At 42.0% G+C, this 288,358-nt stretch overlaps 9 protein-coding genes and 1 long non-coding RNA gene across 29 annotated transcripts; 5 read left to right on the forward strand and 5 right to left on the reverse strand.

The window, feature by feature from the left end:
* The first annotated feature begins 1,827 nt into the window (after positions 1-1,827).
* Positions 1,828-20,991, forward strand: TERB1 (telomere repeat binding bouquet formation protein 1). Of its 12 annotated transcripts, none has more exons than XM_083452470.1 (19): positions 1,828-1,958; positions 4,172-4,270; positions 4,703-4,813; positions 4,909-5,037; positions 6,503-6,634; positions 7,258-7,318; positions 7,414-7,526; positions 7,638-7,760; positions 8,854-8,997; positions 9,395-9,526; positions 10,578-10,703; positions 11,117-11,280; positions 12,431-12,798; positions 13,262-13,326; positions 16,005-16,085; positions 16,762-16,932; positions 17,896-18,005; positions 18,369-18,578; positions 20,003-20,991. In XM_083452470.1, exons 2-19 carry the CDS (start codon positions 4,237-4,239, stop codon positions 20,018-20,020), a joined length of 2,292 nt encoding a protein of 763 aa, XP_083308596.1. In that variant the 5' UTR covers positions 1,828-1,958; positions 4,172-4,236; the 3' UTR covers positions 20,021-20,991. The 12 variants fall into 12 exon arrangements, with proteins under 12 accessions (XP_083308596.1, XP_083308593.1, XP_083308587.1 ...); XM_083452467.1 differs by having other exon boundaries at positions 20,672-20,991; XM_083452465.1 differs by having other exon boundaries at positions 1,829-2,077; positions 17,893-18,005; positions 20,672-20,991.
* Positions 20,992-23,647: 2,656 nt separating this feature from the next.
* On the forward strand, positions 23,648-45,723 carry DYNC1LI2 (dynein cytoplasmic 1 light intermediate chain 2). Of its 5 annotated transcripts, none has more exons than XM_083452542.1 (14): positions 23,648-23,805; positions 28,362-28,435; positions 28,943-29,059; positions 30,248-30,478; positions 34,152-34,315; positions 35,000-35,093; positions 36,124-36,259; positions 37,336-37,447; positions 39,119-39,178; positions 39,738-39,779; positions 40,931-41,048; positions 41,854-41,970; positions 42,459-43,589; positions 43,636-45,723. In XM_083452542.1, exons 1-13 carry the CDS (start codon positions 23,675-23,677, stop codon positions 42,563-42,565), a joined length of 1,503 nt encoding a protein of 500 aa, XP_083308668.1. In that variant the 5' UTR covers positions 23,648-23,674; the 3' UTR covers positions 42,566-43,589; positions 43,636-45,723. The 5 variants fall into 5 exon arrangements, with proteins under 5 accessions (XP_083308668.1, XP_083308666.1, XP_083308667.1 ...); XM_083452540.1 differs by having other exon boundaries at positions 42,459-43,561; XM_083452541.1 differs by having other exon boundaries at positions 42,459-43,544; positions 43,594-45,723.
* A 4,705-nt stretch (positions 45,724-50,428) lies between these two features.
* On the forward strand, positions 50,429-84,632 carry CMTM4 (CKLF like MARVEL transmembrane domain containing 4; the record flags this gene model as incomplete). Of its 2 annotated transcripts, XM_083452551.1 has the most annotated exons (5): positions 50,429-50,995; positions 51,153-51,368; positions 68,642-68,818; positions 76,033-76,131; positions 76,971-84,632. In XM_083452551.1, 5 exons carry the CDS (start codon positions 50,429-50,431, stop codon positions 77,142-77,144), a joined length of 1,233 nt encoding a protein of 410 aa, XP_083308677.1. In that variant the 3' UTR covers positions 77,145-84,632. The 2 variants fall into 2 exon arrangements, with proteins under 2 accessions (XP_083308677.1, XP_083308678.1); XM_083452552.1 differs by lacking the exon at positions 50,429-50,995 and having other exon boundaries at positions 51,181-51,368.
* A 647-nt stretch (positions 84,633-85,279) lies between these two features.
* On the reverse strand, positions 85,280-100,665 carry CMTM3 (CKLF like MARVEL transmembrane domain containing 3). Its single transcript, XM_083452591.1, has 5 exons — positions 100,163-100,665; positions 92,870-93,025; positions 89,750-89,845; positions 88,434-88,554; positions 85,280-88,050 (listed from the first exon to the last, which is right to left on the reverse strand). Exons 1-5 carry the CDS (start codon positions 100,283-100,285, stop codon positions 88,022-88,024), a joined length of 525 nt encoding a protein of 174 aa, XP_083308717.1. The 5' UTR covers positions 100,286-100,665; the 3' UTR covers positions 85,280-88,021.
* Positions 100,666-102,182: 1,517 nt separating this feature from the next.
* Positions 102,183-109,314, reverse strand: LOC310684074 (chemokine-like factor). The gene is made up of 4 exons (XM_083454534.1): positions 109,025-109,314; positions 107,214-107,372; positions 104,368-104,463; positions 102,183-102,731 (listed from the first exon to the last, which is right to left on the reverse strand). The coding sequence occupies exons 1-4, from the start codon at positions 109,085-109,087 to the stop codon at positions 102,624-102,626; spliced, it is 426 nt and encodes a 141-aa protein (XP_083310660.1). The 5' UTR covers positions 109,088-109,314; the 3' UTR covers positions 102,183-102,623.
* A 1,250-nt stretch (positions 109,315-110,564) lies between these two features.
* On the forward strand, positions 110,565-127,417 carry TK2 (thymidine kinase 2). Of its 2 annotated transcripts, XM_083452585.1 has the most exons (10): positions 110,565-110,902; positions 114,146-114,183; positions 116,072-116,146; positions 117,565-117,618; positions 118,597-118,686; positions 119,716-119,789; positions 122,336-122,424; positions 123,240-123,319; positions 124,768-124,848; positions 125,143-127,417. In XM_083452585.1, exons 1-10 carry the CDS (start codon positions 110,728-110,730, stop codon positions 125,239-125,241), a joined length of 855 nt encoding a protein of 284 aa, XP_083308711.1. In that variant the 5' UTR covers positions 110,565-110,727; the 3' UTR covers positions 125,242-127,417. The 2 variants fall into 2 exon arrangements, with proteins under 2 accessions (XP_083308711.1, XP_083308710.1); XM_083452584.1 differs by lacking the exon at positions 124,768-124,848 and having other exon boundaries at positions 110,619-110,902.
* LOC310683025 (uncharacterized protein) lies at positions 126,619-133,698 on the reverse strand. Its single transcript, XM_083452511.1, has 2 exons — positions 133,139-133,698; positions 126,619-130,806 (listed from the first exon to the last, which is right to left on the reverse strand). The coding sequence occupies exons 1-2, from the start codon at positions 133,469-133,471 to the stop codon at positions 129,370-129,372; spliced, it is 1,770 nt and encodes a 589-aa protein (XP_083308637.1). The 5' UTR covers positions 133,472-133,698; the 3' UTR covers positions 126,619-129,369.
* A 3,323-nt stretch (positions 133,699-137,021) lies between these two features.
* BEAN1 (brain expressed associated with NEDD4 1) lies at positions 137,022-185,290 on the reverse strand. Of its 2 annotated transcripts, none has more exons than XM_083454517.1 (6): positions 184,802-185,290; positions 170,983-171,058; positions 165,099-165,218; positions 148,549-148,758; positions 147,625-147,757; positions 137,022-140,411 (listed from the first exon to the last, which is right to left on the reverse strand). In XM_083454517.1, the coding sequence occupies exons 2-6, from the start codon at positions 170,987-170,989 to the stop codon at positions 140,057-140,059; spliced, it is 825 nt and encodes a 274-aa protein (XP_083310643.1). In that variant the 5' UTR covers positions 170,990-171,058; positions 184,802-185,290; the 3' UTR covers positions 137,022-140,056. The 2 variants fall into 2 exon arrangements, with proteins under 2 accessions (XP_083310643.1, XP_083310644.1); XM_083454518.1 differs by lacking the exon at positions 184,802-185,290 and adding an exon at positions 184,312-184,337.
* Positions 146,135-154,043, forward strand: LOC310684067. The gene is made up of 5 exons (XR_014514679.1): positions 146,135-146,275; positions 148,604-148,714; positions 150,203-150,423; positions 151,880-151,990; positions 153,451-154,043. It is a non-coding gene; the product is annotated as an uncharacterized lncRNA (long non-coding RNA).
* Positions 185,291-195,698: 10,408 nt separating the features above from the next.
* CDH5 (cadherin 5) lies at positions 195,699-226,664 on the reverse strand. 2 transcript variants are annotated; one of them, XM_083452457.1, is made up of 13 exons: positions 226,362-226,524; positions 211,337-211,537; positions 209,905-210,104; positions 207,370-207,658; positions 205,759-205,875; positions 204,691-204,858; positions 203,482-203,669; positions 202,225-202,478; positions 201,610-201,740; positions 200,419-200,543; positions 198,913-199,021; positions 198,199-198,444; positions 195,699-197,916 (listed from the first exon to the last, which is right to left on the reverse strand). In XM_083452457.1, exons 2-13 carry the CDS (start codon positions 211,341-211,343, stop codon positions 197,408-197,410), a joined length of 2,343 nt encoding a protein of 780 aa, XP_083308583.1. In that variant the 5' UTR covers positions 211,344-211,537; positions 226,362-226,524; the 3' UTR covers positions 195,699-197,407. The 2 variants fall into 2 exon arrangements, with proteins under 2 accessions (XP_083308583.1, XP_083308584.1); XM_083452458.1 differs by lacking the exon at positions 211,337-211,537 and having other exon boundaries at positions 226,362-226,664.
* Between the last annotated feature and the right edge of the window lie 61,694 nt (positions 226,665-288,358).

Below are 288,358 nucleotides of genomic sequence, written 5' to 3' on the forward strand. Positions count from 1 at the left end.
AAGTTTAAAAGAATTACAAATCAATTGACATGGATTTTAGTTCTAGTGCAGGCTTCCTCAACCTTGGCCCTCCAGATGTTTTGAGACTACAGTTCCCAGCATCCCTGACCACTGGTCCTGCTAGCTAGGGATCATGGCAATTGTAGGCCAAAAACATCTGGAGGCCGAGGTTGAGGAAGCCTGATCTAGTGTGATGTAAGATTACATATTATTCACTACCCAATTTACAGGCAGGCAAAAACAAGGAAATATAGTATATGATTTGGGATAATCCCTTCCATGGGTTTAATGTCAATTTTGAAACAGCGTTCTAGGAAGGGGCTCATGCATGTAAGCCAAACAGTGATTTGGTGCTGTGGCATGCTGGACATGTCAACTATAGCTAATAGTATTGGCTCTGTTAAAGCAAAAAGCATACTAAGTAGGTAAAATGAAATGTTTTATTTGGTGAGCAGGTTTTTATGAGATTTTAATATTTACCATCTGCTTGCAGTTCCAGTGCTTTGTGTGAATTGAACTTATCACTGTTGCAGAGGTGGCTCCTTTGTGTTCACATACGGATTTTTATCACTTGGTGTTTAAAATAAATGTGTGAAAACAACCCAGTAAAGATCAAAGCTTGTGGATTGCCTCACCCTGCTTTTCAGTCGAGGCATTTTCATGTGTGATCTTTGTTCATGTGAATTAGGCACCTTTGTGCATGTGCATGCATTATTTGTACGCCTTATTTTTCATGGACAAACCAATACGGCTGGATGGCACGTTAATTACTTCCTCACCAACTAGTAGACCTGGAAGTCTGATATGAGGTGAAATAATTCCCATATCTAAAAAACACCTCTGAAGTGACCCCCTTCCTGAAAAAAATCTGTGGGGTGACTTGGTGGTTTTAAAATACTGGAAAGCAGGTGTTGCTTTTGCTGGCTTAGATCCAGAGCTGTGTCTGCATTCTAAAACTGCACCACTCCATGCCTCTTGAAGCTCAATAGTAGGGCATGAAACTTATGGTAAATGTTACTGATGGGAAGGGAGCACAATTTAAAAAAAATAATAATGGCACAGGCTAGCAAGTAAAATGAACAATTTACATTCTGATTCCTTGATCCTAAACCTCAGCACTGAAGTTAAGCTTCAGGGGCATTTCCAGTGAGTGTGCAGAGGCAGGATGAGAACTACCTTAGGACTTTTATCCCCCAAGACTAAGGTTACCAGACATCCCCTTTTCCAGACAGTCCCCGGATTTACAAATCAGTCCCCTGACAAAATCTATCTAGTAGGAAATTGAAAAGTGTCCCCAGATTTACTGAAAAAAATCTGGTAACCTTACCCAAGACATTAAATATGGAGTAAGATTGAGGTGTGGGGAGAGAAGTTTTTACTCTTGAGTTTTTGGGACTAAATGTAGGATAAAAATTGAATCGAGCTAATTCTATGCTGGCCCTTCTGAAATGTGACCTACTTCATAACAATGGTAGGGGTGTGATTAGAGGTGTAGCAGGTTTACTAAGAAGAAAAACTAGCTCTCTCCTGTGGGCTCAAGAAGGTTCTAATGTTTCACTTCTGACTTTTTTTGGTATCTGTTAGTGTGTGTAGTACACATGATACTTTGTACTAACGTGATTTTGATTTGTACCCATTTACTTCTCAGAGCATTCCCTATCTCCCAATTAAAAAAATAAATTAATTAATCCAGTTGAGAGTGCTGACTGCAGAAGAGTCTCTTGCAGAGTCGGACCCAGGCGTCCCCAAACTCAGCCCTCCAGCTGTTTGGGAACTACAATTCCCATCCCTGGCCACTGGTCCTGTTAGCTAGGGATGATGGGAGTTGTAGTCCCAAAAACAACTGGAGGGCTGAGTTTCGGGATGCCTGGAGCCTCTGATCCCTCAAGTCTCAAGAGATGAGGATGCCACCAGAAAAGTAATACTGAAGAAGGAATAGAGATAAAGTGCGTTTTGGGGTGGAGGGTGTTCTACACCTTTTAAGATTTCTGAAAGGAAAAACAGTAGTATATTTTATATGATAGGTCTTTCCATCCTACACGCAAAGTACACCTTATCGGACTTTTGAAGCCTTAAAGTTTTTTTTCTCTCCAGTAAAGCATGTTTCGGATTGCAGCCTCAGTTTAATATCCAGCTCATGATTTGGTTATGACAAGTGTTTTATTTCCCTAATCGGAGGCGGCCCACCAGCTGAGCCCGCTTGGCCCAGGTGGGAGCGCTCAGCTCCAAAAGAAGCAATGAAGCCGAGGCTGGGCGCCGCAGCTGAGGCAAACCGTGCCGGGGGAAGGGGGTAATAAATGAGGCGGCGCTCGCTCGGGCTGAGCGGCTCCTTCGCTCGCCCACCACCTCTCCTCACAAGCGGAGTTTCATTTAGGCGGGAAAAACTCGGCCGGTGAGTTTTCAGGTTTAGCCGCTCGCGGGACCGTGGGGGGGGGGGGGGAGACCGGGGAGCTGCGTTTGCAAGGCTTCCCAGATAGCGAGTATCTCCTTTTACTGAGCGGAGTGTCGTCGCCTTGGCTGCGAAAAGGAGAAGCCTCTTCTGCTTAGAGGGGCGCCGCCAGTGCTACGATAATGATGTGTCAGTCGGGGCACGTCTTCCCCCCTCAGCCTGGGATGCCTTTTCAGCGTAACGGCAGGTTCATGGGCGTACATTTAGGAGAACGCCTAAATCAAGTAAATAAATAGAAATACTTGGCAACTGACTAATTGCGTGGCAGATAACTCGCCCCCCCCCCCATCCCAGATAAATCCTGACTGCGCCCATGGGCAGGTTCCTGTCAGAAAGGGGGAAAGGGAGAAAGTCGCTGGCACTTTCCTGTTCCTTCCCTGCTAAGTATTCGTTTATTTATTGCCTCGCATTTAAAAGCACCACGAATAAATATAAAAGATAGACTTACAATTCCACGTTATTCCATACAGCATTATTATGTGAATCATGATAAATCTGTTAGTCCTTAAAGTGCCAGAAGACAAGGCTGGGGTTTTTTTGCTGCAGAGGACTTTTCATAGCTACCCTTCCGAACATGTTTTTATTATTTTTGTGTTTCAGAGAATTGTAGGGTTGGAAGGGATCCCCAAGGGTCATCTAGTCCAACCCCTGCAATGCAGGAATATTCACTTATTTGTCTTGACCCCACCCATCACACATAAGGCAATGTGTATATACCTCGCTTCAGAACAAGCCTCTGAAGCAGGTCAGGCTGAGAGACGACAGGCTTCTCTCAGATACATGAGTGAAGAATCAGTAAATCAACTTCCAGGCCAATCAGTTATAGATCTTAAAGTCATTAAGTTCAGGAACACAAGAGCTTAACTTGAGAACGTTCTCAAGATGGTACATGAATCCAGTTAGACTAAATAGAGTAGCAAAAAAAAAGTTTGATTATTTCTTTATTGTAAAAGTTATTTTATTTAAACCTCAAGAATATGGAAGTAACCTCTGCTCTACAAACACTTATACCATAATAAAAACAGACCCTCTGTTCTTTTAATTGGTGACTGATGGAACTTATACCATAATAAAAACAGACCCTCTGTTCTTTTAATTGGTGACTCCCCCCACGCAACGAAATGGTTACTGTCTCTGTAAAATATGTTGCAGACTTTATTTATATTTAATATTGTGGTGGCAATATGCTGTACAAACTCAGGAGATTAAAGTGCCAGCTCTTGTTCTTCATGGTCTTCGAAATAATTACAACTTTACTTGCCAGTGGGTTGGGCAAAGACACTAGTTCCAGAAGTTTAACAGAAACTTTTAGAAACTATTTGTTTCTCTCAAAACACTCACTAAAGATGCTAATAATCTCAAATTTGTTTCTAGATTAGTAGATTTAATGCCACTCTAGGTTCATATGGACAGAAGGGTGGGATATAATTTTAATAAAATTAAATGATCTATTTGCAGTATGTGCTAATTAATTTGGAGTCATTTCTCAGTTTGGTTCTAAACACTGATAAACTAGATGTGCCACACCATCCATGAAGGGTGAATAAAAAATATTTACTTTGCATCTCTTCATATATTATGCATGCATGTTAGGTGATCTTGAGTATGTTGTGCTCCTGTAGAAGTGGTAATCAACATTAATACAAATGTTAGATTTTATTAAATTGAATATACTTTCCTTAATTTTCTTTTTAAAAATCCAAAATTGTGTTTTGATAACAGAGACAGTGAACAACAGCCCCTCCTCTGTTTTGCAGTTAAAGGCTAAGGAAAATAATACAGTCAAGATGGAAAATGGAAAAGATCAGAAAATACCATGTGGTAAATTATTTTATATCCATGTTACTTTTCATTATTTTAGTAGTCTTCCAGGCTAATCTTCAAATGGAAGTGGGAAAAAGATAATTGTCTTTTGCAGAGATCCAAGCACCTGATCTACAATGTTGAAAAGGTCCTTCTGCCTAGCACTGCCTGACTCCACTGACATATGTCACTGAGAAACCCCATAAACGAGGAGTGCTCAGTGTGCTCACCTAACTGGTGGTAGCCAGTGGAAACTCCCAAAATGCAGTTTTTGGGGCTGGGAAAGGGGGCTGGGCTGGGCTAGCACAGAATCTACTGGACTCTGAGCCAGCTCTGTTGGGATTGCCAAGGGTAATGAGATTCTGGCTGTTTATTAATCAGCAGTTTTAATTGTGTATGAAAATAAAATATGTAAAATAATTTGAAAAACTATTTGCTTTATCCTTATAGAGATGAAAACTGATCTGAATTTACTACTTGAATGTCTAAAATATCAAATGGATCATCCTACTACTCAGAAAGAGGCATTGGTTACTATTTATTCGGCCTGTCAACAAAACAGTAAGATGTTGAGTTCTAGTTGCATTGCTCCATGTTTTATTAAAATATATTCCTTTAAATGTTGACACTTTCCCCATTGTTTCTGTCTTTTCTAGGTGATGCAAGTGATTATTTTCGAGAAATAGGTGGTTTGATGTTTGTGTATAACCTTGCAAAGTCAAGTGTGCACAGCATGGTAAAGGAAGCTGCCTTATTTACATTAGGAGGTTTAGCTGAGAATAATGGTAATACACAATTGTATTCTTTTCATATCATTATATTATCACATTTGAAGATACTAAGTTTTCATGTTTTGCTTCATTTCTGCAAAAGACTATAGTTTTCAAGTACATATACTAACAACAAAAGCTTAAATTTGACTCTGTAGCAAAATGGCAGTGAGTGCAGCTTCTTCAACAGGTGCATTACATGCTCCCCTTTCAACCTACCCATGGCATTCTGAACTAGCTGCAGCTTCCGAAGCAATCTTAAGGGCAGCCCCACATAGAGCACATTGCAGTAATCCAATACTGAGGTTACAAATATATAGCTTCCTGTGGTCAAGCTGTGCGTATTCAGGAACAGGTGCACCAGCCAAAGCTGGTAAAAAAACACTCTTAGGCTGTGTTCACATTGCCACCTTCAGAGAAGTTCTTCCCCCATTTCCCATGCATTTCACAGCTCTTTCCCCACTAACTGTTCACATCAGTGCAGTTTCATTCATTTATGTGTTGATGGTGCAGGGATTCTTTATCTTATGCTAAAGTGTTCACATCCTGGCTAGGGATGAATTAGGAACATCTTAAGGACTCTAATCAGCAGGAAGTTGGTTTGAGAAACAAAACTCCGAACAGCAGACAAGGCTATGGCAATAATGCTTCTAAATACCAGTTGTGGGAAACCCACAGGAAGGCAAAATGTTCTTGTGCTTGGGTTTTGCTTGCTGGTTTTCCTCAGACATCTGGTTGGCCACTATGAAAACAAGATGCTGGACTAGGTGGGTAATTGGCCTGGCACAACAGGCTCTGCTTATTTTCTTATGTTCATGAGTGGAAGTTTGGGATTGGTTCCGCCAGTGTGCCTGCATCATTTTGACCTCTCGCTGCCTTGCCCCTTCTCCTCTTGCAGTGGCCGCACTCTTGGCAGGAAGCTAGCACTGAGGCTCTGCCCCACCAGGCAGGTCACCTCCGTCCACAGAGTCTCCATCTTATCAGGATTCAGTCTTCATTATCACACCACCACATCCAAACATCAGTTAAAGGCTTGTACATTCAGATAATATAGAGAAACGGAGATGGGTGTCATCAGTGTACTACAAATAACCACTTCCAGTGGGTTCATTTAGATTTTGAACAGCACTGGGACAAGTTGTGTATAAATGTCTCACCCCCCACTGTTACGTATGTTCCTTAAGTGTCCCCTGCTCTGAGCTTCACCCACCTTGTAGCCAAAAAATATTTTGGCAGTCAGTAGAAATAGGTCAGTGTCTATACAAAAGAAGAAATGGACACAACTCTGTCATTAAAATGGCAACACTGAGATTTTTCAATCTCCAAGGGCTACTATTATTTGAATCCCTCCCCCAAACAGACTGATACAGATACCTACAATTATTGTAGAATTTATAAGAAAGTTTGATTCTGTTTGCTTTATTAAATTTAATGTAATATAACACAAACATTTCTCAGAGGAATATCTATTTTGTTTCAGTATTCTGCCAACAGACGTTATGTACTTCTGGATCATTTGAAGACCTTCACAGACACCTAACTAATAATGATTCCAGTGTGAATTTGAAAAGAATGTCTGTTTATTTCTTAATAGCACTGGTTTCAAATAACAGTAAGTCCCCCCCCGCTGCATGTAAGGAAATTGCAGTTACACACAAACAAACACAATATAAATTATGATGAGTAGCCTCCAGATGAATATTAGCTGCAATTAGGTCAATTAGACTTACATTCACAGATATGTGCTTATAAATCCTATTGCTATTTACAGGTACTTAAGCAAGTTTAACTACTATATTTTCTAAGGATATGCTCAGCTTCAGCAGTGCATAAATCACTATGGTCTATATATTTCATATATTACATTTTAAGTTTAGCTGCTATTCCCTGCAGGGTGTATACTCAGGGCTCCTGCAGACATGTGATTGATTGTGGGTGTATTCAGCAACATATCCTTGACACAATAAAATGCATTACTGGTTGATTTATTCTGCTTTAGTTTTTTCTGAGATGCTTCCCCAATGCTACCATGCTGTGTACACGCTATACCTTTCCCCCAAAAAGAATTCTGGGTACTGTAGTTTAAAGAGGCCCTCAGTGACAAGCATGTTTCATACCACATGTGTGAAACAGTTCTAAGATTTCACTGAATTATTGATTGCTTGATACAGTATTTGAAATACTTCATATACTTTATTTTAAATCTTTACATGCCAAAATGTGGTCATTTTATAGAGCGTGGGCAGATGTGTGCAAGAGAGTCTGGTTGCCTTAATGCTCTGCTTCAATTATTCAGGTAAGTAATAAAGCAAGAATGTTGTACTAAACTAAAAATTCCTCCCCCAAGCTTTAATTGCTATTTGTTATGTTTTTGTTTTAATTTCCTAACAGAACAAGTCTTTCAGTATGTGATGTGAAACTTTTGGATCAAAAAATTAATGAATATCATCTGTGGTCTTCAACTTGCAGTGCTCTCTGTGCAAGTGTAAATAATCCCCAGAATGGTAATTTTTTTTGTTAAACATTTCCTTTCATTATTTGTTTGATGACAGTGAGGAAAAATACAAGTATTTTTCAATGCAGATCTAAGTGTGTCATTGTTTTGTCACCAACAGAGGAGAATCAGAAATTTTGCAGTTTGGTTTTTCCTCATGCAAAAGACTGGCTGCAAAGTAGTATAAAGCCTGAGATAGTTCGCCCAGTATGTTCATTCATTGGGCTCACAGTTGCAAATAATTGTAAGTATCTAACCATTGTACCAGCACATTATTTTTCTGTGAAAAGCCTGCTGGGGTTTCTTTTGCCATTTCTAGTGCTTAATTTCATGCATCTTCTGCACAGAAATAGGGCAACTACTTTGGTGATATTATCATCTTCAAATTCTAGAACTTACAGTGGAACCAGGTATTGCTTTAAAGAGAGGAGGGCAGGGCTTTTCCATGGCACAGTGAGTTGACACATCCTCTCTAGCTTGTATTGCATTTTCTAGAAATCACTATATATTCATTTGTTAAAATAGTAAATATATATATGTTGCCTTTCTACCAAAGCATTCAGGGCAGTTTAGAGTTTAACATAATGGCTTTCAGTCTTGATACAAAACAGAGAACTCAGAGGAAAAACAGTACATTCAGGTACCAGCTCTTTCATAGTGTTATATAATAACAGACCTCCCAAGTGTTCCTATTTTCCAGCGACAATGCTGGATTTACAGAAGCCGGCAGAATGTCCTGCTTTTCCTTAGGATGTCCCTATTTTTATCAGAGAAATTTTGGAGGGCATGGAATTATCTGACTTCCGAGTCATCTGAAGGCAACCCTGTATAGGGAAGTTTTTAAAAGTTTAATGTTTTATTATGTTTTTATATACGTTGGAAACGACCCAGAGTGGCTGGGGCAACCCAGTCAGATGGGTGGGGTGTAAATAGTAAAATTATTATTATGGAATAGGATGTCTCTATTTTCATCTGAGAAATACTGGAGGGTTTGTAATAACCAGATGGAATAGTTGCTGCAGGAAACAATTTGAAGAAGGCATGAATTGAGATCAAGATAAAAGTAATTTTTGTGAATAATTTCTCTTAAAATTAATTTACAAAGGTTTTCTTACATTGAGTCAAAGCACTGATCTGCCTAGCTCAGTATCATCTGCATTGCATTGGAGTGTCTCCAGGATTTCAGACAGGGGTCCTTCCCAGCCCTACCTGGAGATGCTTGGGATTGAACTGGAGACCTTCTGCATTTGACAGAAAGCCTGGAAAACTTTAGCTTAAAGCAAACTATGAGAGAAGCATGACTGGTAATTGTTATGGTTTGTTTTTGTTTCTTCAAGCAAGAATGCAGCAATTTTTTGTTTCTGTTGGTGGATTAGCTGTTTTGGATGAGCTTCTTGCGAAATTGAGACACAATTCACTTGCAAGCACGAAACTTGCCGTCGTGGTGACAAAAACGATTGATGCCTGTATTGCCGATAACTGTGAGTGAACAGATTGAAATATCTTTCTATATAAATATCTTAACAGAAAGTGAAGCTTGTTAGGTCCATGCCTCCCTATAGGATTAGGTACTCTCAGATCATTCATTACTTATATTACCAGGATCTGCCTTGGCTTCTGACTTTATTTATTAACATGACAAACATTAAATATCATCAAAATAAGGTAAGGATCCTGCAAGGAGGGGAAGGGAGTTGCAAATTCTTCTAATTCCCAGTCCTCACAAATCTTGTAGTTAAGTGTTGTACCTGGTATTGGATGAAAGCTCGAGATAACTGGAAGAAAGGATGGAACAGGCATTCTATAAAAGTATGTTTCTTTACTGCATGTTGAGTTTAATGGGTATTTTTTCCTTTTAAATTTATTTTGTACCAATAGCTGCTGTTGGAATTAACCTGCCAAGGTATAATATTGTGCCAAATCTCCTAACACTGCTTTCTTACAAACATCTGGATCCGGGAGAAAAAAATAGTATTATACTTACCCTTGGACACTGTACAGATGGCTGCGGTAGGATACTGGTTCTGTCTTTCTTAAATTGAACATGTTAGATGTTGCATTCAAATGCAGTGCACAATTACTGTGCTTAATAATAACCTATGAAGATACCAAACCTGATGTTGCTAGAGTAATGCATGGTTGGTTTTAACAAGCTGCTTTATCTCTCATTGAAATAAAATAACAAATAAAAAAATTAATCACTTTGAAACTTACTACATTTAGGCGGCAATCCTATATCCACTTACCTGGGACTAAGCCTCATTGAACTCAGTGAAACTTACTTTTAAGTAAACATGGTTAGCTTTGTACTATAAATAGGATTATAATTAGGCACCTTTTTCATTAGTGGTTATTTCTAGTACAGGATCTAGGAACTTCTACAAAATCCTGATAATCAACTGTCAAAGCCAAGTTAGAGTTATTAGTGGTAGCTAAGTATAAATTTCTGCTTTAACACTGAAGTCTTAAAAAGGCACTATGCAATATTTCCATTAAAACTAATAGGACAGATTCATGTAAATGAAGTCACACTACAGCATGTTACTGAGCATATGCAAATAAACTAAGGTAAAGGTAAAGGTACCCCTGCCCGTACGGGCCAGTCTTGCCAGACTCTAGGGTTGTGTGCCCATCTCACTTAAGAGGCCGGGGGCCAGCGCTGTCCGCAGACACTTCTGGCGAGCCAGCGCAGCACACGGAACGCCGTTTACCTTCCCGCTGGTAAGCGGTCCCTATTTATCTACTTGCACCCGGAGGTGCTTTCGAACTGCTAGGTTGGCAGGCGCTGGGACCAAACGACGGGAGCGCACCCCGCCGCGAGGATTCGAACCGCCGACCATGCGATTGGCAAGTCCTAGGCGCTGAGGTTTTACCCACAGCGCCACCCGCGTCCCTATGCAAATAAACTAGATATGACTAATTGAAGTTGGGCTGAAAATTCAATATAACTGTATCCCATTGTAATTTTATTGCTTATTCTTCTAAATATGATAAGAGGTACTGTTACAACTGTACAGTTTGGACAAATATGTTCCAAGAAACTAATGGTATTTTTTTTTAGAGGAAAATCAATTTGCTCTGGTCAAGAACAATGGCCTTCCACTTATGATTCAGGCACTAACTGAATCGCAGGATGAAGAATTAAATAAGGCTGCCACCTTTGTGCTGCAAAATTGCAAACAGATCAGTAAGATTATCATTATTTTCATTACTGTTTTAAAAAACTTATAGGGCAGATCTGTGAATATCTTCTTGCCCATTAGCTTTGTCTGCAAAATTTCCTATTTCACCCAGGTTAGAGATCATCAACTTCTGTTCTATGCTTCCCTTCCCACTTTCTTCTACTTGTTAATTTGATCTCTTCTTGCTTCCATCTTCCCTTGATGAAGCAGAAATATTAATGAAGGAAGTATGTCTGGGGCTGTATTTGTATAAAGTCCTTTAGATACTGCAGAGAGATGTAAAAGGCAAAATAAAACACATCTTAAATAAGTCACTCTCATTGGGAGCTAATATTTTAAGACTTTGGCATGTAGAATGAAATATAATTCTGTTTTTATAAAGCCAGCTTACCATGCCTTATTCTAACTTTTCCTAAAGCTGAAAAGTTGTCACTGAAGTTAGGAAAACATTCATTAAAACTGGATGATGCAGAACAGTTGAAGGTTGATTGGCAGAACAGAGAGATGATCCTTGAAGACTACTGGGACAAAGCCAAAGAAATTTTGCGTAGAATCGAAGGACTTGAAAATGACCAACAGCAGGTGGTTCTTTGTTTTTTGGGTTTGTTTTTTAAAAAAATAAGAACGGATGCAGTATGTTAAAAATAGTTCTATGCAAGAAAATAGTGTCTGAGTGAATTATAAAAAGGGAAGCATAAGTCTGGTAAGTTTTTTTAAAAATGTCCCCCCCCCCCTATTTTCCTGTGGTGGAAGGAGGATATCATCATCTGGGTTATTCCTCCCAGTCAGTCCAGAAGGTAGGGCTAGCAAAAACAAGTTTATGGTATGCCTTCTGTGGGGAATAGCACCTTTTTCAAGCTTCACTGTCTTGGCTTCACTTTTTAGCTAAAGATGTTTTTTTTTTTCTATTCTAGTATTCCTAGCTTGTGTAAATTCACAAACATAATCATTCTCTGTTATGCAAGCAAACATATTTCAGCTACTTATAGTACTTCAGATAAAATATCCTACCCACCTGTAAAATTATTGCTCCCCCATCTTCAGCCACATAGTCATGGTGATTCAACATGAACTTCTGTGATCACATGCTTTCCCTTAGTAATTTCATTCCAGTTATTTCCAGTAGTGAATTATAAATTTTTTAAAATATTTTAATTTGATGGTGAAGGTTAGGATATCGCAGGAAGAAACATCTTCCTTATCTGTTTACACATTCTGAAATGCTTTGGAACTCTAAGTCTTGTTTGTGTTGGATGATTTCTTAGGTTTCATTATTTTTATGCCCCAGTCTTGTTTTTATGCAATATTTTCAGCTGCTTATTTTGAAGGGACTTGAACATGAAAAGACAACAACAACAATTTGACCTGAATTTGACAAATACTTCTTGCTTCAAAGTATATATGCTGTAATATTAAAATTGTGGAACCAAAATGCAATTGTCAAAAACAAGTACTGAGTTCAGCAAATTAAAATTGACTTCAACTTAAAGGGAAACAACACAGGAAAAATACATACCTGAAATGTGAAATAAGATTATGAGAGAAGTAATGGGGTGTGAGTGGTTATTTCATTCTAACCCACAAAGTTTGGCTTTTACGACTAAGTGTGAAACTAGGTCAAGTAAACTCCCTGAGTTGATCATCCCTGCCTTGAACCTCCATGTTTTTCCACCCTCCCCCACCCACTGGATGTATTTTGTATGACCTTCAATTGCTATTTTTTTAAACACAGAAAAAAGTGAGAAGACAAATATTAATTGATGATATTCCCAAAGAAGTGATCCTGCAGACTACCCCTATGCATCTTAAAGAAAATGCAAGCAAGCCAAATTCAAGTGACATAACACATACAGAAGTGAACCAACAATTACTAGATTCTATGTCTGCTAAACCGATTGCTACTACATTTGTAAAAGACTATTCAAAGAATGAATTTCTAAAGTCTGCCAATAGGAATCCAACTGATGCGTCAGCCAGTCGAAATGAACTTAATCTTCATGCAGCTGATAAAATGAGGACACCCAACATGACCCACCAACATAAACATATTACAAATAGAAACACTATTGGTGAATCTAGCAAGTCTGAAGTACAACTAAGGTATTGTATCTTGGATCCTACATAAATACATTGATACTTTTAAATCCTGATTGTGAATCAAATTAGCAAACTGCATTTAATATTATTAAACTTTGTCATGAACTCTAATAGACTGAAATTCCATCTGGAATATAAAGGGAGCTGTAGACCTCTTTCAAAATGAAATCTTTTACTTTCAGCTTTTGAACTTCTTCATGGCTACTGAATAGCCTCATGTGTGGAAGCTACCCTGAGAATTTTTATTTGAAGCGAAGTGTAAGAAAATGATTTATATCAGTTAAATGCAGGCAATAAATAAAATTATCCCAAGCTTCAATGTGGATATGAAACATGCCCCCCTTTCCCTGGTTAGCATTATTCACTGCAGTGCAATGTGGGAAATTGTGGGGGTCGAGAAGCATGATACAACACAATGAAATATATATTAGGTCAAGTTTTAAGAATGTCTTTCTTATCCTTTTAGTGAATTATTGTGTAAACAGACAGATATTGTAGGTAAAAGAAGAACTCAGCTGGTGCAAAATAAAGGTAGGTACAGTTAATCAATAGTGTTCAATTTCTGACATTTTACTAAATTGATCGTTGTTAGAAATTAGTTTATTTTAAACTGGATGAAAAATAAGCACATATATATCTTTACCATATACCATACTTAGTGGTTGCATTTGCACATCATGCTAAGCCTTGGGCTTGTGCACTTGGTCCCTTCTGTCCTCTCCTGCATAGCCAAAAGAAGCAGTCAAAACCTTTTGCTTTTTACATTTGGTTAAAAGTGGTTTGTTGTGTTGGTTGGAGCAACACACTGTGGTTCATAAAACTATAGAGTCAGAAGACATCCTGAGGCTCATCTAATTATCCACCCCCATCCCTGCAATGCAGGAAGCTCAACTAAAGCATCCATGACAGATGGCCATCCAACTTCTGCTTAAAAACCTCCAAGGAAGGAGCATCCACAACCTCCCAAGGGAGTCCATTCCACTGTTGCACAGCTCTTATGTCAGAAAGTTCTTCCTGATGTTTAGTCAGAATCTCCTTTCTTCTAACTTGAAGACATTGGTTCAGGACTTCAAGCTTGCTCTGCCCTTTAGATATTTGAAGATGGCTATCATATCTGCTCTTACGCAGACTAAACATACTCAGTTCCCTCAACTGTTCCTCATAAGGCTTAGTTTCCAGACCCTTGATCATCTTTGTTTCCCTCCTCTGCACACATTCCAGCTTGTCAATATTCTTCTTAAATTGTGGTGCCCAGAACTGGACACAGTACTCCAGTTGCTGTCTGACCAAGGCAGAATTTGTTGTTGTTTAGTCATTTAGTCATGTCTGACTCTTCGTGACCCCATGGACCAGAGCACACCAGGCACTCCTGTGTTCCACTGCCTCCCACAGTTTGGTCAGATTCATGTTTGTAGCTTCGAGAACACTGTCCAACCATCTCGTCCTCTGTCATCCCCTTCTCCTTGTGCCCTCAATCTTTCCCAACATCAGGGTCTTTTCCAGGGAGTCTTCTCTTCTCATGAGGTGGCCAAAGTACTGGAGCCTCAGCTTCATGATCTGTCCTTCCAGTGAGCACTCAGGGCTGATTTCCTGATGAATGGATAGGTTTGATCTTCTTGCAGTCCATGGGACTCTCAAGAGTCTCCTCCAGCACCATAATTCAAAAGCATCAATTCTTCGGCGATCAGCCTTCTTTATGGTCCAGCTCTCACTTCCATAGGCAGAATAGAGAGGCACTATTACTTCCCTTCATCTGGACACTAGCTTTTTTTTACTGCTGCATCAACTGTTGATCATGCACCACACATGTTAATCATGTGGTCTATTAAGACCCTTAGATTCTTTTCACAGTTGTCCATCTTATATTTGTGCATCTGGTTATTAGAACCTTACATTTGTCTCTCTTGAAATTCATGGCCCAGTTCTCCAATCTGTTACAGTTATCCTGAATTCCGATTCTGTCTTCTGCAGTGTTAGCTACCCCTCCCAGTTTGGTGTGTCTGCAAATTTGATGAGCATCTCCTCAGTACCTTCATCCAAGTTATTTATAAAGATGTTGAACAATGATGGGCCTAGGACAGAACCCTGTGGCATCCCTCTTGTCACACTTTTCCGAGGATGATGAGGAACAATTAGTGATTACTCTTTAGGTTTGCTCAGTCAACCAGCTACAAAATCCTCCTAACAGTAACTTCATCCAGCCCACATTTTACAAGCTTCTCCCCAATTATACCACGAGAGGCTTTGTGAAAAGCCTTACGGAAATCAAGATACAGTACAAACATACCAACTTCAGACCACAGGTTATGATGCTGGCTTGTTGGAAACTAAGCAGCATAGTTAGTATTGACCACAGTTCCAGGTATGGATGACATGGCAATCCGTGTTCAACTGAAAGCAGAAGCAAAAGCAAAAGCATACAAACTCATCCTTGGCTGCATGAAAAAATGAAGGCAGTGTGTGAGACCAAGGTATGCTATAGCTTATGCATGTTGTGCTAAAATGCATGTGGTGCTAAACTAAGGTTTAGCATGACATCTAAACAAAGCCAAAATGTTATATGTTTATTGTTCATTATATGTTGTACAAGCATGCTATATTTGCCCGTGAGGAATAATACTATTACTCCATCACATATTCAATGATGAATTTGCCTTAAATTTCATAATCTAGTATGACTTTTTATTGTTAAAACTATTCATGATATAAATGTCTGTTGCCTTTAAAATATAAGCACAGTTGTATTCAATTATTTTAAGACCAGAGTTAAGGCTGTCATAGTAACTCAAGCTCCACAAAGCTGAAAATTGGATGCTAAGGGTGATGCTATAATGGACGTACCCTAACAGCTGTAATTTTTATAAACAGAATTTTGAGACATAATGTTGGACTTTTTTGTTGGCTACCCACCTTAACTAAAGGGGTACTTGCGTGTCCCTCCAACACATTGTAATAAAATTTTGAAGTTCTGGAAACTATGTTAGATGCTATGGACTTGGACTCCATGCTCCTGTATCACTGTCAACGGAACAAATTAATGCCTTAGAAATTTCATCTGGTATGCTGGCTAAATAACTTAGTTTAGCAACTTCTTTTTTATCTTTATCTTAATTTTGTGTTATTATGGTCTATTAACTACATAAAAAACATAACATCTGAATTCTTAACCATATGTTTCATATTAATCCAATAACATTTCTCTTTTATAGATCCATTATGTTCAAGAATAACAAGCAGGAGGATAAACTGTAATCTGTCTGCTTCTAAAATAGCAGAGTTGCAGTGCACAGGTGATTTTGTTGTTGTTCTGTTTTGTAAGAAGCCTAAATTAGGCTTCTAGACACTAACAGATACAGTGGTACCTCGGGTTACAGGCGCTTCAGGTTACATACGCTTCAGGTTATAGACTCTGCTAACCCAGAAATAGTATCTCGGGTTAAGAACTTCGCTTCAGAATGAGAACAGTAATCGTGCAGCAGCAGCAGGAGGCCCCATTAGCTAAAGTGGTGCTTCAGGTTAAGAACAGTTTCAGGTTAAGAATGGACCTCCAGAACAAATTAAGTTCTTAACCTGAGGTACCACTGTAGTTCTTTTCTTTAAAATGCCAGATATTTTTTTTACATTTACAGACGCAATCACTTTGTATTGTGTCTTAAAAATTAGCAATTTTGTTTTGGAAATCTAAGCAAAGAAGGATCCCACTCCACAATTTTGAATATTTGAGCAATAACAAGGCCACTTCCAACTCTACAATTCTATTATTCAATTTACTGGTTCAATATTAGGTTTACTGATGAATTCCCAAAAAGTACTTGCTAGATTTACTGATGATAAACCTGGAAAGACCAGAATATGTAAATCACAATTTACTAAAAACAGATATGAAAAATTCAGCCTGAAATCCTTTTTTAAAATGCGTTTTCTAAAGAGTCACATGCTATTTTAGTAATATTCTATATCTTTCAGGTTGCATAACAGTAGGAATTCCCTTAAACAGCCGAAATTTTAGCAAGATTTTGCGGTCTTGTCAATATCTATGTGAACAACACAAAGTTACTCTAGAAACTGAACTGAAATATAAAAGGAAGATAAAAAGATCTATTATCTCTAGCAAGAATACTTCTACAGACTGTAATGGTAATAGTAATCATTTTTCATAAAATTTCATGTGGAGCAATAGCTCAGTTGGTAGAGCACGAGACTCTTAATCTCAGGGTTGTGGGTTTGAGCCCCACATTGGGCAAAAGATTCCTGCATTGCCGGGGGTTGGACTAGATGACCCTCAGGGTCCCTTCCAACTCTACAGTTCTAAGCCCAGTGGTTTCCAACCCCCCCCCCCCCCGACCACTTGAAAATTGCTGAGGGTCTTGGCAGACCACTTAATGATTTTTCTGCCTGTTGCAGCAATTGTAATATGCTGTGCAATACGCTGTATGATTTTTAATTACTGGTATATATTTATTGCCTTTTAATTTTTTATATACTGTATTTTATTATATTTCATATAATTTAAATTATAATACAATAAAATGAAATGTAAGAAATAAAAGAAGCAATTAGAATGCAAATATATGCCAATATTCAATTCAATTCAATTCAATTCAATGGATGTGTGATCTCCTGACTTCAACCACAGATCCCCCAAGTTAGCTGATTTTCCTCCTCCCAGAGCCCTCCCTGGTTCATTTTTCATTGCAACCAGGCTTCTACTAATCATGAAACCTGGGGGGAGGGGCAGTAAAATAACATGTCCAGGGATATCTTTGCAGGGGAGTCTCAGCAGCTGGGAAAAGGGTTAAGCCTGCCCATGAAATCTGCCCTACAAAGGCTGCCTATCCCAGCATTAGCATCATGATAAAGCAGGTATGTGGAACCATTGGCCCTCCAAATGTTGCTGAACTACAACTTCCATCAGCCCCCACAAGCACAGCCAGTGCCATAGATCAGCAACATATGAAAGGCCAAAAGTTCCCCATAGCTGTGATGGAAAACACAGGATTTGGGGAGCCCTGCATTTCTCTCATGAAATCTAGCTCTGCCCTTTGTCTTCCATAACTTTCAGTAATTTTAAATAAGCAAATGTTTTGTTTCAAACAGCAGATCTTCAAACAAAACAGGATGCATATTCAAAGAAACAAATAATCCAACAGAAACACAGGCTTAAAGACCAGGATCTGAATGAAGATCATACTTTCTCATTTAAAGATGGGGTATGGACACCTCAATGACAAATGTTCTGCATGTTAATATTTGTGTATATGTTCTAGTACATATGACAGTGTTATTTGTAATAAGTGTTAATGCCTAAACTGAGACCCGGCCTCAGCACACTGATAAATATTATTCATAACTGGTGAAAGGATATCCGTAAACCACAAGCTATTGTTAATAAACAAACAAACAAATAGTTTAACCAAAGCTCTGGTAGCCCCACTTTGGGGAAATACATACCTGTACAATGCTTGGGTTGGTCTTGGGACTGAACATAGGACCTTCTTTATTTCCTTGTATGCATGTTACCATTGAGCTCTGGCACATCTGCCTAATGTGTACTGTTTTCATTAATGATGCAGGAAACTGATATTCATCTGCCAGATATACCTGCAGCAGCTGTTGAAAAAAGCAAACGGAGAACTAGGAAAAATTTTACATCAGAAGAAATAAGATTTCTTTTGGATGGTGTAAAGAAAATGGGCCATCATTGGAATTTAATTTTATGGACTTACCCATTTCAGAAGGGAAGGACAAATGTTGACCTTGCTAAGAAATACTGCCATTTACAGGTAATATTTCAGATTAATTTTGTGCTAGTATTTTACACCTTTGGGATAAAATGAGAGGAAAGGAAAGAACCATCGGGCTGGGTTTGAAAATTATTTCTCTTCAGTGGATGGTGGTTATCCATTAGTGTTGGAGGCAGGACTACGCAAATAATGACACTTGCCCCTACAATGGGAGTGGCTTTCACTGAGTAAAAACCAGAACTTGAATCCAAGTAGCCATTTATTTCTGTAAGTGTAAACTATGAAAGTATGGTTATATTAAACCCAAATATCATCACTGGGTCTCAATAGTATTTTGCAATAATATTAATTGATTGTACTTCAATCAATTTTATTGTTTATAACCAATGAAGAAGAAGAGTTTGGATTTGATATCCTGCTTTATCACTACCCTAAGGAGTCTCAAAGTGGCTAACATTCTCCTTTCCCTTCCTCCCCCACAACAAATACTCTGTGAGGTGAGTGAGGCTGAGAGACTTAAAAGAAGTGTGACTAGCCCAAGGTCACCCAGCAGCTGCATGTGGAGAAGCAGGGAATCAAACCTAGTTCACTAGATTATGAGTCCACTGCTCTTAACCACTACACCACACTGGCTCTCATTACAATGAGACCGTTACCATAAAAGCATTTAGATAGTACATTTCATTTCAAGAAGAAATACCAAGGCTGTTCTCAAGCAAATAAATGTTTCATTTATTTATCCTGGTGTTGGGTGTATTGGCTCCACCTGGCCCGGCTGGATTGGCCAGGAATCAAATAGCCTATGGTGGGAAAGCCCACCAATCTCCTGTGGGTGATCTGGGAATTCCCCCAAAGCCAGCTGCATAGCCCTGATGTTGCTCCCAAGGGGGAGGGGCCTGGTGCAAAGGGCTGCAACAGCCACCCACCCTGTGACTGGGTAAGCAGCCATTTTCAAGCGAATAAAAGCCAACAAAATAAGAACAGTCATACCTCAGGTTGAAGTTGCTTAAGGTTGAGCGTTTTCGGGTTGCGGTCCACGGCGACCCGGAAGTAACAGAACGTTACTTCCAGGTTTCGCCGCTCGCGCATGCGCATACAGTCAAAATATGTCACGCATGTGCAGAAGAGGCGAATCGCGACCCGCACACGCGCAGATGCGGGTTGTGTTCTGCTCTGGATGCAAACAGGGCTCTGGAATGGATCCTGTTCGTATCCAGAGGTACCAATGTACTGTAAAGCCAATTATAAAAATACAGCGACCTGTAATTAAAATAATTAGCACAACTATACATTAAAACATCCATAATTAAAATATATACCTAAGCAAGCCCATCAGAACAGCACAATAGCTAAAACAGTTAAAGCAGCAATCAAATCAGGATAGCAGGAAAATGTTTGTCCAAATAGGTATGTCTTCAAGAGTTGGTGAAACGCAAATACCAATGGAACCTTCTGTATTTCAGCAGGGAGAATGTTACTGACTGGGAGTCAGAGACACCTGATCTGTACTGTAGCAATGAGACAATTGTTGAGAGGGCCTGGATTAGCTCCACCCATTTAATGGAATTATGCCCAGTGTTCCTTTCTCCTTTGGTGATTGAAGTTATTCAAGATGTAAAGCAGCACTGTGGCATCCTGTGAAATTTTCTACACAAAACTACTATTGCCACCTGACAAGTGGATGCTCTAAGCCTGGGATGCCTCCTTCCCAGAACTAGCTTGGGAGCTCTTCCCACTCCTCTGCACCCAGTTTACATTTTCTTCTCCATACAAGAAAGTCCGCTGCGCTGTCAGTTGAAGATGTCCCTTGCCAAAACTAGCCCAGCAGTTCTGCTTTTCTGTGCAACTGGTTCTGGCTTTCTCCTCAGTTGGTCATGCAGCTAACATATGGCAGAAACCGCCCCTATCAGGGTCTTATAAATTGTCAGGTAAGCAAATGTTGACTCTGACTGCTAACACAACATAAAGTACTGACAGAGCTTGAGCTCTAAAAAAGCCACATTCTTCTCTCACACACCTTCCCTCTCAGCCTGTATAGCCATATGAATCACAACTTGATAACAAATATTTGTCTGTGCCAATGCTCTGACATTTGCCTTGTCTAGTTTCCTTTTTTCTCTTCTCTCTCACAGAAAAATAAAAACGAGACAAACATATGACATCTTATAAGTTACGTGTATTCTGTCAAGGAAACAGGATCATCATACAAGTTGGTTCTTTTTTGTTTGTTTAAAATGTAATAATTATTTTTATTTTAAAGAGGGTACTCCATTTTGTACTTGATTATTTTGTGTGCTATAAGTCCTTTTAATCAGTAAATTTATTTTGAATATAATTTATCAATATGTATAATCAAGAAAGTTGGTAACTATTCTATCTTACAGTATTTTTACTTGCTTTGGATATAAATGTTCTTTAAAAATAAATATGAAAATGCTACACAAATGAAAAACAAGTTTATTGCTAAACTTATCATTATACTTTAAATATGCATTTTGTGTTTATTAGGGCATTTCACTTTCTCAGTGGATAAACGCATTTAAGGTATAACTGGTTTCCCCCTTTTTATCCTTCCCTGCCATTGCTACTATTACCCTTTCCATCCTGCCATTTCATAGTGAAACCGGAGTTCCAACAGAATCACCATCTATCAGCTAGAACATCCTCCAGAGAATTCAGGGATTGAGCCTTCATGTGTGGACCATTTGAATATCAGGGAAGGGTTCTTAACACTAACCCCAAATGCCCTGTCACAAAGACTAGGCATAGGACATGTCCTGCCACTTACAATGGGACAGTGATGTATGGGGACAGCCCCATGGTTGTGGCCATGAAGTCCTAAACAGCAGTACACCAGGTGGTCCTCATTTGAATGTTTAAATACCCCAAAACAACAGTGCTGGGGTTCTCCTGTATCACCCCAGAAACCAATTTTGCTAGCTTGGGCAGGGATAATTTTGGGCAGTGGGGTGCATAATACAACAGTAGCACCCCAGTTTTGTGTTTCTGATCCAATATCTTTAAATCTGTTCTCCAAACACATGGGCCCTCCTGGTGAAGGAGATGGAATCTGTGTGGATCATGGCAACCCCCACCCTATCAGTCTATGCTGGTTCTGAACCAAATACTCAGGTGAACAGAACTGGGTAAGAGCAATCGCACCCCCAACTTGTCCACCCAGGTTTCTGTAATACATACTAGGTCAGTTCCCTCATCCAAGATTAAATTGTGGGTGGTTGCAGACTTGACCAGGCTGAATGGTTTCCTTATTTAAAAGCATTAATTGTACTGCTTGATACTTAAAAAATCTCTAAACAGATGGTTGATGGAGCAACATAGATCCCATAGGCTGGGAGAAGAATCAGATGATAGATCTGTCACCTATCTATCCCATCTTTTCCTTATCTGCTATGTCCAACCTCCAGTGCCCTGGCCCCCTGAGACTGCTACAGTATAACCATAGGCACCCCCCATTTCCTATCTCTCCTCTGATTTTACTCATATATTCTACAAACAATATCTCCCCATTCTCTCAAATTTAAGTCTGCACCCATTCTGAGAAATATTTTGCTACAAAATGAACAAGAAAAAGAAGTTCATTTCAAGGCTGGATCTAGACACATCAAATAAGCGTTTCAGTTAAACATGCTGCAAACTATGTATGAGAAATTGGGTTAGCAAAAGCGGAACTCCACAACACCATCTGATGTCACAGTGTTAAAATGCATAAACAGTGCCTATAAAGCATTTTTTTCTTTGCCAATGTAGCTGAGTGCCCGGTCTAGGTTTCCAAAGGTTCAGGTGCAATTATAATAAAGTGAAGTAGTAATGCAAGATTATAATCTCTAAGAATATAAGAATTGCCATAATATTAGAACTTGGTTCCTTTCCCTGCTCCCTGTAGTAAGTATACAGCTCAACCCGATTCTTACACAGGGTCAGTAAGGCCAGTTTCATGTGGCATTCATCTAGAAGCCAGCCTCTAACCCTGGTGAGCAATCCTTAATTCTCATTTAGTGGTCACCACTTTACCTACGGTTAGCCTTGCAGGGTCACCTGTAGGGAGTTACGCAAAACCCCCTGGGTTGCCCTGCTGGTGGTGCCCTGCCACCTGTGGTTGGCTTTGGCTTTATGATGGAAGATTTGGAACTCTGCCAGGCCAGAAGCTGCCATTTATGGGTCTGAGTCCCCATTTGCCCTGCTGCATACAGGGATAGTCCTGATAAACAAGCCTGCCTACAGGGACAGTTGTCATGTTTGCTGGTATTGCGCCCAGTCAAAGGGTGAAGTTGTCACCTGAGTTCTAAATCATTCCATCAAATGGGCCAATTTGCAAATGAGGCACATTAAAATTTTTGACAGCTGCCTTGAGAACTTTGCCTGTTATAGTTTACAAACTTAAGGCAGGCTTGAATTCGCACGTCACTATCTGTTATGACATGATGCAACTGTTCCATACTGCATACAACATTTGCTGTTCCATACACTGCATGTTCACCTAAGAAGTGCCCTGCAGTTTGCTCTCATCGTGCCAACTAAATGCCTAAGGAAAGCCTGCAAACGTCACCACGAGCGCAGAAGCACCTTCCCACCCTTGTTCCCCAGAAACTGGTGTTTTCAGCACCTTTGGGGCAACCCCTCATCTGTGACACAGCATCCCTCCCTGGACTCCGCTTATGAGTGTAGAAGCGATACACAATTTGTGAACATGCAAGCTTTCCAATCAATTTTGCCTCGACAATTGCGCCGCGTTCTTTTACGAAGCCTGGGCGTAGCCGGCAGAGTCTGCGCCGCTCTCCGTCTCCACTAGGGGTCCCTGTTCCGCACAAACACTGGGCGGCGGCCCCAAAAAGCTTGAACTCATCGTCCAGAATATGGTACCGCTCCTTAGGAGTCCAGGACGCTGCCTGACTAGAACGAAGCGCCCGTCCCTTCGTCGGGCAGGAGCGCCGCCTTGAAGCTACCGCTTGGCCCCACGGAGAAGCCGCTGCTGGAGGCGCCAAGCGTGCCCACGAGAGTTGGGCGCGGAGAAAGGGCCCTGAGTGGGTGGCGGCGACCCGGCAGTGGGCTGGACGGTCGGGGTCCTCGGCGCTGCGCGTGGGAAAGGCGGGGTCCTCTCGGCGGGGCCTGGGCGGATGAGGTCACTCTTTGTGGTGGCTGCCGTTGGCAAGATGGCGCCGGTGCTGGCGGAGAAGAAGCTGCTGGGGCCGGACGGGCCCGTGGCTGCCGAGTTCGCCAGCGAGGAGGACGAAGGGCAGAGCCTTTGGTGAGGAAGTGCGCTAGGCTGGCCTGGGCTCCTGGCGGCTCCTGGCTGCCGGGCTGGCATTGGCCAGGGAGGGGCAGCGGTTGCTCTGTCTGCCTTCCACAGTCCTGACGGGAACTGGGCTTCAGCGGTGGGCTCGGAGCCTCCGTGCTCCCTGGAGCAGCCGTTGCCGGGGCTCCGCTGGGTCTGCGGGCCAAAGAGCGCCTGGAGGCCCCAGGATCCCGCCAGTGGCTCTTTGACAGCTCAAGCCCGGCTCTGCCTAGTGTTGGGAGGGGCGCCTCGTGCAGTTCTGAGCCTTGAGGAAGAAGGGCTGGTTGGGGTAGGAAGGATCGCTTCTCCCTCCCTGTCTCTTTTTCGCTGTGCAATTACATAGGGGCATAGATGTGAGCCCTTTAGGCATCGAAGCCAAGAAGCTACGTGTCGGTGGGGTCCAGAGCATCCCTTTTCAAGTAGGATTATCTCTTCTCTGTCCCCCACCCCACCCCCGCTTTCCATCGAAGGATTATGCAGCAGGGACCTCCCCGCCCCCCATGGAGGCGCAGGAACAAAAATGCAGCGTTACCCTCTTGTGCCCACTTAAAATGCGATGCCAGCAGCCCTAATCTTGACCTAGCTGGCAGCCATGGTTGTTGAAAAAGCTAATGAGATAAAATGATAGGCTCTGGATTGCTTTGTTGATGATTACTTTCAGTGTGAATGCAGCAGAAACCCAGGCCGTAGCAGGGCTGACTTCTCAAGTGTTCATGTGATGGTGGTTTAGATGAGCAGTGGATGCACGTTGTATTTTCACCCAGCCTACTCTCTTGGTATATTTATAAACAACATTCCTACACTCAGACCCATCTATTTAAACGGAGAAAAATATCTAAACCAACGTGTGGTTCTAGCCTGACAGCTTTTGTCCAGGAATATTGTGCCAGGCTGAACTCTGAAGCATCTAGTGCTGGTCTTTCTTTTCTTCAATTGTAGATCTGTAGAATTGAAAGGGACCTTGGAGGATATCTAGCCCAAACACCTGCTTAATGTAGAATCAACTACAGCACTCTGACAAAGGACTCTTCAAATGCTGCAGAACTGCCCACAGACACCTGCTTGATAGGCTGGGTTATAAAATCTTGGCGGCTTCAGAAGATGGAGTAGATTGAAAATGCAGTGCCAGTCAAATTAAAAATAAAAATCCTTTAAATTATGGGGTTGAAGAGACCTAGGAGCCCTCCCCACTTAGTGCAGGATCTTGCAACTACAGCACCCCTGACATTGACTGTCCAGTTTCTTATATATGCCTAGCTTAGGAAAGCCCACTTCCTCATGTGACAGTCGGTTCCACTGTCTATTGCCAATATGAAAATTACGCTAGCATTTAGACGAAATCTTTGTTCCCTGCATTTTCCCTCCATTGATTCTGGTCCTGTTCTCTTGAGCAATAGAGCTCCATCTGTTATGTGACAACTCTTTAGCTATTTGGAGATTGGTATTATACTTCCCCTTCTCTTCTTCAAACTAAACATACTTTTCAACCATTCTAAACAGAGCTTGGTTTCCAGACCTCACACCATCCAGGTTGTCATCCTCTTAATGCTAGTTTGTCAATATCCTTCTTAAAAGTGAAGTGCCCAGAACTGGACATAATGCTCTTAACTTGGAGAAATCAATTATGGCATTATCTTTTTTTGTAAGCAGCTTTGACTTTAATTTTAATAGAAAAGAGAGGTGCAAATACTAAACTAAATTATTATGAAATCATTTTTTTCTGTGAATATATTTGAGATTCTGTAGCCCCATTGTAAAATAGCTTAATTTATATTAAAAAATACCCTATATTGATCAACTATTTTTTTCACGCGTTCTCTCTTGTGCAGCACCTTTGTATCCAGTCTTCATTTCTAGGATTATTTTGTATTGTTTTTGGTTGTATCTTAGCTCTTTTGTATATTTTGTTGTAACCTGCTCTGGAATTTTGTATGAGGTGTGGTCTATAAATAGCTTTATAAATAAATGTGTATGTTTGTTGGACTGCAAGATCAAGTTGCAGAACTGACCCTCAGCAAACACTACAGAAAATCATGCTCTGCTTGGGAGCTCCCTTTATTCTTGTTTATGCTCAGGTGTTGGCATATGTACAATATTTTTAACAGTATTATGTAACTTCCCTTGGGAGTTTATAGGAATAGGTAGTAATAGTTACATTGTGATATACAGAGAGGCTGTTTCCAGTATCAGATATGCTCTGTGACCACTGAAGCATTATGGGTTCTGATTTTGCCTCTTGCAGTGGAGAGCATCTGAAAGCAATGCCACTGATTTATCTCCTGGGGGAATTTTACTATTGTGAAGGAGGTAGCATTATAACTTGATGTACTCCTGAGCAAGAGAGAGTATATCAGATCTATACAAACAAATACTAATAGGGCTATTGTGTTTTGTTTTATATGTGCAATCTGAGTGATTTAGTATGACATGGTCTTATTTATTTGGACAGATGCTTACTCTTGTTTTTCAGCTGCTACTGGAACCCTACATGTTTTGTAGAAGTTGGCCAAACCTGGCAGTCTGGCCTAAAAATGTCTCTTCCAGCTCCACTTCTGTGCTCTAGGAGAAGATCTAGAATTTGAGCAAAGCCACTCAGTAGAATTTAAAGTGAGGATAAAGGAAAGGCTAATGTGCACCTTGCTAATGAGGTTTAAGTGGCTAGGGATTTGAGCATCTGTTACCCATGAGTGTCTGTGTTTGCATTCTGGTGGAGACAGGTCTGCTGACATATTGCTAGAAGTATATCACAATTAGGAATACATTGAAAATTCCCTTCAGAATGGTGCTCAGTAGTACTGCTTCTCTCCCCCCTCTTTTTGAAATACATTTTTTTTACTGAGTTTCAATATTTAAGGAAAACATTAGTTGTAATAATAAAGAATCTGACGGTAGTAGCATAGCCCCCTCCCTGCATAGTGGAATTAGACAGCATTATCAGTGAGTTCTGCTTTTTTTGAAGATATATGTGTATATCTATTTAAAACAGACAAAACCAGAAATTTCATCCACAGTAACTAAAGTGAAACTGGAAACTAAACAAGCTGTATTTTTTTGCTTTTTTAAAAAATACTTTATTAAGCAAAACTAACAAGATTAGTGGATTTAAAATATACTACTATCATTTGAGCAATCAGCAGTGAATCAGCTGTCTTCAGAGTAGCAGAATTTCATGAGAGGTCAGGTTTCCAAAAACACCTTTGCTACCAAATGTCATTGCAGTGCTGCATAGACAAAAACAGCACATAACTCATCACACAGTGTTCCAGTCATTGTGGTTCTCCATTATAGGCCAAAACTGGTGGATTGATCTTTCTGTTTGTATTGAAATAAATAATACATACTGTAATTTTAAGTGAAGATAACTTACATAGAATTATATAATATAATTGATTTAAATAAAGTTTTCTTGTACATTTCCTGAACAAGCATGCATACCTAATGGTTGCTCTATTTAAAAAAAAGGTTGGGAACAGCATAGAGCCCTTATACAATCTGGGAACATAATCCAAAACCCCTGGCCATGTCACCCACCTGCCTTTTGCACTACACAACTGTATCTATGTAGGGATGGCTGCAGGAGCTGGATTGTGAAATCAGTGGATTTCTGTTTGGCCCTCTGTACACATGCAGGAGCACTAAGTAAGCTCACTTGGTAAGGGACATACAACCCCTCTAGGCCCTCCGGACTCTCTCCTGGCTGCCCTACCCTCTTCCAGGCCACACCCTTCACTGGCTCTGCAGCATACCTTCTGCAAGTACTTTTGCCTGGCTGGAATGTATTATTGAACTGTGATAATGCTGTTTCCCTGCCTGGATGGAAGATGGAGAAGTGTCTGTGAACAGAAACCTATGACTTTTGCATGGCTGGAATGTAGCCTGTACGAAGGTAAAAGTTACATCTCTCACTTTGTCCACTTTTGCTTCTTGCCCCATCCACTGCTGGAATATGGCACCTGGAAGGTCGCTTGTGAGGGATTTGGTCCCTTTGGCTGAAACAGGTTTCTCATTCCTCCTGACTTAATTGACTTTGAAGTCAGTGGATGATCCTGGTGAGTGATAGGTTGGTGTCTTCTGGGTCTTCTTTTGGCCCATGGTCTGTGTGCAAAGGTGTGTAAACCAATGGACACAATTCTTACATTTGTACAAGGGGCTAAATTCCAGCCATGCAAAAGCCAGAGGTTCCTTACTTGCACATCCAACCCCTGACTGTCTCCATGTTCTATCCTGGCAAGCAAGAGGTATTATCACAGTTCAAGGACATGTTTCAGCCAAGCAAAGGCACTTGAGGAGGGCGCTGAACAGGACTGGTGACAGTGTGGCTTGGGGATAGTGGGAGGCCTGGAGAGAGTTCCAAGGGCAAGAGAGAGGGGCCTGTGGAGGGCTGCATTTGTTCCTTGAGCATGAGGTTCTCCACCCCTGGAATACATAAACCTTTCCTGCACAGAAATGCCCTCTGACAGTTATTTCCCCCCCCCATTTGATTTGTGTTATGTCTCAGACAAACTAATAAGTGAACTTGTTTTATGCAGGCACTCAATACTGAGTGAAGTTGCCACACGATCCAGGTCTAAATTACCCACAGGCAAAAATATTCTTGTCTTTGGTAAGTATCAGTGAGTAATAGTGGGAGATTCTTATGGGAATTCTGACACTGGATTACTTTTTAAAGACAAATTTAACTGATAGAACAAAGTGAGCTGTTTAATTTAGTACACAGCCTATTTGGAGGCATGTAATAAAATATTAGCCAGGTTAAAGTTGATCTTGTATCTTTTTTGTGCTGACAAAATATCTTAGATCTAATGTATTGACAAAAGAGCTTGTGGTGCATGTTAATAGCCTTAAGAAGATACATTCAAAATATTAAAGATGCAAATGTGACCTTTTTGTAGAGTAAGTGAAAGAGTAAGTTCAGTTTAGGAATGTGAATTGTGATGCTGAAATGAAGAGAGTCTCTCTTTCCTGCAATGGGGCTGTTTTGCTACCCTATAACAGAATAAATGAGTTCTTTCTCCAGCGCCCACTAAATTCTCAGCTCGGAGGCTTGATCATTTCCTGGAAGAGATGAGCTTCTTGATGTTTGTTTTCTGCCCTCTAAACCTATTGGCAGGTGATGATGGCTCGGGCAAAACAACACTAATGACTAAAATCCAAGGAGCAGAGCATGGGAAGAAAGGAAGAGGCCTGGAATACCTGTACCTAAATATCCATGATGAAGACCGAGATGGTAATGTATTTGCCTTACTTGCATGTCTTGTGCTTAAAGTTGAAGGCTGGCCTCTTCTAAAGGGCAGCTGATTTTTCTACTGCCTTCTCAAAGCCTCTGACTATTCATGTTCACATGGAATGAAGTCTCAACAGTGTTCAACAGAGCTTAGTCCCAAATGAATATATGTAGTAGTAGTAATAGTTATTATTATTATTATTAATTTGTACCCTGCCCTCTGACTGGGTTACCCCAGCCACTCTAGGTGGTTTACAGCATATATTAAAACATAGTAAAACATTAAACCTTAAAAAGCTTCCCTATACAGGGCTGCCTTCAGATGTTTCCTAAATGTTGTCTAATTACTTATCTCCTTAAAATCTGATGGAAGGGCATTCCAAAGGGTGAGCACCACTACCCAGAATAATAATTGCAGCTGTGATTTAATCCATTTGTTCTTTATATGTTGAAAAATGCTCCCAAAATGATTCACCTCTGTTTTTGCTCTAGCCATGTGATACCCTTCATTAAATCCCTACACTTCTTATCCCCTCCTGGACACTGCACAAGACTTTTGTCCTCACTTGAAAATCCTCCATGGCTATCCACTTCTTGTCTCTCTGCTCTTAATATCTTGGCATACTCATATTTGTGATTTTCTCAGTCAGCTCCAACAACATCAAGTTTCCTGCTCCCTGAAATGACCTTGATCTTCCTCGCTTTCTGTCTAGACATGTCCTTCCTTTATTTTCAAATCCCTCCTTTAAAAAAAACACTTTTTCTGTGAAGCCTTTGGAACAGTCGTGGGGAACACATGAGCCTCTAGATGTTGTTGGACTCTACTTCCCATCAGCCAGTGCCAGTGTGGCCAATGATCAAGGATGATGGGAGTTGTAATCCAGCAGCATCTCAAGGGCCATAGGCTCCCCATCACTGCTGTGGAGTAACCCTTAGTCCTAATATCCATTGTAGCTAAGCCAAAGTATGTGACTGCAATACACACATATACTATCATTTGCTTGATCCTGGTTCCAGTTCCTTCCTTTTCCTTTTTTGTCTCACTTGTGTCAAATTTGAGATAGGTGTCCCTATGGGATTAAGGATTTGTCTTCTCATTCTTTGTAAAATGCCAAGTATATAGGTGGTGATGCTAATACTAATAACTGTGGGAAATGATTTCTTAATGAGAACATCTCTCCTTCCTTTCAGATCAGACCCGTTGTAACGTCTGGATTCTTGATGGGGACTTGTACCATAAAGGGCTCTTGAAATTCGCTGTTTCAGCAGAATCGCTGCAAGAGACCCTTGTCATTTTTGTGGCAGATATGTCTAGACCATGGACTGTTATGGAATCCTTACAGAAATGGGCAAGTGTATTGCGTGAACATATTGATAAGCTGAAAATCCCCCCTGAAGAGATGAGAGATATGGAACAGCAATGTAAGTAATGCGAGACTGAAAGTTTATTTTGTATCCCTACAAGTTTCGGGGATGATTGCTTTTAAATTCATATGCAGTTGCCTTATTGTAACCCACCAGTGGTCATGTAGCCTAGCATTGTCTTTATTCTCCCTGGCAGCAGTTCATGTTTGGGAGTCTTCCTTTCAGCTAGGCTTTGCGCATGAATTGAAACGATATAGATAGTTCGGTGAGCATTGTGGCTGTGGGCATATGTTCTGGACTTGTTTGATGCAAGTGATTTGTAAAATCTCATTCCTAGTACAGAGTTTAGAATTGGCACATGAATTGAAACAATATAGTTTGGTGAGGATTGTGGCTGTGGGCATATGTTCTGGACATGTTTAATGCACAAGTGACTTGTAAAATGTCATTCCTATTACAGTGGTACCTTGGGTTAAGAACTTAATTCATTCCGGAGGCCCGTTCTTAACCTGAAGCTGTTCTTAGCCTGAGGTACCACTTTAGCTAATGCGGCCTCCCACTGCTGCCATGCTGCCGCCATGCGATTTCTGTTCTCATCCTGAAGCAAAGTTCTTCACCCGAGGTACTATTTCTGGGTTAGCGGAGTCTGTAACCTGAAGCGTCTGTAACCTGAGGTATCACTGTACAGAGTTTGGAATTGTGAGAACTCTGAGATTTGTAAACAAATCAAATACAGTTTCTTTTCCATATCCTTGCAGAACAAGGTGTGGAGACTTTGGAGTAATATAGATAATACATATATTTGGGGAGCAAGACACACTGAAGGCTGCTTAAGAAACTGACTTCATTACTTGCTAACATCGTCAAGAGCTTATGTTGCTAAATATTTTTTAGAAATCTCTGGCAAGAAGGTTGGTTAGCATGGAGATTGTTTATTATTTTACTCCATTTTCCAGCCAAAACTGGCTCTCAGAACAGCTTACAATAATAATAAAATCCATTGCAAAATTTAAGAGAGTACCTAAGAGCAATAAACTAGTAAGTAATAATGACTATTAAATTCAGAGCAATGTGCACATATTCACACATACATGGGGGGGGGGGATTGATAGCAAATAATAGAACTTGTCTGGTTCTTAAAGTATCTCCACATCTAGAAGACTTTGATGGTCTATCTGTGCAAGCCCTACTAAAAGATATTCAGATTGTACAGCTTCAGTCATGCTTGGTCAACAAAGGCAGACCCCTGTGAGGTGGGAGAAGTGCAGTTAAGAGAATATGACTTGAGGTTTTTACATGTGAGTAATCATGTGTTATCAGTTGATGTATGCAGGAGTCCCGTAAGTTTTGACGACAGTCAGAGTGAGGTATGGAACATTTCTGCACAGTGGCAGTTTGCTGAATTCCAGAAACAGGCATAATTTAAATTTAGTCAACTGTGAAACCAATAAACATCCTGTAGTATTGGCTTTCCTGTCACTGATAGCATCAATTTCAAGGTTATAATACCCCAAGTTCATAAAAAGACTGTAAGGAGAACCACAGTTGCTACTTAATATTCTTTATTGTATGAGCCCTCAGATATGCATAGTTGGCTGCTATGTTAAAAACTTGAATCTGTATTAATGCAATGAGGTGGAAAGTGTCTCATGAAAATACCTATGCAGAATTTGTGCACAATAGAAATGTCATTTAAATAGATGCTAGTTCAGGATAGGAGACAGTGGAATCTAATTGCACATTCCCTTGATAAGGGGTACAGTGCTGGAATTTTCTTCCACTGCACAGGTTTGGACTTATTACTGAAACTTGGAGAACCTCTCTTCACCATGCCATAATGTTCCTGAAAATATAGTTCATTCATAGTATAGCAAGTTTGATTGAAAGAAATGGTTTCTCACTGTCCCAAAGTTTTCTGACACTTTGCTTCTTTGTAAAGAAATGCAATCTGACAAGAATTTCCTGATGCTTTTGCGGACTTGCACCATTAACGGTGCACTCATTTTAAACTAGTGGGACAATGTAAAAGGTGGCTGTCAAAGCTGTATTGTGCAGTTTTTTAAACCAAGAGGATCCTATCAAATTCAGTGGGTAAAATAATCCCTTTCTTCCTACCAAGAAGTACATTTTGTATTGGGGATTACGTCACTCCATATCTGTCTCATGAGGCAAGTCATGTGCCAATGATGCCTATTGTGACCAAAGTCAATGCCTGCTTCTGAGCTTCAGCAAAATAACTTGCCATTTCTGTGTCTCCCCATTGTCGCATTTCATGCAGTTTTTGTGGTGTTCATTCCTTTGCTGAAATGGAAGCTGCCAAGTAAACTGCTGAAAAATGCAGAGGGCAGAGCATTGCTGATTCTGTGCTTTTCCCCCACAGAAGGATCATTGTACCTAAAGCAGCAACTAAGGGCAGCCTAAGGATTGCTGCAGCCCTTCCTTGACTCGGACACTCACCTTATTTCTAACATGCATCACTGCTGCCAGTGGACAATTCTTGTCTGAGAGGCCTCCCTCCCTTCCACTCCACACTACCAGGCTTCCCTGGTTTTCCACAGCTGTGGAATGCAAATGTTGCTCCAAGAGAAGTAGCTGTGCTTAACCCTTGCCTCCCCTGTGGGTTAAGGAAGGAGAGCAGCAGCAGTGTCAGTGTCACAAGGCATTCCAGCGCATGCTTGCCTCACTTCTCCTTGTGGGGCCTGTTGGATGAGTTGCCAAGGCTCATCTACTAATTAGTGATAACATGTTTAATGGAATACCATTTCAAAGTCTCTGTTAATTTTTTCCTGAAATAGTGCAGTGTTGAAGTTTCAAACCAAGAAGTACACAAATGGTCTCTGAATGCTGAATTAAAACTCATTACAGTAATGACTAATAATTTATGCAGGGAGAGAGTGTTGCTTTATGCCAAAAAGAAAACTTGCAAGTTAAAGGCTGCATTTGCATTTCACAATAAGCCAGGATTCCTGGCTTATCCTGGCTTACTGTGAGTGTGCATGCTGGTGCACCCAGCTGGTTTACTTCCCCCACCCTTTGTGCAGGTGGGTAAAACTAACCAGGAACTGCTAGCCTGTTGCGATGTGGGAACCCGGGAGGAATCCTGGTTTGTTTCTCCCAAACAAGTCAGGATTTGTATGCTAACTTCAGACCTTTTTAAAAGCGCTTGGCTTCTTTGGGAACCATAGACCAGGATCCCGGGTTTTTTGCATGTTGTTAACTAGTCCTTCCTGGTCAGTTAGCTGGTCAATTGAAGGCTCATCTTCTCCTCTGAGAGGTAAACATTGCTTGGAATCTCACAATTGATATGTTGCTTCTTCTGTACTGATTTTGTTTATGAGTGTAATTTCTTTTAGACATTTTAATCTTTTAGTAACTCTTCTGTATTTTTGTTTGATTATTTTGCAAACTTCCCTGGTATCCAAAAGGATGAAGGGTAGCTTAAAAAACAATAAATAGTTTTACTGAACCTCCACATTTTGCTTAACCTCAAAACATATTCCCCTTTGCATAACTTTAAAGAGTGGTTTTCAAGTGGTGCTTGACAGCAAAGAGAATTCCCTCTTCTCTCCCCTCGTCTCCAGGCTCTGTGTGCCCACCAGATAGGTTCCAAAAGGTTGAGGGACCTTCCAAAGTGGAAGGGGCAGGAATGAGAAATTATCCTCACCCAGTGCTGTTATATCACCCAAAGTATTTTATAATTACATGTAAAACTATTCTTTTTTTATCATAGTTGTGAAGGCTTTTCAGGAATATGTAGAACCTGAAGATGGGTATCAGGGCTCACCGCAGAGAAGAGGCCCATCAGGACAAGATGATGAAAATGTAATTCTACCCCTTGGAGATAATGTTCTGACTCACAACCTCGGCATCCCTGTGATAGTAGTTTGTACAAAGGTAAGTTTGAGCTCTCGTTTACTGGCAATTCTTGGAAAGTATTTTGGTTATTGCTAATGATATGTTTTATTGCCCTCTTGCGTTTCTTGTGATCCTGATATACATTGTGAGTGTTTGTCACTGCCCATTTAAAAGAGTGTAATTGTCAGTATTTGTGTGTTTATGTAAAAACATTTGGATTTTTAGTATGTCTGGGAAGAGAATTGAGTGCAGTCCATTTCTTTCTTCAGGATTCTCTGTTCTATTAGTTGTTACCCATATTTTCAAATCTGTAAAATGTCTCCCAGTTAAATTCAGAGAATGGAAGATCAGTTTCTAATCTTATACACACACCACAGAAAAGCCCCAAACTTTAAAGTGTGATCAGTAGTTGTAAACTTTTATCTTCTGAAGCATGAATATGCAAATTAAAATACCTTTCTGAATTTGTTTCAAAGCTGAGGACTAAGGTCTCTTAAAGTATGTGATGTCTATGAAGTTTAAATGTGTGCTTTTGTGATATTTTAATAAAAGATATTTTGTCTGTCCAAACAATATCTGATGGCTTTTGAAGTATTTTGCTTAATGACCCCAAACCAAGCTTGCTTTGAACACTAATTTATGCAAAAGTGTGTATTTTCTTCACACATTTTCCACTTCAGACTTTTATTATTCTTAAGAATTTTCTTTGCGTTTCTTTTTCAGTGTGATGCAATGAGTGTATTAGAAAAGGAACTTGACTACAGAGAAGAACATTTTGACTTCATTCAGTCGCACATTCGTAGATTCTGCTTACAATGTATCTTTTTCTTACTTGAGCATAAGTAGTGGAATAAAAAACAGTGCCACATTGAGCGTTGTCACTTTACATAAAGCTCAGTATGCCATCATCTCAACCCAAATGTATGGTCTGAGTCTGCTATTTCTTTCCCATTATTGAAAGAAAAAACCATTTGTTTCCTGTATATTTCATATTTTGTACTGCATACGTAAAGACGAACAGTTTATTTTTCAGTAGTAGCCTGGCAGCCTTTAAGGACTGATAAATTTACTCAATCTTAGATTATTATTTTTTAATGTACAACTAACAGTGCAATCCTCTGCATGTTGATTCAGAAATAAATCCCACTATGTCCATGCTTGCTCCATTTTTACATATTTACATTGAACATGGTGGGTCTTGGTTTTGAGTAGACATGCACAGAATTGTGCTGCAAGTACAATTAGTTAATTATAAGTAGGAATTAATACACGTATTATATGATATATACATATATTAGTAAATACTGTGGATCGCTTAGGAATGGCACTTTCTGTTTAAACCTAGCAGATTGCTTTTAGTCATGTTGCCACCTTAATTTTTTTACTTTCAAGCTCTCTGTTCCCTTTGTATTTCATTAGACACTGAAATGTACAGCCCATTTCATGTTAAGGAATTGCACATAGGACCCATCCCATTAAAGTGGTACCTCAGGTTAAGTACTTAATTCGTTCCGGAGGTCCGTACTTAACCTGAAACTGTTCTTAACCTGAAGCACCACTTTAGCTAATGGGGCCTCCTGCTGCCGCTGCTCCGCTGGAGCCTGATTTCTGTTCTTATCCTGAAGCAAAGTTCTTAACCTGAAACACTTTCTAGGTTAGTGGAGTGTGTAACCTGAAGCGTATGTAACCTAAAGCGTATGTAACCTGAGGTACCACTGTACAGTATTTCAAGTATTTCATTTCTGGAAACTTTGCTCTGTTTAAAAAACATAAAATACAAATTTAGCAGATTAATTTCAATTGATCTTAATAACATTTTAAAAGTTTTCCTTAATGCAAATTAATAGATGGTGCAGCCTTGATCTATTCATCAGTTAAAGAGGAAAAGAATCTTGATTTGTTATATAAGTACATTGTACATAAAACATATGGCTTTCATTTTATCACACCTGCCTTAGTGGTAGAAAAGGATGCAGTTTTCATGTAAGTTGAAGAGCAATTTCTTGTAAATTTACACTAAGACTTGAAAATCCCCTTTAATTTGAGAATAAGATGGGGGGGGGGGCTGATGGATGAAAAGGAGACACTGTTGTAGATTAAACAAAAATAAGATATCACGATATATATACAACTCTTAATCATGCTATCCAAAAGTCAGTCTACGTTGATTTAATGGGAAGTTCCTTTCCAATAAGAACACTCAAGATTGCATACTTACTGCCTAAACTTTGGAACTGCTTTTCTGAAGCACCAGGTTATATTATCTGATGTGGAGTTGCTGTTGTTTCTGCAAGGAGACAAGTATCTCCCCTTCCCATTGCCACCGTGAAGTGGAATAAGCTGCTCTGGTGCTTCTCCATCCCTGAATGTCTTTTGCCACAGTTGTGTCATGCAAGGATAGTAGTGCTGCTCTGGAAAAATTAAGTTAATACGACTCCACATAACATTCTTTTTGGGATATTTGGCCAATATAAAGGCCAATGCCAACACAAACCATACGTTCATTTGTGTGTTATATTTCTGTCTCCTTCCTCTCCAAGGAGATGAGGGCTCATCTGATTACAAATGATCATAAGGAAAGAGGTGATGGTTTTGTGGCAGGTTGCACCAAATTCATCCTTGCCTTCTAGGCATAGATGCAGTTCTTCAGTTGTAATGTCACTTCACACAGCACAATTTTAAGAGTATAAATGTGATCAACGCAGGTACACTTAGAGCCAGGATTGGCTCCATCTTCCTGCTGAATATGTGCTTGCCAATGCACCTAGATGTGCTGTAGTGCTTGCAGTTGACTGTAAGGTGATCCAGGGAATTGGTCTCTTGGTCTCGTTTGGTTTCCTGCATTTCACAGTAACATGAATTAGCATTATACTTCTTACTTCATTGAGGACAGTTTTGCTTTGTGGGAGAATGAAGAACACTTTTCTGTATTTTTCTCAAACGCGAAAAGGCAAGCTAAACAAATATTTTCAAAATGTACCTCTGCCAGTCACCATTATGCTGTACTTCTGAAAAAAAGGATGTGCTGATGTGCTGACATGAATCCTTTCTCTTGCTAGACCTGCTGGCTGGGACAATGAAAAGAAAATTTCAATTCTACATGAAAACTTCACAACAGTGAAACCAGAAGATCCATATGAAGACTTCATTGTAAAACCTCCTGTAAGAAAGGTAAGCACCATTGAATTATACATTACTTTATCAAGTGTGCAGGGCTGTAAGTAACCACTACAGTGAATTCAGTATCCTGAGCCATGGTAAGAGTGCTAAGCCATTAATTTGACTTAAAAATGGCCACCCTCATTTATTTGCCTAGCCTACAGTATTCCTTTTACATTTGTAACCCTTTGGGGACTGCAGCGAGGCAGGTGTACTTAAGTCTGATTGGACTAATGCAGAAGGTTTCAAAAGCAAACAAAACACAGCTCTCAATCCCTGACAAAATATAGTACATTGCATTTCTATATGGGAAGAGACAAAAGAATGGTGGCTTGGAGTAGAAGAAAATTGATTAATGTAGTTCTAAATATCCTGGTGCAAGCTTTAGCTATAGACTGCTTGCTGTGCATTTGGTGCATGTATGCAATGTATTTGGGGTTGTGTTACAATATGTGAAATTGAATCAGGATGATAGGGGATTTAGCATGTGACCTGTAGTTTGGACCTCCCCCCCCCCCCCCAAATACATAGGCTCAACCTCTTCCAGTAGATCAGCTCTGTCTAAATCATAATTTCCCATGCTGGTCCTGGATTTTTATTAATCTTGATGTTTAAATCAACATATTTTAAAATATGTTGGTCATACTTGGAGTAGCTTTATTTAAATTAATTGACTTCCAAGTCCAGAGTTTGCAGGGGGTCTGCTCTGAGGATGAGTTAGTTGAATACCACCCTACCTTTTAAATTTTGTAAACTGCCTAGGGAATGTTATCAATATACATTTAAAAAATAAATAATGATGCACAAGAGGAGGCCAGGTCACAGACTATATATATATATTTGTGACTTTGCATATAAAAGATTTTGTTCTGAAAAATTCTTGCCATCTACACTATGGATAAGGTGTCTTGTATTTTGGGGGGAACTTGGGGTGGAGGACACTTCTAAACTGAATCTGTCTTCAAGCCCTCCAAGTTGGAAATCCTCTCTTTAACCAGCAAAAAGCCTGCTACTGCTGCTATGTGTTTAAGGACCTAATGGATTTGGGGTACTAATCCAACAAGAATTGAATACTAATTGGGGTACTAATTGAGCAGAGCATCTTGCCCCCCCCCCCCCCTTCTGAAACCAACCAAGTAAGAAAGGAGTCAGAAAGAAGTGCAAGGAGTTGTTGTGGCCAGAAGCTTCCACATGATCCCTGCCTTCCTGTAGCTTCCATGGCTAGTATAGTACAGCCTTCCCCAACATGGTGCTTTCTAGATCTTTCAAACTAAAGCTCCCACCAACTGACCATTGACCATGTTGGCTGGGGCTGATGGGAACTGGAGGCACAAAACATTGAGGGGGCTCTAAGTGTGGGAATGTGGGCATAGCAGCTGTGGTACTAAATCTTTGCTGCTAGGAAGATAATCTCTCAGGCTGTGCCTACTGCAGGATTCCCTCACTGGAGTTGCATGCATGTAAACACACACACACACACACACACACACACACACACGTTTACCACATAACTTGTGTCAGACAGCAGAGAGTAGGAATTATCCCAGATTATTATGATAAATAGGATTAATAGGGATAATTTACTGTATAGACAACTTTTCATGGTAATGCCCCCCTTATCATTTGTGCAGCCATTTTTGGTTTATAATGAAGTTTTCTGCGTTTTATTCCTCTTCTCATCAGTTAGTTCATGATAAAGAACTTGCAGCGGAAGATGAACAAGTGTTTCTTATGAAGCAGCAGGTAAGAAAATCACATATAGCCAAAATTACTTTTCCTTTGCTGGTAAGTGGGGAGGAAATCCCTTGGGGAGGCCTCTCCTATGTCTCCACTGCCTCCCCTCACTCCTCCACGTAAGTGACTGGCAGAAGCCAGCAGAGGGAAGAAGGCAGAGGGAGATGCTGGCAGAAGAAAAAGGCTGAAATGGACTGAAGCTGAGCTGAATTTGCATGTTAAATGTGTATAAGATGTGACTCAGCTTTATCACATGAAGCATTTAACAACAGCATGAAGAATTCCATAGCATCTTGAGAAGCATATATCAACAGTTTCATTTTTGCATAAACATGACTCTTGGATCTTAACCCCCACTTATGATGTGATGCAACTGTACTGCAGAATCCTACCTCTTTTCCTGTTTAATTCTGGTGCCCTCTAGTGATATCATTTGTGAATAATTTTGTGCCAGAGTCACAATGAGTAAGGTTAAGCTCAAGTTCACAAGATAGCATCATTGCCACACGTTTTTAAATTTTGGGACATTTCCCCCTAGTATATTTAAGAGCTCTTTGTTCTTTTTCAGTCTCACCTTGCCAAGCAGCCAGCCACACCTACAAGAGCTTCTGTAAGTATGTGTTTGTAGGAAAGTAATTTGTAGTTTAAAATGTAAGCCTGAGCCCCATAGCCTAAATGATTGAAATTATCAAAATTTAATACAATGCTTGACTAGTATCTTTTTGGAATATTGCATGCAGTTTATGCATAATATTTTAAAAAGTATCCCAAGCAACTGAAGGTGTTTGTTTGTTACACTATGTGAATAGATCATTTTACCAGCTGAATGTATTTACAAATCTGTGCCCGAGATATACCCAAAAATTGATACTTGAAATCGACTAACTTTTTACAGTGATAAATGGGGTATCATTGAAAGCATGCAATTTCTACAGCAAACTCCAGAGTTCTCAAAATGATATATGGGCAATTGACTAGGGAAGCACAAGCTATTAAATAAAGTGGGAGGAGAACGACGTCTGCTGTGTATGTGTAAAGAGGTTGAACATTTAAAAAGAGGAAAGAAAGAAAGAAAACACTGCAGGGGGAACCCATTCTGAGAACTTAGTATGCTGCATTGGGATGTAACAGTAAGCTCTGGAGTATAGTTCATTTTAAGAATGCTTTGTTTAACTGTGCATCAGCTGTGTGTTGGTGTGTGCAGTTAAAGCTCTCCCACTTCACCCTTAGTTGAGTGGGGGAAGCAAACTATGAAACAGCAGGCTTAGTGTTATGTGTGAGGCAGTGCTGGTGGTTTATTTCTCTCCAAACTAGCCATGATCAGGAAGCAGAGGAAGGGAGGAGCAGAGTGGAAGTGCTCAAACTGCATGCATAGGTAAACTAGTCATATTTTAAACAAACCACACTCTGTGGATTAATGTTATGTCTGAACGCAGCCAGTATCACTCAAAAATAGTGGAAGCTCTAAAATTTAACTGATAGCAGTTTTCCTTATATTTCACTAAACCCAAACATAAAGTAATTTATGCAATTAGATTTGCAATTGAAATTTTACTTTTAAATTGCAGGGAGCTGCTACTTTTTTGGGGGGAGAAAATATAAATTGCTGTTGCTTCCTCAATTCTCTTTAATCTGTAGAAGTTCACTGGTGTAATTTGGGAATCTCTGAGCAAAGAAGTGCTGGAGTACACTTTAGCAGTTGCATTGTTTTCCTTTTTTCCTTTATTGTTAAATGCATTGTTGCAATTTGTGATTGTCCAGGAATCTCCTGCACGAGGGCCTTCCGGATCACCGAGACCCCAGGGCAGGGCAGGCCCTGTCACTGTCCCCAGTGCCTCGCCAATAGCATCTGTTAAGAAGCCAGATCCAACAATTAAAAGTATGCACTGCAACTTAAACAACCTATTTTGTTTGTAATCTTTTCTTGGAACACTGAGCTTGTTAGATGAAAGGAAGATACTAATTTAGTGATAAAATCAAATGTTCATGTGGCATACTCAGTGGGCAGTTGTTGGGGCTTAAAAAAGTTTTTTAAGTTATCAGGGATGGAGGGAATTATGAACAATACTTGTATCCATAGTTCAGTAATATAACTATAATAATCTGCTATTATAAGTATAGCAGAAAAATTCAGATTTCATTGACTATTGAAGTAATGGGATTTAGTAGATATATTCTTGCCACAATTTAGCACCCAACAAGGAAGACAGTTTTATTTCTGAATGGAAGTGATGACCAGTTTTGCTAGAAGAGCCAGTAAATTGGGAAGCAGGAATAAAATATAAGACAATATACAGTGGTACTTCGGGTTAAGAACTTAATTCGTTCTGGAGGACTGTTCTTAACCTGATGATTAATGGGGCCTCCCGCTGCTGCCGCGGCGCGATTTCTGTTCTCATCCTGAAGCAAAGTTCTTAACCCAAGGTACTATTTCTGGGTTAGCAGAGTCTATAACCTGAAGTGTCTGTAACCTGAGGTACCACTGTATTTAAATATGTTTAATTTTTTGTATAGACCTCTTTGAAAAGGGAATGGGTTGATATGCCAGTTAGGAATTACATTCTTGTACCATTCGTTTCCCTCCCATGCATCATTTTATGCCTTTCGTATATTTTGAACATAAAGGATTGTTAATCTGCCACAGTCCTGTGTGTTTTAAACTTTTCTCCCCTCCTTTTAATTAGATAACGCTGCAAGTGAAGGTGTGCTAGCCAGCTTCTTCAACAGTCTCTTGAGTAAAAAGACTGGCTCTCCTGGGAGTCCTGGTGCCGGAGGAGTGCAGACCACAGCCAAAAAATCAGGTACTGTCTGGAGCCTAATGCAGCACTGGAGGGGCCCTAGCTCAGTGGTAGAACATCTGCTTTGCATGCAGAAGATCCTATGTTCAATCTGTAGCATCTTCAGGTAGGCCTGGGAATGTCACCTGTCTGAAACCCTGAAGGGCTGCTGCAAGTCAGTGTAGACAATACTCAGTTAGATTGTTCAGTATAAGGAAGCTTCCTATGCTTCTAAAAGCATTAATATTTTTTCATATTAACTTACTCTGCATAGACCATAGTGAAATCCATGGATGGTTGGCTAATGTCACAGCCAAATATTTTAATAAATAAATGATCCTGGAGTTATGTCTCACAGAGAATTAAGCCGTTCCCAGTCTACATTATCCACACCTTGGTTTCTGCTTATTGTTGTGATTCTAGAATCATCCACGACGACATAGAAAGCATGTTTGCAACTGTTTTATTATTTGAGTGCTTTGGTTGAAATAGTAACCTCAAGTTTTCTTTAGGGCAAAAAACGGTTTTGACGAATGTCCAAGAAGAACTGGATAGAATGACTCGCAAACCAGACTCTATGGTAACGACCAACTCCTCTCCGACAGAGAACGAAGCTTGATTAATGCTTGAACCTGCATATGTAAATGACCAAATAACTATGTACATTGATCTGATAAGACCAGGAGTTCTCTGCTATGGCAGATGCTATAAGTTTTTCTTGGGGCAGGGGGAAATGAAATTTAACCTTCATTGGCTTGTCCCAGTATCAAGTGCACATTCAGGAAGATTTGCATATAAAATTCCTCTGTTTTAAGATAACCATTTTAGAATATAAATAGGGCAATTCTCTTGATTTGGGTGGCAAACAAGGTGCAGCTGCAATTCCTAGGGAAGAGCACAGAGAAGTGAGATGCGGGATTCCTGTTGAAAAGCCACCAGTGGCTGCTGGCACTAAGGATGAATGAAGTCCCCTTTTCCAAGTATACCGGAGTTGGCCATTCAAAACATATTTATACTTGGAGAGAATCTGGTGTAGTAGAGTGATGGTTAGATGAAGAGAGTGTAAGATGCTGCATTTAAAATAAGTGCAAGATCTGGCTCAGAAGTGAAAAGTATGTTGGACAGACTGGAGAAAAGCAGTGTTAATACATCCTGTGTTGAATAGAGATCAGATAATCATGTTTTAAAAACAAAAGCCTTTACAATTGGAAAGTGTCCAAAGCTTATATGCTGAGTATCATGGGAATTTTTCTTGTTATAAATTGCATTTTTGTTTTTGTTTTAACAAGAAGCTACATGAAATGTGGTGGGTGCCCTTTTTGTCACAGCTGACACAGGGAGAAGCTTGATTAGACCAAGTGCCTGGCACAGTGACTGATGTCTTTTGGAAGGTGCTTGAACCTCTTGTGCACTGTAGTACAAACAGTCTTTGTTTGTTTGACTTTACTTTGAATAACTCAGTTACTTTTTATAGTAATGTATAATTTTGAATCCTGTTTTCTCATAGCTTCTGCCTTGGGTTTTTTTCCCTTTTCTAAATGCCAATCACATGGCCTGTTAAGAGCAATGAGTGACATATCACTTTCCCATGATGAAATGTGTTATCTTTCTTTTAGTAGCTGAAAACTACTATCTTTCTTTTAGTAGCTGAAAACTACTATCTTTCTTAACTACAAATCTTTCTTTTAGTAGCTGAAAACTCAGTCCTGCCTTAAGGTTTGTGAAACCTGTAATAATTTTCTTATAGGCTCCCAAAAATTCTGTTCCACTTTGCAGTAAATTACTAGTGTTTGTAGGTTTACATTGTTAAAACATAGAAACTAATGACTTCATTATAGCCCTTTAGTGTAGCCTTTTAAATGTGGAAAGGAATCTTACAATTGTCCCTCATTGCTACTCAAATAATTACCCATGGCCAGCTTGAGCTATGAAAGACTCCCACAGTTAACTGAAATGGCACTTTTGAGTTTCTGTACAATATATTTGAAAAAGAAACACTACCTTGCGTTATAGTACTAAACATCTTTGTAATCAACACACAGAAGGGAAAAAACCACCGTATGAATTATGCAGAGTTTACTTTTTATTGATAAGGATTTGTGTGTTATGCTGAATCTTGTTTCTGAATAGAACACCCCTAATATTTATATATACATACATATATATATTGTTAAATATACAGAATGAATTGACCACTAACACAGTACTGGATGTAATTGCAAACCCTGTGTTACATCAAGAGGCCGTCTCTTTGTTTTTGTAAGTCTGTCTAACACTATCTAGAAAGCTAAGAGTATTTACTTGCATTAACTTAAAAGCATGTTTACTTGTGCCAGTTATGTGTTGTTGTTTTCCTTTCCTTTTTTTTACATTTTTATAATTTCAGAACCTCAGTTACATCCACAGTTGCCTGTATCTTAAATTGACAAGTTGTGGTTGGGGCAATTTGGTGTGTGGTTCTGCTGGCATATGATTTGCCAGATGTATGTTAAAGAAAACTGTGGCCACTCTAGCAGATGTGACTTGCATCCTGTCCTCGTGGCATGCAGCTTTATTATACTGTTAGGCAGCTGCACATTTTATGCCATGCATAAGTGCATGGCATGTTGGGATGGTTAAGTTCATGCTGAGTTCTAGCACAGGGAACTTTACCACTGTCTCAATCTCCTTGCCACACGTGCAAAAGGCATAGAACCAGCCTTATGATTGGCTGGCCAGTCTAGAGCTGATTTTGGCTGCCTAGAGATAAGGCATAACATATTGGAAACAAGTATGTTGGACAAGCAAGTGTTTTGTGATGGTATGCGGTTCCAATGCAAGCCTTCAGTACACAACTGCCTCTTTCTGTTAATGTTTTTGTCATTTATGCAGATAATTCACTTTGTATATCAATAATGTGTACAAGTGGCTACTGGGTTTTTTTTTGTTCTTGTTTCTTCATTTTCATAAAATGAATGTTAGAACTGCTGCAAATGAGCAAAAGCCAGTAACATACCACTTTCCAGTTGTGCAAAAGAGTGCTTGGATCCAAACAGAAGTTGATTTCCCACCTCTACTCGGATAGTACTTAAGGAAACTCTGCAAGTGAATGCTCCTAGTTTCTCAAAGGAAGAAAGCTGTAAGTAATGTAGTGTTTTTTGGTTGCCAAAGTCTAGCAACTTTGGAAAGCTGCACAGTTGTCTTTTCTGGTGTTCTCAAGCATTGGAACCAAAGGCCAAACTGCAAAAGCCTTTACATTTTAAAAATACAATTAACTTTATTTTTCAGGATACACTTGTATGGTAGACTGTTAAAATTATTACATGGCTATATTTATATACGGTATATTGATTGCATCTACTGTTCATGTTTAAAACTTAAAGTAATAATCTATTCAACTTGAAGAGAGAAGGCAAATATAAAGGATTAAGGATTGGCCCTCCATCAAAATGCTATGTTTATGCTGCTTGATTTTTTTAAAAAGTTTGCACTTTTTATTGGCATTTTAAAACTTGTTTAAACTGAACAGAACTTGTTGTATTTTATTTAATTTAACTACATTGAAAGTGACTGAACTTAACCATATCCATGCTGTAAATGAAAGTTCACTCTCCTATATGACTAAGTTTATTGATGTTTTTAACTTCCAATGAGGACTGCAGATGTATCCAACACAACCCTTAGTCCAGTTGTATGGCTTTAACCAGGTGCAGTCATGTGGAATCTTGCTTTCTAGTGCTGGCAAAAATGAGGACATGTTCTTTAATTAATGGCTTCAATAAACACCAACCAAGACTGCTTTACCAGTGTTGAATTGCTTTTTTTTACTAAGCAGGGCAGTTCTCAAATTGTGGTTTGAGGCAAAAGATGTTTTGACCTTTATATACAATAATTTGTTTGTATGGCTGCCTTGCAGTGCACAATAACTGCCATTTTGAGCAGACTAATGGCTGAGCCATTGTGACAATCTGCTAGTTTGTTCTATGAGTTAATTCACTGGTTCTCACAAAGCTGGGATGGGTGGTCGTGGGGGGACTAACCACCAGCCTGGGGCCTAAGACCCAAACAATTTTGATGGTGGTGACAAAAAAGGGTGGGGATAATGACATACCAGTAGTTTGGGGGGTGAGCGTTAAGCTTTGTAGCTTGAAATGCTGTTAGTAAACAGGACTGTAGCAACACTTACGACAAATCACAAGCATTACAATGCAGTTTTCTTTGAAACCCTGATGAAGTGAGGAGAGAATCAGCTTGTTCAGTCTAAAAGATGTGCATTTCAAAAGAAGCCTTAGCCCTAACATACATAATGATGGACCATGTGCATTTATACAAGATCACATACAAGGTCTCTGTTTACTGATACAAGGTCTCTGTTTACTGTTTAGATACAAAATATAAAGCACTGTGGTTTTCATATAGGTAACTTTTCCTGTATACATTTACATTTTTATTAAGCCCTTTTTGGTGCTTTGTCATCAGCTTGTTGGGGGATTTTTGCTGTGATCCTATTTCTTCTACTTATTGAACTGAGTGGCAGGAACTGAGACACCACAAACCTCACTCCCTTTCCCCAAAGCAGAATATTGTATTTTGAAACAAACAGATGGCTGAAATCACATTTAAGTTTAAGGCATGCAGCATTCAAGAATTTTTTTTTTAATGTGTCTGAAGGATGAAAAGACAAGATGAGTAGACTGAATTGGTGATTGATTCGCTGATTAGTCTCGCATTGTGAAGCTAGATATACTGTAATGAGAGTGGGGAGAGAAACCACTCAGAAGCTTATTGTGTCTATTGCTTTTTGAACAGAGGGCAAATAAACATGGTCCCATTATGTAGTGCTGGTTAAGTTATTCAGGACATCACACCAGAGCAACAGAATGAACTACCCCAGGGATAGCCAACATGGAGCCCTCCAGATGTTATGGACTCCCATCCTCCTTACCCACTGGGCTTCAGGGGGGTTGTGGTACACTCCAGTTGTTTTGGACTACATTGGCTACCTCTGAACTAGCTTCTCACAAACATCACCCATTTTATTTATCCAGTTGTTTTTTACTTTGTCTTTTGGCCCAAATAAGTTTCCAAAGTGGCATACGATTTCAAAAACAAAATAACAATAAATGAAATAAAACATGTACAGCATGCTAAAATATACTTACCTCGGAGAATACTTAAAAGTCCAAATGAAGGCTTGGCCAAATAAAATATTATTTACAATTCACTGGCAAACTATTAAGGAAGGAGTCAATTGGGCTTGCCAGGAAATGAAATGTCACAAATCGGGTGCCTATAAAGGTCATGAGTAATGTCCCATTCAACTAAACTGATAGCAAGGGGACATGGAGGAAGAACTCTGATCTGGAGCACAGTGTGTGAGCAGATTCATCTGGGGGAAGGTGGTTCTTCATACAATTTGTTCTTAAACAGATTTCATAAATTTTTGTTTTGCTACACCTGTACCTTTCATTATCCTATTTCCACTATACTTCATTGGACTATAGACTGATTGCATAGAAGAGCTCTGTGGCCCTCCAGATGTTGGAGGAATTGACCATCAGACCTTCAGGATACAAAGCAGATCATGATGTGCTGGGAAACTAGTCTTGCTCCTAGCCTTTTGCTTGCTGGTGTCCTGAGCTAAACCACCAAGAGTTACAAGAAATGAAGAAACTGGTGTTTTGGAGTTTATCGCTTGCATAGTTTTAAACACCAGGGCAGTAGAAATCACAAATGTCCTCTGCAACTTAATACAAAAAGCCTTCATAAATATGCAATGTGCCCAGGAGAAAAGTGAAAGTTATTTAGATCAGGCAGCCTTTGATCGTTCCTAAATGACAGCAGCACCCATCTCAGCTTTGCATCACTTTGGTGTGACTGTTTTGCTTTCATCTCTGTTGGCATCCAGGCTTTAGAACCCTTTTTAAACAAACAAACAAACCTTTTTCCAATATTTATAAACCTATTCACTATGGATTTTTACACCCAGATTTTAAACTAGGCAATATATATTTGGATTCATTCATGATCAGATGTGATAAAAGGGTATATACTTGGAATAAGGGTTTTAAAAATTATTATTAAATGTGCATTTTTTTTCAATGATGAGCGTGTCCTGTATGCTCAATTGTTTCCCTGAAGGAACCAGAGATTATAGTTTGCCAAAAATATCTTGCTTTCAAGAATTTTTTTCCAGGAAATAAATAAGCTATTTTGCCAGCAGCTCAAGTAACCTTTTATTCTTGCCTTATGCTTGATAAAAAAAATTGCAGTGAAAAAGGAAAAGCTGTCTCAAGTCCATTACACTGAACTTGGTGTATCAACTGATGGGATCTTGGATATAAGGAACTTGAAGCAGATTTACATAACTTAGGTAAGAACATAAGAAGACCTTGCTGGATCAGGTCAATGGCCCATCTAGTTTAGCATCCTGTTTTCATAGTGGCCAACTTGTAGGAAACCAAGCAAGACGAGCACAAGTGCATTCATTCTGTGGTTTTCAGAAGTATAATTCTCTGGCAGTGGAGGCAGAGCATAGCCACCATAGTTAGCAGCCATTGATAGCATTTACCTCCATGAATTTGTCTAATCTCTTTTTAAAAACAGCTTTATGAGCTTTATGGGGTAACCAAGGACCTTTTTATTTGTCCAGACTTTAATGTATAATCTAATGCTGTGACAGTTCTGGGTTTTTTTGTGAGTTTTCTTGCTTTTACTGCCAATGTTAATTTTACAGGTTTTTTTAAAAATGTTTAATATCTCTATATCTGTCTTTTTCTCACACACGTCACCTTAAATTCCAGTAATTATAAGGAAGGATAACAAAGGCATGTTTCAGAAATTTGTTCCAGAATTTCTCTGTCTTAAGATTCATTACTGTAAGTGACCCCCCCCCCCCCAGTTTCAGGTATCTAATGCAAGGTTTTATTTTATGTCCATTTAAACCATAATGATTTAAATTCCTTCTTGTGTTCAAAAAATCCCAACTTATTTGAATTAATGTTGCAGATTTATTGCTTCTTGGCCTTTTGGTTAAGATGTAGCTTTATCAACTACTTCACAGCCAGAAGCTACTGCAGCAGTGTACCATAATATAAAATAACATAAAAAGATGCAGCCTTAATAAACCAAAACACTGTTTTGGTGTCACAGTTCTGTAAAATGGCTGGGTTACACTTTACACACTCCAGCTGCATTCCTGTATTTAAGATCATATTTAAGAGCATAAAGATCACTTTAAGGCTATTATGCTATTTGCTGCAAATGTGCAGATTCCAGAATACTTTAAAGGTTATACATTCTTGGATAGATAGGAAATACTGAACCTTCAATCCCATGCACCTAAGAGTAAATTCTATTTAATGTAGTGGGACTTACTTCTGAGTAAACATGCTTAGAACCAGGGTGCTAATACTTTAAAACTGCTCGTGTTGTATCTGATTCATGCAAGGTTCCCTTTTGACATGGAAACTGAAAACCCACCTTGGCAGTAGTTTTCACTACAGATGTGAGATGGAAAATCAACCAAGTAGGCTAGTACTTGTTCCTCCAATAAGATGTGCATTCTAACCTGAAGCTGTGAGAGCTTACTGAGCATAGAAAGGCCTTAAAACACATGAATGGACATCTTCAAAGGCTGCAAAGGAAAGCAGGTTTCCCTTTGGATAAAGACAACAAAAAAAAACAGGAAGAACTGACTCATATTGTTAAAGAGTTGGTGGGTGCTTTGACTCCCCTAAATTCCTGGGTGCCAGATTCTCCCATAATTTTCTGGTTCTAGTGCGTATTGTAGTTTAATCAATGCTTGGCTTATTAAGAGAGGCTGAATTTAGCAGTATCAAAATCTAGGCCAAACCTGTTTTTATGTGCTGAGGAAATCACTTGGGAGAAGAGCCATCACAGAGAACAAAAGGCAAGGTGATGAGCCATTAAAAAGGCAAAGTCTCTGTGCCAGTCATCAATGGGTCAGCTCCGGGTTAGTTAGCAGGACAAACGCCAGAGTTGTAGGGAGGGTTGTGGTTTAGGGTTGCAGCTGGCTTGGAGGTAAGCTGGAGAGAAAAGTGGCAGCCCTTAAAATGCAGCAAGCCGAGCAGAGGGCCACGGTTGATTTCTGGTGGCATACAAAACGGGCCAAGGGAGAAGCAAGAACCTATTGGAGTGTTAACGCTGCGTGTCTCTCCAGGTTGTATATAAGCCACGTATTATAAAGACATCTCTCTTTTCAAAGAAAAGACAAACCTTGGGGTTAGTACCTGGACCACTGGGATCTTGACTTGTTCATGGAGACTGGGGTGGGGTGTAACTGTATCAGCATTTTCAATGTTAAGTGTTCAAATACCTTTGAGAGTATTTGTGGCTTTTGAAAATTTTGCAGGACGCAGCTGACTGATGCGTAGTTGTTCTGCTCCATCTGGCGCCTAAGTATTCAACAGGTGAACCCCGCCTCCCCCAAATTAACTGTTGAATATGTGGGGAAAGAGAGTATATAAAAATCTCTCTGTGTATGTGTATTTGTGCATATATATATATTTGTGTGCGTGCGTGTCACTACCTATTTCTCTCTATTTACCTCGCGTTCGCGGTTGGCGGGGAGCGAGGAAATGGCGAGGCGACCTTCCTCTGCGCAGCCCTTGCCTTCCCCACAGGATCCGGGCCTGAGTCCAGCCCAGGACCTTCCCTGAGGGGGCAGAACCCTCGGCGGCTGCCGCCTCCTCAGCCGAGCCCCTTCTTGACTCCGCTTCAGGGCGGGCTTTCCCTCTTCCTCTTCCCTCCCTTTCCGCCGACGAGGAGCAGCGGCAAGTCCCGGAGGGAGAGAGGCAGGCAGGCAGGCAGGCAGCGGGAACGGCGGCGGCGTCTCTGGTGGCCGCAGCTGCAGCTTCACCTCGTCAGAGAGGCGGGAAGCGAAGACCCAGGCGACGCCGCCCGCTGTGGGGCTCCCGAGGCGGAAGGCCGGCCTGAGGGGAGGGGAAACGCCCGCGGCGGACGGGATCGAAGCGGGCAGGGCAGGGCGGTCCGCTTCGCTTCGGCAGCCTCGGCGGCGGCGACCCAACATGCCTCCCGCTTCCTCGGCGTTGTCGCCGCCGCCGCCGCCACCGTTGTTGTTGTTGTCTTCGCCCTCCCCGCCCGCCGCCTGAAGCTAGGAGGAGACCTTCCCCTTCCTCTTCTCCTCTGCCAGCCGAAGTTCCCAGGCGGCCCCGACCCCACCCCAGGCGCAGGAGGAGGAGGAGGGCGGAGGCAGCAGCAGCAGCAACCGCGACATGAGGCGCGCCGAGGACCTGGAGGGCTTCGATGGGGAAGCGTCGAGCACCTCCATGATCTCGGGCGCCAGCAGCCCCTACCAGCCCACCACCGAGCCCGTCAGTCACGGCCACGGGCTGCGCGGCCTCCGCTGCGACCCCGATTACTTGAGGGGCACCTTCGGAAGGCTCAAGATCGCCCAGGTGGTGGGTACCGAGCCGCGGGGGGGGGGGGGGGATCGTTTGCAGTCTGTGGAGGGGGGGGCTCGCCTTTCCTTATCGCTGTTTCTAATTATTATCGTTACGGCGGTTAACGTGTGTGTCCGCGTGTGTCCGCACACACGTACACGCACACACGAGAGTTTTTGGGTTTAATATCGCCCTTCTTCTTTTTTGAGCCATGGCCACATAGCATGCTGATTGCTATTCCCACCCCTGCCCCCCTCCAGTGGAAAAGGCTTGTTTTTTCAACCCAAAAGATTCTCTAAGAGAGACTCTCGCGGATTCCCATATTTAGAGAATGGGCTTGGAGGCTCCAGATGTGCTGTTACCACTCCAGCCAAATACCACAGGGTTAGCCTCGAGTGTAATAGTAGTAGTAGTAGTTACAGAGTGCCAAATCAGGATTGAAGCTCCCTGGGTGACCTTGGGGCCAGTCAGGTTGTTGTTAAAATCTTTTTTTTTTTAAGGTGGTGGACACTCTCTGGGTTTCTTAGCTGAACTTGTTAGCCATATTTGTTGCTGGAGGATGCGGGATAAAAATAGCTGAAATGAATAATGTATTAGGCAGATGCCAACAAAAAAGGAGAGAATCTTGGGGTACCTTAAGGCTGCAATCTTATATCCAGTTTCCCAGGATTGAACTGCATTGCACTCAGTGGGATTTCTGTTTCAACAGGCAGATTATAGATATAACTTTTTAAAAGATGTAACAGATTCATTGTGGCAGAAGCTTTCATAGACTAGCGCACACTTTTTTTTCCAGATGCATGATGTGTTATCCAGTTGGTAGAGAGATGCAAATACACACATACCTGGGGGAGAGGGAGCATAGAAGACCCTGTAAAAGAATGGAGCAAAAGACCATGAAATGCATAAGGTGCAGTTCATGTATTTTATTTTAGCTAAACTGCTTACATTCCTCAACAGCTGGTGTCTCTCTGGCAACTGAGGATAATGCTTCTTGCATCAGATAAATGCTAGTTCCCAAAAGCTTCTGTCACATAAAATCACTTAGTCTTTAAGGTGCTCCTTAAGGTTTCTTTTGTCAACTGCTACCAGACTTAGATTTAGAGAAGTAAACCTGTCTGACCCCTTTTGAGAGAAAGGATGGGTTACAATTAAAATAAATGCAGCATTCTATATTGCCCCAATCATCCCTCTTTGAAAATGTCTGATTTAAATGTAAGGCAAATTTCACAACTATGTATTGATTCTCTCTAGATATTTCATCAGTAAGGTAACACTGGCCTTTCCCTTTCTATTCTTCTGACTATTACTTAAGTTTTTTCTTTTTTGGGAAGGATACATATTTCCCCATCTTTTCTGCAATGGTACCAACATTCCTTCCAGAGTTTATCCTGTTGGGCAAGAATTTGAATTAGGGAGGGAAAGGGAGCAAGCAGTTAGATGATAGGTGATGATTTATGTAATATTTCGAGGTCACCTTTTATGACTAGATGAAAAAACAGCAGTTAGAAGTTAGAAGGTCACCTGTTCCATCTTCTTACCCTTTCCTGTTTTTCTAGGGTGTGTTGGGTGGATATATTTGCACGCTCTGATTTCTCATCTTGACCCAATGGTTCCTGTCATCTTCTTAGTCTTTTAAGTGTATCTTGTGACATGCACCCAGTCTATTTCTGGGATAGGGAACTTGTGGTCCTCCATATGTTGTTGGACTGCAATTCCTGTCAGTGCAACCCAGCATAGCCAATGCTTATAAATGATGGGAGTTGTAGTTCAACAATATCTGGACGGTCAGAGTTTTCTCATCACTAATCTACTTAGTAGTCTTTTTATCTATAAAGACTTGTGCCACAATATGTCTTATGTATGCTTACTCAGAATTAAGTATCAGTTCAGTAAAACTCTCATGTAAGTTGCACAGAACTGCACCGTTAAAATACTCTTATCTTCATGTTTTTGTGGCCCTTTGATTTGGAGGAGTTAGAAGTACCAGGGAAATTTCATTTATGGCTACAGCTGTTGGGGGGTATTTAATTTGACTTCCATCTACAAACATTTTGCAAACACCTGTAGAATATTTCTTTGCTTAAAATTCTGCCTTTAAATACCATTGCCAGATACTGGTCAGGTGATTCATATGTAGGTGTTCAAAAGAAGCTAGTAATCTAAAGGGGAAAAGGGTAGTGCCTTCTACGTACTAAATATGTTCTTGAGAAACTATATTTATAAAAAGCACAAGCTGACATATTGTAGGCTCTTTGTGATAAAAAAGCCTCAATATCCTTGTTCTGATAGATCATAACATTGATAAGATCAGCTGATTTAGCAAGGGTTGAAATCAAGGTTGCCGACTTGTACTTTCCTGTGATCAGACAATTGTTGATCTATCTGCACGATCACAAGCCATGGGATCAAGTGCAGTGTGACTTCAAAATGTTTCTGTGGTTGGAATCTGTTATGATGACCCCCATTGTTTCCTGGCATAAAAGATGATAGTATAAGTTGGGAGTCAGAAAAATAGTTGTGGTAGATGATTATTAAACGTGAAAAGTACAGACTGTGATTAAAGTTACAGGTTACGTACAGGACTGCGTTCTCATGTATAGACCAATTGCACCTTTATGGGACACCTTGTTAGCTGTGCCATGAACTGCAAATTGTCACCTGGCAGAAACAGGCCTTCTCTGTGGTGGTACCTTTCCTCTGGGATGCTCCCCCCAAATTATCTGGGAACAATGACAGTAGCATGCTCTGGACATTTCCTGAAAACACCTAATCCTAATCATTAAGACTGAATTCTACTGACTTTTTACAAAGTAATTCTTATATTTTAATTTTTAAAAATGGTTTTAGTGTATGTTTTTAAGTTGTGAACTGCTTTGATTTTTTAAAATAGTGATATAAAATATTTAAAATAAAATCTTGTGTATTGAGTCTGCTATAGTATTGTTTATTTTTGTGAACATTAGCGTCTGCTTTCCTGGCTTGGTGCCATTTTGTGTTTTGCTAATTGTAACCTTTTAGTGGCACCTCAGATTTATATCCTAACATTGTGTCCATATTCTATCTTCCATGTGTCTCTTGATGTAAATGTTGTAATTGGTAATTGGCAAAAGGATATGTGTGTGAGAGAGAGGGTATTTAGACTGGCTTAGTGTTGCTTGTCTTTGTGTGCTTTGCTTAGGTGCCACTGTTCTTATCGGTGTGTTTAAACAATGTGCTGCTGGAATACAGGCTAATTTTTAAATTACATTTCAAGCTCAGAAGTACAGATCAAAGGAGCACACAAAAAATATGTTCTGACAGTAAACCATAGTTTTGTGTTGCATGCATAATCATCCAGGAACTTTGGGTCTGTGTACTTCCTCTTCCCATTGCACACCATACCATGATGATTTTACGAGTTATGGCTCGTAAGCAAACTCCAGCTAATATTGGACTGGAATAGCTTGACCACAGTGATTAATGTATTGGTAACCTCAAGACTTGATTACTGCAATGCACTATTTATGCAGCTACCCTTGGGCCTGGTCCAGAGGTTTCAGCTGGTACAAAAACTGCAGTTAGGCTGTTTATAGGGGCAGATAATGTAGAAACTGCCCTATAAATTTGCATATTTTAATACTCAGAATTCTTATTCCAGTTGTGGGGCTTAAACTGTGTTTAGTTTTAGCAAGAGACATAAAAACATTCTGGATGGTCACTGGAATGTATCCTGAATAGGAAGGTCACTTAGGACACTGTTCATGTTTGAAGGAACCATATTATTATCCACACCCATATAATTTATTTGTATCTGTATTCCTAGAATAGTGTAGGGTCTGATAATGGGAGACTCTAGTTGTGTGAATTTTTCTTTACTGTAAAAAAAAAAAGCATTTTGCATAAATTTCATTGGAGTGGTATTTAAATACATGTGTGATCCAGATAATTTTACTCCTTGTTTAGATACGGGATGGAAAGACACAGTCTCTTAGTGCCAACCTTCAGACATTTCTATAAGGCTTTATAGGTCAAATCAGCACTTTGAATTGGGCTCAGAAACAAATTTGCAGCAAGTGTAGTTGAGCTAGAATTGGTGTTTATGTGCTCAAACAGCATGGTCCCAGTTAATAAACTGGCTGCCAAATTTGGTATGAGCTGCAGTTTTTGAACTGTTTTCAAAGGCAGTGAAACAAATGTCTTAACAACTTATTTAAACTCATACCAGCAGCAGAGAGTTCACAAACAAAAGGTGAGATTAATACAGATTGGGATTGCTGAAACTATTGTGTCAGCATGCCACAAAAATATATGTTTTTGAATGGGTACTGATGGAGATGTCATTCAGAGTTTACTGTGACCATGGAGTGCAGTTATCTGAGGAGAATTTTTAGTATTTCCATTTTAAAAAATAAGTTTATAGTCCTTATATTTAAGGAGCAAAACATGAAAACTTGGCAGTCAGAAGCATTAATCAATGAAAATTTCAGGGCATGTGAAATGGAAGGAGTAGCTGTGTGGCTTCCTTTTAAACCATAAAAGACCAGAAAGGTTTCAGTGGCAATTCAGAACTTGGTTAATTCTGTAATGCTTAACTTGCCTTTCTACATAATATGTCTCCTCATACCAAATATTCATTTATATCAGGGAGCAGAGCAGACATAAACACATGAGCATACAGATACCCACAGGAAAAATCATGGCCACCTTGCTCCTCCCCTGGTTCTGCTGCTGCTATGTTATTGACAGCTTCATGGTTGGCTTATCAGCCCTATATCAGGAAGTTTTTAATGTTTGATATTTTACTATGTTTTAAATGTGTCCTAAGCTGCCCAGAGTGGCTGGGGAAACCCAGCCAGATGGGCAGGGTATAAATAATAATAATAATAATAATAATAATAATTCTGTCAGAACCCAGGGTCATGATTTGTCTTGATCCAGAAAAAGCAAGTTTTGTTCTTGACTTACCACTAATGGTTTATCTCCAGGAGATAAACTACAAGCTGGTGTTGGGATGTAATGATAGCTCTGGGAAGTGCAGCAGTTGTGGGACAAGGTGAAGAGTGAAGCATTGCAGTTTTCTCTATGAGTTCCTGCATGCTCACGCAATGATAACTTAGCCATGGTTTGGCTTAATGTTGTGTGCAAACTAGGACAGTTAGATAATGTTATTTTTCATACCAAGTTGGTGGTTGAAAATAGAAATGATCTTTGTGAAAATTCCATCAGATAGGGGTTTCCAGGGCTCAGTTGAGAATCATTCCTCATGTAATAGCTTTCCATCAGTGTCTCACTGACTGTTCATATGACCCATTTCCTTGAGTTCAACATTTTTCCATGAATCCAACTCCTGTTTTTCTTATCCCTTCACAACACAGACAGATGTGCATTGTGCACATCTTTCCACATTGCGAAGCCATGCAAATTGTGTGAAATGCGTGACTGTGTAGCTTGCTTTTGGAGCTGTGAAATGCAAGGTTTGTGATTGAAGAATCCGAAATTATTTTTAGAGCAGAATGGGACTCTTACTGTGATCTCCAAATGTATCAGAAACAAATTATTGGTTGTCAAAATCAGCATGCAAGCTGCCTTGTTCTGGTTAAAATTAAAACTGCATCTTCTGCTAAATTGCAGTCTAGTGTCTTAATCCTGGGCATACCCTGGGTGTTAACTGGGCTTCACTGACACCATTTGATTTAAGATTCCAGGCACATGAAATGATTGATACTGGAAGTTTAGAAGATATTCTAGTTGCAGGGGTTCTCAACAAGTTGTGCATGCCTTGGTCATCAGTGTTTTCTGTGTTCTCTAGGATTCATTTGGACTTGTTTTGGGTGGTTAAAGAAATAACAAGTGGAAATTTGCATCTTTCATACCTTCATTTTGTTAGAAATTTGTGATCTTTTTGGAAAAGATCTGCTAGAGACCTCCTCACCCCATGGAAAAAAATATGATATAGACTATTACAGCTTTGGAGGCCTCCTGACATGTTATTGGCAGATGGATTAAACATTATGGCGGGAAGCTTCAAAACTGTAGGGAATATGAAATAAATATATATATTTTTAAAAACCAGGCAGTGGAAGGGTGTACTTTTGGGACATAATTTGAAACACATTTGTGTGGCTTTGTTTCAGCCAAGGGTAGAAGGTAGTTTTTCAAAAGTCCTTTGAAAAAGCTGCTGAAGTGTTCTGAGTGTGTCCAAACCACAGTCAAGAGCTATTATTTGAGCAGTCCTGGATTTTAATGCACTTATCAATATCTCCTGTAGTGCATTACTTCCCTAAAGCATGTCATGTTCTATAGATTGTAGCATTGAGTGCCTGTTTTGAATTGTTAGCTACAGGTTATCTGGTAGAAAATACTGTTGCTGGTATATTGAACATGTTGAAGTAATTTGCCACAAAGCTTTCTCTTTCTCTGCCCGACTTCTTGCTTTTGTATGTGTGTAGGCCATGCAGCCAGGCATTTTGGCTGGCAAGGTATTTTCGTTGTGCAAAGTTAATGACAATCTCTAAACCTCAAATAGGTGGAGTCCTCTCAGCCTCTTATTGATTTGATTTTAAAGTTTGCATTCCACAAGCCTAGACTCTGTGTTTCTTAAAGGGAACTCTTGCTCCTTGAAACTAGGGAAAGGGACATAGTGTACAATTATGACTGTGGTCTTTGGATTTATTTATTTATGGCTCAACATTGCAGTAAGCAATGGGTTAAAGAGGATGTTTATATGTTGCTGGCACAGAACCACTTCTGGTTGAGTTCTTAGTTTGACCTGAGATCTGTGCAATTGAGTCAAATAGTATTTGCCATGCTCTAATGAGTGAGACATTTGGGAAAGGAATGGGTGAGAGTCAAGAAAGAATAGAAGTAGTTTCAATACGCTTTCTCTGCATTCTGAGTTTGTGTTTTAGCAAAATACTGATGAGCCTATGACCCACCAGATACTACTAGAGTACAGTTCCCACCACAAGTTACCATTAACTATGATGGCTGGGAATACTGAGGTGTATAGGAATTGGAGTCTGACAATATCTGGAGGGCTACAGTTTCCCTTTCCTGCTTTGGAATGTCTGCATCTAAAGTTCTTAAGGAGATATCTTCATATGGCTGAAATCCACAGGATCTTAGGCTGCTTTCCGCATCCCAGCAACCTCTTTGGAGTCCTGATGTTGCATCTTCATCCCAAGCACTTAACTTCCACTATTTCACTCAATTTCCACAAACAACAGCTTCTTCACGTGGTTGCTATTCATTCTATTCCCATGATTCCTATTCATTCTATTACAGATAAAAAGTTAGTGGAAGGTAACACCAAAACAAATGGAATATAATATGAAAGAGAAAAAGGTTTAAGCATCTATTCAGATAATCTAAACAAAGTCTACTTTATTTAACTTCTTTCATGTAGCCCTAGTGCAGGTCCTTCTATTATTTTGCTATCCCTTAATACTTAGCCATACTTTTGCCATACTTAGGGATTTTTGTAGCCTATTTAATTGTCCTTTAATTGTTTTTTGCCCTGTGCTTAAATGAGACTGTGCAGTCAGCAGTTGAACTGAGCTTTATGTGGCTATTTTAGCTTTTGAGACTTGATGCTTCTGTGGATTGGTAACTATGCAATTAAGTACCTGAATCTTCAAATTATAGCATATTATCCTGTAGTGCCTCTTGGACATGTTTACAACTTACTAGAATTAATTACTTTAAGAACCTTCAGGAAGAAAAAGTGTTGTCCTTTTGATCTCAATTAACTACAACATAGGATTGAGTGATTATGCTACAAAAATGAAAGAGTATTTTGCTATAATAAAAGCAGCAAAGGTCCTGAAAGATATAGGATATAATGCTAAGGATTTGGGCTTCACAGAGAAGATCTGAGTGAAGGATATGAACTAAATACTTTTCACATATATTCTTTTTTTTTGTTATAGACTGGTGTAGGAAACATTAGGCCCTGGTGGGTGAATGTTGTCCTCCAAGCATCTCTTATCTGGCTTTTGGAATTTTCCCTAAATTTGTACCCCGCCCTCCCTGGCCCTAGGCCACACCCTTCACTTGGCCCTCTTCATGCCTTCTTGAGAGCTTTTGCATTTCTGGAATGTGTCCTTGAACTTGAACAACTCATGCTTGCAGGGAGGGAGGATAGAGGTGTGTTTAGGAACTATTCTACTACAAAGGTAACATTTACATTCATTGCTCCACCTAATTTACCTTATGGTCCCATCTAGAAGTGGTATGTAGCCCCCCAAAAGGTTACACAGAAGGGAATACAATCCTCAAACTGACCCCCCCCCCACTTCTGAAACAGACTCTTGGATACAGTTGCAGAATCAGGCATGCTATCTTTCTGTAGCTTTCTGGTGGAGAATATTTTAAGCTAGATCTTAGCCTCAGCTTGATAGTGTATTTGCTGGAGCTCAGTTGTCAAACATGGAAAAACAGTCACTCCTAGTAAAATGATTAGCTGTGCAGATAAGCTCTCCAAATTCAACCTTGAAAAAAATCCCTTGCCTTGTCACCTCTAATTGTGTTTTACTTGCCACGGTCAACCGGGCAGACAACTTTTTACAAGGCTTCCTTCAGTTTGAAATTAAAAGATACAATAGCTTTCTAGCTAAGAGAGAAAATAAGGTGTTTTTTTGTTTGTTATTCCTGACTCATAAATGATCATGTTTGGTCATCCCCTACAGCAGCGGTCTTCACACTTGAGACCCACTGTAGACCCCCAGCCAGGTACTTGGGATCCCCTGCATTTTCACTTTTGATATTTTAGTGAATAGTGCTAATGTCTCACCATATATTGCTCATTGAGGTGTTGGTATACTATTATTTTTTTTCAGTACAAGTGAACCAATATTTCATGTATTGTTGGTCAAACTTTTGAGCACTTTTAGTTGTTAATTTTTCTCTTATTTTGTGCACTTTCTTCCTTTTATCACCTTCTCTGCCACTTTAATTCACTTCTCTGTATACCTGACTCCTGCTAATGTCAGCTTTTCTAAAATCAAAATGAACAGGGAAAGAGTCGTCACCCACATAACCTAATATAGGTGGAAGCTGTTTTTTGTTGCCCCATTTTTGGATTATTAAGTTTGGATTATTAAGTTTGAAGAAACTCCTCATATTCTGCTATGCTGAAGTAACATATAGTTGTAGTTCAAAAGCAAGAAGTGTTTCCTTTAGTCTGAAAAGGCTTGCCATTTTACAATTTGTTTTAAACACCAACTAAATCAAACTACTTTTCATTCTAAAATATTGCATTGAAATATTAAAGTTGGAATCCTGTGCATACCTACTTAAGCGTTAAGCCCCATTCATGGTTGAACTCATGGAAACTTACTCCCAAAGAAGAATGCAAAGGATCAGGCTATAATGTTGACAGTCTTATCAGGCACATTTAACTGAAAGTAAAGCCCCATAACTGATGATGGTTTACTTATTATACCACACCCATCTGATTGGGTTGCCCAAGCCGTTCTGGGTAGCTTCCAACAAAAATAGAGGAGGGGAAAGCATAAAAGCTTCCCAAAACAGGGCTGCCTTCAGATGTCTACAGAAAGTTACATAGTTGTTTAACTCTTTGATATCTGCTGTGAGGGCATTCCAAAACTACTGGGTGCAACTACAAGATGAACTGAACTCAAGATGAACTGAGATACATCTCTGAGGTCCTAGGCTGTTTGCCTAGGACCTCAGAGATGTATCTCAGTTCATCTTGAGGCTGAATCATTTGGAATCTGGACCATCAGTTGTTGTTGTTTTTGTGTGTGTTTGTAGGTGTTTATCTCTTAAGAGATAGCATACTGTGTCCAAAAAACTTTTTTGTTTTATTTTTAGACGTTGTTTCTAGTTCACTTCTTTGTAAACAAATGTTCCTGGAGCACATATGGAGTCGCATCTTGATCAGTTATTCTTTCAAATTAAATTTATTTAAAACAGTAATTCTGGTATTTACTTAAGCTCAGTATTTAATGAGTGCAAAAACTGATAGTTGAAGTTTTGTGCACTGTATTTCATTCAAAGGGCTGGTGCAGTCATTAAATATGCAAAGAATAGAATCATAGAATCATAGAGTTGGAAGAGACCACAAGGGCCATCGAGTCCAACCCCCTGCCAAGCAGGAAACACCATCAGAGCACTCCTGACATATGGTTGTCAAGCCTCTGCTTAAAGACCTCCGAAGCAGAAAGTAGTCTGTATTCAAAGAAAGTATTGAGTATTCAAAGAAAGTATTGAGTTTTAGAAATGGCTCCTCATTGTTTTAGGGACTTCCTGGCCCTGATCCACATCTATACCTATAATTAGAAAGCAATGTTTGACTTTGTATTAGATACAAAAATTGTAATTGAAACATGATATCCACTTGATATTTGTGCCTTTCCACAGGAGAAACCAAAACCTCTAGTAAGCCTGATAATTTCTGTTTTAACTTTTGGCCAAATTATTATTATTAATTTATTTCGCATAGTGCTTTTAATGGAGTTTGGGGCTGGCACAGGAAATGGCAGGGCAAGCTTGAAACTATTCAGCATTTATGGTACAACTGAGAGTGCTCTTAGGATTGTGGCCGGTATTTTTTATCTTTTTTTGCTTTTGTTGTAAGATTCTGTTTTTCTGGTATGTCTAGACCATTTTGCCTTTTAAGGCATGGCATCTGAGGGGGCCATCAGATTACAACTCTGGATTCTTAGGATTGTGAATACTTTTATCTGAGCTGTTAAAATTCTTGTATAATGGGGTCCTTTCAGGTCACACTATGCTCCTGATTATTTTCTCATTAAAATACTTTTCCTTCTCTGGCAATGTAATTTGAATACTTGTTATTTACTTAAGAAAAATCTTAAAATAAGACTCCTGTATAAAGTTAGAGTTCTTAATCTAAGGACATAGTTGAGTTTCTTCTTTAGTCTGTGTGACTTCATTCTGATGTAGCAATAAACTATGGCTTATCATTAAAGGAACTAGCCACAGTGAACTTTGGACTAGGACTTGCCAATCAGAAAGTCGGTGGTTCGAATCCCCGCGACGGGGTGAGCTCCCATTGCTCAGTCCCTGCTCCTGCCAACCTAACAGTTCGAAAGCACCTCAAAGTGCAAGTAGATAAATAGGTACCGCTCCGGTGGGAAGGTAAACGGCGTTTCCGTGCGCTGCTCTGGTTTGCCAGAAGCAGCTTAGTCATTCTGGCCACATGACCTGGAAGCTGTATGCCGGCTCCCTCGGCCAATAAAGCGAGATGAGCGCCACAACCCCAGAGTTGATCACGACTGGACCTAATGGTCAAGGGTCCCTTTACCTTTACTCCCCCTCCAGTGACCGGGAGGAATAGTTTAAAAGGTCTCTTTTCCATTTTAGAATAATCAGTTAAGCTTTACATCCAAATCTAGACAAAATGTGGTTAGTTTTAACTATAGTTAGTTAAAACAGGTCAGCTTCAGACAAACCACAGTTGGGTATAACCACAGTATGTTCAGTCCTGGGCATAATGCTGAAATTGAAAGCTTCTGATCTCATAGCCATATTGGAGGAGGAAACACATGAATCCAAAGCTTGTTCATGCGACAATAAATTGTTGTTCATCATTACATCAGTGTGTTTTAAAGCTAAGAAAAAGTGCTATTAATGTTTCAGCTCAGTTGCCTCCATTGCTGTACATACAAACTGGAACATTGAAAGCCTTCTCTACTTAAAATATCATTCGTTAAGGGGGGGGGACTTTAGAAGAAAACCTGTTGTATCAAAAGTGGGTATGGGGGAGAAAGGTGTTTACATTACATCTTGTGTTTACATTCATAAGCTTATAGAGCCACAGCAAAATATACCTTCACTGCTAATGCAGAGCCTACCACAAATCCAACAAAAATGGCTTACAAGGAGTTATGAGTTACCTCACTTTATCCTCAGTGAAAGTTGTTTCAGAGGTTTCTGTTCAAAGTGTGGGGGAGGGGTTGTGTTGAAAATAAAAAATCATACTTAGACTTTACATGTAGTTAACTGCATTCATTAGCATACCTTATGCTTTGGACAAACTTTATAATGCAGAACACATGTTTATGTTTCAAATGCAAATAACAGAAGCATCATCATCATCAGCCTCATCAGATTGGGCAATGGCACTGGTGACATGGACTATTATAATATCCAAGAACATGTGAACAATATTTCTCTGCACACTTATGCCTCTGATACCACAGTGTTCTGTTAATTAGAAACAAAGCCATATAAATGTATATATAAATTTAATAATAGTACTCTACAATCCTATTTTAAATATAATTTTCTAAGAGGTGATATTCTTACATAATTATATATTTAGACTCTTCATCAGCAGTATGACAACAATACTTTTAAATGGTTGCCAATTTTGGTGTAGTTGAAAGGAAAATTTTCACCAAGAGGATGCCGACTTATTTACCACAGGGCAACATCAGACTTCATCGCAGGCCAAATAGCCAAATTGGCAAAGCAGCTGCTAAGCAGCAGTTGGTTAATATTTGCACTAGTTGTATACTTTTTTCAAAGGATGGTAGATCAAGTATGACAACTTACGACTGAACTATTAAGAAATCTTAACTTAAAAGTCACAAGAGTGAAGAAGCATATTCGTCAGAATAAAGCAACAGCAGTGCCCATGTAACTAATTTAGTTCCTGCCTCCCCACTATCAAACAGCAGCCATGCATGACAGTGTTTGATATGGCAGGCAGCCCTTTGGAATGTTTTGGGCTTTGTTTTGCTTGCCTCACTAAAGATATTTAACATTTTTTCTTTGGCTGGTACAATTTCACATGTTGCAATTGCATCACAAAGCAGTTGTGAGGCTTCCACTGAAAGTAAACAGGACTGTGCCATGTTTTTTGTTGTAAAAAGGAATTCTCTGTAACACATGTAGGTGCTTTTGGTCAGGGGTGTGGAATCTGTTGATGTATTACAGGAACTAATTGGATTGACCCATTTTCTTGCATTCCTGTGTACATGACAGAGGACTCCATGGGTAGAATAAAAAAAAGTGCACCTATGGACATGTGCAAATCCAGCCCTAGTGATGCCAGGTGGAAAATTAATCATATTTTTGCTGTGATGAAAGATAGTTTCCTCTTGGAGAGGCAGGGATTCACTGAAGCCATATTACTGAAATATTTGTATTTATGCCAGCTGTGTTAGATGTGAGAAATGCACCCGCTTTACAAGGAATGAGGCCTACTTAGATTTAGACTGTTGAGTTGGCCAAGTTAAATGAAAGCAATAAATCTAAATTTGAATGTGTGAGGTTTTCAAAAATGTCTTTGGGTGTATTTTGAGGAGGTGTAAAAGCTTTTTACCTATATCTATGCTGTATATGACTACTTATACTGTACCACTAGTTTAAGTAATAAATCCTAGTAGTGTAATATTCTTACAAAAATATTGTGGGTATTCTTAAGCAGGAAAAATGTTCACTATTCAGTGGTTTTTGTGAAATCATAAGTAATTATGTGATTGAACCACACAATAAGTCTTTTTGTGGGCCTCTTCAGATAAACAGGAAAGCTATTTTCTTTCTTTTAAAAATCTTGAGGGAACTACTTTTAGTTCTTATGTTGCTTGATTTATCAAAAAATAAAACACAGCAAATTTGATATTTAATAGAGAAAATGTAGTGGTAGCAATTTCCTTCCTTATGAAGTCTTCTGTTGAGGTTGAATACACATTGCAATGCATTCTCTTCATTTTTCTTAAAGGCTGACAGTCATAATTAGTATAGACAATTTGCCAAGAGGATCTTGTGCAGCAACAATTCATTTCCAGTCTGTTCCTTTTCATGTTTACTGGAAAAAAACCCTATTGAATTGAATGAGTGTGCATAGGATTGAAGCTTTCATTAGTTGATTTCCCTTTTTTAAATAATAAGATTACATTATCATTTTAAATGCAGAAACTTGTTCTGCTACATTGTTTTCCAGTATGAGAAAATATTAGGGCAAACTATTTTGGCTGCAGTACTTTGAAGGGATTTGGAGAAATGCAGGGGTGGTGTTTTGCAACTTATACTACATCCATGTTTCAGGAGCATGTATTGGCAATAACATGATGCAGATTTCTCAGCTTTACTATGTTCATGTGAACCTGAACTGCAAGGTCTGGTGATCATTTCTACTATGGTCAGAATAAGCAAAAATATTGCCCTTGCTGTCTTGAAAGAAATAATTCTGCATTATCTTCCCCTCATTCCTTTAATGTGTGCAGGTGCTCTGCCCTGGGTCTGGTTTCTTTGGGGTAGGATTTAGTGGTGTAGATTAAGATGGGATACTCTTCAACAATCCTGTATTTGGCATATCACTTATGTAGGAGAAAGTCCTGGGATCACTTGCTTATTTATTTACAGCATTTGTGCTCCACTCGTTAGCCAAAAAGGCTCCCAGAGTGGCTTACTTACAATCTATTAAAACAAAGCAATCCCTGCCCACAAGCTTGCAATCTAAAACCACTACACACAAGGGAAGAAGAAGAAAACAAACTCAGGAATCGTTCCTTAAATAGTAGCTCTTATAATGACCAACTGGCAAGAAAGATTTCAGGGATAGGAGGTGCCTGATGGAGCTGGTCTTTTGGCAAAACTGGTGGAATAAGCACTGCCCTTCCCCCCCCTCCACTAAGGCAGCCTGATGGAATGAGATTGAAGGATGGAGTAGGACCCAAGCCTACAGGTTCAAATAACCAGAAAAGGGAATTTCAGCCAAAAATTATGGAGAAATTCCTAGTGGTAACAAGAACCTTCACAGTAGAACAGATGGAAGGTGGGAGAATTTGCTTCATTTGACATGTTTAAGCAGTGCTGGATGACTGCCTATAGCAATGGACTTCTTGCATTGGTTGGGCTAGAAGACCTCTGTTGTCCCTTCCAGCCCTGTGATTCTGTGAAAAGGCAAAAATACAGACAAAACCAGGGCAATGATTTATCAGGTGACAGAAAAGTGAGACTGTTACTGGGAAATAGGGGGCGATGACAGAGGTGTGTTCATCTATCTTATAGCATGCTGGAACACTCCCAAACTCCAAGTCCAAACTCCAGTAAAGAGCATGTTGTTTACTCATGCATGCAGATCCGACTAGCTGAACACAATGCATTTCCAGAAAATCATTTGTGAGCTGATGGTTTCCATTATTTTCTACGGGAACATTTCTAATCTGTGATGTGGCCAACCTCCCTCCCTCCCTTCATGGTTTTCTATTGAAATGGCTGCCGCCGACCAGCAAAAGAAGAATAAATAAGGAAGTGGCTGTTCAGATATCTGAAGCAGTGTAGTGAGGTTTGGGTATAATTATTTGCATTCAGAAAACTGAAATTTCGGATAACAGGACTTGCATGTACATTACTCAAAGATTTGCAACTGAACTCATGAACTGTATTGATTGAAAAGGAACATTGATTTTCAGGTGTCAGGAGACATGAACATGTGAGAAATGCAAGTGAGGAAAGTTAATGCTGGAAATCCAGGTGTGCACAGTCCAATAGAAACCCCCATCTTTTCCCACTGGTATACAAAGAAGATATTTGAGGTTCTTATGTTGTCAGAATCCCACACCTTTCCTTACTATACCTCTGATTCTAGTCTCTGTTGCTCTGTTAACATAGCAGCAAAATATGAAAAGAGCAGATCCACTGAGGTCCACTGAGCCAAATTCTGGTTAAATGGGAATGAGGGAGAGGGGGACATTTTCAGGCCTACTGCTAGTGGAGTTAACAGAGGACACACCCCTCATTTAGATATCCTGGGCCCGAACCACTAGTACTGTTGGTTCAAGTACACTCTGAAACATTGAGTCATGGAATCTTTTAGAAGCAAATGCCTAGAGCAGGGATAGGGAACCAGTGGTCTCCTAGATACTACTAGACTACAGCTCCCACCATCTCTGACCATGGGTTATGCTGGCCAAGTCTGGGTCGAAAAACACCTCATGGCCTAGAAAGTAGAAGAAGGGCCAAGCATAGAATACATCCCTGTTTCCTGCTAACTGTCCCTTGAGTGAGTTCCTGAGGTTTAGCAACCACACCTTGTTGGCAAGATGTATCCTTTTACACTGTTACTGCCATTCCTTGCCTCTAGGCCATCCCAGTAGGACTTAAACAATTGTCACACATGTTGAAATTAAGGACCCCTTCATTTGATGTGATCTGGTGGAACTCAAAACAAATCTTACTTCTATAGCTCTGATGGGCGTTAGAAAGTTGTGAGAGAGAGCAATTGAGAGATCTGACTTGTGTTGATTATAGTGATACTAATTTGGAAGTGGGAACGGGGAAAGGAGTGAAATCTAAATTAATGTCTGTAACATTTTGACTACTGACCTCAGTGCAATACTAGTTATAATATTATTTGTTATCTCTTTCAATTACATTCAATTTCTCTTGAGTAAAGTTGGGTAAGATCACTTTTGTATTCATATCAACCAGGTGAGAGATTGTTATACCCTTGCCCCCTTTTAAGAATAAGAAAATGAGAATAAGAGACACAGTACATTCTTTAGCTCTATCTCCTTGCATCTCATTTTAGCATTTCAGACTCCCAAATATATACCTGAATTCTTTAGTTTCTTCCTAGTCTTGTTTGTGTATGTTATTGTTGTTTAGTCGCTTAGTTGTGTCCGACTCTTCGTGACCCCATGGACCAGAGCACGCCAGGCACTTCTGTCTTCCACTGCCTCCTGCAGTTTGGTCAAACTCATGCTGGTAGCTTTGAGAATATGTTTGTGTATAGTTTTGCTAAATTGAAATAGGCCTTCATAGTACTACTCAGTAAAGTTTAGTTGCTAACTATTCTGAACCCCCAAATGCCTTTAAAAGCCAGAATGAAAAGCATATTCTTTATAGTATGGACCAGTACCAATACTACTTCGATCGATTTACAGCCTAAGCTAGGGATGGGGAACCTGTGGCCCTCCAGATGATGATGGTAAACTCCAACTACTATCATTTCTGGCCATTGGCCTAGTTGATTGGGGCTGATGGTGGAGTCCCCACAACATATGGATGGCCACAGGATCACTAAACTGGGCCTTATCATACGCATGTTTACTTGAAAGCAAGACCCACTGAGTTCTGTAGAACTTTCAAGTAAGTGTGCACAGGATTGCTGTTTTAGTACTAAAATATGCTTTGGTATATGAGTGAGACAAGCATCTTGTGTTGATTTCTTCTTTTAAACTGTGAATCTTACTGAAGTTTCATTGCACATTCTTGAGTATCAAATTCCCAATGAACATTTCAGGATAATTTGTGGCCGTCTTCAGAATGTTACAGAACTATTTATATTTTACCACTTTTTCTCCCTGTAGGTTTTGGCATTGATTTCCTTCATCTGCATAGAAACCATCATGGTATGCTCCCCTTGTGAAGGCCTTTATTTCTTTGAATTTGTCAGCTGTAGTGCATCGGTAGTTACTGGAGTTTTGTTGCTTATGTTCAGTTTAAATCTCCATGCAAGAATACCACAGATCAACTGGAACATTACAGTAAGTTTTCATCCAAACCTTCACTTTATAAAAATAGCTGAATAAACATTTGAAGTTTAGACTTCAAGCACTGCCTGCCTTGTACAGAAACTTGAAACCGTTGGTAAATGTTATTTGCAGCAAGTAGAGTTCATGTGCTGCTTTATATTCAAAGTGAACCCCACTGGTGCAATAAGGATTATGAAATATTGGATGAGAAAGTATATAAAGCTGAAATTGTGTGTAAAATCATCCCCCTCCCCTGCATAATGCAGACTTTCCTTCAACGCTAGTCTTTATTGTTCACAACTGAGGAAAGTATAGTCTGCAGATTTTGTTTAATACTGTACTTTATATTTACAAATGGTTAAAAAATTAAATATGAAATGAGTGCATACTACAAGGTAGAGTCTATCTGTAAATCTGTGGGCCATCAATCCCTCTTCTAAAAACAGTCATATTTTGGGATTAACCTGCTTTTCTGAGTTTGGAAGTTGGAAGTGTGTGCTTTATGCATTTATCTTCTTTCTCACATTCTTTTAGGAATAGGGTTGCCACTGTTTTCACAAGTCCTGCTCTTGTACTCTTTTGAAGACAAGCATTTGGCTGGGGATATTTTTTTTTCCTGATAAGGAGATTAGTAGTAGGAAAAGTTTCTCCTGCTACATGCCTGCATGTCAGACACAGGAGCAGGGCCAGAATGTGGAAAGCAACTGATAGGGGCCACAGATTTCACTGTTTTTCTTTTGGCATAAATTTCACATAATTGTTGCACACAGACTATCTAGAATTCATTAGAATCCCTATAATTCAAATCCAAAAAGTCACCTTACGCTCTTCGGATATCTCAGTGTGTTTTGTTGGTGCTTTGCAGTTTCTTTAACTTTTCCTCTTGACCCTACCTTTATATCTTTTCTTCCTTCCAAATGAGCCTAGGGTGGCAAACAACAAATGCTAAAACAATATACAATATACATAATTGACTTGGGAAGATCTCAATTTAAAAGGCATGCTGAGAGAAGGTCTTCAATAGGTACCAATAAGATAACAGGGATAGCACTTGTCTAATATTCAAGGGAAGGAAATTCCAAAGGGTTGGTGACACAACACCAAAGGCCCAATTCCTACATTTTGTAGAACAGACCTGATAAGACGGTATCTGCAGGAAGCCCTCACCTGCAGAGCACAGTGATCAGTTGAGCATATAAGGACTGGTATTATGTTTCATGTATCTTTGCCCCAAGCTGTATACAGCCTTGTACACCAAAACCAGTACATTGAATTTGGCCCGACAGCTAATATGCAGCCAGAGCAATTCTTTCGACAGATACATTCAGTAGCTTATTATTTCACTTCACTTGTCCTCCCACCCTTTCTGTGGGTACGCATGAGAGACTGGCAGGTTGGAATACTGGTTCCTTGATCTCTTGGATTCTGGTAGGCCAAGGAGTGTGTACTCCACCTTCTACTATGTATCCTGAATTGTGTGTACATGCTGAAAACCTTTGAAAGGGGAAAAACTATGTGGCGTCCTGAGTCTGTCTCAGCTGCTGGCCACAGTAAATTAGATCACTAGGCCAGTCAGTGATCCTTAATCTCTGTTCCTGTTTGGATTAAGGAACACTGTATTTTGAAGTTCTGCCTCCTTTGTCTTACTGTACATGATGAGTATTCACAACTTTCTGGCAGCAACAGAATAAAGAGAAAAATGTTGTACATTTGGCAGCAGTGATCCCATTTACATCCTAACTGAGGAATTGCATGCCATCTGAAATATTATTAAAAATGCAACACATGGAAGGTGAAGCTTGTAAAGGACTGTAGTATGGCATGCTAGGAAGAAAACTGAAAAAAATGCGTCCAGAGAAAGAGTGGATAAGTCATACTCCTGTCTCTGATAGTTTTGCTGTGAGAGTATGAAAAATGATAGTGGATAGATCATCTCTGCAAGGATGTGTGCAAGTAGTGTAAAGGAATGTGATGGGCATCTGAACACATGTTTCAGATGAGTTTATAGTCACTCATACTGCTTGCTTAAATGTATTGAAAAGAATCAAGTTATGTATTTTAGTTATTATAATTGCCCTTTCCCATTCCCATATCATTGGCTTGACTAGATCCTGTTTGAAATAGTGCACAGGATGATATCTAATTTCAATCACTAAGAATCTGACAACAAATGGTTTGGCTAAATGTTAGAAATTTGACTTAGCATTGGAAAGCAATTTCAGTGGTACCTTGCAAGACGAATGACTCGCAAGATGAAAAACTCGCAAGACGAAAGAGTTTTTTGTTTTTTGAGTTGCTTCGCAAGATGAATTTCCCTATGGGCTTGCTTCGCAAGACGAAAACGTCTTGCGCCTTTTTCTTAAAACCGTCAATGCATTCCTATGGGAAACCGTGCTTTGCAAGACGAAAAATTCACAAGACGAAAAAACTCACAGAATGAATTAATTTCATCTTGTGAGGCACCACTGTACTGATTTTGAGTGAGGATTTCAAGGAAAGAACATTATGTGGCAAAGAAGTTGGTCCAGGCACATAGAATAGAAATATGTGAAATCAGGAATAAGGGAAGTGAACAGAGGACTGTTATTTGTCATGAGCCAAGCTAGATAATCACCCCTTGCAATACATTTTTTATTTAACTCCATGTTATTTTTTTTTTTGGTATCCATATCTAAGAGAATCCTAAGGTTGCTCTAACCACTAGTGATTTCAGATGCCTAGGTTGCTGAAATAGCTCAACGAGAGAGATATTGTGTTTCAAATGAAGGTCTGGAAGCAAAAGTCATTGTGGACATCTTCAGAATCTTTCAATAAAATATACTTACTTATCCTTTTGTTGTAGTCTGTTCCATTTAGTCCTTTATTTTCTGTTCTTCCTCTATAGAACTTCAACCAGCTTTGTATATGGGAGCATGGAACAATAATTTCAATGAAAGCTTGTTATGCCGTGCCATTATGTTCTGGCTTTGGCTAAATGTGCTTGACTCTTGGCTTACGTCTAACATAAACACAAGACCTATAATTGCCATGCATATAAGAAAATTGCTGTATCTATTCAGAGTTTCTAAATGATATTCTGTGACCTGCACAATCAGCTTAGTTCCCTGTTCCATATTGTAATGGAAAGTTTTGGCCATTGACCTTCAGCAGCTCTGCGTTTTTTTAATGACCAAATGTGCCAAGGTGAAATCTATTGTATTATATAAATACCCTAGGATAAGTACCCATCAAAGCAATGTGCAGACTTATTTTGTTATAGTGAAGTGTAATCAAACACTTTCTTTTCATTGGTTGTAGATGTTAGAATTATACGGGCTAATGAAAGAAATGGTTTGTTCTTAGATTCCTAGCATCCTTCATCTTGTATGTGGAACTAAGACTGGGAATTTTTTTTTTTCCTTTGCCAGTGTCAAGAGAAAATAACCCATTTATATATTTTTGTTCAGAACTGTCAGCTGCCTAGAGATTTTGTGTATTTCTGCCCTTAAATGCCAGTATCTGGCATTTAAGTGATCTAACGTGTCCCTTGGCCAGTGGTCTGTTTCTAAAATAACCAATGAAGAGGTTAATACTGGCTAAGAAACCTCTTGTCTCTGGAGACAGGCTGGGCTATTCAAGAGTGGGAGAAAGCTGTCCTGCACTCAGGATAACCCTTTATTATTTTTTCTCTAATTCAGCGGAATTCCAGAAGTTGCTTTAGGGAAACAGGAGAGCAGGTTGGGGATAAGAAGTTCTGCCCATTAGTAGCTTTCACCACATACAAGAAAGAGAGATCTAAGATTTGTAAAGGAACATTTTTGTTCTTGTTCCTATATTGCTGGCAACTTGCCTCTGTATTGTTGTAGGCCTTCCTGCATAGGCCAGCACTGGAAGTCTGTCAAATGCTGTGGATGGACTGTATTCTACCCTTCTATTCTAATGGAACAGGAACATTCTTTATTTCTTTTATGAACTGGAAAACCTGCAAGCCCATGCAGCCTATTCGTAGCAAGCCCCACAGGAATCTTATTCCTGGACACCAGAATGAGGCAGACAACTATATCATCTGCCTTTATTTTCAGCCAGTTGGTTTACTTAGACTTTCCTCCAAAACCCGTGCTACATGTTAAGCTTTTATGAATTTGACATATAAGAAATGAAACCCCACCGAACAGCCTAGAAATGTTATTTTCTCTGCAATAGCCAGAGTCTGCAAATTCTTGTACCACAACGAGAAGTTTTAAGTCGTGTAGCATCTTTCATTTCTGGGCCAAAGAAGTTATTGCTGCAGCCAGCATCCACATTCCTTAGATCAGAAAATTGCTGTTTGGTCATTCCATTAGTTCAAAATGGCAAGTTGTGGAGAGGCTTGAATAGGGCATTCTCTCTCTCTCTCTCTCTCTCTCTCTCTCTCTTTCTCTCTTTCTTCAAAAACATCTGGCCAGAATATGGATGCCAGAGGGCATTCCCTTCATAAGTGGAAAAATGTTCCCTTGTTACCAAAATCACGTTAACAATAAATTGGAATTTATAATTGGCTTTTAATAGTTCAATTTCTTGACTTTAGCCATTAAAAATGTGCACCTTCAGTCACTGTGAGGTAACGTAACATACGTTTTACATGAGGTCTATCTGAGCTAATCTTCCTTAGCAAGGTAACTTTTTAAAAATTAGTGTAACCATATACAGTAGATGGTTACATTTGATAGAATAATCCACAGAGCTTTTGTATAACAGATCAACAAGCAGTATCCTGGATATTTGTGGTTTTGTTTTTTCATTCCTGTATAAACGTTTCTGCCTGTCCTTCTTGGTAGACATTGGAACGAGACCAAATAATAATGTTGGTCTTTCTGAACTTAGCACAGTGAGTTCAGTTTCTGCATTGTCCAGAAAAGTTTCCTTTGCTTTTGTTTTGTATCACCTCAGAAAGCCCAGTCTTGTTTCGATAGCCAACACTCTGCCTGCCCAAGTAAAATAAACACATGAAGCCGCTGGATAGAAAGGCTCAGAGTCTGCCAACACTTGAAGAAATTGGCACTTAGGGAATTAGTTTGTAATTTGGGGTTTAGGAGGCATTGCCTAGGTATCTGGCCAAAGTTTGCCCACTGGGCTAATAAAATAAAATAAAATAACTCTTTCCATTCATAACTCTTTAGACGCTGCTTTCCTTTTGACTGGGGCAGCTAATAAGACTTCTTGAATGATGGAGCAAGATGACCTGAAATGATACAGAAAACTGCAGTTTTCATTAAATCAGTTATGAATGAGATAAAGGATATTTGCAGTTTAGATTGATTTTGAATCTTCTCCTAGATTGTCCTGCAAACTCTTCTACCCTGGAACTGTTTTACTAAAGAAATTGCTGTCTCAAAGCTGCTCTTATTTCAACTGAATTTCTTTCATCTGTGCAATGTGTGTGTATGTTGTCTACAAGATTTCATAGTAAAGCCTGCACTGAGACATAATTCAGAATACCTCATCTCTTTTTAATTAACTGAACTGGTTTAGAAGAATTTTTAAGTATCATCTTTCTGAATAAGCCCCCAAAGTATTAAATTTCCATGGGGAATTGGTATTTGAGCAATAGTCCTCATCCCCTTTATGTGAGGTTGCACAATTCCAGTCCAGCCCCATTCATGCTGTATACAACAGGTTGAAGTTTTCTGGTAGACATCAGAACTGTTACTTTCCTGAAGTCCTTAAGTTCCTTAAGTGCCATAGTGTCAGGACATGGTCTGGGTAAAACTTGAAGCCAACATTCTGTGGGTTTGAATAAGCAATTTAAGCATGCCTGGAAGGAGGAAGGTGAGATGCTTGTATACATTGTTAAGGAGTTGCATTTATATGCTGTAGACAGAACTTTCTCTTCTTATTTGCTTGCTTGGGGATCAAATTGATTTGCCCTGTTCTCAAGCCAGAACAGTAAGGCTCAAAGGCATAGTAGCCTTCAATAATGCAAACTTGATTCCTTGTTTCCTTTGTATGATTACATATTTTGCAGACAGAAAAATCTGTTTCAGTGAATGTACAAATTACACAAGTTTTCTACTTATTTGAGCATGAGATTGAGAATAGTGTTGTATTTGTTGCATTCAGCTTTCATCAGTTCACTATGTTGTTAATAACATATGTCCATACAACCCCAAAATCTCTGCATGTTGACCTAATTCACAGGTTTATGTTCAAGGAAATGGCCAATTTGAACCCAAAACATATTTCTATTATAATTCTCCATTTTGGTGTGCCTAAGCTAATAGTTGAGAACCCCTGGATTTTACTTTCCGAAGGACTTTAAGTTGTTCATAAAACATTAGGCTGGGAGAAAAGTGATCTTGAAATTTGTATTTGTGATAGAGAGCATCCAAAATATAGTCTGTATCCCTAACCAGAGCATCAAATTTGTTGGCAGTGGTAGAAACGGCATATGTAAATTATGATCAGTTTGCGTGTTTGTTCTATGTATTTTGTTTGTTTGTTTTTGTTATTTGCATGTTGGTAAGTCAATAAAATACCAAACAAGTTTTCTTTATGTCTGTAACTCCTCAGAATTATAATTATGCCTGTAGCAATATATTAATAGATGGTTTGGAAAGCTTTGAGCTTGAAACTATTTGAGTTTCTTTGCTAAGTAACAGCAAGTCAATGAAACTGAACTGCAGGAGTTTCTGAAAGCTTTGTTATGTTTCAGGGAAAATAACACATTTTAATTTTTTTCTTTCACTGTGTGAAATGATATATTCATATATGTCAACACAGATCCTGTACCATGCAAATAAAAAGTCAACTTGTAGTACACATATCCTGTATTATATAATGCCGTAGATGCACGTGGCAGACATGTGAGTTATTTTCTAATTTCCAGAGAGCTAGCAGTCAAAAAGAAATCTATATATACTCTATAGCTCGGTCATGAACATTTTTGTGGCTTGAAGAAAGAACAGTAGTTTTGGCTGAATAGACATGTTGCACAAAGGTTCATCACTTGGAATGGAAGGAAGCTCTGAACAAATTACAGAAAGCTTTACTTGTTTTCTTAGCAATTCCCCTCCCTGTTCATTACAGTGCCAGGCCCTAAATTATAGTGCAGTAATTATCTATTGGTGTATATAATATGTGTTATTCTGTATCATTACCTCTTTTGCATAAAGAATATATTGTGTGCAAACTGTTAAAATTGTTCTGTTTTCAACCAGTCACATAGACATTGTCACTGTGAAATAACTTGTCTAATTCTGTTTTAATAGGATTTGGTCAATACTGGACTCTGCACTTTTTTCTTTTTCATTGCATCTGTTGTACTTGCTGCTCTAAACCATAACAAAGGAGCAGAAATTGCAGCTGTGGTAAGAAACAATGTTAATTTATTTTCATTAGTTTATAGGAAAGATAACCGGTTAACTTGTATCCTTTTCACAGTGCTAAACAGCATTGCATGTTTTGCTCAACTTTCTTTTTCTGAAGATTCATCATTTCCTGCTATATTTTTTTTAGTCGGCTTGCAAGCAGTGAGGAGGCTATTAATAGGATGTTAACTTTGACATGCTAGTCTGGTCCATAGTTTGCAACAGTGGTGAAACCTGCAACTCCAAGTAGACAGTGCTATGCCATAAATCACCAATATTGTCTAGCACTGTCCTATTTCAGTAGTGAGCTACATGAACACTAGCTTGTGTCAGTAAGAAGCTTCCTTAGGAAGTTAATACTGTTAATCATAAAGAGGGCTACATATATTCAGCAGCTACTCTTTTAGTATTCTATGTAGCTTGACATCAGCTCATCGACCATTTCCCAATGCTTAAATGACTGTCCTGTTGTTGTAAGTGGAATCAGTTGGGGTGTATGGATTCCTTAACTTAGGTCTCTAGAGAAGTCCTATTAGTAATTTTCAGGCGCTGTGCCTTATTGTCTTATCAATGGATCTCCCTTTATTAAGGGTACCAGCAGGATAGACAATTCCAAAAAGGCAAGCAGTTAAATACCTAATCAACAAAATGAAGAGACTTAATATGTCTGGCTTGTTTTTCAAGAACTATAAAGTATAAATGTACGCTATGTAATTATAAGGTATAAGGTCAACACACAGAAAAGCCAACAATCAGCTGCAATATTTCTGTATAAAACTACTAAATTCTTAATCACTTCAATAAAATGTCATTCTTTTCCTTTTTTTGTTTTTGTTTAGATATTTGGTTTTCTGGCAACTGCAGTTTATGCTGTGAATTTATTTTTAGCTGTTAAAAATTGGAGAATTAACAGCCGACAACAAAACACAAGGCAGACCAGTGATTATATGCGCGCTCGGACAGAATCCAGAGAAGTGGATCATCGCCCAGAGATTCAGCGTCTGGATGGGTGAAAATCTCACGCAAAATGGGATTTCCCAGAAGAAGAAAAATAAAAGCCTGCAGACTTTTTAAAAATAAAAATAAATGTTCACTTTTATAGGAAAAAGGAGGAGCATGTGGTGGCCGTGAGCATTTGCATGTACAAAGAGAGAGAGAGAGGACTTGAGAAATTATTGGCATGAAGGCCATAATTGCGGAACTTTTCAAATGAAGATACTTGTCCATAAATGTGGTAAATGAAGAGAAGGATACATTAGAGTGAAGAATTGTCTTGGTGCACAGTACTTTGAGTTAGCAGAGTCAGAGAGAAGATTGATATTCAGTCTACATTCCCACCATCCAGTAGAAATATGATAGTTAGAACTGGCAAAAGATTGTTCTTTTGAAAATGGAGTTTCCAACCGTAGACATAGTGCATCAGGGAAAGAGATAGCAATAACATAAATCAGGTATTGAGTTACACAGCCACTGTGTATGTTCCCTTAACTAGATTCCCCAATTAACTTTAGTTCTCACACTCCTACAGTTCCACTGTGTATCTATAACAGCCATTCACGCCAGTTCAAGGATTGACTGGTGAAAAATAAGCTTTCTGCTAAACAGAAAACACAAAGCCCACTCCATTTGTGACCACAACCAGGTATGAACTAGGATGTAACACCTCAATACACTACACATTGATTTCCTTTTCCACTTTCCAAGGGAATAATGTGAAGTTGGTATTGAGCCTCTCTGTTCCTCTTACATTCAACCATAGGAGGAACCAATTGTGGTCAGGGTTGTTTTGTGTTGGGTTCATATCCATACTGAAATATTCCTAAAACTATATACAGTGGTACCTTGGTTTTCGAATGTAATCCATTCCGGAAGACCGTTCGAGTTTTGAAACATTTGAAAACCGAAAACTCAATATCTGACAGCTAGGCCTCAGGATCTTGCACTCAGCAGAAGCCGTGCGGCATGTTTGACTTCCAAGGCGTGTTTGAAAATCAAAGCATTTACGGCGTTCAAAAACCAAATTGTTTATCAATAGAGATGTTCGAAAACCGTGGTACCACTGTAATTACATACCCTGAGAGTGTGTGTCTGACTTCAAATTTTGATTATCCAGATTGCTCTGTATTATTTTCTGAATTAGAATCTTTTTATGAATTTTGCTAAAGATATCTGAATAGTATAGGCATGAGAGCAGATCTACAAAATGTTTGAATAATTGTCCACAGATGAAGACTTATTTTGCCGAGTAGCATTTATGTGGTTCATTTAGTTTACATACCATTCTATATAATTCCGGTTTCCCCTCAATCTTCCCAGCACTGTTTCATGGGGAAAGTAATGTACTCTGTGGGTAGGGGATTTGGAACCAGTCATTAGAATCTCTCTTTAGCTTCTTGCTTCATGCTTCTTCCATCTGTTGTTTAGGTCAGCCACAAAATCAGTATATGAAATCAGTAATTCTTCTCAATATGTTTCCATTATGATGATGAACAGTTATCAGTGGAGGTACACTTATTCCTGGGACAGTTGTGTATGCACCTTGAAAGCTAGGAAGTAGAATTGTGAATGTCTGTTGAATGTCACTGATTGTAGAGCGTGAGAGTCCCCATTTTTATATATGTTGACCATGTTGCATGATATTGGTGAGCCCTCTAATCTTCTGGATCCTAAAAGCATATTTAAGCCTTTAAGATCCTTTATTTTTCCTAACACTTGAAGTAAATGTTAAAATAAAAGTAAAAATTAGTAAAAATATAAGTAAAAATTGGGACTGTCCAAGGCTGTGTATGATCTCAGCACCAGCTGCTGGGGTGAGATTCAGTATCCTAAGAATGCATTGACTTCCGTTTTTCAAAAAAGCTATTTTGAACTCCTTGAGGCGGTGGAGATAAGCCTGAAAATTGTGGGCTGTCCCTGGAGTGGCTGGAGGGAAATCCAGTCCTCTGCATAGGTCCTGTTGTCAGCAGAAACAGTATAAGATATGCCAGTCACTACACAGTCATGTGCAGAGCTATATTTTAGTAATAATCCCAGAACCTTTTGAAAGCGTATAAACTTCTACTTTTTGAATGGGAACTTTATTTAAAGTTGTGTAATGCAAGAGTACTCTGCTTATTGCCATGGCTGATTTCCTCAGATAACAAGGGTGTATTCTGATTTCTGCCCAATTTGTTAAAAGTAAGAAAAAGAACTCAAGCTACCAGAAAACCATTTTTTTGTTCTAGTGGTATTTTTGGGGACCAAAGAATAGCTATACATTTTTAGATTGGAGACACATTTGTAATTTGAAAGGGATAGGTTTGGTGTGATGGTACATATTTAATATAAAAAGATTGTATATTTTATGGTATGCTTTGACAATATGCTCCAATGAAATGCAGGCATTCCTGAAGCACAGACTGCTTGGACACACATTTAAGAACATTTTTGTTCTGAATTTCCCCTGCAGTGTTCCTGATACTATGACGAGGCTTTCTTTTTAGGATTTTATTTGATTTTGGGGGGAAGAGAGGGGAGTATTAGACGCAGAAGCAGTGATCCCAAGAATTATGCACATAGATCCATATTTTCAAGAAGTCCTTTGACCTTGCACTGCTTGAATAGCAAATCATCAAGCTGCTTGGCAAACAGTTTTTGAAACTGAGTGGAGTTTCAAGAGCAATTTGTAATATGACCTGCTAGTGAGGGAGCCTGACATTAAGATCCCATTGGCAGTGATGAGAGCTCTCTAGTTTTTTGTCCAGAGTACATAAGTTAAAACTAGGCAGTACTCCCCTGCTTGCTCAGCTCACTAACCCCCCTCTCTGTCCCTCAGTTTTCCTTTCCAGGATCACAACCTCTCCCCCTGCCTGCTTAAGTTTTGCACCTCAGCCTGCCCCCTCCCCAGTTTTCTCTGTCTTTCTCAACTGCCAGACAAAGCCTCTGTTAGTGCCAGAGAAAAGAGCTTCTCCTTGGCAGGTCATAGCAGCATCTTCCCAACTCACATCCTCTTCCTAAGGTGATCCATTCAGACTCTGAGATGAAATTCTGCAAGGGCTGACATCCAAGTCACTGCTCAGCCCATGTGCCTCTTGCACACCTTAGCGACTTGGACTGTCATCACAGTGTGATGTCAGACCAGTACAAATATTATATAGAGAGATAGGAAAACGAGATGACAATGATATCTGAAGAACTTGCAGATAAAAACTGGACATTTTCTTTCAAGTTTGCAAACATTATTCAACTTGTTGCATTATTCTGAAAGTGCTTGCTTAAGGGCAAACTGATTCAGCTGCACAAGCCTTGTGCACTATGAGATTTGTTTGCTTGTTTTCATTTCCAGCCAAGTTTAGCTTAAGTTGAAAGGAAGTTTCTTAATGCCATGTGAGTCGCAGTTCTGTTTGGGAGTGTGAGTATGATCTATACAAAGATGACTCTTGATTGAATGTTTACAGGATTTAAAGTTGTGGTAGAGAACAGGGATACTTGATATTGCCTTAGAGATCTAGCGTCCTTTTCATAGCCTATGTATGCTATCCAGCAAAGTCATATTGATAGCAGACCCGTTGAAATAAATGGATTTAAGTACATTGATTTCAGTGGGTATGCTATGAGTATGACTAAATTCAGTATCACCACAACTTAAGATTTTAAGTAATAAAATGCAGCAAGCGACAGTGACTGTCATATGTATGTATATTCTAGTACAGCAATTTATTGTATTTTTCACTCCATTATGCATATGTGCTTACCTGTCCAGCTAAATGTTGTGATCTGTATGGTGCTGGGAGTATCCACTGATGTAAGAGATTAACCATGTATACCTTGATTAAGCTCTCTGTAGATTCTATAGAGAATCAGATTTTGTGTTCCTTCCAAGATGGATTCTTGGTGAAAATGATTCATTTGCCCTAGTAGGAATGGTTCACTCCCTATTATGTTGTTTCAAAAGAATGACTGAACCTGTGTCCAAAACAAAATAATCCACCTTATAAAGTGTGATATTATTTGGAACCCGGTTTATGTATATGTTAATCACTCATCTGGGATAGTGCCTGTCTTAATCTGTCCTGGAAGAGTGGCTGAATTCCTTTTAGTAGTTGATAGTATCTGAATAACTCTTTCGCACGCCTTTTGGACCACATCAGTTGTTTCTCTCCCCTCGCCCCTGCTTTTACCCATTTTAAGTATGCATCATTTTAAACTTGGCAAAAGCAGTTTTTTAATGCATAGTTTGTACAGTAGCATTGATTCTTATATTTATATTATAGGACTTTGTGATTTCAATATTGAGTTAATTTCTTCCCTATGATTTTCATGGAAAGTTAGTCAATCTGTTTTAAAGCTTGCTGTCAGCCTTTGTTTTGTAGTTAATTATGAAGACGTAAGTACCCAAGGCAACATGTAGATATTTTTGGAGTTTAAACTTCTATAGTTAGGGCTGGTCCCTACAGCTGTGCTAATATCCTCTAGGTGAAAAGCAAAAGGGTGGGATCTACTTTTTAAAAAACAGCTGCAGATGATTTTGTAAAATACAGTACACCGCTGTTGCAGTTCAATTCAAATGTCTTGAGAGGCACAGAAATAGATGGTTTGAAGGAAATATCTGATTCCTTTTTTCTATGCATTCCACCGATCTTTTACTTTGGAGTTGTCCTGTTCAAGAGTGCAAGGCTGTTCTGAAGCAAAAGACTTAGATTGTAACTTTTTAAAATGTCCTTCACTTGCAAAGATGTAATATGAAATCTCTCAATTCTTGAAGTGGGCCTTTTGGTAAGACAGGAGTCATGAGCTCTGCCAACAAGCCATGTTTAATGTGGCTTAGGCTGCAATCATATACCTACGGACATGGGCATAAGCTCCATTTAACTCAGTGAGACACTTTTGAGTACACATGTTTATAGCTTGAATTGTCTATTATGGGGAGGCTAATCACTTTTGTGTGCCACAGACACTTTCTATTGCCGTCTGAGGACTTATTTGTCTACACATTTCAGTAAAACTAGCTGGAGCCTGACACTTCCAGGGCCAGTAGACACTATAACATCTTAGTTTTCATTGTTGCCTTTCAATACTGTCTTCATTTGTCCAGTGTTTCAGACTTGAATGTGTATTGGTATTTCCCTTGTTGCATGTTATGAACGCCTAGGGCACTCCTGCACTGCTGTTAGTGCACCTTTTGGTGAAAGTTTGCAGAGGGAGAATGCATATATTTGTTATCAGATTTAGTGACTCTTGGATAGCTCCCATTCACCTAGACACCCTGGAATAATTGATGCACTTAAGTTGTCTTCTGTGGACAAATTTCGCATCTGCATTATTGCGGATGGAACCTATTTGTATATATTGAAGTTTAAGTAACTGATATACCAATATTGAAAAGGTAAACTGTATATTTATTATTCATAGTATCATCCCAGTTTGGATTAGAGACGTTGACACTTGTTATGCCTTTTCATATCTGTTGACGAACAAGACACAGTCTCACCTAGGGTGCCTTTGTGTGCGTGTGTGCGTGCGTGCTCAGTCAAATTAAGATCCTACACACAAACACTATTTTTGTAACCATGAATGGCTCATAAATTGTAGTTTCTGTAAGCTTCTGTTAAATACCAGCCTTAATGAAATAACAAGGCTTCTTTTTGGAATATGCACTTAAGTACTCTGCTTTCCAGTTGGACTTGAAAGGTATGCTCCAATTGTGCTGTCATGTCCAAAATAAAGTTTTTTTTAAGGAAGTATAGGCGCTTTGAAGACCCCAATTAATCTGCGTAGAAAGTAAAATTGGTTAGTGGTGGAGCCAATTTGAAATTGGCAGTAAAGGAGTGATACCCAGTTTATGTGCCAACCCAAGGCAGTACATTGAAAGTAGCACTAGTGGGTGAACTGGTCATTTTCCCTCCTTCTAAAGCAGTTTCAAATATGTAGTAAGGTTGCGTTTCCACACATCTTGCTTTTTAAGGGACTGCCTATGAAATCCAGTCAACTTGAGCTAGACATGCAAATTCAAACCCCAAGTAATGGCAATCTGTGTCTCAGTTCCCCTCCCATTGACTGATGCTGTGTTCCAGCAGACCTGTTTCACAAACCAAAACTCTGGTGACCAAAAACATTGTTGCATTTTGTGATATTTCTTGTTCAGTATGAGATTTGTGACCATAGAAGCCTGTGTTTTGGAACTCAAAATTTTAGTTTGCTTTCAAATATTAAGTTATCTAGTATGTGAAATACTCTTTGTATTAAAACCAGAAAGTTGTTATTAACTTTTTGCTTATTAATGTTTAATTTAATGCAAATTGTGGGCTTCTCAAATGGTTGCAGAAGAATCTTTTGGTTAACTCAAGAGTTAACTTTTTGAATCGGTCAATTCCTGAATTAGGTAGAATGGATCCAGTTTTCTTTTTGGTAGCATGCAGCTGCCCTTAATTCTCTTGATTTATTGAGTACTGTGAAATAACTCAGACATTCCAGCTAAGTACAGAAGAGAGTTAAGAGAACCCATTGCTTGGTATACAGCACACTAAACACTCTTGGAAGCAAGTCCCAAGGATTTAAATGTTCTTACTTCCAAATAACTGTGGTTAGTCATGTGCCTAGAGTACAATACCAAGCACACTCTGAACAAACAATAATAATTGAAATGCTTGGGACTTAACTTACAGTAAATGTGCTTAAGAACAGAGGTTAGAAAGTTGCTCCAGTTGCCATCTTGTTGCAGTCACTACAGGCTTTGCTGTAGACTTCAGAAGAAAGTGGCTTTCATCCTACCTAGGCCTTCAATGTTTTATTCTGACATGTAGATCAGTCAGTTTCCTTAGGTGCTTTCACTGCAAATCACAGCACCTTTACACTAACAAAAGAGATTTGCACCATAATTATATTACTTTGCTCTGCATTCAGATGATGACTTCTGCCTTCCTGGTTTAGCAGCAAAAAATATTTAACTTGGGTATGCAGGAAGCTTTCCTGTGCACAGACCCCCTTTGGTTCCATATGTGCAGAATCCTGTATGTGCTGTGAAACCTTTCCAAAATTTAGTTCAACTGGTCCTGAAATCATTATGGAGACAAGTGATAGCTGTATGCCATGCACTTCCTTTTAATTTGCAATATTAGTATACATTTTATAAATTTCAAGATGGATTGTAGTAATGATTTTTTACCTTTCTTGTGATACTGAATGCAATCACTAAAGCGCTGCTTGATCTTGTCCGTTTTAAAATTTATTCTTAAGCGGTGTACTTCTGTAAGTTTTGCTTTGTATATTGGCATGACTTTTTATTGGTAATTTACAGTTTAATGTGGCTGTCTTGTTTTGATCAATGCTAATATTTCCTCTGTTCTTTTTGATACACCAAGATACTGAGCTCTACAAAAAATAATCTCATGGTACATGTCTGTTTTCATAGTGTTTTTTAAAAAATCTGTATTTTTGTATGTAGAGAAAACCATAGGTTTTCTGAATCCTAATCTTGTATGAAATCATCGTAAAGGATTTGTTTAATAAATGGATAGGAGCAACTTGTGTCATCCTTTGTCTTATTCCTCAAATGACATATCACTTTAATCCACCTCCAAGTGAGTTGTTGAATAGTTTAATGATGCTGAGAACTTTTACCATTCAGGCAAAATTGACTAAAAGCAATGGCCATTGATTCATTTTTTGCATAAGTATCAATGAAGTCCAAGGGACTGTACAAAACCCACGAGGCAGCTCTTCAAATCTGCAACAGTGTCACAAACAAAGTTGCAATGGTGACAGAGGCTGGGAGTTGAACACAGAACACCCCACCTCCGGTGGCTATTCATGACCCCATGGATACTTTGTGTGCATGCTGAGCTTTCAAATTTCCTTGTGGTGGAGGGGACAGGATATAAACTCAATAAATGTAATCTAATAAACCTTTTGCACACAGTCATGTGGCTTTATTTACATAAATGTAATGGGTTAAATGCCTCCCGAAGACCCTTCATAAGGGGGGGAAGAGAATTATAGCCGGCTCCTGAAATATCTGCTTTGGAAAAGGAGCCTTTAAAAAATCAAGGGTTGGTCCTGCTCACTTCCAGATGCTAATGTCCCAAGATGCCAACGTATTTCTGTACCCTATTGAATACCCTGTGAGAGCTGCCTGGAAGATTTAAAAATACATCAGAAGTAAGGCCACACATTTAATATCAATGAAGTTTATTCCAGCATGGTCCATAAATTCTGTGCCAGCTTTGACATGCAGTGTTAAAAAGTCAAGTGAAGACACATTAAAAAAATATATCACATTCAAGTGTCTGTAAAAAAAGACAAATATAAAATGCCCATTTCAAGACTTCCAAGCCCATGCGCTAGACTAAGACAGGACACTTAGTTACCCTGTGAAGGAGCCAGCCTTCAAGAGGGCAGTATTTTTGTCATTTTTAAGCCTGAAAAAAGTACCTCTAGTGCATTGCTAGCAAAAGTCACTGAAATAAGGACAGCCCCCGCCCCCCCCCAGTCTTAATGTATCTACAAAACTACTCTATCAATATATTGCGGCTTATCATATGTGGTAAATACTGTGTAGAAATACATTGTTGAAGGAAATACAAAACAGATTAACCTTTTAGTTGACGAAAAAGTGGAAAAAGAAATATAGGCTTGCAATGTATAATCAAAACTCACAGTTTAAGGTAGGCTACTGATGTAGCTCACTTTAAAAACAATGCAGGTATTTGTGACTTCTTTCTCACTTGGATGTACCCAGTTGATTTTGCCCCACAAGTGCTGTTCAGCTTGTATTACTGTTCTTCAGGATCGCTATTGCTTGTAGTTTTTTTTTTTGGTAAATTATTTAAGCTACCATATTAAAAGCAGATTCCAATTCTCTTTTCCACCTCCTCAAATGCACTTCTGTAAACTGAATAACAGTTGATTTAGAGCAGGCATCCCCAACCTTCGGCCATCCAGATGTTTTGGACTACAATTCCCATCATCCCTGATCACTGGTCCTGTTAGCTAGGGATCATCTGGAGGGCTGCAGGTTGGGGATGCATGATTTAGAGGAAAACTGCATCCTAATTAATCAGGTTTCCCTACTGTTTCTTTGGTTCAAACAGTGTAGGCCTGTTCATATCAGTTCAGCTTTGTTAAGATTATCATATTTTCATAAAAGCATAGTAATTGCCCCCCCCCATAGAAATTTAAACTTTTCTTGTGCATCATCTCAAGGACAAAGTTGATGCACCTTTAGATTGTCACTGCCAAGATCTCATTTGCTGTTATTGCTTAAAGTCCCATACAGTGGAAGAATAACAGATACTGAGCATCCTTGCCTGCTTTCTCTAAAACAATTCATTGCTTGAAAATAAATCACCATTACTTATCCTTGCCTATCTTATTTGTTAAGCCAGATATATCATGAAGGTACATGAAGCTGCCATGGGTTTTATCTAATCCTGCAAAGTCTGCCCTGATGCAGCAGGAGTATAACATAGGAGGAAAATGTTAGATTCCCACAATGAGCATGCTCTGAAAACATTAAGCAAAAGCGGCAGGGTGGGGTGGGCTGCTTTGCTGATGTTACTCGTGTTTTTGAAAACCTTTAGTTAGATAGTTTGGTACCCAGGCAGGAGGTCTTTTTGACTCCGCTGTAATCCTTTTAATAGAGAGTAAACATGTGCTCTACCACTGAACTACAGCCTGACTTAAAAAAAAAATCCAAACAAAGGCTTTATAGGAAACCCAAGCACATGCCACCCAACTCAGCAAAACAGGGCACCCCTGAAGCCTACTGCCATGAATCAAATACAGTGGTACCTCGGGTTACATATGCTTCAGGTTACATACGCTTCAGGTTACAGACTCCGCTAACCCAGAAATAGTATCTTGGGTTAAGAACTTTGCTTCAGGATGAGAACAGAAATTGTGCTCTGGCAGCGCGGCGGCAGCAGGAGGCCGCTTTAGCTAAAGTGGTGCTTCAGGTTAAGAATAGTTTCAGGTTAAGAACGGACCTCCAGAATGAATTAAGTACTTAACCCGAGGTACCACTGTCTGTACTTACATCTTGCATACTAATTGTGCAAGAGCTTTGAAGCTGGTCTTCAAAAGACAAAAAGCGATGGAAGGGGGACTATAATGTGGTGAAAGTTGGGACACTTATCCACTTTCTCACCTGCTTATATGTAGTATGATAAGTTCCCTTCTCCAGCTATTTTCTACAACCCTTGCTAAAAAACAAAAACACAAGCTGATTCTTTGGAACCTTGCATCTCTATGTCTAGACAAGGCATATGGTGTACAGAAATTGTGGGTAAGACAAAACTAAGTATCCCTATTTCTCTTAGTCATTCTTCTAATGCTGCTTTTCCTAAACAAAAAACAATGGGATGCTTCCATGCATCTGCATGTAATGTAAAGCATCAATAATGTTGGAATATGTCTTCTTCATAGCCTTTTTCCTGCATCTGTTAAGTAATAAAGAGGTCTCCAGCACACACACACAAAATCCATTTCTCATATTTCCTTTTTCTCTCTAGCTTAACATCTCAATCTAAGGAATTGATTTTTTAAAAGAGTGCTGAAGTTCAGACTGGTTTAGAGTTTTGTGTCCAGTACTGAACAGGTTTCATGCTTGTCTGATGCAATCATCAATGTACACAACCCTGATTATAGTCTGTTTTTTAAAAAAGGTTAAGAAAATTTACTGAATAGTACATTGTAGTGCTGAATGAGAAAAGGCAGAGAAAAACATATCCAGGCTCAAACAGCAGCAGTTTTTCTGAGGAAGTCTTTCATGAGACTAGCATATCCTCAGCAGTGGCTTTGGTGATGATCTGTACAATGGAAATAAAAGTTCATAAAAAGGTTACAATTGCTAAAAGAAGAGTGTGCCCATTGTCCTCCCCTTTTGGCTCTGCAATCTTCTCAAGGCACTGTTGCTTCAGTCGGAATCTGAATCCGAGTCATCATCTGAAAGAGAGAGAGGTTGTCAATAAAAATGTCAGGGTTGGGGTGGGCCCTATTTTATATGTGCACAATATAAATGCTTTGCATTTGCAACAAACCATCCATCCATGCCTTGGTATCTTTTGTAATACCCCATCATTCCTATAACTTTTTTTAAAAATTGGAATTTGAAATGTGTGATGCACAACACAGCCAGATCATTTATTCTAAATACAGAAGCTGAAGGTTGTTTTTTTTTTAAAAAAAATAGCTTCTAAACAGAGGATAGCAATACTGGAGAGAAGGCTTGCTCCCATCTATTGCAGATCTACATCTATTGCAAATATAGCCCACAAATGAGCTTTGGATCTGTGGCTGATGGCAATGCAAAGCTGGTTTGTACCTACCTTCTGATTTACGTGGCTCAGGGGCATCTGAAGAATCTCCTTGCTTGAGATATGTCATCAGGTCATTAAAGGTTAGGTAGACATAAACGCAATAGACAACTGTGGCGATGAATCCAAGCACCTGAAGAGCAAAAGGTTTTGAAAAGCACAGTTTTTGAAAGGAAAAAAATTGTGCAGGAACAGCTTATTGAAAACATTTCCCTGTTGGCATCAGCTGCTGTGTGTGTCCCTATTTTAGGGAATTTCAAGCATTTCTAGTCCTCATAAGGAGGTACTTAAAGGGTCACAATTTCAGTGAATCTACTCTGAGCATGACAGTTATCAAATGTAAAGAAATATTAACAATTAAAACACAAAGTTTACATCTGAGTGAAGACTAGAGCTGTGTGGAAGTGACCTTTCAAAACCCTCCACCCGAATCACAGGCAAAGAAATTGGAGGAACATTCCAGGGTATGGGGGGGCGGGTTTGCAAAAATGAAATAAAATATATTTAGAATAAATTCTGCAAAGTGGTCTTTTTCGTAGAGTGGGAGTGTGTAAGGATATCCAGTCATATCAGAAATAAGCATTAGTTGAATTCAGCTCTTGTAAAATCTGTAGTTCTGAAGCATGCGCGCACACACAGATATGGGTGTGGGTGTATTGCAAAACACCTCTTCATATAATAAAGCATAATAATATGCTTCCCACTGGAAGATTTGTTGTGTTGCACCGCAATTCTGCATTTGCATGAAGTCAGGTTGTTGTAGGGGAGCAACTCTGAAGGCAGGCTGCACAACAGAACTGGCCACGGAGCTTCATTAAATGGGCGGAGGGTGAAAAGGGTGCTTAATAGCTGCATTGTGTGACGGGATGAAGATGCAGGAGGTTATCATGGCGCTTGTTTGGATGCAAGAGGCTTGTGTAAAGGAGGGGCAAGGGAAGCAAAGATAAGGGGGTGAAGGTGAAAATGGGTGAGGCTGCAGAATAGAGGAGAAAAGGGGCTCTAGAAATGGGGTTGGGAAGGTGAACATTAAGCTTAGTAGGCAGGGGAAGCTCTAGGGGGTTAATATGGGGGAGATGGCAGGAAGATTAGTGAGGTGATCAGAAGTTTTTAATAGATTAAATACCACAGCTCTTCATTCTATATTAACATGGCCATAGCTGTTCCTTTGCATGAGTATCTCAATACCATTCAACAGATCTTCCTTCATTTTGTTTAATCTTAGTTGCATGGAATGGATGCAAAACACCTATCAGTACCAGGTAGGTAGGTAGAATTTATCCCCTTATCATTAACTCCCAGGTATGAACCAGCCTGAAACATCAACTTACTCCTGCTGCCTTGGATGCTGTGTCAGAATATTTTGAGACTGCGGCAATCGAGATGGCAAAATATATAATAGCAGCAATGATGCCACATAAAAAGTCCTGCAAGACAAAGAGTTTTGAAATCAAGTTAGGGACGAAGTTTTAAGCTGGATGGGTGGCAAGGTTATGCACAACACAAATCCCCTTAATTGCTGAAAACCAGATAGTCAATTGACAGCCCCAAATCACTTTTAGCTCAACGCTGGCGGCTCTACCAAGTTATTAACAGGATGCAATCAAGCTTCTGCACCCAACTGCATATGAGGCTTATTTAGGTTTTGCGCTGGATGTCTCAGCCAGACTCAGATGCACATGCTCCTCAACTGTGATACACTACTAATTCTGGATTCTCATGGGAACCGCAGAAGTGCCACTCCTTTGCACACTTGCTGGGGTGTTCTCAGCTACACCTGCTGCACGGGCTCCTTCACCTAAGCTGGGGTGTTTTATTTGGGAAGAACAAGAAGCAGAGCAATGGCTCCACTGCTGGAACCTAGTGTTGGGTAGTGTAGAATTTAGTCTAGAACCTGACTAGCCGCAAAGTGTGCTGGGCAGCAAAATATGCTGGACCAATATGTTCTCTTGCCTTTAGCAAGCTCTTGAGCAGGACATGCGTTTAATCAAACCAACTGGCCCTGATCCAGCTCTAATCATATGCAACTATTAGAGGCTCCATATGGAGATGTGCCAATGAATCAAAGACCCTCAGGCCTGTTCAGTGGGGCCCAGATGAACTGAACAACACAGAAACATGCCCACTGGCTGGACACAAAGAAGCTTCCAGGTGAATCTCTCTTACTACACTGGGCTGAAGGGTATTTCATTGCAGCCTCTGAGATCTTCTGTACCAAGCTCTAGTACACAGAACAGATGAGAGAACTAGTTGGCCATCGTAAGATGCAAATCCTTCAAGAATCTGGAATCCTTTGGAGATCAGAAAGTGGTTGCTATTATGCACCATGCTGAGAACTGTCCACAGTTGCTGTTCATAGACCTATCGTTACTCAGACCTCACCCCCGCAGTGCAGTTGCAGAATTTCCACAAAAGCAGACCTACAGTATCATCTTTCTATGCCATTGTTACTACTGTGCAGGTGACAATGTCTATTCTTGATTTGTGCCACTGGGTGCTTTTCGTTTGAGACAATTCATTGGGTTAAAAGGAAAAGAAAAGCTGCTCGATGCTTTTTGAAACAAAAACTGATTCACAGAAGCATACTTGAGTGCCTTCTTTTGACACAACACATCTGATTTTGCTTCATTACCTTGAAATTTAGTAGAGAAGTTTCCCCACAAAACATTTGTGCTATTTTTTCAGGAGAATGTTTTATTCTTAATTCTCCCTTTTACGATTCTTTGGAGAGCATCCTATTAAGTATTTTATAAAATGGGGCAATGTTTAGGGGCAAGTCCTCATTGGGTTTCTACAGCAAATGCCTAGCTCTGCTGCTTGTATCTCTCACGGCAGCTTCTCAGAAGAAACATCAAGAGGCTGATGGGAAATAATATGCTGTCATTGAGAAACTAAGCTGGAGTGCAGCTTTGCATTTTTCAAACATGGCACTACTAAATAGGGAATTTGTTTGGGGCCAGAGCAGCACCTAGTGGTCAGTTTCAGGAACAGCTAGTAATTATTGATACGCTAAGTCAGGAGGAAAACAATTTTAATTAATTTAGTATTTATTTAAGGTACTGTATTTATATATTTAGAATTTCTGAGTGTACATAAAATCTTTTAAACCCATACAAAGATTGAGAACAATTAAAATTCACCCTAGAAACATAAAAATACCTTTAAATGCCTGGTAAAATAGGAAAGTCTTTGTCAAACACCTGAAGTTAAGCAGGGACAGGTTTGGGATGCCTAAACTTGGCTGAGAGGGGGTTCCAAAGAATTGGGGCCCACCATACTGAATGCATGGCTCCTGGTGGGTGCAAGCCATGTGTCTGAGCCAAGGAGACCACTAAGAGAGACTTCCCCAAAGATCTCTGATAACTAAGGTCAGGGAAGGGTGGCTTGTCTAAGGCTACCTAGTGAGTTATTTGCAGAGGTTCAGTTGCACAGCCACTATGTTCTATGAATACTCACTCCATCTAAAAATAAGCTCTGATGGTAAGTGACAACAGATTTGCCATCAAAATGAAACCTCTGAAAGACAACGGGGAAGTTCCAGTCTGTTGGGGGGGGGGGAATCCCAAGGTTTGCAGATATATATTTTTTTCTGGGGCGACCCAGGGGAACGCATACCACTAAACATTTTGTGAATCTAAGTTTGGCCTCATTGAGGGGCAGTATTTCAATATGAGTAGGAAAATGAGAGTACCCCTAAACTTTTTTAAAGAAAAAAAGCAATATTAATGGAAAACCAACTAAGTGGGCAGCAACCAGCCCACCCCCCCAAACCACTCGGTGAGGACTGAGCATGGTAGTGGTCACAGGGCGAATGGAATGGAGGGCAGCTGGCTGGAACTGTGAAGAAGGAGCATTCCCCACGGCAACATTTTGCACGTTCCACTTGTAGTTGCGATAACTGGCGATGATGGCAATAATGAAATTTAGATTTCATCCAAACACAGTAACAAAACTGACAAACGATGTTGTAGCTGAACAGTTTAAGACACAGTGATGTGCACCTCAGAGATCTCATATGGTACACAGTGACTGCTATGCACAAGATTAATCTCTCAGCCTGGCACTACAAGTCATCCTGGGAGACAACATGGGCACGTTTTTGCCTGTGGTAGCTGGGCGCTAAAGCAGTCATGATACTAGGAGGTTATGCCCATCAATACTGCAGGCTCTCCCCAAATTCCCAGCTCCCATCATTCTTTCACTTCAAATGTGCACCTCCTTCACATCTTCCTTGCCAACCTTGGATATTCACTCCAAGGCTATGTAGGGATGGTCCCCTGTGACTCCACTGAAGCTGTTAGTCTTCCAATTGCCCTCAGTTCCAGACAGCAATACCAGGAGGACCACAGATTCCCTACTGCCCAGTCTAGACAGTGACTGGCAACCCGCCGCCCCCCAACCACCATTTCATTGACTCGACTCAGATTGATTGCATGTGTCCACACACTTACCGCCAAAAGCCAATAGACTGCTTTGAACCTCTCATTAAGCTTTAAAGAATAGGCAAAGAAAAAACACAGGGCCGCCAGAAGGGTTAACAGTGGTACAATCAGGAAAGACCCAGCAGAGGAGGCAATATAACAGATGAAGATGATGAACGACAGCACCTGCAACACAAAGGAGAACATTATTGGTCATCTGGAGCTCAGAGCATGTGGGTTCCTCCAGGCGTCCCTTGTTATTCAGCATTCATTGCAATTTGTGCTCATTATATTATTGGGGCCGTTATACACAATCACACCTTCAGTACCATTTGTGCCTGCAGATAGGGACATATCACCAGGGCCGGATTTAGGTTTGATGGGGCCCTAAGCTACTGGAGGTAATGCGGCCCTTTATATGTCCAGCTGCCATTTGTCACCAACAAATTGTCACTGTTTTTTATCTTTAATATATGCTATATGGTAATTTATGGACCTAATAGGTATCTAAAGCCATTTGCACATACAAATAGGAGCCTACACAACACAAAACACTGTGGCTGTTTTCCTTTAAATATTTTTGGGGGCCCCAAGAGAGTGGGACCCTAAGGTATAGCTTGTTTAAGGTAAAGGGACCCCTGACCATTAGGTCCAGTCGTGACCGACTCTGGGGTTGCAGCGCTCATCTCGCTTTATTGGCCGAGGGAGCCGGCATACAGCTTCCGGGTCATGTAGCCAGCATGACTAAGCCGCTTCTGGTGAACCAGAGGAGTGCACGGATACGCCATTTACCTTCCCGCCGGAGCGGTACCTATTTATCTACCTGCACTTTGAGGTGCTTTCGAACTGCTAGGTAGGCAGGAGCAGGGACTGAGCAATGGGAGCTCACCCCGTTGCGGGGATTCGAACTGCCGACCTTCTGATTGGCAAGTCCTAGGCTCTGTGGTTAAACCCACAGCGCCCGGCACTGCATGTCCCATATTTTCCTGTTGAAATCCTGTCACTTTTCATACCACAAATGCTCTGTTTGTTTTTTTCATGTCCTGCTTTTGTTCTGCTACAGTGCAAGAGTACCCTTCTAAATGGGAATAACACAGTCATATTGGCGAACAACCAACAAAGTGGAATGATGTGCAGACAGTCCAGTAGAAATCCACCACTAATGCACTATTTGGGGCTTCTCTTGCACTTTTCTCTCAGTTGTATTTTAGAACAGGCCTGGCCCATTTCAGGCTTACAAGACCTGCCTTGTTTTCTTTATTAGAACTCCAATATCCACCAATCAGAGCCAAAGATTCAAAGGACATGTTGGGTTAACAAACTTGGCACCTCTGATACTCAGCAAAAGAACTGGTTTTGAGTCTCAGAATGGAATTCAGCCCTTTCATGCAAACATTCATTCCTTGCTTCCCCCTTTCCAAACTGCTTTAGTTTCATCAGCCTAATGTAGAGCTGGGAAATTAGTATTGCTAAAAGAAACCTGGGAATCTGAAACTCTTGCCTGGTCTACCTGGAAATCAGCCAGAGATTGATCAGTAGATTCCAATTCTAAAATACAGAAGTCCACATATGGCAAACTAAAGCATCACCAGGAGCACAAACCTCCAAGCAATGTCATTTTTATGGCAAAGCAAGATTAAGGCTGCAATCCTAAACTCACTTACTAGGGAGCAAGGCCCACTGAACACAGGGGAACTTTTTTCTGAGTAAACACTGCAGGAGAGACAGCAGGAAGCAAACGAGTCCATCTTAATTTTATTCTGCTCAGTTGTTCCAAGGAAGCTCTGTAGAGGAAGCAGACAGCACTTCCTCCTTTTTAAAGATTTGTTAAACCACTCCAAGCAAGCAATGCAAAGCAGCAAATGCTTACTCTGAGGAAACAAGAGTCACACTGTTTTCAGAAACAGTAACACAACATGCTTTCTTTAGAATCTGGAAATGATTTGTCTTATAGGAACAAAAACCACATAGGCAAATGCGAGTGGTATTAGCGATCTTTTTTTAAAAATTGTAAATGACACTTGTTTCTTCAGCATTTTTGACATTTCCATTCCACTAAAACTGATTATGTAATTAATTACATTACTTTCAGCATTAGGGGATAGCAGAAGCCAAATGGATGCAGGATGGATGCAGCACTGATTGTGATGAACACAGAATGCCGGGGGGAGGGGGTGTTTATATCGCTGCCTATATTTGAAGCTATATTCCTTGTGTTATGCACAGTCTTTCATATGCACACAGACCTTCCTTTCTGGAGTTCCAAATGGCATGGTGATGGCAAGGTGGGCAACTCAGGTAGTAGGGATTTTTTGATTGCTCTGGGACTTGAGAGCAGATGGGAAGCACACTCTGAGGTTGATTCTCTTAGGGCCACTGGAAGCCTGCCTCCCAGGAATCACATCATGGCATGGGGGAGGCCAGCCAGGCATCATCCATTGGTCAAAGAAGGAACAGCTGCAAGGAGATCATTTCCTCCGTCTCTGCCTGAAAGAACTTCCGGCTCCATCTGCCTGCTGTTCTGGGCTGCAGAAGCCAAGGGAAAGCACACTCTGGCTCTGTCCATCAGCCAAAGAAACGAGCTACCAATTGCTGTTCAAGCAAGAACAGCAGCAAGGGATGATCAACGTGGCCCAAACTGGATATAAAGACCCTCTTGTAGCTCACCCCTGTGTTCTGACCTTCCTTTGCTTCCCCATGTATTAAAGGTTTGTTCTTTTTAAAATTCAAACCAAACAAAGTTGCAGTGCGATTCAAGAGGTAATGCACAAACACAAAAGATAATATCCCATTGTGATACCATGATCACTAAGCAACACAATCCACAGGTAAATTCACATCTAGTAACCCACATGGCATGGTGCAGGTAGGTGAGGATCTACGCAGTTATTCATGCAACTTATGAAAGGAACCAGACATAATTAATGTTTCACAGTGCCTTGTACTGCTCTCTCCAATGATACATCAAACATTCTGGCCTTGAACTGACCCCCTGCCTCTACCTCTTCCCTCCACTCCCTTTTTCCTTGCATACCTTGTCTTTCCTGTTTGTAAACTGAATGGCTGGGCCTGTCTCCCCCTCCCTCTTTCTGTTTGGCAGAGACAATCATTAGAGAAAAATACAGCAAATGAAGAAAAAGCAAATCTTGCGCAAGAAATTGCTAGTCATTGTCAACAACTGTTTGTGACGTCTGTATTAGAAGGGAGGGCAAAAAGGAGGAAGACAAAGAAGGGGAAAACAAAAAATGGGAAATAACTATATCAAGAGAATAACAGAATCCTAGAGTTGGAATGAATCCCAAGGTCTAACCCCCTGCAATGCAGGAATCTCAGCTAAAGCATCCATGACAGATGGCCATCCAACCTCTGTTTAAAAACCTCTAAGAAAGGAGAGTCCACCACCTCTAGTGGGAGTCTGTTCCACTCCTGAACAGCTCTTACTGTCAGAATTTTTTCTGATTGTTTAGTCGGAATCTCCTTTCTTGTAACTTGAAGCCATTGGTTCAAGTCCTACCTTCCAGAGCAGGAGAAAACAAACTTGCACCATCTTCCATGTGACAGCCCTTATGATATTTGAAGATGGCTATCATATCTCCTCTTCTCCAGGCCGAACATACCCAGCTCCTTCAAGTGCATAAGGCTTAGTTTCCAAACCCTTGATCATCTTGGTTTGCCCTCCTCTGCACACATCCCAGCATGTCAATATCCTTGTTGAATTGTGGGGCCCAGAATTGGACACAGTATTCCAAGTGTGGTCTGACTATCGCAGAATAGAGCGGTACTATTACTTCCCTTGATCTGGACACTATACTTCTGTTGATGCAGCCTAGAATAGCATTAGCTTTTTTTGCTGCTGCATCACACTGTTGACTCATGTTAAGCTTGTGGTCCACCAAGACCCCTAGATCCTTTTCACATGTACTGCTAGTAAGCCGGGTGTCCCCCATCCTGTATTTGTGCATCTGTTTCTTCCTGCCTAACTGCGTAACCTTACATTTGTCCCTACTGAAATTCATTTTGTTAGCTTGCACCCAGTTCTCCAATCTGTTAAGGTCATTTTGAATTCCGATTCTGTCTTCTGTGGCATTAGTTACCCCTCTCAGTTTGGTGTCATCTGCAAATTTGATGAGCATCCCTTCAATTCCTTCATCCAAGTCATTTATAAAGACATTGAACAACAATGGGTCCAGGACAGAACCCTGCGGCCCCCCACTTGTCGATTTTTTTTCCAGGATGACAAGGAACCATTAATTAGTACTCCTTCGGTTCGGTCAGTCAACCAGCTACAAATCCACCCAACATTTACCTCGTTCAACCCACATTTTACCAGCTTCCTCGTGAGAATATCACGGGGAACTTAATCAAGATACACTATGTCCACAGCATTTACCTGACACACCAAGTTTGTAATTCCATCAAAAAAGAAAAAAAAGAAAAAGAAATCAGATTGGTCTGGAATGATTTATTTTTGAGAAACCCATGCTGGTAATCACAGCTACCTGCCTGCCTTCTTACATACACCTGGCTCATGGAGTGACCCTGTAAGGGGTAAGAGGAAAGGGTACAAACAAAGGCTCTGTTTGTCTCCAGGCTTCACACCAGAATTGAATCAGATTGGCTCAATCATCTCCCCCCTACCACCATGCAGCCGATAAGGTTACCCAATTTTTTTCAATGAATCCTTGGGACACTTTTCAGCTTCAATGGATTCTGTATGGGGACTGATTTGTAAATCCGGGGACTGTCCCCGAGAACGGGGACATCTGGTATCCTTAAGAGCCACAGCCCGCCTAGTCCAACAACCTGACAGCAGCCAACCAGATGCCTCTGGGAAGTCCACAAGCTGGACACAAAGGTAATAGCCCTCTCCCCCAAAAGTGCCACCAAGTCCCATGAGAACCAAGGATGTCCCAGGTAGCCAGTGTGACTAAACAGGTGCTGATGGAGCTCTGTGAATTTATTGAATCCCCTTCTGATGCTATCTGCATTGCTGATCCCCACCACATTTTGTGGCAGTGAATCTCATAATTTCATTATGTGATTTGTGCAGAAGTCCTTTCCTTTGTCCGCCCTGAATCTCCTGCCAATTTAGTATCATTGGATGACTCACTTAACACCAGATTTTGGGAGAGGCAGCGATAGAATTTTCTCTATCTAGTATCCACTTTTTGTACAAGACACATCATTTTGTAAAAGTTATGTCATATATTCCCACCCACTCACAGAGAGAGAGAGAGAGAGAGAGATGGAGATGTTTTAGGAGACTCCCTACAAGAGATCTCAGCACTAGAACAATCAACAGAGCACCCAAAACTCTGCCCCTTTCAATTTTTGTGTGAAAAGTTCCTCCCTGTGGAACACCCTCCCATCAGATGTCAAAGAATTAAACAACTATCTGACGTTTAGAATACATCTGAAGGCAGCCCTGTTTAGGGAAGTTTTTAATGACTGATGTTTTAATGTATTTTTAATCTTTTGTTGGAAGCTGCCCAGGGTGGCTGGGGTAACCCAGCCAGATGGGTGGGGTATAAGTAATAAATTATTATTATATTATTATCCCTCTCAAAAGTTGCATCACCAGGTATGAATATCCAGCTAATCCGCAGCCCTGAAAAAGCTCTAAGGGCAAGATGAGGGGAGACTTGAGCAAAGGAAGCTATTTTAAACCAGGTCTTATAACCTTAATGCAGCTATTCTCAAACAAAGGAACTTCAATGGAAGACTACAACATGAAACGGCCGGATTTGAATTTATCAAGGGATTGAATGCTATCATTTGTGGTTTTAAATGAGATAGTCATACCTTATCACCCTAAGTAAAGGTAAAGGTACCCCTGCCCGTATGGGCCAGTCTTGACCGACTCTAGGGTTGTGCGCCCATCTCACTCAAGAGGCCGGGGGCCAGCGCTGTCCAGGGACACTTCCGGGTCATGTGGCCAGCGTGACATCGCTGCTCTGGCGAGCCAGAGCCACACACGGAAACGCCGTTTACCTTCCCGCTAGTAAGCGGTCCCTATTTATCTACTTACACCCGAGAGTGCTTTCGAACTGCTAGGTTGGCAGACGCTGGGACCGAACAGCGGGAGCGCACCCTGCCGCAGGGATTCGAACCGCCGACCTTTCGATCGGCAAGCCCTAGGCACTGAGGCTTTAACCCACAGCGCCACCCACGTCCCTACCTTATCACCCTACAGTGTGTTAATTAACTTACCCACAATAGGATTTGTGTTATCGCCTACATTGTGTACCATCACTGCTTTCTTCCAGGCCTGGTTGTTGAGTATTAATCCTCAAAGCGGCTGCCTCAGTCCATGCCCGGCCGGCCCTTAGGACTGTTATAGGCACATCCAATGTCTGTTATAGGCACATCCAATTTTGTATAGAGCATTCATTCTGATTTGTTTGCCAGGACCTCACGTCAACCAAATGTTATCCCACGGTTTCCACTGCATTTCCCCCTCAACTTAAAAAGACTGTGGGGTGTGTGGGGGTGCTAAGCATATTCGTTGCCCAAGAGTGCCAAATCCACTTAAATTGCTCAACTTGAATATGACAGGATGCAAACTGATTTCGGTTGCAACATACAGCCAGCCTGGAAAAGGCCACCGTTAATAACCCCCGTCCTCGCTATCTGTTTGACTTTATACAGTTCCTTTCCCTCATACGTCACTATTCTACAACCCCAACGCCACGAGTGCTATTCACATCCGCAACTTCATGCTTCCAAAGTGGACTCTAGCCCAGAAAAGCGTTTGCGCCGTAATAAACTGCTTAGCTTCCAGGGTGCCGGAAGCCTCTTTCTTTGTTTTTACTAGTACAGAAGTCGCCCGGGCCTGTGCCTTCTCTTGTCTCTCCCTCTCCCCTCCGGGGTGGGCGTGGTGGCCACCATCGGGGTCCCTGCGAGGCGGGGGGGGGGGGAGGGCGGAAATCCTCGTTTCTAAGCGAATCCTACACGACGCCTGCTGGAACCAGTCCTGGTTTTCCAAGGCCCTCAGGCTGCGATCCAGCGCGCCCGGTTTACCTGCGAGTAAGCGCCTCCCGGACAGAGCTCGATTCTGAGTCCACAGGCACAGGAAAGATTGCTGTGGGAGAGGGTCACGTTCAGGGCAAAGGAACCCGACCTCGTTTCCCTCCTTTGCTCCTGGCAAACTTCCCGCGGCGTGGAAGCCTTTTGCCAGGAGAGATTGCGAGCAGAGCCTGCAGTTTCTCCTCCTCCGCCGCCGCCCCACTTCCTCGTCCTCCCCGCCTCCCTTCCCCACGCGCAGCCCTTGACTCGAGTTTGCAATGCATTCGCCCCCGCCCCCCCTTCCGCGCCCCATCTTACCGCCTCGGCCAGCAGGAGCCTCCCTTTGCGGGAGCTCAGAAACTCCTTGAAGGATAGGAGCAGGCGAGCCCCCGGCGGAACCGCGCCGCCGGACTCGGGATCCTCCGCTTCGGCTCGCTCCATGCTCGGCTGCGCGGATCCGAGCGAGGCGTCGCCTAGCCAAGAGCGGAGACCAGAGCGCCCCGCCGAGTTTGCGAGGGTTTTTTTTTCTCGTTTTCAAAGGGAGGGAAACGGAAATCCTGATTCTGCGGAAACGGGGGGCAGAAAACGCCGAGCCGAAGGGAAAAAAAAGTTTTCTCAGCGGTTGCCAAATCTACAGCTGGGGACGCTGCCGAGCAGCCGCTGCCGCGCGGCAACCTCGCGCCTCTCGTGCGCCCCGCCCCTTCCGACGAAGAGCCGGGCGGGCGCCACGTTAGGCGACCCCCGCCCCCGACTCGTGCAGCTGCTGGAAACAGGGAGTACTTCCTCAGGCGAGTCCATGCGCGGCTGTTGCAAACCCCAGGTTTGAAGAATTCGAAGAGCTTTGCTGCATCAGAGATGGAAGATCCACCTGGTCCCTGTTTCCTAGAGCACCCAGCGGCCAGCAGCCACGGTCACCTCCACACGGTACATTTAAAACTCGCTTGTACCACTTTAACAGTCTTGAATTCCCGCAAAGAACCCTTGGAACTGTGATTTAAAGGGTACAGGCTTTGCAGAACTTCAGTTCCCAGCATAGCTGCCAACTCCCGGGTGCCCGAACCCTGAGGTTGAATTCCAACAAGACAGAAGTATTGTTTCTTGGGGGCAGGGAGGGCAGAGACATCTGAAGGCAGCCCTGTATATAGGGAAGCTTTTTAAGGTTTAATGTTTTGCAATGTATTTATATATAGTGGTACCTTGGGTTAAGAACTTAATTCACTCTGGAGGTCTGTTCTTAACATGAAGCACCACTTTAGCTAATGGAGCCTCCTGCTGCTGCTGTGCCGCCGCTGTGCTGCTGCTGCACAATTTCTGTTCTCATCCTGAAGCAAAGTTCTTAACCTGAGGTACTATTTCTGGGTTAGCGGAGTCTGTAACCTGAAGCATATGTAACTTGAAGCATATGTAACCCGAGGTACCACTGCATGCTGGAAGCTGCCCAGAGTGGCTGGGGCAATCCAGTCAGATGGGCAGGGTCCGACTACTACTACCACTAATGATGTAAGTTTTTATAGACGCCACTGGATGCATGACGGCAGGTATCATGCATCTGAAGAAGCAGGCTCCAGTAATTCATGAAACCATGACATCATAAGTCCATTTGTCTTTACATTTACCTTACTTCCCTTTAAGCTAACAGCAGTTTGTCATTCTGTCCAAAGTAGGAAGGAACTATGATGAGTTTTAACTATGGTTGAGCGAAACAAACCAGGATCAGCAATAATGGTTTGATCTTGGGTTGTTTGGCCAAAACAGAATGTAAGGAAATGACATGGTGCCTCCTGTGTAGGTTAGGCTGAGTTACTGGCCTGTGGTCACCCACTAACAGTGTCTAACACTGTATACTTAACTATACTGGCTCCTTGACTGGCTACAGTGTCGCTCTTTGAGCTTGTGCTGTTGGTTTTTAGAAATCTGCTTGCTTCCACTGAGCTCTATGTGCTGGCGGTCATGGGTCAATTGGACGTGTGCAGAATGGTTGCTGCCTGTATATACAGACACTCTTACAGGCAAACAGGGAGTTGCCTGGAAAGCACACAATGCAAGAGGCATGGGGCACCTCTACTCTGTTGGCTAAATAAGGTTCAGCAGAAGTCCTAAATGCCTGTTGGAGGATGTAGGGAGCTCAGAAAATAGCATGCAGGTCAAATCCTGGTCCCCGCCCCTGCGTTACAAAAAGTTTATGACTTTTCAATATTCTCTCAGGAAAAATAAACTTACATTGCAATCCTATGTATGTTTACTCAGAAATAAAACCCTTCAGTGCAACCCACCCTTGCACTTTTTAAGGGAAACTGGGAGTGTGCTCAACAATATACAATACACTTATGATTCAGTATTATTACAGGTAAAGCTTTTTTAATTAAAAACATTAACACAAACCAGTTCATAAAGCTGCATCTGATAAAAATGTGAAATGTAATGTTGGTTAGAATTGGTATTCCATAAAATTCACAGGATTATTCTTAATTCAAGATGGCTCATACAGGTGAATAGGTGAACAAGTTTAGAAAAGTAGTACATGAGAATACTATATATTAAAATTCATAAATATGTTTCTTCTAATCTAAGAGCACAATAACTTTTTCAGAACCCTGCTCACTTCCCTGGGAGAGTTAAGCTTCTGCTTTAAAATCTCTCTTTGAGATTTTAGATTTTCAATTTGACTTTTGTTACATGCTCTTCAGATTTAGAAAAATATAAACAAAATTTGGCACAAGCAGCCTATTGAAACAGGCTTTCCAAATGTTTATAAATTAGACTTTGGCCATTGATCATTCTAATTGTTATTATCATCCCCCGCTGCTGCTCCTTGGTTAAATGTAATCTTCCTCAAAAGAAAAGCAGCATCTACTATGCAGAGAGCACACAGGATCAGACAAAACACCTGCAAATGAAAAGAAAGTTGTTCAGATGCCAGTAAAATGTTCTGGGCATTATTCTTTATTGAATCACAGCAACAGCCTGTGCCTAGTTTACAGCATCTGCCACAGCTCATCAAAGAGTCCTGTCCTGTGAATTTCAATTTTAATGTTTAATTTGTGATAGATGAAAAAAACTGAATTCTTTTTATCTTGTGTTCCATAAAGTGACCTCTGCCCCAACTATTTTGGGGAAATCGTCTCCGGTTTGATCTTGCCTGACTTCTATCAGTTGTATTCTTCCAGTAGGCTCCAATACTTACTCATCTCAATAGGCTACTCTGACCATGGTAAAATAGGGATACAGTACAGTCATACCTCTTGTTACGTTTGCTTCATGATACGTTTTTTCAGGTTGCGTCCTGCGGCGACCCGTAAGTACTGGAAAGGGTTACTTCCGGGTTTCACCACTTGTGCATGCGCAGAAGCACAAAATGACGTCACGCGCATGCGCAAAAGCAGCGAATCACGACCCACGCGGGTTGCGTTCCTTTCAGGTTGCGAATGGGGCTCCGGAATGGATTCCATTCGCAACCAGAGGTACTACTGTAGTTGCACCTTAGACAAATGGGGATGGTGGAGAAGGATAACATACCTACTTTAACAGAACTGATTGGGCACCGTTGCACTTGGCAAGTCTGGATGTAAATTATATTATTCTCTTTCATATAAGAAACGTGATATGAACTTGTATGCCATTGTTCCGTTTTAATGCCGAAAATACTATTATTGGCCCCACTGGTAGAATAACAACTCACTGAATGAAATTATTAACGTTTGCAGAACCCCACTGATTTCACTGTTACTTGCGCCAAACTAGATGTAATTCCACTGATGCAATTAGAAACACACTGATATTTTTCTTTAAGAGTAAAAAGCAGGTGTGGGAGGTCCAACCATGATCCTGGCCTGGGATAGGAGATTCAAATGCTTCACTATAGTCCTGATTTAGATCCGTCCTAACCAGCTATTTGTATTAGGAGAAAAGTTCTCACCAATGGCTGGAGTCCAAACACAGAGTGCATTTAGATGTGGGGATTATTGGGTTGGTTTTCCTGGTTATGATGCTAGCACTTCTGTCCCAGTAAGTAACATTCTTTTTACACTACATTATGGAACTGTGGCTTTTTGATCAAGAGACACCACCATGACACCAGTGAATGATATGCTATCAAGCCCCACCCATTATGCACATGTACTCCCTCCCCCCCCCCCCGATTCACCCATGAAAATGCCTGGACAGACATTTTGGAATATATGCTAGAATACCACCCCAAAATTTGTGACATGACTAGTGGCCAGGATGCTGCCCAAAATCTCACCCCACAATTTTCCAGGTCAACAGTGTTGCAAATGGAAACAATTAACATGGAAATGAGCAGATTTTGCTAGATTTCCAAAACTGGTTTTTATATTGTGTGAAAGATCACATAAAAGCAAACATTATCAAGTAAGGAAATGTCAGGGAAAATGATTAAAATAGTGTCTGAAAGCAGTCATAATTTTGCAAGCCATGGTCTACCAAGCTGGGAATGTCACATGTGAAAAGCTCCTCTGGCTTTCATTTCTATGATACAATACTATCCAGACTCTCTTACTTACCCCTCCAACCAAAGTTTCAACTACGGTTTTTATTACTGTTGCACACAGTCCCACAATGAAGAGAAACAGCGCCCCCACCAGGGAGTTGAAAGCATCCTGAAAAATATAGCAAATAACATGGCTTAATGTTGACTCCAGGACCAGGCATTTTGCTACCTGAGGTTGTGTAGTCAATGGCATCCTGTAAGCCAGGGTGCATAGTACATATGTGAGGCCAGGAAAGTTATTTTGGCACCCAAGATACAGGGATATTTATATATTATCAAAACATCTAGACTGTTCCTTATTTACAAAAAAGAATCACGCAGCAGTTACCAAAATATAATAGAACAACACATTATGCAAAGAAACAATAAAAAAACTAAAATTACCAGTTAGGTATGAGGCCATCACATGTAAACGCAGTATTTTAACACTTTCTCAGACCTTGAATAGCCTAGATTGCAATCACCATATGCCCAGGAGGACACACATTTTAACCTGGTGCCAAATCCCATCAAAGTTGGGGCATTCCGAGGGGGTTAGAATTACAGAGTCTGAAGGCTCAACCCCATCACCACCTGGTGTGCAACAGGCTGTTTTCCCTTTTTGCTTACTACTCTCTCATCTTTTGACCCCATTTCTCTGCTCTCTTTTTCTGTATCCCCCCCCCCCCGCCGGTTTACCATTGTTTATTGAGGAAAAAAATGGATTTTTCTTTTTTTCAGGGGGGAATAATTTAAACTTTTTAATTATAGTTTAATCTGACTGGCGCCAATCTTAAGTATACGTATTCAATTCAAATAATCCTATGTTGGACAGCAACGAAGACTTCTATGGCAAATCTACATAATTTTAATCATTTTATGCTCTCTCAAAAGATGAGTAAAAGGAGATGGACATCCAAATCCAAGCAACAGTGACACCAAGTGGCCTTCTCTCAGTAGTGCTGTCTCAGTAGAGTTCATAGTTCATTGTTTTCCAAAAAAAATCCCCAAGTGAACAGCTCATCAGATTCTAATCTGTACGTTCAGGGTCAAATTAGACATTACATGGGAGATCCATGATCAGGGGTTTTGTTATTTAATAGAATCATATAATTGTTGAATTGGAAGGAACCTTAAGGGCCATCTAGTCCAACCCCCTACCTAGTAGTGGGTGAGTGAACCATCTGCCATGTTAAATTCCCAGCAGTGGCCCACAGTGGTACTATATGAGAAACTTAAAATAGCAGATAGTTCACAGTCATAGCCTGCAGATTGTGATGATGGTGCTGAAAGACCCCTGGATGGGACTTTGTCAGAACATCCCTTGAATCTGGAAATGGCTGTAGCCAGGATTTTTGTTGGGAGGGCAGGACTATGTTGGGGGGCAGGCCTTTTGTTGGTGGGGCAGAACCGATGTGATTGGTCAGTTAAGTATTTATTATTTTACTTTATCAAACACAATCAAGCAGGATTCTGGCTATCATTTCTCTGCTGCATATTCTATTGTAGGTTACAGAACCTTGTGTTTCTTAACTAAGTTAACAATACTGAACCATATGGTTGGGGGGGGGGCAAGTAGGATAGTTAAGGCACATTTTTCACTTTTGTAATATATGACACTGTAAACATGTTGCCTCAAAGAAAAAAGGGTGGTAACTATTATTGATTAGAATAAGATGCACAAAATAAAATAACAAGCTTAGATTTTAACTTCACACACTTAGTGATTGCACCACCAAGCACTTGGTGATTGCACCACCAAGCAATCATTTGCATTTATGCGATTTAAATTGCTATTGCAATTTAAACTGCACATAGTTTTCCTATCATATGGACTTCACCTGCAATACAAACAGATGTGAGGGCCATTTCACACATTTCAGATGGTGAAGGTATGGTTAGTTGGGAGGTACTGCCTCTATTTGCTCCCTGGTAGTGTAATTCTGTTTGCAAACATGCATTTGTAGCATTCATGCTTTACATTTTTAAGTATATGCTTAAAATGTCTTATCAGCATGTAGTGCAATCCTGTGCATGGAATTAATCACAGAGTGTTCAGTGGAACTTACTTTTTTGCAAATGTGTCTTTAGGATTTCAGCCTGGGAGATATACATGTGTGAATCACCTACATCCAAATATAATACTCTATGTGAAAGAGATCTGTTTGAACCTAATCTCTGTTTCAACAACATAATCAAATACATCCCCAAGGTATGCTAAGTACTTCCTTCCCTGCCACAGGATGCAGAAAGAGAGCAAAACAATAGGTTGTAGCCAACGTTAGTTCTAAGTAACAGCATTAATTTCTATGGGTCTGCTCTGAGCAGAACTTAAGATACTTCCCAATACCGTATTTTGTAAAGTGATGCTCGAACCCAGATCTATCGCTGATTCCCCTAAGGCCACATCTCTGTCCTCAGAAGGGGGAGGGGAGGCAACACCCCCAGAGTCCCCCAAAATAATAGTTAAAAACCACCTCTATATATGTACTCTTCAGTTCAATTTGTTTTTAAATTGAATTAACTGCATTAAAAATAAACAATTAAAAGGACTGAAAATATAACATTTTGTTGTTTCTTTTACTGATCTTTATATTGATCCTCTACTCTTCTGTTTATAAAAATATCCTTCCATCTTTCACAGTAGCTGCTGTACGGTATTCAAAAGTGTAGCTTTTGTTTGTTTGTCTGAATGTTAATAACTGTCTTGTATTGTGGTAATAAGGACAGGTGGGAGGAGGATGCTTCTCCCTACTCCCAACAGTTGTTTTGGAAATGGAAGGGCGGAAGTTCAAAATACCAGCACAATTCCTGCTGTTTGGTTTTGTACTTTTGCAAGACATGTATACACAACAATAATTTGTGCACATTAATACTTACAGCCAAGGGCCAAAATAAGAAATTCAGCTTTTTTTGCAGATTCAGCAGATACAGTAAAAAGAATAATAAAGTAATGACAAATTCAATGATCACCAGTGCTAAAAATGCTTCATGAGATCTGTTAACTGCAAAACTGATGATTGCCATAAAAGCTACAAGCTGCAAGAAAGAAAGACAGAATATTGACTTAGGATCATACATACATATATAGTCATACTACAAATATTCCAGTGTTGCAAACCTATTTACATAGGATGCTGTCATATAGTCAGACCACTGGTTCATCTTGCTCAGTATTGTTTGCCACAATGGCTGGCAGTGACTTTCCAGGGTTTTAGGCACTTGTTCTATCCCTGAGCTATTAACTTCAAGTTACTAAAATAATCACACCCAAGCTTTAAAACCCTACTGTAATTTATAAATTTAAAATTTGGTAGTTGTTCAATCAATGTTTTATTTGGAAACACTGGCTCTATAGTGTGTCTTTAAAATGGGCCTGAATACAACTTGCCTTCCCTATGATTCAAAGATCTGGAGGTGTACTGTTTTCTTCCCCTCCTCAAAACAAGAGACTAAGGAGGTGCCTTCTATACATGGGTCCCCAAAGAAGTGTGCATGTGTGTGAACTGAAGAACACAAACAGCTGCCATATGGTTTTGAACGCTACTTTTGTCATGTGGCAAAAACTTCAGACTAGATGCAGCTATTTAGAAAACAAAAACTCCAAACATATTCAGTGAATTCACTTATCATCTAGTTTGCCCCAAAGAATTAAATAATCATAATAAGGCGGTGGGATTTAACAGTGCACGCACACACACATATATTCTAATAGTCAAATAAGAGAATGTATGTGTTGTTCCAGTTTATATCTGTATTGGATTTGATACTGTGTTTACATACAAAAGCATTTTCAAACATCTTTTAATTTTCATATAAGCAATAATTGGTGCTGGTCTTCTTGTTCTGAAATCGCTCTGAGATATTTTATGAGAAGCGATTCATACATGGAAATAAATAAATATCTGGCAACACTTGTATTGTAACACCAGAGCACCAGAAATCTACTCCAAAGCAGGTCCTATTTGAGTTTAACAGGGTGACATCCAGAGAAGTGGAAATAGATGGCTATTTGCCTCTACAAGAGGCAAAAATCAGCATTGCTGAAATTTTCCAGTTCCTTTAAAAATGACAAACATGGAACACTCCTTGCTCCAGTGAAAGAGAAGAGGTGGAAAGCAACACTAAAACAAAGTTAAACGTTTTGAAGGTTCACTTAAACTAAGGCACACAGACACAGGGCAGAGTGGCATTGCTTGACAGCAGTCACCTCATGGGTGTGAACCAACTTGTCAACATCCATATAAATATGCAAGTAGCACTCACCACCTCAGAGAACCGCCCTGAGACCCCAGGGTATAGGGCAGTATATAAATTCTAATAATAATAATAATAATAATAATAATAATAATAATAATAAATGTACTCTCACACAAAATACAGCAATTTGTTTATCGGGCACTTAATTTGTAAACAGAAGAGGCAAAGATGCCAGGGATATGGAAACATGACCTTCCACGTCCCCCTCCCAAAACGTAGAATCCTGGGGTTTAAAGTGAATGCACTCTGCACAAGCTCAGAGACTGCCTCCCCCTCTGTTCTTGCTTCACTGTTGAGTCCCTGAGGTTACAAAGAGACTGCAGGGAGGCACATATGAAGACCCACCACCACACGCCAAGGCTTTAAAAACTGTTTATAATTTTAAATCTAATCTCAGCTCCCCCTCCCCTCCCCTCAGCCCGGCTTCATACCATGCGGGCAATCTTGAGGCCTCCCCTCACGGAGTGCAGGAAAAGGTTGTTCACTTCCACCATTGTCACATCTGAGGAGAAGCAGAAGCGCCGGGCGGGCGGTGCCGGAAAGAGCGCCGGTTGGGCTGTGGCGCGCCCGCGAGCCCCAAGCTACGCTGCCGACGGAAGGCACCACCTGCAGTTGCTGGGCTGAGCCACTGGCTTAGTTCCTCTCGCTCCGCCTGACCCACCTCGCAGGGGTGTTGCGGCGAGGATCAAAAATGGAGGCAGGGGGACCAGGGAGAGAGGGGATCCATGTATCGGGAATAATGCTACGTCGCAGCGCGTGTGGGCATTTACAAACATGATTTTTTTTAATAAAAAAAATAAGGGCGCAATGTTATCTGGTTATTTCAATGCCCTGTTGTTATCTTTTCATTCAGCAGCCTAACAGCCCAATTTCAATTCAGTTTCAATTCTTATTTATTCCGTTTATGTACCGCCCTTCACCCGAAAATCACGGTTGACAACATGAAATGTTTAATACGGCTAGGTTGACCGGCTAAAAACAACCACTGGGCATATATATATATATAAAGGATGAAAGCCTCAAACAAGGAAGTTTTCCCTGTATGGTGGAAGGACTCCGTTAATCTCCAAAACCAAATTGATTAGAGCGACTAACAAAACACACTAACCTGTCGAAAGCAAAATCGATCAGCTTCCGCTCTTTCCGTCTCTTCTGATGTCTGAATCAAATGATGGGGTTTTGGCGGAAGCCAAAAGGTTTTGCTTTAAAACTTGGACACACAAAACTATTCATGTTCAATACCTGGAGATATCTTAGAAGAGGAACATCAGGGTTTATTTTGCCACAAAACTGTTATAACAATGCTTTTTTGCTAGGTTAATAATCCCAAATAAAAAGCACACCTGACCAAAAGCATCTTCGAGTTTCCTTCCTGATATCTGCGTACACGTGTGTGGTTGCATACATTTAAAGTACATGGTTTCCCCACCAAAGAATCCTGGAAACTTTAGTCCCCTCCCGAACTACAATTCTCAGCACCCTTCCCAAACGACAGTTGCCACGATTCTTGGGGGGAAAGCCACGTCCTTTAAATGCACGAAGAAAAATTTTCACGCTCGGGGCTGGTAATGTTTGAAGTGGTGCTTGTATGTTCAGAGTATCCATTCAGTCAGTGTTATAAATGCATAGCTTCACGTTGCATTCCACATTCAATCGCGTAAGTCCACAACATATGGGTACAAATTCCAGCGTGCAGAGGGGAACCTCTTGTTCACTCTGCGCCCGAAGTGACAACAACAGTCTGCACGATGGGGCGGCTTACTCGCAAGGAGGCATACATAGGTTTGCAGCCCTAGTCAATGCAGACAGATGCATTCGGACGACAGAAGAAGGGAGACACGTCATCATTTGAAAGGTCCGATGGTGTCAAATGGAACACCTTCCCGAAACGACAACAATAACAACCCCCGACGCGAACAGCTTAGATCGCGGTGGTCAACAAGCTCTGCTGCGCCTTTAAAATTCCCGCTTTGCAAATGCTTCGCTTGCCTCCGGGAGCAGGCGGAGGCGTCACGATCTTGCACAGGAAGTAGACGGTCTGCAGCAGCAAGAGAGGCGGAAGGAAACGGGCGCTGCACCGCTTGGCTTTGCACATCTAGCACCATCCTGCGAGAGCTGCCTCCGGACATGGGCGATGTGGTTGTTGCAATCGCTCTGCCGTCCGCCCCTTCTAGGTTCCCGGTGCGCGCGAGGGATTCGGCTCGCCTGCGACTTCTGTACCTGGAAGGGCAGGCCCGCAAAGCCTGAGCCGCTTCTGCAAAGAGATCCGCGCTCCCGCTGCATGACTGGATCTTCTCAAGACGCTTCCTGTAGGTCTGCTCCTAGTTTAGTCCCCTGCATGTCTAATCAATATCCTTTGTTAAAAAACCCCAAAAACAAATAAAATCCGGAGACGCTGTTCTTTTTCCATCAGAAACCTTCATTTGCTGGTTTGGAAGATGCAAAACAGTGTCTGTAGTTCTTGTGCGCTCAAGTACTAAGCACAGTGAGCCTTCCTGTTGAGTGGACACTTTTAGGGTCGTGCTGTTAATGTTGTTTTAGCACGTGGATTTGAATTGATGCCTGGACTATTGTAGATACATGCCACAACCTGTATGTAAGTTTAGCTGGGAAGAAGCTCTGTTGAATTCAAATGAGTTTTATTTCTGATTCTGCAGTAATGTGTAATGGTTACCTTCGGTTCCGCTTCTTCGAATACTTGCAGTTTCTCCCTCCGCTCCAACAACCCCCCCTTTAAAGTGTGTGTTATGTGTGAAGTATGATATCACACAGACTCAAAATGAGTCAAGGGACCTTGGTTGTGCATAAACACACTCCTTAGAGGATTTATTTACAATTAAGCAGGATACAAATTCTGTTATCAAGAGAGAGAGATAGAAGTTACTGATATTTCTCATCTTCCCTTTGTACAGATAAAAACATACAGTGGTTATACCATTTCACTTTCTATTCTGGCTTTGCACATAAATGATGGTGACTTGAAAAAAATGAGGAAGCTTCCTTATAAACTCGGGTCATGTTGCACAAATGTAATAACTAAAATCCTAAAGTGAAAAAAAAGAAAATTAATATACACAGATATAGGTGTCTGCTGAATGGATAATTATTCTTATTCACAAGTTGTATGTGCAACAAAATATAGCATCATGAGATGCTTCTGAAAAAGTATTTGAAGAACTCTATTTAATACTGCCCTGTAATAGATTTCTGCAGGAAAGTATTTACTACCCATTTCCCCCCATGGAAGTTCATGTAGGGTGGAATGGGGAAAAATGGGTAGACATCATTAGGCATACGTCTTTGGAAGCAGTTTTCCAAAATATCTGCCTTCTCAGGAAACAGGCAGAGGGAAGATATGTAGTTATGCTTGATTCCAATCTATCTGTTGGACTATTTACACACACACACACACACACACAGAGAGAGAGAGAGAGAGAGAGAGTGTATCACAGTATTTTAAGGCACATGTCAGTAATAGGGGATGGAGCCCACTAAGCCATTTATCAGCAGGTAAATTTATCTCTCACATCTAGGCCTGCTGCTGTAGGGTTCTGGAGTGGAGTGCTGCTGGAGGTCTCCCTCATTCCTTGGCTGTAAACCTGCTCTGGAAGTTGCTCTTGTGAAGACCAGCTCTTCTTCACAGTCCTCCCTGGCATCTGCTCTTAAGCAGATTACTCAAGCTAATTTTGTCCCTTTAAGATTGACACAGGAGGATTGCACAGAACAGTACAGCTTTTGTGAATATACTGGCTCTGACATGTATGAGAGGGTCCAAAAGTTGTTGCTATGCCAGCACTTGACTTTCCCCATCCGGGAACTGCAGTGTTCTGACTGTGCTGAAACTTTTTTTCTGGTGGACTTTCAGAAATTTCAACCTATTTTCACACTTAGGAATGTGGGTTTACCTATAGTTCCTGGGGATCATGGTTGAGCTTCATGACAAGTGGTGCTCGTTTATGTTTCTGCTGTAATTAGGCCTTCAGTACAGTCCTCTCATGGACCTCTCATCACCAGAGAATGCACATGGAAAATAACTAGGCCTGAATTATTGCCCCTGCCCCCTGCAATCTCCCTGTAAATGGAAAATTAAACAGTGGAGATGCAACTCTGACAAAGAACTGTACTGTGTGTGTTAGGAAGAGCTCTGCTAAATCACCTCAAAGGCCTGTGTTCCTAGTCAAGAATCCTGTTCCTCAAAGTGGCCAGCCAGATACCTCCTTGAAGCCCACAAACATGGGCAAATAACCTTCTCCCACGGCCATTCACCAGCAAGTAGTATTTGGAAGCATATTGCTTTGGAACATAGAGGTTTTATTTAGCCATCAAGAGTGTTCGCCTCTCTCTATGTGTTTGAATAATCTGTTGTTTAGCAATTTGAATTTGCTTTAGTCTGTGACGTTGATAATGCCTTGTGGTAGTGTAGTGTAGTTCTTGTATGATGTGAGTTTTTGTCTTGTTGTTAGCAGTATACATAGTGTTGCCTCTACCACATCCTTCCTGTGCTGCAAGCTGTCTCTCTCAACATCTGATATGTGGAGGGCCTTGCAGTGTGCAGCTGAATGTGTTGCACCTGTTCTCCTTTCAAAAGTATGACTTGCAGCATTGCATTGGCAACAAGAGCTCTTGCACCAGGCCACACCTGCTTTTCTCTTTGCACAAAAGACCTAAGTTGAAAGACCTAAGTCCTTACATGTGATGTTTTCTGACCAGTGAGACATACTGGCTGCCCACTACTTCTAGCATGGCAATGCATACCATAAGCTGAATGAACGGTTTCCAGTGGGACCTTCAGCAAAATGTTGCAGTGTGTAATGCTTCCATTGGAGATACTTCATTCCCACCTAGTTATTTGTTTCTACTCCCCAACAGTTAGCTTTCTGTGGCCGTTGAGCATACTCAGCCCTCACTTAATTGTTCTGGATGTCCCTTGCCTTTAGGGTGTCCCCCCACCATATTTTGTACACACTACTGCAAACCAAGGCTACTGATCTGCTTTGGTTCCATGTGCAATGGCACTCATGGCTTGAACATCGGTAATAGAATGAATGATTTAAATTGTCTTATTTATTACATTTTTTGTCCTGCCTCTTTCATCCAAGTAGCTCAAGGTGTACCATGATTCTTTTTTGCATTTTATTCTTACAACCCTGTGGGGTAGTTTAAGCTGAGAGAGATGCACCTCATCTACACTAAACATTTAAAGCACTATGATGCTATTTTAAACAGTCATGGCTTCCCCCAAAGAATTCTGGGAACTGTAGTTTGTTAAGTGTGCTGAGATTTGTTGGGCGATCCCTATTTCTCCTCAGAGCTACAGTTCACAGAGTGGTGCATCATTCCCTCTTCCCAGGGAACTCAAGTAATTTTAGCTCTCTGACCAGAATAGGGGGTCTCATGGCAACTCCCAGCAACCTTAAGAAGCCACAGTTCCCATGATTCTTTGGGGGAAGCCATACTGTAAAAAGTGGTATGATAGTTTTTTAAATGTATGGTGTGTATGTGGCCTTATGCTCAAGGTTAGTTTTCTAACTAGTGGTTTGTTTATTTTTTAGATAAACACATGGAAAATGGAGGACGGAAGAAGACAGTTGTAAGTTTAAGGCTTCCCACTCCCCCCAATAAAGGCAATGTTATTGATATTTGAGATAGTTATAAAATGCATAGAAAGACACACTTGAATGCAGAAGTACTAGTTTAGCTTTTAATACCTTCAGTCATAAGGGATGGAAATAATTGTACTTTGTTGTTGTTGTTGATTAATTCTTATTAAATATTTGGACAGGACAAATACTATGAAGGCATTTCGCCAAAAGGAACTTTTGAAATAGATGCTGGCAGCTGCCGGCTCTCTATAGCACAACAGTGGAAATCGTTTAAAAAGATCTGACTATATCCTTATGGTATAAAAATCTCTGGAATTTAGTTATTGCAGGAAAAAATAACACATAAGTTACAACTCTCATGGGAAAGAAAGATCCTGATCATTTCTACTCAGTATGGTGGGATTTTATTTCAGATAGTTTAGTTTCAGATTTACAGGTATCTCTTCCCAGGCATGCCTGGAGAAATACGGATGTTGTCATTTTAAGTATGGTGTTATTATTTAACATAGGTTTTGTATTCTGTGCCTTTAGTTGGATATATTATTCAGTTTTTGTTACCGTTTTTCTCTGTGTTTCTATAATAAATTGAAAACTAATAAAGTTTTCTTTTTAAAAAACCCAAATCGCTTCCTCTGAAGCATCTCAGAAGTGATTCCACATTACAATAAAAACATATAAAAACAATTGCAGCTATACGAATTCTTAAAACCATGGCATGCATAAAACCAGTTTCAGATCAGTACAGAAACTGGTTGGGATAAAAATTTCCACATAGGAGACCTCTTGGAAGATTTGTTGCAAGTCTTCAACAGGTGCTGAAAAGACAGTAGAGACAGCAGCTGTCTGATATGTAACGGGAGTGTTTTGAAAAGGTTTAAGTGCTCCACATGTATGAACTAACACTAAAAATATCAAGTATAAAGCGGGATAGTATAGTTATCTCCATTTTACAGCTGGAGTGATGGAGGTGGTGAGAGAACGTGGCTTGTGTTAGGCTCTCAGTAGAATTTCCTGTGCAGGCCCTGAACTGGGACTCAGACCCTACCTATTGACTGCAGCCCTTCCTATATTATATCTGATACATTTTGGAAGAACATACAAAATACTCAACTATCCTTTTACCACAGACTTCAGTGTAAAAAAAAAAATCCTTCTGAAACAGTACTATACATGTGCAAAAGATTGCAGGATTGCGAGCCTGATGGGAGAGCAAAAATGCTGATTTTCACTGCTCTAGTTCCAAGCTGGCATAGCAGAATGGCCTGGGATTAGGTCCATTGCTGGTGGCTGAATTGGCTTAGGATGCAGTGGCGCCTTGGTCTGCCCAGGTCTTGCCTCTCTCTCTGTCTCTGAAACACCCCATTTCATGGAGCCATGCTGGTTACTGACAGCAAAGTTTCTGCTGGTGGTAGCTTCTCCCCTATCCAAAATATCATTGGGTGCAGAGAAATCTCTTCCACATCCTAAGCCCCACTCCAGTTCAGTGGTTCAGGGATTAAGATTGCTCTCCCTACTCATCATGGCTTTCAGAAAACCAAACAGTGCATTTTCCGTTTGCAACATGTGCAACTGTAAAAACACTTGTGAAATATACATTCAGAAGAGGAGAGAAGTTAAAGCAAAAACACGGAAGTGACTTGTTAGTCTTTTTTAACTCTAAAAAAGTAACTTAAGGATGCCAAGATACGTACAGAAAAGTGTAGAATTCTCAGAGGTGAGAAGTTTACTTTTGTACCATTATTCACATTCTCCTTAGGGGAGGAATGCATTTTTCAGCTTTTCCTCCAACAAGTTTTGAGCAGCACTTCTGTTTGCAAGTCTTTTGTTTGCTGACATTTAGTATTGTGTATTGTCCCCCCCCCCCTCTCCTACTAGATCTGCATCGAGGGGAATATTGCAAGTGGGAAGACAACATGCCTGGATTATTTTGCCAAAAATACCAGCATTGAGGTGATGTGTTTTGAGATTTCACACAAGTTTTCTGATGATGTTTGATCTTAGGTCACATGCATTTGAAGAACATCAAAAGCAGATGGCTTGCTTCAAAGAATCCTGGGAATTGTCGTTCCCAGGATTCTTTAGGGGCAAACATTGTACTTTAAATGTATGGTGTGTATGACCCAAGTCAGGCTCTAATCCAAAATACGTTTAATGAAGAAGGAAGCCCTGAGTTTGAGTTAAGCACTCTTAGGATATGGTTTCAGATTTATCCCTTAAATTTCTTTGCATTCATTCATAAATAAATAAATAAATAAAATGTTGGTGAATGCCAGTAGATGGGAACTGGTTTTCCTGGAAAGCTACACAGAGCAGGGACTAAAATTGCCTTCCTCTGTACCGATGCAGCCTCTAGGCTAGCAAGAGAAATAGGCAGCTCAGTTGTCACCTAATGCAGGAGTACATTACATTCCACCCCCCACCACCACCCATAATCTTCTGCAAATGGAGTGCAAACACAGGATCTCTTATCAGATGTGAATTATGCTTTAATTGTTAAGTGAGCCTGAGTATCTTGTAGAAGCAGCCCTTAAGTGGCTATGTTTAGCTTAGAGAAGAGAAGACTGAAGCTGGGATATAACAGCACTCCAGATTTTTTGTTTATTTGAACCATTTATGTGCTTCTTCTACAATAGCATCTAAGCATATTACAAGATATACTGTAATACAAAAAAATACAATCCATTAAAACCATAAAGTCAAACATTAATTACGATGCCTGCTGGAATAAAAATGTCTTCAGTAGGTGCCAGAAGTTCACCAGGGAAGGGGCCTGTCTGACCTCAACCAGAAGGGAATTCCACCAGTACTAACTGCATGGCTCCTGGTGCATCCAAGCCACGCATTTAGCCACGGGGGGAACACCCAACAGTGACTCACCCCAATCTCCAGAAAGTGCAGCCCCTTAAAAGGGCTGCTGCATTAAAGAGGGAAGAGACTGTCTGAAATGAGAGGATCTAATGAGTGTAGGTTGCAGGAGGTTAGATTTTTGATTGAAGCTTTGTGATGGTAACAGCTGTTTGAGAATGGAACCAGTTACCCAGCAGTGGGTTCACTTCAGGCTGAATAGCCCCTGGATTTCCAGCATCAAGCAAGCAGTTGGATTAAATAGCCTACAAGGACCTTGCCAACTTTGTGATTGAATTAGGAATTTGGGGAAAGGTGGTGGCTCAGTGATAGAGTGCCTGTCACTCAAAGCATGCGATCAAGTACAACCCTGACGAAAAATGCTGCCATTATTAAAGGAAGTCACCCAAACCAGCTAAAACTGAAGGCAGCATCACAAAAGAAAGAGTCAGAGCTAATAACAAATTAAGCAAAACCGAAAATGTTTTATCATTCATTTTAATTTTTATAAATTTCACACTCAGGTGTTGACTGAACCAGTATCTAAATGGAGGAACGTTCGTGGTCATAACCCTCTGGTAAGCTATCTAATAGCAATAATAATACCAAAATAATGAGTTACTGTTGTTTCGTAGGCATGGTTTTGTTGTTTGAACATAATGTGGGTTATGGTGGTGATTTGAAACAAAAATAAACTTCAGCTGTGATCCTGCTGTCATAATGCTGCTGCCTGAGTTGCTTGGTTTAGGAATGAAAATTGTTGAATAGATAACGTCCCATGTCCTGTCTTAATTGTTGCGCCCACTAAATGACTGTGCCATTGCTTCCTCTCCTGGAGCTGCTAGTAAATATAATCCATTTGACAAGGACATAATAAAAGGTATTATGGAGTATGATATGCCATATGTGCCTAAGGTTGCCCTACTTGGTTATCTGAAAAAAATCTGATTTTGGATTCATAGGGAAGGGCTGTAGCCCAGGAGCAGGGGATCTGCTTTGCATGCACAAAGTCCCAGGTTCAATCCTGAGAATCTCCAGAAAGGACTTGTCTGAAAATCCTGAAGGGCCAATAGCAGCTGACAATACTGAACTTGATGGACCAGTGGTCTTGCTCTGTATACAGCAGCTTCCTATGTTCCTATGACTTGGAGCTCATTATAATCAGACATTCCACAGCAGCTCATTGGGAATCTTTAAGAGCTCCTCCCGTATAGCATTGTTATGGATCAAGATGGTTGCTTATTCTGTCCTGCCTTCTGAGCTCCTTTGGGAGGGAGGCCTGGAATATAAATTTAATGAATAAATAATAAACCAAGAACTCTTTTATTTTACGAGCAAAGGAATCACAAGAAATAGATCTATCTAGAAATGGAGTTTACTTGTAAATCACTGAAATAATAATTTCCAAGGTAATATTTATATATATATCTCCAAGCTTTATTTTCTGTCATACGGCTTCACTTTATTTTGTGATAATGCCGCCAGACATTATTCTAACAACTATGAAAATGCAATAAAAATAGTGAGGAAAGCAATGCTGCTTCTCCTTCTTTCAGGGCTTAATGTACCAAGACGCATCCCGCTGGGGGATAACGTTACAGACTTACGTGCAGCTGACTATGTTGGACCAGCATATAAAGCCAATGGTGGGTTTTGAACTACATTTGTTTCTTTTAACACTAGACCAGGAGTGGGAAACCTTTGGGCTCTGGGGCTGAATGCACATCTCAAGACGTCTTGCTTTGCCTCTTGCTGGTCCTGCTCTGTGCCTTCCTCAAGAGCTTTTGCCTGGCTGAAATGTGTCCTTGAATTGGTTGAAATGGTTCTTGCTTGGCTGGATGGAATGATGCGTAGGAGTGTAAAAACACCTGGTTTTTGCCTGGCTGGAATGCAGCCTACTGTGCAAAGGTCAGAAATTGGTCAGGAAGGCCAGAAATCCAAACAAACATATTGTTCTAAATCCCCATTTTTGGGAGGCCTGGTTGCTCTCCTTTGGAAAGGCATTCCGTAAGGTGGGTGCCACCAATAAAAAGGCCCTGCTCCTGGTTGTGGCATTTGGAACAAGATCTCATATGATATCATGCAGGAAGAAATACATGGAAGAAGGAGGTCCTTGAAAGTTCCTAGGTGCCAAGTCAGTTAAAACCAGCACCCTCAACAGAGTTCTTATGTTGCTCTGTAGAACGAGATGCACACCAGACTGCCTGTGGTCTAAGAGGCCCACTATGATCACAGATTGGTGGGTATGAGGGATAGTGTCCTCTCAGTAGCAGCTCCTTAACTATGGAACTTCCTTCTAGGAAAAGTGTGGCTGGCCTTGCAAGCACTTGCCTTTAAGCCCTTAAATGGACACAGACTATTCATTTGCTTCAGGTAGTTTTTTTTTTGGGGGGGGGGGATAATAAGTTGCTGTGGTCCTATAGGTTTCTTTTACTGTAAAAAAAATTAAAGTATTGGCTGGTTTTAAATAGCCATAGCGTGCTTCTTGATCTGTTCCTGATATAGCTGTTTTTCATGAATCTATGACATTTCCCCCCTCCCCCCAATAGTATTGTATTCTGCCTTTCATAATCCATTTCCTGTTACACTTTCTGTATCAGTACTGTGTGGATGCCCTCCCTTGCGACAGGGGTAAGGAAATGGCTAAATGTCTCTTGAAATCCCTCAATTTGCAGATTTCACCCATTAGAATGATGGAGAGGTCAATCCACAGCGCCAAATATATTTTTGTAGAAAACCTTTACCGAAGGTACAGTACCGAGTGTTTTTTTTAAATTCTTGGCTTGTGTTTACATTTTGAAATGTTAGAACCATGCTTTTAGCTTATTCTCTTGCATTGGGTATCTGAAATTTTGCTGTATTGTGTTAACTACCTCAATCCAGCATAGTGTGTTTTTTATTTGCTGATGCAGGTGCCAAGTAAAGATTAAGGTGGAAACCTGCTCCTTTTTATGTTCTTGAGATTCAAGATTGTCATGTACAAAATAGATTCTGAATATTTCTGATGATCAGGCATGATTGCTGTGGCTTTATGTAGCCAAAATGATACCACCCACCCACATGGAGAAGCTATGGCAGCCTCAGGGAAATGGCAAGGTTTGCAAAGGTTCACACCGAAACTTTTAACAGAAAAATCCTTTAGGGCAGAACTCCTCCCCCCCTTTAAAAATACCCCCAGCCCAATGAGAACTGAATAGTTTCAGTGGATACTGAATGACTATTGGGGGTGGGTTGGGAGGTTCATCAGAAAACGGGATGGGTGGAATTAGTAAAATGGAGGAAGGCATGATTGGCTAGAAGCCTTAGAATGGAAGCACTCCACGCTGCAGCATTTTGTTGCAGGTCTCACTAGTGTATTCTGAATAAGGATACCTGATGCAAGAACATGTGCTTCTCACTTGGAGCCTGCCACCCACAGTGGCTACAAATGCCGTGCAAATTTTTGTCAGTTCCTTGTGCCAAAATGTGCATGCTAGCTGCTATTGCTGCTGCCATGCTGTCATGTGACTCTGTGCTGAACAAGAATTTATATTCCTGCTTGAAAAGACCCCAGAATTAATGCATTTCTTTGGAAGGGGTAAAGGCACCTGCCTGTTAATCCACAAGGTGGCATCTGTGCTACATAGTCTCTCTGCTGATTTTCTGAAACGTGCTGGTTTTATTATGCAAAAATAAATCGGAAAAGTTCAGTGTTTGTCCATGGTCTGTTGCGGGGTGGGGGTGGGCGAATAGCACTTGCTATTTCGTTTGCATGTTAAAACATTCATTTGCATTGCTTTTTATATATTGGGCAGAATATGCAAGCCTGCTGACAGTCTTGTGTGAGCTTAGAGCCTGCACATATTATTACTGTTTTCAAAATTGCCTTAAGAGAGTTGGCAGGGCCGGCTCTACCATTAGGCAAAGCAAGGCAGCTGCCTCAGGCAGCAGATGCCAAGGGGCAGGCAACAACCGTAAGATGTCCGAGAACAATGTTGTGAATGCTGCACAGGCTTTGTTATACCTCATGAACTAGCCTACTGCCCTTGGGTGCAGTGCATGTGCTCTCCTATCATCAGAAAGATTTAACTACCTGTCCCTTTGGCTTGTGTACATTGATTTTTAAGGGGATGGGGAGAGAGTTGTGCTATCTTGTCTGCCTCAGGCAGCAAAATGGTCTTGAACTGAGGAATGGCCTGTTTAGCGTTTGTGTATTTAACTTCAGGAAAGAAGTAATGGATTTATTGGATTCAGTGCATCAGGCTGCAATGCAGAAAACCTAATGTGTTTTAATCTTCCTTTATGCTTGATTCAGAAGCTGCAGGTGATGCAGAATGCTGCAGTACAATAGCTGACAGGAGTGAGACCCTCTCAGTGCCTGTGCTCAGAGACCTGCACTGGTGGCTAGTTAGGGCTAGCCTGCTAGACTGCTAGCAGGGCAAGGTCAAGCCCTAACACCTTGGGACCAACTAACCTGAGAGATTGCTTTACCCCATATATGTCCACTGGGATTGCTTTGATCTATGGAACTGGCCGTGTTGCAGGTGCCACAGAATGCTTGTTCTGCATTTGTAAGAACTTGACCTTTTCATGTGGCAGAACCCTCCCTTTGGAACTCCCTGCCTATTGATGTCAGATTTGGCACCAGCTAAAAACATTTTTGTTTAGACAAGGCTACCTAGATATGTAGAATATTAATGTGTTTTAATCTGTGTTTAGCTTATCACTCATTTTAATCATTAATGTTTGGAATAGCTGTTTTTACTGATAATTTTATTGTTTTACTCTTTTCGTAAACCTCTTTGTTTGTCTGGGTTTTTTTTAAAAAAAACTATTGAGTGATAAATAAGTTTTATGAAATAAACAGTGAAAATCAGCATTTCAGCCAAAGAATATTTAAGGCTTTTGAAAGGGATAGAGGATGACTTAAAGATGAAGAGGATAAAAACCCTAAAATTACTCCACACCACCTCCATTTGTGGATTTTGAAACACAAATTGTGTATAGTTGCAGATAATATTGTTTTCAGACCTGTTTGAAATCAATCCAGTGAACGTGTTTGATACACCAGTCAGCTTGTATAGAAATATTTTGGCTCGTTTGTGATTTGGTTAGAAGTCATTGCTGGTTTACAGTGAGGGTTTCCAAGGAGACAGATGCAAATTGTGTGTGTGTGTGTGCGTGTGTGTGTTGCCTCAGGATGGCACCATCTGTTGTATAACAGTGAAAGCTCTCTTTAAAAATATTTTTTATTTAAGTTGCACAGCTCTGTACATTTCCCGAGATATAACCATATTATGTGTCTCTTCTTTACAGTGGGAGAATGCCGGAGGTGGATTACGTGGTATTGACAGAATGGTTTGAGTGGATCATAAAGAACATGGATGTTTCAGTTGATCTGATAGGTAAAGTGCTTATGCTTTGGAAGCCGCCCCCCCATCGCTTTCTTTGCCTCCAGGTTACTAGTAGAGCTGGCCAGATGTGGTAGCATTTTAGGCTTACCTTCTGCCATCAACTATCCTGTGGGAAGGATTCTTGGAGAGAGAAGGGCAGAGGTAAAGGCCACCTCTAAGCCTCCTCTACCTGAACTTTCCTCTCATCCCACCAGGATCACTGTGAAGCAGGGAGGGGGGGGGGAGAAGACATTAGGGCCTGATCCAGGTGAACTCTCCCTTCCCTCCTCCGCTGCCCTGTGAGAAGCATTCTGATATTTTATGTATTGATCTTATTCTGTTTGTGTTTGATAAAAATATAGTTTAATGCTACTTGTAAACTGTATTCTTGACGTTCTCTAGATTTGTAAAACACTGAAAAGCCTATTTAGACATTAAGTGATATATAAGTTAATAAATAATAATACAAGTGACTCTCAGCTTGTGCAGGGATTATGTTCCAGGGGATAGTGCAGAGAGCCCAAATCCCGTTTAGTCAAAATACATTGGGTTCAAAGTCAGATGCAATTGCCAAAGTCTTTTTTTTCTTGGATGCCTGCCCCATTTGTAAAAAAAATAAATAAATTGCCAAATGCGTAAAGCTGAATGTGCACAAGTTAAACGTGTGTAAACTGTGAGATACCTGTACTAGATTTGTAAATGAGATACCCGATAGGCTGGGTGTAGGTTTTTTCCTGAACTCTTAAGCCAGAAACGTAACTTGTCTCCGAGCCTTCAAGAGCAGGATGGACCATTCAAAACCCCTTTCTTTTTCTTTTAAATGATAGTTTATCTACAGACCTCTCCTGAGACATGTTATGAGAGACTGAAGAGAAGATGCAGGGAAGAGGAAAAGGTTATTCCTATGGTAAGGAGGGAGTCTTCCAGCATTTTGGAATGAACTCACCTAAAGGGCCTTTAAAGGCTAACCACACCAGAACTTGGCAGGGTGGAAGAAGAATGGAAAGAAAATGAAGCCTTAGTGCAAGGTGTGCCGGAGGTATCAGTCTGGAAGTTTTTTCCAAGTCTATTGCTCCTGTGATCTTGACAAGATTCCATAACGCCCCCTCCCTCAACTTAGGAGTTAGGCTTGGGGAAAAAGACTTCCATTGGATAAAATGAGAGGCTTTCCTCAAGCCAGATTGCTGCATGGGAGAGATCTGTGGGGATGGATGTAACTCTCTCTCTGTGTGAAAGTGTATCATCATCATCATTATCATCATCATCATCATCATCATCATCATCATCATCATCATCTCACCCTTCACCCCAAGGGCCTAGGCTGGGCTTCAACATTTTAAATTAAAAGACAACATTGAAAACAGTTTAGAAAACACAATAACGAAAACCCACAACCACATAAAATAGGGTGGGTCCTAAAAATACACATCCCGGGTGTCAAAAGGCCAGGGTAAAGAAATGCGTCTTCAGCATTTGCTGAAAACTGTATGATGAAATTGCCAGATGTGCCTCTGTAGAAAGGGAATTCCACAACTTAGGGGCTGCTCTAGAGAATGCCCTTTATTGTCTCCTCCCACACAAGCTGCTGAGTGTGGAGGAACAATCAAGATGGCTGCCTCTGCTGACTAGCACCCAAGAGTGTGGTGAAGGAGGTGGTCTTTCAGATATTTGAGGCCTGAGTCATTGAGGGCTTTGAACACCAATGCGAGCACCTTGAATTGGGCCTGGAAACAGTGCAGCTGTTTTAAAGCTGAGCTTATATGTAAACTAAAAGGAACCCCGGCCTGTTATCTGGCTGCTGCATTTTGGACCAGTTGACATTTCCGAGTCGTCTTGAAGGGGATCCCCACATAGAATGCTTTGCAGCAAACTAGTCTCGATGTTACCAGAGCATGGAGTACAGTGGCCAGTTTTGAGTGTGCAGGGGAGGGGGAGGGGGTTCCCCCACTTGCTTTGATGGGGAATGGATGAAGAGAGGAACACCCATTGCTGGCATGCAGCTCCTAGGAGTCTAAACAGGCTGAAAAAGATTCCCCACCTGTGTCCTAGAGTTTTGTGTCTACTGCATGAGTGGGGGAATTTTTTCCCTTTCATGGGACACCTTCCAGAGGCTGCATACGGATGTTGGGTGTGGCCAGACAAACATCACTCGTCGGCCTCCATCCAAGAGAATGATCATACTTCCAGGGACATTCCAGCCTAGAAAGGAGGGCACAGAACAGGACTAGTGAGGAGGATGGCCTTGGCCAAATAAAGGGCTGGATAAAAAGGCCCGGAGGGCCGCATTTGGTTCCCAGACCTGAGGTTCCTCATATATTGTAAAGAAAACAAAATATTTTCTCCTTTTTTGGACAGGAATATTTAGCAGCTATTCACCAGCTCTATGAAGAGTGGCTCATTAAACAAACAATGTTCAAAGTTCCTTCGCCGGTTCTTGTAAGTATATATTAATGTTGAGTTTTTAAGCCAACCACTTCCTTTTTGGGGGTTTAATGCCAGCACACACACCTTGCCCAGCCCAGCCCAGCTGATCTTCCAGGGCTTTTCAAGCTTTTGACTGACTCTCCAGGAAGCTGGAGAAAATTTCATTTGATGTCTGCAGTGAGCAGTGATGTCTGCACTTCCTTAAGTCTTTAAAGCCACCCTAAATATTAGCATCAATACAATGTTTAATGACATCACCCACAGCTTCTGAATGACACACTTCAAATGTTTGGTTTCTTTTCGAAGGTGCTTCAGGCTGACCACGACCTACAGGATATGATGGAAAAATACGAAGAGAATCAGGACCGAATATTAACCCTTTGCACCAGGCAGCATTGTGTATAGAAACAGATTTCCCTTAATGTACAGTTCTTGCTTGTAGAAACCAGTTCTAAGGAGGAGACCTGAGGAAAAAATGTTATATGCACACCTCATTACATCCTTTCTCTGAATAATAATTATGAGGTTGGTTTTTTTGTAGGATGCAATATTGTACACTCCTTGTAATTTGTAAAGTACCTTTTATGTTGAACAAGAACTTAGGGGAAAACAGTTTTTGTTATAAATTTCCATCTTCACCAGTAGTCATACACTGACAACTTCTATTATTCCAAAATGTTGCTATTATAAAGCTATGTCAAAGACTGCTTTCTAAGAAGGCCTCTCTGAAATGTGCATGTATATTCAAATCTTACTCTTTCTTAAAGGATTTTTTTTTGTGAGTTGGGAAGAAAAATCAAGCACTGGGTGGACTTTCACGCTTCTTTCCAGTTCCACTATGGACTGTTGCGATGTCTAGATTAGCTCCAACTGTAAGAACCTTGCAAAATTTTGCAAAACCTATCACGTCTCCACTTGGATATATATGTACAATGTACTTCCCATTTGATGATATTTCAAGGAGTAGGAAGCTGTGGGGCCACTGCTGGGTTTTTTCTCCCCTTGGCTTTTAAAGGGTTGAGAGAGGCAGTTGCCATCATGCTTTGGTGCTTTTTTCTAGCTAGCACTTGGTTGTCAGAGAGGAAAGGAGGAGGGAAGGGCAAGAACGTGTCAACTGTGCCTTGACTGAGATGACGCAATGGCTGGCAAATGGCACCTGCGCTTCCGGGTGGAGTTTTGTCAACATTGCCAATCTAGTTTGCAGAACCCTGCTGAATTGTGAGCATTGAGTTCTTGAAGGATGTTACATATAAATTTGTCTGAGTACACCGGGCTGGATCCACACTTAAGGTTCTGTTGATATCAGTGTGCAAAGCTAGTCATGACTCACTTAAGTCCCATTGATTTCAATGGGATTTAAGTGCAACTCATCTGCAGCATCATCCTAGACAGATCGATTTAGATGTCATTCCTATTACTGCTGGACAAGTGTGTATAGGATGGCTGCTTTGGTTTAGATCCAGCCCTGAAGATTTTAAACTTAGCTAGACACGTATCTAGGGCACCATTGTGAGCCGGGCTCCACAGGTGTACTGCTTTAAGCTCTTTTGTAAAGATTGGTCACAATGTGTGTTTTAACATGACAATAAATGCAGTTATTGTTTTATTTATATCCTGCTCCCCCCCCCCCCAAACTGGGACTCAGGGCAGGTCAATCGAAACAAACATGGATAAAACAGAATGTTAAAAAACATATAAAATAGTTGAAAAGTAGAATTAAAAAAATATGAAAATACATCTAGTAGAAAAACAGCACTGCACTATTAAAAGCCCTTTTCTTCAAAAAATAGCCAGTTCCTCAAAGCCTACCGGAATAAAGCTCTTCACCTGCTGGTGGAAGGACAACAAGGAGGGAGCCTGTCTCTACTCTCTAGGAAAGGAATTCCAAAATATGGGAGCAGTCACCGAGAAGGCCCTCTTATGCATCCTCGCCAAATGTGCCAGTTCGGGTGGTGGGACTGTGAGAGTAGGGCCTCCCCTCAGAGATCTCATGAGAGAGAATGCAGCCCTTCAGATAGCCTGGGCCTAAACTGCATACTGTATGCAGATCTCCTATACAGTGGTACTTCGGGTTACAAACACTTTGGGTTACAGACTCCGCTAACCTGGAAGTAGTACCTCGGGTTAAGAACTTTACCTCAGGATGACAACAGAAATTGTGCGCTGGCAGCGTGGCGGCCGCAGGAGGCCCCATTAGCTAAAGTACCACAGGTTAAGAACGGTTTCAGGTTAAGAACGGACCTCCGGAATGAATTAAGCTCATAACCAGAGGTACCACTGTACAGATTCTGTCCTTCATTGGCATCCTAAGCCTAGTTGAAATAAGTGTGAGTGCGGGTGCAAATTTAAATACAGTACAGAATATATCCCACTCGGGGCACACACTCCCATAGCATTGGAACAAGAGTATAAGTTGCTTGGTTTTTTTTTTAAATGTTTTTTGTCCAGATGGCTACATAATCTGTGTAAACCTTTTCAAGAGTGTTTATGGAAAGTAACTGCTGGGTTTCGAAAATGCAGTGTCTCAAAAACATTTTAACATTCCTTCTACTACTTCATTAAATTTCTAGTGCTGTTCAAAGACATCTCTTGAATACTTATTTATATTAAACAGAGCAGTTTTAAAGCAGTTTGCTTAATTTATTCTCTTTGGAACACTGATTTCTGAGGTATAACGGATCTTAACTCTCTCTTAGATGAATGGGCTAGTTTTGAAATACTGGTGGAAAAAACCCACAGCAAACCCCTAGAGGACGTGTTCTTGGGATTTGATTCAAATATACTTTTACACTTCTGAGCTGGGATAAGACTGAATAAAAATCCAAATGCCCGTCAGAGGAATTTATAATTAGCTAGTTTAATGGTATTGCTAAATGACCTGATTTATGTTACATTAACCTAGAAACATTGCGGTCATGTTCCAGATTTAAAAACCGTAAAAGATGCAACGTTTTCCAAACATGTATAATTGTAACCAGAAGAAGACACTGGTCACCAGTCAACTTTCATATGTTATTGGATTGAAGGGTCATCTGGGATTCGAACCTAAGATCCAGTTCACATGTGCATGTTCATTACCTTGTGACTTAGCAATGTGAATTGTCACTGATGAAACTAAATTCAGTTGCTTGGAGCAGTGTGCCAAAAAAATTAAAGGGCAGGAGTCTGCAATAAGCCCAGCCAAGGCCTGGGACCCCATCAACTGCACAAACATGCCAGGGGTTAATGCAGCCTGTAGTCCACGGGTGTCAAACACAAGGCCCACGGGCCAAATGCGGCCCGCCAGACCTCGTCATGTGGCCCGTGTAGCTGCTGCTGGCCGCCAGACTTCACCTTTTATTCTCACTTTTTTTTTTGGCACAAGAAAGCCGCCTCTTCAGCGCATGCGCAGCAGCCTACAAGCCAGAGAACGTCTGCCCTCTAGCGGCGCCGGCCGTTCTACACAGGAAACCTCCACTTTACATGCATTCAGGAAACCTCCACTTGTTTTTATATTGAGCGCATGCCATCCTGTGATGTGACAGATCCAACGGCTGCCTGAACCCTTCTCTCCTGTACTGTAAGTCCTACAGATACAACCGGCCCTTTGAGGGTGACCAAACTGCTGATGCGGCCCCCGATGAATTTGAGTTAGACACCCCTGCTCTAGTCCCTAAAACCTGTATGAGCTTTCGCCCATTTTTCTGTTCTCTGCAACTTTCTGGGATGCATCCCTTTTGCCACTTGGAAAATACAGATAGGATTGCTGGGACTGCTTCTGATCGCCTGGCTCCACAAACCTATAGGTTCCCATTGCCTTCTGTGTTAATGTTTTTGGGTTGTGTGGGTTGCATTTACTTTTGTAAAGATTACAGGGAGAAAATCATTTTCACTCTTTTATTCCAAAAAACCCCCAACAACTCCCCACCCCTATTGATGCAGAAATAGTTTAGCAGAGAAATACTTTTTTCTTCTACAGAGGCCCACCAGTTTGCAAACACTGACAAGCCACCTTTTTTTAGTAAGTCTACCCATTTCACTTACACAGTCTGTGTTCTGCTTGAAATTTAAATCCAGCTGTTTGTGCAATAAGTGAGGAGGAGAGGGCTAGGAGTTTATGACTTAGCAGGTACCTATTGATTTTTGATGGGGTCTTTGTTGGGCACACAAGCACAGAATGGTCTTGAGTAATGTTATTGGGACTAACTAGGAGAAAGAGAGCATAATGGCATTGAAATGGGGTATATATCTCAGTAAGGTTTAGGTGAGTGTTATTTTTTCCTGCTATAGGACAGTACAGTCCTACGTAAGTGTACACAGATCTTAAGTCGAGTACTTAATAAATAGGCATAGGATTTGGCTGTTTTATTATTGTACCTCAATAGATTCCTTCTGCCCTCCTCTGCTTTCCTCTAAACTCCACTAAAGGCAAATGATGGTTGTGGAATGTCATAGAAGGAAGCTGCTTGGCACGAGGCATTCCACCACTTACACCCTCCGTTCTCAAGAAACCACCTGCTGTTTGGATGCAGAAGGCTTTGTTGGACTAATTTCTTAATCATCTTTGTTTATAATGACATAACCTTCTGGGCTGGTTTCATTCACTGGTACAACACAATGATCGGAGTCTGCAAAAGAGGAGTGACATCCTTCCCCTCTGCACTGAATGTTTGCTGGAGCACCGCCATGATATCCAACCTCAGGGTGGGTGATACAAGTTGAGTCTGGTGGTTCACCCATGTGCCTAAGGTACTCTGCAGCTTCCCCTGATCCCGGAATGCCTACCAGAAGTCTCTCATAACCTGAACCACCTGTGGGACAATTGCACCCAGCGATATCGCAGAAGAGCTCTGATGAGTAGAGGTCAACGGTGAAGCCCTCTCTATCCCCACCAGGCTGGTCTGAAAGTTTCATCCTAGAATGTTGCAGTTCCTGGATGCCTCTCTTACTGCTTAGGGATTCTGGCCTTGCTGTTTCCTCTACGGGATACAGAAGACTCTCTACACCATCTTCCTTAAGATTAGCCAAGGATGAGTCACAGGTTCCCTCTTTACTTGCATTGTTGCATGCCCTGAATTTATTGTTGTGTAGCGGAGTGTTCCCTTTCAGTTCTTTTGGCTGGTCTGTTGAATCTGATCCATGAATTGCAAGGCAGCTCATGGCATCGCAGATCTGAGATTCAATAGTTTCCCGAGAGGATTCTTGGCTCCTGTAGCCATAAGGGACTTTGTCTTCCAAAGTGACATCATTAAGTATGGCTAAGGCTTGGGGGCCACTGGCACCAGGAGAAAGGAAAGTGAGTGGCCATGGTTTATTTGTTGGTGGGCCCCGTCTTGACCCAGGGAGTCCTGTGTTCTGAGTCTTGTCCTCTGAGGCTTTTGGATGGGGCTCTGCAAAGTGGAGCGGCTTTTGCGCAATGACAATGTCACTGTATTTAATCAGGAAATCCTCGCTATCGGAGCTTTTGATGCAGGAGTTTGCCAAAGCATTTCCCTGGGCTTGGCTTTCATTTTGCTCACTTGTGAATTTGGAAGCAGCCGGGGGAGTCTCTTCTGTAGTCAATTTGAGAGAAAGTTCATTTCTTTGCCCACCATTGCCAGCTTCTTCAGAGGCCTGCTTGCTGTGGGTCTGCTGAAGATCAAGCATCTCACTTCTTCCTCCAATAATCATGTATTCCTTTCTCTGGCAGGGCCAGTGCTTTCTGTCTAGGTTATCTTCAGGAGAGCAGTGGTTTTGGGCTCTTCTCTTCTGTAGGATATCCACCAGATCGCTGTCTCTTACATCCTCTGCAATTTCAAGGAGGTCTTCACACTGGATTCGTGCAAGGAATATTTCAAAGGCAGCTTGTTCCGTTTCCTCCTCACTGAGCTTCTTGGCCAGTGAAAACTCTGTGGTGGTAGTTGCAACGTAGCCAATTTCCTTCAGTAGCTTTTCTACTACGCCTTCTGGGAGAACAGATTGCACATAGTAGACAAAGTTTCCTGTAAAAGTCTGGGGAGGGGGGGGGAGAGAAGAGTGATGTTAGGAAACAAGATAGATGGGGAAAACCAAGCACTCAGTGCTGTTATGTGTTGTTGTAGCCCATACAATGCTCTACAATGTTGGAAGAACCATAGCGCAGTGTTAGCGCCCAAGCTTTGCATGTAGAAGGTCCCAAGTACAATTCTTAGCATCTGAATACTGAACAATTCAGGACACACACAAGTAAAGTGCTTATTCACACCACACAAACTACAGGATCCACTCCGTCAGCTTTCAATGACTACTGGAACTTCAGCCTTTCCTTACTCCTGTTTTTCTTTACTGCATGGCTGGGGAACCTTTGACACCCCCCAATGATGTTGTTGGGAGTGGGTATTGTCAGTTCCAGCCAGCATGGCCAATGGTCCACAGATGGTGGGAGCTGTCATCCAGCAACATCTGGAGAGACACAGATTCCCCTTCTCCGCTTCCCCCAGCATTCCAATTCGAAATGTGTCCATTGTTCCGAAAAGGTAGGTGGCCCCTGTTCTAGGCCTTATGGACAAATTAAAAACAAACAAACAAATCACCTGGTTCAGATTGAATCCACTAAAAAGTTCTTAAAAGGACTCAAATGTGAAATTGCCCATATTTTAACAAAGATGACCTTGTCCCCAAGAACATCTTCCACACCAGAGGACTGAAAAGTGAGCAATGGATCACCATTAAAATAAGAAGAGGCAGTGCTTCCCATGGGGTTACTCAAGGGTATGTAGTACTGGCACCTCTTTTTTTGTTAATTAGTGTGGCACTTACTGTAACAAATTCATGGTGAGTAGTGGCACCTATTTTTCTAGAAAAACAGCACTGAGAAGAGGGCGATATCCAGGAAATTAGCACACCTGTTATCTTAACACCCCTGTTCTGGGAAAACTGGTGGAAATAGATAATTATCAAGTATGCAGAAGGACAAGTGCTGCTGAAAAAGAACCAGTATGGCTTCCTCAAGGATAAGTCCTGTCTAATGATAATTTTCCAGAGTCTAAAAAAGTTTGTGGATAGGGATTTGCAACATAGCAACATTCTGCTTGTACAATAAGCAGAACCTAAGTCGCCAAATATGTTATGCAGGTGTAGCACAGCTTAGGAAATAACAGGATTTCCCAAGAAAGGCAGAGAAACCCATCTGTGAAATGGAGTTGACCTGAACCCTATTAGAATGGTCCATGACAGTGAGGAAAAGGTGCCCCTGAAAACAATCCTAATAGCACACTTTTCACCGTGTGCCAATTTTGTGTGAAATGAAAGGCACCCCAACTGTTTTTTCCCCTCCTTCAGTTCTGCAATCCCTCCCTCTAAGTTCCTCTTTCTGCCCATGATGATTTCTTTACCTTCTCTCTCTCATGAAGGTGAAAATGTAAGATGGGGGGGGGGGGAACAGTGGTGCGGCAACCTGTGGTCCTACAAAGAAGATGGAGTCTAACAATATTTGTTTTGCTTGACACAGGTAGCCATATGTGGCATCCTCCAGATGTTTCTGCATGAAAATATGGTGCAATAGTTAGTGTGTTGGACTAGGGATAGGGAGGCCTGAGTTCAAATCCCCACTCAGCTGCAAAGCATACTGGGTGATCCTTGGGCCAATCAGTCTAACCTGCCTCACAGGGTTGCTGTGATGATGTAATGCTGGGGGTGGAGAGAATTGGACAAGGAATGGGGAGGCTCAGGGCAGATCCACACTCCACATTTAAAGCATATCCAACATACTTTTAAAGCACAGGACTTCCCCCAAAGAATCCTGGGAACTGTTGTTTGTCAAGAATGCTAGTAAGGACACCTCTGTGAGGGGGAAACTGCAGACCCCAGGATTCTTTGGGGGGAAACCATGTGCTTTAAATGCGCATTGAATAATAATAATATAATGATAATAATTTATTCTTTATACCCTGCTCATCTGGCTGGATTTCCCCAGCCACTCTGAGCGGCTTCCAACAAAAGATTAAAAATACATTAAAACATCAGTCATTAAAAACTTCCCTAAACAGGGCTGCCTTCAGATGTATGCTTTTATGTTCAAATCCCCCCTCTCCTGCAAAGCTTACTGGAGTGATCATTGGGCTAGCTACTGCCTCTCAACCTCGGCCTACCTCACAGGGTTGCTGTGAGGATGCAATAGGGCGGGAAGAAACAGGTACACCACCTTGGAAGGAAAGAGTGGGGGTAACAATGCAAAAATAAAACAAACTCCCCCCACCCCATGTCTGGCTGGGGTCGATGGGACCTCTAGGGCAGCGACCCCTGGAGGGCACCGCCTTAGCTTGCCCCTGCTGCTTACTCCAAGGGGACCCGGCTGCCCACTTACCTTGAGCGACTTGATCTCTTTCCTCCACGGGGAGAGGAAGAGGTTGACGCAAATCAGCTCCAGGAACTCGAAGGCTTTGAGCAGCTTCCGAAAGACGACGCCCCCCGTCTCCCCCTTGGCCGCCAGGCAGCTCTGGGCGAGGCCGGCGACGTCGAAGCCCCCCGGAGCCCCCGCCAAGCCGGGCTCCGAGGCCAGCAGGCGCCGCGCGCGGCTCTTCACGGCCGCCTCGTTGCAGACCAGAAGTTTCCCTTCCGCCCCGTTGGCGCGGTAGAAGGCGAGGTAGTCCCGGAGCAGCTCTGGCGCGGCGCCCGCCCCGGCCGCGGGTCTCTTCATCGCGCCCAGCCAGCCTGCGCGGGAGGCGGAGACGACGCCTTCTCACTTGAAATAAGGGCAAGAGGGGTTGTTGGTTTTTTATATAAAAAAATTAAGGCACAAACACACACAACGTGCCCGATCACTTTTAAGGACTCATCCGGACTGAGGAAGTTGTGGCTACATCGGAGCTCGCCCTTGCTTCAGCCTCTTCATTGGCCTGCTCATTGATCTGCCCGGGATTTAAATGGCTGCGCCGGCTGTCAGTCAAGGGTGGATCAAAAGGACTTTTGTTGCCGACCCGAATCAGGAAGTGGTGGGGAATTCGAGGCGCGTCAAAACGAAAGTGAAAAGAGCCGCTTGGGATGGTGTCTGACGCTCTTGGGCGGCTGAAGAGTGGACGCTGGAAAGTGGCATTCAACTTTTTTTTTTTTACTCGGAGTAAAACCTATTGAGATGCCAACTTGCGCCCATTGATTTCAGGCTGTGTATACAGCATATGTTCAAAAGACTTTTATTAAACCACATGTCCTCCCACCGACCCCCAAGAATCCTGGAACTGTAGTTTACCCCCCACATAGCTACAATTCCCATTACAGTACCCTAAAAAAACACACCTCCCAAGATTCTTTGGAGGAAATCATGTGCCTACTCTGTGTAGAATTTAGTTGGTTACAACCCTATTTTGTTGTACTTAGTACCCATTCTTCAATCAAATGGTTCCTAGGCAAAATTCCAACATTTATTTTATGTTAATTCATAAATTTGTGTCCCCATCCTTGTTTCCAAAGGAGCCCAGTAATAAAAAAACTAGCATTAAAAATGAATCAAACTTTAAAAACTTTCAAAAACAATTTAAAACATCTAAGAACCTTTCGGAACAACCACATACTGTCACAGCTAATAATTTAAGCGTTATGAGGAAGAGTGTCTTTCATCCATCAAATGCCTGGATAAATAGGGATGTTTAAAAATTTCTCCTGAATGTTAATAATGAAGCAGGCAGATGGACCTCACCAGGGAGGGCATTCCACAAATGGGGGAGCCTTTGTTACTCTGCTTCAGGTGCAAAATATTGTTATGAGTTGGGAGGGTAAGTCTCTGTGAAACCTTGGGCCTCTTTCCAAGCCTTCCATCTGGTATCTGTAAAGGCAGAATGTATGCGAGGAAGCCTGCCAAACTACTCCGTTTGTCAAGGGAATGGCTTTAGCAGGCCGGTTAAGTGCTAAGTGGTGGTGCTCTTCAGGATAGGTGGGGCATTTCTTCACATTCCCTGGCTGGCCTCCAGCCAGATGATCCTCTTTAGCCAGAGTTGTTGTTATTGTGCGCATGAGCTAAAAAGGTGAATGCTAGAAGCTGCACACAAAGAGATTTGCTTGCACTGTGTTGGACTTTGGGGCTGCCCTGGAAACCTAAAGGGGGAGCATTATCTATGGAGCTGCTGTGAGCCCCTCCATCCTGTGCTCAGTGTAAATAAAGCCATATATCCCAAAGACACCAGAGTCTCCACTGACCTTAATTCCTAGGAAACTGAACCCTGGGCAGGTGTTTGGAACTGCTGGAGTCGCTCACCGCTCAGAGTTTGAGGTGGCCCTCATGGGCTGAGGGTTGTTGCCCATGTTAGCTCTACTCCGAGGAGACCCACTGAAAGTGATGGAAATGACTATATTAAGCCCCATAAAAATTTCAGTGGGTCTACTCTTGTGTATGACTTAGCTGTATACAACTCTTAGTGTTAGGATTAAAAACTGGCTTTGCAATGATGTCTCTATTGAGAATTTCACTATTATCTGCCTAGCTCGGTTTTCCCTGTTGCTGCAATATAATGGTGAGAAAAGTCTGCAGTTGCCCCTCTAAGGTACAGTGATTTTATCTATAGTGAGTCAGGCAAACTCTGGTATAAGGCATACCACAAAGACTCCGGATCTCAACCACCTGCCAAATCCTACTCCATGTCAAGTTAGCAAGATAAGTGTTTGCTTTCATGATCTAATTAGACAGCTGCTTCAAGAGTCTTCCATGAATTGACCTGTGATTACTTTTGAGTTGCAATCAACAACACCATAATGTTATAGAGCAGAAATGCCTTATTCCCCAAAGTACCAGGATGGATCTTTCGAGCATCATTTATAAATTAATAATCGTAATTTCCTTAAAGAGTCGTGATGATGCATTTGCCCTTCAATAGAAATATAAAAATGGGCTTTCACATTCCAGATCTGATAATTATCCAAGATTCAAAGAGAAGAGTATTTTAGACTGAAAACACTTCAGAGTGAAAACTATGAATGAAAACAGGCAAGATCCAAACACATTGGTGTTTGAAACCAGTGGAAGTTTGCCACACCATGTAAAGAAGGTAGAACTGGCTGCAATTTCCCCCCTTCTTCCACTTGTTTAAGCCTTGTTCTGGGAAAGATAAGAATGTAGAAGGCTGTCTTATACTGAGTCAGACCATTGGCCCACCCAGTTAAATATAGCCTACACTAACTGGCAGCGGCCTTCCAGGCTTTCAGGCAGGGGTCTCTCCTAGTCCTACCTGGAGAAGCTGGGGCTTGTACCTGGGTCCTTTTGCATGCAGAACAGATGCTGTACCACTGAGCTCTGTTGCTTCCCTATGGCCCTCACCAAGGCATGTGCGAGCAGCCAGAGCAATAGATGGAGGGGACACTGTCTGGCAGTCAAACCAGGCAACAGGGGCGAGGAGCGGGGCTGGTCCAATGGTAGTTCGGCTAGCCTGGCTATTGTTGCATTGCAGCAGAATTGTTGGGAAGAGTGAAGGAGTGTGTCTTGCTGTCAATTTGTTGGAGATCTTGGCCAAAGATCTATATAAGGCCATCATTGCTTTGCAGCTTCCAATGTCCCTAAGGTGCCACAAGCCTCTTTCTTCTGTTTTTGCTCTGGTGGACTGATATAGCTCCATCACCAGAAGTGACTATTGTTATTATTATTACTCCCTAATGAAAGGAAACACAGGAAGGGAATGTATGATGAATGGACACCTGTCCTACCCCCAGCTTGCACACAATGACAAAAGGGAGAAGATGGAGCAGCAAAGCTTCCACTAGTCTGACCCTTTCCTTCCAGGCAATTGTACAGATTGGGCCCAGAGGGAGAGGGCAGGGGTGACTACCAATGAGGAGGATGGGTCACTCAGAAGGCATTTTGACTGAGGTTCCCCCTAAAACCTGTAGACCACTTTTCAATTTGCGCTCCCAAAGGGGTGAACAAATAACACGATTCCAATAAGTAAAGCAGTGCAGTATCAAAATTGCTACACACACACACACACACACACACACACACATTCATTCACACCGCCCATTCAAAACTCATATACATGGTTCCCTCCCACCCCCAAATCCTAGGAACTGTAGTTTGTTAAGGGTGCTAAGAGTTGTTAGGGACTCTCTCAACAAACTACAGTTTCCAGGATTCTTTGGTGGAAACGTTAAAGTGCTATAAGAGGGCTTTAAATGGATGGTGTGGCTGTGACCATACTCACAGAATCATATATGAGAAATAAAAAAAGCAGCAAAAATAAAGCACCAGAGGGGGTTAAGTCCCGAAGTCATGGAAGCATAAAACTGTCTTTACTTGGTTACAAAATTATATCACTGAGAGGGATAAACAAACAGCTTGTAAAAGGGCTTTCCAAAGTTCTGGTGCTACAACCAAGTAGAACCTTTTTCTGGTGAAAGTGAATCCATGATCCATTGAGGAGCCCATGATAATCTTCTGAACACCCCAAAATTCTTTGGAACACCATCTGAAAAACCCTTGCCTTATATCCACCTGTTGGAGCAAGGTTATGAGATAATTTGGATGTCTTTGTGGGGTTTAGATTGCATGTTACTGTTAATCACCAGCCATCAACAACAAACAACATTTTTATCCTGATGCCCTTCCAAGGAACTTGGGCTCAGTCTCTTTTGCACCTTTCCCACCCTCACAACATCCCTGTGAGGTAGGTGAGATGTGAGCAACTGGTTCACAGTCACCTACTCACTACTGAGTAGGGATTTGAACCTGCAGCTTCTCAAGTTTCTAGCCCAGCACATCGCACTGGCTCCTTCCAGTCAGATTTGTGCATTTCATTGCTTTATAAAGACAACTGGAGAAATTTGAGGGCCAAGCTAGACATGATGTTAAAATTGGCATTTAATATACAGGAGTTTTTTAAAAAAGGTTCAAATAAAGCTTTGGGGCAGGGACTGATAAGTATTGGGGTGGTAGCAGGTCTCAAGTGGGGAACTTACTATTTTCCTTCCTGAATTTTCCTTCTTTTTCGGAGCTGCTATTTGTCATGACCTCAGAGTCCAGCAGTGATCGAGGCTCAAAGCTGGAGGGCTTATGAGTCTCCAGCTACAGAGGAAGACTAGATTCACAGCTTTGAGCCTGCTCTCGAAGATCAGGGGGACCCCCCCCCCGAGCTTGCCAGACAGGAGCCATTCTCTACCACTAGGGCCTGCAGTCAGAGCCAGGACTTCCACTAGCATCTTTTCCTGAGCCTAAGGAATCCAGTGCCTCCTGATGGTCACTGGTCCAGCAGTGTAGAGCATACACTGGAAGGGAGGCGATGGAATGGAGGATGAGTGCCTGTCTTCAGGCCAGAGGGTAGGCCCTTTAAGAAGTTAAAGTTATCTACAAGAGGGTGGAGCCTGGGGGAGGTAGTCTGGGAGCAGAGGCTGTAAAAAGGCTGTCTGCTCACTTGGTGCTGTCCGTGGTTCTGCAACTCCTGACCTGACTTGCTCAGGGGGACACAATACTCTATTGCAGGCATAGGCAAACTCGGCCCTCCAGATGTTTTGGGACTACAACTCCCATCATTCATAGCTAACAGGACCAGTGGTCAGGGATGATGGGAATTGTAGTCTCAAAACATCTGGAGTTTGCCTATGCCTGCTCTATTGGCATTCCCTCCCCCACCAGCCCAAATATTGGCTTTGGGATTTCCCCCAAGACTGCAGCAGGGGAGGAAAATGTTAAATCACCCTTCCACCCCTGCTGTGACCCTGATAATCATCAGCTGCTACAACCCCACTCCAAGTTGACACCGTTTGCATTTTTAAAAAAGAACTCTGCACATTACATGCAAATACACATTTAACATCAACTCTACTTTGGCTCTGAGTAGTTGTTAGGTGGAATTGCTAAACACGATCTTCACAAGCAGAGGCAGTACACCTTTGCATAGTAGACACCAGGGACACAATAAGGCAAGGCGATCCATCACCTATATGCCTGGCTGCTTGTGAACATGTCAGAGACAGCTGATTTGTCCCTGTCAGAAACAAAATGTTGGGTTAGATGTACCTTGGTCTTATGCAGAAAATAAGGAGATCAGAGCTGCTTTTTAGCCCCAGTGATCCTGTGAGGGAGAAGAGGCTACAAAGCTAGCAATTTGCTGAAGGCCACCTAGGAAGCTGTGGAAATAAGAAGGGATTTGAACACAGCTCTTCTATATTCCAAACTCAGCACTCAAATGATTGCATCACATGCCTCTTTTTAGTAAGACCTCTCCCAGTCAAAATAGGGAAATGCATATTTTCTTTTGCTTTCCAGTTCTTTGGTATGCAACATAATAATCATGTCTCATATCACAATAAATCTCCCCAGACAGCTTGATCACTGAGGTGGGTAGGGGAAAAGGTTTGTGACAGAAAGTAGATATAATATTTGGGTTTGGAACCGGGTTAGCTTAGAAATTTAACTGGGAAGCCTCCCGTCTCATTCTCTTAAATACACAAACATTTCCCTATTAATAAAATGGGGATATTCTGATACAAACTAAGGATATCTTTTTATCTCTCTTGAGCTGAACTCTACAGCTAAATGAAACACTGAATCCTCTCCTATTACTAAGTCACTGGCTTACATCTACTAACAATTCTTAAAAAGATAGATGCAACCCCTTTATCATATATTCCTTTTGTTCTAAGACATGCAAAGCACTGTAACAAACCTGACAACTAGGTTTGACCGTATGACATACATCTACATTAGAAGTATTTTAGTCAGATGTGCTTTCAAATGCTACAAAAAGACCTACAGGAGATACCCTAGCACAGGAGTTCCCAAACTGTGGCCCATGGACCAAGCTTCACTCAGGTGTGTCTGTGGATTTGTGGTTGAAGACGGGAGATGGCACGTCCATTGCATTAAATATCCAGATTGATTTTTTGATGGTATTGTTATTGCTTCTTTTATTTTGCAGCATGTTACAATAAAGAAAAGAAGCAATAAAAATACATTTAAAAGCTGTACAGCATCTTGTAAAGAGCATTTCAGTTGCTACAATATGCAGAACAATCATTAAGATTGTCAGATGGTCCATTGGGTGTGAAGGAAAGTTTGGGAACCACTGCCCTAGTAGATGCATTTTTTGTTTTACATTTCAGGGGGAGAAGAACAATCTAAAACACAAAGAAGAATGTGCAGGTAAACTTTCATATTTTTTTCCTGTAAAAACAAAATCCACAAGTAGAAAATAGATAAAGTTTTGTTAAGTATTATTGGTAGGTGGGTGATTATCATTCCAGGTTATCACCCTTTCTTAGTCTTGAAGGATTCCTTCAGAAGCACAGGTCAGGAATCATTGCCCTTTTACATTATTCTGTTGAAAAAAGTCTGATAGTGTTCTGTAGAGGTTTTCAGTAAATCCAGTGGGACCAGTGGAATAGGGATGTTCTGTTCACACACAACAGTTTCGTAGGGAGGGGCAGCTTCCATCGGGAATGACGAGGATAAGGAAATGGAAGGGATGGGTTGTGGCAGGCCCTGCAGTCCGACCAAATACCCAGCATCCCTTTCTCCTGCAGCCCCTGGAGTCACCTCTTCTTCCCAGGGAATGTTTATAGCGGAGTCATTCCATCGACAAGGGTCTATCAGGGAGTAAGGCGGAGGGTCATCTGTAGGAATACAGATTTGCACAGCTCCAGGCCCCACACACTCATCATAGCTGAAAGAAAACAGAGCCTCAGGTTAGCTTTGCCGCATAGATATCAGAGGAGAATTGTGCCAACAAGAGAAGAAGAAATGACAAACAGGGAGAAAAGTTTTAGCAGATGGCCTATCTATTCATAGCACTTGCTCTTAGGTTGGGAGGGATAGATCTGTCCATTTTCATTTTTCCCAAGCTTAAATTCATTTCTCCATATTTCTACAGCAATTTGTAATTAAAAAAAATTTTCATGAAAATTCAGCAGCGTTTTGGAAAAAAATTATTCCAATAATCACATTTTTGTATGTAGTTTTACCTAATCTACACTTTTTTTTGCAAAGCAATGTTCTCTAATATAATGCATTTTTGTATGTTGTATTCACAAATATATGTGTTTTTGTGTACATGCATGTATATGCATTTTTGTACACATTGCAAAATTTGGCAAATCCTGAAGGATGGCTGTGTTATGATTCTATATTGTTTTGGAAAATGCAACTTTGGTAGGTTTGCCTTCAAATGTGATCTGTACTGAATCCCCACCCTCCAATACCAAGTCACAAGAAGCAGATTACTTCAGTGTTAGGTTATTACATATCATTCTATTGATTTCTGATGTTCAGGCTCTGTGTCCTGTTGCTTTTTAAAAACTAAAATGACACCACCCGCACAAAAGAGGGAGGTATATCAGCTGGGGAGAATTTCCTGAAACAGCCCAATGAGGACCACTGGAATGCAGGGCAGACTGTTGTTGGGGGAAACAGACTCCACACTGCAAGATTTTGCTACAGGTCCCACTGATGACAGTGATGTAAGTATGCACAGGAATGCAGTCTTAGGGTTATAATTCTTGTTTGAGCAATCAAAACCAAGCTGTTCTAATTCACTGCAGTCCATAACCTTGAGGCTAATGCAGGATTAATGCTTTCTGAACATACAAATGTTCATTCCCTGTGGGCTCCTGAGTAAGGAGTCTGCTTCATTGGTTTCTAATGCACAATTAAGGTTTCAAAAAGCTGTGAACACTGCTCAGGTATACCTTTTGGAGGTAATGAAACATAGGATGCATTTCAGAAGCTGGCAATGACAGAAGGAAGACCCCTGGAGAAAGTCAGGGATGGGGTGGGAGAATACGATGAGGAAGTGGGGGGCTAGAGGAATACAAAGTTGATGAGGCAAGCATTTTTGCAACAAAAGTAGCTGGGAATATATTAGGAACAAGGATGCTGTGCCATTTCCTAAAGAGCCCACAATAAGAAGTTATCAAAGAGTCCATAAAAAAAGGATCTCCAGAATTAGTTTCACTGAGGTACAGGGCTGTTATCTGTGTGAAACATGCTAATTTAGGTTCCCTACCCCAACCCCCAGGCACCAGTTGACAGAATGGTAGGTTAAATGTCCTTCACTGTAATTTTAAAGAGATGATGGGATTCTAATAACCCTACAATGAAAAGATGTCAGATTTCCATTAGAATTGTCTTTTTAAAAAACAGCATTGCGTTATAATATACATGTGTGTGAGAGGTGGATGGGAGTTGCTGCTTCCAACAGAACTGTTGAATATCTCAGAACTGAATATCTCAGTGACGGAGCACATGCTATGTATACTGGCAAGGTCTCAATCCATTGCCCAGTGGTGGCAGCTTCCCACTGGGACTGGTAGGGTGGAAGGCAGGGAGCCAGAGCCAATGGCAGGTGGGACAACACTGAGACTAAGGAGGAGGCTGATGAGCAGTGCCACTCTCTGGGCTGGATGTAAGAAAGGAGGCAGATATTATGGGGAGCTGGCTGGGGGCACACTGAGGTTGGTGGGGCTCTGCCCAATTGGCCCCATGGACCAGCTTGCCATTGCCATGACATTTCCAGGTAGGTAGAATAATAGAAGGGACGCGAGTGGCGCTGTGGGTTAAAGCCTCAGCGCCTAGGGCTTGCCGATCGAAAGGTCGGCGGTTCAAATCCCCGTGGCGGGGTGCGCTCCCGTTGTTCGGTCCCAGAGCCTGCCAACCTAGCAGTTCGAAAGCACCCCTGGGTGCAAGTAGATAAATAGGGACCGCTTACTAGCGGGAAGGTAAAGGGTGTTTCCGTGTGCTGCGCTGGTGCTGGCTCGCCAGAGCAGCGATGTCACGCTGGCCACGTGACCCGGAAGTGTCTTCGCACAGCGCTGGCCCCCAGCCTCTTTGAGTGAGATGGGTGCACAACCCTAGAGTCTGTCAGGACTGGCCCGTACGGGCAGGGGTACCTTTACCTTTACCTTTACCTAGAATAATAGAACTGTAGAGCTTGAAGAGACCCTGAGGATCATCTGGTCCATCCCCTTGCAAGGTGATGAGAAAGACCTTTTCTGCCCAAGAGCCTAGACAATTGTTTCAATCTATGGATCAGTGACCCAGCACATAGACAGCTACTATATATGTTCATAGCAGGTCCTGATTCCAATCTTGGCGGCTTGTAGTAGCAGTGTGATTTGTCATGTCTCAGTGGAAGTGACTTTACCACACACACACACCTAGGCAACATGAAAGAGCTTACTAAACAGGCTGAAATTTGTAAGTTTTGATCTTGAGAACACAGAAGAGAGAACATTTTGAAGATGCTCCTTTTTACACAGGCATCCCCTTGATCTTTTCCTATTTTAATTGCTGTGCTCTTTTAATGGGATTGTTCCATTGCATATTTTAATTACGGATGTTTATATTCTAACATGTTAATTGGAATGTTTTATGGTGCGTTTTAATTATGGATGCTTATATTCAAATTTTTGTGTAATTGGATGTTATATTTGTAAACTCCTTGGAAGCTTATTCTGGAATTAAGCAGCATATAAACAAACAAACAAAAAACTTCTCATGCAACTAGTAAAGGGAAATCATGATAACCAGAAAGCACATGGAGCATGCTCTAAGAAGTTGGTGTGTGCATTTGTGTGTACAGAATACAAAATCCAACCCCACTTGGACTCAAACCAGACCTGAGATCCATAGTCAGGATCTCCCCCATTTCTGGTAGCATAGAGCTGAGTGATCCTAGAGAATTGGTGAGATCGACGGAGCATCTACTCTCCAGTCACACAAATGGGAAGGATGATCCTGACGCTTTTTGAAGTACAAGCTAAGAAACGACGTTGATGTTTTCCAGAAGGGTTTATGTGGCAGGCTCACTGTCAATGGCCAGTTCGCATAGGTAGTAACAGCCTAGGACAATATTTCAATGATGAACCGAACAAGGCTTCAAAAGGCTCATATGATAACCTTTTCATTTCACAGTTGTAGCAGGGAGAAGAGGAAGTCAGTGCTACTCAGTGTCTTGCTATCTTGCCAATAAAGTCAGTGGAACAAAAGTTTTTGTCTGAATCATTTTTTGTTTTGTCTTCAGTTTGGATTCTTTTCATTACTGTTCTATTGATGAGTTTTAGCTGCATTTGTCATCTGTTTCTAAGGCAGAAGGAATGAAACACTGAAAATCGTTTTTGCTTTTGCATAGGTTGTTTGCAGAATGTGGGCTTCCAGATTTTGAATTTTGGGACTGGGAATTGGGATGGATTTTATGCTACAGACTTTATGAGGGCAGTTTTATTTTGCAGGCTCAAAGATCCCACTTACACCGCATAATTAAAGGACTCATATCACATTAACAGCCATGGTTCCCACCCCCAAGAATCCTAGGTACTGTGGTTTATTAAGGATGCTGACCTTACAGAGCTACAATTCCCAGCGCCCACAATAAATTAGTTACCAGAATAATTCATGACTGTGATATTAGAGTGACTTAAAGGTATGGTGTGGATGTGACCTAGACGTTGCTGGACTGCCAACCCCCAATCAGCCACAGCCAGCATGACCAATGGTTAGAGATGATAGCAGCTATAGTCAGCAGCATTTGAAAGGGTGCAGGTCCCCCAGCACGGCTTTACTGAGACTCTAATGGAAACAGTTGTAACAGATGTTCTGGGAAGTTTTTGAGAATTTGAGACCCCTGGAAGCATTAACCACACCAGCACAAAGCAGAAACTATTGATGAAGGGCAGCCAGATATCATTTGAACCCTCCTTTACAACAACAACGCCACTTTGCATCTGCCATTTAAAAAAAATACCTCTCACATCAAATAAATCTACCATGGTCACAGAGATCCTGGGTCCATGAGAAAGCCATTAATTCACCTAAAGGGACGATTATAGATATCACTACCATCTAGTTAGGGTTGTCAAGACAAATTGACCGCATGGCTTCCATTTGATTGCCTTGTGAGCATGGCAGGATTATGATTTTTTTAAAAAAGATAAAGAAATAAAACTCAAATGAGAGCTGTAGCAATTTCCTTAAATCTAGTGTGAGAACCGATTAGGGATACATCTAGAGAGATAATCAAATTGAGTCCTAAATGAGATTTCAGTCATTTGTACATCAAAGCAATTAAATTATTAAACACCCCTAAGGCATCTTTCATAAATTAATTTCCCAATTAGAATTTTATATAAATAGTGTTTCTGCCCTAGACGTTCTTCAGAACACACACACACACACACACACACACACACTCTCGCTCAGATTCATCCTGCAAACTGTTGAGTGGTTATCTGTGTCTTGCAAGGGCTTAAACCCTAGAAGATGCTAATTCTCTGCCATACGGTGACTTTGGTCCTGTTTCAATACCTGTCACTTTAGCATTCCTGGAGGGATCATTTCTGGGTGAGGACCTGACAGCCCCATTTAGTTATGCAGTTGCAGACCTGAGAAGCAATGTACAGTTTGCATGTATAAAAGTGGTGAACTGGCCCCTAGATGTTTGGCTAGTATTACTTCATAAAATGGAGGGGATCTTAGCAAAATTGAAAAACAATATTGCAATTCGGTATTAAAACCCTACTCCCTGCATATAACACAAAACAAACTCTGGGTTTTCAGTTTTGGACCTGAGGATGCCAGTAATGAACGAATGAATAAATAAATAAAGTAGTGTGTGTGTGTGTGTGTGTGTGTGTGTGTGTGGCTTTTTCATTACTATTTGATGCTGCTCTGTTTCAAATCTTCATCTTGGATCAGTGGAGTGAAAAACCAATCACACAATTCATTTAAGAATTCAAGCTGTCCAGAGGAGACAAGTCAGCTTGCCCTTCTCATACGATAACAGCTCCAACTGGATATCTATTCATTCTAAAACTGTAGTTAAATAACTGACTGTGCTTATTAATCGATTCATCAGACAGCGCCATGAATTACACCATTCAGCCCTCCTCTTTTGTTTTTCTTGCCCACCTCTGCCAAAGAGAATATGAGACACAAGGCATACCTCTTCTGCTCTGTTGGTGATTTGGAAACTATGCATTCAGTTTCCACCTTCAGAAAACTATTTTAAAAATCCATTTCTTACTCATCAACTTCTACAACATAATGCTTTCATCCATGGGAGCACTTTTGAAAATCATTCCTTTGGAGGAATATAGGCGGGAAATATTATATTAATTTATTATTATTATTATTTTAAAAACCCACACCATTTATTTTTAGTGAATGAAAAAGCTACGGCTGACAGAAAGCTAATGCTATTTATTCATTAAAAGCGGCAGGGTGGATTCTCAGATCCCATAACATGGAAATCCTTCGGTACAATCCAGAGGAAGTTGGGAAGGGCTGCTTTACATGGTACTTGATCTAGTGAAGCTGTATCTACAATGCTTATAGTCACGATGGCTATGTTCTGCCTTCACTGTTAAGAGGCAGTAGGCCCTTGAACACTGAACTGCCTGCAATTCCCAGAGCTCCCTGGGAAAAGAGGGATAGATTGTTAAACCACTTTATGAACTGTAGCTCTGTGAGGGGAAGAAGTGTCTCCTAACCACTCTCAGCACCCAAAACAATCTTCAGTTCCTAGGATTCATTGGGGTAAGCCATGACTGTTGAAAATGGGATGAGACGGCTTAAAAAATGTGTAGTGCAGATGGTTCCTTGGAGGCAGGGAGAGGGGCAGAGAAGGAAAAGAAGTAGCATAATCTTTTTAAAAAAAAGAATAGAGGTGCAGGTACTGCGTACCATTGAGTACCCCCTTTTAAAAAGCACTGGGTGTAATGTGTGGGTGGTCTTTGCCTTTGACCGAAATAATTCTGGGCCCCTACACTGTTCAGACAGCCTCATTTCTCAGTCCTTTTAACCCTGTTCTACAGTGGTACCTCGGGTTACAAACGCTTTGGGATACAAACGCTTTGGGTTACAAACTCCGTTAACCCGGAAGTAGTTGCTCTGGGTTGCAAACTTTGCCCCAGGATGCAAATGGAAATCGCGCGGTGGCAGCAGCAGGAGGCCTCATTAGCGAAAGCGTGCTTCAGGTTAAGAATGGTTTTGGGTTAAGAAAGGACCTCCGGAACAAATTAAGTTCATAACCCGAGGTACCACTGTATTGGAGAGCTAAACAAGAGAGACCATCTATTATCCTGACAAGTTGCTGTAACTACCGTGTGCTCAGCAGAAGAGCAACAAATGGAAATCTATAAAAGGAAGATAGCTACAGCCACCCCAGTTATTTATTTATTAAATGTCCATTCTACCCGCTTTCTGCCGAAGGAGTCCAGGGCAGCAAAAAAACAAAATAGCAAAAGATACAAATAATGAAAAAAAAAAAACCAACCCCCCCAAAACCAATTAAAAACATTGAGTGGTATCGGATGCTAGTCCTACTCAGAGTAGACCCACTGAAGTTAAATGGGTATGGCTAACTTAGGCTCTGGTTCCTCAATTCTGAGTAGGCCTTAGATGGATAAAACCTATTAAAAACATTGGGGGGGGGGAGTTTTTTGTTTCATTTAAGTTCTTAAAATAAATTATAAAATATAATGATTTAATAAATAAAATTGTAAAAATTTAATATTTTCAATTATTGTATTTTTTATTATAGCCAATAATTTCAAGGTTGCCAGAACTCCACACAGAACTACAGCTCTCAGCACCCTTAACATGTCATGATTGTTAAAAGTGGTATAAATGTGTTTCATTTATTTGCCCTCATCACTCCTCACAACTCAGACTTCCACCTGTAGGTCTTTATTGCCTTCCCATCACCTGTTTCTCCCACATCATTTATAGCAGCCACTGGGGCTTGGAGACCCTGCCTGTGTCTCTCACCCACACTCAATGCTGAGAGCATATTCTGGTGGAAGAACATTGGGACTGAGCCCAGCAGAGCTCCCATTTCCACACCATTCATCCCAGTGATAAAAATGCATTCGAAAGGTGCTTACTGGGGAGGTGAGTCGGGGCAGGTGACATTGACCTGTGTCTCCATGTAAGTGCTGAAATAGAAGGCTGGAGGGAACTCCTCTATGCAACTGGATCTTAGTTCTCCAACTGAGCCGCCGTAGAAGCATTCTGGAGCTGGAAGAAAGAAGAAAATACTGGTCCCACAACACCGCAAACAGGCATTTTGTAGATTTAAAAATTATTTGTATGCTGCTTTTCAGACCTAAAAACCCCCCACACAGATCACATCTGCACCATCCATTTTAAAAAAGCATTCTCATACTGCTTTTAACAGCCATGACTCCCCCTCAAGAATCCTGGGAACTCTAGTTTTTTAAGTGTGCCAAGAGTTGTTAGCAGACTTCTATTCTCCTCACAAAGCTAGAATTCAAAGAGTTCCCCGGGAAGAGGGATTGATAAACCATTCTGGATAACCAGACCCCTGCAGAGCATGTTTGGCTGAGAGCTCTTGAATGGATGAAATTCTTAAATCACCTCTGGAAACTGGTGAATTGCCTTGGTCTCTACGCCTTTCCCCACCAATCCCAGGTTATTTTCATGCCGCTAGGGTCTCATACACACCATACATTTTAAGCACACTGGTACCCAATGCTTTCCAAGTTATTTTGGCACCTGAGGCAGAAAATCCTACAAGCGCTTCTCCCTGGGAGTACAATGCAATAAATGTAAGTCAAACAACCAATGATTTGTAGCCTTCCATGCCACCCCCAAATCTGCTGCATCACTCCATCTAGTGGAAAGGCCCTGTTCAAACACACAAAGCCTGGCTCTGCCGTATCCAGTTTGCAAACTAAGCGCGGCAGCAACAGAATGAAAAGGGCCTGGTGGGAAAACACACTGGAAACGTTTGCAGAACATCTATATTTTTGAAGAAGTTATTTAAAAAATCAGAACAGTCCTCTTACTGTAACTGGCATCCCTCCTCAGCTGGAGATGTTGAAAGCACCTATTCTTTCGCAGGCTGCCGATGATGATGGCCACGCAGGAAAGGAAGAGAACTGCTCCAATCACTACACCAGCTACCAGCACAGAAGAATCCGACATGCTAGTGTCAGCCTTGCCTTCAGTGAAGTGGGTAAACTCAGTGATGGGGATGGTCTGGTTCAGATAAATTGCTACACACCAGTGAGGAAGAGAGGAAGAGGGAGAGTTGAGGCGATACTACTGGTAGGGATGGGCAATCTGGTTTATTTTGGTTTCTCTCAGTTCTTAATTTTTCCAGTCTTCAGTTCAATTCTCCACATATCCACATCAGTTCATGATTTTTTTACATGAAAAAACAACTACTCTCTCGCATGAACTTTTGCATGCAATTTTACCTAATACACACATATTTTTTTACCACTTGGGGATTGAACCTGTGACATTCTGCATTAAAAGCAGATTCCTACCAATGAGCTACAGTTCATCCATCACCAGCTAAAGTCCATTCACTAATACACACAATTGTGTGCAAAGCAATGTCCCCCAATAATATGCATGTTTGTATGATATTTTCACAAATATATGCATTTTAATCCACCTTTTACCCCAGTATATGCATTTTTGTACATGTTACTCGGCTGGAGAATGGCACAGCAGAATTCAGAGAAGTGCCAGTTTCAAAGGATAGCTGTGTTTTTGTTTGCAGATTGTTTTGGGAAGTGTGTTTTTTGTAGGTTCACCTTTAAATGCAAACTGAACCAAATTTCTCCCACATCCCATACTACAACATAGTAGGCCCATCTGCTCCAAAGAGCTGCTGTTTTGATCAGACACACGAAGGAGCCCATGTTAACATAAAACCCACATCCCTATGGAAGCCAAGCTGCTCACCAATGGGATATACCCAATGGGATGAAAATGGAGTGCACAAGTTCAGGGAAAGGGTGCAGTGAGGGGCAGACACAGGTTCATCTCACCCAAACCCTCACCGGCCACTGGCAATGCTCATGTAACCAGGTGGAATTGACATTGTAAGGAAATTCAACTCCATAGGAGGCAATGGAAGAAGCAGAAGCAAATTTTATCAAGTCCCCCCCCCCCCACTGATATGTCCACAGCGGCACACGAAAACTCAGGATATGATGGATCTCAACAGCCAATCACAACACAATCCCTCATCCTTCGTGCTACACACCCTGTGAAAATAAGACCACCAGTGATGGGTTCTCTTCAGCCTGCTTAACAAAGGTGCCTGGGGAAGATATAGCCAAATATCCCATTTTGAAACTATGCAAATTTACTCACAAGTAGTCCCATTGATGTTAGTAATATTTACCTAGGCTGTGATACACTGTCTCCTGGGTGATTTGTAAGCTTCCATTTGCATTCCAATTTCACCTGTAATGTGCAGCTGGCAGCCTAAAATTATTATTATGCTAAGTCCCTGCATTAACACCCCATGCAGCAATTAATAAATGTTTCCTCAGATGCACTCAAAAGGGATATATTTAAGGAAGTACGACACAAGCCAATAGACAGAAAATCTACCATTCCGGTGACCTTGACTAGCTCATCTGAGGCGAAAAAGCTGGCCACCCCTTGAGATCACTAACTCTGCCTCTTATTTCCATGCAGCTATCAGATAATGGCCTCCGCCTGGTGCATTGACATCCTTATTAAAGAGTCAGAAGGAATCAGATTGGATCACCAGCGGCCTGCAAATTGAGAATGTCAGAAGCAAAAAAGCGTGTCACCGCAAAGGAGCTCTGGAAATAAATCTTTTCAGATGCCTCTGGCTTCAGGTTATTATGTTGATGTCACAGTACCTTGTATAGGTGCTGCTTCAAATTAAGCAGGTAAACAAAACAAAGCAAAACAAAAAACCCCTTCCAATCTTCAGAGCCAGGGCATCTTTCATCAAGATGATAAATATTGCTACAGCGAAACAAATCACTTGGGAGGCAAAGCAGCACATGGTGTATGATGCTGCCCCTCGCCCCCTTTCTCCAGCAGAAAAACCATTCTGAACTCATGCAAGCTTTTTTAACAGGGCTTCAGGTCCCTTTCCATAAACCATTTCCAGGCACTGCAATAATTCCAGTGAATAGGTCAGGGTGGCTTTGTTTGTTGACATCAGTAGTGGCTTCTGCTGGCCCACCTGAAGTCAGGAAAGAATATTCTGCCCCAAATTTTGTCCTGCGATTTTTCTGGGTTAATGGGGTTGCAAACAGATTTATTCTGGAAGCAATTAACATGGACACGAGTGCTAAACTTCTGCTAGATTTCCAAAAGTGGCTTCTATAGGTTGTGTGAAAGATCACATACAATGCAAAAATGATTAGGTTAGGAGACATAGGGAAAACGGAATAGTGGTGCCTGAATGCCTCTTTAGTTTTGTTCATCTTTGCTGTGCTGTAAGTAGATTCTGCCCTAATCTTCCCTCACCTCAAAGATCTCTGTTTACTTTCGAAATCACATACACATTGGTTTGAAAAAGTCCCACTCTAAAACAAAAACTCAGCTACCAAAGAGAAATAAAATCTACAGTTTTTTTTTTTTTTATGAAGTCTGCAAAATGAGACAGGAAGGATCATGTATGAATTTATGGCCCCTGTCATAATGATCGCTGGCGACATTAGTTATGGCCTCATTTCCTCTGACTCTGGCACTGAATGGCGTTTTGCTACTCTGCTGCATAAAAGATGGAACATCGTCAGTGAACAATGTGTTCCTCAGCACGCTTTGCTAGTGCACCTATCTTTTTTAAAAAAAGAAAGCGATTATTCACTATTTATTAGGCTCTGCAGCAAGGAATAAATCCTTGGCTCATCAGTAAAATTCTCATGCTGTGTTTGCTGCATGTTCAACGTAAAGTCTCACAGTAAAACAAAAATTCAAATTGATTAAAGGATGAAGGAGAGGCAGAACAGCACTGCTAATTTATTCACTGTTCACTTTGAAGAAAAAACACCTTGAGCATCTATTGCAGAAGGTGGGGAATCTAAAGCCCAGGGGCCAAATGTAGCCCTTCAGGTGTCTGTCTCTGGCTCCCAGGACTCTATCTAGGCCCTGCCTGGCTCCCTGAGTGCTTTGGCCAGGCTGGAATGTGCCACTGAGTTCTGATCATGCCTCTTGCTTGTCTGGATGGAGGATAGAGAGGGCTATGTCAATCTGTGTATGGAGACACTAGCCTACTTTAGAAGGGGGGGGGGGTGTGCTCATTGCTCTGCCCACTCTTCCTTTGCCCACTGCTAACATGTGGTGCCCAGAAAGGAATGTGATACTTAAGCTGAGGAAGATTCTCTGTTCCAGATCTATTGCCTAAAACCCTTTGTAGCAAAGCCTCTGGTACAACGAGTAACAGAAACCATGCAGTTCAGAGATATTCAGAAGCGAAGAATGGATGGCAGATGAAAACTCCAGGTAATAAGTCCCCTCTGCCTTATATTTACTATCTGAGATGTCTGAGGACTGGGGCATGGCAAATTTCACCAAATGATTTTCAGCGGTGGCCCCTATATATGTCCTCTCTGCATTCCTTATACAACAATATTGCCCCCATTTGATGTATTAAGGGTGCCGGCTTCCCCTCCTCCACCAAGCTGCATGCTGGGAGGATAAATGTAATATTTCCTCTCTAGTGCTGACATGACAGTTTCTTTAAATATTTTTACCAATGTTGAAACTGGGTAGTGTCTGTGATGTGCAAAATGTCATCCTGACTCACTGCAGTGGCACACCGTTGCGTCCCCCCCCCCCGACTCTGACTCGTTTTGTTCTAAAAATATGTGAGCACCAAAAATAAGCAAGTCAACCATTCTAACAAACCTGCTCTACTCGTTTCACATATATATAAATACACACAAACACATCTTATCACAGGCTGTTACTGTGATGCGTTACCAAGCCAACATTAATGTGGAAAGCAGATTGTCACCAGCTTTCATTACAACTTTGATTAATCATCTATACACCAAGATGCACATATTGTTACCAGTAATGCTGCTGCCACAACCTGCATGCTGAAACAAGATCTGCTCTGTAAAGGGGAAAACCAGCAGGAAGTTTTCTCTCTGATCCATAACTGAAGATTGAACTTCCTTGTTATAGGATCAATGGCCAACCAGAGGCCTCAAGGAAGATGTGCAGGTAATAGACCCCCCTCTCCCACAATAGTTCTTTAGAAGCTGGTCTTCAGTTGCTTGTAATCCTGGAGATTGCATTTAACAATCTTGGCTTTAACCTCCAACAGTGTGTATGGCACTTAGTCTTCAGATGAATTATTCTACAGATGTGCAGGAAGAATTTGTGTTCAATAGCACCTGACACAAAATCAGAAGTCTGCTGGGAGGAGGAATGCTTCAGGAATTTGATATACATGAACTCCTAAATGGTCTGATCTGTAATTTCTGGACTAATGTGCAGATCAGAATTCAGCTGTCCACTGGATTTTGCACTTCTCTGAATGTGCACTTGGATGCAGAAATGCTTCTGAATACCAGCTGCTGGAAACCACAGGAGGGGAGAGGTCTCCTTTTCTCAAATCTTCCTTGTGGGTTTCCCACAGGCATCTGGTTGGCCACTGTGAAAACAAGATTCTGGACAAGATCCCATTGGTCTGATCCAGCAAGCTCCTCTTATGTTCTTAGGTTAAATGTTTAAACGCCTTTAAAATCTGCATTTAAACATTTTGAGGTGATTAAGAAATTGCAGGTTGATGTAGAAATGGAATAGTATTATGGGTAGGAACATGCAAGCCAGAAAGAGTGACATAAGCCAACAGCAGCCAATGGTTACATCACCATTCACAATACACAACAGCCAATGGATGAATGTAAATATATTATTAGATGTGAATACTAAACATGCTTTATTGTTTTCAGACCAATCCGTACACCCTGGGGGTGGCACTAGACAGGTATCTGCTACAGTCAGTCTTCCATAGCCAGATGCATTTCTACCAAATAGCCTTCCTCAGTGGCAAACCAACAAACCTGAACAAACCGCTTGACCACAAACCTACAAGAAGCCCTTGTGAGGCATGCTCATGTTTTTGATATGCTGTTCTATCTAATTCCTTTCCCCAATTTTTCAGAAGTTAAAGCTGTGTTGCATTATTGTGCCAAAGTACATTCCTGATCTTATCTCTCTATGGCGCGGGATGTACTTTGGCAAATATTCTGGAGCTTTATTTTTCCATATTACGTTGCTCTTGGCCCTTTGAAGTAGTACTGTGTTTGTTTCGTTTAGCTAAGAAGTGATTACTTTTGATGAATATTGCATGAATGAAATTAGAGAGAGAAAGCTGATATGCAATTTTTGCCCATGTATTCCCTAACTCATAAGTTCATATCCTGTGTCATGTGTCTGAGTCCTCTATTATATCCCTTTTATTTGTTTTTATGCATTTCTATACTGCTCTTTTGTTGGCTTTGGGTTATGTTTTTGTTTTAATGTTTTAATGACACATTGTTTATTTTTTAGACTATAACCATGTAATTTTTTTTTTTTAACATTAAGCGGTTTATATATGCTTTTAAATAAATAAAATGAATGTCAGGTTGAGGTAAGGATAGTGTTCCAGCAGTTTCACTGAGTGCTATTTATTGCATTCTACCCTTTATCTTGGTCTCTGTTTATAGTACAATTTTGGTTGGTGTACATTCCATAAAAATTTCAAAACCCCATCTAATATCGCTGTGAGGGTTTAAGTAGAAGTCTGAAGTTATTTCTCCCTTCGCTGAGCTTCAGAGGTTAAAAGGTTTATGCTTTACCTCATCATTTATTAATTTTCATCACCAGATAACCCAAATAACCTTCATTTTGTGTGATCTAAATTACTTTGCATTTTCTCTTGGGCTCAGTCCACTGGGGAATTTGCTTGCACAAACCCCATCAAAACGGCTGAGCGGCTAAAGAGCGTAATAATCCATTTCTAGTGACTGGTGCCCCGAGTCAGCAAAGGCAGTTTTCAAGTTCTTCAGAATGCTACTTCAAACTGGATTTTAAACAAAACAATGTGGAGAGGAGGAGATACAAAAATATCTCTTGGATAAGCTCACCCCTAAATTCTGAAGAAAAAAATTGTACCCTCAGAGAGAGAGATATCAAAGAAGGGATTTCTATATGAACCCCTCCACAAGCTGAATGAACACATGGAGCAGGCTTGCGGGGGACTCTAGCACAGATCAGAATGTTCTCCTATCACCTGGATGTTCAAAGGATGGTTTGAAGGAATTCTATGCACATACGGATGTTCCACAATGCAAGCAAGGACTCTGCCCAATTAGAGTCCCTCCTCAGGTGGACAAACTCTACCCACAAACATCTGGATGCACACAGAGCTGCATCCAACATTTCTAGAATGCAGACCTTGGTGAGCATGACAATGAGCAGGGCTGGATGGACCACACTGCACTGTGACCCCCACTTCACACTTTCTTTCCCAGAGCCTGATGATACACAGAAGGAGGGCAACTGGCAGCTAGGACAGTTCTTTTTGCTGATGAGAGTTGTGGTCCAGAACATTTGGCGGGTACAAGGTTGGGGAAGGCTTCAGCCATGTTCTCTGAACAACAGGCAGATGAAAACTACAGCTGAACAATTTTTTTTAAAAAAATACAACCCACTGTGTACCAAAACCAATACCTGAGGCACTGCAACACAACTCTAAAACACATTAGCTGTCATAAAAACACAAGAGCGGATACACAAAGCAATTCAACTGACAGGGAATAAAATTATTTCAATACTGAACTGGAAATACCACAAAATTGAAACAGCATGTTCACCCTAAAGCAATATGTTCATCCTATAAAGACTGGGTGAACAACAACAAAAAGTTGTTGTCTGGTGCCAAAAATATATTAATGTAGATGCAAGAAGGTTCCGAGAGAGCGCATTCCATAGCTGAGAGGCCACAACCAGGAAGGTCCTGTTCCTTGTAGCCACCCGACAGAGTGAGGGGGCACTTGAAGGAGGGCTTCTATTATTGATTTAGGTGGTAGCCAAGATACATATAGGACGAGGCTATCCTTTAGGTAGTGGGGGTCCCAAGTCATGCAGGGTTGTATTAGTCAAAACCAACACCTTGAGTTGGGTCTAGAAATGGATTGGGCGTCAATGAACTGCTCTGTTGATAGGCATGAGACCAGGGGTCGGCAACCTAAGGCCCATGGGCCACAAGTGGCCCATGGGGGTCATTTAACCAGCCCATGGACCCCCACTGCTTGCTCAGGGACCCCCGCTGCCTGCTCAGTTGGCTCCTGTGCGCCGCACTAAACTGGCACAGGACAGAGCGGGGACTGCATTCTGCGATGCTGGCCAGCTTCCCATTGGCTGCAGGAAGCTCAACAGAGTTTGCGCATGCGTGCACACGCACGCACTTCGGCCCACCGCAGGGTCTGCGGGACAGTGAACCGGCCCAAGCCACAAACACTTTGCCAACCCCTGCATGAGACTATCACATTTTCTATTATAAGGGAAGCTAATGCCACATATAAAGTGGCTACTGTATATGTGATAAACAGCAAAAGCACATTGGGAAGGGCAAAAATTATTACAAGCCACACTGGAGGATCATGCAGTCAATCCAAGATATGATCACAACAACTTCCTATTTTTCAGGATAAGTTCTACCTCCATAGCCACATTCTTGGCTTCTGCACATGAATTCCCATGCAGGGAATTGTGACACCGATTGACGACTAAATAAGGGCAATCCCAACTTCACAGGCGTGATCATATGCTATGTGATCCGATGCCACTTGACAAATCTGGGCTCTTCCTATTTGTTTTTGTCAGGGTTATTGCATTGTTCATTTATGCTTGTTCTGTTTAGCACCCGAGGGTCCTTTTGAAATTCACCTTCGCATCTGCTATGCATCAATAAGTTCTCTGCTCAACTGCAATTTCAGCCTCCACTTTGTAATCAAATGCTTAATGAAAAGATAAGAGTGATCAACTTGAAGATGGCTGGGATAAAATGTTCACTTCTAATTAACGGTGACTCAAGGGCCATTCTAGGAAATGCTCCTGTTGAGCTTCTCTGTACATAGACTGAGACAAGCAAGTTGGAATCTTGTTACCGTGGAAAATTAATACAGGCAGCTTCTGGCAATCTAGGAAGCAACCAACCAGAATTCATATGAAGAGCCAGAAGAATTTCCGAGCCAATGCTTCTTTTTTCTTGTCCCCTGTAAGGGTGTAGTGAAGGGGTTGCTAAGATGGTGTGCTTCAGATGTTGTGGACTACATCTCCCATCATTCCTAGCTAGCATGGCCAATAATCAGGGATGATGGGAGTTGTAGTCCAAAATGCATGGAGAGCACGACAATGGCTACCCCTGTTAAAGTGGATAGATTGCAAGGACGTGCAGTGGGGAGAATTATATTCAGGTCCCTGTTCAGTTGTGAGGCTTAATGGATGACCTTGAGCTAGTCACTCTGGGCTATGCTTGCACCATAATGAATTCAGTGCAGATGAAGAAAATCACATTTAAAAAGTAGACAAACAAATGGGTTCTACAGCAAAATGTTATGAGCATGCTTGTTCCTTTACTAGGCTCATCCCACCCCCACAATATGATGTTGTACTTTTTGCAAACTTTTGATTCCCCCAAGCCTACTGATCTCTTCCTCTTCTGTGTGGGTGATACCATTTTGGCCATATAAACAATTAATAACACATGGATATTGAAGCAATTACAATAAGAGATCTTACAAGAGATCTCTGTTTTCTTGTCTTCATGTTTCTTTTTTTAGCTAAATTCTAAATGAAAGGGAAAGCGGAGCAGCACCAAAAGACAAAAAAGCAAAAGGGCAGATAATTTTTCAACTGGTGTGACCCCCCCCAGAATATATTGAATTTAATGCACGCTGTCTTTTTTGACAAGATACATCTCCCCCCCCCCCAAATACATTTGCCTGTTCCAGCAAGGAGTTTTCTCAGATTACCCCTTCTCACATGGAGTCTCCCAAAGGAGTTTATCGAACCACTGAAAATCTCTGAATAAAAGCTGGTTGGCAAGACAGGTGACTATCAGGGCTGACTCTTGGCTCATGGAGGGCAGGGCAAGGCAGGAGCAACATCCAAGTAAGGCTGTGGGCAAGCAGGGGAAGCAGAGTCCCCTAGTTGTTCAGAAAGGGAAGTGGTGGTGGAAAGGAAGCACCCAGGGTCAGCTCAAGACAGTTTGCTGCCTGAGGCAAAGACAGGAATGGCAGTTAATTCTTATTTCAGCTCTTGTAAGGGGCTGACATTCTTGTCTGTTGCTGGCGAGTATAAGGCAGAGAGGAGGAAGCTGAGGCCTAGGTGTCAAATGTGGCCCTCCAGACCTCTCACCTGAGGCCGTTTGAGCCACACCTTTCACCAGCCCTGCATTGCACCCTCCTTGAATGTTTTTGCTTGGCTGGAATGTGTCTTTGGACTGATGCTTCTTGCCTGCCCAGATGGAGGATAGTCACTATTCAAAAGCCACAATTATTGCTCTAGTCAATCTTGCCTCTGGCCCTGCCCCCTCTCCCCTGAAATTTGCCCAGAAGGGAAGGTGGCTCTTGGGCTAAAGAAGATTCCCTACTCCTGGTTGAAGGGATGTGGGGCAGGCTGCACAGCACATATAGCTCTGTTCTTCAATACTTGTTGCTGCTTCCTGCCCATCAGCATTTGCTGCCTGAGGAAGGTGCTCATTCTGCCTAGTGATAGGGCTGGTCCTGGTGGCACCAAGCACCAGAGGAAGCAGAAGAAGAGGCAAAACCTCAATATGGTAGAGCGGAAAATCACGAATCTTTAATATTTTTAGTAGGCCTATGCAATACAGCTGTAGGCAAATAGGGAAACCATTTCAGACATCCTGCTGAATGTTAGGGGACACTGAGGACATAATCAGCAGTTGTGGCCCCTCCCATTCTTCACCTGTATGTATGGGGCGGGGGGGGGGGACACCTGGAATGAACCAAGGCCTTCAGATACTCCATCTGATTACAACAATAGATCTTACCATGTACAGTGGTACCTCAGGTTACAAACACCTCAGGTTACAAACACTTCAGGTTACAGACTCTGCTAACCAGGAAGTAGTACCTCGGGTTAAAAACTTTACCTCAGGATGAGAACAGAAATCGTGAGGCGGCAGCAGGAGGCCCCATTAGCTAAAGTGGTAACTCAGGTTAAGAACGAACCTCTGGAATGAATTAAGTTCGTAACCAGAGGTACCACTGTATAAACTATCTTCACTTTGGCTCAAAATGTCAAAAATCCAGAGCCAAGAATTGTGCCTCATTATACAAAATCTCTCACTTTCCCTGTAGGCATGCAGTCCTTGCACAAAGGTTCACATGAGACAGTGGATAGAATGAGGTTCATTGTCTCTCGATAAATGACACTCGCGCATCCCCCCCCCCCCCCTGCGGTTTCCTGGTTATATAAGCTTTAAGACATGAACAATGCTGATAAAGACATGAATATGTACAATGAAAGACAGGCTGCTAAATTATCAGTTAAACAAAGCAAATGTTTTCCCCTTCAACATAGCCCTGGCACAACACAGATCTGAACAACTGTTTTTTTTTTAAAAAGCCTTGATTTTATACTACTATAAAATCTATTGCCCTGATCTCGCCACTGTGATCCATGCAATGGTCACCTCCAGGCTTGATTATTGTAACTCACTCTATGTGGAGCTGCCCTTGAAGCTGACCCAGAAACTCCAGCAGGTGAAGAATGCTGCGACGAGACTCCTTACAGGGTCTTCGTCGCAGGATCACATTCATCCAGTGCTGTATCAGCTTCAATAGTAGTAGTAGTAGTAGTAATTTATTTTCACCCCACCCATCTGACTGGGTTGTCCCAGCCACTCTCGGCAGCTTCCAACATAATAAAACATAATAAAACCTTAAACCTTAAAACACTTCCCTATACAGGGCTACCTTCAGATGTTTCCTAAATGTTATATCCTTAACATCTGGTGGGAGGGCATTTCACAAGGTGGGCACCACTACTAACTGAAGCCAATGCTACAGTCAAATTTTGCTTTCAAAACCATGTGTTCATAGGCCCATGATGCACTGACATAGGGAGCGAGGTTGCACTGACAGGTGCTGATGGGAGTTGTAGTCTAAAGGGCTACACATTGGGGAAGGCTGCTCTAAGAAGTCGGTAGAAGATAAACTACCACTTAACCGTTCTCCTCCCAAAGTTGGGTCCACTGGTAGCAAGACACTTGGCTGTAGCCAATTAAGTTCTGTTCAGAAGACACCCATTGAAAACAATAGACCTAAGTTGACCATGGCTATTAATTTTAAGAGTCTACTGAGAGTAGAACCAACAGTGACTACAACCCTGGGCAACTGGCAGGAGGAGAGGGGAATCAAGGTTTTCCTACACGGGTTATTTATAGTATTTGGCAGGAAATTGTATGCGTGCAAAATAAAGAAGTGTAGAGAAGTCTCATCTTTCCTAAGACTTTGTTTGGAGAGTAGCACTGCCCCATCATTATCATCAGCAGCATCGTCATTTCTTAAACTCGCTGTTAGCATTCCATTTCCATCTAATAAATCGCCTTGCCAATTTCGCCTTCCTGAACCGCTCCCATTGTAGCAACTGACTTCTTCCTCGGCAGACACTGTGGTCATCTGGCTTCCTTGAAAAGCCGGAACAAAATGCTCTCCATCACTTCCTTTCATCTGGCCATTAAATAAATGAATACAGGATATTAGGTTAAGGCATTAATGACTCAGCAGACCGGGGGTAATTTGGAAATTGCTTCCGATCTCAGCTGCGGTGATGCTCTGCCAACATCCTTCTCCTGGCAATGTCTCTTTCTCCCATGGACACCCACCCACCCAATGTCTCCCAGATGTCTTGGCATATTGGGAAAACCTATTCATTCTTTGAGTCATCCATGTATGAATGCATTCTCAGAGAGGGGCAAAGGCAGACACAGTAGACATGCTTATATTAAAGTGAAGGCATTTGAAAGCATGAGTTGTCCTCCAGCCTATACAGAAAGTATCCACAGAGCAATATGCTAGATTGGCTTAGCAAATTCAAAGTGAATCATGCTTCTGAGAAGACATGTGTGTGTAAGAAGGAAGTGTGAATTGCTATGCTGGATCAGACAAAGGTTTGTCTAGTATAACAGGTGTGTGCAATCAGCAACCCTAGGACAAAAGCCCCCTGCAAGAGACCCAGTCATCCAGCAAGAGCAATCTGTCCCTCTTGCAGCAGATTGCTCAGTGGGGAGGAAGAGGGAGACAGAGATGGGGAGCTGAAAAAGAAGAAGGGAGTAGCCCCATTCACCCCTGACTTTGGCCCCACCCACAGTCAGCATGCAGACTGACAGCTGACCTCTGAGGAATTGTGGTTCTTTATAGAAAAAAGGTTGGCAGCCACTGTAGGCTAGCATTCAGTTCAGCAGCCAACCAGATGATGCTTGAGAGCATCATTCTCATAAGTGGGCCATGGAAGTGCGATCATCACTTCCATGACCCACTTCCCAGAAGGAGGTATTCAGCTATATAAAGCCCCCATACACAGAGGTTCTGTTTAGCAACTGGTCATGTCCCACCATGTCTCCTGGCAGGACCAGCCTTGAAGCGTGTCAGACCTTAGCAAAAGAGGAAGATCTAGCACTGATGGGATTCCACAGGAGTCAGTGGAGATTAATAACTCACCTTGGAATACACCTAGCATCAAAGAAGCTGCAGGTCAGGAGGAACCAATGCACCCTGACAGGTTTTACCTCCTCATTAAGACCTCAAGCAAAGACACAGTGGCATGTCTGTATGGAGGTACAAGGTCCAGTAACAGCAGAAGGACACTCCCTGAACTTTTCTTGTGAGTAGGATGCTCGATTCCTCAAGTGCTCTGCATAAGGGCCCTGATTGCAAGCCAAGAAGTGGTGGGGCAGCCACACCAACCATTAAGCTGCTCAAATAAAGACAAACCAGTGCGGAAGCAACATCTCTTCTTGCCTCTGTTCCCTCTTGGACAGCACCCCCTGCTGTTCTAAATCTCCTAAATTTTGACTTACTAGACAGTTCCTGATCTGTGTGGCATACAAAGTAACCACTCTTTCTCTGAGCCATGACCCTTTCCCTGAAAAATCCTTCCATGATTTTAAGAAGTCCTGTAAACTACTGCCCTTCATCACATCTTGTGATAGTGAATTCCATAATTTCTTACATGTTGTGTAAATAGTTCAAGGTTCTTTACTTCAAAATATTTATTTCAAAATTACAGTGGTACCTCTGGTTACGTACTTAATTCATTCTGGAAGTCCGTTTTTAACCTGAAACTGTTCTTAACCTGAGGTACCACTTTAGCTAATGGGGCCTCCCGCTGCCGCCACACCAACGCCGTGCGATTTCTGTTCTCATCCTGAGGTAAAGTTCTTAACCCGAGGTACTACTTCTGGGTTAACGGAGTCTGTAACCCGAAGTGTTTGTAACCTGAGGTGTTTGTAACCTGGGGTACCACTGTACTTACATAGATATAAAACATAATAAAACACACTTATTACAGATAAAGAAATACAAAGTATAGTAATACAAAAGTTAGCAAAATCATTTATAACAGCACAAGGCAATTATAAAATGCCTCTCAGAGTTTAAAAGAAGACATGTTCAGCAGCAGTCTAAAAATGGGAGGACTTCTCTAGGAGAGTTCCAGAATCACAGGGCCAGCACAAAAAAGACACTGTCCCTGGTACTAACCAACTGGAATATCTGAAAACAACAAGACCAACAAGGGTTGGACCTTAAGCCTTTAGCACCCCTGTAAGGGAGTCTAGGCTGAGATAAAGTAATGAGTCCAAGCTCATTCAATCAGCTCCAAGTCTACATGAGGATTTGAACTCAGGTCTCCACTCCAAAGTGCTATATGGGGAATGGCCATAGCTCATGGGTGGAGCATCTGCATTGTATACAGAAGGTTCAATCCCTTGCATCTCCAGGTATGGCTGGGAAAGAACCCATATCCAGGAGAGCCACTGCCAGTCAGTGCAGACAATATGGAGCTAGGTGGACCAGTGGTCTCACTCAGTATAACGCAGTTTCCTATGTTCCTAAGCACCACACTGCACTAGCAAAATACTTTGCAAACCAGGTAAATGAAAACATGCCATTATTTAAACATGCCATCCCTAACATCTGAAAGCATTATAGTTCCAGGAATGCATTATGCTTTCCCTGAACCTGTAGGTTGGTCCTAACACAAGGAAGTGAGGCAGATAGAATGGGACTTGCCCAAGTGTTAGAATATGTGAGCAGAGTTTGGCCATCCACCCATCGAAGAAACCTTCGGGTCTAAGACCTGCTGACATAACTCCTGAAAGGTTAGACTCACATAACCAGGAAATTTCTTCCTGAAAGCCCACATTGTTAGTTGGCATTGTTAGTTCCAGAAATGGCCAATGAAGGACTTCCTCCCAATGCAAATATCAGGCTCAGATGAGGGATTTCCTTAAACTGGCTGCTGGAAAAGATTGCATTGCCCCTCCCCTGTAGAGATCCTGATAATTATCAGCTGCCTTCCATTTGAAGCAATTTACATTACATCCCCATCCTGGGTGCATGTTAATTGCAGAGACACATTAAACATCTCACGCAGTTTCGCCCTTAAGTACGCTCTTTTCTTAAGTGCACAGAACAAATGTTAGAATTAGGAAGGATGGAGTGGGGAGGAGTAATACAATGGGGAAGGAATTGGCATGCAATGTGCTTTTACGGATGTGAACGGAATCCCAGTCAGTCAATGTTGTGCTCTCTAAAATTGCCAGCTGGTTGCAGATACCATTAATTGATCCTATTACAAAAGTACCTGACTCATTATGCAGTAAAGAGTTTACTTGTGAGTAGCACATGGAGGATTCAGCTGACATCTGCTGTCTTGCTGAAGCCATGCACACTCCATACTGAATTCTGTCTTCCTGTCAACGGTAGGGATATTTCAAGCAAAAAACAAACCCATACATAGATGCATAAAAAGAAAAATCTAAAAGACAATTATATTTGTTAAAAACTAAATTAAAACATCCCACCCAAGCAAAAGGGCCATAGACAATTAAAAGTCAATGGCCTGATAAAAATAATAATGTTTTGCCTCGTGTCTAACAATATGTTAACAAAAATGTCAGGCCAGCCTCGCCGGGGAGAGCATTTCACAAGTGGGGAGCCACTATGAAAAAGCCCATTTTTGTGTTGCCTCCCTCCAGATCTCCTGTGGGGGCTTCAGATAACTATTGCAGGGTCCAGGTCAGTTCCTAGGTGATCCTGTTAGGATCCTGATCTGCAGAAGACTTTGTAGTTCAAAACCAGCACATTGAATTGATTCTGGAAACTGACTGGAAGCCAGTGCAGTCAGGCCAGGGTCAGTGTTATGTGCTCAGACTGTCTTGCTCAGATGAGCAACCTGGCCACCGATTTCTGCACCAGCTGCATTATCCAAGGCATCTGCAAAGGATTCTTAAGAATAAGAATAAGAATTTTATTATTTATACCTCGCCCATCTGGCTGGGTTTCTCCAGCCACTCTGGGCTGCTTACTGCATATATCAAAACATAATAAAACATCAGACATTAAAAACTTCCCAGTATAGGGCTGCCTTCAGATGTCTTCTAAAAGTTATGTAGTTCTTTATCTCCTTCACATCTGAAGGGAGGGTGTTCCACTTCGCTTCTTGCAGTGAGGGAACCAGCAGAAGACCCTCAGAGGAGGACCTCAGTGTCTGGGCTGTAGGATGAGGGTGGAAACGCTCCTTCGGATATACTGGGCCGAGACCATTTAGGGCTTTAAAGGTCAGCACCAACACTTTGAATTGCGCTCAGAAACACATGAACAATGAGCTTCATCATGCCCACAGCTGGCTAACTTGAAATTTCATGTTGGATTCCCCCCTTACTGGATCAAATCCACTGTTTAACTGTCTTTTTTGGGGGGTGGGGGTGGGAGATGATCTGCAACTTCAGAAGAATCACACAGTACAGCCATATTTTGGTGCATGGCTTCAGAATGATGAAAGTGGTGAGGTCACATAATTAAATGCTCCCCTGTCTCAAGAACTCCCTGCTCAGGGGCAGCTGCAGTTAACAGATTATGGGGAAGGTTAGACTAGCCTAGAAAGAGTTCTCTCTAATGTGATAATTTTCCTAGTGGAGGGTATTATTGACAAGCAATCCTAGCATTTTGAAGCTGTAAGGTTCAAGGGGGGCTGTGCCATGATTCTTTTCAATATATTTCCTAACTCTTTCACAGTGTTCGAAGGGTAGTCCAACCACCGTAGACATGCATACCTACATGAATGGCAATAATGTCCGATGCTTTACTGTGTTTTTATATATGCTGTAAGCCGCCCAGAGTGGCTGTGGGAACCCAGCCAGATGGGCAGGGAATAATAATAATAATAATAATAATAATAATAATAATAATAATAAGCTATAGAGGTACCAACCAAACCACTCAGACCCATCTAAGGTCTCTGGCCTGGTCAGTATGAATATAACTGATCCCACTGAAGGATATCCTGAAGGATTACTCACTTGAACAGGTGATCTTGATGGACCCATAGTCTTTGCCACAGTTCTTCTTGAAGTGGCAACGCAGGCAGTTCAGCAGGCACTGAAGTTCCTCCTTTCTGCAAGGCTGGATGCCCTTTTCATCTGGGGGGAAAAGAGAGGAAGGGGGAAAAGGGGGCGGGGCAGGTTGATCAAGCAGGGACATATGTACATTAACAAGGGATCAGATCTTTGCAAGACTCATTGCTTGGATGAGAGTTTTGTTTTGCTGTCTTTCCACACAACTCAGGAGCAAAAACCAGGCTTTGCCTTCCCTTTTATCAGTCAGTGGGAAAACAGTGCAGGACTCAAGCAAACCTCTGCTAATTTGAGTTGTGTCTCTAAGCTTGGGCATTGTGAAATTCAAAAAAGTGCAAATTTGGAAAGATAATGTGTGAAATGAATCTCAGCTATCTTTCCAAATTTGCACTTTTTTTTAGGAAGTACGAGCAAGGTATGTTTACATTAAAATGTGAATGCCAACCACCACAATCATTAGTCACGGGTGATGGGAGGCCATAGTGTAATCAAAACCTCTGCAGGGCCACAGGTACTTCATCCCTGCCATGAAATATTCTTGGGGAAGGGTTTGGGGAGCAACCAGTCTCAGAAATTGTCTCCCTGCTCCTTTAAGCCCCAGGCAGACAGAGAAATCACATCTCAGTCTTGGCTGTCTCAGCATTCGCAGCTGGGCCCTGTTTTCTGCTGCCAACATTCACTGGCAGTTGGAAGGCAGAGGGCACAGGGGGCCCTTGGCACCTGCCAGTTTTTCTAGGGTGGGCTTGGGTGGGAATTCATTTTGATATCCCAATATTTTGGAATGTATCCAGTCCTAGTCCTACTCAGAACAGACTAAATGAACTTAAAGAAAAATACCTTAGGTAGAGTGGAATTATATGAGTTGGTGGTATATACATAAATCAAATAAATACCAGCATCCTTGCCACCCCCTGGGCTCAGGCCACCTTCCTCTCTTAATACTTTGGCACCATGCGATGATGTAATGGAAAAATTTGAAAGTGAAAATAAATGAGAGGCTGACCACAAACCAACTGCTCTTTGCAATCAAGGATTAGGAGACTGGTAGCCCAGCCTTCAGCTAGCCGTGCAAAAGGCAGGCTGCCTAAATCAGGTTTTTGTTTCTCTTCCAGTCTATTTAACTCAAGGCCTTTGTGTCAGCTTTCATAGCCCAAAGCCCATGCAGTTAGGCGTAATTGTTCGTGATTTGCAATTCTCCATACAGCTGCTCCAGCAGAAGATGTCAGTACCCCCAATGCATTTTTCAAATATCACTGCCTCTGACCACACGCTGGTTTTGTATGGCTTAGGCAGCCACAGGCTTGCAGAAACCTGGAGGCCCAGCTTTGCATGGAGACCCATAATGAGATCAGTTTGGCTTCTGTGCTTTTAGCACTTGGCGGATAAACGTTCTCTGTGCAGCCATTCATTAGTGGCAGGTATCTAAAAGTCAGAATCTTGGAAACAAGGGCATTTCCCCAACAAGGACAGTGTTGACTCAGCCTCCTCTAAGTCACACAACATATAGATCCCAATCTAGCACTCTTTACAGGAATATTAAAACCCCCCAAGACAAGACTGTCTTACAAATAGCTGCCCACAAACTTACTAACTAACCTACAACTATTTGAGTAGCCATGTGCCCACAAATACTTAACGTCCACAAATATTACGATGGCCCCAAAATGAAAAACGATATTCCAGTCTGCAATAGGTGTTATTTATTTTTTGGTGGGGAGAGTTTGAACTTTATTGCTAGCTGGCAAGAAACAGTGCTGAGGTGCTATGAAGGTTGTTTTGGAAAGACTGGTGCTGCTTTAGATGACCACAGTGTCTATGTCTCTGCTTGCTTCCCACCTGCTCAAACTGTAGGTTTTCTAACAACGCAGGCTGATCAGCAGAGCAGCAGGCAGCAACACAGAAAAACACGTGTTTTTCAGAACACACAGCTAGTCCTGAAAAAGCATCCTTCTCCCTTCTCAACAAAGCAGCAGCTAGTTATTACAAAAACAATTCAGGTTTCTAGTACTCATCTCTCCACTAGGAAAAGACCCACTGAATCTTTAGAACTTCCTACTGCTCAGAGAAGTGCAGATTACAACAATTCCCTTTATTTGCAAAGTTTAGGGATGAGTATGGATCCTTATGTAGGTAAAATAGTGCCATCCATGCAAGAGGGAGATATCAGCAAACTTGGGGGAACCTCAAGTTTTGCAGAGATCTCAAAAATCTTATTTGGTAAAAAAAAATCTAATACCCAATGATGACTGGGCATGTTCAGTGGACACTGAATGCTGAGTTGCTTTTGGAGCAAAAGATGGAAAACTGGATAGGGGGGATGGAATGGAGTTTCCTGGAAAAGAGCAGAGCTAGCTATAACCCTGAATAGGATGATCAATCAAAACCTTTATTGCATTAGCAAACTGCCATAGCAAAATAAGACAATACAAAAAAGAAAAAAGACAAACTAGAGACAAGCAGCCCAGCAAAATTCAGGTGTTTTGGCTGGCGTAGTGACATTTAAGTTACCCGAAGACAATAATGCAAAGATATAATAGCCAGCGCCCAAACAAGAATGTTCTTTAAAATTGCCTAAGGTGTGTTTTTCATCAAAGAAAAAGAGGTCCCACCCGTGTGAGCGGAGTCGAAATCCCTCCAGGATGCAGCAGGCAGAAGCAGCCCTACAGAATCCTCCAGATACTGTAAAGAACATTTGTTTCTAAACAGAAGAAAATCAAGCAGACTACCCCGAACAGTCTAAGCAGACTGAAGAACAACCCTGGGCACCCGGAAAGTGAGGAGTGAAGTCTCCACTCATGAGCAGGTGAGCAGAGAGTCCAATCCTGCTAGGTTCTATTTTATCAGCCGATTGCTTCTAATCTCCACTATGGGCCATGGCAAGCGGCCAAGGGACCTGGATGAGGCAATGCCTCCCCCGAGGCCCAAACAGTCCAAGATTGATACTTTTTTTCTTAACTGTAATAGAAATAATGAGGAAGTTAGCTACATGGTTGAAACTCACAATCGTTTTAATCCTTTAATTGACCTCGCAGCCGATATAGAAGTGGAGGGGGTGAACTCGAAGACAACGAATAATGCCAACGATAATGACAAAGAGGTGAGAGCCACCTCGAAGGGGGAGCCCGAGTTGGCCCTCGGCGATGGCATGGGACTCGATCATTTCCAATTAATAACCAGGACCCTGCGCTGCATCTTTAAGAGCATAAATGGGATCTCCATGCAGGTGGATAATCTCCACCAAAAGCTTGAGGCCCATTTGCTAGAGCTCCAGCTCAACCACACTCTGCCTCCGAGGGATTTAAAGGGACAGAGGTATACCTCCCTTATTAGACATGAAAGTGGTACTGGTGGTCACCTCCTAAAAACTCAATTGGACTCTCAATCTCTGATTTTACAACCAAACAAAATATGTCTAACTATACACAGTAGGGACCCCAGGTCCCCAAGGTGGAATAATTCGAGAGATGTCAAAGATCATCTGAGGCAACTCCTTCAGATTTGGCCTCCGCTAATAGACCTCAGTACAGTGAAACTTTTAAACTACCACCATCGGCTCCAAAAAGTATTGCTCTCCTTCCAGTCTCCAAAAATTCCCTCCATACTGGTTAGGCGTAAAGCGTTTCTGGCCACCTGGGGCATCTTCCCAACAAGAGTCTTTAATGACACCAGGATTAAACCTCTCTTCCGCAGCACCGTACAAAAAGGTAGCTGCCCGCCAGACAGGCGTGACTCAGTCTTGAAACTCAAGTTGTCCACCCGGGAACCTCACCCTCCCTCTCAGCCCAAGCTTCCTGGTTTATCTACTCCAGCAACAAAGAAGCATGACCAAAGCGGGCCCAGCCATCTGGATATCTCAGAGGAGAGGGACCTTATTTCATCCTATGGCGAGTTGCCATTAGTAGAACAGCAGGAAGTTATAAACAGGCTTGATACACTCAAGCAGCATCTTACACATGTACTTCAAGAGAAAATCTCCTCAAATCCTGGACATAGCAACCTATTAAATCAAAGGAAACCAGTTATGAAGGGGCTAACACCCCAGAAACCCCTGCCAAATACTGGGACTCCAATAACGGATGATTTGGCAGTCTGCCTGGCGGAAGCTCCTCATACACCGTCGCAACGCAGACCCCCTTCACCTCTACTAATAGATCTGCAATCAACTACCTCGTCCTCCGCCTTAAAGAGTAACGCGCCAAACACACCTCATCCTGGTAATCTGTCAATGTCCTGAATAGGAATATTCCATTTTTATGGATTCACAAGGCCCTTTCTCGTCTCAGTATGCAATCTTATTGCTGATATAAATCATATCATATTCAAGATTTGCTTGCTTCATGTCTCTTCTGTGCAATAACCTGATTAGTTTCCAAAGCCATATGAAAAAACCCTCACCTTCTTGTTGTTGCAGCCGCTTTCCTTCCCACCCCCACCCTCTCCTTATTATAAAACACTCTTTGGCTTCACAGTACATGGAAGCTGTGTTTGAAAATAAAATTGCACCAAAGCTATCAAAACAGGTCTCTGTTGTATTAATTGGAAGTGTTAGAGGAGGGCTCTGGGGAATGATATGATATTTAAGGGAACAGAAGGCACAAAGAGTGACTTGTTTAGAATCTGGTGGCAGAGGAAGCTGAGGCATCCTCAAAGGAGGCAAGCAGGAAGTGACCCAGAAACATACGTCCTCCTGAATCAATTCACAACAGGTGCAGAATATCAGAAAGTTCTAAATTAGCTGCCTATGCCTGGGGACCAACTAGAATCACAGTGTTGAGTTGATTAACCGGTCAGCTTTATCAACACAAATTTAACAACTAAAAAGGTCTGACAAAATGCAGTTATTTATTCAATAATTTTGAAGCACCACTTAATATTTTAAAACCTCTAAGGGGTGTATAACATTAAAAACAATCTGAAATATAAAGGAAGATAAAATAAAACCAGTAAAATCATAGTACAAAAACCATATAAGAACAGGAATGCAGGGAATCCAAACAAGTAAATAATAACAACAGGGTTGTTAAGGGTCAAGGAAGGCCTGAGCAAAAAGTCAAGTCTTTGCAATACATCAGAAGCAAATGATGGAAGGGTGGTCCATAGTATAGGGGCAATCGTGGAAAATGCACATTTTTAGGTTACATTCTGTAGGGTGCAATGTGGTACCACAGGTACAATTGCCCCAAGCAATGACTCAAGGGTCCCCAAGCAATAGTAGCTCCAAGGAGAAGATGAACCTAACTCATTTCCAGTAAACCTGTCAGCAACAGATTCTGCACATGGCTCCCTGATCTGTGATGATTAACCTTTGCCAAGGAACTACCAACTCCTCTGAAGATGAAGAAAGTTCTGAACAGCTTCCAAGGACTATACCATGGCAGCCTCAAGCCCTGCCAACTAGAGCACTGGTCAGTTGGTGCTCTCAGAATGTGTGGCTTCAGTCTTGATCCTCCAGGGGAGACTGTAAAGCTGTGGAAGGTGCTGCAGGCCATTCCTGAGGCAACTTGCTCCTCTTGTTCTTCACTGTAGGATCACTGTCCAGGGTGCTGGAAATCTTGCTTCTGTTTTCCAACTCAGCACCCTTCAGAATCCTGACCTCATCCAGGCACAAAGATGACTTGGCTAGTCCCGCCTCTTTCCCACCACCACTTTCCCCCAGTGATGGCTACTGCTATGGGTCAGGACACTACGACAGTCTTACACACTTCAATCAATAGGAGAGACAACAAAGGAAATGAAATGCTGGGTGACAAGCAAAAATGTGAGTAGAAGACTGGGAAAGTTGAGGATAACGAGGGATGAATATACGCAGAGAAAATTTCTATGTACTTACGGTTCATTTCAGCTGCGGATGAGGACAACACAGGTAAAGCCAAAGGCTACAGAAATGGTAGGTTTTGAAGAGGGATCTGAAGGAAGAAGGAGACCCAGCAATGATACATCTGCTGTGTGAAAATCTGAGAACATTTTCCATGCTTCAACGAAGACCGTATTAGTCATGGTGAGGCAGCTGGGCACCAGCATAAAATCCTAAAAATGATTCTCTGAACCCTCTGCCCCCCCCCCTTTTTTGCCTTTCTGTTCAAAACAGCAAATCATCCAGGAGAAATCACTCACCTCCCATTTAATAAGAAATAATAACCATTTTGGAGTCATTGCTGAGCCTCAGCAAGCAATATATATTTCTAGGCTGAGTCCTTGACTGATGTTTAAGACACCTCTGAGCAGAACAACACCACAGTTCAATATGGAACTGGAATATGCTCTTAATCCCTCTAGGAATCCATACAGACTACGAGTGCAGGAAGGATCATAAAAGTGTTCTCTGTGAAGGACATGACACTCTGGAGGGCTGCAGAGCTTTCTCAACAAGTCATTTCCCATGAAGGATTCAGCTGCTCAAAGGCAAGCCACGGTTGATTCATTCTGGACTAGTTCAGATGTTATGTTGGGATATGAGGATGCTAGAGGAGGGTTGTATTTTGAGGTATATTATGCCAGAATCTTTCTGTTGCTAGAATCTGAGCGAGCACACCAGGCTCTCTAGCGTAAACACACCCTTTAGATCAGCTTTCCCCATCCTAGTGCCCTCCAATTGTTGCTGGATTACAGTTCCCATCATCCTTGACTATTGGCCATATTGTCTGGGGCTGATGGGAGTTGGAAGTCCAACAACACCAGAAGGACTCCACCTTGGCTACCCCTGGGTTAAATAAGCAACCGTTCCAACAAGCTCAGAAATTATGGGAAACTGGTTAGTTTAAAAATCAGAAGCAATTTTTTTCTGTCTCCTTCATGCAAAAGAGGAGAGGGGATGCTTGCCCCAGTTTGTTTACAAACCCTAAATTCTGAGGAAATGTTGGGGCCCAAGCTACACCAGCTCTGGAGCTGGAGTAATTTATTTCTCTCCCACTGGAAACTGGGAGCGTGTTGGGGGCCTGTTAGGAGAATACGTAGATTCACAGCCCCTCGTGGCACACCCCTTAACCACTCATAGAATGCTTCCTCTGACATTGGAGAGAAGCCACTTGTGGACTTTTCTGCAGCCTTTCAATGGGGGCATCTAATGTTGGATCTCCCTTTTGAGGGTAGATCCATCTCTCTTTCCTTGGAGAGAGAAAGATGTGGTTGTTCTTACAACTCATGTGATACCCTCCTGGGGCACTCACATGATTTCAGTCTGAAAAGTGGTTTATAAATCTTTTAACAACATTTAAACAAACAAACAACCACATCCCTTCTCAAATGATAATAATTTAAGAGACAGCCAAATCTGCACAATTGTTCTTAAGCTGAGGCTCTCAGGAAGCTGAATCCTAAGCCAAATATCTACGTAATTATTTAAAGCAGGTGTGGGTAACCTTTGGTCTTGCAGAGGTTGCAGGACTACAATGCCCATCATCCTTGACCACTGGCCATGCTTGCTGGGGCTGATGAGAGTTGCAGCTCAGCAGCACCTGGAGGACTAAGGGTTCTCCCCACTCTTTTTACCAATACGGTAGCTGAGGTAGCATAGGCTATGAAAACGGTAAAATCCAAATTGCAATTTTAAAAATGGTTATTTAAAAACATCAAAGCCAGCAAGGGATTAAAACCCCCCACAATTAACAATATAAAGAAACAAAAACTGCAGCATCTAAAAGCCACAATATGAAATAGAGGAACGGCAATAAGAACGACAAATCAAACATTAAAAAGCCTGCTGCCGTTTGCCACCTTAAAAGCAGCTAAGTTTGGAACATCAGTAAGTCTGCAAAGGGCACTCTTGAAAAAGGCATTCCCCTGTGCCTGAAGGACTGCAAAAGCAGAGCCTAGCTATCAAAAAGGCTTACATAGGAGACGGGGTCCTGCAGAGATGGTGCAACTAATCCTCTTAAGTTAGAGCAGGGGTGGGGGCATTTTTCAGCCAGAGAGCTGCATTCTCTCATAGGCAACATTCTGGGGGCCACAGGCAGGGCCAGAGGTCAAAGTGAGTAAGCAACTGGTGCAGAGGTTTCCACATATACCCCACCATTTCTCTACCCTCCATATAGGCAAACAGGAGGTACAATCCCAATTCAAAGACATATTCCACTCTGGCCAAAATACTCAAGAAGTGTGAGTAGCAGGGTCAGAAGAGGGTGCATAGCCTCTGGGTGGTGTGGACTGGAAAGAGTCAAACCCCTGGTCCTGAGGTTCTGCCACCCCAGGATTAGAACCTCCACTTGTCACATTCTGAGTTTCTTCTGCACTTCCTACGGAACAACTGAGAACACACACAGCCTGTAGCTTATATGCTCCTAATGCCACTCCAGAGTGGTGCTCCTGGTCACTGAAGGCAATGTAGGAAGGACATGCAAGTGGAACAAGAGTCTCTCTCACTCACTCACTGTGCTGTGCATCTCATTTTCCCTACCTGGAATGTGGGAGGGAGGCTGTACTTTTTACCAGAGGTGACAGGATTCACACCTACAGTGGAAATGCATTCACTAAGAAAGGGAAGAAGAAGAAGAAGAAGAAGAAGAAGAAGAAGAAGAAGAAGAAGAAGAAGAAACACCTGAAGAAAATGAGGGCACCAGCCCCGCTCACGGATTCCGCTTGGCAAAGGAAGGCACAGCCATTGCCACACAAGCTTTCACCATAAATAAAAAACCCTTGCCTCATTCTTACAGTGTTCAGTGGTCACAAGCAATATTTAACAAATGGTGATGATGATGGCAGGAGGAACGGAGGTTCTAGAACAGTGGTTCCCAAAGTGGGAGGTACCTCCCCCTGGGGTTACCTGGGAGGTGGGCTAGAGGCAAGGGTGCAGCAGGAGGATGCTGGAGGTGTAAATGACTATCGGACTTTGAAAAGCTGGTATCAAACTGGACCAATTTCATCAATTTTGTTGAATTAACTGAACTAGTTTTACTTGGATTTTGAATTTTGAATGCAATTAATTGTTACTGTTTTGAATTTTATTGTGTTATTATCTTCCCTTATAGGGTAGGGTACGGGGCACTGGGGATGAGGTTATGGAACACTTCTTGTCATTATGCAACAGCATCAATTTTGAAAACATGGTTGATGTACCTGAGGGAAGAGGACAAGGCCTGTATAACTACCCTGACCTGTCTTTGCCAACCTGGTGCCCTCCAGATTGCCTCCATCATCACCATGCTGGCTAGCGCTGACAGAAATTGGAGTCCAACAACATCTGGAGGCAATTTCACTCTGTTACGGGGCAGTCCTATACATAACAATTCAGAAGTAAGCCCTATTGCTTTTTGGTAGGGCTTATATATATTGGATTGCAGCCTTAAACTACTTGGCTGCTCACAAATTGGAGGAGAAAAGAAAGAGCAAAGAGGCAAATCCGCCAGTCCAAGCTAAAATCAGTTATATGACTCAGACCACATTCTAATTAGTGTAATAGGAAAGGAGTTATGCCTGGCAAAATGTTGATACCTCTCCTGCCAACTTGCTAGACTTGTGCAGATTCCACAGTGTGCAAGTCATCCTTGACACAAGTTCAATGCAAGGCAATCAGAAGCTACCCTCAAATGACCTTGACTGCACAGGCTGTGACTTTGGGGCAATGGGAAGATGGAATTATTGGCTTTGGTAGATACTTTCCCTGCTTCTGTACTGTGCTTTGCTTAGGACAGGTTTGTAACAGGGGGAAAAAAAACCTTTGCGTGGTTTTGTCTTGATTTTTTTTTTTTGCAATGTTTAATGAAAATAATAAAAATTGCTTAAAAACAAAAAATTTAAACTAGGTAAAAACGGGCACCGCTCATTAAGGTGGGCTAGAAATATTGCAAATAAATGAATTCCAGATGAAACCAAGAACACAATGAATAAAATCCAAAAATGGGAAAATAGGCAGTACACCTTGGTAAATACATAAAAGCGGCAAGAGGACAGAGCAACAACTCCACTCCCCCCTGGGAAAGTGGAACAAAACAGAACAATAAATAGGCAGCCAGGCAGCACGAAAGTCAGGAGCTAATTGGACCCCATAAAAACTGGATCACATTTGCTAAAAGATTTCTGAAAGAGACAAGTCTTGGCTGGACGCCTAGAATAATATAGTGTATGGGAGGTGATTCCATCAATCCTTGGCATCTCCAGATAGAGTTGGGGGAAGAATCTCTGTTTAAAACCCTGGAGAGCTGCTGACAGTGAGCGGAGACCAGGGACAAGCTCCTGTTTCAGTCAGAGGGCCTCACTCCCTGCTGGACAACCTTCCACGGGCCATATGTGAGTTATGGGTGTGGCCAGCAGCAAAAGTGGATGGAACTACCGTTAATTTTACCTTGATACGGTAGACTAGTTTCTACGCATATACCGTATTTTTCGTCCCATAGGACACTCCGTCCCATAGGACGCACCTAGTTTTTTTGGGGGGAAATAAAGGAATTTTTTTCCCCACTTTATTTCCCCCCCAAAACCAGGTCGGGGAAACCAAACCAGGTCGGGGAACAGCAGTATGGCAGCGCTCCGCCTCCCCGCTGTCCCCCGAGCTTGTGGGGCTGGCCGATGTCTGCCCGAAGCACGGGGCGCTCTGCTTCAGCGCACCCCGCGCTCCGTGCAGCAGGCTGCTATCCGCAGCCTAGGGAGCCCTGTGGGAACTCCAGCAGGGCCCCCCAGGCTGCGGATGTCTGCCGCCCGGCGCGCGGGGCGCTCTGCTTCAGGGTGTCACGCACGCCGGGCAGCAGGCTGCTATCCACAGCCTAGGGAGCCCTGCGGGAACTCCTGCGGGCTCCCCAGGCTTGCTGATAGCTTCCTGAAGCCTGGAGAGTGAGAGGGGTCGGTGCACACCGACCCCTCTCGCTCTCCAAACTTCAGTGAAAGCCTGTATTCGCCCCATAGGGCGCAAACAGATTTCGCCTTCATTTTTGGAGGGGGAAAAGTGCGTCCTATAGGGCGAAAAATACGGTACATACAACCCTCTCAATCATCCACCCAGAGCAAGAGAAACTTGCTTGTTTTTGCCAGAGTCTGGCAAAACCACTCAGTGAGGGTGGAAATTAGGGCCAGTGGGGGTCAGGACTGGCCCAAGACATTTTGGCACCTGAGGCAAACCACAAAATGGCACCTCCTCCTTCCCAGGGAAGAAGGGGTGAGTGAAGATCTACATCAGGAACAAGGAGGAAATAAAGATCTCCATCAGGATCTGCTGCACCTGTCACCTAAGGTGGCTGCCTCCCTTTGCCTCATGGGTAGACTGGCCTTGGTGAGGGTTGTATCAGGGAGTTCCAAGGGCCAGACAGAGGCCTGGAGAGCCGCATTTGGCCACCAGGCCAGAAGTGCCATACCCTAGCGCAGATTGGCCAAATGGAAAGAGACCTCAAATGCAGAACAAATGAAAGCAGCCCTTAAGATGCCCTGGTCCAAATCTCTTTAGGCTTTAGATATAAAGGTAAAGGTAAAGGTACCCCTGCCCGTACGGGCCAGTCTTGACAGACTCTAGGGTTGTGCGCCCATCTCACTCAAAGAGGCCGAGGGCCAGCGCTGTCCGAAGACACTTCCGGGTCACGTGGCCAGCGTGACATCGCTGCTCTGGCGAGCCGGAGCCGCACACAGAAACACCGTTTACCTTCCCGCTAGTAAGCGGTCCCTATTTATCTACTTGCACCCGAGAGTGCTTTCTAACTGCTAGGTTGACAGGCGCTGGGACCGAACAGCGGGAGCGCACCCCGCCGCAGGGATTCAAACCGCCGACCTTTCGATCGGCAAGCCCTAGGCGCTGAGGCTTTAACCCACAGCGCCACCCGGTCCTACATGCTGAGTCCTGGCACCCTCAGACCAAATTCAGTCTTGCACATATCTGCGGAGCAAGCAGAGCAAGCTTCAGGCTGGACAAACGTGTATGTTGCTTCCTGCAGCAGCATCCAGCTTACAGAGGGATTATTCTGTCTTGCTGGATGAAGGATTTGGTTGGGCAGGACTTAAATGCTTTCTCAACCTCTGGCCTCTCTGGTTCCGCTTTCTGGAGCCCCAGATTGCACAGGCGCCAGCTGTACAAGCAGGCATGATCTGGAAAAGGGCGTCGAGCGGGCAGTGCCTTGCGTGCATTTAATCAAGAAGGTGCCAAAACTGGGGCAGAATTCCTTGTAGAAAGATTCTCAGCTGGCTCTTAAAGGCCCTGCTCCCAGATGGGTTAAGAGCATGGGAGCTAAGCAGCAGCTGCTTAATTAAGAAGCTCTGCCCTTCACAGTCACGTATGCCACTTCTTTCAAGGCCAAGGGAAGCGCTGCAAATGCTGCAAAGCTCAGAACCAGGAGACAGCGAGGAAAGACAAGACTAGGACTCAGCCGCTGTTTAGTAAGTAGAAGACCCCAGGTGCAACTCCCAGCATTCCCAGGGCTACATCCATGCCATACATTTAAAGCAGAGTCATACCACTTTAACTGCCATGGCTTCCCTCAAAGAATCCTGGGAACTGCTGTTTCTTAAGGCTACTGGGAACTGTAGCTCTGTGAGGGGTAAACACTAAAGCAAATCCGTATGTATTAGGGCTAGTCCATAGTGGATGGTGGCACCCACCTGACCTCCTGACAGCTGAATCACCGTGGCTTACTGGGAAAGAGAGTGGAGAGGTTGGCATGGTAGAAACGCACTGCCAGGAGGGCTGAATTGGCTCTGCTTGTGCTTTTGCGCTGTGCCAACCTCACCACTGCCTTGCCCTTTCCTTCCCAGCAAGGAGCAACAATTAAGTTGTTGGGAGGGCAAGTGAGCATGCCACCCAAAACCAGGGCTGTTCCTTCAGAATATGCTGTTCTGACCTAAGTGTCAAGAATTTAAGCTAACCCTTACTGACATTAAACACAAAATCCATGTTAAAATATTTCCTTTCTGGGAATTGAGGACTACCAAGTGTTCCAAAATAAGCAACTGAGACACATTCTTAGTCAGGGAGCAACCTAAATGGACTACTTGTTGCTGAACTACAACTCAGCCACAGCAAGGAGAGAAAGGGGGGAAATCCTTTGTTTGGTTTTAGATCATGTAGTTGTGTTTTGTATTTGTTTTCTCATAAGAGGTATCCATCCTTACCTGGCATTCCTTCTCATACAGGAAGGAATGCCTCTTAAGATGGCAGAGACAGGGAACCTGCATCCCTCAAGAGGTTACATGCCTACAACGATCATTCCTCTCTGTTGGCCATGCTGGCTAGAGCTGATGAGAGTTGGAGCGTGGAGGGTGTGAAGGGCTACAGGTCCCGCACCCCTCTTTTACATATTTATGATAAAATAAAGACTTAATGTAGTCAGCAAACACAAATTCAATATTAGTCCATATTATTTTAAAAGAATCATATTTTGTTTCCTTCTCACCAGTCAGCAAATAAATCAACACGAATCTGTACTATTTTGTCATCATCATCATCATCTTACGTAAGATTCTAAATTGCACCCAGTTCTGCAAATGGTGGCAGGAAATCCTGTACCTCCAACTTTTTTCTGTGTCTGTGTTCTCTAACACCGACATAATTTGTTAATTCGATCATATCCACAATAACAGAATTTTATATTAACAAGATGTCTCTTCCCCCTCTTGCTTATTGTCTCCTTTCCGCTGTAAGAATAGCATGTTCTAATCATCTGTTGGGATTATTGGTCTGACATAACAAAATAATACAGTTAAAGGTTTCAATGATAGGGTTCATGCCATTTCCTTTATGTGATTAAGAACTAGCTTCCAAATGTTATGACCCTAGGACATGTCCAGTAAATATGACCTATATCTGCTTGCATTGAATTACACTGCCAGCGGTTATTATTAACCCCAGGGAAAGTTCAGTTGGATCTCAATAGACTAAGACACCACCAGAATAACAATTTATAAGAGCGTTCTTTAAGATTCACACTTTGGCATTCACACTTAAAGAGGCCTTTAATGGTGGTAACCAAGTTCTAAACCCATTTTTAAATAGCTGCAGAAATATTCTGCTGTAACTCTTTTCCCCTGGCTATCATGTGTGTGTATAGGATTTCACTGTAATCCTATTCACACTTACCTGGGAGTCAGTTCCATTGAGCTCATGGGACTTATTTATTAGATGACAGTAAACGTCCAGCTTCAGCTGTTCCAAGGTCATTCCCTGGTTCTCGAGTGAATCAAGACCTTTGCAGTCATACTCACACTCATCATCATCATCATCATCCTCATCACTGTTATTATTGTTATTTTATTGCCTTCTGGGAATATGTTTCAAGACAATGCACAAAATTCAGTAGCAACCACCCTAAAAGCCCCCTCTCTCTTCTATTGAATGCCACACTATCCCCATTCTCAACTTCAGAAACACCTATCATAGAGGAATATAGGCTTTGCAGATTCACCACTCAGAGCGTGCCAAGGTAAACTCAGTTAATCTCATTGGGCTCCTTTGTGTGTAACAGCAACGTTCACACCTACAGGAAGATTATTCAACCCAGAAAGCGAAGACAGGAAGCTGCTATATTGACTACTGTTCCATCTAGCACAGTATTGTGTATGTTGACTGGCAGCGGCTCTCCAGAGTTTCAGACAGGAGCCTTTGCCCAACCTATATGCAGAGATGCCAGGCACCAAACCTGGGGCCTTCTGCATGCAAAGCAGGCGCGCTCTGCCACTGGGCAGAAATGATCTGCTTCCTTCTATTTTTGTTTCCACTTCCAGATCAGGAAAGCCGGTTTCACAAGCTCTTCCCAGCCTGCATGACCACCAGACCAACCAATCTTGTTTCTATCTGGCCAGGGAGTTCAAGGCGGTGTGCGTGACTCCCCTTGCACCACAATTTCACTCTCACAACAACCCTGTGTGGTAGATTAGGCCGAGAGGCTGCAATGTCACCCACTGAACCTCATGGCTGAGTGAGAATTTGAACCAGGGCCTCTCCAGTCCCAGCCCGAGTCTCTAACAGCTACAAATGAAAGAAATTGCTGTCAATGAACCTAAACAGTTGTAAACCCAGTAAGCTCTATGGCAGTGATGTGGCCATCTTTGGTCCTCCAGATGTGTTTGGACTCCAGCAAAGGTCCATGATCAGGGATGATGGTTGGTAGCTGTAGCCCATATGGAGGACCACAGGTGCCCCTGCCCAGGTCTAGGGTGCCCAAGGCACAAGTGTTGTTCACCTAACTTGATCCATTGTAATCTGCTGTGACAGACAGGCTTTTCTAATCAGACATAATGAACAACTCCTGGCAGGGGAGAAAGATGACAACACTTCGTTTGCCACACTGTCCTAAGAGCAAGTGTGCCTACATAGCAAATTTCAAACTACCAAGATACAGACACCCCACATATACATTAAAAGGTCTTCAAGTACCAGGCTATACACACAACACACCTATATGTCCACTGAACATATAAGGGGAGTAGATCAGGATCTTGCCTGCTGGTCACACACCCAGCACTGATGTTGCTGCTAGCCATGTCCATCAGGTGACTACAATGTTAGTGAGGAAGGGACTTACTGGCATGCAACCAGTCAGGGATCCTAACTGACACATAAATGATAAACACAGAGTTGTAGTTTCTTATTAAGGCAGAGCAGGCAACTGCCAGGAGGGGATATGGCCAGTGAATTGGGACAACCCTGCTCAATGAGAGGGGCTGGGTGGAAAACTCTCTTCTTTTATTTAATTAGGCTTACATTACCGAAGCTGGCTAAAAGTTTGGGCAATCTTATAAACAGCTCTGTGAATGCAGCAAGGCTTTTGCTCTCCCCTCTCCTGATCGATTTCTTTGTGGGAATTTTCAAGGGAATGTTCTCAGAAACTGCTGACTATTAAAGCAGCTACTGATCTCCCACACGGACACATGCACACATACACTCTCTGGAGCAAACAAATTCGTAAACACTGGCAGATTACTTTTGCAGATTGGAATAATGGCTACCTCTTCCCAGATGGATAATGCTTCCCAAGAAAAGAGAACGGTGGAGGTAAAGAACTGTGTGTGTGTGGGGGGGGGGAAGAGTCTTAATAACAGTTTGTTTTGGTTTGCACAGCAGATGTCATTTAGTGGTACATGACGTTGTCAAAGCACACCCACTCAGTTTACTAGCCAGATTTTAGGAATCCATTAAACATTCGCTCCAGTGAGTGGAAATAAAATCTAGTCATTCACTTACATTTTGGAAAGCCTCCTGTTTTAGGGAGCAATGTGCACAGCTTTCTGTTCTCTTACAAGCATAAGACATGAGACTTCAGTGGGGCTTACTCCCATCTAAGTGGGCAAAGGATTTGCTGTCTTAAGGCCTCATAGGGGCAGAGGCAATTGTGGGCTGTGTAAGTGAGCACGCTAAGGGTGCAACTCTAGCCCCAGTTACCAAGGAAGATCCATGCCCAGAGGATTCAATTAAGTCTTTCTTCTGAGCAGACATGGTTAGGATGGCACTGTAATTCTCTTTGCTGCTCTGCTTTGCAACTGCTCCCCCACTGAAAGGAGAGGGGAGGTTTCAGACAAATCCTGGACCCACCCAGCACTGATTTGCAGCAGCTGGCCTGATAATGGACTTCTGGGTGGAAAGGGAAGGTTAAGGGGGGGGGGAGAATGCTGTTGGGTTGATGTGAATGGTTTTGGGGGTTTGTTTATCTACTGGTTTGTGTTTATCTGCTGTTTAGTGGGTGTGAGTTTATTGTCTGAAAATGGCTAATGTATTTTTGTTACTGTTTAGGGGACTGGTGTGTCGCTTTTATTTTCCTATAAGGTATATGAAATGTTAACATATTATATGGCCTCTCCTGATTTGGATGTTATAGAGAAATAGATTATCTGTATACTAGTGACATCTCTCACCAAATTTCATAATGACCATTCCCAACAGTTTCATGTAGATGTTAAATACTAATGGGGACAGGATGACACCCTGTGCCACCCCACAATGCATCTGCCAGGAGGCCAAGAAGTGATCACCCAGTGATAACTCTGAAACTGACCCTGGTGAAACAGTGCCTCAGTACTCATCTCACATGGCCAATTCAGGAAGGTATCTGTTAAGTTGTGGGTGAACATATCAGACGACACAGCGATTCTTCAAACAGCTCTTGTTTATTCACAGGCCCAGAACAGCACTGAGCTGAAGGGTTCAACCAACCTGCTTATATAGAGCTCAACTACAAAGCAACAGTAACAACTTTCTGTAACTATCCAATCACTGAACGTCACTTTCAATTCCTTATTTGCATATGTGGACCTGAGTGAAAACTATCTACAGTATCCCCCTGCTGGCTCAGGGTGAGAACTTCAGTACATAACAGTATCATGGTTAAAGACACCAAAAGCAACAGAGGAAGAGTAATAGGGTCACACTCACTTTGCCTTTCTCTCAACAAAGGCCATCCATCAGGGTGACCAGAGTTGATTCAGTCTTGTAACCAGCTCTGAACTCCAACTGAAATGTGTCAAGATAATCAGTTTCACCCAAAAGCACTTGCAACAGTCACACCATCACCTTCCTCCATCCCAAGCATATGATGTAAACAACAGGAGCCTATTGACAAAAATGTACTTCAGTCAATCAGTGACCCTAGACGGTATCTCACACATTATGAACAGTTTTACTAAAAGAACACAAGACCCACCCAGACATACACTTGCACCCTGTCTCACACTCAGAGAACACCAACCCTCTGCCAATTACAGGTTCTCACCCTGCACAGGAAATGCACCTGACTTTTGCCCTCACTACATTCAGTCTCTTCCTGGTTGAAATCAAAATAGAAGAGGAGTAGTGCCCTTGTCCTGGGGACAAAGGGGCTCCCCAACAGAGGGATAAATAGATAAATATATATATATATAAACAGAATGATATCATCAAGACAATACTTTGGGGCAAAAGCTCAGGGTCCTGCTTAACAGAATGAGCAGGAAAACCCCCAAAATGCAACAGGCTTGGTTTTTGACATTTTAAATTGATACATAGTGCAATTTTAGAGCCTAAAATTATCCTAACTGCATCATTGCATGCAGTGTATCTGTCCCAACCTGGCATCTTCCAGATGTTTTGGACTACAACTCCCACCAGCCATGACCATTGGACATGCTAGCTACAGCTGATGGCAATTGTAGTCCACACCTTCTTGAGGGCATTAAGTTGAGGAAGGCTGAGGCAGAGGATTGCCTTGTCCTGCTTTCGTTTAAGATGAGTTAATATGGGGCCTTGCATATAGTGCTTTTAATATTTTATTACAGCATCTGCCTTGCATGCAGAAAGTCCCAAGTTCAATCCCTGGTGTCTCCAGGCAGACCTGGGAGACTCCTGCCTGAAACCCTGGAGAGCTGCTGCCAGTCAGTGTAGACAATACTGAGCTGGATGGGCCAACAGTCTGACACAATATAAGGCAGCTTCCCATGTTCCAGTGTGCCTCCAGTGTGGGAGAGCCCAGCACGCCTCTAGGTAACCAGTTCTATGGTCAAACTGCTCTACCCATCAATCCCCTCCCCTTATGTTCAACAGAAGTCCACCATATTGTAACTTAAGCCCAATAGACCCAGTCCCACCCTCCAGGGCCGCAGAGAACAAATCAATTAGATGTATACCAGGTTTTGAAATGCAATTGTCTAAGTTTGCCAAAACCAAAACAAACCCCCACTCTCCTTCTGCTACCATTTGTGCAGTTATAAAACACCCAGCAACGATTAGCATGTAAATATTATTTTATTGTCTTTCTTTCCTCCTCCCATCAAATAATGTCAAAGTAGGAAACAGAAGCCCATCTGCTTTCTCGCTGCAAGTGGCCCCATCCCTTGTGCCAGGAATGGAGCAGGAAATGAGAGAGAGAGAGAGAGAGAGAAAGAGATGCTTTTGTAGCTGTACTTACGCATGCAATGTGTTACAGATGCTTTAAAAGTTTCAATAGAAAACCCCAGTGCCGCTGACACAATTGTGCCAAAATGATGTGTTTCACTGCAGGGCTCTTAGACACCACATGCTCATAAGCCCAGGTGCTCTCCTCCTCCTCCCCCCTTCCTCTCCCTCCAACTACACAAAACCAATTAAGAAGGGAGGGAAACACAGACCAATTCATAGATGTGACTAACAGGTGTACATGCAACACATTTCCCCCACCCCATGCAGAGATGCAGGCTTTCCCTTTCACCCACTTGAGCTGCATAATCGGGGAGTGGTTAAAAAAAGAGGTTTAATCCATACTCTAAAAATTTAGACATACAGTACTGCATTCCAGAGCGCTGTTTCTACCCTGCCTGCGTTTCCACGTTGCCCGGCTGAGTGCAAAAATTTGGAAAGGGTTATATTATTTCCGATAAAATCATCTGGATTTTCCTCCCCAACCAAAAGGTGAATTCCCATGAAACAGACATGCACCCGTTTAAATTTAGCACAGCCCTCTCCAACCTTGCGCCCCCACCCAATGTTTTGGACCACAACTCCCATCATCCCTGAGTACTGGCCATGCTGGCTGGTGCTGATGGGAGTTGGAGTCTGACAACATCTGGAGAGCACCGGCTTGAGGAGGGCTGACCTGGTGCGTGGGCATTTCAAGGGATGCGCGCCCGGGAAGAACGATGCGCGTGGGTTTCGTCTAAAGGATGGATGGAGGAAGGAAGCCTTTGGGAATGTAGGGTGCAAGTGCACAGCCGCGTGGGCTGGCGGGGAGAAGCCCCGGGAGGAGACCTCCCCGCCCGCCCGCCCTCCTGCAGGATCCGGAGCCCCGTCTCCTGCCTCTTACCGGAGCCCATTCAGGCGACCGATCTCTCCATGCGCTCCGACGGCTGCAGCCCGGCGACGACGGCGAAGGCGGCGGGAGAGGCAGACTTCCGCTTTCGCCGCCGCCGCCAGCCCGGCCAGAGCAGCGGCGAAGAGGCGGAGGCGGGACGCGGCGCTCCGTGACCTCCGACCGCCGCCGGCAGCAGCGCCTTCCCAGTGGCTGCGGCGCGGCGCCGGGCTGCCGGCTGCCGAGAGAGCCCCGCGTGGCCGTGCGCTTGGCGCCTGCAGGCAGCCGCCGCCGCCGCGGCATCTGGGCTCCCTCCGAGGGCCCAGCCCGCCGCCCGCCTGCTCAGCCGCCCGGTCCGCCTGTAGCTGCAGCGCCTCGACGTGGCGGAGAAGAGGCGGGCAGCGGAGCGCGCCGAGGGGACAGGCGCCGGGACGCCCCCCACCTCCCCGCCAGGCAGCGGCTCATCCTCGGCTGCCCTTCTCAGCTGGGGTAGAAGTTCTGCTCAGCCAAGCGCTCCGGAGGAAGAGGAAGAAAGCGGACGTTTAGCCACAGGGAAAGGAGGATGTGAGCATCTCGAGTGCAGAAAGAAAAGGTGGATTTCCTCCCGCCCTTCCCCCTCAATGCATTCTGTAGCATTGATTGATTGATTGATTGATTGATTGATTGTCTTTCTATGCCAGGTTTTCCACCAAGGAGCTCAAGGTGGTCCCTGTCCTCGTTCAATCCCCGCAACCCTGTGAGATGGGTTAGGGACTGAGAGGCGGTGGCTGACCTGAGGTCACCCAGTGAGCAGCATGGCTGAGTGGGGATTGAACCCTGGTCACACAAGTCCAACATTCTAGCCACTGCATCACACTGGCTCTTGCGTAGGTAGCAGTATTTGATGCAAGAATAGCATATTAATGACGGATTTATTCTGGATTGTCCACACACTTTATCAGCTGTTCAGCAAAGCTTTCCCATGGTTATTACACACACTATGCCTTTGAGGCACATTCTTTCCTTCAAAGAATTCTGGGCACTATGGTTTGTTAACAGTTGTTGCTGGGATTTATAGCTCTGTGAGGGGTAAACTACACTGCCCAGAATTATTTGAAGGACAAAATATGCTTTGAATGTGGTTTAAAGGTCTAGTATGCACCTAGCCACATTATTGCCGTCGGGAGGCAAGCTGTTGTGCAGCATAAACTGCGATTTAGCTGTGATTCCCCTATTGCAGGGGGTTGGACTAGATGACCCTTGGGTACCTTCCAGGTCTACATTTCTATGATTCTAAAAGTAGGACAAAAACAACAACCCTTAGAATATTTATGGTATAAAAAGTGGGATTGTGTCTAACTGCTCTGAGATCATGTGGGCACAAGCCATCCTGAATGCACAATGAAAATGATGTCTTTACATTATTTTCTCTTTACCTAGTGTTCTCTAGGTCAGTTCTAAGAAATCATTGGATGAAAATAGCCCTGCGATCAAAAGCAATTTCAGCTATCAAAAGTGACAGTTTGGAAGCAATGCATTAATTAGGAAATGATTAGTTCCCAGCATGATGCTAAGAATCTAAGTCTGGAAATATATGCTATGCTGTTAGCAGTAGGACTTAAATCAAATTTATTCTGTGGTGATTGAGTTGGTTCCCCAGCTATGACTCAGAACTTTTCAGGTAATGCTGGTTCTATCCACTTTAATATGACTATTCCAGAAAAAGAAATCAGTTTGGCATTGCAATATTTTGGCTCTGGTTCAGCAACGCAGCTGCACCATCTCAGGTGTATGAATGTTTCTTGCTCTCTTTTTCTTCTAGGAGTGGTATTTAAAAAAATAAAAATCAACAGATCAAACTAGCTGGCAAAAACCTGCCACCTAAAGGGACAATTGTGATTTATTTATTCATTTCCAAATTTCACTGAAAATTTTAAAAACAATTTCCAAAACACAAAGTGTTGTATTCTAAGACAAATACATGTACAGTTGTTAAGTCTTGTATGCAGTCATCCAGAGGGTGGATCTAAAATGTTAAGATAATTTATCTGTAGTGGCTGCTGTAACTGAGATGGAAGGGGGATTAATGTACAATTATTAATAAATGATATATATCAAGGCCATTTGGAGTCAAACCCATCTTTCTTTGTTAATACTCTTATCGCCCTCCAATGGTGACCTAAGCATTCCATAAGTGCTACATGTTCTGCACATATTATTGGGTCCAGGTTTCTGAGGGGGGAGGGTTTTCCTCCTCCAACTGGAAGCAACTATTTGTCTTGCAGCTGTCATAAGAAAGAAGACCAACTCTTTATGCTGAACACATGATTGATATCATTTTGCATTGACAGTAGGGCTAACCTGGGATCGGGTACAAGATGCTGCCCTGTAATGATGGATGGCAATGGAAAAATTTGGGTCCAGAAATCTTTAAGAAGCAGACACTCCCATCACATGTGGAGGAATGTGCCTTTAAAGATACAGGCTCTCCAGCGTAAGAGCGAGAGAGTAGTTAACTCTTGAAAGGCATAGGGACATCTAGTGCCCTCATTTGATCTTTAAAGAGGCTTCCTGCAATTTAGCCAAAATGGTAAGCAGTGAGTGTTTAGACCATAAAGAGCTCCATTTCTGTTCATCAATTTGTTGGCCTAAGTTGGCTTCAGCACTTCTCTAAGACTCTGCCCAATGTCCATTTGTAGGTCCAATAATGTTTTATAGAGAAGCTTCATCTTGAAACTCTGTATTAGATCTAATTCTTAATGCTTCAGACTTCATCGGGGATCGAAGCCCTTGGATTTAACAAATGAGTGAATGTATTGTATACAAATTTGTTGCATTTGGAACCAATTAGTTGAAATATGAAGAATTGATGCTTTTGAATTATGGTGCTGGAGGAGACTCTTGAGAGTCCCATGGACTGCAAGAAGATCAAACCTATCCATTCTGAAGGAAATCAGCCCTGAGTGCTCACTGGAAGGACAGATCCTGAAGCCGAGGCTCCAATACTTTGGCCACCTCATGAGAAGAGAAGACTCCCTGGAAAAGACCCTGATGTTGGGAAAGATGGAGGGCACAAGGAGAAGGGGACGACAGAGGACGAGATGGTTGGACAGTGTCCTCGAAGCTACAAACATGTGTCTGACCAAACTGCGGGAGGCAGTGGAAGACAGGAGTGCCTGGCGTGCTCTGGTCCATGGGGTCACGAAGAGTTGGACACGACTAAATGACTAAACAACAGCAGTTGAAATATTCCTAAGCTGTTTCTTTAAATTTTCCATGGTAATTGAGCATCCTCTTGGGAGAGTGTCCTATATCCTGATACTCCTGCTCTTGCCCATTGTTTATAATGCCTAAACTTGTCTATATAGCGGAACCTTAGGTGGTCTAAAATAGGTATACGAGGGGACACTGCAGGTGCCAACTGCACTTCTCATAGATTTCAGACTTGAAAGGGAACCTGCAAGAATGGGTTGTCCAGTTCTTTAATTGCTGCTCTAGAGGGATGCAGAAACGCGAGCGCACAAATTGAAGGTTCCATGGGAATGTTCTCCAATTGCATCCAAGGTATCTCAGTTGAATTCTGGGCTAGCTTTAAGAGCTGTTTAAGTGGAATGCCTTGAAAGAAGATTTTTAATGTGGCATCCACAGTCCACTCTTTTTGCATTGTTTGTGAAGTATTTGCTACCTAAATGGGTAATTGTACATTGAGGCTCCACTGAACTTTACACCACAGTACCACTTTAATCAGCCATGTCTCCTCCCAAAGAATCCTGGGAGCTGTACCCCAAAGAATTAAGGGTGCTGAAAGTTGTTAGGAGGCCCCTTCTTCCCCTGAAAGAGCTACAATTCCCAGAGTTTCCTGGGAAGAGGAACTGATTGTTAAATCATTCTGGGAATTGTAGCTCTGTGAGGGGAACGGGTTCATGAGTTTCAGGCACAATGGCCTCCCTAGCTGATGCCCCTGCAGCCTCTGACTGTCCTGTTGTTGCTAGAGTCAGGGGTCATGACACCATCCTGCTCATCTGGATTTTGGCCTGAAAGATCACGGAAAAGCGTAAGTTGTGACACTGCACATCACTGCTGATCCCGGGCACATCTGTTAAGGTGGCAGCCTTAGCTTCTCATTTTCTGGCTTTGTGGAGTTTGGGCCTACATGAGGTAGTCTTAACTCTGGTCATAAACCAGCAGGGTTTTTTTTATTTTTAAAATAATCATTGAACTGCTTTCCTGCTGAGAATATCACCTCCCACTTGGCACTTTGTGGTGGTTAAAGGGAAGATGGGACTCTGAATTTTACACTGCTGGAGGCCATCCTTGCCTCTTGTTAAGTGCATGCAACTCATGACACATTTTAAGCAGGGAGCACATTAGCATCTCTGGGACTTGAGAAAGGGAACATTTTCAGAAGAGGTGGAAGAAAAAGAATTCTGAAGGAGATCATTTGAAAGCTAACCAGTTTATCCTCAGGTATGAAACTCTGAGAACCCCCCAAAAAGAAATGGCCTGTCAAGTTACTCAACTTTGCAGCCCTTTGTATTCTCCTGGATTGTTCTCTGTTATGAACTGAAATAGAGAATTCAGTTTCACAGCTTTGGCTATGAAGTGTCCATAGTTCCCTTATGAGAATGTGACACACATTTCTCCTCTGACAGTATGTGTTTTAAATAAGCTTGACCTGTAAAAAAGAGGTGGTAAGATGATCAGCCAGGAGTTCTTTATATTTTGGAGGAAAAAGGAAGGGCAAAAAGGCCAAAGTGCTAGGTACACGAGAGAATAGCATCCTTAAAGGGCTGCCAGTAGATTGAGACGATGGACAATCCATTTGCAGAGGGATGTGAGAGAGGTTTAGAAGACCAAGAGGAAAGGATGCCCACAAAGAGGCTCATTGAGGGTCATGGCATACAAAATCCTGCTAGAAGAAAGAGTCAAGGTTTAGTGATGGATGAAGGAAAGGGGGGAAATCATTGTTTCTGAGAACTCTTTATGCTGCCTAAAGAAAGAGAGAGAAGAGAGCAGAGCATATGTCAAGAGCTACTGGATATAAGACACTTAAAATGCATCCTTTGCACTTTCTGAAAGGGCTGTTGGTAAACAAGGCCATGCTTGAAAGGCTGAAAGCATTAAGACTGACCTTCATGGAGAACAAAAATATTTTACAAATGAAGTGGGAAAAGGAAGAGAAGGAGATTGGGTGCTGTAAGTATGGTAGGAAACAAGTGATTCCCCCCCCCCAATTTTATCTTGCCGCACCTCCAAATATGCTGCCCTGCTATGAGTTTAGGGTGGGGGTAGGGTGCATGCAAAGTCCCTTTTAATTCCTGGATCCAGCATGGATTCATTTCCTGGAATAACTAGGCTAGCTTCCTGGTGAGGTAATGGCCTAAGTATGAGTCGTTAAGATAACAAAGGAAGTCAACGTACAGTTCTACAGTTCTGTGATTCGATGACCCTGTGCCTGAGTGCTCTGCTGAAATTTCCTAAGCGCTGCTAAAAAGAAGGAAGTATTCTCCAAAGGGGAAGCTGCAAAGGCAGCCTTTCTGTGGTATTTCCCGCCCCCCATTTCTACTGGCAACAGCACTGCTGATAAATTGGGTGGCAGGTCACTCAGGAAGTCTTAGCAGGCCAATTCTGAAGGAACACAACACAGAATTTGAGTTCATAGATTTTGCCCCCTAATCCACACACAAAATAATTCTATGGGGTGTGATATAAGGCAAAACACTATGCTGGAACCAGTTTTGGCATTCTGAAGAACACAAGGACAGCCCTGCTGGATCAGGCCAGTGGCCCATCTAGTCCACCATCTTGTTCTCATAGTAGCTGGCCAGATGCCTCAGCGGAAAATCTACAAACAGGGCCTGAGCACAACAGCAGCACTCTCCCCTCCTGCCGTTTCCAGCAAGTCACATACTTGGGATATTTGGGCTTGCCTCCTGTTTTTAAAAATACAGCAACATTTGGAACAAGTGGTCTTCCCACAGATGTGGCACTGTGCTCTGAAGGGTATCAGCAAGCAGAAAATGCACCCAATGGCACCTTGGAGAGAAAAAATGTGAAGTTATATGTCTGCCGGTTTTTCACACAAAATGTATGGCGCTACCAGTGGCAACGGGCACATGTGTCAGAGGGAAAGTGTTGTATGAAGACCTGCTGATAAGGATTGCCATATAAAGAGAAATGGGAGGCACGGCATTTTTGCAGTCTGGGAAAGAAAGAAAAGGCATTTGCAGAGGGGCATGGAGACTTTACGCAGCCCAGTGCTTTCCTTATAGGAAAAAAAGGTGTCAGTACTCACCATGAAGTTGTTGCAATAAGTGCCACACTTTAAAGAAGTGCTTTTCTTCTAGAAAAAAAAGGTGACGGTACTGCGTACCCTTGAGTATCCGCAGAAAAAAAGCAGTGATGTAGACTTTTATTTTGGTGTTTTCCCATAGAGGGTCAAGATTCCTTTATAGAGACCAAGAGAGCTCTTGAAAATTCAACAGCATCATCTGCAAACAAAGGTTTGTTATGAAGCTCACATATAGCTGTTTTTCAGTTTGAAGGACCTGTTGGATTGCCTTTATTATGATTTGAGAATGCCCTCAGAAGTTTCTAATCCTTTTTATCTCTTTTGCAGTACCATTCATTCATTCAGTCCTTTTATTGGTTTGCCACTTTTACACAAAATATTCATGCTCAAAGCAGTTTACATCAAAGAAAGCAGGAACACATTTCAAACAAACACTATTAAAAAATGTCACAGTAACATAGCAAAACAGCAGCAAATATAAAAAAATACAAAAATCCAATGCCCTGGCCGGGCTTGCTGATGAAACCTGCTATGGGCTACCCTTAACTTTGCTTTTCTGGCGTATCAAGCACCTGGAACTAGACCAGGGGTCAGCAAACTTTTTCAGCAGGGGCCGGTCCACTGTCCCTCAGACAGACCTTGTGGGGGACTGGACTGTATTTTGGAAAAAAAAAAGTGAACGAATTCCTATGCCCCACATATAACCCAGAGATGCATTTTAAATAAAAGCGCACATTCTATTAATGTAAAAACACACTGATTCCCGGACCGTCCGTGGGCTGGATTTAGAAGATGATTGGGCCAGATCCGGCCCCTGGGCTTTAGTTTGCCTACCCATGATCTAGACACTTCTTAAATTTTCCCAAATACCCCCATCCTAGCTTCTCTCTTGAGTTGTTGTGGGAAACTAAAATGTGGTAAGAGCCAGGTGCTTGGCACGGCTCAGAGTGCTGCCACTGCAGCCTGGTAAGCTTGCCAGGGCCCATTGGCAGAGGTGGGGGGAATTGTCAGACAACCTGGAACTGTCCCAGAATTCATTGCTGTGAACCAGCTAGAGGTGGCTACTGGCTTAGATGTTCCTTCTCCTTCTTGCTGTTGTTGCCTATTCACCTGCACTTGCCCGATGAGCAAATGAGAGGAAAGAGAAAAAGAACAGTAACCACGGCACACCTTGTCCTCTAACTCTAGAAATTGTTGTGATTAGGCCCAGAATTAGGCAAGGGAATGAGCAGTGCCAATAGTACTGAGTTGCTAATGGCCCATTGTGTTAATGATCTAGGATTGCCTCCTATTAGCATATGGGCCTTGGTGAGTACATAGCTAATGCCAACCCTGCGAACAGCTCTTCCCAGTGCCCGTATGCCTCAGGGTCCCTAAGGGAAAGTCTACACATTGTCTGAGGTGGCAGACTGGATTGTACCATGTCAGACCAAATTTAGGTAGGGCCATTTTTAAATGTTCTTCCTCGTAAAGAAAAAAAAAAATCTTCTTGTTCATAGCTAGGAGATTAGGAAGAAAGAGTCTAGCCCAGTCTTGTTCCCTGTTCTGCTAGTTTTCCGTTTGCAGGGAGTTCTGTTTTTTAAAATGAACAAGAAAGCAAAAACTTAGAGGAGCAAATTTGACCTCTGCCCTATTTTCTGAAGTGATACCTGCCATTCTGTCACCTCAAGTCTACCACTGCATCCCCACTTCATTCTGCTGCATGCAGAGACCACCTTTTAGAGGCAGCGCAGGGCTATGCATGAAAGCATCCAATCCTGATGGCAGTGTATTCAGTCTATGCAAAAAGCAATGGCAGGGAACAGAACTGCAGAAGTGTGTTGTCTCAATTATGGCATTGCTGGAGCTGAGTGCCACCTGCTGCTCATTTGTGTACATGCCACAACTAAATATAGATATATGCTGATTTCACTGAAGACTCACTTACATGGCTGTTTGAGGGCCAAATTACTTATGTTACAAACAAGATCCATGATTTCCCAATGTACAGTGGTACCTCGGCTTAAGTACTTAATTCATTCCTGAGATCCGTTCTTAACCTGAAACTGTTCTTAACTTGAAGCACCACTTTAGCTAATGGGGCCTCCTGCTGCTGCCATACCGCAGGAGCACGATTTCTGCTCTCACCCTGAAGCAAAGTTCTTAACCCGAGGTACTATTTCTGGGTTAGCGGAGTCTGTAACCTGAAGCGTCTGTAACCTGAAGCGTATGTAACCCGAGGTACCACTGTATTTGTTTACACAAAAGAAACCTGGAGAGGCAATGGGCAGGCACTGAAGTGGAGCAGCAACAGTGTCGGCTGGTAGACAGTGAGCCTGATGGGGCAGGAAGGAAGCAGCAGGGTCCTTGCCAGGAGTGATGAGTCACCCCTCCCTGATGTTTCTGGGATGCAAGCTGTCTTTCTTGTTCTTGTGCAAGTTACTGGAGAGAGCAATCCCTCTGTTAACTTGCCTAGGGGAGAGAATCTCATGACCCCCAGCAAGGATACCACAAGGGTAAGGTGGATGTGCTTCTTCCCTGTCAACAGCCAATTTTGGATCCACAGTATACACAAGTTAATGGAGCTAGCATGTTCATCCCTGCAGCCCCCCACTCTTGTGTGCTTAATTAATTCCACTATCAAAGGCCTGAAGGGAGCCAATGGCCCATCATGTTAATGACAACAGGATTGTGGGTTTATGTTTCCTTAATGGGACTGAGCGTTCACTTTGATACTGACCACCTGAAGAGAACAATCCCCACTAGCGATGCCACAATGGCTATGGTCTACCTGCACTGAAAGAGGCAATACAGTGGTACCCTGGGTTACAGACACTTCAGGTTATAGACGCTTCAGGTTACAGACTCCGCTAACCCAGAAATAGTACCTCGAGTTAAGAACCTTGCTTCAGGATGAGAACAGAAATCGCATGGTGGCGGCGTGGCGGCAGAGGGAGGCCCCATTAGCTAAAGTGGTACCTCAGGTTAAGAACAGTTTGAGGTTAAGAACGGACCTTTGGAACGAATTAAGTTCTTAACCTGAGGTCCCACTGTACAGTATGTCTCCAAATACCAGTGGCTAGGATTCACAAGTGGGGAGAGTGCTGTTGTACTCAGGTCCTGCTTGTGGGCTTCTTGTAGGCATCTGAATGGCCACTGGGAGAACTGGATGAGGTTTTTGGCCCATTCTGTTCTTTTGCTGAACTGTTAAAATCTTCTGGCCAGTTAGCTATTATTTATTTCATTTATATACTACCTTTCCATCATTGCACCCAGGGCGGTTTAGAATTTTAAAGTACTCAGAGAAATGATATAACATGTAGAAATGGAAAGGAGGGGACAGCCTCACTGGACTGCCTCCCTCACACTCTTCAGCTGGGCCAGGTGTGTGAAAGGGAGTATGGAAAAGGTAAATGACTCCAACTGCTTTCAGCAGGAGTGCTGGTTTGAAAGATGAACGAGGCTTCCTGTACTGAGCCTTCCTTGAAGGGCATGCAAGACGATCCTGTTTCTGGGGTTGTAATCTGCATGTCTCAGGGCAAGGGTGAGTGAGTGAAGAAGCCCAAACCCTATTTACATAAATGCAAATGTATGGCTATCGGAAACAAGACCATGCCATCAGGTCTCACTTGCGACCAATATATCACAATGTGTTCATTGGTAGGTTAGAACAGAGTCTATGCAGGAAGAAATGTGCATTAGCAGATTCCATCAATGCAAATAGTACCCTTACAAAACACAAGCTCTTGAACCTCCATGAGAGACCCAGAAGGTATACAGCTGTATCTGCACAGGCTCCAACCCAACCTTTTGATGAATATTTGGAGGTTGTGATGGGTTTGCAACACTGCACACCATCCTGTATCCTTTTACATAGGTCACATGAACATTGCTCCAAGCACCTTGCTTATGTGATGCTTTCACCAAGTGCAACCACAAGCTCCTTCTCAGGTGTGCCACAGTTCTTTGAAGGGAATTTTCATTGACACCTTGGAAGGCATAAATAGGCCAGCACAAGTGATTATTTCGAAAGGTGCCCAGGGGTGAAACATAATTCAGCAGCTGTTCTCTGCTACTTTGTTTGACAAATATGCTGGATGTTAGCAATTATTTCGCAAAGCATCTTTTAAGTCGTCAAGAACAATGTTTGCTAACTAGGCCATGTTTTACTCCCTAGGCTACGGAGTGTTTATTTTATTTTGAAGAAAATCCCCCCTGAGTTCAAAGAGCTTACCCCTGAGATAGGCACTTTTTGTGGTAAGTGTGCCATACAGTAAGACAAATCCAACAAATGAGAGAGTGCTCATAGCCAGACTATTAATCCACCTGTCTCAGTATAGTGGATGCTGGTTGGCTGGGTTTCTCTTCAGGGTTTCAGTCAGGAATATTTCCCAGTCCTGCTTGGAGATGCCAGGGACTGAATTTGGGAATTTCTGCATGCAAAGGATGTGCTGTGCCACTGAGCTACACCCCAATCCTCAGTACATTTATAGCCCTTTTATGCCTTGGGGGTGACATACAAACATAAGGGAAGAAGTGGTTCCTCAGCAATCTGATAAGCAGATTTTATCATCCGGTTTGTAGATTCCCCTGCTTTTAAATGCACTAAAGTCACCATAGGTTTGCCCGAAGATCTTACTAATGAGCAGACAAATGCAAGTGTACATGAATTTGGCTTTTATGTAAGTAACCCTCCCCATCCACAACATACATACACACAACTTAAATAGGAAATGAAACTATCCAGTGCAAAAACCATTGATGTACAGTAGAGTAGCTTTTAACACAAACAGATTACAAAATACAAGGATCATAGGACACTTTAAAAACTGGATATCGTTTACAATTGCCTTACAATAGCTTTAAATGATTTTATAGTTAACCTCACTGGTTAAACATCACATACATTAATTACAACCAACTACTTTCATTAGTAGGAATATTTTGTTAAACAAATAATAGCCATACATTATTTAGTAGAACCATACTTATACGTATAGTTTGGATTTTGCATGCTAGTGAAAATGAGTATACCCTGCTCACAGAAAAAGTAAAGGTAGTCATGCTGGCCCATTAGAAAACAATAAAATCTGTATCAGGGCAACCAAAATATCACGCAATAGGTGGGAAGATTTGGAGTTTTTCAAAAAGAAGTCTTCATTAGACAACATGGTAAACAGAAGAATGGGGATGGTCGGGGGGGGGAGGAACTCGGCGGATGAAGAAGCAGTAGATATCAGGGCACAGTAGTAATGTAGACTGGGGGAGGAGGTAACAGCAATGGAGACTAGTCCACTGGGGCAAGTGGGGCACTGTCCCCTCCAAGTTCAGCCTGTCCTCAGCTGGCCCCCACCTACCTACTTCCTCACAGGTCCAAGAGGTAGCACAGGCTGTCAGCCTCCTCATCCTTAGTCTCAGAGCTGCCATTGTCTAACTCAGCAGAGAGGAGAATAGGGACAAAACTAGAATTAGTTGGCCCCTCCTATCACTCGCTTTAGTGCCCCCTACTGTTGGACTCCTTATCTTCTGCTGTTCCAGTCTCAATGACACCAGCCTCCACTGGATAACAGGCAATACAGCACCTGGGAAAGGTCTAGGCTAGTTTTGGAAAGGTCAAATCAGTGATGAACCTCCTATTAGTGTTTTGGAAGCATCAAATGCTTGAAATATCCATGTTTACAGTACCTGGAAGAAGGGGTGGGGGGCACCAGCAAGAAGAAAAGTGTTAAGATAGTTTCACAGTTAATGAGGCTTGTAACTTGGAAAAGTTCCCTGATGCTGAATTTCTTCAGCTGTGTTTGAAAAAAAAAAAAGCATTTAAAAATGAATAAAAAGTTAGCCTGTATATACATGCATAATGGAAGTTGCAATCAAATGAAACCTACACTCGAGACTAGGAAATTTGCACTTCCTGAAGTCCCAGAAATTGTTCCTTCCAGAATCATGGGTGGGTTTTGACTTAAAAGGGCAGATATTCTAAGTAACTAAAATAAGCAAGAAAGGATCATTAATGCTTGGCTGGGAAAGAGCCACACTTTGAAATGTGTGTGTGCCTTGGGATCTAGCCCTGCCCTTGCTGTTCATACATGTGTCAGAGTGCACCAGAAAGGACTCTATGTGGCCCAATCAGGGTCCTCCCTCATGTGCAGGATGCATTAGTATGCTCATGGAGTCCCGCCTGAAGTGCTCAAAAGTCATCGCTTTTGCTGTCTATCATCCTGGTCATGTAAACCTGCTCAGAAAGAAGGATGTTGAGCTGATTTAGGTATTGGGAATGCAGGAATTGCTAGTTGGTTCCGTCTTCTGAACCAACATATTCTTAGCCACATTGTCTGTGGCTAAGGCTGGGGGAACCTGTCAATACAGAACGCTCAATACAGAAGATCTTCACTGGGTTCCAGCCCATAAAGCTCTGCCAGCATTTTAAACCTGGGACCCCAGTCATTCAGAAAATCATAGTCGATGTCAGAGTCTGAGGATCCTGATCCCAAAGAGCTTAAGGATTCTGCAATGGACTCGGCCCCTTCATAACCATATATGTGGAGAGTGTCATATGGCAGCAAATCCCCGTCGTTGTCAGCTTCGTCTTTTTTCATCTCAATCATAATGCCCATTTCTCCAGTGCCCGAGATCCCATTTCCTGGGGGCTTTTGAACACGGGAGTACACGCAAGGCCTGTTCTCCATGGTCATCCTGGGTGACCTCATGCTGGTCTGGCGGACTGAGTTGAGGACTGACACATCGTAGCTGGTGGTGTCCATTTCACCACCACCTTCTTCATCGTAGGCCACCAGCTGCTCGTGGATATCCGTCACATTCTTCCTGAGAATGTTCAGGTCTTTCCTGTGTCGCTTCCTCATAACTATTAGCACCATAATCACTGCAAACAAATCATAAATTAGTTGCAGAATGGAGACGCAAAACAAGCATGTGGCTGAATAGAAAACGTAACCTGATTCAACCTGAGGTTTGGCAAGGTGGGAGAAGTAACCATCTCTGAAAAATGGTTGCTAAATTACTCCATTTTCCATTAAAGAGCAAAATCACTCCATTTTCATATCCCTTTCTGCCACCCCTTTATGTTCCTTATATGTAATAAAAGGGGTCTTTCCCCCTTTCCCCTGGGAAGGCCAGAAATGTGAATATTTTTGAGTAAATTTACCAATGATGGTGACGATGCAGACCAAGATGGCAAGCAGTGCTTGGACGCTGACTCCCATTTGTTTTGCTGGCTCTTCGCAGAAAGTGAAGTCCCCTTCCTCGTTGCACTTGCAGACATGGATGGCAAGGGTGTTTGTGCCGCTCTGCTGGGGTGAGCCGTTGTCAGAGATGATGATAGGCAAGTAATGGGTTTTGACTAGTTCCCGATTAAACTGTCCGTATTTGACGGTGACATTTGCTGTGCTATCTGAGGAAGGCAATAGCGTCTCATTAAGTGATAATCTCAAATGGTGATTGCCTTGTAGGAATGCCAGCAGTCTGAGGCTCCTGAGGCAAAGTAATCTTTTAAGGAACCCAGAAAATGTCTGGGTGGCCAGGAGTCATCAAGACTTCTTCTATACAGGAGTGGTTTGTTTTGGGAAATTAGCAGTTTTAGAGCATCAGTTTGATTCAGTGTTGGTCATTTGTTCTGTATTTTTTAATTTTGTGATGTTTTAGTGCTTGTGTTGTACATCACCATGATAGTTTTGAATGAGCTGGCAGTTTAGAAATGTTCTATAAATGATTATACAATATATACAATACAATATATAGACAGCCCTAAATAATTTATAAATAGGGACAAGCAAACCATGAAGCTGTATTTGGAGCATGGCTAGTTAACATTCACACAATGTTTCCTTTTTGCCACCTCATGAAATCCACAGAAACGTACCGTGATTGTCAATTAGAGTGAAGTTGCTCTCTTCAGACACCAGGGAAAACCTGAATTTCACTCCTGGTGACATTTCATCCTTGTCCACAGCAGAAATCATGATAACAGTCTACAGGAATTGAAAAGGTTGTCGTGAATACACAGGGCCATCTTTTCCCTCAAACAATTGCCCAGGAAGAGACTTCATGTTATGAGGTACAGTCACTCCCTGGGAGCAATTTGAAAAATATATTGTACCACACAGCCACGGGCTTTTGTGGAGCAGTGTAACAGGTTAAAAAGGTTAAAAAGAAGAAAAAGCCAGTCCTTGAAGCACCTCATAAGTACAGTTGTTGATTATGTGGCTTCATCTGCAGATCAGTTTTTTCTTAGTTATATTTTATCGAAAATTTTCAGTGAGAAAATAAAATAAAAGAAAAAGAACAAAACAAAAGGAAAAGCAAATATTAAAGAAAAATATAAAAATACTTGAAATTGCGATACAATATGAAATAAACAGTTTTGAAACTAAGGGCAATAGATTCTTAATATTATTTTTTGTTGTATAAAACATTAACTATAGAAGCTAAATTATTGTCCCACTGCTTAGGTAAAATAGGAACCTCCAATTCTTTATTCTATTCATTTCTCAGATGCTGTATGTCAAATTGATTAATTGAGACCAGGTATCTGTGGAAAACATTCACCAGCTTTTTAGTCTGAGAGGATTTAACCAATTGTTTTATTATCTTAGGTGTATTAGATACTGTAAAAGCTGCCGGTCCAAATAAAGACGTTAGCATATGTTGCAGCTGCAAATATTGCCACTGGGCTGAATCAAATAGGTGGTGTTTTTAGTTTAATATAGCACAAGTATAAAATTCATCATTCTCATCTATTAACTGGCCTAAAGTCAATATGCTTGCCTCCATCCTGTTCTTTCATATTACCATTCCCCACCCCACCCTGATTTTTAAAGTGGGATTTCCCCACAAAGTCAGTTTAGCATAGGAAAATCGTGTGTTCCATAGGAAAATCATTGTGTTCCATATTTTCTAGCTGACAATCTTGTTTCAGGAGAATCCAGGGTTTTAACATATTGTGATCCTAGTGCAGTCCATAAGATAAAGGAGCTATACATCTATATTCTAGGGTTGCCCAGGTTGGGAAGTTATCACTAATTTTGGGTTTCAAGTTTCTAGTATTTGTCAATAAATAAGCTTGGTGATACAATACCAAATCCTCCTTGTTTTATTTGCAGTTGCATTTTTAATAATGATACTCTTGGAGTTGAAGATCCCCAAAGGCATTTCCTTAATAAGGGGTTTAATTTTGGGAAATATTTTCTGAGAATATATCTGCAGATCAGTGTTCTGATTTGCACATAGGTTTAAGGGGGGCAAAATGGGAAGATTCAATCCAAAATGTGGAGCAAACTGGAAACCTCCCCATCCAACTTCCTAGGCTGGCAAGGATTGCTGGTCTGTGCGGCTGAGTAGTAAAAGCAGTTTGGTTCTGATACTTTACCTTTCCTGGTGCGGCATTTTCACACACTTTGGGATTGTAAACATCAGCAAATTCTGGTGCATTGTCATTTATATCAGTAACTTTAATGTAAACTGGTACGTGGGTTTCTAGATTGGGCACAATTCCTGAAGCAAGAAGAAAATCACAGATTTATCAATCAGGCATCCATCTGAAATCTAATAGAGGCAACCAGTATTCACACCACATCAGTGCGGTGAGTGAATCAGAGTGGAGGAACCTGGTTGGCTGGCCTCAACTCTGAGACATGTAAGAATGTCTGCAGAGAACTGCCACGTGTAATGCACAATTGTTCGCTTAGGGCTATCTTCATGCGATCTGGAATCCTAAAAAGCAGGGTTTTGGCTCACATAGGGTTGTATCCAATTCTAATATCCATTGGATGGAACTTGCAGAGAGCTGAGGAATCTGCTTTTCAGATGGTTCATTCCACGTAGGGACGGGCAAATCTATCAATTTTGGTTTCTGTCAGTTTCTAATTTTTCCAGTCTAAAGTCCAGCTCTCCACATTTCTACATCAGTTTGTGATCCCCCCCTCCAATAATGTTCTCATGAAAATTCACCAGTATTTTAGTGCAAATTTCTCCTGATATGCACATTTTTGTATACAGTTTCCCCTAATGTATGTATTTTTCAAAGCAATTTCCCCTAATATAACATGTTTTTGTATGGCATTGTCACCAATACACACATTTTTTATGCTCACTCTACTCTATGCATTTTTATAAGCATGTCTTGGTGAGAAACCTGCATTGCAAATTTCAAACAACTGTGAATTTCGAAGGATGGCTGTATAGCTATAGTTTAGGAAAGTGCGAACTAGGTAGATACACCTTTAAATGTGAACTGATTTGAATTCCTCCCTCCCTCCCTGCATTCCGTGATGCTGTATTATCATGCAAATATGGGTTTTTAACATAAAATCATATCCTTGACAGGATTGGAGGAGTGGGGGAGTGAATCAGATAGTAAGACCCTCATGATTGGTGCCATCCACTTGGCACAAGGCCTTGGGATGGTCCCCACTGAAGAATGGCTTTCGCGGCATGGATACAACAGCAAAAAGGTTCAAAGAGGAAGGACTTGTATTTTGCCTGCTTATTGCAATCTGCAAGGGAATGGCTGGGTGCCTCACTCTTGTCAAATTCCCTAGTGACACAAGTTCATACTTACTGTCTTGCTCCAGTTCATTGGCTGCCACAGTTATGTTATGCCAGGCACTTTCTTCCCTGTCCAAAGGCTTCAAGGCAAAAATATGTCCCTTGGTGGATATTTTGAAATAATTGGATCTCAGGATGTGATATCTGTGTTGGGTGCATTAAAAAATGGTATCAAAGTAGTATCTGAGGAGGAGCCAAGGCAGAGACAGAGTTGGGGCCGGGGGATGAGTCATTGGACAGCGAAGGGGAACATGAGGCATGGTGCTCTCTCCCTCCTCCACGGCCAGCTCAGGGGCAGGGCATGCGCCAGAGTCCCTTTGCAACCACAAGAAGGAGGCTCTGGCACTGCCCCAGCCCCAAAGGCCCAGCCACATGTCATGGGGGCGCCTAGTTGCTCCCCATCAGAAATGTGCATCTGGAGCCATGGCCTCATTGGCCCTGCCCATGCTATGCCTCTGGTTTAACAACATCTGGAGGGCCATAGGCTCTTCATCGCTGCATTATACAGTATAAAAAATCAGTTCTTCAACACATTATCATGGGCTGTATTGTGGATAAAGTGTTGTTGCAAGGGATGTAAACTCAGTTGACTAAGCACCTTTTGGGTACAGAAGAAACTTTCTGTTACCTTATTTCCCGTTTTGCTCTATCTGGGTCATGTGCCGACACAGATCCGATAACCTTTTTGATGTCACTTTCTTCTTGAACTTCAAATATATAGAAAGGTTGGGAAAAGACAGGTGGTTCATCAACATCGAGAACTTTGATTGTTACACTTGCAATACTCTTGGATCCTTTCGTTCTGGAATATGCATAGTTAATGTCGGCATCAGTTGCTTCAACATCAAACTTGTAGGAGGATACCTTCTCAAAGTCCAGTGGCTAAAAACACACACGTGAACATTATCAGTACACAATAAAAAGGGACACTGTGTATACAATGAACATATTTTTTATATTTAGGAACACAGGAAGCTAGGTCACTATTATCTACACTGACTGGCAGCAGCTCTGCAGGGTCTGAGACTGAGGTCTCTCCCAGTGCTACCTGGAGATGTTGGATATTGAACCCGAGGTGTCTGCATGCAAGGCAGATGCTCTACCACTGAGCTGTGGCCCTGCTCCTATGGAGATAGTTATATTTATATTTCTGGTCTGCAAAGCGCATTTTGGAATGAACCTGGAATTTAATGGAAACTCTTGCAAACTGGAAGTACAAAACTTCTGGAAGCACCTTTTGGGTACAGAAAGGTGGAAGTTTTGTACCCATGTAGATTTATTTAGTCAATTATTAGCCTGTTGTGTGAGAGTGGGTAATAATAATAATAATAATAATAATAATAATAATAATAATAATAATAGTTATTTATTTATACCCCGCCCATCTGACTGGGTTTGCCCAGCCACTCTGGGTGGCTTCCAACAGAATTAATGATAATAATAATTTAAAAAAAGATAAAACACCAGACATTAAAAACTTCCCTAAACAGGGCTGCCTTCAGACGTCTTTTAAAAGTCAGATAGTTGTTTATTTCCTTGACATCTGATGGGAGGGCATTCCACAGGGTGGGCACCACTACCAAGAAGGCCCTCTGTCTGGTTCCCTGTAATCTCTCTTCTTGCAGTGAGGGAACTGCCAGAAGGCCCTCAGAGCTGGACCTCAGTGACCGGGCTGAACGATGGGGTTGGAGACACTCCTTCGGGTATACTGGATGTGTCTAGATGTATGAATGGATGTGTGTGAGAAAGTGGTTGTCCCATCCATCTTTTGTACTGGCCCCACCAACCACCAATGTGCTTCTGGAAAATTAAGGGAAGGTAGTTCTTGGGCACACAAAGATTCCCCACCCACGATGTAAACAATGATACACTGATCATCACATACCTTCTTAGGTCTAATTATTCCTTCATTTGTGAACGGGTTTGGTTCTATCCTGAAGGTATCTTGATAAGGTCCTTGGACAAAACTGTACTTTGTATTTCTGTTCTGTGGCTCATCAATGTCTTCAACTTCCAGTCTACCAACTTCACCGTCTAACCTGGTATTTTCAGGGACTTCAAAATGGAAGTTTTCTGGAAAACAAACAAATAAAAGTATGTTGGAATAAAAGGAAAATTAGAACATATGTTCTTGCTAACAAAAGGATCATCTTGCTCGTTTCAGTTTTTATCACTAAATTGTGTGGCATTGGCCTTATGTGTGGCCATCTTGAGTGTTTTCATGCTCTGAGGCCTGGGTATCCTTTTGGCTATGGGGCTGCGTCGGGATCAGCTGTTGGAAACAGGGTGCCCCTGGAGTATAACGTACGTTAAATAATGGACAACGTGATGAATAACAGAATATTTGGCAGAAACCAAACTGCAGCAGAACTGAAACAGCACTGATTGTGACAAATACAGATCACAACATAAAGTGCAGCCTTCTTACATCCCCATTTGCAATATGCCTGTTTATTTTTAACCAGTTATGTAAAACTTGAAATTCAATATTTTTGTATTTAGATGCCCGTTCTAATTTGAGGCCCTAAACTGTAGCTTCTGTGTGTAAATCTAACTGATTGCTGTAGACCCACCCATTCATTCTTTTTTCCACTGAATGAATGGGAAAGGATGGTGTGTCAGTTGGTGGCATGGACAGAAGGCTGTGTTAGCTTCAAGGAACACAGGGCTGTAACCAACTTAGTCCTACTCAGAGCTGACCCACTGAAATTAATGAATTTAAGTTAGGCGTGTCCATTAACTTCAATGGATCTACTCTGAGTAAAAGTAGAATTGCATAACACCCATTGATTCATCTAGCTTAATACTGTCTACTCAGACCATTGATTCATCTAGCTTAATACTGTCTACTCTGCCTAGCAGTATGCAGTGGCCCTGCTTGGAAACGCTGGACAGCTACTGCCAGCCAGTGTAGACATGCTGTACTGGATGCATCAGTGGTCTGACATGCTGTCATGGAATATACAAATGTTCTAAATATCTAGTCAGATTTAGAACCCACACTGCATTACATTCAACTGAATGCAATTTCCATCAACTGAGTTAGGAGCAGATGGCTTCATTAAATTTAATTCATTGATTTCGCAAAACTAACTTTTCCTAAATGTTGGGAAGTTGTCGTTGATATCAGTCAGTGAGATGCGGACTGTAGCAGTGCCTGATTCTTCTGAGTATAGACCGTGGCCATCCACTGCTTCTACCACAATTGTATAAACAGGGGTTTTTTCTCTGTCCAAATCCGGTACAGCTGTGTAGATTGTTCCTGTAAAAGAAAAGAAGAAAGCTAAACATGCATCTGCCTCATCTATCACCTCAACATTTATTTTCTTTACTATTAGATTAATCTGTATAACCTAAATTTCTACTGCTTGCCTTTCATTTTGCCTTTATTTTTAATTTTAAAAACAGTTAACAGAATTTTGACTCCCTCCCTCAGATCACTACTTGCCAGTTTTGGTTGCCCAGCAGTCTTCTCCAAAGCAGTCCTCTCTTCTCCCTTTCCATCCTTCCAAGGTAAGTTTTATGTGTGGTGTGGTCTACCTACCTATCTGCTTCAAATCTAGAAAAGCCAGCTGTCATTGTTTGCTCCTCATCAGCAGATGAGGGGGTGAGAAATCCTTTGAACTTTTCAAAGTTCCTTCTAATCCCAAACTTTGGTGGTTTCATATCTATTGGTTTGGAATCTAAATGGGACCATCAGAAAGCATTGGTGCCAACTCCCTGGGGCCCTGAGTGCCTGAGCTCCCACAAAATTCCCCACGAAGGGGCTGGGCACCCACAATTTCAGTTCCAGGGCCATGCACACTGCATGGCACTCACAGCCCCAGGCACCCATGTTTGCAGGGCCAAGTTGGCACTCCTGTCAAAAAGTTATTGGTTTCTGCTTGCTTGGAAGACTCAGCAGGTGGGTATGCAGAAGCATATTATTTCACAGTGAGTCTGAAAGTTCTCAAAGATGAACAAACTGACTTGACAGATGATGTGGTGTGGCCTGCCTTCTACACAGAAGTTTCCTACTCAGGCTTGCCTGTTAGTGTGAGCATAAGAGTGCTTTGTTCTACTTATGGATCTCAGACTTCCCAGGATTAGCTTTCCTGAACTGGGAGGAGTTGAGTCTGGCAGGATTACTTTTCACCAGCTGATTTATTGATATCATACCTACCAGTATCATCTATTTTGAAGTATTGGTTTCCCTGAATAACTTTGTAGGAAACACGAGTATTGCCAAGAATTGTGGGGTCATCAGCATCTACAGCTGTCACTTTGGTGACTGATGTTCCTAGAGAGAGCGAGAGCAAGGGGGGGGGGGGAGACAGAGAGATTGTTACCCAAAAATGATATTTAATTATTAGTGTTTAGATTCTGTTCATGTAAAAAACTGCCAACAAGAACTGTGATGAATCTGCTTAAACAGGTGTGAAAAATCGACTCCCCTGAGACAAACCTTTTCCTCCCTCACCACTTTGAACCCTCCTGTTTAATGCTGCTGCTGTTAGGACATTTCTATCCTACATTTGCTCCAAGGCACTCAAGGCCATGTAAGTGTACACAGTTCCCCCCCCTCCCCATTTTATCACTGCCACAACAATGTGAGATAGGCCAGGCTGAGAGACAGTGACTGACCCAGGCTCTTGGTCCAGAACTCTAGTTCACTATTCCACACTGGTTATAATAAGAATGCTCAATTAAACAATCAAATAAATGTATAGCCTGCTCTGCCTCCCAAAGGAGCCCAGGGTGACAAACAAGTGATGAAACAATAAAAATATCTTTAAAACAATTCCAATGCAGATGTAGACTGGGAAAGATATCAGCTTAAAAGGCTTGGTGAAAGAGGAAGCTATTCTGGGGCTAGCCATACAAGTGGCGAGTCAAGGATGGAAAGGGTTAACTAAGAGAAGGGAGAGGTTACTTACAGACCAGGGTTCTAGGGTGGGTACTCTCTCTCTCTCTCTCTCTCTCTCTCTCTCTCTCTCTCTCTCTGTGTGTGTGTGTGTGTGTGTGTGTAAGCTCTCAAAGAACATTATGCATCTAAGTGCTAATCTGGGCTTGGCTGAGCTGGCTAGATGTCTCTTGAACCTCCATCCAGGGCCATAAATCACTGCACACGGCTAGCTCCACATGACTAGAGTGGCTCTGAGCCATGGTCTGTTTCTGCAAGTATTCAGCGTAAGAAACTAAGGGAGAGTTAGCTTTCTTACTGCAACTGGATGATCTATGCTTCTTTTCATTTATATTAGTGGTGGGAAACCTCCGGCCTCTGAACCCATTTCTAGCAAATTCTGCCCACTTGCCGATCATGTGACATCATTTGATGTTACCCATCTATCATTTTTATTTGTCCTGTCACTTTCCACGTTATCTGTGGCTTTCCCCTGATTAAACTTAACATTTTATGTATCTTACATTCATTTTAGATGCTTTAAAGATTAAGCCTTAAAGGAGACTTAAATTTAAGAATATGTAAAATGTTTGCAGAATACATAAAAATAAAATAAAAATAATAATAATAAATATGCATTTATTTTTTAAAAAATGTTTTGCTGGTCTTTTTGTTTCGTTGGCCTTTGAACCTGCTGACTTTTGCCCCTCCCTTTTCCCTTATAGCCTTGCCTGCTATTGGGCAGAGAAACAACTTCTAGGGTCCTAGGTTGGCTAGGTTTGAATCTGTCCCTTGGGCAGAAAGTGACTCCCCATGCCTAGTTTCTGTTAAGGTACCCTTTTTTTGCATGCAAGCACAGTAGCATTTTTTAAAAGAGAGAGATGAGCTTACCTAGTGGTGACATTTCCAAGACAGAACCATTAAACACTTTTTGTACAAAAACCGGGGCATTGTCATTGATGTCATAGACTATGATACGAAACTTGGAGGGTTGTTCCAATGACTTATTGGTGAAACGGTCAAGAATGTGAGCCCTCAAGTTGTACTCAGCTTTCTTCTCTCGGTCCAACCTCTCATTTGCAGACACATCTCCAGTGCTGTCTTCGACTCTAAACAGAGTCCCAGCACCTTCCCCTTCAAGAACGTATTTAGCATTGGGATTCCTGATGGTTGATGTGATCTAAAAAGTACAACAAAGTCTGTAAATAAGAATTAAAATGTGAAAGCAGAACAAAATTGTGACAGCCAGTAAGGAATCCTAGGAACACAGTCCCCAGATGTTACTGAACTACAACTCCCAGAAGCCATAGGAAGCCTAGCCAATGGCCAGGGACTCATAAAACCCATTGCTCAGGTTGTATATATGTGTAAATAAACCATATTTATATAAGGACACCAAAGTCTTTGCTGTGCTTTATTTCCAAAAGAAAACACAAACCCTGGGTATGCTGCCTGGAACCCTTAGAGTCTCGTCCCGCTTGGAGATAGGGGTGGCATACAACAATATAGTCAATGGAACAGTACATTATGAAATCCCCTCGATTGACTGCATGTGACTCAGGCAAAGCTTTTCAGATGGTGTTCATTGCTGAGTTTGATGCTGTCCTTGATGGAGGCAGCTGTATGTTTTCATCTCCCTGAATGTTAGCAGGGTTCTGTCAGGCTGTCATAGTGAAGTGAAGGGGACCTTTCTGGATCAGTGCATTTGCCTGACAGGCTGTGAGTACTGCAGCAAGTACTGTCTGCTAATGTGAGCTTGTTCTGTAGGACATGGCGAAGCTTCCTCTCTTTTCCTGGAATTGTCCCCAAAGAGAGTTCCTTCCTTTGTATGTTCGCTCGTTCGTCTTCCAAGAAAGGAACAGCATATATCTGATTCCTTCTCAACATGCTTGTGTTAGCTCTCAGACCCGCAAATGCACCTAAGCTTTGCAGAAAGGTCATAGTGCTATAATACTAGGGCTTCGTAGAAAATGATAGATTTCCAGCTTTCATGGCTTTAGGTACCTTCATGTAGATTCATGGGCAAAATAATTTCCTGGAACTGCTGTGGTGTGCACTACTTGTTTAATGTTTGCTGAATAATTTCTGTTTCTATTTATTTTATTTATTTATTAAATTTCTATACTGCCCTTCATCTGAAAATCACTTGCTGTTTCCAATATATAAACACAAAAATGCATAACATAGTAACAAACAAAAGCAATATCCCTTCCCACCCAGTTTAAAAGGCCATAAATTGTTTAATTAGCCATAGGCCTGGGAGAAGAATGTTTTTGCCTTACATGTAAAGATATGTAAGGAAGGTACAGGTGAGCCTCCCTTGGGAGACCATTCCACAAGTGGGGAGCCACCACAGAAAAGGCCCGTTCATGTGTTGCCACTTTCCAGACCTCTCGTTGAGGAGGCACATGAAAAAGGGCCTCAGAGGATGATCTCAGTGTTGGTTCATATGGAGAGAGGACATTCTTGAGGCATTGCGGTCCTGAGCCATTTTAGACTTTATAGGTCAAAACCAGCACTTTGAATTGGGCCCAGAAACTAATTGGCAGCCAATACAGCCGGGTCAGGATTGGTTTTATAAGCTCAAACTGTCTTGCCCGAATGAGAAGCCTGGCCACTGAATTCTGCACCAGCTGAAGTTTCCAAACCATCTCCAGAGGCAGCCCTATGTATAATGTGTTACAGTGATCTAACCTAGAGGTTACCAGAGCATAGACGACAGACATTAGGCTATCCCTGTCAAGATAGGGGTGCTCCTGTGTCTCCAGCTGAAACTGATGGAAGGCACTCCAAGCCACGAATGCCATCTGAGCCTCAAGCAACAGCAATGGATCTAAAAGGACTCCCAAGCTGCTTACCCACTCTTTCAGATGGAGTACAACCCCATCAAGAGTAGGCAGTAGAGTTGAGCTGGCATTCAGCATCAGCAGCCACAGGTTGGATGAGAGGCTGGCACACAGGCAGACAATAGAAATGAAAAGGAATTTGGAAAAGCATAGGAAGCTACTTCATACCACGCTGGACAATTTGTCAATCTACCTCAACTCTGCAACTCATAGGCGGAGATCTTCCTCGTCACTAGTTACCTGCTTGTAAGAACATAAGAAGAGCCAATGACCCATCTGATCCAGTATCCTGTTCTTGCAGAGGCCAACCCAAAAGCAAGACCTTCATGCAACAGTATTCACAGCAAGTGCCTTGGGCCGTGGAAGCAGAACATAGCCATCCTAGCTAGTAGCCGTTGATAGTTTCTTTCAACTGGAGACTCCGGGAATTGTACTTATGCCTTTCTGCATATAAAGCACATCCTTTACAACTGAACTATGAATTGATGGTTCATCAGTCGTTAATTGTAAAAGAACAGGGTAAAAATTACATTCATTTGGGAGGATGGGCAGGACTGAAATTCAACAAATATATTCTTACCCTCCCAACATGATGTGGTAGAGTCCCATTGTGTTCTTCGATAATATGCATTTTATTCCAGATCCACTCTCTCTTTATGCGCTTGTTAATATTGCTGTTAACAGCAGTCCTTGTGAAATCTTCTCCATGAGCACTAGTGGGAACCAGCGTCAAAGAAAGAAGGAGAAGGCAGCATCTTGCCATCTCTGTGGAAGAAAGCCCTGTAAAGCAATACAAACAATGACTACAGATGTTGTTGGGATCTTTCCAATGAAACTCTCCCCATGCACCTGAAGGCCTATCTTGTCTAGCATCCAGCTTCCAACAATGGCCAATCAGATGCCTCTGGGAAGCAGGGCATGAGGACAATAGCCCTCTCACACTGTTGCTCCCTAGTAGCTGCTATTCAGTAGCATGCCACCTTTACGTTTGGTGGTACAGTGGTACCACAGGTTACAGATGCTTCAGATTACAGACACTTCAGGTTACAGACTCCGTTAACCCAGAAATAGTACCTCAGGTGAAGAACTTTGCTTCAGGATGAGAACAGAAATCACGTGGCAGCGGCATGGTGGCAGCGGGAGGCCCCATTAGCTAAAGTGGTACTTCAGGTTAAGAACAGTTTCAGGTTAAGAACGGACCTCCAGAACGAATTAAGTTCTTAACCTGAGGTACCACTGTAGTATATCACCACCAAAACTAGTAGCCAATGATAGCCTCCTCCTCCTTGAACTTTTCTACCCATCCCTTACAACTATCCATTGGGTGGCAATCACCACATATTCCGCCAGAAAATTCCAAAAGAGCCTTCAAGCAGATTTTCTATCTGCCTTGCCCCACTCCCCCTGCCTGGGAAGAAGAAGAAGAGTTTGGATTTGATATCCCGCTTTATCACTACCCAAAGGAGTCTCAAAGCGGCTAACAATGTCCTTTCCCTTCCTCCCCCACAGGAAACACTCTGTGAGGTGAGTGAGGCTGAGAGACTTCAAAGAAGTGTGACTGGCCCAAGGTCACCCAGCAGCTGCATGTGGAGGAGCGGAGACGCGAACCCGGTTCCCCAGATTACGAGACTACCACTCTTAACTACTATACCACACTGGCTCTCACTGACCCTTATAAGGCAAAGCTGCTGCTTAAGTATTTCTTTTTGGCAGGAACACAGATATGCTGGGTTTTGAATACTTTTGAAATGTTAAGATTTTGCTTTGAATTGTATCACTTTTGCATTTGCATTATTGTATTTGCATGTATTTGTTTACTTTTTCTGAGCTGCCTTGGTGGCCTTTGTTTGGTCAAAAGGCAGCATATAAATAAACAGCAATGTAAAATAGCAAAGGGTGTGTGGTATTTTAGGCAGCTTTTTTGGGAAAACAGCCTACAAACAATCAATTTAACTGAACTAATAACTAAATATATTACATTAAGAGAAGAAACCGAAGCACAAGTCTCTCACCTGCCATCTTTCTGCACCTCTTGGCAATGTCTGAACCAGCCTGGAGTTTTACAGGCCTCCAAAGTCTGATGGTTCAACATGAAGGGTCATAAACAGAGTGAGGCCACACTGAAATCAGTTAATTGAAGGGACGTGAAATTTGTGGGTGGTGAGCTATTGTGGGCCTCCAACTGCCATCAGGCTCAGCTAGCATGACCAGTGCTAAGAAATGAAGAGAGCTGTAGTCAGCAATATCTGGAGGACCCTGGTGTATCACAATACATCTAAATACTATGGGAGCCTTTATTCTTGGGATTACCTTAACCTGCCCAGATTTTGATGAATCATGGGTGTGATGGGGTTGCAGCTGCATTGTTTTATCAGGTGTGGAAGTGGTGGTCTATCTAAGCTCACATCACTGCATTCTCATTGCAAACATGCCTGATACCAGGTGACATTTATTGATTATAATTTATGAAACACCACCTCAGGGCCAGTCCTATAATTAGGCACAGTGAGGTGTCTGCCTCAGGCAATTGATGCTGGGCACTGGTGGCTTTGAGTTGTGTGTAGGACATGCTCAACTCAAGGGGGAGATGAGCAGGTTGTGTAGACAGTACTGAACTAGATGAACCAATGATCTGACCCCAAAAACGGCAGCTTCCCTGCATCATTGAAAAGATGGCTACAGTACTTCTCGTCTGCCTTTTTCCTTCCATTTCATTCACATTCTTTCTTTTTACACTCCAAAAACTTGCAAAGGGTTTCACTTCCTCCAAGTGCTTTTTTGAGCAGACTTTGTGTCGCCAGATAAAATACATTTGTCTCTTCTTGACTTTTGGGAACTGGATTGTCAGCCCCTTCTTCCCTGGAACAGTTTGTCTGCTGAAGCCAATATACCATTTCTCTTGAGGTTTTTGAACCAGCCACAAGATTCCTCTAATATTACAACGTTTGCATCATGAGCAAAAAGTTTGGAACTTGCATGTTTCCACTTGCAAATCCCTTCTTGCCAGTAATTTGAGAACACAGGAAGCTGGCTTATACTCTGGGCCCCTGCATATTGGTGTTCTGTTGCAGTGGGTATATTCTGCAACATGTCATTGACACAGTAGAGAACCAGCGGTGGATTTATCCTGCTCTAGTTTGTTCTGCAACACTTCCCCAATGCTATTGCATTATTGCTGTCTCGAGGAGTTGTAACATAACAAACGCGGGGCAACCCCCTCCCCCCCCCATATCTGTGGTATAAAAAGTTATGGGATCTCAGTAGAAAGTTATCAGATATGCACTGATTTGAAGTGAATCAGTCTGATCATCCCTAAAGGTTTGCAGGTGCAAATAGTATTAAAAACAGGATCATGTCATTAGTAAAAATAATCATGAATGTGCAGTAGAAAGAAAGTCTGGAAGGGCCCTGAATCAGACTACTGGTCCACCTACATTGTTATTGGCTGCAGTGGAGGTGGGGAACATTTTTCGGCCCAATGACTGCATTTCCTCATAGGCAGCCTTCTGGGGGGGGGCACATGTCAGTGGTGGGCAAAAGTGGGTGAAGCAATGGATGGGACTCCTAACTTTGTACAGTAGGGTACATTCCAGTCATGCAAAAGTCCCCCCCCCCTTGCTTGCCTGAATAGAGATGTGTTATCACAGTCCATGGACACTTTCCAGCCAGGCAAAAATACTCAGAGGACATGGAGCAGGACAAATGAGGACTATGGCCTGGGGAGAATCCCAAGGGCCACACAGAGAACCCTGGAGGGCCACATGCTGTCCTCAGTCCTTAGGTTCCCCACTCTCATCTACAGTGACAGATAGCAACCTTCCAAGGTTTCAGAGTTTCCCATCTCTGCCTGAAGATTAGAACAACTGAACCTAAGACTTTTTAAAAAACAAACACACACAAAAAACACATGAGCTCTGCCACTGAGCTGGGAGTCCTTGCTGGATCAAATTAAAGACCTGTTTCATTCAGGGCAGGACTCATCATATCATGAACCACACTGACAGCAGCCCAATGACCCATCCAGTCCAGAATCTTGTTCTCATGGTGGCCAACCCAATGCCTATGGGAAACCCACAAGCAGGACATGAACTTAACACTGCTCTCCCCTCCTGTGGTTTCCAGCAACTGGTATCCAGAGATTTGACAGTGGAAGTAGAACATGGCCACCAGGATTTGTAACCATTGATAGCCTTATTCTCAAGTTCCGTTCCTCATGTTTCCACATCATTTTGCAATTTTTCCTTTTAAATGTCCTCATGAAAATTCACCAGGATTTTAGTGCAAATTTCTCCTGATAAACACGTTTGTCTATAATTTTTCCTGATATACAATTTTTTGCAGAGCTATTTCCCTGAATATAACACATCTTTGTATATTATTTCCCACAAATAAATGCATTCCACGCACATTTTACCCTAGTAAATGCATTTTTGTTTACATTACTTGGCTGGAAACTGCATTCCAAAATTTGGAGAAATGCAAATTTCAAAATATGGCTGTATTTTAGTTCATGTGTTATTCTAGAAAGTGTGAACAAGGTAAGTTTGCCTTTATTTGTGAACTGAATTGAATTTCCTCCTCCATCCCTATACAGAGATGAGCAAAACAAAGACTATTCTATAGTCTTGTATGGGTGAGGGTTGGGAAAGGTATGCTGGTATTATAAAAGACCCAGAAGAAGGTTGTGGATCGTGCCCTGAATCTACATATGATGGGCAGCACACTTGATTAATTTCCATTTATGCATGGTTACAATCTCATCTACCAATCTAGTGTTGACAGAGGATTTGGATAATGAGTGAATATTACTTCAGTAAGTGAAGCCTCATGATACTCAGCTAAAAGAGATAATAAAGACACTTTCAGATATATGTGCTTTTTTCTTCACCACAAGGCATCTATGACTGGATGAGCAATGCATTTTATGTTATATAGACAAAGGGCTTTATTGCAACTCCTAACATAAATAGAATGCTATTACTGTAAGAAACCAATTTTCTGCTTGCATTTACAAAGGAGTTTGATGGTTTTTTTTTTCATTGAAAGAGTCCTTTCAGTTTTGGGGTTTTTTTTAAATGTAAGGATACATTTTGTAATGTTGGAAGGTTCTTATTTTCAGAAGTTCCGAAGCATTTTAACTAAGGTGGGGTGTGTGTTTCTTAAACAGTGTTTTGTCTTGCTTTCTGTCTCTAACTTTCACTAGGCTGAAATTAGGGATACTTGATATGACTTTTCTTTGGTTCATTTTTATGCATCAGGGCATCAATCTTGTTGTGTTATATTGAAGTATCAACCTCTCAGTGACCCCCTTACCCTGCTTGTGATGTAGAATGAAACATCAGGCTTTTTGACTGATTGCAAGGAAGCATATACTGATAAACTATTTCACCACCAGGAAAACCTGCTAATCAGTTTCCTCAGGGATTTGTAAGTTGGATTCCAAACAAACACCAATTCCATTTAAGGCTTAATTGATAACACTTAGAAATAATAAGATAAAGCTTGTTTTGCCCGAACGTATGAATTTGCCCTGCTCACCTCCACAGACACCATGATAATCTTGAGGAACAATCATTAAACTTTATAGTTGTAAGGAATCTTTTCCTGTCCCTTTTTGCAAGTCATTTTACATGCAAGTATATGAGACCCCAAATCATGTTCAAAGACAGGTTTTGCACAGGTTCGGGCAGCACCCTAAAGCTCTAACAATTTCCACCCCACTTCACACCCCTCTGAGTTTTAGCACTCTGCTGGAGATCAGACCAAGGAAAGGATGAGATCTCTATTGCCTGACAAGGTGATGGTTTCAGAGGTGAGAGCTTAATTCTCACAGATATAGAAATCTTCATTCTGACTTTTGGTCCAGAGCCTCCTAGATAAGGTATAATCTTGCCTCTATCCCTATTTTTCATGAGTCCCATAACACATGCCATGTTGACTCTCTATGCTTATGCCTCTTAGGATCCTAAGGTCTTTTATCTTTAAGCAGGAGTGCTAGGAATGTAGCTACAGTAAAATGCTGCTATGGTGTATATGTCTATGTTTATCTCACATGGTTTACTGTCTCTGTAGTACGCCTACTCTCTTTTCCTTGTAATAATTCTTTTGTTAGTTCTTGCTGTGAAAAGTTCTTTTTTTGGGTATAAGGGTTGGAACACTCACACTTTTAGAACAATGCACCTTTGTCTCCACATACAACACTGTGTTTCGCATCAAAAAGGGTATGTTAGGGTTCTTATGCAACCTGGGCATGTATGAGGGTTCAGAATAAACATATAACAGGACATTTGGGATATACTGTATGTATCCAGAAGGCCATCAACTGACTAGGAAATTGCTGTGTTAAGTAAATTTTCTGGAACACCATGCCAAGGAGCAAAGAAACTCTTACTAGACTTCTGCACCTCATCTGTATCCTCTCCCCCAACCAAAGTCTTCTGTCAGCTTTTATACATGCAACTTTCCTCAGTCCCCTTCTCCATTCACGAAGCCAGAGGTCTGGTAGTTCTTTTATTCATGATCAGGTGATCTCAAGGATTGACTCTTATCATGTGCTTTACAAGAAGTTGCCATTGAAGGCGGTTCAGAAGCTAGAGCTAGTGCAATGACTGGCCTTGATTGTGTTTTACCATGAACCTGAGCAACTACCTTATTGTATTAGTGTTGTGTGGGGAGTGGTTAGGCTATATGCCCGAGTCCCTTCTAATTCCTGGATCCAACAAGGATTCAATTGCTGAAATAGGCAGGCCAGCTTCCTGGTGAGGTAATGGTCTAAGTATGTGCCATTAAGATGGCAAAGGAAGTGTCTCTATGACACAAGGGAAATGGGAACCTCACTCCCCCAGCTGGCTTGTAGTTAGAAAGACAAAAGTCCCAGCTGAGGTGTGTGCAAGCTAGAGGCTAGAAGCAGGCTGGGCAGCTGAGAGACAGAGTCATGCCTGATTTCTCCTGGGATCCAAGGCTGTGGGCTATGGGAGAAGCAATAACTTCTTGGGGTGTTAATGTTGCATGTTGAGACCTTTAAACCTTCCCCTTAAATAAATTCAGACAAGACACAAATTTTGGTTTGGTTTTTTGGCAGAATTTAGGCCACAACTTTATTGATTACAGCAAGTGAGTGGTTGCATAGGCTCTGGATCGGCTAGCTCCCTGCACCATTGCAGGTAGTGCTGACTCAGGGCACCAGCATAGGTCAGCCTAGGGTGAACACCTGGATAAGCGGAAGGCCAGGAACAGGATATCTCCACCACCCAAATGCTCCCTGGACTCAGGCACAGGTACAACCCCCTCAAAGGGTTGACCAAACCATTGAGTCCCTGGATTCCTTTAATGGAATACCCTTCACATAGGGATGGCGAGAGCGTTCCCCCATCCCTATCACCTGAACCAGAGCCTATCTGCAACCTTACAAGTTGTGACGATTTGCTACGTGGCAGGCGAAACCCAAATGGCGCCAGCCAACCAGCCAAGTGGGGAAAATTCCTGCCGTGCCCCTGTCCCAACAACGATGGCATAGCAAGGTCAAGCACACAGTCCTAAATATAGGGAGAGGTGGACGGGTGTTCCGATGCATGCACCGAAAGAGGAAGCTCTGGGTCACGTGCATAGGTATATATAGTTCCCTTGATCTGTTTAGCTTGTCTCCCATTGGCCTGATTAAACCCAGCATCAAGGGACCTACCAATTGGATGTTGTGGCTATTCAATCAAACCCACCCGCAACACAGGGTTTGGTTGCCAGGTCTCACCGCAACACATGCCCTCTTTAAGGGAGGATCCGATCTGTGAGCCCCTTCATTGTAGGCTCAGGCTGTAAATATGTTCAAATAAGCCATATATCCTAAAGACACCACAGTCTTTGCTGTCCCTCATTCCAAGGAAACCGGACAATACACACAGACACTTGCATCTCTCTAGAAGCATTCCACCTTGGTCGGTGGTGAGAATTCCAAGCCACATCTCAAGTAAAGAAATTGAGAAGCCCTTGATCTGTGGTCCTTTACCACAGAGAGTGACATATCCAACCTTTATCAGAGCTTCACCAGGCAACCTGTTAATCAAGCATTCATTCTGATTTGCTTGCCCAAGGCTTACACAGAAGTTGTACTATATCCGGTCTTTATTGAGTGCTCATTATGATTTGTTTGCTGCAATGTTATATGACAATGAGCAGTCATCCTGATTTGCCTGCATGGTGCTTACAGTCTTCTCATTAACTGAATGAATTGTTTACAGCAGTCAGAGATCAATAAAATTAGATGCACAAATGAAACATATGACTAGTTAAAACAATTAAAAGCAGATGCATTTACAGTCTTCATTTTTTCCTCTTCCTCTCTCTCAAGCAGCCAGCAGAAAATTTCTCCTGATCCTCATTGAAGTCAGAATTTATTTATTTATTGCAACTACTCAGTGATCTAGAGGAAACATCCCATAAGTAAAACAGGAGATCTTCCATGAAGAATTCTTATTAGAGGCAAAATCAACCTCTCTCTACATTCATTATACAGGCAATCAATTGTTCATCACCCACTGTTCAGCATGTTTCTGTTACTTTCCTAACTGCAAAAGTCCTTTTTTAAAAGTGGAACTGTTGCCCCAGGATGACTGAACACTCCACTTTAAGTGCTCAAAACTAAGCTCCAGTGCAAAATAATGAAAGTCTAGAGGCAACCCTGGAAAGAAGATTCTGTATCATACCTTCCAGTGTTACAACAGTGACTATTTTGATTTCACTCTCCGGTTACCGAGTTCTTATTACTGCCACATTATTTCTCTCCAGCTTCCACATCAGGCATGTCTGATTAGCTCATAATTATGGACCATCAAAAGTTATGAAGAAAACATCATCTAGCTCTCTGTGTGCATTAAAGGAACCTCTAGTTATTTAAAAATTACTAGAGGTAATTATTTCTACCTTTGACCAAAAAGGGTCATTCCTGATATAGGCACTTTAGGTGTGCATACAACATTCATGCAAAGTCTATTTTAAACCAGGCAAAATAGGAAATAAGGGCATTAAAAATGAGAAATGGCGATACCTTATCCTGTTGCTTCTGCCAGAGAATTACACCCACCAGATCAGTATTGGTGCCTTTGGACTTTGAAGCAACAGCAGAAATGGTCATCTTAGTTCATTCCATAAAATGCTGCACTAAGCAGTTTTGCAGTTATCACAACATGTCAAAAAAGTTCAAGGCATCTTAGTTTCCTTTTGGTTAGCTCTCTTCCCCTGCACCCCAAATAAAACAGAGCTTGCAATTTGAAAATGGAACACTGTCTTGATCAAAGTTCTGGTGGGCCACTATGAGAAGAGGATACTGAGCTAGATGAGCCTTTGGCCTAATTAAACAGGGTTCTTATGTTTTCATTGAACCATGAACCTAATGAATTGAGATGGAAGGAATTGGCAGTTTTGATTCTCCTGGTTTCTCATTTTTCCAATCTTAAATTTGGTTCTCTGCATTTCTGCAGCAATTTACACATTTTCATTTAAAATATCCTCACAAAAGCTATTCAGCATTTTAGTGCAAATTTCTCCTAATAAATGCATTTTGTATGCAGTTTTGAATAATGTACACATTTTTGCAAGCAAGTTCTCAAAATGTAATGTATGTCATTTTCATCAACATACTCATTTTTATGCCTACTTTTACCTAATATATACATTTTTGTAAGCACTGGTTGGTTGAAGAATTGCATTACAAAGTTTGAATAAGTGCAAATTTCAATGGAAGGCTATGTTTCACTTCTCATAGTATTTAGGAAAGTGCAAATGTGATAAATTCTGCTTATAATGTGAACTGAATTAAATTTCTCTGCAAGGCCTGAAGAAAGAAAGACAAAACCTCTCTGTTCCTTCCTCCTCAAATTATACTCTGTTTTTGTTCAGTTTTGCTCAGTAAAATGATATCAGGTATTTTCTCTCTGGACTTTGTGTTAATTAAGTGACTTTGCTAACAGATAGAACAGGGGAAAGTATTTTTAATGTTAAACCTTCAATGTGTTTTTGAGGTCCAGATTCACCCAACCCTATCCATGTGTTTGAAACTGGGAAGGGTTGCATGATCTCAGGGATGGATCTAAATGTGTGGTCTTGTTGTACCCATGTTGCTTCATGAGTACATAAATATGACCTAGCAAAGGAAATGCCCATACCATGTTGTAAACTAGCTATGAGTGGCCTCATAGCTTTAATTACTTCTATGATCACACAGTTGCTTTTAGTTTTACTTATTTCAGCAGGAAACACTTTTCACATTCAGATCCTTAATAGAACCTGTGCTTATTAGGATTTCTTGGCCTGGATGATGTTGTTGGGAGCGAGCTAGAAAAAGAGACAACATTTACAGTTTGGCACAGAGGTGACAGAGGGCAACAGCCAACAGTTTGCAAGCCTCTTACTGTTCATGAGATCACATTGTTTTGCATCTCCACCCACTTTGAGTTCTTTTTGGCACCCAAAAGCTCTGAGCACAGCAAAAAGTGTACTGAGTGCCAGGAAGAAAGTTCACAGCTGGAGTGGCTTTGTAAAATAGTTCTACAAAATCGATCTTTTGAAAGCAAATGGTTAGTCTGTAACGACCACACCATTCACGAAGATTCTTCAGGAGTAGGGATGGGGAAGAAATTGGGTTCAGTTCACATTTAAAGGTGAATTTATCATATCCACACTTTCTGAAACAATACAAGGACTGAAATGTAGTCATCCTTCAAAATTTGCATTTACCTGAATTTTGTGATACACTTGTCCAACCAACCAATGTTTATGAAACTGCATATATTAGGGGGAAGCATGCATAAAAATGAATATATCCATGAAGATAACATAAAAAATGCATTACATTAGAGGAATTTGCTTGCAAATATGAGTACACTAGGGAAACTGCATACAAAAATGTGTTTATTAGGAGAAATACACACGAAACTACCGGTGAGTTTTCATGAGGATTAAAAAATAACAATAACTCTCAAATTGCTGTAGAACTGTGGAGAATTGAGTTTAAAAATTGAAGAATGAGAAACTGTGACCCTGACTCTGCGGACGTGTTCAGTTCCAGCTCTGTGCTGTCAGAAGGTTTCCGTGAGCTGACTGGGAAGTGAGGAATGGGCAGAGGATGGCCAGATGGCTGGCTTCCTGCAGATGGCAGAAGAATGGAAACTCCAGTGATTTCAATGGATAATATGGGAGACCTAAAGGTCACGCTATTCTATCCCTGGCAAGACGAAGACAATGGATTAATGTAGCTTGGGTAGGGATCGGACAGGGAATTCAGGTTTGTTCTAATTTTAGCGAGAAGCTACTAAATTCACATTTCTCAAAATGTGAATTGAAATGCAGGGATCCTTCAAAATTCGGCCTTCTCTGAATTTTGTGGTGTGTTTCTTGAGCCAAATGACGTGTACAAAAATGAATATATGCGGGGAAATAGAAATAATAATGTTCAAAATGCATGAAAATAGGGGAAACTGCTAGTAGAAACATGCATATTAGTGAAATCTACACACCAGCATGAGTTTATCATGCACTAAAATGCTGGCAAATTTTCATGTGAGAACTAAGAGAACTAAGAGCTAAGAGAACCAAAACTGGCAGATTCATCCAGCAGGGCTCTCCTGATGTTCTTATGTCCTGCTTGCCAGCTTCCCATTGGTGGTTATGAGAGCAGAATGCTGGACTAGATAGGCCTCTGGTCTAAACTAGCAGGCAGTGGTGTATGAGGAGGGCAGGTCAGATTTCAGGAGCTCATAGCTCTAGGACTCCCCCCCAACAGAAAAAAGTGGGAAGATCTCATTGTCAGTGGTATAGCATTTGCTTTGGGTGCAGAAGGCCCCAAATTCAATCCCCAGCATCTCTAGGTAGGGTTGGGGATGCTCCCTTGAGAGCACTGCCTGTAGTCAACACTGAGCTAGATGCTTCAACTCAATATAAGGTAGTTTCTTAGGAGCACTGATGATCTTCCCTGGAGCACCAGGGTAACTGGTGGAACTTCCTTGCACCAGCAAATGATAAGGAGGCTTTCACCATAAGCATAGAGGAAGTCAGAAAATGGGGAGGGGGGAAATGCTGGATACGCCCTCCTTTTTTCTTTGATGCGGTTCCTACTCCTTATCAGAAGTTATCTTCCTGTATGCATCTGGTGGACTACTGTGAGAACAGAATGCTGGACTACATAGGCCTGGGTCTGATCCAGCAGGACTGTTCTCCTTTGCGGGGTGGGGAACCTGTGGCCCCCTGGAGATTGCTTGATTACAACCCCCCTAATCCTTGACCACAGGCCAACAACTTCTGGAAGACCACATGCTCCCTTTTCTTATGCTTTATGTGCTTATTATGTAGCAAAGACAGATTGAATGATACTGGAGTGAAATACTCCACCCAGTGAGAAGTCTGATGTGGCATTTTATTCCAAGTGAAGTTTCTGGGGTGCTTATAGAGGACTGCTTCATGTAGAGTGAATGGAAGAAGTCCATTTTGGGGGCTACTAAAGCATGAATGCTTGTCCCAAAATCTGACCATGGTTATCTGTTTCAGTTGCAATGGTTTGTGCAGTTTGTTCATTAGGGAACTCAAGGCAGCAAACTCAGGGCACATAACAAGCAGTCGTACATCCAGGTACTAACCAAATTCAAACTTGCTTAGGTTCAGCTATTTTATGTTCTTTCCGACTATGCCTAGCTTGAAAAGGAATATGTGTGTGTGTGTGGTTCGCACCCATTATTCATGTACACCCAGCCAAATTGATTGCATTGTAAGAACCTACCCCCCACCGCTATCACCGCTATCACTCAAGGATGGCTACTTATGCACCATCAAAAAAAGAGGACAAAACAGTATACAGGTCTACATACAATTTGCATATGCCAATGCATATGGAGAGTTAGAAATGGAAAAAATAATTACTGTCATTCAAAACAGTGCCTCCAGAAGCTGCTCACTAGTTGAGGCAGAGCCACTATGCTAGCTTCCCAGCAGGTGGGTTACTGTTGCTTACTGAGTGGGTGGAGAGGACAACATGGTGTAAAATGCAATCTGGCACTCCTGCTGGTGCGCTTGCACCACGCCTGACTCCCCATCACCTCACCCCTCCTTCTCCTGGGAGGCACAAGCCACCACATGCTGGGAAGCTGCCATAGCAGCTCTGCCCCACCCATCAAGTCATTTATGAATACCTCTTGCCACAGTGTAGAAGACTGAGGTCAGGTGACCCCTGTTTGCTATCCAGGTGAGCAACTTAGCAACTTACTCTCCCTTCTTTAAACTGGTGTTGGACTGGACTTTGAGCAATTCAAACAGGCAACACTTTCAAATAGACAACTGAAGTAGAACATGTGGGTACCCTAAAAGGAAGGGGTATGTTTGTAGATTTTCCTGCACTTTGCAGCCATGTTTGCTGTGCTGCAAGAAACTGAACCTGCTTCTGCTTTCCTCCCATCTAGCATAAATTAACAAATGCAAACAAACATCCAAATAACATCTCCTCCCTCTGTTGTTGAAGAAGGGCACTCAAATGCCAATTACTCCTGTGCTAGGAAGCCATGTGATTTCTGTTTTCTTGAGAAGAGAAGAAAGAGAGGGATTTCTCTTTAAATAGTATCTGATGTTCATACAATTCAACTTGGCAAAGGCAATCCATCAAAAATGCCTCCAAAGGTTAAAAAGACTATACAAATCCCTTTACATATATCCTGTTTTCAATTACTCCATTTTGCTTCAACAAAAGCAGGATATGAGGCAAGTCTATTCAGCTTGGCAAAGCTCTTTGCAAACTGTTAACTGTTTAAGTGAAAGTTTACCCCTTGATCTCTTCTGTTATTTTATTTATGGAACCCCAACTTTCCTCCAAAGAGCTCAAGGTGGTGTACAAGGTCTTCCGCCCTTTATCCTCAGGACAAACCTGGCTGAGAGAGAGATAGGATGACTAGTTCAAGGTCACCCAGGAGCTTCATGGCTGCATGAGGATTTGAATCCAGGTCTCCTCAGTTTCTTGACACACAAGGCATTTCCATGCCATCATTCCTTTGGGGTGGCTTTTGATCACGTACCAGCTAATTCAAATTGTGCAATTAAAACGGATTGGCAGCTCTTGTGAAACAGCCCCCATAAACTTTTTGTCATAAGGAAAGCTATAGGAAAATGCCTCAGAAAGTGCGGGATAACACTTACTCTGACACTATGGTGAACAAATAGTAAACAAATGAGAGCAAATGCTCATTAAGTAGCCAATGATCTCTCTGCAAACAAATCAGGATGGAGGTTCAATAAACAGGTCATCTGTAAGGGACCAGAGTTTGTAGTCTGACCTTTGGGCTCTCCAGGGAATGGAGTAATATCTCAGGGTGACTTTCTGCTAAGTTTGAGAATGTTTGCCACTTGCTTTTCCCTCTTCCTCCAACCCCATCAGGCTCCACCCTCATGACACCGGGCATGGTGAAGATCTCGCATTGACCTTCCACATGCAGTCATTTGCCCCCACAGAACCCCCACTTTGCCCCATTCCACAAGGGCCCCCTTGATCTGCCAGGTTCCACCTCTCTGCTCACAAGCTCTTTGCCCCTTTGCATCTTGGGGTCTGAACAGTTGGCAACCCTATTCAATGCATACATGCATTTCCCTGCTTCTACATAAATTAAGCTTCATACTTGAATCTGTACAGTTTTTGCTATAATCTTCACATGAATGGTTGAAGCCTAAAACAGCTTGGGACTTTGCATACGTGAAGCTAACCAGTTATTCTGGGCTGATGTGTGTTCTCATTTCCCAAAACTTGACAAAGTGAATTGCTCATCTGAGAACGAAAAACAAATCAGAATCCTTTTTTCCAAACATATATCAGCTTTTAAAATATATGTATTTAACAATAGATAAAAGACTGCATAGCTCTTTGCAGTGCTCTAAGTATTTTTATGCATTTTCTCAGTCATCATTACAACAGCTCTATAAGGCATTATACTAACATCCTAACACACATATATTTTGTAGGCTGCTTTGTCTAATATTCACATTTTTGTGCAATTTCCCCTAATACAATGCAATTTTGTATATTATTATAACATATATATGTGTTCCATGCACACTTTCTTCTATTATATGCATCTTTGTACATATTTTCTGGGGATAGGAAAACTACATTGCAAAATTCTGGAGAAGAACTGATGTTGAAGACTAGCTGTATTTTTCATTCTCATATTTCAGGAAGGCTGAACCAAATCTCTTCCCTATCCTTTCTGAACCTTAAGTGTGGTGGCTGGGCACCTCTGTCCTGCAAGTCTAAGTAAGCCTTCTAAAGACCATTTCCCCCAAGCTATGCCTACCTATCCTGACATCATATATTTTGTCAGATATGAGGCAGGTAAAGACATGACTCCCTGATGGATTAAAGCAGGGCTTGCAGGTGTCACGCATCAGCTGCTTGGCCGAACCTGAAACCCCCTGAGACTTTGCCCTTTTGACTTGATTTCAAATGAAAACAAGTTTAAAAAGTTTCACCTGGCATTGTGGTGATGTCAAGTGACTGACAAATTTGACAACCCTGCCCACCTTTCAAAGTGACCAACAAGGCTTGCGAGAGGTCAAGGTCTGGTTTACTAGCCAGACTCAGTTCAACACCCCTGCTTTAGGGAGAGTGCAGCCCACACCAGAAGAGGCTGAACAGCACTCACTTGGGCAGATGAAACATCTGTTAAGAGCAATTCCATCTTGTCTGGCTTGTGCCTCAGTTTATTGTCCCAAACCAGTAATATATCAAAGCAAGCTTTCAAGGCCTTTTTATCAATTTTTGATAGAACAGCCAATATATACACATATGTATCTGACTCTGTAAGTCTTATTTCTGATTCATCTACATATGTTCAGCAATAAGCTACAGCCCGTGTTTTCACATATTAGCAGAGTATTTGTTAGAAAGAAAATCTGACACTTTTACAGTAGACAAGTGTCAACGTATACATTATGTTTTTTACATAGCGCGGTACAAAAATATGTTTTACTAATAGCAGACCCAGTGAAATGAACAGACATGACTAGGTTTGGCCCATCAATTACAATAGGCTTACTTTGAGTAAACCTTAATTGAATTCTACACATGGTTTGGTGTTATGTGGATGCTTTTTGTTAAATAAATAGCTGGTATTGTTTCTCCTGAGCTGGATCAGGACCATGATATGAGGGAAAGGTGGTTTTAAGTCTTTGTTGCTGCTGTGGTCCCAGTCCACTCACCACCCCCCATTCTTTATATTATGGGCCCAGTCTAACTCAGGCTATTTCATTTAACATAAATCAGCTACATGGTGCTGATCCACATGACAAAATTTAAGGCATATATTAGTTCTAAGGCCACACACACAGGATACATTTGAAGCACGCTTATACCACCTGCAGTTCCCTGGCTGCTGAGGTTTGTGAGGAGACAGCTAATCCCCTCACAAAACAATTCCCAGCATGCTTAGCAAACTATGGCTCCTAGCATTCTTTGGGGAAAGCTTTCCTGTCTCCCAAACAGAAACGTTTGCATTAAGGCTCTCCAGGTACACACTGGATAACTGAACGTCTTTCTCTCTCCCACCCCTCAATTTCCTTGTTAAACTTTTATTGGCAGCGGCTTGGGTTCTTGGTGACCTGACCTGAACATCCTTTCTCAAAAACACAAATCCTCCACTTTGCCATCTGAGATTGTTATGGCAACACCAGGTAGTCCTCCCCAGCAATGCAGTTTGTGTACAATGGCAGGATCAAGAAAGCTAGCTTGCTTTAAAAGTACATCCTGCACTATTGGACGCTTTAAAGCAGGTGTGGGGAACCTTTGATCCTCTGGATGTTGCTGAACGACGCTTCTCACCATCCCTGGCCATTGGCCATGCCTGTTGGGTCCGATGAGAGTTGTAGTTTAGCAACATCTGGAGGGCCAAAGTTCCACCCCAATGTTTTAAAGGGAACCTTAGTCCACCAAACTTTGACAAAGCTGCTTTTAAGTAGCAGATTTAAAAATCCCAAGAACAATTCTTTCTTTCCTCACTCCCCAAATACCGCGTTTCTTACCTGGGCTGGGCTTTATTCCAAATCAGGGAGAATCTGAAATCAGCCTCCAAACCTCAATTGGATAAAGTAGTGCGAATATAAAGAACTAAGTGAAATCCGTTATTTCACTGCATTAAGCAATACAGGGAGTGTTCAGCTTTACAGCCTCCAAGGTTTCCCAGCTGGGTGTCCGCCTTTTTCCCATCCTGCATCCTGTTATTGTTCCAAGCCTTACTAATGCCAGGGAGAGAAGGGAGTGGAGGAAACCAGATAAAAACTTTTTTTGACTCATTAGTGGTTCAACTTACCTTCAGCCAGCTAGTCGCAAAAGAGGCAGCACAGGGGACAGGCCACAGGAGAGGGGTGGGGGAAAGACTTCAGGATTGTTGTCATCATCTAACATCAGTACAATGTAAGAATGGTAACACCCGACTTTTATTAGACCCCTGAAAGAGAGGCCTGCATTTTCCTCAATTTTCCTTGGCAAGCTAAGGGTCAGTTTAAACACTGCAGTCCATCGGCAGATGCGGCAGCCAAAATGCATTTCTCTATAGTGATGCACCATGAGTATAAGGTTTGAAATCTGAGAGGAACAAAGGGAGCTGCCTTAACAACATAAGAAGAGCCCTGTTGGATCAGGCCAAAGGCCCATCTAGTCCAGCATCCTGTTCTTACAATGGCCAAGCAGATGGCCACAAGCAGGGCCTGAGTGCAACAGACCTCTCCCCATTTGTAATTCCTGGCAACTGGTATTTAGAGGCACACAACCTCTGACAATGGAGGTGGAACATAGCCATTGACAGCCTTATCCTACATTCATTTATCCAATCCTCTATTTGAGCCATCAAAGTTGGTGGCCGTCGCCACATCTTTTGGGAGCAAATTCCATGACTTAACTACAGTATGTGCTGTGTGAATAAATACTAGCCTGAATTTTCGAACGTCCAGCTTCATTGTACTCCCCCAAATTCCAGTATTCAGAGAGAATGAACATAGGTTCTCCTCATTCGCTTTCTCCACATGGTGCGTAATGTTATACAGTGGTACCTCATACACTTCAGGTTACATATGCTTCAGGTTACATATGCTTCAGGTTACAGACTCCGCTAACCCAGAAATAGTACCTTGGGTTAAGAACTTTGCTTCAGGATGAGAACAGAAATCGTGCTCCGGTGGCGCGGCAGCAGCAGGAGGCCCCATTAGCTAAAGTGGTGCTTCAGGTTAAGAACAGTTTCAGCTTAAGAACGGACCTCCAGAACAAATTAAGTACTTAACCCGAGGTACCACTGTATAGAGTTCCCTGGGAAGAGGGATTGGTTGTTGAACCACTCTGGGAATTGTAGTTCTGTGAGGGGAAGGGCTGGAAATGTAGCTCGTGGCAGACCTTGGTGTCACAAATTTCTGTGGTGCCCCAAGTGATGCCCAAATCTGGCACCCCTTGCCTCTCCCATTACACACGGTAGTGTTTGTGCCTGCTGGAGTGCTCCAGAAGCTCTGTGTCGCTAGAGCTACCTCTGATATAGCCCACCATAACAAAGGAAAGAGTCACGCCCATTGCACCATCCACTTTCTTGTTTATGGCTGGCCCTATGCACCACAGGCATGTGGGCCACAGAAGGTTTCCTATGAAGAATCGTGGCCCTTCAGGAAAGCAAATGTGATCTAAAGACCACCCCCTGCCCAGAGTCCAGAGTTTAGAGTAGCCAACCACTAAGGAGTGTGACAGTCCTGATCAGATGAACTCCCCACTTCAGTGGTGGTAGCTGCTGTTAACCTTTTAAAAACCAGTAGGAAATCCAACCCAGACTCTTCCAGTGCTGCATTTAAGCAGGAATGGGATGTCTTCTTTAAATAATGCAAGAATAATTATGCAATGCTGGGGATAAACAAGGAAAAAAAGAGCTTAATTTGAAGGCTTCACAGCTCTGTTATAATAAATGTAGCCAAAGGAACCACATCTCTTTATAGGCGACTTTGATAACAATCCTGAGTTAGATAATCTCTCACCTCTGTTATTCACTACAGCTTAAAATGGATAAAGGGACTGCTTTTTCTCACTGCATTCATGATGACTGAGCTCTGCTTACATTATTTTACATTTTTATGACACAGAGCCCTAAAGATGAATTGCACTTTAAAAAAAATCTGTTTCATCTATTATAAATTTATTATTCAGGAAGGTTAAGCAACTAATGAGGGAACATTTTTCAAAGCCTTCTTGGCAGAGGCTGTTTACAATTAAGTTTCCTCATAAGAAAGTACATGGCTGGGATTCCAGGAGGAGAGAGGAGGAATCCAGGAAGGATGTTGAATGTCTTATAATGAGCTGAAGTTATTTTGCTGAATGCAACACAGCAAGGGTTGAGTTATTGATCCAGGCTACGTCTGTGTTCTGAGCTGCATGCACGTCGCACCAAAGAGAGTTGTTAGGAGACTCCTATTCCCCTCACAGCGCTACAATTCCCAGAGTTCCCTGTGAAGTGCGATTGACCATTAAACCACTCTGAGAAAATGTAGCTCTGTGAGAGGAATATGGGTCTTCTAATAACTCTCAGTACCCATAACAAGCTACAGCTCCCAGAATTCATTGGCAGGAGCCATGGCTGCCTAAAGTGGTATAATAAAGCTTTAAATGAACGGTGTTCTTTTTGGTGCTGGGTAAAGATGTTTCTGTTTGCACAAGCCTTTAAAATTTATTTTATTCTCTTGTCGAATAGTTTTAGCCTTGTGATTTCTGAAATTTATTACCTTGCTTTGATTTTGTTTGTTTAAATGTTGTATACTTATTGATTTTGGTCAGGGGTACCTTTACCTTTACTTATTACTTATAAGTACCTTTACCTTTACTTATTGATTTTAATAAACTCTACCCATGGGTAGATACCATGGGTGGTATACAGCTAAACCGTTCTGAAAAAATAGTTTTAGCTGAGCAGTGGGACTCCCCTGCCCTCTCCTCTTCCTGTGGATGCCCTGTACCCCCCTAAATCTGCTCTGGGAGGTGGGTGGGTGGGGAACCCCCAGAACGGATTTAGGGGTTGTGTGGAAAAACGAGACAGCAGTGAAGTTCCATTGCACAGACCTTGTGCTAGTGGAGCTGTTTAGTGGGATACCGCCCCATGTAACAAAAGAAGGTACACTTTAGAAAACCTTTTTTTAAAATCCAAGCAAATAAATATGCAGTGCAAAAAGCACAACATCACTGAATTATACATGTACGGCTCCTGGCCTTGCATCTGCAGATCATTTTTCTTTTTGAGTTGCTATTCTATTGATGATAAGGTTTTAAAATCATTTTTCTCACTTACCTTATGCCATAAGCTAAGACTTATGGAGTATACTTGGTTTTTGTGCGTGTTATTTTAAGGCAAGCCATTCTTGCCCTTTTCATCCAGTGTATTTTGCTTCCTTATGACCATCTTGGATGCTCACCTGCTGTTTGTTATACAATGCTTTTGTACACTGTAGTTGGTTACTTTGGAGCACGGAAGATCTCCAATTCCCAGAGTTCCCTGGGAAGAGGGATTGATTTGCCACCCCCTCTCCAAATCTACTCCAGAATGCCTACTCTTTTTACATGTGCATACATGGAACCTTAATAGAGTCTTTCTTTAATAAAAATAAATAATGCCAGTAATCTAATGCCTTGAAACAAGGGGCTCTTGGAGAGAAAAAGAAATTTCTATATACGGGCTAAGATGGAGCAATGGCACATCTTAACTGAACAGTGTACAAAAACCCCCTCCTTTTCCTCATGAGTCAGAACATTATAATTGTTTCAAGGAACTTGAATCAGAATCGGGTAATGATGCCGGTCACTTCCAGTTACTCTTTTCTCACCAAGTGTTGATTATATCCTAGAGCAGGTTTGAATTCAGTTTCCTGTAAGGAGATTTGCTAGACATTAAAACTGCATGATTCCTCAGCAAAGAGTGTTCTTTTTCAAAATGAATTTTTAAAAGTTCTTTAATTTATTTCACAGATATAACTCCTGCTCACCTTTGCAAAGCGGGGAAATTTTAAGGTGGAAGTACCATCAAAGTGAACAACACCACCATTTGCTCAATTAGCAATTGCTTTATAAAAATAAATAGGTGCAGAGCATCCCGATCTAGATTGGGTCCCCGTTGTTGGATCCCTACTGTTGGGGTGTGTGGGGGTAGGTGGGTTAACCCTTTGCTCTTTACTGCTGTCTTCGTTTGGAACTGCGTCCTCACACCTGTAACCTGCTTGGGAATAAAAGTCAACAATAGTCTGCTCCCACTCAGGGTGGACAAATCTGCTAATTTCATTCTCCATGTTTCTCATGTTTCCATTCTAAAACTCACTTCTGCACATTTCCACAACAATTTTTATTTTTATTTTAAACAAATCACCGGCATTTCAAGGCAAACATATCCTAAGAAACATGTATTTGTTTTGACTAATATACACATTCTTGAGTCTCACTGCATTGTTATTGTGATGATGAAGCTATCGTAAAATGATAATGCGATAGAATGATAGTTCATCCCTCACCATGGGCTGTGCTGAGTGGAGCTTGATGGGAGCTGGAGTCCAGCAACATCTGTGGGGCCATCGGCTTCCCATCCCTGATGCACAGAAAACAGGCAGGATGCAGGAGATGATTAGGATCTCCCCATGTTATTGTTGTACTGATTAGTAGCGCTGTAGGGTGCTTTGAAGATCCAGGAAGGGCTTAATCTCTTTTTCCTGTGCTTTCTCTGCTCCCCCCATCTGAATCCCCCTAAGGCTGCTATTAGCTCTACATCTGTGCTTCCTTCCCCCTCCTTCCCCACAGAACTCACAGGACGGGGTGGGGAACCTGTGGAGCTGCAGGCATTGTAGAACTGCAATTTCAATCACCTCTGACCACTGGCCATGCAGGCTGGACCGTGGTGGTTGGTGCACATAGGGACTGATGGGGAGCCCAGCAGTGGGTGGAGACACAGGCAACTGCAGGCAGAGACAACAAAGTCTAGTTTCCTCCATCCTCCTCCCTGCTAAGTTCTACAAAGGCAACAATGAGCCTAAGAAAGAGGAGAAGAGGAGGAAGAAACTGGCATCAAATGTGACCTTCTGGATTGGTTGTAAGAAAGCAGGGAAGTGGGGGCTGGCTGAGGTTGATGGAATGGCAACCCCTTAACCTTAATGGACCAGCCTCCACTGGGCTGGGATTGATGAGAAGTGGAGTTCAATAACATTTGGAGAGCCTGTGGATGTTCATTTCATTGAGCTTTTGGGAGGTGTGATTCTAACTGTGGCATAGGGGTGTGTGTGTTGAAACTTGCTGAGGAAGGAAAAGTTAAAACTTTCTGTGCAATGTGGCTCCACTGCAAACTGGGACCCCATGCTGATTTAAAAGAAAAGAAAAGAGAAACACTTGTGGTTGCTAACAATTAAAGTAACATGTAGTTTGGCTCTGAGCTTTTAGAAATATCCAGCTGGCTAGTGTTGAACAAAGAGCAAATGGACTTGGGTCTAATACAGTGAAGAAATCCTTATGTTAGTACAGTGGTACCTCGGGTTACAGATGCTTCAGGTTACAGACTCCGCTAACCCAGAAATAGTACCTCAGGTTAAGAACTTTGCTTCAGGATGAGAACAGAAATTGTGCGGCGGCAGCGGCGTGGCGGCAGCAGGAGGCCCCATTAGCTAAAATGATACCTCAGGTTAAGAACAGTTTGAGGTTAAGAACGGACCTCCAGAACGAATTAAGTACTTAGCTTGAGGTACCACTGTAAGGCAGTTATTCTGTGTGAAAGTAGCAAAGTGTTAGCCAATGCTAGCCAGCGCAGGGGTAGCCAATGCTCATCATCCCATTTGGTTGTCTCTCTGAGTTCTTAACATTTTTGCTGCAGACACATGGCTTCAGTGGCCTTGGCAACACCAGAAAGGCCTGTGGAAGAAAGGAACTCCTTGTTTCCTTTGCTGAGCAATGCAGTTAGACCAGTGCTTGAGTCCAGTGGGGTTTCTATCAAGAGGATTTCCTCTGTATACAAATCTCCAGGCTGGCTATAAATGGACGGAAACACATTGTATGTCCTGTCTTCCCAAAACATAGTGCAGGGTGAAGTTGTGCTTAGTGAGTCTTAGACCTCTGACCCTGTTCCTCAAAATGTATTTTCTTTCATTTTTTTTAATTAAAAAAATACCCTTTTTGGTACATTAGAGAAAATTTGGAGAGGCATGTGGGGAGAGAGAGAGAGAGAGAGGGAGAGAGAAAGAAAGAAAGAAAGAAAGAAAGAAAGAAAGAAAGAAAGAAAGAAAGAAAAAGGAAGGAAGGCATTTGCTACAATCACTCTTTAAGCAGTACTCAAAATATTGGGTTGTATCCAGTGTCACAAACCTATGTCCATTAATGTCAATGGTTTTTCGTTGTGTAAAACTTAGTTGGATACAACCCATCAATAACTGCAGAAGTCACATTTCCTCTAGTTGTTGCTGTACACTCAAATAATATAGTTAGCATTTCCCTTCACACACACATATAGATAGATGGACACCCAGATACTGCACACCCACCTGCGCATGCACACACATACAGTACATATCTAGTATCCAAGCTCAGATCTTCCAGACACTTCCCCAGTGATGCTTAAGGGTAGGCATAGGGAACCTGTGGCCCTGCAGATACAATCCAGCAACATCTAGAGAGCCATCCTTGCCCTGCATAAACCACCCTTCCTCAGCATGGTGCCATCCAGATGTTGCTGGACTGTCACTTCCATCCTTTCTGATTTTTGCCTAGCTGGAGCTGCTGGTAGTTGTGTTGCAGAGCATCTTGAGGGAACCAGGTTGTGGAAGGCTCATAAACAAATAGGAGAGAAACATATCCTTAGCACAAACTCAGACCAGTATCGTACCACTAGGGCTGTCATGCAAGATTTCCTGTGAAGTATAAACAGCTGAAGTGTTTGGAATCAGAATATGGCAGGGGACTTGCGGTCCCCACACACTCCACAGAATTTCATTCCCCAGGGCTCCATGTAAAGAGGAGATGTCTATATTAAATCAGTTTGTTTGAAATACATATATACTTTAAGTTGCCATGCTACACTAGCTCTCCATATCCCTTTTTAGACATGTGTTTTCTGAAGTTTTGCTCTGAGTAAGGGGAAAGCTTCTATGCAGCACTCTGTGTTAATTACATTAGTCTGTACATGGGCGTAGCCAGGATTTTCATTAGGAGGGGATTTTCATTGGTTGGGGGGCGGGCAGAACCTCTGTTTGCTATGTATTTTTTATTGATTTGGAGGGGCAGATGCCCCTCCCTGCCCCCCCTTGGCTATGCCCACGAGCCTGTAATCTTTTTGCGAAGTCTAAACTAGAATGCATGTTGAGAGGGTATTGAATTCCCAAATTCTTTAGATTATCAAGATAGATTAATGCACTTTTCTTGACCCTTTTGGATTCCAATCTGCCTTCTCAATTAGCTGCAATAACTACCTTCTCCTGCTGGCTTTTCATACATAGTGTTCAGGTCTGCCTGAAGTCCAGCATTTCAAAAATGTAGCCCCACCTTTTGGAAGTGAACGAAGGCTTAAGGAAATGAATAAAACACATTGGATCCATCATAGCGTAGGACAGATCTCATGGGAAGGCATAAGTTTAAGAAGTCATAAGAATTCGAGCTGAAGCCCAGGGTGTGTTCAAACATTGCTTTACAACCTAGCCTTCAGCAACAACACTGTATATAGTAGAATGGGTATTTGTCTATGGTCGGAGGCTGTGGTCTGTGGTCATGTTTATCTTGGTAGTGGATCACAACAGATATACAGTTCATTGCTGGGGGCAAGAGATTATTGCTAAAGAGACAGCTGCAATCGTTTTGGCAAATATTGACCTTAGAAAGGCAAAATAACCAGAATCAACATCCACACAATACATTTAAAGCACACAGTTTTCCCCAAAGAATTCTGTGAACTGTAGTTTGTTAAAGGTGCTGGGCACTGCAGTCTTGTAAGGTGCAATCTATAGTTCACATGATACTTGGGGGGGGGGGGGGAGAGCCAAGTGCTTTAAGTGCATGGCGTGGCTGTTACCTAGGAAGCTGTCTTATACTTTGTCTAGGGATGGAGGAGAAATTCTATTCACTTCACAGTTAAAGGTGAACCTGCCTGATTCACACTTTCTAAAACTGAAGCACAGCTGTCCTTTGAATTTCACACTTCCCTGAATTTTGCAATGCACTTCTCTAGTCAAGGAAAGTGTACAAAAATGCATGTGTTAGTGCAAAAGATACATAAAATGAAACTAAATTACAAAAGTGCAGTAGAAAAAAATTGCTTTGGGAAATTGTGCATAATAGGCAAAAATGTATACCAATGTGTATACTAGGAGAAATTTGTACTAAAATGCTAATGAATTTTCATGAGAATTCCTGCCTCCCCAAATTGCAAACTGATGTGGAAAGGTGGGCAACTGAAGATTGGTAAAATGAGAAAGCGAGAAAAACTGCTTCCCCCACCTTGTTCATAGAGTTGCCAAGCTGCACCTCAGATCTCCTCTGACTCTTTAAATGTGTAACGAAGCCACGGCTCCAAATGCAGAACTCTTTATGTGGTCCAAGCAGCACCACTGTGGCCACACCCCTGACCAGTCCTGCTATGTACCCTCCTGGATTCCTTGAGAGTTTTTGCCTGGCTGGAATATGTCCTTGAACTCTGATAATGCTTCTTGTTTGCAAGATAGAGAACACAAAGGTATGTGTGTGTAGAAACTAGCCTATTCTATAAAGGTACATTTTGCATTCATTACTTTGCCTATTTCCTCCTTCTAGCCTGGTGCCTAGGATGGAATGTGGCCCTTGACCCAAGGTTTATGAATTAGGAGGGCTCCCTCCCCAGTGGAATTGATGCAAATAGCTTCACATTTTTGTTGGAAACACTGGAAATTGTAGTCCCCCTTGTGATCAGGCTGGGGAACCTGAGGCCCCCTAGATGTTGTCAGACACCTCAGCCAGTATCACCAATGGCCAGGGTTGATGGGAACTCTAGATTCTGGCAAACCAGCAATGTCCCTGAGTCTACTTGGCTTGCTCTTTTGGTGGGTGCAGACAGGCATCAGCCCTTTTTGATGTTAAAAGTGACTGAGCGCTTTTCTCTGCCAATGAACAAGGATGAGAGGAGTTGTGGTTCAATAACATCTGGAAGGTAATGGGCTCCCCATCTTTGATGGATGCTCTGCCAAGGAGCTAGAGTCTTTACCATTGCCTTTGCTGTTGCCTCACCTTCTCCTGCCCCAGGTAAATTTGGTGGGCCCTTGACAGGCGAGGGGAAGGTGGCAGAGGGCTCCTGAGGTGTGGATTAGCATATCCTGTGCATATCCTGCTTGACTTGTACCTACTTATGAGAAATTGAACAGGCGTATTTGTTTTTATGAGCGCACCTAGCAGATTTCCCACAGCATCTCTTTTTTTATCATTTTTCTTCTCTTGCCATTAGCTTCCCTAAAAATAATGAGCTAAAGAGCAGTTGTGTGTGGCATCAAATACCATCAAGCTAAAATTCTAATAATGAATTCCCATCGGGTTACAAATGAGGCTGATTGGAAGGCTATCAACGTTTTGTAGCCTTGCCAATTGTAAGTTATGTCTGATCTTTCCATGGCAAGATGGCTATAAATACTCATAATCATTCTGAATTCTGTCAGGTATTGTACATTAGGCTTGTAATGCATTTAGTAGTGAAAAACATGGGGGTATAAATTATAGCACAGTGATGTGGGAGGAAATTGGCCACACTTCTGGAGGGAGAAGCCTTATTGATGCCAGTGTGGGTCTACCCTAAGATGAGAAGGACTAGCAAACTCGGGTGCTATGTAGTCAACCTGGAGCAGCCGGTAAATACTAAGGACAGCCTTTTATTCCATCTTCACAATGTTTCCGTGCCTGTTCATTTTGGACTTTTATGTGATCTTTCACATGACACTGAAGCCACTTCTGGAAATCTAGTGGAGATTTAGCTGCCCCCCCTCCATTTTTATTGTTTCCAGAAAAAACAACAACAGCCATCCATTTGCAACCCTACTACCTTGGAAAACCCTGGGAGTTTTGTGCTGATGAAATTTGTAGCAGTATGCTGACATACAGTTCTTTCCTGCCACTTAAAATATGGTATATCAATCACAAAGTCATGGTTCCAAAGCAAGGTACCGCAGTGTAAAAGAAATGTTAGCAATCAGGACAGAAGCCCCAGCATTGTAACTAGTAAAAGTAATGCAACCTAAGATTTGAAGTCGTGGAGAAAAGAATGTAATGGTGAAGCTTTTTCCCAAGCAAACCTGAGAGGATTGAGCACGCTTCATTGCCATGGAATACTATGAAGAAGGGGATAGGGAATGCAATGGAATGGAGTATCCAGGAAAGGGCACGGCTTGCTGGCTAGAACCCTGAAAAGAAGTAGTTCACACTTCAACATTTTGTTTCAGCTCCCTCTATTATATTTCAATTATTTGCATCCCAGCATATTCAGCTGGGGTATTTATGTATTTTATTTATTTTAATCCCACCTTTCTTCCAAAGAATTCAAGGTGACACACAAAGGTAGCACACAAAGGTATCTTCTTCTCCATATTATCCTGTGAGGTCAGTTGGGTTGAGAGGCAGTGCTTGGCCTAATAATAATAATAATAATAATAATAATAATAATAATAATAATTTATTTGTACCCCGCCCATCTGGCTGAGTTTCCCCAGCCACTCTGCGTGGCTCCCAATCAAGTGTTAAAAACAGTACAGCATTAAATATTAAAAACTTCCCTAAACAGGGCTGCCTTCAGATGTCGTTTAAAGATAGGATAACTACTTATTCCCTTCAGATCTGAAGGGAGGGTGTTCCACAGGGTGGGCGCCTCTACCGAGAAGGCCCTCTGTCTGGTTCATGGCTGAGTGGGGATTTGAACTTGGTCTCCTAGGTCCTAGTCCAACACTCTAATCACTACACCACACTGACTCTCTCTGATGTGGAGCCATTTCTGTACTTTGGTTGAATGTTCCCTGTTTAATACATGTGTTTATTACACCTATATTTTGCATATGTAGGTGTACATTTAGAAATCACAAAATGAACATTCAAAATGTGTTTTCCACATCACTGGCAACTGGGAAAGGCTCTGACCACTTTTCAGAGCTGTAGCTGGCTGCGTTTAGCCTTTTGCATACAGCTAAGACATACTTGTGGCACTTTTAAAGGCTAATATGTTGTTGTTTCTATTTATTTTTATGAAAAAATACTATTTATTATTATTCAATAATACATTGTTTTCATCTTTATGGCACTACAAGCTTCTCCCTTGTTAACGAAGGACTGGGCTAATACATAGCAAGTGCATAAGATGCTGTTTCAAAGGGATTCTGCAATGTTGACAGTGTATGTTCAGGTTTTCATGTCAACTCCCAACATTTTTCAGTGGCTTCAAAGTACAGATGTAGACAAATTCTCCAGAAATCCCTTCCCATTATTTATATTTCCTTACAGTCTGCAGATGTGCCATTGTTATTCACATCAGAGAAATAAATTCCTGGATGCTGATGCCAGAAGTATCTGTGGGCCTTGACTTTTTATTTATTACAAAAAACTCATCCACCCGACAGCAGCTGCAAATGATGAGACAAGCTTAAGTCATCTTCTTGTTTGACTGGCTGATCCTTTGGGGAAATCTGTAAATAGTTTACTGGTGGCTTGCGATGAAAGTGAAGTGGCAAAGTGCCAACTTTGGTGAAATCCACAGGGGTCATAAATATTTTTAATCTGAGGATGCATTAAATAACAAATATCTGGCATTTAGAAAATTTGAATCTTTGAAAAATTGAAGCTTCACTTCCATTGAAAGGCCTTCATGCAAAGTGCAACAAACTGGCTGAGAGACTGAGCGGTGAATCAAGATATCCCTAGTTTGATTCTCATCTCTGCCATGAACTCACTTCATGGCAGCCAACCTTGCCCACTGAACCACAGTATGTCACATCTTGCAATATGAGGTGTGGGGGGGATATACTTACAGGATATCTTTGAGGATAATGCATGTGACCTCCTGAGCTCTTGCAAAGTGCTCAAACACATTTTAAATCCTTACAACATAAAAAGGTAAAGGACCCCTGACAGTTAAGTCCATTTGCGAACAACTCTGGGGTTGTGGCGCTCATCTCGCTTTACTGGCCGAGGGAGCTGACGTTTGTCCGCAGACAGTTTTTCTGGGTCATGTGGCCAGCATGACTCAGCCGTTCTGGTGAAACCAGAGCAGTGCACGGAAACACCATTTACCTTCCCGCCCTAGCAGTACCTATTTATCTACTTGCACTTTGATGTGCTTTTGAACTGCTAGCTTGGCAGGAGCTGGGACTCAGCAATGGGAGCTCACCCAGTCATGGGGATTTGAACCGCCGACCTTCCGATTGGCAAGTCCTAGGCTCAGTGGTTTAGACCACAGCGCCACCTGTGTCCCCTACAACATGCTTAAGTCTAATTCGTGCATGAAGAGGTTAATGCCATAGATTTAGCTGTCCTGCTATGCTTTGCTATCTCACTTTTCCTCACCTTGTGAGGAAGGTAATCAAGCCCATTGTTTCCCCTTCAGTCTATCAAAGAAGCTCAGTGTGTGGAGAGAGTTTGAGTTGGTTGCTGCAGCTCAGACCGCATGGCTCTTACAAGCCATTGTTGTGTTCCTATACCAATAATTTAGGAACTTGCATCACTGTAACTAAGCCAAGCTGTAACACCTGTGTTTTCTGACTGATGAATGGAAAAGCACATGAACCTGACATTTGAAGAATTTGTAAGTAAACCATTTTTAACTTTCCAAATGTGTGATGTTTTTCTATGTTAGGGGAAAAAGGTAACTCACAAGAGCATATTTTAAAGGCCTAACAGACTATATTTCCAGGCTGATTTTAGATTTCTGCTGGTGTCCTCTCGCCAGCTCCAAACCTGGATCTTAACATCCAAGGACTTCTCCTTTTATATACCTATTTTTCCTTGCCATCAACAGTAAGGTAGGACAGCATTATCTCCATATTGCAGAAGGAGGGCTGATGTTCTGACATTCTTAGCTCCTACACTTACACCAACTGTACATATTCCTCAGTTGTGTTCAGAAAAGGCCTACTATTTACATCCACTGTTCACAGATGATGGGAGCTTGTATTCAACAATATCTGGAGGGCCACAGAGTCTCCATCCATCGTATAAGGAAAGTCACAGCAGTTTCAAAATGGTATCAATCAATATACCTTTGTGGCATGAATATGTTCCAAATCAGTAGGTAAGTCATTCTTGCTTCAAGCTTTGGTTGCCTAGAAATATGTTACTAACTGTATGTCAGGTTTAAACCAGTGTTGTGGATTATGCTATGCATAAAATAAGAATAGAAACAAAGGATCAGCTGTGTTGGATCAAAAGATTGGTCCTTTAAAAGTCACAAGGGAAGTGCTGTAGCTCAGTGGTACAGTATTTGCTTTGCATGCAGCAGGTTCTAGGTTTGATCCTCAGCAACTCCAAGTAGTACATACTGGAAATACCCCCAATCAGAAACCCTTGAGAGCTTCTGCCAGTCCATGTAGACATGGAGCTGGATAGACTAATGGTCTGCCTTGATATAAGGCAGTTTCCTGTGTTCCTAAGCCAGCTGCTACAGATTTTTTTTTTAAAAAAAGAAATATTAGCATTGCCAAAGATGACAGTTCCGCTCCCCCTTTCAGTTTTGTGGCATCAGCAACACAAATGTCACCACGATCTGTCTGTACTACCACCACCTGCTGCCTGAAAGATATATTGCAACCATTCTAGCTATCACAAGTGTTAATTGACAACACATAGCTATTCTTGTGAGCCAGCAATAGCCCATAATTATGATGCATTATGGGTGGGTGTGCACCCATACTGGAGGAGACAATGTTGAGGACAACTCCCCCTTTTGATCCCAACATCTGGTACTGGGATGTTGCCCGTGAAAACTAAGAATCCATGTAATTACTTGGGTTATAGCTGTCACTAGACATGCCTTCCATGAATTTGCATTCCTTCCCCACTTTTAAAGTGCAAACTTATCTAAACCAGCAGTGGGTGGAAGGTCGATCAGGAGCTACTGGTAGAACTCACAGTGACTTGGAGTCAAATCAGCAAGAGTTTCCAACTCCCAATTGTCCTCTTGTCAACAATTTAAATGGCTGACATATTAATAACCTGCAACCTGGAAATCAAGAACTGTGAAGGTAGGTGCCTCTCTTTTCAACCCTTTAAAAAAAATGTTGGGCAGGGCTAGAGGCAAAAGTGGATCTTGTTAGCAAATGGAGTTTACAGTGGTACCTCGGGTTAAGAACTTAATTTGTTCTGGAGGTCTGTTCTTAACCTGAAACTGTTCTTAACCTGAAGCACCACTTTAGCTAATGGGGCCTCCCGCTGCCACCGTGCTGCCGGAGCACAATTTCTGTTCTCATCCTGAAGCAAAGTTCTTAACCTGAGGTAATATTTCTGGGTTAGCGGAGTCTGTAACCTGAAGTGTATATAACCTGAAGCGTATGTAACCCGAGGTACCACTGTATATACAGCAGCAGCAGCAGCAGCAGAAGTTAACTTCAGTTGAACAAATCCTTGCTTGGAGCACACCTTCAGCTGAAAGGTCATCAAACTGAGACTTGGTGTAAAATAAGAAAGCTTATGTTTATTAAAGGAAGTATATTCTTGATAGGAAAGAGTTCTATAGTCCTAGCTAGCTGTCTAGTTGGAGAAAGAAAGAACCCTTTGTTCTCAGGAGTATAAATTCAAAATGACCTTTCTCCTTGAAGTCCAGAAAAAGAATGTGAGGGGGAGCAGGGAGTTGTCAAGCCAGATGGAACCTCAGGTTTATTACTATAAACATCAAAGCGATAGAGAGAGGTCACTATAGAGATAAAGTTACAGGGATAGTCTTGAAAGCTGGAAGTCAGCTACACTTCTCAGCACCCAAAGTGCCAACATATTTTACCTTCGTACTATTGAGTATTTTCTCCACCCCCCCCTTTCTATTCATTACCCAAACAAGCGCTCCAGTGAGGTAAAGGGGTGGGTGCAAAGCAGGGTTGGTGAGGGATGTGACCCAAGTAAAGTTACATTCAACCCTCGGTCCTGAAGCTCCTCACCTCTTCTCCAAGCTGCCGTAGCACATGCCTGCCATATTGATCTTGTATGATAGTTTTTCCTAGAAAGGTTTGGATCGTTTTGTCTCTGAAAACCGATTTTCTTTCCCACAAAACTAAGGAGAAGTAAGTAAAACCTTGTGTGTCTTTGCTGGCCTGAAGATTTAGGAAAACACAGTACTGCTAGCCTTTTACGTGGGGAATGTCATGTTTTTCTTTGGATCTTATGCTAACCTCAGAGTATATGTGGATTTGATTTAATACCTTTACTCGGATAGTTACTTAAACACAATCTCTGCAGTAAATCCCATCAAATGGTTTCTGCAGTGCTCTACTTAATTATTTCAAAGAATGAAAGTGACCTTTTCTCTGTATTGGCTGTTTTCTCCTGTACTGTAGGAAAAAGAAGAGTGCTTGAGGATTTGCACATGTGAGAGGCTGTGCTCAGTCTATCCCAGGGTTTACTCTATCTTTCTTAATGCCAGTGAGTAGATCTGTCATGAAACATAGGTTCACATTTTGTGATCACCTACTGTGATTTTGAGAGGCATGTCATTATATTGGACCATGCTTACAACTGCGATTCTTGTGCTAGCGAGGCTTAAGCTGACCCATATGTCTGCATGTTCCATGTTTTAAATGCACCACATTCCACTCAATTAAATGTGATCCATTCTTACCCTGGAGGTAGAATAGACTTTGAAGCTGAATTGAGGAATGAGTTAAAACTGTTGCATATGTGGGAAAAGGCGTGTGCGTGAGCAGTGTGCATCCCTTTTATGAGAATGGAGTGATTTATTTGCATTGGTGGTGCTCATCTGCCAGCAGATGGTGACATACCGCTGGAGAAGGATTCAATTTTCATGCTCCAGTTTGTTTCCCTTGGCAGGTGGAGGCTGCCGTGTGTTGTCAGGGCCTTCGGTGATGGAATCTATCGGTATCGACTTTCATATTGAGTTCTGAGGTTTTTCTAAGGTTTCTGCTCATGCCCAGGATTAGCTTCCGACTGCAACATTTGAAAAGATTTATAGCAGATGCATTCCAGCTGCTTTAAGTACAGATTACAGAGCCGTACACAAATGGCACTTCTCTGAATTGCAAAAAAGAAAAGAGAGCCAAAAAAATGATGCTGTTCTTCTTCCAAGAAATCTGGGGGAAGTTTTTATTAAGCTACAAAGAAATATATATATATCACTGAGACTCAATGTAAATATATATTTGTCCTATTAACTCACATTCCGGGAAAACTGGGGCATCCTGGTGGCTGCTTTTGATTATTTTTTTTTAATCTAAACCCAAGTCTATATACAAATGCATCCCAGAGCAGTGCACAAAAATATAAAAACCAATGTAATAACACAAGGAGTGGTTGCTGGTGATGCAGTACCATGTGGACCTCACCACCTGGCACCAGTGTCACAGCCACTTATCAGAATGGGGTGGCCGGGGGCAGGTTGGTGGTGAGCCTCACTTGTGGAACCAACCAGAAATGTCTCCACTATCCTCACCTAGTTACCACCCTGCCCCACCTCCACACCTTCCCGGTACACAGCAGCAATGCAGCTTCCAGGAGGCCAGATCCACAACACCACCGCTCTTCACTGGCCGCTCCTGCAGAGCACAACATCCTCCATAAAAATCAACGAAACTGAGACTCAAAACCACAAAATGATTAAGGAAACAGAGTTCATAACACAAGTTCAAAAAAGCTGGGTTGATATTGTTACTTGGTGCTGAAAAGGTTGTAGTAGCAGCAGCTGAATTCCCCAGGGAAGGGTATTCAAAAGTGGGGTGCCACCACAGACAAGGCCCTTTTCTTTGTACATACACAACACGCTTCACCAGCTAGGGCTACTTGGAGAAGAACCTCATTAGAATAGCTTACTTCTTAGGCAAACTGGTGTGGGAGGAAATACTCCTTCAGGTATTTATGTCCCGAGCTATTTGGGACTTTAAACTTAAAGGTAGGTGATGTATTTGCTTCCTTGGGGTTGGCAGCCTCAGGCCCCAGGGGCCGAAGAAGACCTTCCCAGCCTCTCTTTCTGGCCCTTGGGACTCTCCCCAGGACACACCCCTCATCAGCCCTGGCTGCAATGTGTCTTTGAACTCTGACAATGCCTGTTGCTTGTCTGGCTGGAGAATAGAGGGGCGTGCAAGTGTGTGTAAAAATGAGTCTAATGTACAAAGGTGAAGTTTACATTCATTGTCCTGTTCCCTTTGGCCTCTGGCCCTGCCCATCACTAGCATGTAGCCCCTAAAAGGTTGCCCTGAATGGAATGCAGTCACTTATGCAGCAGATACACTTGGCATTCTGCCCCCCCCCATGCAATTGCATAGTGTGCCTTTGGGACAGGGCTGGCCCTGCTGTCAGCCGAACCAGAGGGCTTATCAAACCTACGCTGGGCTGTCATTCATGGCTAATAGACTATGTTCTGCTCCAGAGCTTACAAGTTGTCCAAGCCTGGCCTTGTGGCTTTGAAGGATTTGGTAGTGTTAAGACCTTTGGAAACAATGAATACAGCCATTGAAATGGCTGTGTTTTTGTTTTGTGAAGTATGAAAGGTAATATCTGCTAGTCCCGCTGGGAGTGTTACTAGCATCCTTAATAAGCAGACCTAAGAAAAATAAAAAATAAAAATAAATTGTGTGCAGCTGAAGCAAATGATGCGCGCAGCCTCCATGGTAAACAAGAAGCATGGGGCTCTATGGTGCTAATGTATTCAGCAGTTTCCCTTTATTTAAAGTGGCTGGCAGAGAGCCAAGGTAATTTAGACTATGGGGTGTTGTGGAGTTTCTAAGCCATGAGAAGGATTTTAGCTGCATGACTTACATTGACTTCAAGAGCTCAGTGAAAATGGATCTGCAACGGCAGCCACGAGTGAATTAATAATGCTCACTCCCTTCACTTACTTAATGCTGCAAGAGACAGTTGGAAGCCCCAAAGGTTGGCTTGATCTGGTCCTTGGGAGTTTTGCGAGACATGCAGCAGCGGAGTGCTCCGAAAGAGAACTGAATCAACACCCTGCAGCGTTTTCCTAAAAGCATGTGATAAAACTAGGCTGGATAAATAACAGCAGAATGCTCTTGAAATGAGTGAGAAAGAGATCACCGCTCCCTGGTATGAAGGATCAAGGGCCAGCATTGATGCTGGGGTTTGGGGCTGGAGGCGATTGGGGCTGGATCTAGACACATCAAAAAAGCGATTCAGTCAAACGTGTTGTAAACTTCATAAAGGGGAATTCCCTTTGGCGAAAGACGGGACTCCACAGCACCATCTGGTGTCACAGTGTCATAACTCATATAATGCACTTTTTCTTTACTAATGTAGCTGAGTCCTGGGACTGGAGTAAGCAGCCTATTCATGGTGGAAAGCATGGAGCAAAAGAGGACTTGGCAGTCCAAAACAACTTGGGAATGTCCCTAAGAGTGTAGCAATCCCAGTAATTATTTCTCCAACAACTTTCTATGTCCGCAGAGGCCACTGTCTACCATCTCTCAGCAACTAGCCTGCAGTAAGGAGAGCCCATCCTCTTCAACAGGACACACTACTGGGCCTCAGCCTAACGTAAGGTGGGTCATGACAGCAGCATTACCACATACATGGTGGGAAATTAAGAAGTGAATCCTCAAATGCATGTTTGGGTTAAAGGTGTGAAAGGTTGAAGGCAACTGTTCCAGAACACCTCTGTTCGCAATCGCAGTTATCAATAGCATCTCTGTGCATTGTGCAAAAGGTGAAAAAAATGGAAAGGCAGGGAATTCAAGTGGCAATTAAACAATAAAAAGGAGCTGAAATCTATAATGAATAGCAAAGAAAGCCTTGAAATGCCAGAGAATAAAAAAATAATAATACAAAATTGGCATTAGGGATGACACCTCACTATACCATTTTGATGCCTGCAAAAAACATTTTTATTTCAACAAGCCTCTCCAGATACATCATTTCAATAATGTATCCTAGTTTTTAACATTTGCTGATTTCATGAGAGCTTCAATGATGTTAATTTTATATTGTTTTATGTACACTGTTTGGAGTTTTATTATTAAGCGGTTTATAAATATGTTCTAAATACAAATAAATAAAAGGCGGCGGAAGGTTTAACAACCAATCCCTCTTCCCAGGGAACTCTGGGAATTGTAGTTCTGTGAGGGGGATAGGGATTCTCAGCATCCTTATCAAACTAGTCACCAGGTTCTTTGAGGGAAGCCATGAGTATTGAAAGTGGTATTGTAGTACTGTACTTTAAATGTAGTTCATGACTGTGGCCATAGTGATCCTGATGGACCTTAGAAGTTGTGATGGAACACAGGGCTGAGTATGATTTCTAAGTGACCCATGACCTTAATGTGCAGTTGGCTCTTGAGTGAGAGGGTCTTCTACTAATTTCCCTTATGTGCCCTGGTCTGTATCAGAACCCTGGCATGAGAGGGGATATGGGAAACTCAACCCTTTGGCCCCTCCATTGTGGTCCCGATCTGGATTTGTGGAGGGGGAACTATGCATGCAATTTGCATTGCAAAACACAAAAAGGCCACATTGACATGAATGAGACTTTATTTGCAATGTATATATTTCAGATGCAGTCCCCCACAGATCTGAATCAGGACTGCAGTGAGAGACAAACGGTTAAAACCCCTTCTGCACCTCCCACTCTAGGGTTCTGATATGGATTGGGTTTCACATGCTGGATGTCTTGCCCCTCTCCTTCTAAATAAACAGCAGTATCTCTGATGCCAGGAGGTCAGGTGTGCTGCCTCCTTCCCTGCAGGCTACCACTGACTCAAGGGCAGAAGTACGGTATGCAGTTAGGGTCACGCATAGCTTTTGTCATAGGTATGTTGGTGCACTACTTATTAGGGACCAGCTTGATGGGCATATACGACAACGTTTAAACCACAGTAAAAAGAAAATGCACATTTCGTTGTGCCAAGACAGTTTACTTGACAGGGTACATTGCATTTAAGTACATATTAACACTTTGAAGGGAAAAAATAACATTGGAGACTGGCAACCTGAACCAACTCAGCAGTTTAGCACCTTGTAATCTCACTTCAACAATTAGCTAATGAATTTGACTTCAGAGCTGTCTAAACAGTGTTCTGCACAGAAACTCACATTTGTAGCAGGCAGAAAAAAGGAAAATATTTCTCTGTTCCGCCTCCTCCATTCAGAAGTTCCTCAACGATCCCAGCCAGAAGTTAGAAATGTATGTACATTTCCTTTGGGCCTGACATTAAATAAGCCTGCACAACTTTCTTAATCATGAAATTGGCTTCTTTGAAGTAATGGGGGCTTTTTCTCATGCACATTTCAGGTCAACAGCCCAGCTGAGCTGGTCTGGAACTGCAGTGGGGAGCAGAGTGTAACAACAGCCCCCACCCGCCACCCTGCACTAAGAGTCCTGATCCAGAAAGCTCCCTGAACCTCCAAAAATTCCCCACACCATTGCTAATGAAGATATCCCGTTGCGCTGCAAATGCATCATAGAAAATGTCTGATGTGCCATTGCTGTCACAACATTACAGGAAAAAGAAAAAGGCAGCAATTCTTGTGTTCTTCTCTGGGAAGAAACAGAGAAATTAAAAGTGGAAATGTTCAAGGTTGAGAGCAGAATAAGAATCAAAGCAGAAGAAGATGGCGTGGAAGACAGTAATTTAATGAAAGAAGGATGTCCTCACCCTGAGCAAGGAAGGGAGAACGATGGAGAGAAGTTCATTCAGCTGAAAAGATATCTCCAAGGTCACTGTGAAGCTGTAGCTTGCTTGGAAAAATGCAAGCTGTGCAAGTTAGGTTGCCTCAGGGTGCCTTCATCTCTACATTTTTATTTTCAAAGATGCAGAACGGGGAAAGAGAGATTACATTATGTACTGTATTAGCACAGATCACTTCCCATATTTCTTCCCTCCAACTTTTTGAGGGTTTTTTTTTTTTTTGGATAAAGTTTTCTGAGAGTGGGGACTTTGGTTAGTGATTCACACAGAATGAGGCTCAGAACAACTTAAAACTAATTGTACAATTGCTTTAGGAGCTGATTCATAGGCACAGGGTCCAGTTGAGGGATGTAAGGAGATGTCATTTTTTTGTTCCACCTTGTACTTGTATGTTACAAGAAACACTGTAGCACCCTGCTTGTGGTTAACGCTTAGCTGGAATGAAATATTCAACACAGCAATAGTGAAATTAAAATAATAATTTATTTGTCAGACAAATAAATGATAGGCACAGTGGTATATGGTTACCAAAGCTCTGCCCACTCCAGCCCTGATGGCCAGCACATATATTTCCTCAGCCCAGCCCCCTTGCTCCTCCTTTGGCTGCCTCTGTCCAATCAGCCTGGTTGAAATTCCTATTGGCTGTTTGCTAGAACCAATCATAAAAGATACACCCATTTCCTATTACCTTTTATGGGAGACAAAGAGCTATATTTCCTTCTATCCATAAATGGCAGACAAGTAGCCATATATCTTACATTTGCCTCGACAAGGCACCTTAATTACCAGATCACTTTTTGCCTCTGTTGCCCCTTCATTCCAAAACAAATGGCTAAAACAGATGGCTCATGGTATTAAATTCTATCTTAAACAGAGATCTTGGGTTCACATTCTCACCCACCATCAATGAAATAAGAATCTAACATAAGAATCTAATATTTCTTACTTTCTAAATCCTTTGCATCATTATATTAAGCCAATAAATCTCATACATAACATAGATAGCTTTTTAGAAGAAAAGGCCTTTGCAAAGAAAAAAGGAACTCAGAAAAAACAGCTTCAAAAGGAAGCCTCTTCAATTTGCACCCCCTTTTTCCAGCCAGCTGCTTTTCCCATTAGCTCTTTGCCCTTTAACCTTAGGAAAATATGACTAGAGTCTGATGGGAGGCACATGGTATTATTTTCTGTTAAACAATAAATCTTACTATTTACCAACTCTTAATTAGTGTTTTTGCAGCTTGATTGTATTCTGTAATATGTAGGGTCAGTATAACCTTTGCTCCCAGCCTGTAATTCCCTTTTACAACTTTGAGAAATTTGTCTCCTGCTACTGCTATAAATTAGGGGGGCCCTGTTCAGGAGGATAAACAACTGCCAAAGTACTTAGCCAGCTGCTTTTCTGCCTGGCATGAAACATACAAACATTTGCAAATATATTTTTAAGCTCATTTTAAAATACAGACCTTGATCAGATGCCTCAACACTGCTTCCATTTTTTCATTCCACTAATTCCAATGGATTTACTCCAAGTAGAACTTAGTTGGATACAACTTCATATGTGTACAAGAATTAAGTCACATACAGCACTCTACTTCTGCAACATAATTCTGTATGCATTAATAAAGAGGTGTTTTTAAGCTGTTACATGCATTGTTTTATCTGCTTAAAGGTAAAGGGACCCCTGACCATTAGGTCCAGTCGTGGCCAACTCTGGGGTTGCGGTGCTCACCTCACTTTATTGGCCGAGGGAGCCGGCATACAGCTTCCGGGTCATGTGGCCAGCATGACTAAGCCACTTCTGGCGAACCAGAGCAGTGCACGGAAACGCCGTTTACCTTCCCGCCAGAGCGGTACCTATTGATCTACTTGCACTTTATCTGGTTATGTTCAGGTTATTTTAAGAAACATGGGGTGTATTATATTATACTTCTAATAATGGATGTGAAATAATGCATGCATATACTATTCAAGATTTTTTTTCTTCTATTTTTAGCAGCAGTGGTAAAATAGCATACAACCCTTAGTTTCTCATCAAGATCAAGAACTGAGACAGGAATTAGAACAAAATCCATGTGGCTAAAGCTCAATAAGCCTGAGATAAAGTTTTTCAGAGAATTCTATCCCTAATTGCTGCCATTTTGTGATTTTTATGTTTTATTTTTTTGTAAACCACCCTGAGAACGTCGGCTGAAAGACACTCTAAAAAATAAATCAGAAAAATAAAAATAAAATCTCTTGTCTCAGAAATAGGGGAACATGGTCTGCCAAAGCAGAAGGTTGCTCTGACTCCACTTGGTTAAAAAAATAATAATGCTCCCACACACATGTCTGTGTGTATGGCATTATTATTCTTTTGCTTCAGGTGAAAAGATACCACATGTCAACCATGGGCAGTAATTGACAATAAAGGGAATATGTACCAGACGAAGCTATAAAAAGAGTTTTAATGACATTTACTGGTGTTGTCTGTTCTGAGCGCTGTGCCTCTGATTAGAGCTGATGTTTGCTAAGTGTTTAAATGTGTGTACACTTTTACCTGCTCAGATATATGGCTCAGCTGAGAGAAAGGGAGGGAGGGACTGCCTTCAAAAGACTTAACCACAACAGATTTGTTGGAGACTGGGGCTCGTTTTGTGGAATGCACAGCTGTAAAAATGAGGATGAAGTAGTTGTAAATCTGTAAATAGCTCAGAATATATCCTGTCCTTTTAGCTGTACATGAACAAAATCTGCTCATGTAAAGATTGCAACCCCCTCCCACCCAAAAATGTGAACTGTGAAATTCTAAGGACTGTAAACAGGAACATATTGTGTTCCTCATTCTTCTCCTTGTGCATTGTAATGCCACTTCACTTCCTGTTTGTCCACAGCAGTGCATTTTAAAACTTTCTGTCTTCAGGGAGCCATTTTTCCTATCAACGTTGGCTTTTGTGGAACCCCTGCATACACACCAGGGAACTCAGGTGTGTCACAAAGAGTTTTTGAAAGTTTTCTCTGGGGTAGAGTTGAAAAAAAAAAAAGATTAAGTTTGCATTTAAAGGCAAACATACCTAATTCACACTTTCCAAAACAAGATGGAGGCTGAAACACAGCTGTCCTAAATTTGCACTTAAACAAATTTTGCAATATACGTCTCCAGCCAAATCCTGTGTACAAAAAATCATATGCTATAAAAATGCATGTATTACTGCAAATAGTGTATAAAAATGCAGTATATGAAGGGGAAATGCTTTGCAGAAAATGTATACATTAGGAGAAATGCACACTAAAATTCTGATGAATTTTCATAATAACTTTATTTTTGTGTGTTTGTTTTGTAAACAGATATGGGCCTGTGGTGCACTGAACTTAAGACTGGTAAAATGAGAAAAACTGACATACAGTGGTACCTCAGGTTAAGAACTTAATTTGTTCCGGAGGTCCGTTCTTAACCTGAAACTGTTCTTACCCTAAAGCACCATTTTAGCTAATGAGGCCTCCTGCTGCTGCTGCGCCGCTGCTGCACGATTTCTGTTCTCATCCTGAAGCAAAGTTCTTAACCCGAGGTACTATTTCTGGGTTAGCAGAGTATGTAACCTGAAGCGTCTGTAACCTGAAGCATCTGTAATCCGAGGTACCACTGTATTTGCTCTTCAGTTGACACAGTTGTATAGGATTCCTGTCATCCTATCCCTCTCCAGCTTTCTGTTTTCCTCTTTTCCAGCAGCCGTCATTCCATGACCACGGTAGTATTTTCATTCCTCAGTGGGCTGTCCTGGGGATCTCCCTGCTTTTTGCTAAATATATTTTGTACTTCTGCAAGTTGTGGGATACCTGTAAGCCTGATGAACACTGAGAATAAATAGAGGGAATGATTTGCCATCATACCACTCTGCGTTGCAGAGGATTCTGGGGAATGTTCTAGGCAGCATCCTCACTGTGCAAGCCTCTTGGGTCTCCAACTGATGTGAACTGAGTGAACCTTCAAAAACACAGCCAAATTAAAGTCATATATTACCAAATGCCATGAAGCCTCCAGTGACTCCCTTCCAAAGGGAAACAAGGAAGAGGTAAGCACTGTGTGATTCCAGGTATGCACCACTGAGGCAAGTGAGATGAGCAGAACAGTGTAAACTGAACCAACCACGCAATCAGTGTAGACTGGTGACAATAAGGCATGCAAAACAACTTGGATATTACTGGGTTCAGCAGAGGGCAGTATGACATTACATTATCTGCTGTTTTGCAGTGATTTATGCAAGGATCCTCTCCACAGCACCCTTATTAAGCTGGCAAGTTATTACAGGAAAGTACAGTGCTGAAAGCTGTTGAAGATATAAAGCTGCCAGACTTTTTCCAGAAATGAAGGAACCTACGAAAGCATGCACCAATAGAAAAGACAGGGGTTCAGGCCAAACACAATATGTAGCAAACAAAGTACAACAAATGTATTCGTCACAATGTACCCGTTATTCCAAGGCATTCAATACATACAAGCAGTACTCCAGTAGGAGTGGTACTCCAAAAACATCAAGTGAATACAGAGTTACAATTAATGATGTATTTTCATGTCTCCAATGCAAAGAAATTCTTGAGAGTGACGGAGCAGCTCTGGTACCCAACTTGTTACCTTACAGGTTGAAGAAGGAGTTTCTCTTTGAAACTGGGATCACGGGGCTCCAGTCCTGATTGCTACAGCTGCTCCCCAAGTGGGCAAAATGCAAATACAGTTTTACCAGGTGCCAGTACCAGAAATATGGAACCATCCCCAGCAATTAGAGACAACTGGAACGTATGTGCACTGAGAGGTGCCTTACAGCCATGCTTTTCACCAGAGATTGAGCTTTGGACCATCTGCACGCAAAGCAGGTGTTCTGCCCCTGAATAGTTGTCTGCCATCCTTTTTGAATTGGAGAGGCTATCGATTGAACTTGGAGTCTTAAAGAGCAAACTGTATGTTCACCAGTGTGGCATAGTGGTTAGAATGTTGGAGTCGGAACTGGGAGACCAGGGTTCAAACCTCCCAACTGTCATGAAACTCTCTGGCTGACCTTGGGCCAGTCACAGCCTCTCAGCCTCTCACAGGGCTGTTGTGAGAATAAGATGGAGGAGAGGTTAGTTGTATATGCCCTGGACGAAAGGTGGGATATAAAATGGAATCATCATAATCTGCCAGAGTTATGGCCCCCTCTGTAGGCAACTTATTGACCCTGGATAGATGCATTTTGAGCCACCTTCATGAGTGAGGTGCAGAGAGGATCACACAGCACTGTTCCAGATGACCTGTTCACGAAGCATTCATCCCAATTTGCTTTCACAAAGTTTGCATGGAGGTTATATGATGTTCTCTGTTGAGCATTCCTTCTGATTGTTTAGGTGGAGGTTATAGATATAACACACTGCTAAAAGACTATGGGTTGCAGCCAGGTAACTGTGAAATGAATGAGGCTATACATTGTCCAATAATTTCAATGGGCCTATTTTTGAGGTCCAGCGCCGAGGGCCTTTTGGCAGTTCTGGCAGTTCCCTCACTGCGAGAAGTGAAGTTACAGGGAACCAGGCAGAGGGCCTTCTCGGTAGTGGCGCGTGCCCTGTGGAACGCCCTCCCATCAGATGTCAAAGAAACAACTATCAGACATTTAGAAGACATCTGAAGGCAGCCTTGTTTATGAAAGTTTTTAATGACTGATGTTTTAATGTATTTTTAATCTTTTGTTGGAAGCTGCCCAGAGTGGCTGGGGAAACCCAGCCAGATGGGTGGGGTATAAATAAAAAATTATTATTATAATATTATTATTATGGCTAATGTGGGCTGCAACCTCATGATTTGTTTTTATTATTATTCAGATTTGTTGCACAAGAGCACCAAATCCATTTTTATTGCCCAGCCTAGTTTTCCTGGAATACAATTGAATCCCATCTGCAAAACAGAGACAGCCAGAAAGTGGCCACACACACACTTGTTTAGTTCAGCTCTGGTGAAAGAAAACAAGACCCCAAACACCCAGTTGTGGAGTGTTGTTGCTAATGATTAAATCTAAACAATGCATAGGAATAATAAAACTGCCAAAGAATGTTGGATTTTTTTTCTTTAAAGGGGAAAGCAATAACTATTAGGAACACCTTGTTTTGTACTCTGCCTACTAGCTCTACAGTGGCAGTTAATTAACAAACACAATCCACAGAGCTGTGTTGACATTAATCGTTGTGCACAAACAGAGATGTTATTGGTGTAAAAAGGCTCATTGGAAGTTTACACTGCAGCAACTGCTAAGCAAAATACCTGCATTAATTTGAGCTCCTTCCAAAAATGAAGTGAGGGAGGGGAAAAAAAAGAATAATAACAATAAATTGTGTTTGGCAATGCAAAGGAAGAAAAGTGGAAGGAATGCTGAGACAAGCATAAAGCATTGGCTTATGAGTACAGTGGTACCTTGGTACTCAAACAACTTGGAACCCAAAGTAACTTGCAAACCCAGAAGTAAGTGTTCCGGTTTGTGAACTTTTTTTTGGAAGCCGAACATGCCACACTTCTATTTTGAGTGTCACACTGTTGATTTGAGTGTTACACTGAGGTCTGTCTGTTTTTGCTATTTATTTTGCATTTTTGTTTTTGCGGCTTTTTTGGGGTGTGTGTGACTGTATGGAACCCAGTTCAGCTACTGATTGATTGATTGATTGATTGTGTGACTTCAGTACATGGTTTATTGTTTTCATTTTATGGATCAACGGTCTCGTTAGATAGTAAAATTCATGTTAAATTGCTGTTTTAGGGGTTGTTTTTAAAAGTCTGGAATGGATAAATCCACTTTACATTACTTTCTATGGGAAAGAGCACCTTGGTTTTAGAACGCTTTGGTTTTGGAACAGACTTCCAGAACGGATTACATTTGAGAACCAAGGTACCACTGTACCTGAAAGAAAGTAGCAAAATACTAGTTCCACTCTAATTTTACATTTTAACATGGAAAAGGCTGTACAGTAGTACCTTGGTTCTCAAACTTAATCCATTCCGGGAGTCCGTTTGACTCCCAAAACTGTTCCAAAACTAAGATGCAACTTCTGCTTGAGTGCAGGAAGCTCCTGCAGCCAATCGGAAGCCACACTGGACGTTTGTCTTCCAAAAAATGTATTTTATGTTCTTATGAAACCCTGAAGTCCTGCTACCAGTCCATGTAGACAATACTGAATCAGATGGAACAATAGGCCAATAGTTTTGCTATATAATTGTTGGCTCAAAAAATGTACCAAAATGCATATACTGGGATAAAGTTCTGAATGAACACACATGTGAAATTGGTACATGTCAGAAATAGACATATCCATTCTGATAATTCAGACATAGGCATTTTGCTGATTTTTCAGGGGCAGAAATTTTTTTGGGAGCTTTTTTTTTTTTTGGCAGGGGAGCATAACATCAGTGGTATGGTGGTCCTCCCCTGCTACTTTAAAGCTTCACATTATCTCCACCGCCTGTGCCTTGTTTCCAATTGTAGTAGGGTAGAATATATACTTTATGGCAGAGGAGAAGGTTAAGTGCTAGCAATGATGGCCAAAAAGGTTGCACTTTTAAACAGATAAGTGCTAGCAATGATGGCCAAAAAGGTTGCACTTTTAAACAGATAAGGTATCTGATCTCCTGATATGCAGCACTTGAGTAGTTTCCCCTTAGGTAGAACATAAATGTTCCAAGTGCATCAATAAAGCCAATAATCAGTTTCTTCACAGATGTTCTTGTACATATCATTATTGTCTTTCCACCAGTCTTCTGCTGGGTAGTGAGGGCCTCCTTCTGTCTCTTGGGAGACAGCTCTGGAAACATGGGCTGTGAATTCAAGGCCTTTCAGTATGACCCAGAAGCATGTACCACGAGTGCATGAAAGAGGGAAGAGGATCTTGGTGGCTCTCTCCTGCCCCCAGTTTGCACTTTCCTTTGTAAATTTATTTGAAGTGTACATGCATACCAATTATATGTAGATAGGCTCCCTGTTCACAAAAGACCAACGGGTGTGTGGAAGTCCAGAACAGGGACAGCAGGTGGATGATCTGCTCTGTTTCCCCTGTGCTTCAAGCTCGTGAGAAAATATCAGAGTTCACAGATGCATTCCAGTCTGGGAGGGTGCAAAATAGGCCTGGAGAGTCCCCAGGGCCAGGCAGAGAGACTAGAGAGGGTCACGTTTTGGTTCCTGGGCCTGAGGTTTCCCATGCCTGCTATGAACCCACAGAGAAAAATCTTTGATGATTTTTGAGTGCATTTATCCTGTCTGTCTGTCTGTCTAAATGGATGTTTCATCCTTCCTACCAAAGGAGTCCAGGGCAGCTGGGAGTACAGTGAAGTCCTCAACCATCAAATGTCTGGGCAACATTTTTTGACTCAACAACTGTGGGTGACTGCAAGAAGGGTGCTGATTTCCTGTCCATTATCATAATTAAAAGCTGACAACCCTTTCATTTGCAGCTCTTTTGTTTTAAGCTTGTTGCAGCCGCTTGTATGAGGATAGCTCAACTCTCTAGACTGCAGCCTGCTTTTGTGACAGCTGTGTTCCGTGTCCTCGTTTTCTCCCCTCATGGTGCTGCACACATTTGCAGGCATTAATTTGAAGTGCTAGTATGGTTTTTGCACATTTGGCAGGCTTGTCACCTATGTGTTAATATGAATGGGGGAAACATGCACACACACACACACACACACACACACACACACACACTTTAAAATCAAAGGAGTGAAGAGATACTGTGTGAATAGGAGAATTCACTCCTGTACTGCTAGGTCAAGCTATAGCTTCCCAGTACTGACACAAGTTCAGAGTCAATCAGTATTTTCCCACAATAGTTTTCCCCCAATGGGTTGGGAATAAATATGAAGGTTCTAAGTGGTGTTGGGAGCCTATCTACGCACATATGTGTCCAATGTGTAGACAGTGAGGGCTGAGGCTGGCAAGGAACTTGATGAGGGAGGACAGGGCCAGTGAGCGACTGCTCTCATCGCATAAGGGGTGAATGATTGAAGAGAGCTTTATGTTGTTTTTACAACTGGATTGTAAGGTTTAGTGGTTACTGGTTGTCCATGAAATATGAACATATTTGTGAAAAACCTATGAAACATAGATGATCGGACTGCCTATTCCCCCCATCCTATATACATAACAATGTAAGGCTGTTGTCATGCTGAAGTTTGTGGTCCAGGAAAGTGGCAGGTGAACCACCAAAACTGCTTAAAGGAGAAGAGAAGTGCTTCAGAGAGTGCTTTGCCAAAACACTGTCTGAAGCAAACACACCCCTTTGCTAAACACAGCAGCAATGAGATTTAACAGAGGTGGTAAGGTACTTCGGAGAGCACTTTGGCAAACTGCTATCTGAAGCATCTGCCTCTGTTAAACATGGCTGAGTCAAATTCTGAAAAGGAGCATTCTTGCAGGGAGGGAGGGTGCGCTGATATATTTAGTTTCAGCCCCCTTCTAGTAAGCAATATCATCATCATCATCATTTAAATCAGCAGTATTATTATTACTGCTAAAGTCATTATTGATTGCACTAGCTGTATGCCCAAGGTCTAAGTGCAATGCAGGGACACTTAGAGAGGTGGTATCAGAGGGTGCAGCCTATTAAGTTCTGTCACTCTCAGAGTTACATTCAAACCCCAATCTGAACATTTCCTACACTTTAAAAATCAATAGTTTTGCAGTATGTTAATATATTTTGTAGTGGAGTCTGGCTTTGATTTTATCAGACTATGGTTTGATATATTTTAGCAACATAAGACACTGATATATATTTAAAAAGTAGGTTTCTTGCTTAATTATTATTATTAATATGCACAGGGTAGAAAAATGCCCAAAGTATCAGCAGAGGGCAGTAGAGTTATAGAGTTCATGTTTTACTGCTTCACAAGCTGGGAAAGTGTTGACAGCAAAGTATTGGGAGTCCCTTCCTCAATCCATCAGCCCCCAAATTTCTAAATGTATGACAGTGTCAAACTGTAGCATTTTATAAATGGGAACAAAATGCAGTTTAACAATCTGATTTTCACCCCGTCTCCAAAATGCTTGCAGACATTTTTTTCTTCGACAAAACGTGGCCAAATTCACTCGGCAGTTTTGATTTAAGCAGTGTGTACATATAGAGATTTTCAGCTCGAAACAAAAATGTATGCCTCTAACTGGTGATGTAAAATGACAGATAAATTGTTTTACGTCCTTCGAGTGTGATTTATTGTACTTGGTGCTTAGTGCTCCTGGTTTGTGTCTAAGCTACTGTGTAAATGGAAAAGGACATGCTGGATGCCTAACTCTGAGGCCAATGCATCTTCGGAAGGATTTTAAAAATAATATTATTATAAAGATCTGCATGAGTCCCAGGCAGAGATAGGACAAACAATGATCAAAATGCTCTGGTGAAGGAGGTATCTGTAGGTGACTTTAGACGTTCTCAAGGTCGTCTGAAGGAAACTTTGCAATCAGACCAAAATGCCAATACTGTCTGTTGCATTCTCTCCTTCCATTTAACTTCCACATTCAAACTGGAATCACTCATTTCTCAAGCATACTTTATACTTCCATCTAAGATTGTATGCAACCTCAGGTTATGAGAGCTCTGCGCGTCGCATGGCCAACTATCGCAGCTGAAAAATTCTTTTCTGATGCATTCATTCATATACATCCCCCCCCCCCCGGTTGCTTTATGACTCTCTTAGCTGGATCATGTTCCTTGTTTTAATTACAGCTTTCTGGGGTGTGCTTATTTGATCATCTTTTGACACCTGGAGAGTTTTATGTGCTGAGGCTGCTTTTAAGTGAGCTCAAATATGACTGCTGGCCATTTGGAGTCTAGCTGACTGAACATGTGATTCATATTAGCATTTTCTTTAAAAAGCGAGACTGTGGTTAAAATGAGTTTATGAGCATAATGGTATCTTCAGCACGGGAAGAGATGGGTGCAGCTTGCTTTTGTGATTCAGTGTGTGCAGAATGCCATGCAGGGCTGGGTGTACAGAGTACAACTGCCCCCTGTAGCAGCTAACTCAGTGTTCCTGTGTCGACAGGACTGGGTTAAAAACAGGACCAGTGGAAAACAAGAGAGAAGTAATGGGATCCTCGGGATTTTCAGAAGCACCAAAAACTAATGGGACAGATTGAGCTCCTGAGTACACGTCTCATATCCCTGGGTGTAGGCTCATTAGAATTTAGGGTTTTAAGATGCGCCTCCTTTCCTCTGATACATCTCATGCCGCTTTGATACATATCTATGTGCCTCTCTCCTAAAAGCAACATGAGCAATGAGCTATGGGCTTCCATTTTCTTTCTTTAAAAGTTTATACTATAACATGTTTTGTTGCACAAAGAGCATTTTAAACTGTGCACATCTAGGCATCTGTATATATATATATATTTAACCCAGTCAAGCTCACAAATCTGCACAGAATGAGTATAGAGAACTTGATTGGGAGCGTTAGGCAGAAATCTTTTCCATTTGTGGAGTACCAGACCTAGAGGTTCTATTTATAATCAAGTAGTATATAAATTATGTTAACTGTGAATAACAAAAGTGGATTTTGTGGGCCCTCATGGCAGCTAAGAGACTTACACTTTGAGCCTGTAAAGATAAACACTAACTCTCTATTACTCAGTAGTCTAAGGACCTTACCACCTTTGTTAAATTTGAACATATTTCCTATAAACACCAACTTTGTATGAATGTTTAGATAACTTGTATCAACTTATATGTTTAATTTTAGGATGTACTGATGATTACTTTATCCTAAAGGGTTTTCATCCTTTGGTTTTCCTTCCTTTTTCCTTCTTTCTTAAATTTGCTATTTTTAATGTGCTAAATACCAGTAATTAACAATTTTTCATACCTATTGTAAACAATAGTTCACACCCATTATGTGCTTGTTGACTACGTGCTATTGCTGTGCAACTGCAAGAAAGCTAGTCTCTTTTACATTGGCAACGCAGGCAGCCTCTGAACTGCTGACTTTTGTGGAAGCTATTTGATCGTGTACAAAAAAATTAGGTTTGCATCATTAAAGTGGATTAAAGAGGCACAGCCACTTAAAAGACACAAACAGACTTTTTGCGGTTTGGAAAGTGACAGGGAAATGCATTGAAAAGCATGAGACAAACAAAGGATTACTGGAAAGATGTATAGCCTCTCTGCAAGCAAAGCACTATGAATGCTCATTGTTGTGTAATCACCCCACAAGCCAATTTTGGAATGAATGCTCAACAAAGATTGGATATAATCTAACTTCCCCATAAGTTTTTGTAACGCTCAACAAATAGGTTGCCTGGAGGGTTCCATGGTTAATCGGACACTTGATGTTTGCGATGACCAACCCAATAGAATTTGTGTCAACACAAAATGCTTTGTTGGCTGTTTTAGCAGCTAGAGACTTGATTTTGCTGGATTCGTTGGGTATCAGCTGCTGTGAATGTCTGGAATCCCAGATGAATGGAAATGAGACCTGTTGATGTTGGGCAGGAAAGAAAATATACTTTGAACCAGCACTCAGAGTCTGGAACCAATTATGTACACATGTAACATTCCCAGTTGTGCTTCAGGCTTGAACTCTTGACCTGTGGTTTATATCACTCTCCCCCCTCCAAAGCACTAATGTTTGTAGGGTAGTGACTAAGTTTTGTGTTTTCTATTACTCAAGAAAGGGATGTAACTAAATCCCAAGGAATTTTAAGGAGTTCTTCCTGAGAAAACTATGTTGTTAGTATCAAGAGATCTGCATAGCTAAGGGTAGATATTATGGGTTATGCTAGAAATCTGATTCGGGAACGTTAGTTAATGCTGTGCTCAGTTTCTAATTGCTAGCAGAGCTTCCTCTTAAATAAACATTCCAAAAGATTTGGAGAATGTTTCTGAATCAAAATAAAGTTGCTTAAGCTCTGGTTTGCATTTTCTTTTCATGAAGAATGCTCTGCTGCAAATTAATTTTTTTCTGATATCTGGATCATAATTCTGGGACGTGCAGATGATATGGACTTGTTTATGCAATAGAGCATCCTTTGACAACAGGACTCTGGTTTGAAAGGCAGGAACCAGAGGCTAAACTCAACTGAAAGTTGTTGTTTAGTCGTTTAGTTGTGTCTGACTCTTCGTGACCCCATGGACCAGAGCACGCCAGGCACTCCTGTCTTCCACTGCCTCCCGCAGTTTGGTCAGGCTCATGTTCGTAGCTTTGAGAACACTATCCAACCATCTCATGCTCTGTCGTCCCCTTCTCCTTGTGCCCTCCATCTTTCCCAACATCAGGGTCTTTTCCAGGGAGTCTTCTCTTCTCATGAGGTGGCCAAAGTATTGGAGCCTCAACTTCATGATCTGTCCTTCCAGTGAGCACTCAGGGCTGATTTCCTTAAGAATGGATACATTTGATCTTTTTGCAGTCCATGGGACTCTCAAGAGTCTCCTCCAGCACCATAATTCAAAAGCATCAATTCTTCGGCGATCAGCCTTCTTCATGGTCCAGCTCTCACTTCCATACATCTGAAAGTAAGCATGGTCAGTTTCTCATTTTCCTAAACTTAAATTCCATTCTCTACTTCAGGTTGATATCTCCCCCCCCGCAAGAATATCCTAATGAAAATGCCAGAAGGAAGACACTTGATCCTCCTTCATACTATTTTCTGAACCTGGCCCCTTAAGTTGGAGTGGAACCACTGTGAAACAATGCCATTAACTCATAACTCACAGAGATGCTCCAGGAAGGTACCCTGGTCAAGGGTATCAAAATTCTTGAGATATCAACAAAGAACAAAAGGATTACATTTGCCCTTTTCCTAAGATGGTCATCCATCAGGGTAATGAAAGCCCATTTTGTCACAAATCTGGAGTTGAACCTAGGCTGAAATGGGGTGAGAAAACTGGTTTCTTCCTCGAGTATCTACTGAAGAACTGTCACTTCTCTCACACACATGTTCCCTCTATTAAAAAACCCAATCTGTATTTTTTGTGTTTTAAAATAGATTACAGAAGTAAAGGAATACAAAATGTGCAACATGAATTTTCATCTCTCCACACATTCCCTAGGCCATCAAAGAGGATGACAAGAGTGGTGGGAAGATTCAAGGGCAATCAAATAAACATTTAAACTTTTAAATGCAGTACAGTGGTACCTCGGGTTACATACGCTTCAGGTTACAGACTCCCCTAACCCAGAAATATTACTTCGGGTTAAGAACTTTGCTTCAGGATGAGAACAGAAATTGTGCGGCAGCGGCGCAGCAGCAGCGGGAGGCCCCATTAGCTAAAGTGGTGCTTCAGGTTAAGAACAGTTTCAGGTTAAGAACGGACCTCCGAAACGAATTAAGTACGTAACCAGAGGTACCACTGTATAGTATAGCACGTACCCTCCAACATTCCTCAGATGAAAATAGGGACAGTTCTCACTCCTCCACAACTGACCCTCCTCAACCCTCCCATTTTTTGTGCCCCCCTGCAGAGCATTTCCACCACTACAACACCAACGGGACACAGCATGCAAAACCTTCTTGTGCTCTACTTCACTCCCACTTTCTTTCCCCCCAGGGTTCCTCTGCCCTCTGCCTACACCCGAGGCCAGTGCATCACATGTGGAAGGCCTTGGCGGTGGCAGACTCTCCTCCTCCTCACCCGCTCTCTATTATGACCCGCTCTCTATTATGAACTTGCCGGACACTGGGGAGGAAGAAGAGGATTCTCCAGCAGCTGCTATGAGCTGCCCAAGGGAGGAGTCTGGCAGCAGTGACCATGAAGAGGCAACAGGAGTTGTAGCCCAAAGCATTTGGAGAATACCAGGCTGGGAAGTCTGGCTTATGTAGTCCTGCATTCTGCTTCCATCAGTGTCCAGCCAGGTGCTTCTGGGAAGTTTATAAGCAAGGCAGGAAGGCAACAGTTTGTCCCTGTTGCCTTCCTTGAAAGCTGGCATTTAGAAGTGTACAGTATAGTGCTATTGTATATTGTAGCTCTTCTCAGGACATAAAAAGCAGTAGAGGCTGCTCTATTAGATTGAGTGAGGCACTGCCTGTCAACGCTCTATCTCCCTCTTGCCTTTCTTCTTGCTTACAACCAGTGTAGAGGGCACTGGCTTTTGGCTTCCTCCTCCCTTTTTTTGGTGTTGCCCTCACAGAACTCAGCAGAGAGGAGGATGGGGGTTAAACTAGAATTAATTTGTTCTGCCTATCATTGGCTATAGGGACGTGGGTGGCGCTGTGGGTTAAACCACAGAGCCTAGGACTTGCCGATCGGAAGGTCGGTGGTTCGAATCCCTGAGACAGGGTGAGCTCCTGTTGTTCGGTCCTTGCTCCTGCCAACCTAACAGTTTGAAAGCACATCAAAGTGCAAGTAGATAAATAGGTACCACTCTGGCAGGAAGGTAAACGGTGTTTCCGTGTGCTGCTCTAGTTCGCCAGAAGTGGCTTAGACCCAGAAGCTGTACGCCGGCTCCCTCGGCCAATAAAGCGAGATGAGCGCCGCAACCCCAGAGTCGGTCACGACTGGACCTAATGGTCAGGGGTACCTTTACCTTTACTATCATTGGCTGTGGTGGTGCCTGCCATTGTGGTTGTGCCTGCTCTGGCTTCACCTACTATTGACCTCTTGCCCTACAGCCTTCCAATCCCAATAGCCACAACAAATAAAAAGGTAATGCCCCATGGAAGCTGAGCAGCACTCTTTTTTTTCCAAGCTTCAGGTGGAATGGTACAACCAGCACAGAAGTCTAAAGCTCTGCTTAGTATGAAGTAGGTGAGGTACCACCTAAGACCATTAAGTCCAGAGTTTAAAACTTACCTAACTGCACCACTATTCAGAACTATTTCACTGCCACTAGGATCACATCCACATCATACACGTGCCATTATACCACTTTAACAGCTGCAGAGAATCCTGGGAACTGAAGTTTGTTGTTAGTGCTGACTTTATAGAACTGTAATTCCCAGCATCCTTAACAAACTACATTTCCCAGGATTCTTCATGACTGTTCAAGTGGTATAATAGTGCTTTAAATAAAGAGTGTGGATGTGACCTAAGAGAGCAGTCCTTTTTTTGGCAGCCTCTGTTTTCTGCTTTAACCCGTCAATCCTATCTGTTCACATCCCCCACATCTTCTTTTATATAACTGAAGCTCTCTTTTCCAATTGGTTTTCTCTTTCCAGTTGATTCAGCCTCCAAACAAAGGCTGCACATGGGCTCTTGATCCCCGATGGAATTCAGTAGATAGAGGGTACGCAGTGATAGAGGGCAGTGGATAGCTGTAAGAATACCAATGAGCTGATTATCACAGATTGTGTTCTCTCTTCAGATCAACATGTGGGCTTATGACTGTCTGCTCAATATGTAAGGAGTAAAAATAGTCCTTCCAGCATATAAAGAACTCTCAGCTTTTAGGAAATCCATCTGGGCCTTGAATGCACAGCGCATAACTTGTTTGTCACCTGGAGGGCCTCCAAAATGTAATTCATCCTTGGTTGGTTCCTTTTCTCTTGCTTCATAACTTTTCCAGCAGCAAAATGTTTTGTTATATTTTAGATGTGCAGGTAGGTGTGGGGCTTGGCAAGTTCGGCAGTGGTCACCTGGTCTGGCAACCAATATGTAATATGGGGGCCTGCCTTATGCCCTACCAGTCCCTATGGTCACCATCTACCCTTCATAAAAAGGTAACTCCCCACAGTGATTCACTAAAATTAAATGTTGATTTTGGCCACACTGTATATAGCAAAGTGGCTGTCCAAGGCTTTGTGATCTTGAGTGAGGCAGACATATTATAAACCTGATGTGTGGGGGTTATAATGATTGTGTCCCACACAGTGTTCTGCAGCATGACATCATCTTGAAAGCTGAGCATGTCATAACATCCAACAGTTGCAACATGTATATCTTTTGCCTATCATTTGTCTAGCTTTCAGCTTTGCATGGGAGCAGCTTATTAATACCTTACTGTATGGTTTTTGCAGGATCTAGAACTGTCTACGGGAAAGCTGGATTGGTGGAGCATAGGTTCAAGGGAAAGTCAGGGATCCACTGGAAGTTCAAATACAGTATCAAAGCCAAATGAAGGATGTGAGGTGACCGAGATACTGGCTGCAAGCTTCAGAATTTGTCCCAAAATCTATCCAGAAAGAGGTGAGAGATGGTCAGAATGCCAAGAGGAAGCAGGAAGGGTCTCAGAGCAGTGATGACTAGTCTGCACAATTTATACTATATGCCATTATGCTCCATCTAAATCACTGAGCTCCTCTGTTGGGGCACTTCTGGTGGTTCCCCATGTCCCTGAGGTTTGATTGGCCTTTGCCAGGGACCAAGCCTTTGTTTAGTGTGATAGAACCAGTAGATGTTCAGAAGAAACCACCCTTTCATTCCTTTCCTAGATGTCTTCTGAAAACAGTATTTTCAGACATGCCTGCACCATATGCATTTCTCCTTTTAACCAATCAGTATTTATTGCTGTTTTAAATAGTTTTTATGGATACTTTTACAGATTTTATTAAACTTTGCATGTTGTATACCATATTGATGTATTGTTATGAAAGTGTGGATTGTGAGCTAATAAATATCCAATATTAATTTTGTTGGGTCAAGGTAAAATAAAGAATCCCCTGGATGCCAGGATCCAAGAGTGGGGCATGTACATTTTGGTGAGAGAACCTCAACAGAGATGTAAAATAATAAAATATGCAGTAAAGTGAAACATGGAAATATAGACTGTTAGACCTCCAGGTGGCGTTTGGAAACTCAGAAACTTTGGAAAACTGATGTCATCCTGGTGTCATTGGACTGCAACTCCCATCATCCCTGACCACTGGTCCTGTTAGCTAGGGATGATGGGAATTGTAGTCCCAAACATCTGGAGGGCCCGAGTTTGCCTATGCCTGCTTAACAACATCCAGAGGGCATTGTGTTAGCTATCCCAACAATGGTCTGACTTGTTACAAGGCCATTTCCTATTAACTCAGTTAGGATAATAGCAGGGCATTCCTTTTGGAGGTCCATATGCTTGATTGACCAGGATTTGAGCAACTATTGTAGAATTGGATGACTTAGGTTCAAGATCTGAACCCTCAATAATTACTTGCCTCAGCATACTTTTTCAAATTCAGATGTTCGGGGTTAAGATGTCTCTCTTAATCTGCAGCAAAGCATTGAAATGTTTTTTGTTTTGGTTTTTTAAAGGAGAGCTAACATTTCCTCTGCAGGTATTCATAGTTCTGAATCCCAGTGGGGGAAAAACACAGTTCATGGTAACATGCATAGAGAGGCTGGTTATATACGCAGCCTTATGTCAAAGCTGAAATGCGTATTAGCTGAATCTATGCCAGGCAAAAGGATCATCTCTGTGATAGGGAAAGCATTGCATGATGTCAACATAAATCCTTGTATTATTTTCACGCTGGGGGAAAATGTCTTATTTTAGGTTGTCAGCTCTGCCATATATCAAGGCCAAAACATGCTGATCATCTATATTTTTAGCCAAGATAAGTTTGAGGAGACTGGATGCCCTCAAATCATTGTGTGGGATCTCTGGAAATCAGCTGCAAGGAGTTTCTCATTTAAGTGTTTGCTTTGTTTAAGAAATGGAGAAGGAGGCTGGGGGGACGGGTAGAGGAGAGGAATAGACACTAGAAGTTGGACTAGCTTTGCAGAGAAGATACTAGAGTGAAATGGAAGCAGCTTATGGACTGATCTGCAAGGAGGAGAAAGAGAGGCCACAGCTCAACAGCAGAATGCAGGCTTTGCATAAATTAGGTCCCAAGCTCAAGCCCCAGCTTCTCTAGCCAAGCCTTGGAAAATTCCTGTCTGAAACTCTGGAGAGCTGCTGTCAGTCAGTATAGACTAGGTGTTCTCAAAACATGGTCCAAAGACCAGTGGACCATGAGTTCCATTCAAGAGGTCCATGGCATGTTGGTATTAATTACTCATATTGAGCTTTATTGATTATTTTATTCTATTGGATTACAATTTGAATTTTGGGAAAAAATACAATTAAAAATCACAGCACAATACAATTGCTACAACAGGCAGAAAAAGCAGTAATTGGTCTGCCAAGACCACCTGAAACAAGGCAGATTCCTATGTTCATACACATCCCTGTTATTTGGAAGGGCTGCGGCTCAGTGCAAGAGCATCTGACTTGCCTGCCCTGGGTGCCGGGTTCAAAACCTAGCATCTCCAGGTAGCGTTGGAAAGACCTGGCAATTCCATAGTCAGAAACTCCCATAGCCAGATATATGAAAAATACAGTGGTACCTTGGGTTACAGACGCTTCAGGTTATAGACTCCGCTAACCCAGAAATTGTACCTCTGGTTAAGAACTTTGCTTCAGGATGAGAACAGAAATTGTGGGGCATCAGTGAGGCAGCAGCAGGAGGCCCCATTAGCTAAAGTGGTACCTCAGGTTAAGAACAGTTTCAGGTTAAGAACGGACCTCCAGAATGAATGAAGTTCTTATCCCGAGGTACCACTGTACTGAGCTAGTATAAGGCAACTACTCATGTTCCTAAGAAATGTTAGCCAGAGGCCCACATTGCAGAGAAAACGTATGGAGATGAGGACTGGGCAGGTGAGTGCCAGCTTCAACTTCCCACAGGGTTGTTGTGGGTATTGAATGAGGAGGAGATCCATGTTTGTCTCCTTGAGACTAGACCAGATAACGCTTCAAATAGAGAACTGTACTCAGATGTTTAACTCTTAGAGATCCTGGGGATGGGCTAAACCAGGCACCCCAAACTTGGCCCTCCAGATGTTTTGGGACTACAACTCCCATCATCCCTAGCTAACAGGACCAGTGGTCAGGGATGCTGGGAATTGTAGTCCCAAAACATCTGGAGGGCCGAGTTTGGGGATGCCTGGGCTAAATTTTTGCCTCTGTTAGCAAAATATTAAGGCAATTGCCAAAGAGAGAAACAGGGGTCGTGATCTATGATGGATAGGGACTAGAAAATAGAAACTGTCCCTTGTAATCAGGGACATTTGGAGTGTATGTTCTCTATTCCCTGTTGCCAAACTAGTTAAGCTTATGCCTGCTTTTGCTATGAACGGGCCTGAAAGTTTTTATTGGTTATTTATTTATTTAATGTGGGAGGAAGGCTTCAGGCAGGGGATGGAATTGCTGAAATCATTAAGGGGGAAAGAGCTGCTGACTGGAGTCCGCTCCCCGCCCCCCAAAACAACAGGATGTGGGAATTAAGAGTTGAAGGTGTGATAGCCTTTCATTAACACTGGCACCCAAGATAGTGATGATAGCGAGTAAAGCCACTGCACTTTATTACATTCCGGCAGTCATTTTAAATACTCCATAATAGGTTTTCCTAACAATGCAGACCCACAGAAATTTGGCTGGAAGTAATTCTCGCCGGCATCCTGACTCCAGAAAAGTTGTTTTTAACAAGCCGGCCTTTGGGAAAAGCTGTTCCCAAACAGATGGCCATTGTCTGGGGGAAAGAATGTATGGGCTATACTACACTAAGGCATTTCTGTTGCAGAATATGAACTGAACAGGGGAAGAGATGTTGCTGAGTGTGCATGCAGAAGGTCCCAGGTTTATTCTCTGACACCCCCAGGTAGGGATAGGAAGGTAAAGGTAAAGGTACCCCTGACCATTAGGTCCAGTCGTGACCGACTCTGGGGTTGCGGCGCTCATCTCGCTTTATTGGCCGAGGGAGCTGGTGTACAGCTTCTGGGTCATGTGGCTAGCATGACTAAGCCGCTTCTGCCAAACCAGAGCAGCACACGGAAATGCTGTTTACCTTCCTGCCGGAGTGGTACCTATTTATCTTCTTGCACTTTGAGGTGCTTTCAAACTGCAAGGTTGGCAGAAGCAGGGACCGAGCAACGGGAGGTCGCCCCGCCACAGGGATTCGAACCACCGACCTTCTGATCGGCAAGTCCTAGGCTCTGTGGTTTAACCCGCAGTGCCACCCGCGTCCCTTTCTAGGGATAGGAAGGACTTCTGTTTAAACCCTGGAAAGTCACTGTCAGCCAGGGTAGATAATACTGAGGTAGGTGGACTGATGGTTTCACTCAGTATAAGGCAGGCTTCTATACGTAGGTGCAGTTCTCTGGCCAAGGAATGTGCACAAAAGAAATTTAGAAATATAGAATATAGAAAAGTGTATGTAAAATGCATTATTGGGGAAAGTAACATGCAAAGTGCATTATATATGAAATCGGTTTGCAGAAATTATATATATGGAGGAATTCACACTGAAATGCTGATGAGGACATTTTAAAAAAATCACAAACTGATGTGGAAATGTGGAGTATTGAATTTAGGATTGGAAAAAATGAGAAAGTGAAATTGACAGATTTGCCCATCCCTAACTATAACTCCCATCAGCCTCAACCACTGTGGCCAAGGGTCCAGGGTGAGAGAGTTGACACTGAAATTGTCTGGAGGGCTTCAGGTTGAGGAAGGCTGTTCTACAGAAGGGTCATTGCTTTCTGACGTACATGAGAACAAAGAAAAGAAGCAAATCAGAACCAACGCACACTATTCTAATCACACAAGGCTCCCCAGGTTCTTTCTAGTACAAAGCCTTCAGAAAGAAGCACAGGTGTGGGTTTAATGGCATAACCAAGAACATGCCGTCACAAAATAAAACACAGTATTGACAAGCAAAAGCTGTAAAATGAATAATAAAATACAATTGGCAAGCCAGGATGAAAAGATCAGGAAAAATAATAATAATCCATCAGAATGGATCACTATTATTAATAGCCTAAGGGAAGTTAGGCTAGTACAGTACACAGGAAGCCAGATATTAAATTTCTACAGATCTTTACAGTTTACTACATTACAGCATAAACAAATGCATGGCAAACAGAGAGAAAATCAACATCTGGAGCTTTCCAGATCACTGTACCTCCATGCAAGGGGAATAATATTTTAGTATTTCATGGAATAAGTGAGTGTGTGTGTGTGTGTGTGTGTGTGTGTGTGTGTGTATTCCCAATGCAAATAGCTGTTTTAGGGGAGACAATTCTATCTGAGCCTTATCAAGGAGATGAAAGGGTTACATTTCCTCTTTGTCCCTATTGAGATTCTGGTAATTATCAGGATGCTATTTGCATTATTAAAAAAAGCAACCCATGGTACATGCAAATACACATTTAGCTTTACATTTAGTTTGGCTTTTTTTTTAAAGCATCTGCTGTAGCTAGCTTTACAACCTGCTGTTTTGGATTCTGGTTTTTTAAAAATCTGTTGCTATCTTTAGGCACACACACACACACTCACTTTCATGTTTGAATGATTGTAAATTTTGTAAGCTGCTTTGTTTGTCCATGGACAAAAAAGCAGGGTAAAGATAATCAATTCAAACCATCTCATGTTGCTGGCAGGAGGCTATGGGTCCTTCTTTGGAGGACAGTCCTCTGTTTTAGAAGCTTTTTCTGTTTGAAGGACTGTCCAGTTTAGAGGGAAAGAAACCTTAAGGAGGTAGAGGAGGAGTGGCCTGGACGCCCATCAACAGCCAGCACATGAACAGCAGCCTAAGGAAGCACACAGGTCAGCTGGCCTCAATGTAAGATTCATTGCATTTCTATTTGAATTATAGACAATATACAGCAGGAGAAGAGCAGTTGCCAGACCAACTACAAAGCAGGTAAAACTTTTGCTGCCATCTTCCTGTTTTGCCTTGCTGCTGCTCCCCTCTGAAGGGAAAGAAGAGATGCTAGATGTTAAGTTGTGGGCGAACATATCAGATGACACAGCGATTCTTCCAAAGCAGCTCTTTATTTGTAAGCTGGAACAGAACTAAGCTGAGGAGCTCAGTCAGCCTGCTTATATAGAGCTCCAGAACAATGTAACTGTTGACATTTTCTAAAACTATCCAATCACTGAACGTCACTTTTCGATCCTTCATTTGCATACAAAACTATCCAATCACTGAACGCCACTTTTCGATCCTTCATTTGCATAACTATCTACAGTATCCCCCTGCTGGCCCAGGGTGAGAACTTCAGTACATAACACTAGACATCCCTGGAAAAAGATGCTGGACTCACCCACTGCTGGGCTCCAGATTTTTGGGTGTAGCGGGGAGGCTAAAAATGGGAAGGTAGTTGTTTATCTGCTAATTGGTGGGTCAGAGTATTTTTTGTTTATGATTTGAGTTCGGTGGTACCTTGGTACTTGAACGGCTTGGCTCCTGAACAAATCGGCTCCCGAATGCCGCAAACCCGGAAGTAAGTGTTCTGGTTTGCGAATGTTTTTCGGAAGCCCAACGTCCGACGCCACTTCCGACTGAGTGCAGGGAGCTCCCGCAGCCAATCAGAAGCCGCACCTTGGTTTTCAAATGGTTTCGGGAGTCAAACGGACTCCCAGAACAGATTACGTTCGAGTACCAAGGTACCACTGTATAGTTAATGTTTGTTATTATTATTATTTATTTATAAATAAAATTATTTATACTGATGCATTGTATGATCTCCCATTTCTTTCTTCCCTTATGGCATTATGTGCATGACTGTGTGTCAGCATGTGTGTGTATGAATACATGTGAGTGCTGGACATGCATGTGTGTTCAGAAACATACTTGTAACTGATGTAAATCAGTTCAGTGAATACAGTTGGTGTTTGCTGTTCTTGTTGTTTTCAGTCCACAAATGGGCTCACCATTAAACCTAGCCCTGCATCCACGCATTTTGGGGTCACTAGTGGTGGTTGGGTTTGGTTTCATACAGGAAAGTCTGTCCACCATTACTACCAGTACCAATATGCACCAGCTACCACTGGTTGTTGGTCACACGACAGGGCCTTATTGAGATTTCTGAACTCCCTCTTCCAGGATGCCCACCTAGCCTATTGCTTTTAAATTTTTTGAGAGCTAGTGAAAACATCTTTATTTAAGTAGACCTTTATTTTGATGCATTCTGTACACACCCACACACCCATTCTCACACACAATGTGTTGGTGGGATGCAGGTATTGGTTTGTTTTTGCTTTATTATGTACCATATTTTGTGTTCTCATTTTGTATTTTTATGTCGTGAATCTTTGCATGGAGGGTAGTAATATAATTATTATTTATTATTTGTTATTTATTTATCAGGCTCCTTTTGGTGTTCTGCTGCTTATGCTCTTTTTTAATGATTGTTTTTTTCATATCTTGTTTTTATTGAATGCGGCTTCAAGTGCTTTGCTGGTTTATCAAGTGCAAAAAATAAAATAAGAACAAGCTAACAGAATGCATTCGAAATTTAAGACAGCGCCACCCCACCTCTCCATACTCCTGCTCATGTTTCAGAGTGCAGCAGCCAATATTCTGCCAAGGATGAGCTACCTTAAACGCAGAGATCAAACCAAGAAAGCAGTTACTCTTCATTACTAGAAGTACTTGGCAACAGAATTGCTGTTGGGATAATATTAAATGAATATCTGAATCTTCAATTTTAATTTGGGGAAATAGGTTCCATAAATCTCTAGGAAAAATCCCCACAAGGGTTGGTTAAAGATCTCCAATTCCTACATCAAGATACAGTGATATATATATTTATATTTAACACCCCCCCAATAGAAATACTTCTGTTTGGCTCAATTCATTTTTATGGCACATACACAATGAAACACAGTCACAAACTAGGCCTGAAATTCAATTAAAGCCTGGCCATTCAAAAGCACATTCTTGGTTTTTTAAAAATCTTTGATAGGTTTATGTTCTCACCGGCAGGTATTTCCATGAATGCCACTCAGATGTATAGCATATAGACTTAAGAGATAAGCTTCAAGTCTATCAAAGCCATGTGGGTTCAAAATGGCACCAGGGAACAGAATGTTCAGAAGGCTCCGAGAAAAAAATTCCCAAACTAATTAATTCCTTAATTAAAGCCTAATCAAAATCCCCACTAAGGCCACTTCAGAGGCACTGTTTTGGAGAAATCAGTCTCAGAATTGAAACCCAAGGGTTCCCGGTGCTTTCAAAGAGCTTTGGATTACACACTAAGAGAAGTTTATTTTGGAGCTGTGTGATTTCCAAAGTGTGTTCCTTGGAAGTTGCAGAAATAATGGCCAGCACAGAGATTGGAGGGAAGGGCTGCATGGCTTTAGGGGCGAGTGGCTTAATGCCTGGCCTTGCAGCCCCCTGCCACCATGCTTGCTCTCTCCTCTTCTTCTGAGTAACACGTAGAGGACAGTGATCTTGTTGGCTTGAAGCTGATAATAGAGGTGAGGAGTCCTTGCTGGTTTCAGAAGTTACTGGTCAAAACACAATAATTATTTGAAAACTTCACTTCTGCTGACCAGGGTACCATGTAGTGAGCCATGTAGCTCTTAAGGAAAAATCTTCTAGATCTGGCCTGGCCCACCCACTCTGGCTGACCACTGACTCCCCCTGGACAGGAAGCCTTACCTTGAGTAACAAGGTCTACGTGTGCGAGAGCATACCTTGTGTTTTTTAACTGATTCTCCCTCTGTTCTGTACTCCAGCTTCTTCTATCCTTCCAACTTGTTTTCTGAGCCTGTCTTCTGGTTTCCCCTCTGACCCCAATTGCACTTTGGTTCTGATTCCTGGCTTGTTGCCCTGTCCCATCTTCTGGTTTGCTTTCAGATTCTGATTGCTCTTTGGTCCTAGCTCTTAGTTCTGAACTCTTGACTCTCTCTGGACCACTGCCTACAAACCGAAGCCCTAGCATGAGCCAATTACAAATTGACCCCAAGGTGGGTTGGGCTTCTCCCATCACTAGCAGTGAGCAAAGGACTGAGAAGTCAAGTGACATGCATTGTTTCATGAATGTCCTACTTTTACCTTTAGATATAGTCCACCCATGTGGAGAAAACGAAAAGACTCCTCTTCCCAAACAAGTGCAGAATGCCTGTTGCTTATAGTTCTAATGCCTGACATTTCTCCCTTGTGGTTAGTGCTTATTAATTCCCTTTCACAATATTAAAAATGTTAATTCAGTGTTTGCTAAGTCTCTTGTTTCCCGGGGAGAATAAGACCAAGCTGTTTAATCTTTCCCTACAACCCACTGTAATTTTTGAGAATTGTTATCATTTTGATTACTTCGTAATGCACCTCCCAGAACAATTATGAACTCTGTAAGTGGAAGCTGCAGTGGGTTGTTTGTTGGAGAATTCAGTCTGCATGTGACCAGCTTTTGTAGCTTTGTCTTAAAGATCTGTATTTCTTCACTTACTGCCCTTTGACATCAATCAGATTTGCTTTCCCTTTCCTGAGCTGCAGGATGTTCTGGCCTGCCTTTAGGGGAACCGGTTTCCTTTGGGAAGTGTCATGTGTGATTCCTTACACACTACACAAAGGGAACAGCTGGTCAAAGTACAAGGAGGATTTCAAGCTGGTTTCTGGGACCATTTGGTCAAAAATCCCACATGGGAGCTGAGGAATTAGGTTGGGATGGGGTAAAATTTGGATTGCTTCACATCTTAATGCAGACCTACTTAATTTGCATTTCACAAAACAATACACTGATCAAAACACAACTACCCATAGAAATATTAATTTCTGCATATTTTGTTGCAGCTGTCTAACCCCCCCACCCCCACCAAGTAAGTGTTTTTATTAGGGGAGTGTGCTTAAAAATGAATATATTGGTGAAACTAACATGTACAAATGCACTGTATTTTTGCAGAAATGTGCATTAAAATGCTGACAAATTTCCATGAGGACCCAGTGCTTTCCCCCCTAGAAAAATAGGTGCCAGTACTCACCATGAAGTTGCTATAGTAAGTGCCACACTTTTTAACAACAACAAAAAAGAGGTGCTGCTACTTGAGAATCCCCTGAAAAAAACACTGCTTAAAAACCCCCTCAACTTAATGGAGAAATATGTCAAACTGAACTCAAGAAACAGCAACCAGTAGTATAATTTCAGGCATCAGATCTGAAGAAAGGGGCCAGGAGTTGGAACCAAGGAGCAAACTAAAATCCACTGAAGACAGGAAGTCCTGACTCAAACAGGAAGTCCTTTTTTAGCCCTTCTTGTTAGGGTCGGTTCAGAAAGATGCTCTGGTGACTCTGCATACCAATACCAGGACTCTGCATACCAATACCAGGACTCTGCAGCCCTGGTGACTCTGCATACCAATACACTTACGCACAAGTCCAAAGGTTTCTGATTTTAGTCCTGGTAAAGGTAAAGGTAAAGGGACCCCTGACCATTAGGTCCAGTCATGGCCGACTCTGGGGTTGCGGCGCTCATCTCACTTTATTGGCCGAGGGAGCCAGCATACAGCTTCTGGGTCATATGGCCAGCATGACTAAGCCGCTTCTGGCGAACCAGAGCAGCACACGGAAACGCCGTTTACCTTCCCGCCACAGCGGTACCTATTTATCTACTTGCACTTTGACGTGCTTTCAAACTGCTAGGTTGGCAGGAGCAGGGACCGAGCAATGGGAGCTCACCCTATGGCGGCGATTTGAACCGCCAACCTTCTGATCAGCAAGTCCTAGGTTCTGTGGTTTAACCCACAGTGCCACCCGCGTCCCTTCCTAGTTCTGGTAGCAGTGGTTAAATTTGCTTTGATTTCTTGGGTGGCCCTTTCACCTAAGGACAGTGCACAATAGTGGGAGGCTTCTAGAGATGGAGAGAGGACTGACAGTCTCCTGGGTATGGAAGACATTGTATTTTTGCAGCTGGCAGCATAGGAAGAAGGAAAGCTTGAAAAATGAAATTATGATCCAAAAGCTCTTTTTATTTTTCTTAAAGCATGTGTTGGCAGGAATGTACTTACCAGATGCTTACTTTAACAAAGAATCAGCATATAATTCGCCCTGTTGGATCTCACTGCTATTTATTTATTTTTAAAGCATAATGCTATAAAACAGTGATTAAATGGATAGAAAAATCTGTATTTGGCAAGAATATATATATATATACAGTATATGTATATATATCTGTAAATGGTTCCCAAGAAAAGATGTGTAAAACAAATGTTATTTCTTCAAAACTTACCTGTCCTAGATAGTGTAAACAAACAGCAGCTGAATGAAACACAATGCCAAATCTCCATCTTGTTCCTAGCACAGCCCTTTCTGTAATGCCTTAAGCTCAGGTGGTAGGGACTGAAGAACAGCACAAGAAAAACATTGAAAACACAGAGGAAAGAAAAGGAGCAAAATGTTGATCCCTTATATTGATACTAGTTATATCATTTTATTAACCAATGGGAGTCAGCAGAACTGGTGAAAGAGATAGGTAGGGCTTTGCTTTCTGTTACACCCTATATTCATCATATGCACCATTGTTTTCTTTCTGCTGCGATTCATCTGCCAGAAACTATGTTATTTGCCTCACAGTCCATTGTGGTGAAATTTACTTAATTATATAAATGATGTAAATCGTGTTGTCATTACATAATTTCACTCCATTCATTTCAGTGCAAAGGAAACAAATTGCAAATGGAGGATGGAGGTACATAATCAATTATGTATCATTTCTGGACAGAAAGCAACAAGAACAGCGAATACTGACTGTTCACTGGATTGATTTCCGTTCTGGTTATTGGATGAATAAGCGAACACCAGCAATTCCCATTCCCATTTCGGTTTTTGCCAGAATTCTTCAACATCTCAAGTGATGGGTAGCCTCTATACTGGAAATGTGGTGGAATGGCTTGGCCCTACTGGTCCTATCCTGAAATTTAAACCCTGCCATGCGGTTAGTGTGTGTGTGTGCTCAGAGACCAAGCAATTCTGGGCAATGACTTTACTGTCATGGTTCATGGTCTTCTATTAATTTGGAATAAAGCATGGCTTGATAACAGAAGTAAATTGCTTTCCATATGCAGATGCTTCCCCCCAAACACAAGATTGGCCATTCTGCGGCCTGTTTTGTGTGCTATTATTGCCACTAAAATTTGAATGGTGTTCTGTATTTTCAACCAAGCGTTGACAACTCCTTTCATCTGTGTAATATCCATCCCTGACTGGTTGAAAAGCCCATGCTGAACAGAATTGCCTAAAAATCACTCGAGCATTCTTGTTATCGCTGAACTGATTTTCTGGCACAGGAGGCTCTCACTCATTCACTTGAGTGCAGACCTCTGCAATATATTTGCGGTTACTCATTATCCAGACTCCAAGTGTCGGATATCTCAATTAGAAAGTATAGTGGGTCTGAACACCATTGGCTTGTCCTTTGAGGGGGAGATGCACCAGAGACCCACTGTGTGAACCCTCCCCCCCATCATTTAACATTCAGCTTTTTACTTAATCAGTTGTGCTTCATGATCTTCCTTGAGAGACTATGTCATGCTATGATTGTTAAAGATTTGATTAATATAACTTGGGTAAAGATCCTTATTTGATTAATACCTGCACACTGGAGATCTGATGTTGTGAGAATCCTGTTTTTGAAATCAATAGAAGTTTTGATTGTGTAGGGAATATGGGATCCAGTACATAATGAGCATAGATTATGTGCCATACTTTATGTTATCTTGGCTCACATGTAAAGAGAGCGGGGGGGGGGGGGAGCAGGGGGAGAATTGTGAGACTTCATTAAACCCAGTGAGAAAATAGTGCTAGTCTGTTTTCATTATGTAACTGTTTCATAAGGTAAGTAAATCCTGACAAACATGGGTTCACACTCACCCAGCCATTCAAGATTTCGTATTTGGGACCTTTAGATCAGATTAACATTATATAACGTTGTGGAGCCATGTGTAGACCATCAGATATGGAAGGGCCAGGAGTAAGCATTTGTCCTGAGGTTTCTCTTAGAGATTTCTCCCTCTTTTCTGGCATGGTAGTTCCCAGAGTTCTCTTGGAGAGAAGGAATGAATAATAAACTTGTTTTGGTCCCTAGTTGTGCTCACAGAATAACTTTCTTGGTGGTAATTCTTCCAGCTGATGTGTGCCAAAGTTGAAGCAGGGCCAACTTGGTCATTAGGTAGAATGAGGGAGTCACCTCAGGCAAGCGATTTTGGGTGTCATGAAAGGCAAGAAACAAGTTGCTTTTAGAGCCCCTGCAGACTGGTATTTTATTGTAGGTTTGTTCTGCCACATGCTCTTAATACCATAATAGTGCATTAGCGGTGAATTTATTCTGCTGTGTTTTGTTCTGTGTTGCTTCCCTAGTGCTATCACACCAGGGCTGTCTGCTATAGCACAATGAAAGTGGGACAAAAAACACATGAAAACACTCGTATAGAAAAGCTACAGGATTTCAGCAGGAAGTTACAGGATATGCACTGACTGGAAATGAAGCTGTGTGACCACCTCAATTTGTTTGCAGACACAAATGGCACTGAAAGTGGAGTCACAAATGCCTGGAAGATATGCCTGGAGGGGCCCTTACTCAACTAGCAAAATAACTTACCTGGCCTTGGAGGGGGAAGGGCACCATTTGCTGCTTCACCTCAGGCGGTGAAATGTTCTGCGCTAACCCCGAGATGAAACCCAAAGGCTGCTGTTCTGTGAGTGGATTTTCCTAGCTACTCTCCATCCCACTCACTGCCACAAACAGTCTGTGAGAGGTGACGGGAGTGACTTGTATTGACAAAAGTTCTTCCGAGCCACCTGCCCTACTTCCGTCCATGTGCTGCCTGATGTCATTTGCTCTATTTCATTTTGATGAGAGCTCCTGGTGTTCCATTTTAACAGGTATTGCCTCTCCTCATAAGAACTTACGAGAGTGCCATGAATATGAGATTTGTCAGTTTGGTTTTGGTTTATTCCTGCTGTCAACTTTTATCGATTGTTATAACTTATTTTTTTTCCAGCTCCCCCCACCTGCACTTCTCTCCCTGCAGGCAGACATCCCACACTTTTGGACACCCTGCTAAATTGACTCTCTGGTGTGTCGTTCAGGATGTAGCACAGACGGAGTTAAAAATAAAGGGGACGCCATGTGTCGCCGTTGAACCTCTTGGTGAAATGAATTATCGTGATTTCCCTGCTTTTCACAGTGCGGGTTGTGCAACAGCCTTGACAAGTTTATAACTGGCATTCCTGATACACGATCAACTCAGAAAGTTTGTTACGACCCTGAAGAAATATACTGTATACACTTTCCCCCTGCCTCTTCCTCTTCCCGTACCCCTCTTCCAATCTATAATGGCACAACTTTTTTGGACAGGATATATTAGTTGTCGCGTTTAATTCAAAACAAAGTAAGGGACGAGTAATGTTTGCCATAAAATATAATGGCAGAAAACTTTAAATCCTCAAAAACTGCCCTGGCTTGCTGTTTCATATGGAGACCCCCCTTGTGCTCTGTAAATGATCTTAGGTTTCATCTTATGGGTGGGTATATGTGTGGCTTTCCAGGGCAAATGAAAAAAGTAGCGATTTATCAAAGAACTTAGCTAGCTGAGGCTGAGTTGATTTTTTCCCCTGGAGGGGCCGTGAATACAGTGGTTTTTAAAAACATTTTTGGCACCTGGTTGTGGAAGAAACTCATGTGAAGCATTTTTGTATGGGTCTTTGTTCTGCTTTAACTGTTAAGCTGCCCTTTAACTGCTTTAACTGTTAAACTACAGATTTTGAAAGTTTAGATGAATACAGTATAATATAGGTTTAACCTCCCAGCATCACTGGAGAGATTTCTTTGAACTGTGGCCAGTGTTTGTTTATTTATTTATTTATTAAAGTTTTAATCTTTAACTAGAAATCCATCAGCTTTACAGGGTACAATGCTGAGATGTTTGATGTCTAGACAAAGGATTATTTAAAATACTGTTGAATTTTAAAGCATTACCTACGATCAGCTACATTTTACTTTAAACTGGGCCACAGCTGAACTGTGGGGAGCTTTATTGTTCGAAAACCCAGATCTTAATAGCTATTCTCCCTTTTTAAAGGATAAAGATAACAGAGATCCTACAATTACCCCATACTTTCTCTCTCCTTTGCAAGTATCTTGGCACCACCCGCTGGGTAGATAATAATAACTTATTATCACATTTTGAGTTTTGACAGCTTTTCAAATGGGTTGACTCTGAAACAGAACTTGTAAAATGTAATAGATTCCCATTTAAGAAAACTAATAATAATAATAATATGCAGTTGCTTTGTGAGTCTTAGCTTTCAGCATGATAAGCCACCCCATTTATTTATTTTTTTTGGGTGAGGTGGGAGATATTTCCCCCCCAGTTGCTTAAGAACAAATGTGCAAACAGTATGAAATCTAAACTGTAAGCAGCAGCTTTCAGCCTTCACAATGCAGACTTTTTTTCTTTCTGTCTGTCCAAGTAGAATGGGTAAATGGCAACTAGAGACTGGCAAGCAGAGGGCTGCTGCCAACTCTGAAAATTAATGTGGCCATTGGGGGATGGGGTTCAGTGTCCAAAAGAACACTTGGATGGGTAGGTATAATGTCCCACAAAAGAAGAAGGTTTAGGGATGAGTCACAAAACCTACCTCTTATAACAGAAGAGACTTGGGGTTGTATCTGATGTTTGTCCTACTCAGAGTAGACCTGTTGAAATGAACAAGGCTGCGTAACTTAGGTTCAATTTCAGCAGGCCTACTCTGAGTTGTACTAGCATTGGGTACCTACCACACTTTGTGACCCCCCCTCTTCTAAATAGGGGAAGATGGGGCACTCAACTCCTCATTAGATACCCTTTCAGATTTTTACATGACTGGGGGTGAGTGGGGTATGTATATGTGTGTGTGTGTGTGTGTGTGTATATATATATATATATATATATATATATATATATAATATATATATATATAAAATTTTCTGTTGCAAAATGGTACAAACATAAATCATAAAACATGACTGATGAAAATCACAAGGGGGGTAAATGCAAAACAATTATTTTACAGTACATAATGAGCTGGTTACAGCAAACCAATTCAATGGATTCTTCCATAAATCAACTTGGGAACACAGAATAATCGGAGCTAAATTTTTTTAGGAGTGAGCTAAATATGCTTTAGGTACTTCTCATACATGTGCTGCTTCACTTGTATATTTTTTGAAAATTATACCATACAGTGTAAACATTATGTTCCCTCCTCTTGCCACCTTCAATTTTTGTGACAACGTTTCCATTATGGCTGTTTGCCAGACAATTTCATACCAGGTTTCCCCCCCCTTTTTCTTTTTTTTAATGGACTGCTGAGGCACCACAGTGAGCTTCAGCAGACCCTGTTTGGACTTGTATTGCCTTTCACATACCTTGCTTTACCTCTGAATAGCCCAGCTTCCTTTTGATGCACCCCACCTTGGCTCAGGATTTGAGATTTGTTTGAATCTGATGCATACTTCTGGTAGATATATTTGTACAATGCTCATAAATAAAAATATTCTGTTATCTTATGGGATATGACATTAAGTTGAACATATTCCTCTTTGCAGGTTGAATCCTCTGGGAATTAAGTCAACAAGAAATATTTCAATTACACAATAAACCCAGGTGGTACATGGTCCAGATATTTGCTTCTTTAAAATTTCCCAATCCTCATTATTTTCTCCTTGTAAAATAATAACAGCAATCCCCTTGTGCAAAGCAGAATGCCTTGTAGAGTGAATATCATGAAATAAGTCCTACACAGCACTCAACGTTCTGCCTTCCAAGTATAGGTTATTAAGCCCACTATCATTTTGAAGCTTTTTTAAATGTAAGATCATCATGACAGGCATCACAACTGTAACCCAAAATGTAATTTCCCATCACTATACAAGCCTCACTTTATTGCAAACCAAACTTTTGCTCAAACTCAAGGCTTTCCCCCCAATTAGTTGTGTCAGCAGAAATTTGCAACGTGGCCATTAACACCCCCCCAAAAAAACTTCTGCCTCAATACCTTTGGATATCTTCATCCCCAATATTTACCCAATTTTGGCAGAGTATCAGTATAGTTGGTAAATAATCTTTGTTTAATTTTGGTTCAGCTGGCAGTTACTACAAGATAGGAATTAGTCAGCTGAAATTAAATTTAATAAATTTCTTCTTCAGTCAGTGGAGAAAAACTATTGGATCAATAATCGGCTTGCAACATTTATTTATCTAAAGGTTTTTATAGGTCACCTTTATGAGCAGAACTGTCTCAGGGCATCTTACGCACAAGTAAAAATGAGCAGTAGTAAATTCTTATTGTTGCTGGTTTTATTTGCTATATAAAATAAAACAAAACAATTAAAAATAAACAGTTGTAAGAAAAGTACAGTACAAAACTTCCCAGTATAACCTCAACATTAATTGAACTAGTGATAATAACAACTACATATCCAGCCCAGAAAAAATGCACAGATTTAGAGTAGTCAAGCCTAGAAGTGACTAGGGCATAGATTATTATGGCCAAGTGCAACTTCTCCATTTATGTCCCAGTTTGCCACATTGGCCAAAATTGATGGAATGCACTACAGTAATACCTTGGTTCTCAAACATAATCTGTTCCGGAAGGACATTTGACTTCTGAAAACGTTCGACAACCAAGGTGTGGCTTCTGATTTGCTTCAGGAGCTTTATTGTTGTTGTTTAGTCGTTTAGTCGTGTCTGACTCTTCGTGACCCCATGGACCAGAGCACGCCAGGCACTCCTGTCTTCCACTGCCTCCCGCTTACTGCACTCAATTGGAAGCTGTGGAAGCCGCATCAGATGTTTGGCATCCAAAAAAAAATTCGCAAACTGGAACACTCACTTCTAGGTTTGCAGTACAGTGGTACCTCGGGTTACATACACTTCAGGTTACATACACTTCAGGTTACAGACTCTGCTAACCCAGAAATAGTGCTTCAGGTTAATAACTTTGCTTCAGGATGAGAACAGAAATCATGCTCCGGTGGTGCGGCAGCAGCAGGAGGCCCCATTAGCTAAAGTGGTGCTTCAGGTTATGAACAGTTTCAGGTTAAGTACGGACCTCCGGAACGAATTAAGTACTTAACCTGAGGTACCACTGTATTCGGGAGCCAAAATGTACGAGTACCAAGGTGTTCGAGAACCAATGTACAACTGTATTGGCTACTGCTACTACCCAAGCTCTCAAACTGTGTACTTCATCTTCACGGGAAGTGAAACCTCATTGAAGACCAAGTAGAAACTATCCTCTGGAAATAGTGACCTTCCAACTCACAGCACCTTTGTCTTGCCTGGATTTAACACTAACTTGTTAGCCCCCATTCACCCAAGAACTGCCTCTGAAATGAGCACTAGAGCTAGATGCCACTGGTGTTCTGACGACTTTGCAGCCCAAACCTCCAAACACTTTCTTCAGCAGTGTCACGTAGGTATTAAAGAGCATAAGGGGAACAAGACTGATCCTTGAAGGGGAAGGACAATAGCTCAGCGGTACAGCATCTGGCTACCAGGATTGATTCCTGGTATCTCCAGGTAAGACTGGGAATTGTCCCCTATCTGAAACCCTAGAGAGTCACTCCCAGTCAGTGTAGACAATAGTGAACTATATGGACCAATGGTCCCACTCTGTATAAGGCAGCTTCATGTGTTCCTATATAGGCTAACATCCATTGAGCAGAACCAGAGTACCTCAGCACCACAAAGTGGTGGCAGTGATGGCAGGTTCCAGAAAGATCTTGTAGCATCTTGCAATATTTTGCTGTTTCACTGGCAGCGGAGGCAGCAGGGCATGCTACCTCTTGCTATTCTGCTGCCTGAGGCGGCTGCCTCAGCTCACTTCATGGGCCGGCCAGCCCTGCTTTATCCTGAAGCCACACTATATTGATTTATCTAACAAGTACAAAGTCCTCTAACAGGGCCACAAGGCTGTTTCAATCTCAAAACCAGACCTGAAACTAAACTGGAATGGAGTTAACATTCCAAGGTATGAACCAAAGAAAATATGAAAATCATGTCCGCACACCTGGGAATCTTAAATATAACACAAAATCAAATGGGTAGACAATTATTTTTTGTAGTCAGGAAACCATCTGCAGCGATTATTGAAGTCCTAAGAAACACAATCAGATTTTTAAAAATGAATCCCAATTCCACAGGCTCTTAATTCTAGCTGCCCTTTGATTTTTGTTTTGTTTAAGTACTGTGAGCTCCCAAGGTCATAGATGCAGACCAGTGAGATTCACTATCGATCGGGACATCCTGCCTAGTTTCATAGACGTCCATTACATTGATATCCTCTAGCATTAACCACTGAAGTTCACTAATTTCACTTTGTATGATGCTCTGTGTAAGTGGTTATAGGTTTAGGCAGCGTTTCTGTCCCCCCATCCTTACTTGCATGCTGCAGGGAGGTGTCACTAGCTGGGATAACTGATTACCTTTTTAGGATGCCAGGGATGCAGATTTGACCCTAAGCATTTGAGAAGTTTTCCTCACTCTGACCACTGACCATGCTGACTGGGGCTGATGGAAGTTGCTGTCCAAAACATATTGTGGGCATTTGGTTGAGGTAGGCTGTTTGAAATAAATAAAATAAAGATGAAACCATTTAGCCTAATTCTGGGTTTTCATAGCATCTGAGCTGACAGTTCAAAATGTATGCCTTGGGGCTGCTTCATTAGTTGTTGTACCAAGCAATCGTTTTGTATATAATTTTCCCCACCTAGCAAACATGCACCTTGATAGACCATGGATCTTTGGAAAGCTAGATGGCTGCACCATCTGAGCATCAGGGTTTAGCATGGGTGAGGGGGAAACTGGAGCCTTCCAAAGGACAAAAAAACAAAAACCTTACAAAATTGGAAAGAGAGGCCCTGCTGTGCAGGTGCTACATAATCTCATTTCTTTATATTTAACTTGACTTGGAAGGACTGTCCTTCAAATCAGTAGAGGCTGGTCTATTAGGTCGAATGTGGACACTGCCTCACCAAGCTCATTTTGCCTGCAGCCAGCCCTCTTGGTAACATCCAGTCTAGGTATGTATAACTGATTGTCAACTTCCTTCTACTTAGTCTCAGTGCTTCCTGTCAGGGCTGTCTTAAGCATATGCAGCGCTGGGGTGCAAAGATCCGCCCCCCTGGTTGCCCAGTCCCAGGTGCGCAGGAGGGCAGAGCCAGTCAGCTACCTTAGTGTCTCGCTGGTTCAGTCGCCCTCGAACTCGTGGCGCAAAGCCACCCACAGCAGGAGAGCCCACCACAGTACTCTGACCGACGGGTGGGCTCTTTCCTGGACTCAACTCTCGGGCCCTGGACTCTCAGCCTGGTGCCCCTGAGAGCCCGGTGCCCGGGTGCCCCGCACCCCTAGTGCCTATAGGTAAGATGGCCCTGCTTCCTGTGCAGAACTCGGCAGCAAGGAGGAAGAATTAGTTGGCTCTGCCTGTCATTGGCTTCAACCCAGTTGTTACCAATGGGCTTCAAATGATCATTTTAAACAGAGAACTGTGCTTTAACAGCCTTTCAAATAGAAGCCTGTCTTCTGTGGGACACAAGGCCACTTTAGCAAGCAAGGAATGCCTTTAGTCAAGCATTTAAATACAGGTTCCGTAGCCTCTGGAACCAATTCAGGTTCAGGATTATGTTACTGAACATTTGGAGGGCATTTAGCAAAATAATCTGTATCCTCTGAATTATTTCTGTTGTGGAATTGGGAGAGGAAACTCACCCCTAATGAAAATTCTACGAAAGCTTAGTCTTTTTAATGTGTGTGGATTGTGTTTGTGCTCTTAAAACTCGAGAAAGTAGGGCTTAGGATCCTGCAAAGCTTACTTAGTTCAGGGAAAAGCATCTTCTGTGGAGATCACAGTTTCTTGTGCTGAATGCAGAACGTGAAGGTCATTCCTCCCACCTCACATCGGCTGGCCTAAACGAATAAATATCTGTTAGGAGGGTGCCTAGTCCCATGCTTCGCCTCCAGCACAGAGCGGCACATTTTTATTGAAATTGATTCTGAAAGGCTTCAGAATTGGGAAGCACAGTGGCCTGGTCGAGGAAGATTGCAATTTAAATTGAGATGTCAGAAAGCCAGAGAATGTTATCGGGTGCAGTTTCTTTATGTGATAACAGTAGCTGGCTAATTCCCGAAAAGACAAACCTTCTAGGCCTTGGAAACCAAAATAATAACCATCTTGTAAACAAGGCTCCGGTATGATTGGTCTTGACATTTTAATTTGCTACTTGTTAAAAGTTCATTTTCTGAGGCCTGAACAGGCTGAATTTGGAGTGAATCTGAACACCATGATGTAGAGTTGCGGAAAACTGTTTATGACATGGTAAGAATATACATCTCAAGAAAAGGGAATGAATATGCAATTGTCTTCCAGCTGTTGCATCTGGCCAGCATATTTGCCTGTTTGATAATGGACCTTGGGTATCTCTTCACAGGTGACTTTCAATCTGAATTATGATGGTTATATACCATTTTGAGACTAGGGAGTTGCCATCTACAAACACTGCCATGCCCCACAGTTCTGCATGCACAAGGCTTTCTCTTTCATGTTATGAAAAGAGAAGCTATACATATAGGAAAGAGAATACACCTTGAGGGTTGAGAGTAATGGTATCATAGAGCTGAAGGGGAAGGGAACCTTATAGGCTCAGTGGGTACATTCTTTGGGCACAATGAGAAGGGAGAGACACGGAAAGGGGAAAAAACCCAGTTTTAAACTTTACCCTATTCCATTCCTCAGCTGCCTCCTGTGAGAGAGGTAAAGCATGTGCAGCCCTCAACTATTCAGTATCTTCACACAATGTAGTTCACTCCTGTTACCATAGTTGTCTTCAACATGAAGTTCCAGGTTCCATATAGTAATTTGGAAGAGACACTTTATTAACAATTTAGGCACAAAGGAAGCTGGCCCATAGATCCATCTAGTTCAGTACTATCTATGCTGACTGGTGATGGTTCTCTAAGTTTTCCAGCAACCTCCTGCATGCAAAACAGCTGCTCTGCCAGTCAGCTATGGCCCCACATTCTGATCGCCCAGAGGATGAGCTCCGACAGATCTGTGAATGTAGCAAGGCATGTTAGTGAGATCCATGTGAATGTTTCACAAGTTACGGAAGTTATAGGAATCATACTTTTTGGCCACTTGTGCTCTGGTGTCCCCTATGATGTATCTGTGTAGATCAGGCTTCCTCAACCTCGGCCCTCCAGATGTTTATGGTCTACAACTCCCATGATCCCTAGTGATGATGGGAATTGTAGTCTCAAAACATCTGGAGGGCCGAGGTTGAGGAAGCCTGATGTAGATTTATGTAGAACATTTATTGATACCATCAAAATCCTCTGGGAGTGGTTAATACAGGATTTAGACAGCATACAATTGAAACGTTTTAAACAAATATCTAAGGGACTGTTCGTCTTTTTATAATGCTGTGCTCTACTCTTCATAGACTCAAGTAAAGACATGACTCCTTGTGGCCCATGTTGAAGACAAGATGAACATGGTTGCCACACATCACAAGGAACACTGCAGACTTGCAGGTTTGTGCCCTGTAATTTCTATTATGCATGGAGCTGTCCAGGCTGCAATCACTCTGAAGCCGACTTTAATTTCTGGTGTTTCTCCTCCAGAGGTGTACCTCTCATTGCCCTTTTAATTATAATCATGTAAGGGCTCAGGCGACTAGCAATGTTCATTTTGAATGAGCTGTTCAGAAGATAAACCTAATTTGACAGTATTTGAAACCAGTATAAGGGTAGATGATCTATTATGCTGCTAATGAAGCTGCTTCTTCGAGGGGAGAACAACTCCTTTGTGAGCTGGCTTTGACATGCTAAAGCATTTATGCAGAGGTTGTCTCTCTCTCTCCCCTTTCCTCTCTTTGAGCCAGCACAGAGGGGATTGTTGAATTGCATATTGTAAGGCACCAAAAGGATGGAATCTCTGTGAGTGATGGGGCAGGCCAGACTGTGTCAGGCTGTATCAGTCACTGGTGTGCACTTGCTGCATTTTTAAATCAATAGTTCTCTAAGCACCCAGCCAAAGTGTGATTTAAAGTCGGGTTCAGTTGGATGTGTTTTACAGCACTTAAAATAAAATAAAATAATTATTATTGCCAGTGACAAGAGTGGCAAAATGGACTAGGTGCCTATAGGCTGGCCAGGATTGCAACTTTATCTTTTCTCTTTTGTGTGTATGTGCTTGTTCTCTTAAGTATTTTTGGATAGTTTGGCAAATCTGTAGTTTCAGGCAGTTCAGCACATCTCTTTGTAATACAACATAAATTCAACCATAAAAACTAATGGGGTGGAATACATCAAGGCTTTTAAAGACTTATAGCCAGCGCCATATATTTTGTGCAGGGAAAGAGGCTATCAGCCTAGGATTTGTCATACAAAAACTCAAGCTGAAATTGGAAAAAAAGAAAAGAGGAAAAAAACAACCATATGCAAGGCTTTGTGGCAATTGCAATTTGTCTTGGGCAGAGAATGATCTGACTTTTATTGAAATGCAATACTTGCATGCAAAAGCCCTTTCTAAGCAACAGGAGGGTGTGCAGAGGATGGATGGCACACAAATCTTCTCACTGTGGAAAAGCACAGCGGCGAACAAAACATGGAACACATTTTGCTTGAAAAGGGAAAACTGGCTATCTAACGATGTAAAATCTACATAATGTGAGTAAGCTGGTAGGCAGGCTGTAGCCATTTTCTGCAGATAGCATCTGAAGATACGGCAGGACTCTCAGAAGTCTGAACCACGACCTCTTCCTTTGGAAAACATCTTAGCTGGGAGTGCTGATGCCATATCTTAAGGCTGACTTCCTTCCCTCTATTTTGAGATCTGGCTTTGCCTTTATTCTAAGAACCAAATTAAAGCTTAGATGCAGATGAGTGTAACTTTACCCCTGCAGGTTTTTCTTTTAATTCAAAGCAGGTGTGAGATGGCGCAATGGGGAGCAGAGGGATGCTGTGTGTGTGTTTAAAGATAAAGAACCATAAGAAAGGAGAGCAGGGCCCCTGAAGGCCCCAGGAGCAGTTAGCATCTGGACCGCAGGAGAGTTCCATATTCCCTTCACCCAAACAAAACCCTGATGTTCAGGTGATGAAGCCATTTATGCTTCCAAAGGTCCATAGTCTCAGTTTGCCAGCTGAGGAAAATTAAGGACAAAACGATTGCCTGGTGCAAACAACTAATGAAGTAGCCCCTGAGGAATATATTTCTGAGCTATCAGCTCAAACATGGAAAACAGGTTTCCCAAGTTTCACCTAAAGTCAAAGTGCTAGGCCACACAAAATCAGAAACACCAAATAACTGTGTCTTCAATGCTATAGAACCTTGAAGTAGGCTAAAGTAGGCAAATGTATATGCTTGAACCTTTCTGTGATGCTTGTTTTCCCAGTCTAAATCATCTCCCACCATCAATATTTGCCCTCTCAAATATTGTAGTCGGGGGGGGGGGAGTATTTTTAAAGTGGGAAAACAGGCAACAGGGGAAAGATTATGAGAGTCAGT

The sequence above is a fragment of the Podarcis tiliguerta genome, assembly GCF_965153285.1.
Source record: "Podarcis tiliguerta genome assembly, chromosome: 8".
NCBI classification, from domain to species: Eukaryota; Metazoa; Chordata; class Lepidosauria; order Squamata; family Lacertidae; genus Podarcis; species Podarcis tiliguerta.

Coding starts and splice junctions, on each gene's coding strand:
- TERB1 (XM_083452465.1), top strand. CDS start 4,237: ATGGAAAATGGAAAAGATCAGAAAATACCATGTG. Junction 4,814..4,908: donor TTCGGCCTGTCAACAAAACA/GTAAGATGTTGA, acceptor TGTCTTTTCTAG/GTGATGCAAGTGATTATTTT. Junction 7,761..8,853: donor GCTCACAGTTGCAAATAATT/GTAAGTATCTAA, acceptor TGTTTCTTCAAG/CAAGAATGCAGCAATTTTTT.
- DYNC1LI2 (XM_083452542.1), top strand. CDS start 23,675: ATGAGGTCACTCTTTGTGGTGGCTGCCGTTGGCAAGATGGCGCCGGTG. Junction 34,316..34,999: donor TGATAGTAGTTTGTACAAAG/GTAAGTTTGAGC, acceptor TTTCTTTTTCAG/TGTGATGCAATGAGTGTATT. Junction 39,780..40,930: donor CCACACCTACAAGAGCTTCT/GTAAGTATGTGT, acceptor GTGATTGTCCAG/GAATCTCCTGCACGAGGGCC.
- CMTM3 (XM_083452591.1), bottom strand. CDS start 100,285: ATGGAGCGAGCCGAAGCGGAGGATCCCGAGTCCGGCGGCGCGGTTCCG. Junction 93,026..100,162: donor GGCTCCTGCTGGCCGAGGCG/GTAAGATGGGGC, acceptor TTTGTGTTGCAG/GTGCTGTCGTTCATCATCTT. Junction 88,555..89,749: donor CAGCATCCAAGGCAGCAGGA/GTAAGTTGATGT, acceptor TTTGCTCTTCAG/GTGCTTGGATTCATCGCCAC.
- LOC310684074 (XM_083454534.1), bottom strand. CDS start 109,087: ATGGTGGAAGTGAACAACCTTTTCCTGCACTCCGTGAGGGGAGGCCTC. Junction 107,373..109,024: donor GCCTCAAGATTGCCCGCATG/GTATGAAGCCGG, acceptor TCTTTCTTGCAG/CTTGTAGCTTTTATGGCAAT. Junction 104,464..107,213: donor TCTTATTTTGGCCCTTGGCT/GTAAGTATTAAT, acceptor TATATTTTTCAG/GATGCTTTCAACTCCCTGGT.
- TK2 (XM_083452585.1), top strand. CDS start 110,728: ATGTGGTTGTTGCAATCGCTCTGCCGTCCGCCCCTTCTAGGTTCCCGG. Junction 110,903..114,145: donor ATCTTCTCAAGACGCTTCCT/GTAGGTCTGCTC, acceptor TTTATTTTTTAG/ATAAACACATGGAAAATGGA. Junction 123,320..124,767: donor AGGAAAAGGTTATTCCTATG/GTAAGGAGGGAG, acceptor TTTTTTGGACAG/GAATATTTAGCAGCTATTCA.
- LOC310683025 (XM_083452511.1), bottom strand. CDS start 133,471: ATGAAGAGACCCGCGGCCGGGGCGGGCGCCGCGCCAGAGCTGCTCCGG. Junction 130,807..133,138: donor AAGAGATCAAGTCGCTCAAG/GTAAGTGGGCAG, acceptor CCCCCTCCCCAG/ACTTTTACAGGAAACTTTGT.
- BEAN1 (XM_083454517.1), bottom strand. Junction 148,759..165,098: donor CATCAAGATCACCTGTTCAA/GTGAGTAATCCT, acceptor ACTGGTGTGTAG/CAATTTATCTGAACCAGACC. Junction 147,758..148,548: donor GAGGAGGGATGCCAGTTACA/GTAAGAGGACTG, acceptor TCTTTCTTCCAG/CTCCAGAATGCTTCTACGGC.
- CDH5 (XM_083452457.1), bottom strand. Junction 207,659..209,904: donor TACCACATCATGTTGGGAGG/GTAAGAATATAT, acceptor TGTACTTTTTAG/ATCACATCAACCATCAGGAA. Junction 199,022..200,418: donor AAAATGCCGCACCAGGAAAG/GTAAAGTATCAG, acceptor CAATTCCTGTAG/ACTGTTATCATGATTTCTGC.